This window comes from Anas platyrhynchos, chromosome 1 (assembly GCF_047663525.1).
Source record: "Anas platyrhynchos isolate ZD024472 breed Pekin duck chromosome 1, IASCAAS_PekinDuck_T2T, whole genome shotgun sequence".
Lineage (NCBI taxonomy): Eukaryota > Metazoa > Chordata > Aves > Anseriformes > Anatidae > Anas > Anas platyrhynchos.
The window spans coordinates 137887587-138175944 of record NC_092587.1 but is presented as its reverse complement, the minus strand read 5'-3'; the positions used below and the strand labels follow the sequence as shown (position 1 = coordinate 138175944).

The following is a 288358-nucleotide window of genomic DNA, read 5'->3' as shown; positions in this document are numbered from 1 at the left end:
ATTGAAAGGTTTGAGTTGGAAGGCACCTTAAAGATGATCTAACTCCAACCACCCTGCTATGAGCAAGGATGCCACCCACTAGATCAGGTTGGCCAAGACCCCATCCAGCCTGTCCTTGAACACCTTCAGGGATGGGGCATCCACAGCTTCTCTGGGCAACCTGTTCCTGTGCCTCACTAGCCTTACAGTGAAGAATTTCCTCCTAATGTCTAGTCTAAACTGGGAGGAAATTTTGGATCTTGGAAGCCATCAGATTTGCCTTCCCTTATCAGTTTCCTTCAAAACAGACTGGTTTGACTTCAAAACAACAAACTACTGAGGACTTGTAATGCCTGCTGTGCTAGCAAGATGTTGAGCCAGACTCATTCACTCCACACTGAGACATTAATAACCTGATCCTACCACATTTCCATTTCTTCCAAGGTGCCCACACATACCCTCTGCCAAGGTTGAGGCCTTCACATCACATTGCTCAGCAAACTCCTTCCTGTCATACAGGGAATGGCACCCACAAAGTCAGGAGAATGCATGCAAAGGGGATCAGGGTCAGGTAGCTCCTGGTGAACTCCAGACAGCTTCCAACATATGAGTTACCACACCTCCATTTTGGTAGATCCAGACTCAGTGTTGGTCTGCACTGAGCAGCTAGACATTGCAGGAACCCCATATGCAAGAAGTCTGTCTCATCAATCATGTGATGTAGCTTACACCGTGCAGGAACAATCATATGATGTCTTGGCTCAGATGTGCCAAGCTGGCTCCAGGTGGACCTATCCATGTGGCTACTAGAAGATGGCGTTTGGCTTATTCATCTACAAAATCTGAATAGTTTCCAAATGCTTGTAAAACTTCTTAAAACCATTTTTACTGTAATTGCAGTAAACAAATGAACAGAAAGCTCTGAATAAAACTGTATTTCACTTGTTTGCAATGGTGCAATACAAAATATTCAGTGGTACATTACCTGTTGCAACTCAGAGAAGAAACACATCTCTGTATGCCTTGCTTTTATTAGTATTTTATTAAAAATACCTTGTAACTCAGCCTATTTAATTAACATCTGTGGACAAATTAAATCCCAAAAATATACTTCTATTGTCCCATCATTTCACAAATTCATAGCATCTCCCACATACAGAACTCCAAATCAAGCATAATGAATATTTGCATTTCAGCATGCAACTGACTGTAGGCTTCAACTCATACCTAAACTCCATTTCAAATAACCATGCCTATTACTCTTGCTTCCACAAGTGGAAATATATGTTATAAAGGTGAAAAATATCCTTCATCTGCTAGATTACAAACATAGTCATATTTTGTTGGAGTTTTGCTCACACCTAAAACAGAAATTGACTGACAGAGGAAGACCTGTCAATGCTAACTCTACCAAGATAGCATTTATTGTTGAGAATGAATGCTAGAAACTTTTAACTCATAGTAGGCAAAATCAGACTTCCCTGCCCCAAGCACGAATAACACATAGTCACATTTAGCTCTGCAAGCCAGATTAACAATAGGTAAGAGAAGGAAGGTTGTAGATTTAAATTCTGGGAAAGGGAATGAAGCTGAAGATAAGTGTCATAGAGAAAATATTTTGATTTTGGTCAAATGTCTGCCACCTTCTCCACCAAAAAAGAGTGACTGGATTTGTTTCATTGAAATAAAAACTGTTCTTGAAGCACTGTTTTGTTATTAGGACACTTAAACATGTATTATAAAATACAGTAAAACAAATCCAACTATTTAGTTCTTTGGGTAGGAAGAGACATACCATGAAGGGAATGCAATGATCCATACCACCATTAGGAAGGTTCTAGAGGGGTCATGAACCTTCCTATGCTTTCAAGTCATCATACCAGCAGTGATGGTAATACAATAAGAGCAAGCTCCTTTAGGAGAGAAGCTGCACTAACAGAAGCTCTGGAAGGCATATTTGCCATAAAACTGATCCTGTATTAATTGTTTCTTTAAGTGGCAATAACCTTTGCTTGTTCTCTCAAAGAGGTAGAAGGAAAAAAAAAAATAATAATAATATAAAAAAAGTAACCAGAGGTGTTATCTGAGTTCTTGCATTCTTCTTTACTGGGGACAGTGCTTACTTAGTAAGTGGTGCTGATTGCGTTCTGTGACAGAAAGAAAAATTAAGAAAAAAATAAATTTTCATTATTAGTCAAGAAAAAAGTGATCATCTTTCATATTTAAATAAATCTAATAAGATGTATCTGTATATCGGATATTATGTTTATTGTTTTCCTTTTGTATATTAAAATGCTATCTTAATATTCCTAATGGATCATGCTCATAAATGCACGTGGCCTTACAGAAAAAAAGAAGGAACAGTTCTATCCCTATAAATAAATAAATAAATAATAACAATGGAAAATAAGAAACCTGTTTGGATTATGCTGGAGATCCTGTGCAACTTGTTCGTTCAGGTTTTATTCTGGTAAGACTGAGACACTAGGACTAAGAACTAGGAAGGGAGTGGGGAGAAGCTAATATTCATTATGCTGCAATACACAGATTGCATTAGACATAGACTGTAATATGGCTGTAACGTATCCAGAGTGTTCATCTAAAAATAAGGTCCAGGATATGAGCCTAGTTACTATTCCGTAACTGTACCTTTCCACAAAACATATTTTAAACAAAACAGATCATTATGTGTAGGTTTTGAGGGATGCTTGAAAGGAAGTAATTGAACCCACTTTTTTGAGTAAGTGCTATGAGGTACCTGACAACGTAATGCAGAAATAATAAGCACACAGAAATTCTAGTGAATAAATTGTAATTCCCACTCCACATATCTTTTCTCAATGAATTTAAATTCAATGTTGAATTAGAATTGTGTAATTGCAGTAGGTTAGAGGGTTGTAATCACTGTGTCTCCCCAGTGATTCATGTTACTGTTCTTTATTCTATACATTTTAAATGATATTTTGCAATGATTTTTTTTTCTTCTTCTTCTATGCAGTCTTTGAATCTTATTGTCCTGAAAACACTTCCTTTTTAGTACCTGAATCAACAAAGCACTGTGTCAGGCTAGGTTTGCAAACTTGAAAACAAAGTCTCTGATTCCAGCTGGAACTGATTAGATGACAAACATACAGAGTGTATTTTAAGTGCTGTACTGAACTGGCCAAGAGTAGGTTTGCTATTTAAAGATGAGCATATATTAAACATTTATTTTTTTATTATTATTTCCTTAACCTCTATCAATAATTTATCCCCACTCTGGTTCTTACTTTGATTCTAATACATCGTTTTAATTTCACAAAACAAAACAAAACAAAACAAACAAACAAAAAAAAAAAAACTTGCTGCTTATCCCGTCCTCAGTTCACTCTGTCTCCTCCCTTCAGTTCTTGGTACCTGTGCCTTGAAATACATTAAGAAGCACCATGGATCTTGTCCTACCCATTTTCCCTTCTGACATCCTACTCATGGCACCAACTTCATCTGGGAGGCTGAGCATGGAGGAACTAGTACAATTGCTTTGGTGATGTTTTGGATTGCACAGCATGGAAGATAACAGCAGAACTCTGCACTTACAAATCAGGCAGCTAAAAAGTAACAAGAGAGGAAGATTTATTCTATTTCAGAAACTTGCTTGCATTATAAACCTCCAGTCTGACAACAGGAGCCTTTCCTTTCATTCCAATAGGAGCTGGATCAGTAGAGAGAATGAAAGGAGAGCTATAATTTCTCACAGCAATAGCCTTCTTTCTCTTGCAAGGATAAACTATTCAGCTTTCAGTCTCTTTGTGGACCCTTGTGGGTCTCAGCACTTTCACTAGCTCGAATGACATCTGTTTCCATTAAGTGTTATACACATTGAAGGGCCATTTGATTTTTCATTACCACAGCAATATCAATAATATAATTGCTCATATAAAAATATAACCAACATGCACAGAATTCAAATTGGTAGCAGGCAGATGTACTAATGTAAAAAATGTATTGAATTAAAAAATGATTTTGGAGGTGCAATATGAAGACAAAATACATTAAAGTCAACACTAAGCTAATAAAGACACATTTTCCAAATCACATATCGTATAAGTGATGTTAAAATATTTAATCTAATATTAGAATTAATTTTGCATTTGTATTTGATAAACTTCTTGATGATTTATTTGACTAATCATGTGTTCAACTTCACTTTGAGTCATGCTTCCACTAAAGCTTTGGAATAAATTTAAGCAACTCATCAGTGATAGGAGTCACAGGGTGTCTTCTTTACTAGCTAAGTGTGCAGTGCTGCAATACTTAGAAATCGGGAAAGACTAGTATAGGAAATGTCAGGGGATAAATTGCCATGGTCTCTTCACTGACCTTAATGAAATGATGCATAATTTCAGATGTAAAAAACGTATTTATTGTCCTTTATCATACTTCAAAAAAAAAAAAAAAAAAAAAACATACTGCAGAAAAGCAGCAATATATATATATATATATATATATAAAAGCAGCAATATATATATTTATATATATATATGTGCCCTGAAAATAATATAACCATTTTTCCCATTCTCATTATTATTCACCTTAACATCTCAGCTGAAGATAAGTGACACATAACAGGAAAGAAATGAAAAAATTGGTTCTTACAGGTTCTGTGTCTTCCCTTTGGCCTCTTAACTCAGTCTATTTGCAGCCATGTATGACTTTGAAAAAGACTAAATCATTTCTTTCAGCTATCTCAGCCACTCAATCAATACTAACCCGTTCAGTCTTTCCAATGTGAAAAAATGTCCATAAAAATTTTGAAGGGTACAATATTTGTGACATTTGTTTGTAACAAAGACAACAGGTGACCAGAGCTCTCTCACTGGGGTGCTGTTTTAATATGAGTGAAGCAATGGTGTAGCTATTTTCTTAAACGACTGTTGGTTCATATGGAAAGACTTAAAAAAAATATAAAAGGGAAGTGAAAAACTACCAGCAAAAATTTATGTTGAGTCATAGTCATTACAGCTACTAAGGCAAATATTTAAATCAGCCCCTACCCTCACCATACTCACCTCAACAAAAGATTATCATTAAATGACCTTTCCAGTTTAAGTGAGTTGTGTGTATTAACATTGTACAATTCCATGTAACACATTTGTCATGATTTGTGACATCTGGCTGGACAAACCCAGCCAGCATGGGTTTGTCCAGCCAGCATGGGTTTGTGAAGGGTAGGTCCTGCCTAACTAACCTGATTTCCTTTTATGATAAGATCACCCGTATGGTGGACCAAGGGAAACCAGCTGATGTGATTTTTTTGGACTTCAGCAAGGCTTTTGACACGGTTTCCCATAGGATCCTACTGGACAAAATGTCCACCATACAGCTAAATAAAAACATCATACGATGGGTGAGCAATTGGCTAATGGGCAGGGCCCAAAGGGTTATGGTGAATGGGGCTGCATCAGGCTGGCGGGCGGTCACCAGTGGGGTCCCTCAAGGCTCCATTTTAGGGCCGGTACTTTTCAATATTTTTATAAACGATCTGGATGTAGGAATAGAAGGCATTTTGAGCAAGTTTGCTGATGACACCAAACTTGGAGGAGTTGTGGACTCAAATGAGGGTGAAAAGGCCTTGCAGAGGGATCTGGATAGGTTGGAGAGCTGGGCGATCGCCAACCGCATGAAGTTCAATAAGAGCAAGTGCCGGGTCCTGCACCTGGGACGGGGAAACCCTGGCTGCACGTACAGACTGTGCGATGAGACGCTGGAGAGCAGCCTAGAAGAGAGGGATCTGGGGGTCGTGGTAGACAGCAAGTTGAATATGAGCCGGCAGTGTGCCCTGGCAGCCAGGAGGGCCAACTGTGTCCTGGGGTGCATCAAGCACGGCATCGCTAGCAGGTCGAGGGAGGTGATTGTCCCGCTCTACTCTGCGCTGGTGCGGCCTCACCTCGAGTACTGTGTGCAGTTCTGGGCACCACAGTATAAAAAGGACATGAAACTGTTGGAGAGTGTCCAGAGGAGGGCTACGAAGATGGTGAAAGGCCTGGAGGGGAAGACGTACGAGGAACGGCTGAGGGCACTGGGCCTGTTCAGCCTGGAGAAGAGGAGGCTAAGGGGAGACCTCATCGCAGTCTACAACTTCCTCGTAAGGGGGTGTCGAGAGGCAGGAGACCTTTTCTCCATTAACACCAGCGACAGGACCCGCGGGAATGGAGTTAAGCTGAGGCAGGGGAAGTTTAGGCTGGACATCAGGAGGGGGTTCTTCACAGAGAGAGTGGTTGCACACTGGAACAGGCTCCCCAGGGAAGTGGTCACTGCACCGAGCCTGACTGAATTTAAGAAGAGATTGGACTGTGCACTTAGTCACATGGTCTGAACTTGGGTAGACCTGTGCGGTGTCAAGAGTTGGACTTGATGATCCTTAAGGGTCCCTTCCAACTCAGGATATTCTATGATTCTATGATTCTATGATTTTATGTCAGTCCATTCAGTAAGTACAGGATATAAGACAGCTACATATTCAAAGGAGCATAAAATGCTGACAAATTTTAGGTCCACAGAAATCTCTGTTCAGTAGAGTGTTTAAAGATGAAATTAACTGTCAACGTGCAAATAGACCGCCTCTAAATTTACAATCACACATCCAAATGAAGACACTTGCATCTGAAATAATGTTTTTTTGTTTGTTTGTTTGTTTTTGTCATTGAAAATTTGACAGATTATACGAAGAAAAATAATAAAAGAGCAGGGAGTTTTAGGACTTTCTGCTGTGTTTTCATTGGCAACATCACAGTATTTGATGTTTTACTTGATGGTCTGGCTAAAAAATAATGATAGTTTGGCTTACTGTGAGGGTGTTTCTGTACATGTCCTCATGACCTTGTGAACTCCTAGCAGTAAAACATCAAAGTAACACAGATTCTTTTGTCTACAAGACATATTTTTATGTACACATAGCCAAAACAGGTTCTTAATATGATTTCTATCACACAAAAGCCTTATTTTGAAGAGGTGAGGAACTTCAAAAGTTCTGAGTCCTTGGCCAAATTAAGATGTATTTTACTCAGAATAAGAGTATATTGACAAAGTGGGATTATTCAAGAGTTATGTATAACTCTAAGGATTTAACCTTTTGCCAAAATCAAATATACCGATTATATATATATATATATTTTATTTCTTTTTTAATCTCCTAGTGATAATTGAGCCAACCCAAACATATAGTAACTGCATTTAGATATTTTGTTTTCCATAGCACAGGAAAAAGGAGAAAATGCATATGGATGAAATGGTGTGGAATATGTTAAAAGCTTTCAACAGATTCTTTTATAAGTCAAATCAATGATGGATACATCAAACACAAATATTTTGTACATATTTGTATTATATATGTATATATTTATATATACTGGATATTCAAGCAATCAATTTGCTCAGTTATAGTCATCCACCATTTCATTATTATTATTTTTTTTAATAAATTAAAGATTTTTTTTTCAAAATGCATAGCCTATTTCATGTGGACATATGCAGACTTAGCGTGTAGTTGCATTTCTCACAGATTCATAACCTGTCAGCACACAAAAAAATATAGCTGGGTTCTGTTTCCTCTTAGTATATTAATCTAATTTGGTTAGTAAAACCAGCTGAATTTGCACTTTTACATCATGAAATTGCCAAGATGGGTTTTACATTTGCAGTTTGGAGAAATACTGGCCCAATTCTGCTGAATGTTGTCATTCTGTTACAACAACATCCTTACACACGTGTAACCTTCATGTAATTTGAACAGTCTGGATCAAGACTAAGTTCTTTTAAGATTTTTCTTGATCTGAGGTCTAGAGATATGGCTAAGTTAAAGACCAAGCCCTTCATTTTAAGTATTGTTTTCCATTCAAGAACTGGGAATTGCAAAGGTTTTATATTTTATGTTTATTTATTTTTTTTTTTTATCTCTAATGAATACCCACAAGCCTTGAAACAAGCAACATTTAAATTCAGATGTCTTATTTCAAGGTTCTCTGTCAACTTGCAGTGACTAACCGTTCACTGTGGGTTATTGACCGATCAGAGTCCGAATACAAGCAACAATACAATAACAAAGCAAACACACCTTCAACCAAAGCAATATGTCCAAAGCAAACAGGCAGCCTAAGTCATACATGCCTATAACTGCTCCAGAAAAATTTGATTGTCCAAACCAATTTGTCCAAAGCAATCCAGCCATGGCATCAAGAAGTCACACACATGGAGGGTAAACCTGCAGTTGCTACACTACACTACACTTTGAGTACCCAGATTAACTAACTGAAAGCATGTCTAGCAATCTTGCCCCAACAAGCTGTCCTTCTGCACAGCGTGGCTGCAATGCCATTGCCAACCTGAACCTATGTCACTCAGGAGTACAAAGAGGAGGCAAACAGCCACCATTTTTTTTATCTTTTTTACCCTAATCTAATTCAACACAATCTGTGAGTAGATCCTGGTAAACATAGTTCACTAAGGATGTGCTTATTGGTGAATAAAGATAGTGTGGTGAATCATATTTGTGTATACTCATGCGAGAACTTACAGGCACAGGATAAACAAGTGATATGGAAAAACACACTGGAGTAAATTTGTGAGCAGATGATACAGCAAAGCATATATTGATTCTCTGATGAGATAAAAGATGCAAGTGTGTGCTTTTTTTCAGCCTTTCTCCCATAAGAAAACTAAAGTCTCTGTATTCTCTACTTGATATCCTATTTTCATAACTCTCCCTCTCCATCCGTTTGACTGAATTTGATCTGTAGTTTAAATATTGTCCAGATCTCACTGGACACACTGGACTATACAGATAAATACTCACTATAATCTTGTTAGCTATGTTTCTTTACAAAATCAGACTAAAATTTGAGAAGGGAATTACTGAATTAGCTAAATCAATCAGAATTTGTGTTCTGAACAGCACTGAAAATCTCATTTTAAACCCATTTCTGCTCTGAATAAAGTGAGTGGCAATATTTTTAGTATTTCATATTTGTGTTATAATTTCACCGATGTCAGAAAAATACATCAATATATGTGCTTTAGGAACTGGTTTCACAACATTTGTTCCCAAGTTATGAGCAGAACATGTGCCTAAAATATCCTGAAACTATTTTTTGTGAAGAAGATATGAAGAGGTTACTGGCATCTCAGTGCAGTGAGACACAGTGACAGTGTGAACCCTGAATTTCTTGAGTTTTGATAATTCCCTGACTTAGCTATTTTTCCTTCTCTTACATAGGGATATTAATTCTGATTTACTTACATTATTAGGGGGTCATAATGGTTGAAAAAATAATTATGTTAATGTGTTTCAGGAAACAAAGTAGTAGCAAGAATTATTAATTTTTCTTTACAAAGCTGTGAAGACAATTCCCAGATGTGTATGAAAGGGTTAAATGCAAAACTCTGTATTCAAACTGTTTTTCTTTCTTTTCTCCTATTTGTCCATAAAGATAGCTTTAATTAGTACTTGCCTGGAAACAGTTTTTGTATATATTAACTAAAAAGTGTAATCAGTATGAAGAGAAGCTGATGAATAGATATAAAAATAGCATGCAAACATCAAAGTCCTTTTCATAAGAAAAATATTTTTAATCTTTTTTATGAGATAGTATAGAAGTGTCGCCTTGTCACTAGGAAGTGCTGTGTTCGCGTGCCACATTAACATGACAACAGGAGCAGTGGTCACTTCATATTCAAGATGCATTTTCTGGCTGCACACAGGGCACTGAGAGCCAGGTCTAGGTCTTATGTCTCAGTATGAAATTTCACTCCATCTTAAATTTGTGAAATACTCTAATTACGTTTACCATATATATCTAAGCAAAGGAAAAAAAAAAATGAAAAAAAAGTTACATTTGCACAATATTTATCTGCACAATATTTTTATCTACCTTTTTTTTTAATAGCAGATTTCTTGCCTTTGTTTGGGAAAATATTTGAACATATGAAGTTATATTCCAGAAAGCAAAAATAGGAAAAAAAAATGTGTGTGTATGTAGAGAAAATATTTAATCTTCATGGGTTTTGATACAGGAATATTATGTGTGTATATTTAGTAATATTATCTCATGACTTTAAGCACAATGGGGTGTTAATCTGGGGTACTGAAAAAAATGCATGTGTCACCAAGCTCTAGTCTCACAGTATTAAGTCACCTAAGGCATCATTTAAACACACAACCATGTTGTTTTCCCCATAAAACCTCTTTTTAATAAATGGGAAGGTGTAGCAGACAGCAAGGAGTGACAGGGAACAAGGAAGTGAACTGAGATGACCATGGAAGGTAAGCAGAGGGGATGACCATTAAGGGAATGGAAAGAAGGGCCAGCACAGAAAGGAGGAAGAATGTGGTAGGCTAGAAGACAGGGAAAACTGTGTGCCCAGTTATTGGAAGGAAAGGGAAAGGCAAAGTGGGAAGAGCACGTGAGGTATGGAGCATTACAAGTCTGTGATGTTTACCAATGCTTGAACCAGTCTGTGGCAAAAGCCTAGGACTACAAATCTGTGACTTGATGCAGATAATCATAAGCAGCTGACAAGTGCCAGAGTACTAAAGCAAAAACCCCTCACCCTCTCAACAAGACAAATAGCTAAAATTCAAAGAGCTAATACCTTTTATCCTAGCTCACAATATGTTAAATATACATTACCCATATAAAATAATATATGAATTATTAGGACCTTAGATACCGTTAAATTATATCCTGCCTTTCTTCAGTGTAATTTATTCGTTACAAACTTACATGGCTATGAACATAAAGTCAAAAGAGACATTCATAAATAAATAGAAAACAATGATTTTAGGCTTGTAGAAATCTGGCACTGATGAAGGGAAGCATACCTAAGTCCTATGGGGTGGACACAGCTGCCTTTTTCCATGGACAGTCTGGGTTCTTTTAGTGGTTCAAACTGTGCCCTGAGAAGACTGGAGGGGAACAAAATGACCTGCCTCCAACTACTGACTACTTTTTGCAAACATAAGTCTTTCAAGGAGATGGAGTAAGATGTAGTACTGTTTCTGGTCTGATAGCCACATAACTGTGTTTATGCCATGCTGAGCTAGTAGTAGGCATATGGTTAATTCTTAATTCAGGTCCAAAGTTAAGCACTTCATTTATATTCCACAATATGCTAAAGCCAAGTAAGATCTGATTCTGTGTAAAGCCAACTTGACTGTTTATGCACCGTGCTCCCCAGTGCCTTCTGAAGTGCCTGTGTTATCCTATAGTTGCAAACTTTATGGAAAATTTAATACTTATCTTAAAGTAGAAGCCTAAAATTACACTCTGAAGTTGTCCATTCCTCTAACCAGCTACTGAAGAAAGCTGAGATAACAAGGTCAGATGCAAATGTAAAATGAATCCCACTTTTCTCTACACTTATCAATAAACAAACTCTTCACCAGTTTTAAAGCAAATATATTCCTAACAAACCCCCATATGTTATTTGTTACTTGTAGTCCTTCCAACTTTTGCTAAAATTCAACATAAATGACAAAAAATCATAGTCTTGTCAGCATTTTCCTGAACCACCTCTGATATGTAGCTCTTGCATTAACAAATCTTGGAGATATAATTTTGAACTTTTTTAATATGAAATCAGACTTTTTCACAGAATCACAGAATCATAGAATTTCTAGGTTGGAAGAGACCTCAAGATCATCAAGTCCAACCTCTGACCTAACACTAACAATTCCTCTACTAAACCATATCACTAAGTTCAAAATCTCAATGTCTTTTAAAGACCTCCAGGGATGGTGACTCCACCACTGCCCTGGGCAGCCCATTCCAAATGTCTAACAACCCTTTCGGTAAAGAAGTTCTTCCTAATATCCAACCTAAAACACCCCTGGTGCAACTTTAGCCCGTTACCCTTCATTCTTTCACCTGGCACATGGGAGAATAGACCAACCCGCACCTCACTTGTAGCGAGGGGCCCAAAACTGAACACAGTACTCGAGGTGCGGCCTCACCAGAGCCGAGTACAGGGGGACGATCACCTCCCTAGCCCTGCTGGTCACGCTGTTTCTGATACAAGCCAGGATGCCGCTGGCCTTCTTGGCCACCTGAGCACACTGCTGGCTCATATTCAGCCGACTATCAACTAATACTCCCAGGTCCTGCTTTGCCAGGCAGCTTTCCAACCACTCATCTCCCAGCCTGTAGCTCTGCTTGGGGTTATTGTGCCCCATGTGCAGGACCCAGCACTTGGCCTTGTTGAGCTTCATACAGTTGGCCCCAGCCCATCGGTCCAGCCTATCCAGATCCTTCTGCAGAGCCTTCCTACCCTCGAGCAGATCGACACACACACCTAACTTGGTGTCATCTGCGAACTTACTGAGGGTGCACTCGATCCCCTCATCCAGATCATCAATAAAGATATTAAGATATTAAAGAGGACTGGCCCCAGTACCAAGCCCTGGGGGAGTCCACTGGTGACCGGCCTCCAACTGGATTTGACTCCATTCACCACAACTCTTTAGGCCCGGTTATCCAGCCAGTTTTTAACCCAACGAAGCGTACACCAGTCCAAGCCACAAGCAGCCAGTTTCTTGAGGTTTCTTTTTCTGATAAGCCTCTTCTTTAAGTCAATCACACTGAAATATTTTGGGTTCCTAAGGATAAAAAATAAACTTTCTTTTTCTTGAACATCAGATACAGCTCAAGAGGAGACAAGAGTCACTCTCTCACTGCTTCACCCTTTTATTGTTGTTAATTCTAAGGAAGATCAAGAGCAGAAAGAGTGTTGTAACATCCATACCAAAAACAGTTCTTATTTGCTTATAGTCAAAGATGCTGGCAATCGTTAACTCCATGTTTGACAAAGATGATGTGACCTCTTTTAGCCCAAATGCCACCTAACAGATCTTTCGCTATACCTGCAAAACCATCAACAGCTCCATTTTGGCTGAGAAGCTCTGTTCCTGGTAAAAATAAGCCTTCCATCTCAAACAAGCAACATTCAGATTGCTTAATAACTCATGATTTTAATATTTGTGTGCAATTCTTCATACAGAGTACTTGATGGACTTTGAATTCCTAGGGAAATTTTGAAAGCCCTTTCTGGATGCTTCTTTGTTTTCTTCTCTAGACTTGGCCATTCAGTTTTGGGCCCCTCGCTACAAGAAGGACATCGAGGTGCTTGAGCGGGTCCAGAGAAGGGCGACGAAGCTGGTGAGGGGCCTGGAGAACAAGTCCTACGAGGAGCGGCTGAGGGAGCTGGGCTTGCTCAGCCTGGAGAAAAGGAGGCTCAGGGGTGACCTTATTGCTCTCTACAGGTACCTTAAAGGAGGCTGTAGAGAGGTGGGGGTTGGTCTGTTCTCCCACGTGCCTGGTGACAGGACGAGGGGGAATGGGCTTAAGTTGCGCAAGGGGAGTTTTAGGTTGGATGTTAGGAAGAACTTCTTTACCGAAAGGGTTGTTAGAAATTGGAACAAGCTGCCCAGGGAGGTGGTGGAGTCACCATCCCTGGAAGTCTTTAAAAGACGTTTAGATGTAGAGCTTAGGGATATGGTTTAGTGGGGACTGTTAGTGTTAGGTCAGAGGCTGGACTCGATGATCTTGAGGTCTCTTCCAACCTAGAAATTCTGTGATTCTGTGATTCTGTGATTCCCTGACAATATATGTGATTCTGGCTCCACTAGCAAATAGCATAGTGCAGTAGGAGGTGATATGGAGAGTGACTTTTCATACCAAGTATTAGGTATCCCTGCTATATCCACTTAATAAAGGGCTCCTTCAGACTACCTTAAACTGTTCCTATAATTAACAGTTAGCAATTGGGCAACCTCTACTTTAAGTTTCATTTAAAGTAATCCAATTTCCACACTTGTGTTGCTCCAGGTTATGAATCAAGTTGAGGTAAGCATGGACAATCTAGAGATTTTCTTGAAACACATGTTCTGATGCAGTCAAAATCACTAATGTAAATGCTTCTTAAAGCTTTTTGTCCACTACAGAGATAATGTGGGCAAGCCACATTGAGTTTTGTGCCCTTCCGAGCAACTTAAATTGAACAATAAAGACAGCATCATCCCATTTTCATCTCTTGTTCTTTCTGTTTTCAGGTGTTCACTGTGTAGCTATAACAGCACTGCTGAAATGTACAGGTTTTAATAGAGCTTCAATAGCTTTCTCCTGACAAGCTCATAGTACATGAAAATAATGAAGTCATTATATGTGTCCTTTTCATCTCATTGTCTCCTTTGGAGAACTTGTTTTGAATATGAATACTGGAGAAAAGCAGAATTGTAGCCTAAAGTTCCTCTGGATGCAGTGTTGCATACCCAAACACCAGAAAAGTTTATTTTGCTTTTGAAACCATTGATAAAAGGTATTGCAATGCAGAGTATATTAAGTATGATGAACAAATTGGATGAGGCAACATAACAATGATTTATGTGCAAGCTGCTCTTCTGGGATAGAAATTTTGAGGTGATCTCATATGTGAAAACAGCCACTGAGAACAAGTTGAAATCAAAAATAGTGTAAGAAAGTATGTGAATGTGGTTATTCTCCTAAATCCCCCACTAATCAAATTTATAGCCCCTTAAGCTGCTCCACAGATTTGCACCAATTTAAATGAAACTCATTTTACAGTGATGTTTCAGGGTGACAGGCAAAGATTAAAATGAAACAGTTATTTACTTCAAAATTTTAAAAATGTTGGAACCTTAATCTAAAATGCACAACACTAACATGGTTGAGAGTAACTCATCTCTACTCAGTCCTTGAGATTGCACAAGCACTAGTTTCACACAAAAGTATGAAATCATTTTAAGCTTCATCTCGGCAGATGAAGTATGAACAGTGATCAGCTAAAAACGCTTCCTAATTACAGTTCATTTGGTTTGGTGGGAAAGATAGAAATACAAATCAATGCATGCTACAGACTGTAATTTATGATGTCCTAAGCAAACTTTGTCAAAACCAGCACATAGCTTCTTGCATCAGCAACTATTAACACTGTCAGTGCTGAACAGATCCTTCAACTTATGGAAGTGTTCCCTATCCTTGCTTTGTTGCTAATTATTCACAAACCATTTGTGCTTTCTTCCAAGCTGAAGAATACACTGTGCTTTGTTAAGATGATCAAAATGTGCTTCATAAACATGAGAACAATCTTTCCTAGCTTTTGAGATAAGGAGCTGCTTCAAACACTTTGCACAGCTTCTTCATTTACAGTCAATTAAAGCCAAATTTTGAATTGTTATTCATCTTTTGCAGTTTGCTTCATTTTCTTTGTTTGTGGGCACTGGAACATATGTAAAAAAAAAAAAAAAAAAAAAAAAAAAAAAAAAAAAATTTAGAGGGATGATATTTCCAGTTCTGTAGAACTTCCTTCATTGTCTTCTGATTCACCATTGTCTGAGGTCAAGTGACACTTCACCAGGATCCTTAGAGACCCATTGCCATAAGGAGCTCTTAGAAAGCCACTGCAACATTTCTAACAAAGCTACTTATCTTTTACCCAAAACACTTTCATCTTTTCTGGTGTTTCAAAGACTTATATCATTGCTTCACAGTTCTTTCCCCACAATTTCCCCACAAGTCAAATCTTCAGATATACCAAAGGTTTTTGTTGTTTTTAAGACTCAAATAGCTGCTCTTATTACCCAAGCTTCTGCTTTTTTTTTGCTGATCATTCTGCTGCCCTGAAGAGTCTTGTTTTCCTTTTTCATTAATGGATATCTGAAAGGAACCCCAAAGCTTGCAATAGCATGGAAACACAGCATATAGAATGGAAAGATGGAAAGTAACTGTTTGATAAAATTAAACAAAAACAACAAAAGTTTGTTGTGTTTTTGTTTTTTTTCTTTAAAGTAAAAAAGAAAAAATAACACCTTTATCAGCTAACTTGAATGATCAGTAAGAGTCAAAAGTGCTCTTGGGATGAAAGCAGCATATAGATCAATGCCAGGAGTCCAAAATACAAATGTTTGCATTTTTTCCCTGAATTTAATATTTGGACCAAATATATTCATGATAGGTACCTGGAAAAGGTTTTTATTTCCCCAAATTTTATCTACACCACAGCGATGGGGTGCTGGATTTTTCAAGGACAGAACATGAGATTAACACTGAATGTTAGCAAATATCAGCATTAATGAGTTGTTTCAGTTCTTGCACATTCACAACTCAGACACTAAGGCAGTCCTCATTTTTCAAGACAATTTTATCTTCTTTTTCTTATTTTCTTAGAACTTTCAGTTCCTGACACTGTCACCTATCTCATCATTTTTTTCTCTGTGTCCAATCACTATCTCCAGCAGTCTTAAAATCTTCTGCTTTGTTTTTCAGGCATAAAAGGGTGTGATCTTTTGGAGACCCAGGAATTCTTTGTTATAATCCTGTCCCCACTGTCAATGTCCTCTGCTGTTATCCTGGGTTATCTAATCTCTCTGATTCATTTCTCTCTGTGTGAGTTATGGGTAATGATATTTACCTTTTGTGCTTCAAATGGATGTGAAGGGCTTGATTAGAGTAATATTTTTACAGCAACATGCAGTAGAATGGTATTTGAGATCATCCTTAGTTTTGTTGGCACTTCAGTTATACATTATTTCCCTAAGTTTATTTGCTTTGTTTCCAACATTAGTTGTATGTATTATGATTTTTGCTACTGCCTTGTGCCAAATGACAGGTTCATGCATGTTCCTTCATGCTTGCCGCTCTCCAGTGTTTCATTCACATTGATTTCTCCACCACCTGGCAGACGTCCCTGAACACTAAACTGAGAAAGCTACAGTTCTCAATCTCTCTTCCAGCAAGTTCATGCTGACAGTAACATTGTAGTATATCCATAAGAAAGAAGCCAAGGAAATTCTTTTTCCCACAGTACATTTACTCTTGCTCCTCTAGGTATTCAACAGCAGCTGTCCCATAAAATGTTAGTTATTTGCAGCATTGTCTTTTAAAAATACTACAGTGTAGAATGTATCCTGATTAGCAGCTTTGGCTTTTAAGTCTGTAGTGTTTTCTACTAAGAATTTAAAATCACCTTTGCAGCCCAAGAGATGGCATTAATATACCCAGAGAAGCTGGGTCTCTTTCTCACATACTGCAGAAGTGACCACTGTACTCATGGCTACTCTAGGACAGCCAAACCTGGAGAAGACAAATCTTGCTATGACTTTTGTCAGAGAAGTACAAAACACAGTAATAGGAAGTATATTTAGAAGAAAAGTGCTAGTTTCTTTTTAATGAAAGCAAACAAAACAGCTGTCAAAAAGATCCTTGTGTTTAAAATTAAGATTTATGAAAGCCAAGTGAAAAAACCTACAGTAGTTGGAAGAAGTAATTGAGGAAGACAAGTGAACTTTAAACTGTATGTTTCTATAAGATAATCAACAGGAATTATGATGAAGAAGGTACTTTTGAGGTACACTGTATATCCTGATAGCTAGCAGAAGAGTGTTTCTGCTATTCATAGGTTATAATGGTTCATAAGCTCTAACTGGAAAGGAGCAGTTGCTTTTCATTCTTCTAATGTTCAGTCAAGCCAATGACAATACACAGGGTTTCCAGAGGTGTTTATTAAAGTGGCATTTGTAAATGTCAGACATTCTTACTATCTCTACTGGGCACTCGAATGTTTCATTAAAACCATGAAGACAAGATGGGACAATGAGAAAAATCAGGCACATATAAATAAAATATAAGGGAGCTGTCCTAGTCCAGATGTATCTAAATAAGATAAAATGTCATTCTAATTCAAAGAATGTGGTACATTTTATAAATCAGACTGAGAGGATATTTCAAAGAAGTTTTAGGACAATCAGTCGTATGTATATGTCTTATTTTGTTTATAGTATATGAGTTTAGACAATTATAACTGTTATTTCAACCCTTCTAATCTTCTGAAGACTTTATTTCTACCAGTTTTTCTTGGTAGTCACCAGTTCAAGCCCAAATAGCATCACAAAAGTATCATAAATGCTTTCAAAGGCCAACCCTGAGGATCAGCACAATTAATATCTGTATTTGAGCACAACCCTAGGCAGCTGACCCTGTAACTGACCCTGCTCTGAGTAAGAAGTTGGATGAGCTAATCTCCAGAGTTGTCTTCAAGCTGCAGCCATCCTGTGATCCTGTGATTTGGCAAAGACAGATTTTTTCCCATGTAAAAACCTCTTAGTAGATCCTCACACAAAAAAAAATAGATCATTTGAGATAGTAATCAATAATATGACAAAAAATATGATCATGCCACTACACACAAACAAACACTAAAAAATTCAAGAGATTTTTATGCTGTTATTGGATAGAAATTTTCTTGGAAATATGACTGTCAATATCTCCTACATTAGCTACACTGTAATAGGGCCTCTTAGTTTTTGGTACACCAATAGTCTTTTCCCAACATTTTTTCCTAATTTAGGACCTTATCCTCAACAGGGCTGAATCTGGACTTTTCCTCTTAGTTGTATGGGAAAAATATGATAATGATTTAAAGATCTTCAGCTTGTAATCAGAGGAGGTTATGAAAGTCCCACATATACATTAATAATTTCTTGTCAGTTAGAGGTGTTCTGCTTAGTGTAACATGAAAAACAAGGGTTAACCTCAGATGACCTTCTATAAGGCTCCAAAGAAACCTGACAGATCAACTGAAAGATTACTATGGAAATCACTTCCACTTATAAAGTTAGGGCTGTGCTGTCTGTACCTGAAGAAAAACTCTCTGTTTTGCTTATGGGAAACAGTAATTATCTTTAACTTACATCATTTGGTTTTTGTTTGTTTGTTTGTTTTGTTTTTCTGTTAAAAAAGTACGGCTAAGCACTTGTGACTACAAACAATACAAAGGTAGAATATCCTTTCACTCCTGGAAATCCTGCCATCTACTGTGTAATAATGCAATGCTTTACATTAATTCACACCTCACTAATTAGGCTTGCTTAAACAGTATCACAGGAGCAAACTTTATATGAATGAGATCAGAAATAATTTTCACCTTTACCAAGCAGTGCAAGCAGCACAGTGGATCAGAGAGCATGACATAATGTCAGCATAAAAAATGTCACTATATCTTAGACTATTAAGCTTTATTACCTTACTGCTTTGGAGGTTGTTGACCTCTGCAGAACATATTCAGCACAATAGTAATGCTTATATAGTCATGAGAACCATAGGTGAATCTTGTGTTATCACCTCTTGAGACATCTTCATTCTGCTTTACTGAAGTAGACCTAGATCTGCATTCAAAAATATCCTTTGCAGGCCCCGTTTCCCTATGTAGACTGTTAAATGAGTAGAGAGTATCTAGCTTAGATATAGACACCTATAATGGGATTTAGTTACCTAAACACTGGTACCTATTACTATTTTAAATCTACCACATTAACCCACCTTGTTTCCAGACCCGTCCTCCTGTATGTGCTGTATAGTACCTAACTGGCCCATGCAGAAGTCTCAGATCATATCGGCTGTCAGAAATGGCACTAGAAAGGCATGCTTGGCAATTGAAAATTGCTCCTACGCTTCTAATCTCTGAAGTTTGATGAGATGAAATCATACCCTTTGCTTTAGAGTTGCACTGGTCAGATCCTCAGAAAACAGGTAGCAGGCTTCTTCATGTGGAGCAAAGCAGTGGATGTCATGGAGTCTTCCACCTGGGGGAAAATAAAACAAACAAACAAACAAACAAAACAAAAAAAAAAAAAAAAACAAACAGCCAGTATTCTTTTAGAAGTCCTGCAATGTCCAAGATTTGTGGGTGAGATGAAATGGCAGAAGAATGTAGGACTTTATCCTTCAAAACTGGCACCTAGCAGCCAGGTGGCTATCTCCAGTGACCTGGAATGGGAATAGGTGTTAATGTTAGGTAACTGAATTATCTCCTATGGGGAGGAATTATTTAGCCTAACATTCAGATATCAACAAGTCTCTGTGACTTAGTTTGTGAGCTACCTAAGTGTTCATTATCATCACTGGTGTTCTAGATCTTCACTCAACCATCTAGATTTAGGCAACTGAATTTATCAGTAAGGACAGGGGAGCCTAAAGACATCTGTTCAGTTGACCAAACATTGGCACCTAAGCAATCCTTGGAGGATGAGATGGGTAACTCTCTAAAGTACTTATGCTATTTTGGCTCCATCACAGTGGCTTAGGTACCTGTCTCACATGTGGACACCTACAGTACCAGTGTCTCAATCCAGAGCTGTACCCAACCCTTTGATTTTGGGGGATTTTTTGAGATCTCTTTCTAGTTTCATACTCCTAGCAATGAATCAGAAATCAACTTCCTACATCTAAAAATTAGTGCCAGCTCTCCCAGGTCCCTACCAGATTTCTTGTACACTCACAATGTTTCAGAAATAAGAAGCTAAAATTTGTGAATACATTATTTCTCTCTTCAAGACCTAGTGGAGTGAACATTTCATGCAGCCTTTTCTGGGAAATCTGCAAACAAATACCTCTCTCCCACAGGAAGGCACTATGGATAGGCAGCAAAAGAGTATAATGCAGTCTCCCTTTCTGGGAATCCCTAAGAGATATTTCTGTTGCAACTCTCAGGTCCATGTCTAAGCTTTCACCCTGCAAAATTCTACATTCTCCTTCCTCGAGCAGCCAGTGGGAAAGTCTCCTTACACCCTGATTTTACAGCGTATTACATTGTTTCTCCCTAGTTTATGAATTCACAGACCTCATCCAGGGACTTCATTAGTTGATTTTTTGGGTAACACTGTAGAGTAGCTGGTCCTCTAGACTGCAGCTGCTGTTTTATGATGATGATGAGAGGTCATAATCCACACTTGTCTTTGTTGTGTTAGTCACCTGTTATCACGATCTTACTTTCCAGTTCAACATGAGATATATGATAGAAAGATAACTGCACTAACACAGAACAATGTGGTGACTGAAAACAAAACAAAACAAAACAAAACAAAACAAAACACTAAGAATATGTAATTTGATTGTAATTTGATTTTGATAAATCTATACTGAAGTGCTGGTATGCTACATCTGATATACACACCTGCTCAAACATTACAGTGATGGCCACAACAAATGAATCTTTGAGCTACAGAATAAAAATAATCATAAATTATTCAACTACATAGAGAATAAGTAACTCTTCAAAGTTCCAGCTCTTTTTTTTTTTCACTTGAAGGACTTCTGTGTCCCCTCCATTTCAACCCCAGTGCTCTGCAAAATGAGAGAGGATCTCATTTTAATTTTAAGAAAGCAAGGTGGTGTTGCTTGGCAACACCACGGTTAATAGCTGGCTGCTGGCTGGCCTGGAGCATGCCTCTTCAGAAACGCTTTATGTAGAGATATCCCTTTATTACCAAGACGGTTACTGAGATTTTTTTTTCTGACCATTTAATTGCATAAATGTTCTTTCAAAAGCAACACAATTAGAGGAATATTTTTTTCTTTAATTTTAGTAAGTAGACTATTCATACTCCACATAGAAGTGGTCAGGGGAAAAATTCCTAATAACTCCCCAGTGCACGGTTATTAGCACTATTGTCCCAGTACATAAAACTTCCCCATTTAGGAACATTTGCACCATTATGTGACCTGATATCTAAAAATAATACATCTTTTTCAAGTATTTTTTCACATTTTACTACTAATAATTAAGAAAGCTATAGTTTCTGTACAAAACAAAGGATTCACCGTGTGTTTTGTCTCCACTGATAAGACTCTTCTTCCATTCTTTAACAATCTATTAAAAAAGAAAACTGGCCTAGGTGATTTCTGTAAAAAGTCAGCATGTTCAGCTTTTATTCAAATGGTGTTAAGTATATGTGAATTCCAGACAGGTGGTTTAAAGGGTCATTTTTAAAATTATTAACCTTGCAGAATAGCTCAAGCTGTAAAAGTTAATAGAGAGTAGCTGGTCTGGAGCTCTAGAGAAAAACTCTTGGGAAAAGTGTTCACAAGAAGGTGCTTTCTACTATGAATACCAAAGACATTTTAGATTTAACCTCGGTTAAAGAAGGTGAGTCCTGAGAGATCAGATATTCATTTAGTTTAATGTGTCATGTGTACATATGCTAAGAAGCTGGTCTGGGAATTTGAGCCTCTCCTTTTAATGTAGAAGGAGCTTAAACTAAATTAGCAGGACTACAAACACTACAGGAAATAGCTTGAGAGCTATTTACATCTAAAATCTTGAGAGATATCTATATCTAAAACCTGCTGTCACTAAATTCACAGAGTAACAGTTGATCAGTCTAAATCACTGTATTTAAGTAAGTTACTTTGCAGCCCAAGTCCTTAACTCACAAAGTATCATCTCAACATTAACCAGATAACTAATTCTCCTTATTGAGACTTTCCTTAGTTTGTTAACAATGCCTCCCAGAAAGTCATATCTGACTGAGGAAGTTACCAGAAAGTTAAGCAAATCACTTGGACAAAGATTAGAGTTATTTCCCTTGGTTTTATAGTCTGAAACTTCTGTTTTCCTTCTTGAGTATTATCTTGCTAATTCCATGTTTCAGTTCATCACTTCCACAACAGCATCAGGCCTAGCTTCCATTCCTTTTGCAGAAGATAAACTAGGCCTACGAAACCTTTGTTATATGCACTTGTTTCTTATTAAAGTTTTCCTAGACTTCTCATGTCTCTGAAGCAAAAAGAAACATATCCACTCCTACTGCAAAATTTTATGTGCATATTGATTCACCACTCAGAAAGGAATATATTTACTTGACTATGATCATTTTTTAAGTCCATTATGGAATATTTTCTGCTGAATATAGTTGCAATAATGCATTCTTCAGCTTACAAACCACACACAGCTGGAAACTGGGGACTTTAAGTAAATTAGAATATCATTCTAAACATGAGGCTAGATTTAAATATCAGATTTGTATCAGCATCTGTTGAAACATTCTTAATGTGTCTACAGGGCACTACAGGCTGCAGTTATTCTGCATAGTTTTGAATAAAATGCCATGATTATCGAAGCAAAAGAATCTCATTCAAAGACAGCTATACTTTTTTCACTGTCCATCTACTTCACTCAGAGCCTCAGGAACTCAACATAATATTATTTATGAGTATAGGTCATAATACAACTATTTAAGGTGTCATTATCTATTTATAACTAGCAAGTGGCACTATTTCCTTGTACTACACACAACTAGCAATTAACCAGGCAAGAAATAAAATGTGTAAATCTCTTCTGACAGAAAGAAATTTTACTGGTTATCAAAGAATTCAAATATTACCCAGTAAAACCTACTAAAAATAGCAATAAAAGAAAATGCTGGTCTTCTTAGCTATTATGATATACAATGCATGGTGATTAACACAGAGGAATATACACAGGGTCAATTAGCCAGTGGGATGAGTAACCAAAATTAGCAAGTGATCATTATACCATTTTTACTGCATCCTCTTTTCCCCATTTTCCCCTGCAATTATTATTCAAGTTTCTTTAAAGTGCTTGTGAGATTTTTGGAAGCTATTAGGATGCATTTTTTTCCAATAGATTTTTCATTACTTTTATCACCATAACTTTTTAACTGTGCTCGCCAGGAAAATTATAAACTTCAGTTCTCCTTATTCATTTCTTTGACTAGATAAACATTGTGACACATAGGACAGTCTCACCTCTCCATCTCTCACAAAGAGATGGACTCTGAAGTAGGAAAGAAGCCAGGGACAAAGCTTTGGAAAGTCTTGTCACTGACACCATAATTATGTGCAAGCAATACAAGGTTACATTCAGAAAGGTGAAATGATATCTTTGAGATGTTTGTGGTCACAGGAAATACAAGTGTTATTGCAGTGTTACATGTTATACAGTGTGTGGAATGCACACGTTTCTTGTCAGCTATGATTAGAAAAAATAAATTGAAATTGGAAAAAGTGCAGAAGGAGATGTTAACATAGGAGGAAAATTAAGGCTGTACTATATGAGAGGAGATTAAACATAATGTGTCTAATCTGGTGAACTCTAGGCCAGAAGAGATTATGATGAAAACTTACCAGAAAGACAGAAGGACATATTAGGAAGACTGAAGTACACTTCCACGAGGAACAAATGGTTTAACTGGTTAACAAATGGTTTAATTAGTAGGGTGAACATGTACATTAGGAGAATGATCCTACATACCCAAACTTCAGTACTTGAGGAAACTCTCAGGAGGTTCAGAGAGAAAAGGAGGGAGAGGCAAGCAAAAGTCCTGAATAAATTTCAGATTGAGCATTATAACCTTACAAATGAGAGAAAACAGCACAGATGTCTCTCACAGCTCTGTTTGGCATGTATGTCAGAATGTGAGAGCCCTAATTCCAAACTCCAAATTTTGAGGTAGGCTGGAGGTAGAGACCAGCCAACATGGCTGTCACACTCGCTCCCCATCTCACTTCCCCTTCTCATAGTGCCCTGCTCACACCCAGCACAGAGATATCCTGCTAGCTCTACAAGGGAAACACAGTGCAGGGTACCACTTCTGAGGTTCACAGGAAGGAGTAAAGTAATATGAGGTGTTTATGGGGCAGAGGCTACAGGAGAAAATTGGGAGGGTTAGTCTTTTGTGGCTAAAAAGAAAAAAATATTTTAAGTCCAACATGAGATTGATTTGAATTTTTCTGTGAATAAAAAAGGTCAGACAGTAAGCTATCTTCATTGGCATCACTGGGAGGTGTAAAGTGAGTTTATATAAACCAGTTAGTATGTTACTGCCATCATAAAAAGAACAAAAAGTCTACTCCCCAGCTGACGTCACACAAGTGGCAAGTTCAGCCATTGAGAATTGAAGAGTTATTCAAACACAGAGGAAGAAAAAAAAAAAAAAGAAAAAAAAAAAAGAAAAAAAAAAAAGCTGTAAATATGAAAATAGTAGAAATACACAAAAAATGAACCAGAGTGAATATTGCACAGATATCAAAGCAGCTATTTTCAGGGTCTTGGCCACATTCAAACCTACTCAAAATGCTAATGTCATTAGAAAATCTCCCTGTGTAAGTGAGTGACAAGCTGTTGTCTTAGTATCAGCAAACATAGGTGAGAACTGTACTCCAAAGTATACATTATAGATTATATTTATATCATTTATTTATTTATTATACTTATTCTAAATCCAATTTGCAGTGCAGTTCTCATCTGGATAGAGTGTTTGGATAATAATTGCCCTTACATACTTGTACAGTCTAAACAAACTTGAACTGTTAATTCTTATTTCACAGCATTAGATCTGATGGATTTTGTTTATCTTCTCTTGATAAATCTTTATGGTCAAAAGTCATTCTGAATAGTCATGAATATCATATTCATGAATACAGAGGGTTTTGGTTTTTTTTGGAGAAGATACTAGGAGAGAATAAGAGTACATTGCAGAAGAACATCCATGGGAAAGAAGATTAAAACCTTGCATTAGGTATGTTTTACTGAAAGGTTAAGTTAAAATATGCATTTATGCTTAGCTACTAACGTTATTCTTGCCCTAAGAACACTATTCAATACTCTATTGAATACTATTCTATATCAAAGAATCTTAACTTAACTATGTGTGTGGAATCGGGTGATTAAAACTTATTTTTCAGAATTATTTTGTATATGTTTTAACAAAACCATATCCATCTTCTGTTAAAATCCTGTCTTTTGGGGATCAAAGGCTAGAACAATGCTTGCACACTAGTTCAGATCTCCAAAGAGGACCCATATTTCAGTTTAAATGCCACATCACTGAACAGGGAGCTTTGCCAGAGGAATAGAGCATGACATCCTGGGAAGTTAAAATAAAGAATGTAGTTATCCCTATATTTGTAATTAATTCATGACAGCCTTTTATTGATTATTAACCTCCACAGGTAACTGTGTCTAAGTATTTAAGAGCTTCTCCTTGATGTTCCCTGAAAAATTTGATAATTTTTTCTGTACGATTCCTCATGTAACTTGTAGATGTGCCAGGTGATCTGCTAGGATCTGTCAGAATCTTTCTAAAAAGAAAGTCATTAAGATGAAATTGGTTTGCTATCAGTATACAGATTTTGCTTGTGCATTTAAATATGACCTAAAGTCAAATTTTGGTTCTTTCTTTTTGTTTATCACTTGCATTTATATCTTCTTTAACCATTAGGTCCTACTGTTGCCACTTTACAAGTCAAAAATAATTCATAGTAAACTTATAAAATGTTTACACCCAAGTCCTCATTCTTTCAGGCTTTTTCAGAAAAGACTTGATATATGATTTTAGAAAATCCTGTCTTCCTAATATAACTGGAAAATCAGTGGCAGAACTATTTTTATGGTTGTTATTACTATCTCCTGTCCGAGCTTGGAGCATAATGAACAGGAATGCATTTACTGCATACTATGCATCCTCTCAAGCTTACATAACCATGTCTAGAATCAATTTGAGGCCTAAGCTCTTTACTTTTATCACAACTATCAATAGTTTCCATAATAGGTTTTGTACAATATATACTAAGAAAATGTGCTTTTCTCATTGTTTACTGAATGAGGTTTTGATATATGATTCCATAAGTAGCATGTGTCTCCACAGACCAATTTGAAAAACTTGATGTATAACAGTATTTTTCAATGCCATAATAAACCGCAGAGAAAGTGTCAGCATGAATCATGATAACTTTCAGAAGTGCATGAAACAAATAGATCATCAGTTCAGTGACAGCACTGCTCTCTTCTCTGGCCATACTGGCCTATGAGCAAAGAAATATGGAAATCCTTGCTATATTAGTACAGCACACTTCTGTTCACTGGAAGTTTATATTCCCTTCAGTGAGTTCTTCAGAGACTTCACCTCTTTTCATTTTCTGTTAACATGTCTAAGTGATTTGCTCACCTTAAACAGCAAAAATATCAGGAGACAGGTTCTCCACCTCTTTGTATCATCTATAGCAAAATGAATGCAAACTGGGGGCTCCATTTTAGGACTAGTCCTCTTCAATGTTTTCATAAATGATTTGGATGAAGGACTTGAAGGTTTTTTGAACAAGTTTGTGGATGATAGCAAATTGGGTGGAGCTGTTGACTCTGTCAAGGATAGCGAGACTTTAGAGAGATCTTGATAAATTAGAGAGCTGGGCAATCACCAACAATATGAAGTTTTACAAGAACAAGTATTGGATTCTGCACCTAGGAAGGACCAACCCTGGTTACACATACAGACTGGGGGACAAGATGCTGGAGATCAGCCCCGCAGAAAGAGATCTGGGTGTTTTGCTTGACAGCAAGCTGAACATGAGCCAGCAGTGTGCCCTGGCAGCCAGGAGGGAACACCCTCATGTACATCAAGCATGGCACAGCTAGCCAGTCAAGGGAAGTGATTGTCCCACTCTACGCTGCACTGGTGTGGCCTCACTACTGTGTGCAGTTTGGGATGCCATGGTATAAGATATAAAGCTGTAAGTGTCCAAAGGAGGGCAACAAAGATGGTAAAGAGTCTAGAGTGGAAGACATATGAGGAGCAGCTGAGGTCACTTGGAATGTTCAGCCCAGAGAAGGAGACTGAGGGGAGACCTCATCACAGTCTACAACTACCCCTTGAGGGAAAGCAGAGAGACAGTGCTGAGCTCTTCTCTCTGGTGACCAGCAATGGAAATGGCATGGAACTGTGACAGGGGAGGCTCATATTAGGGAAAGGTTCTTCACTGAGAGGGTGGCCAGGCACTAGAACAGGCTCCCCAGGAAAGTGGTCATGGCACTGAGCCTGCAGAAGTTCAAGAAGCATTTGGACAATGCTCTCAGACATATGGTCTGATTTTTTGAGTGGTCCTTTAAGAACCCAGGAGTTGGACTCAGTGATCCTTGTGGGTCTCTTCCAACTTGGATATTCCGTGAATCTATGAACTATGTTTTGTTTTGATAGCATTTTTTTCTTTCTTCAGAGGACATGAGAATCTTAAAAAGGTAACAGGAAATCTAGTGCTACATATTCTTTATGTAGAGAGAGTTTTCTGTTCTCTGAATTCTTATGTCACAAGCCAGAAATCAAGTGGCAAAGGTGTTAATAACATACCTGTATCAAGACCAGGCTTTCTCTCATAAGCTGAGCCAGAACTCATTTAAGCAGTCCACTTGACCTTCTAGAAATATCATTGTAGAACTGCCCATGCTATAAGTTTTTCTTGGAAGATGGGCCATAAAACCTGAATTATTTACAGTTTTCCAAACTTCCTGAGCATATCTTTGACATAAATAACTGTCTATAATTCTTCCTTTTTGAAAAACTGTTTAAAAACTATTATAGTGATGGAACATAATATATAGACAGATGTTATAATGTATAATATGTTATAAAGCTAAAACATAGAGGGCAATTTAAATAATATGTAATTCACTTTTACTTCATATGCTCTTGTTTCAACAGATTTCCTTCATAGACTAGATTATACTAGACTAGAACAGTTCAGATGGAAGGGACCTTCAAAGGTCCTCTAGTCCAACTGCCAGACATCTTCTGGGCTTACCAAGAGATAACTTTATTCAGCTCTGACCTGTATTCCCTCTTTTTATCTTTTTTTTTTCTCTCCCTCTCTTTTTTATTTTTTTTTCTCCTGGTACAGTCATCCACCAAAACACATAACGAACAATGACAACAAACAGAGAGAAGAAGCAGAACTCACTCAAGTGTGCAGAGAAACGGCTTAGAAACACAAGCAGTGAGCCCTGGCAACATTTCTTTGAGCTTGCTTCCTTGATTTCCAACATTTTAATTAAGTAAGTACATCTTAGTCATTAAATAATTCTGGAAAGAGCTGAAGTAATAGTTACAGAGGCAATTATGTGTCTTTGACATTCGGTGCATACCTTGCATTGTATCTTAACAAATATATATATATATATATATATATATATATATATATATAAATAAAAATGTCCGTTTTCTGTAAAACACTGAATAAATTGTCCTTATGTGGATACTGTAGTTTTAACACTGTAGAAAGCTACATTAGTCTTGTAAAATGGAAGGGGATTTAAAAATCTGTCTCACATATTGTGAGTTTATTTAATAACATAATATCAATTAATTTAATAATTTTAATATCAAAACTCTAATATTTGAAGAAAACAGATAGGAACTTTTTTCTACAAGGAAGATGACAAACCTAAGAAATTTCACATGGTTTCTGAGCATTTTCAAGCCACCAAAACCATAAACACTAGGAAGGCAGTAATCAAATCAATACAGTCATTTTGTTGAATATCTATTTCCAAGGGCAGATTTCCAAGGGCAGTATTTTATTTTTGAAACTTGTTTGAAGCTTATTTTGTACACATAAATCTTGTACGATAATCAATGCTTTTTTCCAGTTTTCACTCTACAAACTTTAAGAGAAACAGAAGTACTGTTTTTAGTCCTCTGTCTTCCTAAGTAATTTTACTTCTTTGTGTTTTATTTTTCTGATTTAACTCATACAAAGCTCATAGAAAATGCTTACAAGAGACCTCAAGAGGTCATTCAATCTGTCTGCTTCTACCCAGTTCTGATCTTGCTAAACTTATGACATTCCTAGCAGAGGTTCCTAAAGTAAGGCAATTTTAGTATCCACCACCAAGTAATCTCCTCCAGTGATTACCTGCAAATACTTATCAGAAGGTTTAGCACCTTGAAAAAGTGGGAGACTTACATCCTGAAAAAAAATGTCCTTACTAATTCTATTACAAGGAATTTTTAAAACCTCAAATAATAAAGAATGTATTAAAAAAAAAAAAAAAAAAAGCTGGAATACAGAGAATTCCTAACCTTTATTCTGTTCTTTCTTTATTCTGTTCTTTATGTGCTGTTCCTTATTTCAACACAGAACAAGAAACACAGGAAAAACAGGCCCTCTGTCTAAATTATATCCTTTTACAGGAAAAAACATGGGGAGAATAGGATGAAAAAGACATCATTACATAATCTTTCAAAACCTGGATGTAACTCTTAGGTTTCTAGCTGCCCAAAGTCTGTCAACTCAATCTCAACTCAGTTCACCTGAGCTCTATAGAAGGTCTCATCTTCCACAAGACATCAGGCTCTCCAAATATAGCAATAATTTCTAGAGATATTCATGAGTTAAAATATTGTTTGCAATAGATTGACCAACATAATTTATTAGAGTACAATAAGCATGCCTCAGAGGAATATAATCTGAATGAAAAATGTGAAGGGAGTAAAGTGCAGTCAGTTGGACTCTGGTTGTGCGTATAATTGAAAAGAGCTACCAGCATTCCTTGAGGATTTGACTTGTTCCATTATCAGGATATGGCTGTCATAAACTTACCCCCCAATTTTTTTTAAAAAAATTGGTATCAAATCCATTGAAATGTGTGGGGGGAAAACAATGCTCTGAAGTGCTGGAAGACAATGATAAATGAAATGTAACTGCAGTTACTAGTGCCTTTTAACAGCCAGCAGGAACATAGTCAGTGAATCTCAGAAATGTGATTCTTGACACTCATTCATGAGCTGACAAAAAAAAAAATGGAAGGTCTCTGAGAGTTTTTTTCTGATGTTTAGGGACTTGCACTTCAGTCTTTTCCACCATCTAATGAGTCTGGTTCAAAGCTCACTGAAAGAAATATGACAACTATAATAAAACATACAATAACCCCCCAAAAAATGTTTTTATAAATATACTAACAGCAAGATGAGGGCCAAGGAGAATCTCCATCCTTTACTGAACACAGGGGAGAACATGACTACTGGGGATAAGGAAAAGGCTGAGGTTCTTAATGCCTTATTTACATCTGTCTTTATTTGTCAGACCACTTATCCTTGGGGTACTCAGCCTCTCAACCTGTAAGTCTGGGATAGGGAGCAGACGGAACCTGCCCACAGTTCAGGTGGAAACAGTTAGAGACCTGCTGCTCCACCTGGGCTGTCACGAGTCCATGGGGCCAGATGGGATCTACCCAAGGGTGCTGAGGGAGCTGGTGGACATGATTGCTGGGCCACTTTCCATCATCTATCAGCAGCTGTGATCATCCAGAGAGGTCTTGGATGACTGGAGACTTGCTAATGTGACACCCATCTGTAAGTAGGGTTGTAAGGAGGACCCAGGCAACTATAGGCCTGTCAGCCTGACCTCAGTGCCATGAAAGGTGATGGAGCAGGTCATCTTGAATGCAATCATGGAAAGTATGCGGGACCACTGGGGGTTCAGGTCCAGTCAGCATGGGTTCATGAAAGGCAAATCCAGCCTGACCAACCTCATCTTCTTCTATGACTAGGTGACACACCTGGTAGATGCAGAAAAGGCTGTTGATGTAGTCTACCTAGACTTCAGCGAGGTCTTTGACACAGTCTCCCACAGTATTCTCCTGGAGAAGCTGTCAGCCCATGGCTTGGACAGGTACATTCCTTACTGGGTTAAAAACTAGATGGATGGCCAGGCCCAGAGAGTAGTGGTGAACGGAGTGAAATCCAGCTGGTGACTGTTGAGGGATTTTTGAAACAGCAAAGATCCCATGACTTGTTGCAGCTGAGCAAACCAAGCTACCAAGATGACCATGAGAAGTTCCCATGACAGTGTTCCCACATCGCCCAATTGAGGAATTTAGAAAAATATTGTTGCCAGCAGCTGGCTTCAAGGACGGGATCTATGTGACTGCTAATCACAAGGGGGTGGTTTTCTTGCAGGTGGGGTTGTTTTCTTGCAGTTGTTTGTCTGAGTGCTTTTGACCAATAATCTTGTGTGAGACACTATCCACCCCTGTTAAGTTTGCTATAAAAGTCAGGCTATTTGGGTAATAAAGGGAGAGCATGATTTGACCATAATAGTGTCTGTCATGTTTTCGGCCATTCTTCCTGCAACAGGTGACCAGTCATGAGTGAGGTTCCCCAGGGGTCAGTGTTGGGGCCCATCCTCTTTAACATCTTTATTGATGATTTGGATGAGGGAATTGAGCACACCCTTAGTAAGTTTGCAGGTGACACCATGTTGGGGAGAAGTGTCAATTTGCCGGAGGGTAGGAAGTCTCTGCAGAGAGACCTCGACAGGTTGAATCAACAGGCAGATGCCAATGGGATGAGGTTCAAAATGGCTAAGTGCCAGGTCCTGCACTTTGGTCAAAACAACCCCATGCTACATGCTTTGGGCAGAGTGGCTCGAAAGCTGTGCAGAGGATAAGGACCTGGGGGTGCTGACTTATGCTCACCTGAACATGAGTAGGCAGTGTGCCCAGGTGGCCAAGAAGGCCAACGGCATCCTGGCTTGTATCAGGAATAGTGCAGCCAGAAGGACCAGGGACATGATCATCTCCCTGTACTCAGCTCTGGTGAGGCCACACTTCAAGTACTGTGTTGAGTTTTGGGCCCCTCATTACAAGAAAGACACCGAGGCCCCAGTGTGTCCAGAGTGTGTGTCCAGAGAAGGCTACAAAGCTGGTGAAGGGCCTGGAACACAAGTCCTGTGAGGAGCAGCTGAAGGAACTCTGGTTGTTTAGTCTGGAGAAGAGGAGGCTCAGGGGAGACCTTATTGCTCTCTACAACTACCTAAAAGGAAGGTGTGAGAAGCTGGGGGTCAGCCTCTTCTCACAGATAACCAGCGATAGGACTAGAGGGAATGGCCTCAAGTTGAACAAGGGGAGGTTCAGTTTGGAAACAGGAGACATTTCTTCTCAGAAAGAGCAGTCAGGCATTGGAATGGGTTGCCCAGGGAGGTGGTGGTGTCACCCTCCCTGGTGGTGTTTAAGGAAAGGTTGGACCTGGTGCTTAGGGACATTGGGTGGTTCAGTGGGTGACATTGGTGGTAGGGTGATGGTTGGACTAGATGATCTTGGAGGTCTTTTCCAACCTTAATAATTCCATGATTCTGTGACTCTATGATAATTGTTGTCACTTGTAGCTTTAAATTGGAACTTAAAAATCATCTGCACATTATCTACACTTTTTGTAAAATGCAAGTGTTTATTTGGAAGGGAAAAGGAGAAATGCTAGATCCTTTTGTTTATCTTCAAGTGAGATATGATGGAGATGGTTTTCAGGCATAAATTCAACAGACCCAAACCTTTCTATTCTTCTTCTTTTTTCTTTTTTTTTTTTCCTATTTAAAAGTGTATTTTTATTTTGTAACAGGCTATGGCAGTCTTTATTTAAAGAAGTAGAAGTGCCAGTAGCCAGAATAATTAAGATTTCTCTGAGTGGTGTGAATCATTCAGCTGTCAGGACTCTTCCATCTTACTCAATCTGTTATACTTTTAATGGGCAGTTAACTAAAAACTTGTGGGTTCTGTTGTTGTTTGTTTGTTTGTGTGTTTTGTTTGTGTGTTTGTTTTCCAGTGGAGAACCACAATCATGATCCCTAGCCATTTATAGTTATTAGAGACTTGCTGGTAGTGTTCATAAGCAATAGGGAGTGAACCACATAGGGAGATAGGCAGAGCAGCCTTTGAAAAAGAGGTTGAATAGTTTGAGACCTAAACTCTACTGACTTTCTGGAAGTTTTAGGAAGCTGAACACCCAAATGATTTTTAAAATGGAAATTGAATTCTAGGGAACATATTATCTGTCCACATCATATAATGAATGTGGCAGATTTAATCTAGATAGGAAGGACAGCAACAGCAAGGATGGGATAGTTTGAGTGTTAACATGTGCTGCTAGAAGGCTACATTCAGAGTCAGCTTGCTGAGTCAAAACTTTGCACCTTGGCTGCCCTCTCAGATAAAGCCTGAGCTGACCTACCTTTACTATTTTTCTCATGTCAGCCATCCAAAGTGGCAAATGTATATATGAAAACAGTATGGATATATTTATACCAGTGAATTAAGCAGTGCAACCCTCTGTACTGTTAAGCAGGTGGACAAGTCTCTGAAACAGTTCAGGCTCAAACTGGCCCATGTCATATAAATGATTCCCAGGCATGGTTCAGGAGTTTGCACATGCCAGAGACTATCCTCAGTATGCATACAGTTTGTGCGCAGGCAAACCACTTCGGAGAATAAGACAGTTCCTTTGCAGAGAAACATACCAGTCAGCACCAATTGACATCAATGCCCAGGATAGTTCCTAGCCGTGTTTTATTTACTGCTGTAAACATAGCCTTTGAACACAACATGTTCATTTTGCTCTCCAGGCATGCTAGACATTTCAGGTATTTCTTAAAACCTTCATGTTTGCACAGCTTTCTCACTTCATTTCTTGCTGCAGCTTTCCTCCACACTGAAGTGGCAGTTGTGATCAGCTTTCATCTGTCCACATAACTCTGTATTTAATTGGTATTATGTACCTCCAGCTGACAAGTCAGTAACACACCTTACACATGCCCAGAGCAATGCTTTTCCACAGAAGGAGCACTTGTATGGTGTGAAATTTAAGAGTGTTTTCCAGTGTTTCAAATTCCTCGACACTCCCAGCAATACATTAAGATAAGACCTGAGCACATGGCCCCTGCAGGAACTGCAATGTACTCTTGCTAGGTGTTGGTGAGGATGAGCCACATATTGGGATTTTGTGTCTTGAAGAAGTAGGCACAGAAGTAACTTGCAATAAAACTGAAGAAAAAACCTAAGGATGTGTACTTTATTCCTTTTTGGGGGAAGCAAGAAGTGCTTCTTTGAATGTGCAAGTTTAGAGGGAAATGAAAACTACAACATATTAATCATCTTAAAGCTCCTAGACTCACGAAAGGCAAATTATACTGCCTGGAAATGTTAAAACCATCTCCTATTTTATATGAAAGCATGGGCATAAAAATGGAAATAATCCACTCAAGAAACAATCCAGGGAGAAACAACAACATGACACTGAGTTATAAACAGGAAGAGATTTTCAGTGTACTACAGAGGATTTAGTGAATGGATCCCCATTAGCATTAATAAGAGGCAGAGGGACGAAACCCACGCACTGAAGTGAAAATTTAGCCCTTCACATCAAATGTTCTGAAAATGAAGCACCTTCCTTCTGACTGCATCCAGCCAGAAACAAGGATGAAAACAGTTAATTGCTTTCTGACATTTGAGTAGAACTAAGGACAAAATATAAGCAAAGGCATCTGGAAATTGTGTTTCTTTTAAGAAATCTGGGAAGTGCCTCTGTCACTGCACAGACATGGGATCCCTCACTGCAGCTCTCTGGGACAATCTAACATAAACATCATTTAGATTAGATGAGATTAAAATCAAACTCCATTGCCCATGCAAACAAGGCCACCTAAGTGCGCTAATGTGTATGCTGGCCCTTTTTATCAAAACATAAATGCTTCTCTCTGCAGGGCTTTTAAGCAAATTAGAAGCCAAAATAAACATAAAGTGCAAAATGTGTTATTCTATAGTAAACATCTTGTGTCTTTATATCATTTTTAAAGATTGTTATGCTTTGTTCTGTTTAGCAGTGTAAACTATAAAATGTCCTGTTATGTTCTTCACTGCATTCTTTCAGCTGAAGTTTTTGTTTTTACAACAGCGAAGCTGAAATATTGAAGGGAATGCTGGTCTATTGAAGTAAAGGATGATTTTCCCACTGTTTTGGGAGAACTTTGCATATCTTTCACTTCTTTCCTGATCATACAAAAGCAAGGGGAGAAAAGCAGTGGAAAAGCAAAAATTAAAGCCAGTAGAGGGAATAATGCATAACTACTGGAGATCTGACCCTATACATAATCAGGTGAATGCACATTTGTAAAATTTGCCCCAAGCTCAAAGATTGCTTCTTATCCCTTGTAATTAGGAAAAACTACTGTATTCTTACTGACAGCATTTGAGGAAAAAGGGCAGTGTAAATTTGAAAATTATGCACATTTGTATGTAATTTTTTATTATTTACAAAGTAGAGGCATAGAGGAGTGGATGATAAACTCAAAGGCAGGTCTAGCATCCAGAGGGACCTCAACAGGCTGGAGAAAAGGGCTGACAGGAACCTCATGAAGTTCAACAAACATAAGTGCAAAGCCCTACACCTGGGTTAGCATAAGAACACACTGGGGGCTAACTGGAAGGCTGTTAAAAAACAGATTTACAAACAAGGCCTATATATCCTGGTGGACATCAACTGGAATATAGGTCAGCAGAGTGACCAGAGATGAAGACCAACTGAATCCTGGGCTGTATGAGCAGTATCAGAGTCAGCAGGTCAGGGGAGGTAGTTATTCTCCTTGCTGTTCACCTGTGGGGACACTTCTGGAGCATTGTGTCTAGTTTGGGCTCCCCAGTACAAGAAAGATGTTGACAGACTTAAGAGTACAGAGAAGGGTAAATGAGGGGTACTGGAGCACGTGGCTTAAAATATGAAATTAAAGGAGCTGGACTTATTTAGCCTGGAAAAAAAAATGTAAGATGATAATTTTACTACCATCTTATACTATGTTAAAAGGGTTTGCAGAGAAGATAGAGTCAGACTCTTCTCAGACATGCACTACAAAGAACAAAAGGCAACAGGCACAACTTGCCACAAAAATTCTGACTGAAAGTAAAGAAAAAAATATTCACCATGAGGACTGTCAAATACTGGAACATCTTGCCAGGAGATTTTTTGTGATCATCATCCTTGAAGGTTTTCAAAACTTCTCTGGACAACAGGCTCTGAGCAACCTAATACATCTTTGAAGCCAGCACTATTTTGATCAGGCTGTGGACTAGAGAACTCCTGAGCTTCCTTCAAACCTATATGAGGTTTGTGTGAGGTTTAAAATATTGTTCAATTCCATAAATAATTTAACAATATAAGAGATATCACTATAATCTTTATAACAGTCTAGTGTGAGCCAGGAGAATACAAGGGCCATCATGTTTGTGAATGGATGATATTCAACCAGAAGGAAACTCAAACTCATATGCAGGGATCTTTCCTTTTTAATCACTTTGAACCTGTACTTCAGGATCATCTGACTAGTGCAGAGCAATTTGAGTAATACCAACTATCCAATTTGAAAGGGGTCAGGAAAAAAATCAAAGGATTTACCTCAGAATATCTTTCAACTATTATCTTTTCTAAAGTTAAATTTCAGCATATGGGAAAGTCTCTGCTGCGGTTTCTGTTCCTTGTTTCATTGGCCTCAACTAAATGGGGAATATGAAATGGGAGACAGTGTAAGTCTCCCTTTACCCCTCTGTAATTTGTCTGAGGGACTTGGCTTCCTGCATATCAGGATTGGGAAGCTACTGACATGGCTCAGCTGCATAACCTTAGTTCAGAGTGCTGTGGACATTGTTGAGTGTTGAGAAAGAACTGTGAAATAGTCTGTAGAACAAAGATAAAGAACATAACGTTCCACACAAAGGTAAGATTGCTGAGACAGGATCTCTAATAAAAATAAAAAAATAAAAAAAAAATTGGAGGCCTACAGCTTGGGAACATGTTCCATGCCATACACCAAAGCAATTCAATCCTTCCCTTTCTGACTAATGCCTGCCCAGCCTGCAAATACTCTGAATGTCTTACTGGTGTGGATAGTATAACAAATTATGTGGTTTGTTAAATACAGGCTAAATTTTGTGTGTGTTGGTCAAGATATAATTTTCTTATCATTTAAATATGTGTATACCCTGTTTGCAAAGTCTCTGTAAATGGCTAAACGTGCAGCATAAACGGCCCAAAGAAGCATCATAACAGAAGGAGTACAATTTTGAGATTTGTAGCAATGCTTGGTTTTGAACTTTAGGGTTAGAAAAAAAAAAAAAAACAACCTTTTAATCTGACATCTTATTAATTAACTTTTTATTGATGCAAAAGCATGCAGGTTGTATGAACAAAGCCCTTAGGAGCATTCATGCTATTGTCACTGACGGCTTTCTACGTGGTTACTGTGCCTGGGTATTCTTTAATTAATGTCATTCCCAAGTAGACAATTGAGACAATCATTTCTCAAGGGTTTTCAGTGTAGTGCCACTCTCTTTACAAATTTTGAGCACTGAGCCATGAAACGAATAGTAGCAGCATGGTTTTAGGCAGTGTACAAATAATTGATTGTTAAATTGTTGTTAAATTATTACTCTTACACAAAATTATTTGTGTTCAATTTATAGTAGCAGAACATCTGTAACTTGAAAATATTTAGAACAAAGAAGTAGCAGCAAAGTCATTTCAATTACCTGAGTCTGAACAACCCACCAGCATCTACTGTACTCTATCTGTGACCACCACAGTGTATGCCACTAAGGGCATTATTTTGTTCTCCAGAGAGGCCATTCTCTCTATTTACCACCAAGTTCCTTTTATGATAGAAATCCCTGCCAGGCATTTGTTCTTTGTCAAGGAAGCAACACTGCAAACAGATTCCCACCTGTTAGTTCTTTTACTCATCTTATTTAGCGTTTCAGATGTTTGGCTTCAATACTCCAAGCTGTTGCTGTTAAGCAAAGATGATTAAGAAATTCTCCTGGCAACACTTACTTTCTTCAGTTGTGTCCCCAGGTGGTCAAAATGATGGAGGCTTCACAAGGGTTGTCCTGAGTTTGGTTACAGTTAAAACTTTGGCTGACAAAGAAGCTGGGACCTTCCCCCAGTGTCATTTTGCATGACAGCAGATGATGGTCATAAAATTATCTCAGGCTTAGCAAGCCCCAAAAAACACAGTTCCAAATATCCAAAAAAAAAAAAAAAAAAAGGTCAACATCCATCAACCACATCTGTTGGCATATTTACCATACACCTAATATTTTCTCCCTTTCCTGGAGCAGTTATGGGAATCATGAGGGAGATCTAAACTGAAATCTAAATTCCTCCTTCAAAGTTGTCAAACTGGATTCTTGATTCTTGTCACTGACCTATAGAACCAAGTATCATTATTGTTTTGAAAGATGCAAAGGGAGGGAACTGAGCAATTAAGGGAACTTGTAAAACCCTCTCAAGCTGCAAGTGGTCTATTTATTCTCCTATTGATCTTATCTTCTTTTCTTTGAGGAATAATGAATGTCCCATCAAATTCTTTAAGTCCCCATGTTGGTCTTTGCCTTAACCTTTGTGATGTTAAAGATCTTAGATTTGCAGTTCTGTAGTCTGTCTTTCACTTGCAGCTCTATAATTTTTCACCTGAAATGCTGTGTCTTTTTTTTCCCTATATTGTTCTCTTGCTGGTATCCTTATGCTGTTACTATCATGTCCTTCCATCTCTAACACCTCTAAACTCAGATGTCAAAGATGCTTCAGGTTTCTCAGAGGAAAGGATTGCCCTGATATGACAATTACCTCTTCTTTCCTGCTTTTTCATATACCTTCTTGTTTAAAATTTAGCTTACACTAGAGGAAAAAAAAAAAAAAAAAAAGACTTAGGAATAACATAGTGCATAACAGTCATTTATATATCTGATAAGTCTTACCCAGTAATACACATCCACACTGCTTAGCCTTCTTTGAGTGCTTAGACTTCCTCTTCTATGAAGATGTCTCAAAAACTAGCTTGAAGTCATTGTTCACATTACAGGCTACTAAATGAAAAGAAGATTTTAAATTTATTTGACAAATGTTGCTGTCATTTTTAATTTTTAAATTTATTTTTTTAACTACTTGAGAAGCGCTGTGAAGCTTATGAGACAGGAATGGTGTTTCACATGAGCTATGGGAAAAATGTCACGGGCAAGAAACATGACCAGAACCTCCCAAAATCACCACCTCAGATCTAGGGTAATATTCTGAGAATCATTTTACTTTTGTATTGTTTGGTTTATAAATACTGAAAAAGTTCAGAGCATCTGTAATCCTTTCTACAGACATAATGTTTATTATAAATAGCACGGTACTGTTACTTTGTGGGCTGGCTGTGAGGACTCGGGTGACTAAGGTGTTATGGCTTGCTCACTCATCTTCCTGACTATGCTGTAAGAAATTATTGCACACACAACCTTTGCTTTCCCAGGACAGCCTAGCTCAGTCAGCCACATGGGGTACTTACTCCTACAGTATATTTTGTTTATATAGAACACCATGAGGGAAAAAAAAAAAAAAAAAACTGATGAGGACATTTTGTCTCAGCATATTAATCAAAAGCAGGTTGAATGAGAAAGCTAACCTCATTACTTATAGTTCTTAAAATGTTCCAAACCAGGTGTTGATATGAAAAATGTCACAGTGACCAGCTCAGTACTGCAGCTTGCTAATCTTTACCTCAGGGCTACTGGAGTTTGAACCAAAAGCATTTAAAGGATGCCTGTGTTTTGCAAACCTGAATGTGCAGAGACAGGCACAAAAAGAAATGAGGCTCACTGGGAGTCATGGAGGAAAATGGAAGTCTGGACTCATCTAGTCTTTCCCTAAGTCAGATCAGCCCAGACGGTGACATTTCTGACCAATATATATCAAACACCATAGATCAAGCTTTGATACATTAATGTTTGCTTTTTCTTTTCTTTTTTCTTTTCTTTTTTCTTTTCTTTTCTTTTCTTTTCTTTTCTTTTCTTTTCTTTTCTTTTCTTTTCTTTTCTTTTCTTTTCTTTTCTTTTCTTTTCTTTTCTTTTCTTTTCTTTTCTTTTCTTTTCTTTTCTTTTTCTTTTTCTGTAATCTGGAAGAAACGACTAAATTCTATCCCAGTAGTTCCAACAGAGGAAGGAGAAAGGAAATCTGAGTGTCTGTAAATTATTTCTTTCCACATTTGAAATGCAGGATGGATTAATATGCTTGGCTGGCAGCACTATAAGTGACCTCAAGCCATGTCCTGATGACAGACAGGAGAAGTTTTAAACATTAAATTAAGAAAAAAATAATAATCTGTATATAATGGATGTAAATAATTCCTCATTGACAAATAAAAATAAATAAAGAAATATATACATACACACATACATAAAAACACCTTTGACTTACACTGAAGTAAATTTCATTTATTGACCTGCAAATATCTTTCTGTGCAACTCGGGGGAGTATATGTTTAAATGTCATTTCAAGGATTAAGTAAATACATAAATACATGCTTACTTTTGTTCTGTCTCACACTTTTCTTAATTTGTTACTCAGCCACTAGAATGAAAAGTCTACTACTTGTCCAGTTAAATTTCTGAGTAAAAAACTTATATTCTGAGAAAGGAAATCTAGCCCAGAGCAGTGAGCTCTTCAACTTAAATGATATCTATGATGAAAAGCGATTGTACCAGCAAAACTGTTTGCTTTTTTTTTTGCTGACCTTTTTTTTTTTTTTTTTTTTCTCTGAATTGAAGCCTTAGGTTTCTTACAGACATCCCTGGGTCAAGACAGAGCTATACCACCACAGTCAAGCTTTATGCAATTCTACATAATGAATCGGAGTAAAAACAAAACAAAACAAAACAAAATAAAATCCTTCTTTTCTTATGCACAGATATATTAAATGACAGATTTGCTGTTATAATATGCAGAATTACACAGTAAAACATAATCCAGACCAAGTATTTTTTACTTGCTTTTGGTTACTCACTGCCTGCTAGTGATAGGCCAAAAAAAAATCTATTAATCTGCCTATGCTGAGTCTGTTTTGCCCATGATGGCAATCGCTGAGTAATCTCCCCATCCTTATCTCAACCCGAGACCTTTCCATCATATTTTCGCCCCCTTTCCCTTTGAGGTTGGGGAGTGAGATAGTGGCTGTGGTAGAGTTTGGCTGCATAGCAGGGTAAAACCACCACACATCGTGAGGATTAACATTGCAAAGATAATCTTTTTGGACCCAGGGACTCCTTATGCCATGAGTATAGCAAAGAAAAATGGGAGTTTCTAAATTGCAAGGAAAAATAATTAGCACCTTACCACATCATACCAGGCAAACCTTTGTGACAGTTTGTAGACTGGCTCTAGTAGGATTACTAGAAAGACTTTCTCCAAACCTAACAATGTGTATGCAAGATGGAGAGGACTGATTTAAACAGTGTAAGCCTTCTCAACTTAGCAATTGTGAGTATATGTTATTCCACTTTCTGAAGAAAAGACCATCTCAACTGTAAGGTGCACTCAACACAAGGACATTTTGTTTTTATTTATTGACAGACAAATAATTGCAACGACAACTGACTGGACACCTTGAGATGAGTTTTAAACAAGATAAGGAGAGACCACATAAATCATTTTACAAATTAAATTGTAATGTGATCATAAACTAACTAATCAGCTGTCCTGAGTATGGAAGAAACACATAATTCAAAAATACACACACACTACTAAATTATTCTCCAAGAGATCCACATAGGCCAAGGACCTATGTAGTATGGAGAATTTTTTAGGTGTTAATACAACTGTGGTTTACAGCAAACAGCTGACAGGTATGTCTCTGGCCTAGCAGACTATGCTGAAATTCATATCAACCTTTCAAATGCATGAGGTTGTATTCAAACTTTCATAAAACTTATGAAACTTTTCAAACTTCAAACTTTCATAAAACTTATGAGGTTGTCCTCTTAAAATATATCTGAGTAATGCTCACGTGGGTCTTGGCTTGCAAAAACATTGAGCAAAGCTATGCATTCAGTGACCTACATATCAACAATCTGATAACTAATGTCTGCCCTGGGCATATGACATTGTTCAGCTCATTCTTCTACTTGAGGAGGTGTTAGAAACGGAATGCACAGGTGGTGCTGCTGCTCAGACAGCCCATGTAAAGACAGCAGTGCTCCTGGGCAGGCAGCATCTGAGCTCACAGACATCACCAGAGAGACCTATGCAATATAAACTGTAAAAAACCTGCCCATCATGTGGAAACCAGAATGCTCCCCATTGTAACAGTAATTCCATTCATTAAGTGAACTTTTAAATGTTAATATTGTTGATCATCCCCCATTTTTTCATGTAACTAAAGCTGACTGTAGTTAAACTGCAAATTATTTTTAACTGAAATTGAAAGCACTTAGCCAATACTTTCAGGGAGACTGTGCCAGTTTGTCTGAGCTGCCATATGCATTGCAGCAAATGGTTGAGTTGAGAAAACCTGAGGAATTTTTATATAAAGCCCATATATTACATGATCTCAGCTGACAAGCAAAATCCCTCTATCTTCTGAGATGTGATTTTGTGCTGGCATCAAATACTTGTTTAGGAAAGCCCAGTACGGTATACAGTGCTAAACCTTTGCTGGTGCTGGATCACTCTGGTTGCCACAGAGATGTTTTTTTCCACTGAAATGAGGAATTTGCTGCCCTGTGCTACCACCTCATTTTCTCCAGACACTTAAAGCTTCATAATGTCAGCCTGCCTGTGACATTTGAAGAATTTCTGCTCCTGTGTTTATTTCCTAGAGAAGTATCTGTGAGTGAAACAATGGACTGAAATATCTCTTTTGCTCTTTACCTACAACAATGGCATGCCAATTGTTCTTGGCAATTTATTCTTCATTATCATATAAGTAAGTACCTGTTGTCACATAAATAGGGAGATTACTGAGAGACATAGTCTGATAAACACTCAACTTAAGCCATGTACAAAAAACTAAAAATCAGTATATTCTTTTTGCATTTCTGAAACTGAGACTGAGGCTCCACCACCTATTATGATACCTAAAGTCATTTGACATGCCTGTGAATATCCCATTTGGCTCCAACTGTAAAGCAGCCTGGGACCTAACCTCCAATTAACTCCATGTTCACCTATCCTAAGACAGATAGAATGGCATTAGACACATTTAGGCATCTGCATCCCATCAGCATTGTTTTTTTTGTTTTGTTTTGTTTTGTTTTTTTAAGGGCCAGGCATGTGATCATACTCCCTTATAAAAGTAAAGGAAAAGAGGTGTCATTGCTCTCTTCTCCCTCCCTCCACAACAGCCCTGGAACCCACCTTGGCAACTCCAAGCCAGAAGCCATGATTCAAATCCCCATTCTGTCTGACTAACAGCAAGCATTTCAGCCCTCACAGAAGATAATTAGTTTATCAGTAAGTACAGTGTCTCCTGTTATACTTTCTGTAAATTGAATATTCATACAAACAGGGATTTAAAACTACATTTTTCAGTAAGGCCCTTAATTAACTTACCACTGAGATATTCTTCCTCTCTCTAGCTTGAAGAATATTTAGCAATGTAAAGTGGAACAGCTATAAGTGAAGAGCCTTATTTCACATCAACTTATAAATGTTTGCAAATGCTTCATTGTATTGGCTGAAAAAGAAATTCAATCAGTTGTACAGCTCAGATGTTACTGTTCTCTCAGTTTTGTTGTGGTCTTCTAAGGAAAAGGTAGTAACAGTTGCTGATTATGGAAAAGCCCTGCATATAACATTTCCAAAGCACTCAGTGTGCAGCTTTTCTATGAGGTGGTGCACTCAGCATCCCTATAAAATCATGAGAGGTGTATTAGGAAGGAAAACTTATGCACCTAATTATTTATTCAGGTTTTAGTATTCTGTAGCAAAAGAAAGGTCAACAAACCCTTCTGTTCTTTTTTATATCCTTTCCTGAATGAGACTTTTTTATTACAGTTTTTGGCACAGGTGTTCTGACTACCCAGTGCCAGTTGAAGACATCACCTCAAGGAAATATTTCACTATGTTCAACAGGATTATCACATTCTGTGTACATCTTTCAAAATACACAAAACAGAGGGCCTGGACTAGCAAAAGAAGGCATGTTCAAGGGGTACATTTAACACCCTGGGTACAGATTCTCCAGTCTAAAATATTTTGTGTTTCTTTGAGTGAGTCTGCATTGGTGTCTCACTGAAAGCACAATTTTGAAGCAAATTTTATTCTCATGCATCGTATGGTGTGACCTTGGTTCACATCACTGGAGTGACATTAGAATGCTCAAAGTTACTCTTGGATTAAAGCAACCTAGAAGATTCATGCCAGGAGCACACCTAAAGCTCTCCAGCTCCTATTGGGCATGCAGTGAGCAAGAGCAAGACAGCTCTAATCCAAAATAAATTTCCCTGAAAGGCAGCTTTCAGGTCTTCACAACCTCCTTCTTTGGTCTCCAGACTGCTCTTATTCACTTATTCTATTAACAGCACAGACATACATATGAAAAGGTTCATCCTTACTCTGGAAGAAGCAGTCCCAGTGGTGAGGATAGAGGAGCTGCATATTTGGGCAAAGGGTGATCAGTGTCACAGGGTGGGAAGAGGTGACAACCTTTCATCTGTCTTTAGGTGGAATGTCAGAATGCCTTGCACACAAGTCAAGTGCTTCCACAACTGCCAACACTCACCACACATTCAAAGGACCACCAGGCATGTCTTACTCAGGAACTAGCCACTCTTCACAGGCTTCAAGGTAGGCTGAGATGGTAGGAATGCACTGTCCACCTCACTGGTAGGTATTCAGATGATTTAGGGACCAGCAAGAAAGGCTGATCTGGGGTCTGTCACAGTAGAAGTATTTGGTCAAAGGTTCTGCAAAGGTCCCTCAGAGTAATATCAGCCCTGAAAGGGCTGGAGGGCATGGATGGAAGGCTTGCAAAGGCTTCCTTGAAAAGGCCAATATTCTGTCTTGTTGTCACTGGTCTCCTTCCCATCCCTCACACCAGCCTCCCATCCCACCCAGCTAAATGGTTCTGTGCCTACATCAGATACTTCTCTTTTCAGCCCTCATCCAGAACAGCCCCACCATGAAGTCTAAACACAACATTGTTCATGAAGTCTGAAGTTTAAGACTTACATTTATGGATGATGTAGTTGATGTAGGTATCCTATTCTTGATGTTTCGGTATCTTCTGTTTCAAGGTACATGAAAGATAAAAAGGTCATCCAAGACAGCCAACATGGCTTCACCAAGAACAAATCATGACTGACCAGTCTAGTGGCTTTCTACAACAGAGTGACTGCATCACTGGACAAGGGAAGACCGAACGATGTCATCTACCTGGAATCCTGTAAGGTCTTTGACACAGAAGTTGTTCAGCCTACAGAAAAGAAGGCTCCAGGGTGACCTCATTGTGGCCTTTACGGACATAAAGGGGATTTATAAAAAAAGATGGAGAGTGACTCTTTGCTCAATCAAATAATGACAGGACAAAGGGGAATAGTTTTATATTAAAAAAAAAAAAAAAAAAAGTATAAATTTAAATTTATATTAAAATAGATGTTAGAAGGAAATTCTTCACTTAGAGGGTGGTGAGACACTGGAACAGGTTTCCCAGAGAAGCTGTAGATGACCCATCCCTGGAGGTGTTCAAGACCAGGTTACGTGAGGCCCTGGGCAACCTGATCTAGTGGATGGCAACCCTGCCTATGGCAGGGGGGTTAGAGCCAGGTGATGTTTAAGGTCCCTTCCAACCCAAGACAATGATTCATTCTATGATTCATTCAGATAGCATTTCAGCTTTGCAGAACATCACTTTCTCATGTTCCCACAGTTTAGGCAAGCCAAGGACAAGCCAAATACCTGCTCTTAGAAACTCAGTTAATCATCTCCTGTATTTCTGCTTTCTAAATATCTGTTAATTCCTTAATCTGGACCTAGACTGAAAGGACCAAAAGACTGGCTCTGCTTTCTTTTCCCTATGTGAAGCTACAGCGGCAGGTTCTTGCCAGACACGTCAGCCAAGAGCAGTCCTCTTTTTAAAAGCAACCTTTTATGCACACAGTCACTTGCCTGAGTTTAATGCTGAAGATGGAGACAAACACTTTTTAAAACACTTCCCATACTTAGTGCCTTCTGTTTGGACCAAGGAGGGGAAGCAGAAGAGCATTAGCATGCTGTAGGATGCTAATCTTAAAATACATTGCAGGTTTTCCTCTTTCTTCCTTCATAAATGAGGATGGTTTCCCAGAGGTGCCTGCAGCTTCTCTGATAAAGAAAGTCATGTATTTAATTTATTGTGTAGTATACATTAACTTTGAACAAATGCCTCATCTTTACTGGCAATAGATAAAATCGGATATCTTTATTGCTTCTGCTTATAAGGGTTCCTCTTCTCAGCTGAAAGAAGCATACTGCTCCAATGTGCATTTTTTTTTCTCATTATGTTAATTGTCTGCCAAATAGCAACTGCTCATTGATGGGCAATTTAGGTGTAGGAAAAATCTTTATTTAGATGTAGGAAAGTCTCAGAGTAGGAGGACAGTACATAACTATCCAAATACTTTAGCTAAATAGAAGACTTCTGAAATAGCGGGCATCAATATTTTTAGCTGTTAACAGGAATTCAGTAGGTTGAAAAATCTGTCCAGCAATAAATTTCTTCTATAAACCAAAAAGCAATCTTTCAAAGAGCGGTTGTGGAATTGAAAAAAGTTATGTCTTATCACATTTTTCTGATGTTCTGGGAAATTACAGCATACACCTACAGAAAACCATACAAAATATATGCATCCTCATTACACATGACTTCAACAAAACTGGGTAAGTTACGCACTAGTTTTTTGTTTTGTTTTGTTTTGTTTGTTTGTTTTCTTTTAATTTAATGTATACATTAATTAATTAACAAACAAAAGAATAGGACTAAGCAGCAAAATCTCTTGGCTCTTTCTAATCAGTCTCCGGTTGCATGGTGCCAATTGCATGGTGTTAGATGAAATCTGCCACTGACAGATGCAAGCAGGTTTGGAAGCTTTTACTTAACCTAGAGGCAGTGACAGTGTCTGGATAATTCTGATGTTATCCTGAGAGGATTAGGATACAAACACAAATTTAAACTCTTCTCCAATGCATATTTGAAGATGATGTACATTTGCAGGGATCTGGCTGCCACAGAACTAATTTGGCCTATGTTTTTTATTTGAACATATGTGGTTTCTAAAAGGAAATGTATTGTAGGCAGAGATGAAAGCAATTCAGTGCCTCTGATCTCTGGGATGTCATTTCCAAATGAGATCACCTTAACTGCACATTTTCCTTTTCTAGCACCCATCTGGGGATATGTAGAGAACATGCTCTTTTATTTTCAGAGTTTTAAAGAATTAGACCAGATACTCATTCATTTCTTTTTCTTCTACATATAATGCATGTCATAGAAGCAATCTTTTGGGGCTTTGTTGTTCTGAGGCTAATATAATTTCCTGAGAAGTTAAATTAATGGTATTTTCTGAAGACAGAAACAAAGATACCACCAAAAAGCTTCTTTGTTTCCTCCTCAAATTCTCAAAAAATATAAAATACATTTGGAAGACTTTTGAATTTCCTTTACTGTCACCAGAGAAAAGTAGCAATGCAAGGAAACTATTCTTCAAGCAGTAAGAGCACACTGCTTTTCAGAGGTCAAATGTAAAAGATTTGTATTTGTATACACAGTACATCATGAAATCCTTACACAGTGAAAGCAGTGAATCCGAGATGAAGTTTTTCTGCATCAGAAAAGTCAAAAAACCTACTGCTGCTCTTATTAGAGAAGACAAAATTGTAGTTTTCTATTTCAGTTTACATTTGTAGGTGCATTTTAATGAGAAATATCACATTAAGATCCACCTTTAAAAAGGCAAACTGAGAATGTAAATATCATCTCTGATGCTATATTAGCATTTCAGTAGATATCTTATTTGTTAAGTGTTTGACTTCCTACAACAAGCAAATGTAATGTGATAGATTTTCATACATCTGATCTTCCCAGATTATCAAGGGGGAAGGGAGAAATGTACTTTTAAAAAGAAGATAAAAAATAAATAAATAAAATAAAGATATGGTATTAAGCATCTTTGGTGGAGCATTGTTACTTCCCCCTCAGTTATAGAAATTAATATTTACTACTTATAGACATATTGCACACTAAAATTCTTAATTAATAGTAAGCATTTCCACCCTTCCAGATCATGGATAAAAGTTTTAGAAAACAGGGAGTTTACTAGAATGACAGTTTTTCTCAATGATGAACTTCCAGACCCACACAGTTTTCAATTTTATTTTTAATAATTTACTCATTTTCCAGATAAAACAAAGAGAGAGCATTTATCAGAAACATTTGCTATAGAATACAGATTTTCTAAAAAGAAATGTATAAACACACAGTATCTAACCTACATGTTGTGCCTCCAAGTTGAATCATTATCTACCACTCGCCATTGGGCTAAAAATAAATAAATAAATAAAAAATCCTAAATATCTGTAGAAACACGAATAATAGCTTGAGTGTAAGGAGCTGTTAAGGGTTTACTGAGCTTTGAAAATGCTCTGTTTTTACCAGTCTGTATTCTGCCTTCAAATGTTATTTCTGTATGTTGGGTGCAGATACTGCTTTTATAGTTCCTCAGAGGACTGTAAGTACAGAATGCCAAACTGAAAATGAGAGAGGATTTGGGGCCTAGGCCCAAATGGTCTTAAATGAATTATGAAAGCAACTACTTTGTTTCCTTCCTCAACACTCATGCTTTATTTCCAGATGACATAAACTGTTATTTTTACATCTCAGTGTAAGGTTGTTTTCATAACTTTTGAATTGCTTGTCCTTGGAGTCTACTGCAATTTTTAATAATAATTTACACTAAAAATGTGTTATATTGCCTCTCTACAATACTCTTGTGGCTATCCAGATTTCATACATTATGCCATGGAAACACACTGAATGAGATGTGTAAAAATAACACTTAAAAAACATTTTTTTTTTCCTTTTATTCTTCTTCAAGTTGCCACAGGTCTGGCATTTTCGAGTTTTTCTCTGCAATGCTGAAAATTGAAAAAATGAAAACCAAGATTCAGGGGCTTTGAGACCAACACCAAGTATCAGGAAAGTTAGCAACATCTCTTCCAAGGACACAGGAAGAGACTCACACGGAGGACCTTTTGATTTGTGCAGGTTACCTTTGAATTTACAAGGACATTATTACACCTGCTAAGAGTCTGCTGAGGTTGATAGGCTCCTGTCCAGATAGAAGACTTCATGCTTATACATCATTTGCAGAATTACATTAGTACTGTCATTCTGAGCCTGTAGGACAGTGTGGGAGGAATATTTCTGCTGGTATACTGAGATTAAAACATGACTACAAAACACTTACTAAATTTCACTATTGTAATGCTGATTTTTAGAGGGTTTGCCTTTAAACCAGTTAGCTAGTCTAATGAAAATTTTGTCTCCTAGCATTGCCCAAAGACAAAATCTACCCTTTCAAATAAGTAAAATTTGCAGAGGAGTGAAGGAGTTTTATGTAAAGGGTGGTGCAGTAGTAAGAGCATATTCATCATAGGTTATGTGATAAAAGTTTGTCAGCACACCTCAAAGGAGCACCAGGGGAAAGACAACATCACATCATGCCCCAGGTGTTCCTAGGCTCATCACAGGCGCTGTTAGCCCATCAAATACCTATCTTCACAAGCCCAGAGAAGCAAAGGGACACAAAAGCAAACCCAAATTAAAGACTTACTTGGAGGAAGGGACAACTTGTCTGGGTTCTTCTCAAGGCTGTCCCAGAACAGCTTCAGCCCCATGACCCAGACATGAAACCCATCAAGATGAATCAAGTCTGAAGAATGTTTTGGGCCAAGAGGTTGTTTAGGTGCATGGGACACCTTACAGGGGAAGAGCATCTGGGGATTGCACAAAGCTGACTATGGGATGTTAAGGAAGGATGTTTTATGGGATGTTTTAGGGAAGGAACCAACTGGAAGGGATCCGTGGCCTCAGGGACTCATATGTTCAGAGTCCAACAACTGGGGAGACTGGGATCCAGGGATAGATACTGGGCAGAGTGAGTGTTGGAGCCCAGCTGCTGGAGGGATCCACACTGTAATTGTCTACATATGTATATTATGTATGTTCACACCAGTGGATCTCCATCCTGCTCAGCTGGGGTAGAGACAGAACAAGACCATCAGTGCTGTTTGTGTGTATGTGAGTGCTCTCTCTGTCTGTGATCTGTGTGGCCAGACATGTATACAGGCATATATGCACATACATATGCAAATAAGTATATATGTGGTGTATATATGTGCTCTATGAACCTACTGAAAATTCATCTTCAGCTCCACTACCGATTGGACCTGGGGCATAGAGCTACTACAGCTTCACCTCTCTCAGGCTGTCAGATTCGGTGTGTTATAGTTGTTTGTGTGTGTGCGTATGTATTCTTTTTCCTATTATTTATGTACCATTGCATACAGGCATAAAAATCAAGACCATTCTCCCTTAATTACTAGCCAGACAAAAATTAGACTAATTAAAAAATGGAAACTAAAACTTAATTTTCAATTGTGTTTTTTCAAAACACAAAAAATTGGAATAATCCAATGATTTTTCTTTCTGTGATTAGCATCAGATGAAACTTCATCAGTTCATATGTGAAAATTAAATGTTATACCAGTAAAAGGAAATTTGTTGAAGGACACAATCAGTCTTTATAAAAAAAACATACCCAGACCCTCTGTAATACATGCCAGGGCTGCCTGCAGCCTCAGTGCATCTCTCCCCTCCCTGGGTTTGTCTGGTACCAGGTGACTGGTGGCATCACAAAAGTCAGCTCACCACCTTCAAAACTCCCTGTGTAACCAGCGTGATTTCTCAAGTCTTTTTCAGCTCAAGTCCTGCAAGTCTTCTCTGTCTTTATTTAACTCAGATCACCATAGCAATGAAGCACAAAGGATATTCCTTTACTATCGTATAGTGTGTGCCAACAAGTGTCCAAAGGAAAGATTTTCCCTGTTTCATCCCAGCAGCTTTTAATGGTTGCATTCCAGGTGCCCAGAGAGTCTTTGCAAAGATAAAAGAGAATAGAAGCAAGTGGGAGACAGCAACTTCTGCTGGTGGTAGTTGAGGGGAGTCTGTATTAGCAAAGCATTATGCCAACATTTTAAATTATCACTTGAGAAACTCAAAAATTATTCAAAATTCTCTATTCAAGAGTTAGCAAAAGAAAAAGAAAACTTGCATGGGGCTTCTTCTCCATCACAGGAGCAACGTGGACATACTGAAAAGAGCCCAACATAGGGCCACAAAGATTTTTTAGGGACTGGAACCCTTCTTCTATGAGCAGGCTGATAGAGCTGGGTTTGTTCAGCCTGGCGAAGAGGAGGTTCAGGGGGATCTCACCAATGCCTATAAACAACTGAAGGGCAGGTGCAACGAAGAAATACCCAGGCTCTTTTCAGTGGTGCCTAGTGCCTAGTGCCTGGACAAGAGGCACAAACAAGCATACAGGAGGCTCCCTCTGAGCACCAGGCAGCACTTCTGTGCTCTGTGGGTGAGGATCCCTGCACAGGCTGCCCAGAGGAGCTGTGGGGTCTCCTCCTTGGAGGCCTTCAAAAGCCGCCTGGAGATGGGCCCAGGCAGCCTGCACTGGGTGGCCCTGCTGGAGCAGGTCTTGAAGCAGGTAGGCTCCAGAATTCCCTTCCAGTCTCAATCATTCTGGTATTCTGGGATTCTCATTCACCCGTATAAGAGCACTGTAGGAATTAGTAGTATAACTCCAATTTTACAGGTGCAGAAAGTGAGGTAAACAGTCATTAGGTAGTTTCCTTGTAACTACAAGAAGACAAAAGCAAGAGGAATAAAAGGAAATCCCACCCATATTATTAATCACAGATAATTGCACAAAGACCTAAGATTCATTTCTAATGCAAAATATATTTTTAATTATTTTGATTCAGGCCAAAACCAGATACTACCTGATTAAATAAATTATTTCAGTGCTTTGCATTCTTAACCACTGTTTGTGTCTTTTGACATTTTGGATGGAAATGAAGCTTTTTAACAATGAAGGAGTTTTATAAAAATTCCTTTTAAAATGTTTTAATTAATGTGGGGTAATTTTGCAATGAGATACCATACAACATGATGTAGCATGGTAGGTGATGCACCAATATATGGGAAAAAAATAAGGGAAAACAATATTTAATTATATTAATCTCCTAAATATAATCATTGCATTGCTGAGAATTTAAAATATGTGCTATTCCAATGAAGACAATAAAATTACATTCATGCACAGCTGACAGTATGCACAAATGGCTGTGTGAAGATTAAAGATGCCTGAGTCAGGAGAAGCATGCAAAAGGCAATTTCCTCATACTTTTTTTTTTTTTTCTTTTCCTTTTGAAAGCAGTCAGTTCAAATTTTCCATAAATCCATGCACAGTTCTTGCTTAGATTCTGCCTGATACTCCATTTTGTTGAGTCTTTGAGTCATTAAAAATAAATAAAACAAAACTCACTGCCTTTTCAGAACGCCTTTCCTTGAAATGCAGGATATGAGGAGTCTTGTTTGTCTATGGAGCTGAACAGCATGTTATAGCTGTATGCCTAAAATTTTGAAATTGATGTTTTGATACTGCTATAACATGCAGGTGGATAGCAGGATGATAGCCCAGTGGAGTATCAGAATATATTTCAGATCTTAATGTACTCCTTGTCATTTGGACAATTCTTTAACTAATTCAGTGATCTTGCAACATTTTCAAAATCTTTACTGAGTCTGTCTCTGCTTTTAACTGTCTGCTAGTGTGACAGGATCTGTTGTTTCATCAGCAATAGTGCATGTCATTTTCCAGAAGTCTGAGAAATATCACTTGTCATTTCAAAAGCTGTGATTTGCAGCATGAGCTTGTCTCCACAATTTTTCAGCAACTTTGAAATATCAACATCATAATCTGCTCAGATTTAAAGGCAGCTGAATAAATGGGCAAATAATCTTTCTAGTTATTTTCATTATATTTATTATGATGGCCTTGTACTGAAACCCTGTTCAGCAAGATCACAGAACCATAAAATCATAGAATCATACAGTGGTTTGGGTTGGAGAGAACCTTAAAGATCATCTAATTGATGATCTGGCCATGGGCAGGAACACCTCCCACCAAACCAGGTTGTCCAAAGCCCCATCCAGCCTGGCCTTAAACACTTCTAAGTGTGGGGCATCCACAGCTTCTCTGAGAAACCTGTTCTAGGGCCTCATCAACCTCTGCATAAATAATGTATTCCTATTATCTAATATAAATCTACCCTTTTTTAGTTTAAAACCAGTAATCCTTGTCCTGGGGAGTCCCTTCCCAACTTTTCTGTAGGCCCCCTTTAGGTACTGGAAGGCCACTGTAAGGTCTCCCTGGAGCCTTCTCTTCTCCAGGCTAAACCCCAACTCCCTCAGCCTGTCTTTACAGGAGAGGTGCTTCAGCCCCTTGAGCATCTATGTGGCCCTCCTCTGGACTTGTTCTAATACATCCATGTTCTTCTTGTGCTGGGTGCCCCAGAGCTGAACGCAGTGCTCCAGGTGGGGTCTCACAAGGGCAGAGAAGAGGGGGAGAATCACCTCTCTCAACCTACTGGCCACACTGCTTTTGATGCAGCCCAGGATATGGTTGGCTTACAAATTCTCAATCCATTCTCTACCCAGCCTGTAATTGTGTTTGGGATTGCCCCAGCCCAGGCGCACTTGGCCTTTTTGAATGTCATGAGTTTCACACAGGCCCACTTCTCAAGCCTTTCTGGGTCCCTCTGGATGGCATCTCTACTTTCCAGTGTGTCAACCACACCACACAGCTTGGTGTCACTGGCAAACTTGCTGATCTCAATCCCATTGTCCACATCACTAACAAAGTTGTTAAACAGCACCAGTCCCAATACTGACCCCTGCAGAACACCGCTTATTACTAATCTCCACTTGTAAATTGAGTCGACCACAATTCTTTGAGAGCAACCTTCAAGGAATAAGTTATTTTCTTACTTAGCATTTTTAACAGGTTCAGGCTTCTTTCATCATGAGCTTACTGGAAATCTGAAGATCTGTTTGTTTAGATTTTGAGTGTTAGTTCCTGTCTCAAGAATTTTTTATTTTTTATTTTTCATATATGCCCAGCTAGACACAGCTTGTCCCTAAATGTGGTACAGTACTAAAACAGCTCATTGTCACTGATACCAGAATGATGGAACCACTGAAACTGCTGAACCTGGATGAGCAGAAGGGACATATCCACTTCCCAAAGTGATTTACATGGAAAGGAATGGCATGCTTGGTGAAACAGTGGGAGGCAGAAAAGTTAACTTACTTGCTGGGAAACAACAACAACAAAATCTGTTTATTATTATTGTTGTTGTTATTGTTATTTTCCTTCAACCTCTCTTCCCTCCCCCCTCCCCCACCCTTCCTTTTCTTTTTTCTTTCCCAGATCTTTTTAGAACATACAAATAAGGAATAGTCTAGACTGAATCACTGGGAAGAGATGAAGCAGCATAAGCATTATGCAGTGATTATTCAGGATAACCTTAGTTTTCACTGTTCTCCTAGGTGAATCCTCTGTCAAAAGATGCTCTAACAAAGAAATGGTTGAAGTTTGACTAACAGGCATTAACTTAGAAAAGTCAGTGGGGAGACCTAGAGTCAGTCTCAGAGAAATGGCAAGGCAATCTCAGATGGTCTTAGATAGGAGAGCACTGCCACGCAGAGTGATGAAAACAAGTAGCAAGATTTATGAAAGAAGGGAAGAAACAGTTAGCTATGCTTCAGGAAGACCTGTGAAAAATAGAGAGAGAATACAGAACAGAGACAAATGAGACTCTTGGGGAGTAAATTTGCAGCATGGGAGGGAAGTAAGCGGGTTCCCTGGCAGACCAGTCTTCAGCTCTGTCAGTGGCAGCCCGGAGCCGATCGTTCCTGTGGGTGCCCCATAGGGAATCATCTCTTCCACCAGAGTTAGAAAGTTTAAAAAGTGGGTCCTTTTCATATCTCCCCTCCTGTTTCACAGAGTTAGTAAAAAGAGGGAGGGAGGCTGTGGTTCTGCTACACAGAGTCCTTCCCTTGCATCAATTATCCTGTTATTGCAGAGGTGATGGTGCTGTATTATCTACAAAACACTGCTCATGCATGTGCTAAACGGCCACTTTTATTGCGCTCATATGTGTCTTGTGCTTATAACTGCCTCTTTTCCTTGATTTCTTAAACTGTTTCAGTTTCTTCTACAGTTTCGGTAAGGCCTTTAAAAGACCTAAATGTTGATGTCACAAGATTACCCAGCTATTTGACCAAAGGAAATCAGACGATGTAAACTTTCTGGATTTCAATAAAGTTTCTGATACTGTCTCTCACAGTATCCTTCTGGACAAAATGACCAGAATACAGTTAGATAAAAGCATAATAAGGTGAAGATTGTCTGAGGTGTCTAGAGGGCAAGATATATGAGGAGCAGCTGAGATCCCTTGTTTTGTTCAGCTCAAGGAAGAGGAGACTGAGAAGTCTCATGATGGTCTACAGCTTCCTGACGAGGGGGAGCGGAGGGGCAGGTGCTGATCTCTGCTTTCTGGTGACCAGTGATAGGACCCGAGGGAACAGCTTGAAGCTGTGACACGGGACAGTTAGAATGGATACCAGGAAATGGTTCTTCACCAAGAGGGTGGTTGAGCACTAGGACAGGCTCCCCAGTGAAGTGGTCATGGCACCAAGCCTTCAGGAATTCAAAAAGTGTTTGGACAACGCTCTCAAATACATGGTCTGAATTTTTGTGTGGTTCTGTGTGGACCCAGGAATTGGACTCGATGATCCTTGTGGATTCCTTTCAACTAGGATATTCTATGATTCTATGATTCTATATCACCCATGTGAATAATAGATTTCTCCTGCTAAAGGGAGTTGAATAAGGGGACATAGCTGCTAATTATACTAACAAGTAAAGAGAAGAAATCCATTAGTCCTTGAAAAAATGTACACATGATGGAAAGAGAAAGGCAAAAAGTCAGATTTTTACTTTGCAGTCCACCATTAAAATATTTCAGCTACAGATTGTGCTTGATCTCCAGCTGCTCTCTTGACATGTCATGGAACAGTTACTTGTAATTCATCTGTCCTTAGAGGCAATCATGATTTTTTCCTCAAAAACATAGGCCTCCCTTGTCTGAATGTCTCTATGGCATTATCCACTGTATGACAGGTCTGCAATTATCATTTTTGCAAATTATTATTTAAAAAGCTCCAGCTTGCTCCTGAAGCTCTTAAAGGGTATGAATTATAGGACCTGCAGCAAGAGTGCGCCAGAGAACATTTCTGTCAATATGCAGACAATTGTGAATCATGTTTCAGCTCACTGGAAATGCTCAGACATTGCACCACAGTCCAAAGATGTGTTTCTTTCTTGATTTACAAATTCCTACTAGGAACTTTCCTACCAGGAAATGATTTGTCTTCTCCAACCAGTTTTGCCTTTAAAATTATAACCTGGCAATAACCTAGAAGAAATCAGGACAACAGAATACAAAGAAATACTTATGACTTTAATTTTTTCTTGTGAGGGATACAGAAAGACAAAGGATAGTGACTACAATCCATGAAAACTTAGTTCAAGGGAGATCTTGTAGAAGAAGAAGAGATTCTCTTTGAGAAGAGGAAGTGAAAACTAACTTTCAGGTACAGAGTATATTTATAATATTATATTCACTCTATTATATATTTATAATATAATATCCAATCTAGGACACAGCTCTGCTGCTAATATTTAGAATTCTCCCAGGACGGCTCATGTTGTGCAGAAAACTGCCAAGGTAAAAAAGCAATTACTTGGCATGAAGAGATATAGAAAACAAGGAGAATATTAAAGAATAGTAATGTCAACAAAGGCTTGTTGCAATAAAAATTGAGCACAAATTCTTGAAGACTTTGAGTCATCAAAGAGCAAACAGCACTTGAAGCTGCCTGGATTCAGAAGACTGGGTTGCCCATCACTTTTCTGTTCTTTTCCTTCCATATACTAGGCTTATCAATAACACTGTTGACACAAAAACCAAAGAGTGTCCCCTTAGTAAATTCACATTTGCTGTTGCTGAAAGAAAGGTAGCTGCACCCATCAGAAGCTCAAGAACTCAGATGTCCAAAGGCCTTGGTCCTCGAGAACACATCTAGGATTACTCCAGAGAGGCAGTTGAAAGCTTTATAGGTGGGTTTACAGAAGACCCCATAAAGCTTTTTGCTTTTATCCCAAAATGATTCCCTAAAACTTAGCTTAAAATAAGGATGGAACTGTGTGTAACTAAAACATGCAGAAGGAAAAATGACTTTTCCTCCTGTAATGCCCAGTTACACAAAGAAGATGAATAACCAAGGAGCACTCAGGCAGATACATGGCTGTAAAGCAGGAGCTGAAAAGATCTATTGACCCCATCTGACACGCTTTGCAAAGCACGACTCCAGCTGAGCAGAGTGGTGCCATTCAAAGGCAGCTGATAAGAGGTAGCACAGTGTCCTGAGGGGACCACACTTTGTGAACACAGACAGTGATTATGCTGAAATAATTAACACCTCTAATCAAGCAGAGAAGATGCAAGGTTCAAAACACTGATTTTGTTCCTTTTATTTAAGAGTAAGAAGCTGTTCTTTTATCCTGAACACTGTATCAGCCCTATGTTCACACTGCTACAAGTTGCAAAGCTCTTAGTTTTTACAATCCTCTCTGAACACACCAAACTGTGCACAGCGTGAGCTGATAAAGCTTGACTTGAACATTTTTTTCTGAATGCAAATTGCTGTAGGCTTTAAAGGATTCCAGATCTCCCTGGGGTAGGTACAAACTATTTTTAAAATGGATTTGATATGAAGTCTGTTTTAAAAGTCAATTTGAAACAGAATATGTCTGTGTGCTAATGGGAGTAAATGGGATTGTGAAACATATGCTGCAGGCCTTTTTTCTTCTTCTTTATGTGAAGAATGCCAGAGAGTAAGCACACAAATAATAAAAGTAAAAACAAGAAATACCTACTGCATGTTCCAGTCGATCTCCATTCAGATACAAGTGTATTGACATCTGGACAGAGACATGACAGGAAGCTGTCTGTTACAGAAATGGTTGCTGAACTGCACACTAGCAGCAGCCAGTGCAGGTCATTGGGAAACATGGAGACAGAGAGGGTTCCTGCATGCCAAGGTTACAAAAACTACTTTGTATACAGATATACATATATATACATACATACGAGCATGCACACACTTATTTTTGTCATGATTTCCTGATATATTCCCATCCTGATATGCCTCTTCTCTCCTTCACCTGAGGTCCCAGAGGGCATGTAGCATGCCCTAAGGCACACAGGTGCCTCTGGCAGTAAGGTATGGCAGTGCAATAGGGATTTTGGTCATCCCTAAGGGAGTCAGCAACTGTCTGAAGGAACCCACTATATACAGAGGAGAAGAGTGCTAGGCCACCAGAGTGTCAATGTTAGGAGATGTTGTAGCAGTATCAATTTGCAAGATAAATATTTGGAAAAACATGAAAACAAAAAGAAAACATATCCGTACATTTTTTCAACCTAGTGACAGAACTTCCATTATTTTTAATGGAAACATAGATTTACTACTTTTTAAAAAAAGCAACATCTAAAGTTTTCTCCCACTGACTCTCTCAGCACAGTGGTAGAGGCAAGAGCAGCACCTTACCTGTATGAACCCTCTCAGGAACTAGGATGATGCCATCATCTGCAATAGTTACAGTCTGCCAAACTCAATTGTCTAAAAAAAAAAAAAAAAAACCTTTTGCTTTTCCCAATGGAAAAAAAAAAAAAAAAAAAAGTAAAAAAATAGAAAAAATAATCAAACAGGAAAAGGGCACTCAAATATCTTTGAGAATTTAATTGTCTCATTTGCTCTGAGTCACTTATCTCTACCTGTACTCAACAGTTTGTTCTTTATCCTTTACACCACTTCTGCTACAGAACAATAGACTAAAATGAGTATTTCAGTCATGTTTTACAAAACTATGCAAAGAAGTCAATCCACTTTGGTAATACCTGTGACAACACATATATATACATATATATACACAGACAAACATTTTATATATATAAAATTAAATGTTTTAAATATCTACAATACTCATAGACTGAAAACTTATCTCTGTCCTCAGTGCTAGATTCTCATGACTGTAAGCCCTGCAACTCCTTAAACACTTCCCAGCTTTGGCTGGAAAATTCCTGGAGAACCTATTTTGTCTTGCTTATACATGTATTTCCTTGAGAAGTGCCTGTTGTATAGAGACTGGCATCTATTCCCCAGTCTAAACCATCATTGCAGCATAGGCTTCGATGATTGTGGACCTGAATGTCATCCAGGTCTTTCACCAAATCACAAGTGATCAGAGCTATAACTCTTGTGGTAGCAGAGACAGAATTTAAATGATATCAGGAGCATTTAAGTAAACATCCAGAGTCAACTTCCCTAATAATTTAAACCAAAACTTCAGTGCTAAAACTTTAATGTCACAGTGCCTGAACAAGTCTGAGGTCCACCACAAAGCATCACTGGAAAGGCAGTATAAAAGGCAATCAAAATTTCTCCACTCTGTAGCATAAGAGTCACTCAAGACTGGCAGCACCCCAAAAGGTAGTCTAGGACCACGAGTTACCTATCCCTGTCAATAAAGGAGAATTATTAAAGAATCTAATCCCATCGGAACAGCCAGGTGGTTAGGAAATTGTGTGGTAAAACAGAAAAACATCCCTGTAGGCAAAGCTGTCAAGGTTACAAAAATCTGAAAGTAAAATGGGTATAAATAATTATCTGGAACCAATGAGGCAAAAAAGAAAGACAAATACTGTCAAGAGAGAATAAGACACAAATTTAAAATCCAAGCTACAGCAAGCGAGACATGAAAGCAACCATTGCTATAAAGTAAAAGATAAGAGGAACTGTGATGAGGTGATTCTGTTCCAGTAGAAGAATGGCAACTTAAAGACCATTAATCAAACTCAGAATATTCATAAATTGCTAGTTAAACTAACTTTATTTCTCAAGTGTTCTTGTTTTCCATTTTGAACACAACTAAAGATGAATATGCAGATTAATCTAATCCTGGAATTATTTTTCGTTGTAACTGCTGAATATTTGTACACAAATACCAAATTGCTGACATGCACCCTACAATTTTAATTTAATAATGAGAATTCTTTTATGTCTCTTTGGACTTTATTAGCCAGTGTTTATCTCAGGAAATGTTAGAAAAAATTAATCTTTATGATTTATGTGTCTAAGAAAAAGTGTTTTACTGGAAGAAAAGTGGAAACATTTGAAAGGGTTGCAATCTGACACCAAGAGCTGCACATAAATATTTCCAAAGGGAATGCAAGAACCACCAAGGCGAGGTTACTAGTGCTCCACATGCGTATTTTTCCTGGCTTACAAAACCCTTGCTGCAGCACAAGCCTTTGGGACTGTGGTTAACCACTACCTGACACATCTCCCAGGCTGACCTTTTCTTCCCCTGTCCTTCCTGCCCCAGTAGGCTAAAGAAATATTCTCTCCCTCCCTTGCCAGAAAAAATACTACTCAATCAAGATAAATTTCCACACTCACCTTTTTTTTTCCTCTTCTCCTCTACCTGCTGTAAAGCCTTTTTGCCTAACTCCTGGATCCTTCTGCAGGTCCCAGCCAGTTGCTTGTGACAATCCTCTTGGCCAGCATCGGGCTCCTTCCAGCCCCACTCCAAGGATGCCCATTGGGCCTGAACCACTAAACAAGTACCGTTCTGCCCAGCAGGAGACTCCAGGTGCTCACTTGCTGACCATCACATCCCCATGGCTGCTGATGTCCACAGGGGCTACCTTCTCCCTGTCCCCTCTCAACAGTTGCTGTCCACATGCTGGGAAGATTAAAAGCCCCCAGCCAGCTGGGCATCAAACAGTACACTTCATTGCTATACTCAAAACTGCCTGCACTGATAACTCTGAAAAAGAGATACTTATGGGGATCTGGGGACCATCCATTCAGATGAAATTCAGGAGTAACAACAAATGAAGCAGAAAAAAGCTCTTCTTCCTTGCTGAGACCTCCCACATGTCACAGGCAAATAATGAGCATTTTCTCCTTCCTGTACATCTGCAAGACATTGCTGAAGGGTTTTGACTTCTGAGAAGAACCAAATTCGGAGGTGTGAGAAGATAATGGAGGTTACAGAGGTATTTCTCATCTCCCCAGGAACACCAGTTCTACCAAGAGAGAGTAAGTCTTGCTCTCAGATGGTTTGGTCAATGCAACAACGTATCTCAGTGATGCTTGTGTTGGCTTCAACTCTGAGGCACAGAACCCATTCAGATCAACCTCTCCTACAGTGTAGTTGCACTACATTGCAACTGTGCATGTAGGTATATGCATACAGATCCATTAGGTTGTTATGATGGGAATGTTTAAGAGATGGACAAATTAGGCCAGGGTTAAACTTTAAAACAAACTGTTACCAAGTTTGCTTACAACATGTTCCTGCTAATGCTATTTTGCCTAAAATTTGGCAGTTTATGTTCCTGTTTACATGTTTTCCCATGTCTCCTACCTGTGGCTACACAAATCTTTTGTTGTTCCTTTGGTCAAACTCGCAAACCTTTGTAAAATGCTTAAGCATTGTGTCAGTCCTCCACAGTGTTACAAAATGCTTATTTGCTGTTGCAGGTGGCACTGTTTTAGTGCATTTATAATTGGGCTCAAAGGAAGCTAATACTAATTATATTCAAGGTGGTGCATTTATAATTTACGGATGTCTCAGATCTGTTTTGGGGGCTGCAGTTGTATTGTTTGAATATTCAGAAAACCTTTTTTTTCCTGACAGGTCTTTGATTTTGTGCTATTGTGATGCACAAAAGCTCTTTTATTTAAAGCATCATTAGGATCATTTCTGGCTTAAAAGTACTGCAACATGTGTTGTTTACACCATATATACCCTGCCACAAACAGATTTTCTGGTTTTTTTAAGCTCCTCTTTGGAGGAAGGTGGCAGTCATATGAAAATAGTAGTGTGAGGAATACACTTTCATAGAGAGGATTCTGATCTATGCTGCTATAAACACACCTGCCACCACTCAACAGACCAAATGTGGCATCCTGGCTAGTAAGCTGTAACAGACTCATTTTCCTATCTGGGATTTCTTATACAGAAATATGTGCCATGCCTGTACCACACATACAATGTAGAATTTAAAGGACCATCTTATACAAGTAGCCAAAACCTTTTACCACAATTTTAGGAGAAAAATAGAAAAACTGACAGGGTGATAGATAACTTGGAAAAGCAGTAGCATCTTTTTCCTTCCCTCCCTCAAAAGAACATAGAGACTTCAAATATGAATATCTTTTTACAAAATTAACCTTTGGTAGCTACCTGAAATGTCATAAAGTTGAGGAGTGAGCAAATAACAAAATGGTCCAATTTCTGCTCTCAAGAAGCCTGTAAATATTTGGAAGAAGAGAAGAGAATACAAGGCACTAGATGGGGGAGGGGGGGGGGGGGGAAGTGGAACTAGTTGAAGTTAAGAAGAAAAAAAAAAGGAAAGAAAAAAAGAAAAAAAAATATATTAAATGAGGAGAAAAAATAGAAAAATTGAAGACAAACGTTTAATGTACACATCTGAAAAGGGAAAATAAAACAGAGATGTAATAGGAGAAAAAGTAGGAAAATTCTAGTGAGACTGAATAAAAGTGTATCTGAGGCAAAACAGCCACAGGGAAAGAATAAGGACACAAAAAGTCATATTACTCTAATCATGCTATGTAGTTACACTAGTAAAGCCTCCTGAGCATAGACTCAGCAGTATAGATCTAAATGTGTTTGTATCAGTGGAGCATATTCATGAAAGAGATGGAAAATCTGCGAGGCAGGAATATAGCTAATAGCAGTGAAGACAAAGCAACAGTCAAGTTGGAAAGAGAGATAAGAAATTGCACATTCTGCTCAGCAGTAGCAACAGAGCAGCATTTTAATGGTGCCTTTTAAATTTGATAGCAGAAAGGTTTCACTTCTACAATCAAACAATAAACTCAGCTTCCAAAGTGTTCAAAACACGCTTCCCTCCCTCGCCAAGTTACTTCAGACACAAACCTGGACTGCATACTTTCTGGTATATTTTCTTCAGCTTAGGTAATTGTATGTGCCCCTTGCACGCACACTTGAGGTTCTGGGGGCAGACTTGGAACTCTGGGCTTCTAGCTTCAGTCCTCTTCTGCACGTATGTTCAAGGCCAAATGTAGGTGGCAGGAATACCCATATATTGTGCTGGGATGTGCTGCAATCAGTGCTGGACTCCGGGGAGGTAGCCTGGTGTTTAAATATTTTGAACACATTTTCCAATGCAGTTAAGAATCACATCAAAGAGAGCAAGATTGCTGTACAGACTAATCCCCTTTTCTCTTGAGTTTCAGAGCAATTACACTGCATTTGAGGCACTGTGGATTTCAGCTGAATGAACCAGTGCCTGGGCAACAAGGGCATCTTGGTAGATGTGAAGCCAGATAATTCAAGCACAGCTGATCAGCACTTACTGCTATGCTTTTCCCTTTTTACCATTAACATTTTTTCCAGTTGGTTTGCTTTCTTAGATAATAAAGATTCTCATGATACAGGCCAGGGTCTCTATTATCAGTATGCAAAAGCAACCTTTGTTAATGTCTACTGACAGCATGACTACTTAAGTGATTCAGTCTGGTGTCCTTTAGTCACATCCTCTTGAGGGCTAAAGCTTTCTATATAGCAGCAGGGACCACTTCCTCACTAAACACTGATGCTCGTTTAATCCAAGCTCTAATTAATTGGTTTTCTTTTACTGTGTATTCGTGTCTAAAAGGGTTTTTTCTATCAATTTATCACTTTTAACAAACCAGATCGAAGCAGAGTTGGAGCTGCTGTAATTTTTATATTCAGTTTCACACCAAGTGAATACAGAGCACCTATTTTAATTCTAGCGTGAGCAGGTACATCACCACAGAAGCTCATCTTGATGCAAAGATCCAAAGTGAGGTCCTGGGTAGGTCAGTCTTAAAGGTGACATGGCCCCATCTCACTAATCTGCATTTTAATAAACCCAGTCCTACAGCGATAGAGACATCCCTATATTACAGACATTTCCATAATGAAGTATAATCAGTGAAGTTAAGCTCATTAATAACATAGGTAAGTGTATGTTAACACACTAACACATAACCTAATCATTATTAGAGAAAAAGATATTGATAGAGAGGCAGATTTATGTCCCTATCAGGCCACTGAACAACAGTTGTTTCAGATGTATGGGAAGGTTAGATCTCATTCTCCTTTCATCAGAAAGACGGGTGCTTTATAAAAGAGGTGCAATGAATTTGCCAGATCGGGTTTCTTTGTGTAAAAAACATAGGCTCATCTGACTGCATTTTGAGTCACAAAAAGGTTACCATCAGGTGTGACAAAGGTAACAGCCAGGTAGACCGTTGTGTGTCAGTTTTCTCTGACCTCTTGAGTAAGTTGCCTATAGATAGATGTATGTGTAGTCAGTCATTTTATGCTAGTATTCTGACTTGTGTATCTCATCAGAAGAGCTACTATTTTTCCACATATAAGTGAAATTTCAGTTCCTGTTGATGGCTTAGGCTTCCGAGTATAGTTTCCTTTGACAATGGCACAAATTCACAATATTTCCAAAGCTAGTTGGTCATTTATTTAGGAGTCATTAAAGTACCCTTTTATACTGTAGAGGTGAACAAGCTGCAGGAAGACTTGGGAGAACTCCTCAGAAATAAACAAGAGGAATCAAAAAGCATGGAGAAGAAATGAGCATTTAGCATAAATTTGCAACAAGATCACTTCAGGGCTTCAGGTACTTAGCTGAGGCAGGTTTAAAAGGTCAGGACATCTATTTTGATCAGAAGAGGCAGTATTAGAATTAATGGGGACTAAAACATCTCCTAAACAGAGAATTCCACTGAGATATGAATTGAACTAAGCTCTGCACATGTTTATTGCCTCAAAACTATTTATCCAACTCATAGTGTTTGTATCATACTTGCTAAGCTTATTTCCAGGCTGGAGACAGGCACAGGTATGAGCCACCCTTGCACCAGAAGAATCATTTTTTTTCCTTCACAGTTCCTTGGCCCATCCCTAGATGCATCCAAAAAAAAAAGTCAACCTGCATAAGATACAAGATTTTATGAGTGCCAAGTGATTTAAATGGCTTCTCCTCCACTGCACAATCATTTGCTCCTGCACAAAATCAGAAATAAAACACACCTAACACCTGCCCTGGAAACATTTGAAAAACATTTGAAATTACATAAATGACTAGATAACTGCTAGGATACCTTGCAGGCTTTTTAGTCATGGTTCAGTTACCCTCTCACTCCCATATTAGTTGTGGCATGAGATATTGCTGTAGGAGACACTATTGGTTGGCAGTTGCTTATAGCCATGAAGCCTCATCCCATGTTCTACAGCCTTTGTGACTACACCAAAAATGGAGAGCAGGCACTTCCAGTAGGCTGCAGGGTTCAAATCATTTCTTTCTTAGAAGAAGAGCCATGCAGCCAGGATTTTGTTGGTGTTTGTTGGTGGGGTTTTTCTTGTTTGTTTTTTGTTTTCATCGGTCTTCTCTGGGGAGCTTGTTTAACGTTTGCTGCCTTTTGCTTTTGGTTCTGTGATGGTCCCTTGGCTGTACTAAGCAGCTGTTTTGAGTTGTCATTGGATGCAATGACAAACAATATAGTTTCCACAAAACAGAGCAACTCAGCATGAAATGAAGCTGCTGTCAGGAGCTGTTGGGAGCTGTGACCAGCTGGATAGTTTGGGGTGGAGGCAGTAAGGAGTTATTTTCGTGCTACCAGTCAGAGCACACCAGAAACAAAATCTTACTTCTTGCTCCATTGCAGTCTGGGAGAATCCACTACAGAGTCCTAAATTAGATCTGTGAGGGGAGCTGCAAAGCCCACCAAGATGCAAACATGTCTGATGTCAGAATCGATGGCTCCATCCCAAGGGCTAGTCTGGCTCATAAGCAAGGCTAAGGTTATCCTCTTTCCTTTCATTGTCACCCCTGAGCTCTGTAATCCTTCAGTTACCAAAGCAAATGTCACTGCTGTGCAGTTTGAAGTAGCTTTGATTAATTCATCTCCCCAATGTAATGATGATAAAGCGAATAGAAGTGAAAAGCTTACAACAAGCTGCTAGGCACTGGATAACTAAAACTGCAGAAAATAGAACAGGTCTGACTCCAACTGTACTGTTAAATGGCACGGAGAATTCAAATTGAACATACATTTTCCATTTGCTGCATCAGACCTCTTGCCATCGTTTTCCTCTATCATTCCCTGAATTGTAATGAGACACAGTGCCTTCACTGTTGCTTACCTCTTGCAATTATGAGACATTTTCCTCTTAAACACATTGAGAAACTAAATGCATATTTATGGTATGCAAGATATTTTGCTCAGCTTTATAGAGGAGAAATCTGTATGAATCCCTTTATCTTCTATCCCTGGGATGTGTTTATCATTTCACAATCAAATGTAATGCAAGTTGGCAACAATTTTACTAAGAATAATAAGACAAAATGTAATATGAATACATAAAAAGTGTTGTTGACAGCTTGTTTACAAAATCCAGGACTTTAATGCAGATTTTGTTTTAGCACAAAACCTATTAACATAATAAGAATGCTGTCTGCTTCAAACAACCTGTTCTCCTCGGCTGCTCTTTTTTGGAGAAGCCATACTTTCTCAGACACCCTGAATTTGTGCTCACACACAGTGCTCACTGTCTTTTGTCCCATGGATTTCTGGAGGATTATGAAGGGTCCATGCATTGATATGGCTAGTCTTCCAATTTCTTAGGCCAGATAGGCTTGTTCTATTAAAGGCTTGCAATAGGGGGACATATTATTTAGTAACCCTCCAAATTCAGTGTTGCATGTACAAATGGGGTAACTAGATACAGCACATTTTCAGTGACAAATTCAGTCCCTTTCTCCTAGTGCAGAGGGTCAAAACAGTACCAAGATAAATAATCTTAAATATTCAGTCTAAGCCCCAGTGCAGGAAAGCAATTAAGCAAGTTTCATCATTAAAGAAGAGCACAGATGCTTTCTTTTCAAAACAAAACAAAACAAAACAAAAAGTACACTTTAATATTTAATCAAGGGTCCAACTTAAATGTCTCTGTGCTAATACACATAGCATGGGGAATAAACAAGAAGAGTTAGAGATGTATGCACGCCCACAGGTATGACCTCACTGGCATTACAGACTCATGGTGGGATGGTTCCCATGGCAAGCATGTTGGAATGGAGGGATAGAGGGACTTGAGGAAGGACAGGCAGGGGAGAAAAAGGGCTTGTGCTACAGGCCACCCAACCATGAAGACTGAGCAGATGAGGCCCTCTACAGACAGACAGGAGCACCCTGAGATTCACAAGCCCTGGTCCTTATGGGGGACTTCAACCACCCTGATGTTTGTTGGAGGGACAACACAGAAGGGCACATGCAATCCACAAGATTCCTGGAATGTATTGATGATACCTTCATTCTCCAAGTGGTAGAGGAGCCAACTAGGAGAGGTGCTATGATGGGCCTCATTCTCACCAACAAGGATGGGCTTGTGGGGAATGGGAAACTTGAGAGCAGCCTTGGCTGCTGTGACCAGGAAATGTGGAGTTTAGGATCCTGAAGGCAGAGAGAAAGGAGCACTGTAGGCTCACTATACTGGATTTTGGAAGAGCAGACTTTGGCCTCTTCAGGGATCTGCTTGGTAGAGTATGATGGGACAAAGCCCTGGAGGGAACAGGGGCCCGATAAAGCTGGCTCAAGGATCACCTTGATCATCAGATTAAGGCTGATTCAAGGATCACCTCCTCCAAACTCTGGGGTGATGCATCCCAACAAAGAAGAAGTCAGACAAAAACGCCAGAAGGCCTGCACGGATGAACAAGGAGTTTCTGGTCAAACTCAAGCAGAAAAAAAGGAGGCCTCCAGAGGGTGGAAACAAGGATAGGTAGCCTAGGAGGAATACAGAGAAATTGTTCAAGCAGCCAGGTTAGGGAAGCTAAAGCAGGATGTTTCATCGCAATATGAGGAAAAACTTCTTTACAGTTCAGGTGACAGAGCACTGGAACAGGCTGCCCAGAGAGGTTGTGGAGTTTTCTTCTTTGGAGATAATCCCACCTGGATGCTATCCTGTGTAACATATGCTAGGTGATCCTGCTTGAGCAGGGGGGTTGGACTAGATCTCTGGAGGTCCCTTCCAACCTCAACCATTCTCTGAGTCTGTAATTAAGGCCTTTCTCTGAAGAACATCTGCTTTACAAATGGTCTTGAGCTTTGTGTGAGCTCCACTTTTTTCTAGTACCTTTACTATTCATTTTAACAGGAAATATAACCCACATGTCTGAAATATGAGTGCTGCAGGCAACACTACACAAAAAGAATAAATGCAGTCATCTATTACAAAGGTGGTGTACAGGGTACTGCTTCAACTGTTAAGCACAGAGAAACAAATGTAAGCTTGTGTGCATAACTTTTATTTAGGTGTTCTCCAACTCCAAAATGCTTGTCTTCAAATTCTTTCATTGTTTGTGGATGTAACAAGTATACTCTTATCAACAGGAAAATGTTTTGAGTGGTTGATTCTTAAATTCATTCCATTCATGAAGAGGTGCCAAGTCAAATTTGAGAAATCTTTTACAAGAGTAAATATAGCCCATAAAAAGTCATGTAAAATCTGATTGGTTTAAGAGGTATTTAATTTAAAAGAGTGTAAGAAAACATAGCAAATGCTATTCTTGTATCTGCCTATATGCATAATATATAACATTTTCAGTATTTTTTAATTATCTAAAATATAGAGCAAGTGATGCACAAAAATATTTCCAAACTGTGTTTAACTTGTAGAAAATTTGTATTAATTTTAAGTCCTTAGTTTTAAACAAATTTCCAGATCTAACCTCTACTGTATCAAATCTGAAAATCTATCCACCTACAATTTTTTCCAGTCTTACAGTGGAAATAAGATTATAGCAAATATTTCATTACATACAGTAACTAACATGAAAGAATTTACAATGACTGTGGAGTGAAGAAATACCAAATCAAATGTTTTACATTCAAGCTTAAGGCAGCTCCTTTATTCATTTACTTTAGCACACAGTTTTCGCTTCCATGATTACATAATTTTATTCAAAAAAAAAAAAAATACAGCTACTTTTATTTGACAAGTGTTAGGAATCTCTCTTTGGCATGTTACTTCACATCAGTTTACAATGCAGCCACGCATTATTCACATTCACTGAATACCATTCAAGCTTCTTTTTTTTTTTTTTTTTTTTTCAAAACAGAATTACAGATTTCCTTACAGATATTGTTGTAGTGTTCCACAAGCCTCATTCAATGTATTGTCACAAGAACTCTTCAGCAGGATATCTGGTGAGACCAAGTTTAAGAGCAAAAACTGTTTGCTAATTTGGAGTTTGTGACTGTGACTAATCAGCACTTCAGAAAAATCAGGTAGTGAATTCTCAGGTGAAAATCTTGATCAGTCTCCAGAAGCTCCCAACTCCAGAGTACTTACTGCTCATACCCTTTCAGGGGTTTTAAATGCAGGGTAAGAAGCATGTAAGATTTTTCAAAGGCGTATGACACAGTCTGCTTGGAGAATTTTTCTTATAGGACACTTCAAACTATGTCCATGGCAATGTATGAGTCTCTGACAAATTTCAACCCCTGAAATTTGTATCTGATACATGAGAGCATAAAAGCTTTTCAACAGAAAAGATGGTATGATTGTGTTTAATATTCCTGTTACCATAATTATGTTCTTAATAAATAACTTGAAGTGTTAAGTGTTACTGGAAGCATAGAAAACTGTGTCTATAATGCCAATGTTTATTATTTGCAGTGTCAGAATTTTGCTGACTATCACTGTAGACACCTATACCTGTATGCAGTACACATAAAAGTATTGTATGTGGTAGTTTAACAGCAGTCTTTGAGCTCAAGCAAGTTATATTTAGACAACTCACTGACTTCAGCTGGTAAAGTCAAAAAAATATGTTATTCAGTCTCTTAATAATACTTTTTTCCCATTTTCACACAGCGAAGATTTAGAAAAACATACTCCTGACATAAGTTTTAACCAGTCAAGTAGCACTGATTGAGTCCAGAGCTGGTGGAACTACAAGCAAAGGGGAAAACTGAGCCCTTTTTACGGCTCAGATTATATGCCCAGATTAACCCCCAAAACTGATTTTCCAGACAGCTCTTAAAAATAGTCTGAACTATATCCTGAGACCACAGATCGATCTTTGCCTGTGGCACAGGCAAAATGTATATACCTTTAAGACATAGACCACCAGAAATCTACATCAGAATCAAATAAACTCCATGTTATAATCCAACTAATAGCAGAAAGCTTGGTACATTTTCAAGTAGCAGTATATATTTTGTATATATAAAACCAAACAAAAATAGATATTGTACTTTGAAGATTTCATTTTCTCAGACATCCTGGGAGCTTAATAACTGAATTCAGAGGTGGTAATCTGTAGCAGTCTGAGCTCAAAAGTGAAAGGAAAAACAATGAAGAAAAAAAAGAAGAAGAAGAAGAAGAAAGAAAAAAAATCTTGAAGCATTAGCACTCCTGAGTCAATTTGAGGATTTTTCAATTTATCTTCATGAGCACTGTCAGACTAGTTGGGATTTTTAGTTCAAATCAGTGTCTCTAGCTCTTTTCATGGTCAATACATAAAATGTGCATGAGAAATTATAGGTTAGAAAGTGAAAAATATTAATATATTAAATAGAAGGATGAAATTAAACAAAGGATACTACACTGCCAACTATGCACACCATTGATTAGGAAATTAAAAACAAAATAACAACAAAACCATAACTTTCTCCCATGCTCTCCTTAACATTGTTAAGTAACAGTTATTTTCCCCTGTTTTCATTGGCATTGTTGAGTGAGTGTAGCCACAGATCATCTGGAGAAAAGGGCTGGAGACAAAGCAAATGAGTTAGCATTTTGTTTGGCAACTGATGGGTAGGAGGAACAGAGTGTGAATCAACAAGAAGTGAAGACTGCAGGTTCAAAACAGCAGATATCTATAAAGGGAAAATATCTGGTGGACAATGAATTGGAGAGGAAAGGGGGAAGGAACATAGAAGGAAACAGGGAAAAAAAAAAAAAAAAAAAAAAAAAAGTCTTTATGTCCCCACTACTGTGCTTCACTCTTTTATAGTACTCTGCAGCACCCGTACTCTTGTTTACTTGTACAGTTAGGGCTGCATCACAGACAAGCCAAAACATGCTGAATTTCTTAAAAGTAGCAGTGGGTCTTTTACTCCAGCCAGGATAATAGTAATGATGGCCAAGACTACATCTTGAGAGGGCTTTTTTTCCATTACTAATTCATTAGGCAAAGCACCAATTGAAACTACTGCTAATAAATCACTGCTGTCTATCAAAGTTGCAATAGAACCCTGAAAAAAAAAAAAAAAAAAAAAGAAAAACATTATGTGATCAACTTTAAATGTACTGTAAAAATCCTTTTGCTGCTTATTATTTTGAGTAGAACTAGGATACTGCCAATCTTATAATATTTTCCACTAATAAGTGTGCGAAAAAGTTCTCTCATCCTTTCCCTCTAGAGCGTCTATGGAGGAAGATTTTAATACTCCCTTCAATAAATCTCCATCACTTGTTGATTTCCTTTTGCCCTTAATAAATCATTCAGATTTTCATATGTTGACTTCATCTGCGGTGGTTAGCACTTATTCTGAATTGCTAGAATTTCCTATTGTAAATTCACTTCAGAAGTATTAATTTAATGCTTCAGCTATTTCATTATATTTTCTGGCTTTGTTCCCAACTATTTTCTTAGCATCCCATTACAGCAAACATGGAAGCTCATGCTTAGCATTTTTATTTTGTGTCTATTTCAGGTGCCACTGATTTTCTGCCATTTGGAACCTATGAATATTTTTTTATGGGGGTTAATGTAGGGAGTAACCATCTGATAGCTGTTAAGCTGAAATGTTTCCATATTTTTTATTAGTGTCTTTAAAATAATAGATGATGTTTGAAGATAACTCTAATTCTCTGCTATTTGATCAACAGTATTTTTTGTATTTTTCTCCTTCAAAGCCCAGAGCATCTGTACAAAAAAACGTAAATTTTTAAAGCACTTCAGAAAGTTGGGTAAAATCAAGAAACAGATACATAAACAAATCGGTTGACTATGAAAAGTTACACAGAAAGCTAAAGCACAGCAGGAAAGAGAAGCATTGTATTTCTGTGCCTATTCCTATATATTACATATAAAATTATTCTGATTCACTGAATGAAGTCTGCAGTGCAATTTGCACAAATATTTGCAAATAGCATCTGATTTCTCAAATAAGACCTTCTTTTTTTCTGGGTGGTCACACAATTTTTATTTCCAACTCTACATTTAAAAATTGTTTTCTTAGAAATGACACCCTTTATTTTAACTTTTGTTAAGAAAACTAGAATTTCTGTCATGAACTAGACTTGGTGTTAACCAAGATATAGTACAAGAAGTTTTAGAATGGTCTAAAATAAGCTTTTCTGAACAGTTGTCGAACAACCCATTCAACAAGGCAAGCCTCCTTTTACAGATATGTACTAGAGTTCCCTGAGGAATAAGTCATATATTTCCCAGGACAAATGCTTTTTTTTTTTTTTTTTTTTTTTTTTTTTCCCCTAAATCCAACAGTTTAATTCAAATACCGTCATATAAATGAGAGGTATTTTTCAGTCATACCTCAGCAATATCCAGTAGCAAGATAGTCCCAAAGCTCACTCTGTAGAATGGGAAAATATTTCCATTTTTAAAACAAATTTTGATTTGATCTGATCTACAATCAAGACAAAGGGTAGATACATCCAGTCCAACAGCTCTTAAGGAAATTAAGCTAAGAATAAGGAGTATGATCCATGAATGCCACTCTAGAGGGAGTTGGTCTGTCTGGTGATAGTTCCACATACTTGTAAATGGCCCAGCTTCTGAGGTAAAAAGTAGCAAACATGGTGCTTACCAGTAGAGAATTAAATAAAAACTTTACAAGAGCAAGTAGCTAGGGAAAAAAAAAAATGGCTGACCTTCACCCTGGACAGCTGAAAAGTAACGTAAGAGCAGGAATAAAATAATCCTAACTTTACACATTAAACAATGCAAGGTAGTAATTATCACTCAGGAAATGTACCTTGTAATTTCAAGAGGCTCTTCTATAAAAATGTATAGAAAAACCTCCCAGTTTATTTGCCAGCAAGAATTCAATAATTGAATCAGATCTCAACAATTATTAGGAAAAGAATAAAAAAGCAGAAAAAATTGGGGGGCATTTGTGTCTTGCCTTTGTTTATGTCTGATTCTTTTGACTCAGATAGGCTATGGTGAAATTTCAGAACGTGCAAAAAGTGATGAATAAAGGTAGGAGAGCACTTCCACATCAGAAATGAGCAAACAGACTGTGATCTCCAGACTGGAAATTGGCCTATAAAATCATGATTTAGAAAAAGGAAGCAGGGGATGACTATTCATTATCCCTTCCTAAACAAAAGGCTTAGGAAAAGTACTGGGCGAGAAGTGCCACAGAAATGAAATTAGCACAGGGTAAATTCAAACCAAACAACTGGATTATTTTTTTTTTTTTTCCCACAGTGTACAGCTTATCTGTTAAACTCCTTGAGACAGATGTTGAGTTTACACAGGTTCAGCTAGGGGCTGACTAGGTTTGTGGAAGGACAATTCAGCAGGTAAAATTCAGTACAGAGATGCTACTCCTCATGCAATAAATCTCTGAATCACATAAATCTCTGAAATCTGGGAAAATATTTGGGGGAAAAAGCATTTTATGTTTGCCCCACTCCTAGGTTCTTCACAGGCATCCACTGTGTGCCACCATCAGAGATAGGTGCTGGGCTGGGAAGACCTTGGGCTATTGCTATGCTATGGTTTTTTAGATAAGGTCACCATTTGGTGAAGGTCTAATATATCCCTGTTTCTTTTCTTGCTTCCAGTGACTGCCCTACTTAAGATGAGATGGTTTCTTTGAGTAGTCTTTGTTTACCTTGCCCTGCAGTGATATAATTCCTATATTTCTATCTATCTTACTGCATTTTACACCATTCAGAACACATAAATGCATCTTAGAATAGGCATACATTTATATTTACTCTACTGTTTACAACAAAAACCTGTGAATAGCCTAAAAGGATGTCAATGACAATGACAGTCTTCTGAGATAAACACCAAAGCTGCTAAAGATGATACACTTTGACTTAATTTATCACTTAATATTTTTTTCAACATTTTAGAGAGAATTCCACGTCAAAAATTAATTCCGCCCACTCTTCAAATTCACTCCATTTCTATGGGATCCTATGCACTAGTTTCTTCACGAATATAGTCACTGTAACTTGTGCCCTTCTGATGTGCAGATTGCATTGATAACTATAATGGAAGTCAATGAATAATATACTTCATTACCCTGAAATGATCTGAAGTACCTGGGTAATTTTCATTTTAGCAGATTGTCTACTAATGTGAGAAACAACAGCAAGAGGCCACAAAAACATGTTTATCACTGTTATTTCTCTGGTTATTGACGATTAGATTACACTTACATAAAGGCTTGTGCAAACAAACAATTTTATCTTCTTTTTACCATTTGCATTGTCATATGAGCTCTCAGTGAGCTCTTTCCTGTGCAAACGAAGCAGAAAGGATGTTTCAGGAAGGAAAGCCAGTTTATCTTGAGGAAATCCTCATGAAAACATTATACCATAACAAAAAATTCCTAGAAGCAGAATGAATTTAACCTAAAAGCATGAGCATTATGATTTTGTACTCCATGTACCCTGCTTCCCTTCTCTTCACAGGACAAGTAACGTAAGAGAAATAAAATCTTATTCAAGTTTTGTTGATGTTTCACTTCTGAAGTGAGCAAGATCTCCCCTGCACTGAAGTGTTCCAGAACATTTGCTAAGATGAGTGAATGGAAATGAATTGCCGCAATTCCATCTTCCTCCTTCCAGCAAACTGTAAATGCAGACATATATTTTCATGTCAGCTAGTGTGATTGCATTATTAGCATGAGTTGGAGCAGGATTAGGGTTTTTGTTTTGTTTTGTTTTTTTTACTCTTAAAAAAAAAAAAAAAGCAATCAAGAATTTGTAAGTTGTGTTGTGGGGCCGGCCACAGTCTCATTTTGATACTCGTATGTACTGACAGTGTTTTAATGGAATAGAAAAACAAATAAATCCTTAAAACTGGTGAGCAGGGAAAAAAAAATAGTAATAATAACAGACAAGAACAAATTGTTTCAACTGAGTCCCGATCTTGCATTCTCTGAGGCTTAATACAGCAGATCGTGCATAACCAGTGGCTGCACCAAGATTGTTCCAATGTGAGAAATGGTGACAGCTATAAATTTTTTGTGATTATTTTTAACCAGGGATCAACGTTAAGCTGATTAGCATAAATGTTTATTTAATTGCAGCAGAATTCCAGTAACTGCAGAGTAAACTGCTTTTACAAAAATAATAACAACAACAACATCCATACCGAGAAGGAGACAGGCCAAATTCAATTTCAAGTTGTCTGAAGGAGTGAGTTTTAGGGTCTTTTATTTGTTTTTATTTCACTTTGATTCAGACACTTCACAATTTTGTTTCTTTTTCTCTGGTTAAGAGTGTTTGTTTTTCAGGGGGTTGGGAGAGTTTTTGTTGGTGTTTTTTGTTGTTGTTGTTTCTTTAACATATAAAACAAAACAGAGGTTATGCTGATCTTTTTACAGACCTTGTGATCTACAGCTATTCACTATTAGAGCAGCCTCAAGGTTTCTCAACAGCCCAGCCAGAGCAGACTTCACCCCAGGGTGCTCAAGTGTGGATGGGGCTGGAAGTCTCAGTGAAAGGTTTGGGAGCAATGGAAAAAGCTTTTCTCCTTCTGCTCCACATGGTCCCTCTACCACTGCTGAATCTACCAGGAGGGGTGGGAGCCAGCATTTCTTTGAATGAGTGCTGTGACTTATTCCAGTCACCCACTTAACATGATATTGCAGGCTTAAAACATGTAGGTAAAGGATACAACCTAGGTATGAGTAAAATGAGATATCTGATTAACTTCATACCCTCTGTAGGAGAGAGATTGTTTCTCTCTCACTTACCAGGCTATGTCAAAGACTAAGTGCAGGTAAAAGCTGTATTTGCTCATTTCTACTGGCATCTTGTAGTTCAGCTCTGTTCGCTTGGGTTGCACCCACCAGGTTGCCAATTTCTCCTACTCAAGATAAATCAGAACTGCCTCTAATTTAGGCCAAACCCACAAAGGTACTGGAAGCTGCAGACTGAAATCTTGAATCCCTCACAGGACTTAATATTCATAATGAGAAATTTGACCTGTTCTGGCATTCAATTATACAAAACAATATATATAGTTTAACACATTATTATCAGAGAGAAGGAAACCAAAGCCAAAGTATGATCTCATTCTTCCATATAGTGTATTAACCTATTTAAAGACTTAGAATACTCCATCACAGAAGTGACTTAAATGGAAAATGTCTGGTGCTTTATCACACTTTATGTCTCTACTTTGGTAAGGTGAGGGGCATTTGCTTATTTTAAGAAAAAAAAAAAATAAAACAGTTTAACACTGATGAGGAGCTTTAGAATGAAAAACAAAGCCTCCATAGAATGTAATTTCATATCCAAAATAATAATTCCTTCCACAGCACATTTTCAGGAGCTGTGTTTATTTTTAAACATAGATAATGATACATCCTCCATAGTGCACAGACTGTCTGCTTAACTGTCTATTACAACTTGAATATTAGTTACTTTAATACAAATAGCTAAATACATTGACAAAGACAAATGAAGACCTAAAAAGAAATTAATGAACATCTGCTATTATGAATGAGTTTTTCATCTGTGACTACTCAGATTGTGTCAATACAAACTTTTAGGCACAACATATTCACTGGTGATGGTGCCCTTTCATCCGCACAGTAACTTTTTTCACAATTAAATATAAGTATTCTTTCAGTTTTGAATGTCTAGTCCTGCAAATTGTTCACAGAACAGAAGAATGACCAAACCTGACAAGACAGTCATCTTGATTTATACCACTCGTGGGTTTTATTTTGGTTGGTTGGTACGTTGGTTTTTACCACCTTTTTCCTTTTATGTATCTTCTTTGTATTCTGACATACAAACTAAATGAAACAGAAAGCTTTTTTTGAGTCTTGAAAGTATAAATTATTATGAGTTCCAACCTACTACAACATGAGCAACAAGAAGATAGCACATCCCGATGGTACAGGACACAATCATCATGGGGAAACCTAACCTGAAAAAAACCAAGAAAACAAAAGAAATATCAATAACAATACAATATTTTGTTCTCCAAGTACATAATGAAAAGGAAGTTTAAGTTATCCTGTACATTCCAAGCCTGGAATATGCTTATAGCAGTGCCAAAAGCATGGTTATACTGTGAGATCATGACAAGGTCAAGGAATCTAATATTCAATTTCACATTTCTTCTGCTGGCCTGTTTAAAAGATAGGTGGACAAAATCAACATAATTTCATTGATTTCAGTGCATCTCTTCCAATTTACTTTGTCTCAGAATCTGGCATGCCCAGTTGTTTCTTTTTACATTTTTCTCCCCCACTTCCAACCCCCCACACCCAAAAAACAATAAGCAATTATACAGGTAAAATAACGATTCTTAGAAGTTAGGTAATGTTGGAATAGATCGTTCAGTAAGTATCACATCAGATTAGCTGAGTATGGTGCTTTATAACAATCTTTGGCTCAAACTCCTTATATTGTTTCCCTGTTGAGCTGTAGTCGCATACAGATGGTATTCCTCTCACCAGGTTTAACGGATTTTAATATTAAATCCCAGACAGCTGTAAAAGTGATAAAACATTGCTGTTGTATTGAAAATGGCTATTTGCTTTTCATCACAGATTAAGCTTTTCACACCACACCCATCATTTTTATAGCTTTCTTTAGCCTGGCAAACACAAGCAGCAGAAATGGACAACTAGAAAGGGTGTTGTGGGGTTGTCTGAGTCCTGCTCACAGGACTCTTCCACATCTGTGAAAATAAGTGAGTTTTCTGAAACTTAAAAGTGTTGTTGTATGGCTCTGAAAGACTATGGAGTACCACTTTTTTGATCACGCTTTTTTTTTTTTTGTTACTAAAATTATAAGAATTGAGATGAGAAAATGATTTTGTGACAAACAACTCTCCTTATGTAATACCTTTTGTCAAGTTCAGCCATGAATTTCCATAAACCTCATCAGAGCATGGTAATGTTCTCTGAAGTGCAGCATTTCATTTATTCTCTTCCTTGAAGTAAGACCTGCTTATTACATATGGGTATATTACTTGTGCCTTTTTGCCTTGCTTGTTAGGCGTCCTTGGTAAGGTTCCAGGATTATATTTGTTGATGATAGGAGAACATTCTTGAGCTTGAGTGGATGAATAGCTCCTTGCCTTAAGAAGTTACAGCTAAAAGGGACTTCTTGGTGCATTAAATCTGGCCACCACTTCCTCAGTATATGAAACCACTCACATAAAATTAAAATTAAACTTCTCAATGGATCACTGCAGTCTGATCACCTTTCCTCTTTCTACCTGCAGCTCCAATGTTATTCTAAACCTTGTGATTTTCAGAAGTCATGTTTTTTTTCCATTGCTTTTTTGCTGAAAAACAGACTGACAGAAGCATAGCTGTGACTAACAGAATACAGGAGCTCTCACCTTAACAGTCATTCAAGTTACAGACAATAGAATTTGTTCAGGAAACAGGGTCACAGCCAGCATACATACACTGACCTATAAAGCTGACAGAACAATTAGGAAACCAATAAAATTCAAACACTATAAAGAAAATGTTGGAATTATTTAGTGAAGAACAATCTTGCCCATAATGATGGCTATGTGGCTGTTCTTGACCTCCTATCAAAGTGAACCCATCCCATGTAGTGGTAGAAATAGAGGCAAACCAAGAAAATAAAAATACCTGCAAGGCTGGAAATGTATAAGGGCTAACAGATCATCTAATTTCTGTCTCCTTGAAAGAAGAAGAAGCTGGCATTGCCCCATGTCCATGACCAAATATTGCCTGTACCAAAAGGACAGTTCCAATGCCTGGCTCTAGCATCTCTGCCTCTCCAGGATTTAGGACCTGGTGTGCCAGCCACTTCTGCCATTCATGTAAGAGTCATTATTATTGGTATTCTAGCTTCAAATGCATTAACATGAAGTTGGTATTTGGAATTGGAAAAGAAGAAAGAATGACAGGGTTTGTTCAAGTGCTGAAAAGTATGAAGAATTGTTAGAAAGGATCATAGGATTTTCACAGCATTCAAATCATTAGAAGTCTGCAATACATTTGGAAGTGCTCATTTATTTTTCTTTTTTTTTTTTTTTTCAGATGAATATGCGTAACTACACTGCAGGTAAGTGTTATTTCAAATTCAAATGGTTAGATCCTTGTTTTTGAACAACTCTTTACTAGAAAGAGCTGAGTCAGTAATCAGCTCTTTATCGTTATTTTTTCTTATTCAGTATTCACTAAATGGTCAAGTTGATAATAAATGATCAAGCTGATAATATTAAAAAACAGGAGAAAAAGCTAAATCCATTGGAATTATTTTATAAAAAAAAAAAAAAAGTAAAATTAATTTGATGTCTAGATAATTGCTCAGAGTCCTTCCTTCCTTCTCTCAGCATATCTGACCTCCAGGCCTCCCTAATTTCACTAACATAAAAGTATCGAGATAGGACAAAAAAAAGCAAAACCAGCTATGGCTGTGGGAATAAAATATCATGGCTATAAAATCTTCTTACATCCTTTAGTATATCTCATGAACATTCCCTGCAGCTGTATCCACATGGCAGGCTGGTGAACCAGAGATTTCTACTACTCTCATAAGAAAACAGGTTGTTATTTGACAGAAAACAGAATTTTATTGACCTCACAGTTAGCAAACAAAGAACCGGTACTGGGAGGAGAGGGGATAGTGCAGATCTTAATCTGTACTAATACAACCTAACAAACCTCCGTGAGGAAGCACAGCAGCTCAGCAGTGACTGGCAACATAATGCCTTTGTAAAGACTGGCAAGGGTAGGGGAGAATCCAAACAGATTTAGTGGCTATTGGACCATGAAAAAGAGAACAGAAAAACTAACCCCAGGTCGGGGGCAGGGGGTGGGTTCATATGAGAAAATGGATGAATTATACAGGACCACATATAAATATGCAGGCATTTTAATTATGCCTGACTTAGAGTGGGAGTCAAAGCAAGTAGCCAGAGCCACACAGCCTGGGGAGGTACCTCACTTCATTTAGCCTGAATGTTTGCACAGGGCCCAGGTACAAAGCCATTACTCTCATTGCATGGACAATTAGCCCTCAACTTGAGGCCTGAATCTTAAGCCCACTGGCCTGAGCACAAATGTAATTGTATCAAATTCACCATGGAATTTGTGCACCAGGGAGAGAGGAGATGAAGCCTGCTCAGTGAGTATTAGGTACTGGAGAGTTGATTACCCAAATCAGTTTAGTGCCCTATTGTTCTATTGCACTCCATCAAAGATACAACTCCTGTCCCAGCCTATGTACAATATAACGTTTAGCCACCTACATTTTCACAGAATCACAGAATCGTCTAGGTTGGAAGAGACCTTCAAGATCACCTAGTCCAACCTCTGTCCTAACACTAACCAGTCCTCCACTAAACCATATCACTGAGCTCTACATCTAAACGCCTTTTAAAGACCTCCAGGGATGGTGACTCAATCGCTTCCCTGGGCTGCCATATAATTCCAATGCCTAATAACAATCTCCTTTAGTTACATCAAATAAGAACATGCTTTAAAGAATGTGAAGATTCCTTTCCATAAATGCTCCTTTGCTGCATACATGTGGGTCAAAAAGAAACATGTCAGTTGTTGTTCTTGCCCAGGAAAAACAAACAGCAGGGCTTAGAAGTTCTAAAAACTTCTCTTGAACTAAAACTTCAGATTGGTAAGAAACACTGATTAGCCGCTGTCATAAAAACACATTTTTCCACAACCCTGTAACAGCAGCACATCTGATATGACATTTCTATATACCAACTAAGGAAAGAGGACCGATGTACCCTGCGTTGCACAGACTTTCATCCCTCATGCCCACTGCACACAGGGAGAAACACAGGTGCTTCACGGCCCTGACTCTCCACAGCTCATGGAGACTGCACTGGGTTTTCACTGCTTCAGAGATGAAGAACAAGAAAGGGGCAGGTGACAGAATCATTCACTCTAGACTTCCCTCCTCTTCTTCTTAACAGAAGTTTACATATAAAACTGTAATCTAAATGAAATCACGCAGCTTAAATATACACAACATGCAGATGTTAGTTCAGTGTGAGAGATACCGAGAACAGTTGCAGCAGAAGCCCTAGGGATTTGTCTTAGACAAAGTTTTGCTTATTAATAACTTCAGTGATCCACTAGTGAAGAGCTTGCAAATCACCTCAGTGCAGGAGAGATGTCAGACTCTGTGGAGAACAGAATTCAACATGTTCTTAACAAATTAAAATGAGAATTTGAAATGTACAAGACAAAACTCTGTAAAGATAGCTGTGAAGTATGCATTAGGAGAAGTCAAACCATGGGCACAAAAACAGCAAGGAAAGAGAAGCTTTTTACTTTTAATGACCTAGTTATTTTTGATACTGCCTCACTGCAAGATGTCTGGCCCTGTGCATACTTAGAGGAAAAGGAAACTGTTGTATAATTATTCTGGGGATAAATGCCATTTTAATGAGTACCTATTGATATGAATATTAGTTTTCTTAGCTTAATGTTTATTTAATTGTATTTGCTAAATACTAATAGTGAAGCCTTTAGGGTCTGAATTGCATTTTTCTGAACAAATTGATCTCTTACAGTACCTTGAAGCTCTAGTCTGTCATGCTTCAAGAGCCAGCAGGACCAGGGATGTACAAGACCCAAGTTCAGTGACTTGTTCTGCCTGACTTGGGACATGACATGACTCTTATCTGTAAAACCATACCTACAGGCACCACCTTCCTGACATTTCTGAGCCAGTAAATTACACAGCCTGTGCATCCTCAGGGGGATCTGTGGAAGAACAACACACCCAAGGAAATGAGGAACCTTCAGCTGCTCCTCATTGGGAAAGCAACAGCATAAAAATCCCAGACAAAACCTTTGGCAATGAAAGAAAACCGGTAAGAGTTAAAGTTAAAAACTTCTGCTCCTGCTTGCACTCACAATTTAATGCACAGTTCACGTTATACTGGTGGAGTTTGCATCAGGCTTAAAATTTTGCTTTTCTCACTTCATATCTGTTTCATCAAAGGTTCTGTAGAAGGTATTACCTTCTCACCCACCCACTCGTTCCTCCTTTATTCAGCACAGGGTACAAAAGCATCATCTGCACATCTAAAGATTGCCATGCCATCTGAAAATATTTAACAAAAGAAAGATAGTGGGTAATTCACCTCATTCTTGGACATTTACTAATTATATGCAGTGCCTTGCTCTGGAAGTTGGATAAACACAAGCTCATTTTTAAAAGCATATCTAAATGTCTACAAAAGCAGGCTCAAAAATGAGACTCAGATAAGGTACATTTTTAAGATACATAAAGTTATTTCTGAATGAAATAAAAGTTACATCTATTAATGTAATTTCACAATTCAATTTGCAAAGTAACTCATCTATATTTCATCCCAACAATAAGGTAAAACTGCAATATTCATGGATCTTAGTTAAAAGAAAATCATAACCTTCATGAATCAAACAAATCAACTAGTTAACAAAACTTATATAGGTCTATGTAAGTCATAGTTCACACAGTACAGCTCAGTGAGCAAATTCTTTTTGTATACCTCAGCTAAGATTAAATAGCATAGGGAAATATTGGGGTGAGGAGGGGAATAAAATGAGACACAACATTACCATTATAGATTTATTATTATTTGATTTCTATTAACATTCTTAGATATATAGGTCATTTTCATTGTGATTATTTACTGTCGCATTCTGCTACAAAGAGATTTTCTGAAAAGATTATGTTGACTTCTGATACTAATTGTTAAAAAAAAAAAAAAAAAGCTCAATTTTTTGAAAAAATAAATCCATTTTTATTAACTCTATTGATTAATTCTTTATTTTTTTTCCACCATTGGCTTTGTGAAGGAGTAGAAACTGAAAGGAAAGATTTTAAATTTCTTGTCTGCTTTACTCTCAAAGCCACTGACAATTCCACTCTTCGCTAATTTCTCTGTTTTTATCGTATTTGTGGTCACTGTCTTGTCATCCTATTTCTTCACTGCCTTTCTTTCAATGCAGACTGCTTGTCCTGTCAGTTTGGTTGTGTCAACCTTGCCATCATTTCAAGTCTTTGACATACTGATCCAGTTTACCTGAAAGGTAAGTACAGGCTTAACTATACTTTCCTATACTTAAAGAAAACACCTAAAAATATTTATAACATGCCCATGACCTCTTCAAATCTAACACCTGTTGTACCTCAGAAAACAGGTGGCTAAAACTGTCAGTGGGCATTAATGCAACATTAAATTGCTGTGAATTTCATATAGTCTAGAATTACATAAAAATTACAGTGTAGTTACCTACTAGTTACCATACACAGGTGTAACTGTGTAATTGAAATCACAGAACAAAACCTATAATCCCATTTTCTTCTGATTGCTATTTTTGTTTTTTTGTGATATTCTATCTGTTTTGAGTCTATGCCAAGATTTTCCATAGAGTCACTAACAGGACTGAAACCGAGATTAGGAAAATCAGTGAGGAAATCTAAAGGAAATCTTAAGTTTTGCCTCCTACAGTCTGGAACATCTGGAAACATTCACTGTAAGCCTCTGATCTTATGTGCAGAACAAGTAATAGGCTTTTCCTTGACCTTCCAAACTTCTGAGTATCTAAATAAAAAAGTTCATTCATTGCAAAAGAGCACTTAGTCTGGCAGCTCCACCTGGCAGACTCAAATGACCATTGATAGAATATTTGTTGCAGTATCTGTTTGTGTCTCTGTGGTACAAATGAGATAAAATACAAGACTGTCAGAACAAGAGACTCTGATAACTATGGGAAAAAAAAAAAAAAAAAAAAAGGAAAACATGTCAAATTCTACTTTAAAAAAATAAAATGTTGTAATTGATTATTTAAAGAAGAAATACACCACTTGTTAGATGATAAACATCTGGCCTTTCTGTTAGAACCAAACATGCACCCATGCATCTCCAAAAGGAAATGATGAAATTCAGGAGACACCCAAGAAACTAAAGCTCAAATACAGAAACAATCCTGAAAATACAGAACTAGCAGTGACATTTTACTGGGGAAGAGTAACATATCACCAATAAATATGTGAAAGTTGTTTTATTTTTTCTTGTTCTTCTAATATCCCTTTAAGTTAATAAATCAGTATGACTAATTTACTAACATGCATGAGGTGTTCAGAACCTCATATATATCTGACAACAGGGAAAAAACAGTAATTTTCCACATTTAGCTTTAAGGGCCCCATGACCAACATAAATACCCCACATTTAAATGAGAAAAAGAACGACTTTGAACAAGCTCATTGGAGTCACAGCATGTAAAGCTAGACTAAGACCTCTATGTGTGTCAGAATGTTTTATTAAAGCTATAGAGCATACAAAACCAGATTACCTTGCTCTATAAATTAGGCCTTAGTAGGATGATATTATAGAGATATACACAAGCCAATAGATGAAAAATCTCTTAAGCTTACATCGGAGGAATAATGCCGTAACGCAGAAAACAAAATTAAATGTTGTGCTGGATCAGGAGTCAAATAGACAATCAAGTGACCCCCACGTAAATCATCTGTAGAGTTTCTTCTGGAAGATGACCAAAAGCAGGAAAGCCAACATAACAGTAGGACACTGTGGATTCCTCTGTTTTCCCAGCTTTGCTGTACCTGTGGGAGTTCTAACTTTTCTTCATCTAAATGCCCTATGGCATAAAATACCCCTCAGAGTCTCCAACAGCAGTTGGAGTTTCAGCTTTAGTTGCAGCTTCAAGTAAAGATTTAGTTCCTCTTGACATTAATGATACAGTAACCCAAAGCAACTCAGATTTTCCAAAGTTTACCACTGATAGCTTTCTAATTAACAATACCTACAGTGAACCAACCATGTTTGAACACTCCAGTCACATCCTTTCTTCAAGAAAGCTTGCAGCAACCTTCAGCCAAGGTGAGAGCCAGAAACACAGAGAGCAGAGGAAGCTCTTGCATTAAGGATGGCCAGCTGAGACTGCTCCCAGCACTTTCCTTTTCCTGAGACTTGTATAACTATTAATTACATAAGAGAAAGTTGCAGGTGGCCATGACACACTCACTTTACACAGCTGAAACTCTATCACATGCTATTCTCGTTTTACATGAAGTGGGCTAATCTTTTCTTAGTTTCCAGAAGAGAGTGATCTCCTACACAGTTGTGCAACATTTTGACACCCAGAGGGGCTGGACAACCCCACACTTTTATAAAGAGAAAGCAGCCTTTACAAAGTCAAGACTATGACTATAAGATTTAATTCACATAAGAAAATTTTACATTCAGACCTTCTATACCATTACAGCTTTAAACAACTAATTTGAGCACTTGAATTTTTGCTAGATCTCCTGAGTCTTAATAATAACAATAATAATAAATAAAAAATAAATCACGTGTGTTTCATCTTGTTTTTTAAAAAATGGGCAAGCACTTTGTGCTAGTAACTTGAACAATATTTGTATATAGCTCAGAGCAGCAGTATTTTATCACAACATTGAGAAGCAATTGAGAAAATAAATGTTGCCAATACAACAAGACCAATACTAACACTAACTAATTACAATAAATAAAAACAATAAATAAATAAAAATCTTAGGTTACACTAGATGCTTTCCAAAATCCAGTAAGATAACTGGGCAAAGTGAAATAATCTGGAAGCATCTTTCCTCTTTTTTGTTCAGATTTTTCCATTCAAATATAATGCAAGTTTAGTTCACCTGTTTTCCCTTATTTTATTTCTAAGCCCCCATGAAAAACAGAAGATACAGCAGAGTAAAACTAGCTGTGTGCCATTATAGTCATCATCTTTTCTATCATATATAGTCTCTTTAGAGATACAAAGGTCCTTCAAGCAATTTTACTAGACAGCTTTGTATGTAAGCAGCTTTCCTGAAGTTTTAATACTACTAAAATCTACAAGTCCCTTGAAAACCTAAATTGCTTTGTATTTCCTTCTTCTCAGTAATTCAATCTCTATATACATGTATATTCCATTTAAAAGGATGTATTTTCTCTTTTCCATCAAGAGATACTCCCAAGAAACATGCAATACACATTGTTAAAGCTCCAAAGCAAGCTGTCTAAACTATGGAATTTTGTAGTTTATAGTCAAATAACTCTATTCTCTGCCAAGAAGTGTTATGACTATTAGAAAGCACATGATATTATACGTCATATGTTGGCAAAAGGGAGCATGCCTCACATTGAATTTCAGTTCCATCCTCAGTCAGATTTTTCTCATTTTTACAATGTAACATACTTGTTCTTGTTTCTGACATTTGTGTTTCAAGGAGACCGAAGAATTACAAACGCAGTATGTGTCTGTGAGATAATGGGTATGGCAAAAATTAATGGTGATTTATTTTAGTTCCAAAATGTTTCAAAATTAAAAGACTCTGCATTGTGTTGCTTTTCCTTGGTGAGGATTCAGGAATAGAAGTTGCCTGAATGTCATTTCCATGAATGTGCTTGATCCCAACCCTCACAAACAGTATTGTGGAACACTTTTCTTAGTCTCTCTCTCTCTCTCTCTCTCTCTCTCTCTCTCTTTATTTCATTGTGCTCTTTTATTTTCATTAAAGCACAAGATAAAAGGAAAACTTCAGTTTTCCAGTAGAGATTAATCATTTAATTCTTTAATAATATCAACAGGGCATTCTGAACTGTTATAAAAGTCATGGAGCTCAATAAAAAGCCAGATGCTACATAAGAAAAAACATGATCTTTATCATTCCCCTCTCCTCCTTCTACTTGCTTTGAGACTCCTAGTTGTGTGCCACATAATGTGATGACAGAGAATTCATGTAGAGCAGTTTGCCAGGACAAAGGAGCAAAGTAACTGCATGATATAACAATAATAATTAAGAATATATTTTAAAACCATATCTTTAATTTAAAATAGAAGCATGCCTCTAGTTTAGCAAGATTATTTTTCATTAAGAACTCAGAAGATGCCTTCTGATAAAAATTTATTGTTTTTATAAGGCCAGTAAACTTTCTACCACAAACCCTATGCTTTAGGAGTCCTCAGACCCAGTCTAGGGTAGGAGCAGAAAGTGAGATATTTTCTTTTCAGCAGTGTGAACTGGAATACTTCTCTCCAGCCATGAAATGCCAGTCAGAAGGAAATAAGGGACCAGCAGGAACTTGGTCTTACCACAGGTCTGATTTTAAGTGCACTAGCAAACTAAGGTGAAGCAAAGTGAATCCAGTTCTAAGTCCATCCGTTCCTTCAAAAGTTAAAGCTCTGGTGTACAAAGCACCAGAAAAATGCATTCTGTATAAATATATGTCCACAGACTATCACAAGTATATACCACTATTTCTTATGAAATGGAAAAGACCTAACAGATAGGCAAGATAGGAAAAGCGTAGCATAGAGATGCAGGTAAGTATTGCTAGCAGGTTGATTTAATATGGACTAGTTACATGACCAGTTCACAGACACTGCAAGTCAAAAAGAAGCATCAAAAGGAGTTGGCTGCCAAATTATTATGGATGGCGCATAACCCCTAAGTTGCTCCAAGTTGAAAGGTCAGAGCCTGAGAAACTTCAGTTCTCTACTCCCAGAAAAGCATATTCTAAATTTTCAGAGGTCATCTAAACTGCACCATCAAGAGTGTTATTCAGGCCCACATTAGAAACAAGGATAAGAGAGTGACTGAAATGAAGGAAATACAGGAATAAAATTATTAGGCTTTTAAGATTTATAAAGATATTTTACTAAGTTCACATTTTCAACAAACACATGAAAACTAACCCAGCTGTTTGACTAATTGCTGCCTCCTTCCTCCTGTCTCCATCTCTGCAGTGGAAAGATGGATTGCTCTCCAGCAATGCAAGCATGTACCAGCAGTTGAGTTATGCAGATGGTCTGGCCCAGCTATTTATACAAAGGCTGCATGTACCACAGTCTTCCTTCTTTATTGTTTTAGATGTTTTATTTTCATTTGAACAGTTTGGACAATCAAGTGGTTGGTTTAAATGTCATCAAGTGATTCTGAACCATTCCTAAGTCCCACCACAACATCATCTTATTATCTTTCTAAAATATCAGGATCATTGTTTCAGGTATGTTATGACATTTTTCATTTTAGTTTATTTCTCTGAATTTGGTCCTTTTTTTTCTGCCAAGGTCAATAGACTTTTGAATTTCTTGTCTTAGAAACAGATGGTGCAGTGATGTATTTTAATGAAATTCAGCTGTACAATTATGGAACAAAATCTTAAGTAAATGCTTGTCATTAATATCCTTAAAATGCTAGAAACAGAATCTGAATATTTCTTGACTGGCTGGAATAATCTAGTTTCTCATTTTACTTTGGAAAGTCTATTCATTAGATTGTTTTCCTACTACTACAGAAATTATTTACATGTATAGTTGACACTTAGTTTGAACTTCTCTCATTTTTTTATTCAGCCTTCATTATCAGTGGATAGAAAAGGCTTAATAAACAACAACAAATTTGAAAACTAATATTTTAGTAGTATATGTTACATACTATTACAAGAGAAAACAAAAATAAACAACGACAACAAAAAAGAATCAAAACAAAACAGTAAAACAGAATTCCATTTCAAACTGTCCTAGGATGATTTCTTCCCTTTTCCTTATTAGACTTTTCAAGGCATATAGAATGAAATGAAACCCTAAAAAACAACAACAAAATAAAAAATTTTAAAAATATTCAAAACATTATCTCTCTTTCAGGAAAAAGTTTCTATATTATCCCAAAGAGCAGCTCTTAGTCATTATTGGTTTAAAACTGAAATCATTAAATAATCATTACCCTTTTTGCCTATTTAACTGATACGTGTGAGCTTCAAACTTGAATCTCGTTATTTAAGTAACTCTCACTGAAGCTGAACAACTGCAAATATTGACCTAAGAAGTTATTATTCAAGTGATTTAAAAATGCAATACTGTTTAAAATAATATAATACCCCTGAGTGCAAGTATTATCAGGAAAATAATAATTTTAATAGGTTATCAAAATTCATTGCTAAGTTCAAGCAGTAAACAGAAATATAGTAATTGCAACCATATCTCTTATGTGAGAAACAATGGCCAGCTTACACAAGAAAATAAAAATCTACTTACTCTTCCATGAAAAGAGCTAGTTGCTTTGAGTAGTTCTTGTTTCAAATACATTATAATGAAGATAATGTAACCATTAAATCCTCCTTTCTTCTGATCGTCTTGGTATATGTGTATGTCTGACACCTTATTTAGTAACAGAGGGGAACACACCTTTCTATTCCTATTAAAATTGTTCTGAGAAAATGAAATACCACATAAAAATATGATTCTGATGTAATTTTGAATGTCTATATGTTTTGGCAAGCAAATATGAAGCATGGGATAATGTAAATTCAAGCTGAGGAGAATTAATATATTCTCTCTGAACAAGGCTTATTAGTCAGGGTTCATAGACAAATACAAGTTCAAACATCCAATATTCTCTGGTTCCAAGACTTCGTGTCTCTTCCTGCTATGTAAACTACCTTTGTATTTGGACCTCATGCTGTTTTGCAAAACAATGTTACAAGATACAAAATTTATCTGAGCAAATATTTTCAATACAGCACTTTCTGACTAATTCTGTTAATTACCAAAGTACCCTATTTAAGAAGAAAATCACTTTCTAATTTTGATATTCTTTGAATAAGACTCCTGTTCAGTAACGATACTGTCTAATCAAATTGAGCATGTTCTAATCAACTGTACACTTGGCACTTGATGTAACTACATGAAATAACTATATGAAGCTGAAAAAAGTAGTGATGTCTTGGGTAACAAAAACTATACCATCACATATGATATGCAAGGGTTCAAATATGCCTTGTTTGATACCAAAAATATATAAAAAATTTATGTCAAATCCCAGTTGGAATGAAAATAGAAACTAGCTCAAGACAGTTTGATTTCACATGTCACCAAGTCAAATTAGAAAATGCATGAAAATGAGCAAATATTTCACTAATTCTCTTCTTGCAATCACCTCTACATGACTCAACTTGTACCTGGTCCAAACTCTCCTTTTTCCACTAACTCACTTGTCTCCAGCTTAAGACACACAATTTGTCAGAACAGGACTTTTTCCACTCTGCTCTTCATGAGCTCATAACCCCTTCCTGGGCATACAGCTCATACTTTCTGACCATTACTGAGGACAGTGTTGGCCCCACAACTCCCCATAAAACTCTTAGGCTACCAGTAGTCATAAAGTGACATAATATAATAATCAGCCAGGAACACCCAAGCAGATTTGGAGATATGCTTCTCCAGTGAGAGATCAACGAGACTGAAGAAAGGAGATTTTCAGTTCAGTCTCAAAATCATGAGTCACACCCGAACTCACAATACAGCACTCTCATTTTGGGGAGTACAGTGACTGATCAGCTAGTTGTTTCTTTAAAATCCAGACACAAATGATCAGTGTATGTTTAACTCCAATGAACTATGAGCAGATGAACAAAACGCTGTAGCCAAATCATCTTACCCTCACTATGATTACATCAGTTTCTTTATATAGAAACTCTTGGCCACAGTTCCTCCCTGCATCTCGCTGAAGTTGAGTGCCACCTTTGCCTGACATTACCCAATATTTTTGTTTTGCTTTACGACTTGATCTTTAAAACAGACCACACCACAGGCTTTCATATCTGTTTAACCGCAGTTATCCTTAAAAAGGCACTAAATGAATATGTGGAAAAAGATTATTTGTTGTGGTACACATCTGTAAAAGGCTAAATCTGAGTGACTGGCCTTTCTAGGGCACAATTTGTTTGACTTCTATTAGATGCATACATTGGGACGAAAAGAATCATTATCCAAAACTTATTTCTTTCCGTTGACTATAATGAGAGCCATCAATGACTAGTTGAAATAAAGATATCAACAACGTCTAATGGAAAAGTGAGATGAGATCTATCTTACCTTTACTGACAAGCAGCTCTGTGAACACTGGGAAGTAATGAAGCCTTATTTCCTACCAATTTGTGTCTTAAGTTTGATTGACTTTCTGTCTAAGTAGAAAGCTCCAACTGAACCTTTCTTCTATAACTTATATTGATGTTCTCCTGGATGTTTTTTCAGCATGTGAGGACACATGGGCTCAGACTGTACATTCCCTTGGTGGAATACTAATAAGAGTTTCTATTTCTCTTTCCAGCCACCAAATTTGATGACATTTCAGGGATTTTAATTATATTTGAGAAATTAAGCCCCTTTTCCCCATCCTCTCCTCTGTCAAATGTGTTTGAAGTTGATAAGCACTTCAGAAGTTATTAGGTGGGAGACACACAGACACATTCACAGCACTATGATTGCACAGGAAACCAGATAAAAAGTTAGGCTTTGATGGAAAGAAAGGAACAAAGAGCTTTTCTAAAGCTTTTTTTTTTTTTTTTGAAACATACTTGTAACAAATAGCTAACTGATATAGCTAACTGAAACACTTACTATGACATAACTCAAGAATGACTAAAGAAAGAGATCTACCTTTGCATGTGCTTACATTATGTAGCTCTAGTTTCCAACTTATTATCAGAATGCTTGTAGGCGTGGGAAGGTAATGGGGAAGAAAAAGAAATGTGAAGTTAAAAGTCAGCATGAATTAGCATATATTTTGATTTGAAATTTCATACAATCCCCAAGGAATTAAGTTAAACATAAAAACTAAAATTCACTTATTAAGCTATAAGAAATAAAAATTATCACAATTAAATTGTAAATTTCAAGGCAATCTTGACTAGAGTGATTCTGCTGATATTCCTGCAGTATAAAGCTCAGAATCTAATATGAAATAGAAAAGTGAAGTGCCATTTACCAAAATATTTTAAAGCAGCTCTGTGATCTGATAAATGATCTCTAACAAAGTCCAAATAAAAGAAGCATTTTAATCAGTCTATTCCTTAGATGTATACATGAAAACATTGCTGGACTAAGAAATAATTTATCATTATTACTCCAAGTGATAATACTTCTGCATGCACTTTGCATTCAGAATATATAACTATTCTGAACAATATTCAGAAATCTCACAAAACCAAACATTAATATTCTAGCAGCATACCTCATATCTGAAAAGTCTATGTATTCTTACAATGAAGAATAATATCTGACAAAATACAAAGAACAATTGAACTGCTTGTATTTCTTGGTTGAAATCATTAAAATATGAAATATGTATTTGAAGGTGTTTTTCAAAATGTGACTACATCCTTAGTTTGCACCAATATACCATGCTCTGCTAGTTACAATGGAAATAAACAACTTGTACCAGTGTCACTGGAGTAATTTATTTAATGATAAGCTTCAGCACGTATTTAGTATTTCAAAGTCTTCTATGCATTGACATACTAATTGCTAGCACTTCAGAATATATACTGACTAAATACATTTTGTGTCAGAAGAATACACTCACTAGATTTTCTGTACAATATTCAAAACATGATAATCTTAGTAACCATTTAAGTGAGGAGATCTTTATTCCGAAGTCTGACTAGTACAATGCCAGAACACCACAGTCCATGTAAATAGGTGAAGTGACTGCAGATTTAACTTTATCTTTTTGAATGTCAGTATATCAGACATAAAACTTTTCCTTGGTATGCATACGCATGCATTTTTTGGCAGGGAAAGAAAATGAGTTAACCCTGTAAGCCAAAAAGCCTTGCAGTGGCAATGTGAAAGATATATATCACTTGTTGCTTACTTCTCCTTGTGAGGAGCATACATCTTGTGCACTATTCACAGCATCTGGTGTCTAATTCATGTTAATATATGTACATGTTTCAAAAACTACGATTTTCCTCAATTAAGCCATGATGTAAACTACTACAGTCAAATACAGATATAATTTCAGGCCTTAGCTTTATCCCCAGCCTGTTTCTTTTTTCTCTTCAGTCAGTGACAGAAACTAAAATTACTTTATTTTAGTAAAACATTTTATTTTACTGACAAGAAAATCACTCTCACCAAGGTCCATTCTACTGACCTCTCAAGAGAAACTAGCAGCAATGTTCCTTATTCATCCTCCCAGAGAGTCACTGCTTTTGACATGGCTGCCTATACTATTCTTACTATTCTTGGGTTTGGAGGCTGATTCATCTTCCAGCTCTGATCTCTCTTCATATGTGCTTCAACTGATCGTTCACTGTATTTTCTCTTGCTGAAGAGATGTTTTCTTGATTTTCTTCTCCCTCTTTCTCTGTCACTCATCTCTGCGAAATTTCACCACAGATGACGTGTAACTCAACAGCGTTCCCTGTGCTAAAAATTCACTTGATTTCATCCCCTCCAATTAAACTAACCTTACTTTTTCCAAATCAAATGTTAGTGCAGTCTTTTGCCAGGCTTTTATTAATTTAGATGTAGAGCTTAGGGATATGGTTTAGTGGGGACTGTTAGCATTAGGTCAGAGGTTGGACTCGATGATCTTGAGGTCTCTTCCAATCCAGAAATTCTGTGATTCTGTAATCTCTAGCTATGAGTTTACTCTCAACACCATCCCAGCACAGTTCTAATTTTTTCCCTGCAAATATTCTCCTTCATTTCCTTTTTTTTCACAGTACTGTAATCTTACTCCTTACCTTCACATATCATTTTAGTCAGTTTGGATTTACAACTCTCTTCTCACATCCAACCTACATTTAAAATTCTTGAAGATTGCCTCTGCATAAGTCTTCTTTCCTGCTTATTCATGTAATGAAAATGCTAACCTAGGACTCTCACCTCAGTTTCTTAACATCCTTTTCTTTGGCCTCAAGAAATACAAAGGGTTAATTTCCAATATCAACAGTATAATCATTTCAAGACCCTCATTGCATTCTTCCATTTGTTTCCTTTTGCACAAAGCAGAAGCTTTTTTCAATTTACATACACTATCAAGGCCTACACCACCTCTTTAATTATCTGCTTATTCACAGCAAAATGTTTACAGCTGCATCACAGTGCCAGCCCTCATTGACACTTGTCATATTTTCTACCAGTACCTTACCCCCACAATACTTTCCAGCATTGGTAGGAATCCCCTACAACTGGTTATAAAGCTACCTTACCAGTATGCCTGTATTCCATTTTGTCCTGATACAATGATATTACTTACCTATATATTAGACCCTTCCTCACCTTTGATAGAGCAAAGCATTACTCTTCTGTTTGTCATTTGCCGAGTTTTGCTAACACAGCTCCATAACCATTTCTAGAGTGCCATATTTTACTATATAATTGGACTAAATTAATTAGAATTCTAAGGAGCAATGCGGGCTCACAAGAGTTCTTTGCTCCAGCTTTCCCATATGATGAAGTAACTGTCACTTTAGTGCTAAGCCAAAGTGCATGCAAACACAATATGAAATCAATGATAATATTCTGTTTATATTGACCACAAAGGATATACATGGCAAGTTGAATACCTCACTTTGGTAGTCTAAATAAGGTGAGATGAATCCTACTCTTTGTATCCATTACTATTAGACAAGTTTGCATTCAGTTTATAGACTGGCTGCACAGCTAGCGTGTTTTTGATCACTCCTTTTAGAGTGCCTCTCCTTTTTTACTGTGCTGGGCTTTGACAAGAGCTTGTGGTAACAGGAAATTCAAGAATCAGCACAACCAACCTAAGTGGAATAGACAGCCCTGGGTTAAGGACACACATATGAATGCTATCCTCATGAAACTGCCTACACAATAAACCCACCTTGCACTATTGTAGCATAAATCAGAAATGCAATGTGTTTCTAAGGCAAGACAAAAGAAATGCTTACTAAAGAAACACAGTGATCTCCTCAAATTGGGTTGATATCAAATGAACCATGAAAATTCTGTGATAACAAAAGATTTTGCCTTGACTGTCTCAGTTCACAATCCTGACACCACACATTATGGTAACCTTAGGGGATACATAACTCCTATAGACTAGGGAAATGAAATTCTGTTACATTAATTTATATACCTGTATCTTCTTTGGGATTGTACTTTTCCATGAATTACATTTAAATTAACAAACACAGAAAGAAAGAAAAAGAAAAAAAAAAAAGTGGTATCAGCAACAAGCAGATTCAGGTACTAGATTAACCAAACAATTTGGGTCCCAAGGCAAAGCAAATGGCTCAAGAGTCATTTGGTATTTTATAAGCAGACTTGTAATCATCTATCAGCAAGGTACAGCTCCATCTGGCAGAAGAAAATTTCTTGCATTACATTTCTTGTATCACCTCCTGGGTTACACCACATTACTGAACTATCTCATAAACCTGTATATAATCCAACAGCGCCTACAATGACAGCACACAGTCTAAATGTTTGGATGAAGAAAAAAAAATTCTTTCACAGGAGTAGGTAAAACAAATGTACAAGAGAAAGCCTAAATATCATTAAACTGCAAGTAAAAAATATTTTTCTGGTTCAAGGCTATCATTAGCAGGACTAGTTCCATCAATGTCTAAAACTTAAAGAGGCATGAGCAACAGTGGAGTTTTTCAATAGGGCATGGTCTGGCCTCATTCTGCCCTCCTCCAAACTCACTGGATAATATCCATTAGCTTCAATTAAGGCATTTTTAGGCCAACAATGTATACATTCAGCAAACAGAGTCCTCACTGTTTTGTTTTTTAAAAAATGATCAGCCTTGGCAAAGAGCAATAAAAGAAAAACAGTTCAGCCTTTAATTTTTCCATCTGTCTCAGAAACAAGGTTAAGAGCAATTGTGTGTGACATGGACCTCAGCACAGTGAATGAAATGGATGTCCCTCATTGAGAGCAGAACTCTCTGCATCTCTAACATGCACATTTAGAGCCAGAGGCACACTGGACAGTGGTAACAGCTGTTGCTTTAAAATATCAAATGCAACCATCCCCTGCACAAAGAGCTCCTGAAAATAAATAAATAAATAAATAAATAAATAAATAAGAAACAGGTATTGTACCAGTCTCAGGATTCTGTTCCATTTTCTCTGAAGTACTTGCAGAATGTGGGCAGACAGTTTTTTTGGATGTACACTAGTTGAGACATTTGCCCTTATCTAAAAGGAATCAGACCATTTCTTTTGTGAGAAAACACAACTTGCTGGTTTTCCACATTCTACTGTGTCTGCTATTAAGAGAAGATTATTTATTTATTTAATAGTAAGATGGCTTGCTTGGGATGTATGGCATCACAGTTATAGCAAAGATCTCAGTACTTCGGAAACAACATGAAAAGGGCTAAGCTAGCATTACATTTGCAAGTAAAGGTACCAGCCGCAGCCTAATCCCAGCAGTAGGCTGTTCAGAATTTTCTGTTTTTCAAGTGCTCCTGCAGCTGGACTGTGATTACACTGCTACAGTTGATTAAGGCCTGAAACAAGGCACCTAAACTCAGGTGCCTTGCATTTAGACATTTATGTGAGATGTGGCTGAGTTCTCACTTCAGCCAGTGGAAACCTAGCAAATAGAAACTGCAGAAGTGTTTATCTGATCCTGCTTTGACACCTGTAAGATGAGAAACTTTTTACAGATAGACAAAACTCTTGAGGAGAAAGAAATTTTTGTTTGTTTTTAATTATTATTTAGTATTAGTTAGTATATAATTAGTATTTATAACAACCGTTCCTGTTTTTCTGTGTTTAAATATGTCTTTTTTCCACTAAGAGTTTGCATAAAGATGCACAAAGCACAGATTCTCTCTGTAAAAAGCTGCTTGTGATGGCAATGAAATCAAAAGATAAACCTTATTCTTTCCCACTGTCACCATATCAAAATGCCCCCACTGTCTAAGACTTACTTGCAAAGCAACACAATTCATTGTCCATCCCAAGAATGATAAATAAATATTTTAATGGTATAAGATCAGGAATCTTATACAGATTAAAATTATTAGTAAATTTCAAAGTTTTGTAATTTCCTATTGATTTCCAAAAGGGGAGCCAGCAGACACCAGCAGAAATAACACATGTTCTGTAGAAAACTTTATTAGATATTATTAATATTATTAGGGCTTGTAAGATTTATGACATCCCAAAAGCCTAAATTCTCCAAGTTTTTATTAAAGTTTCTCTCTAACTTATTGTCATGTCATTCAGATAGCATTTTATTTTCTTCAGCCTGCTTAATCACGTAAAAATACCTATGGTGTTGTACAGTTCTTAATTCATGAGTTATATGAAGTCTGACCTTGTTCATATTCTGTCAGTTGTGATCCTTCAGTAGAACACAAATAAGAAATAAAAATAAGTAAAAACATTTGAAACGTGTATTTCCAAAATGAAGTCAACCCTGTTGAGTTTCTGACATTCAAGTAATCCAATTTTCTCCTCCCGTAATTTCATGTAACAAAAGTCTAAAGCCAACTCTTTTTTCAGACCTCTCTCTTAACTTGGATGTTTAGGTTTCTTCTAAAGGAGAGATACCTTCATTTTGTAACTTTATAATTCAGGGATTTTCTTGTGTTTACTGTGAACTACATACATCCTGATTTCCTGATATACATACATGGAGCACATAAAATACTACAGGATCAAAGATTTTCCAGCAGATTTTCACTGGGCTGCTAAAGTAATTGTATCTTCACATAAAGTAGCAGTTGCTTGACTAATTCAAATAGGCATGTATGTATATGTTGGAACAATTTTTTTAATGTACTGTTAAATGGAAAGCTCATTACAACCTTAGCCACTTTTGTATTTAACTTTCTACAAAAGAATGTTGATGAAAAATAAAAACAAACACTTTTTTTTTAAGGTAAACCCTGACCCATAGTACTAAAGAAAAAATTTAAAATATGCATTAATTATTTGCTAGTAAAATAGTCTAGCTAATTATTATTTTATTGATTTATTAATTATTATTTATTTATTTATTTCTAGCTAATGAATTGTTAGTATGTCTAATAGACTTGTAAATAATTAGATAAAATGTTTTGAGAAATGAGATGACAAGCTGAAAAATAAAACAAAGTTGATCTATGGATATACTAAGAGTACACCCTGCTTCAAAGCTGATGAGGTAAACATAGGTTATTATTAGAGGTTCTAGAAACAACAGAAGTTTTCATTCCAGATTACCATTTTCAGAACCCGAAAGTGCACAACACCTAGATAGCAAAATATATTTTTTGGATACCAGCATGGAAAACCTTCCCAACTAAATTTAATTTAAAAATAAATAAAATAAAACAGAACTGGATGAATAGACAAACATTATAAGTTATACACGCTAAATCACAAATTTAAGATTTAGTTGATTAGGTTGGCACTAGCAACTAGCAACTGCAACAATGATATAGAAGGAAGCAACTACATAAGAAAAAGAAAGGCTAACAATAGCATTGTTCCTGTAGAAAAAATTAGGAGGCCATTCAAGAAGGTCACAAAGATAAAATGTTACTGAATGAATAAATAGACAGTTTTTTATGCAAAACCAACCAAGCAAAATATTTCATTGATGTAGCTAGTGAATCCTGTAGCCAAAAATACTTATAAAATTCCACGTAATTTCCGATTTTTATTTTTGGCCTTTGTCCAGCAAAATACTTAAACCACAAGTACCTTTTGGTTTAAATAGACCCTTTCCATGCTTAAAATTAGGTATATTAGTGGGCAGCCATGAGAAATTAAACTTTTCTTATTTTTGTTCATCAGCCTGAATTTGAATTATGAAAAAAAAAGTCATGAAATTGAATTATGAAAACAAAGATCATGCAATCTATGTGACTACACCCATGAGGACAGAAGGAAAGGCCTATCCTAGTTATAGATATCACAGATAACTAGTGATAGGACTAGAGGGAATGGCCTCAAGTTGCACCAGGGGAGGTTTAGGTTGGAGATTAGGAGACATTTCTCAGAAGGAGTAGTCAGGCATTGGAATGGGTTGCCCAGGGACGTGGTGGAGTCCCTGTCCCTGGGGGTGTTTAAGGAAAAGTTGGTTGTGGTGCTTGGGGACATGGCTTAGTGGGTGATATAGGTGGTAGGGTGATGGTTGGACCAGATGATCTTGGAGGTCTTTTTGAACCTTAATGATTCTATGATTAGTTTCAGGTTTACCTTTGACTTTCAGCAGAGCTTGTCCTGAGCGTACCTGCTCTTAATTTAAAATTCTTCTAATTTGTGCTTCAGTCATTGTTTTTGCTGGTTTTGAAAATCATATGGAAATATTTCTAATTATCCTCAGTTTAATAAAGTAATCTACTTTGTGGTCACAACATAGTTCAGGATCACAACAGTCTTTCTATCTGTAACAAGTCTTGGCAATGGGAAATGTACAGAAAAAAAATTATAGTTTATGCCATGAAGGCCCTGGGCAATAACCAGATGGTGTTTGATTTACTGCTCTTGCACCAGGAAGGTTTTGATTATTTTGATGTTAAATGGCAATGCAATTAATTAAATCCTTAACAGCTTTGCCATTGGAATGCATATTTGTATGTGTATAAAGACAGAATGTGTTCCCCTCTGAACAAACATCATGCTTTGAATTATGTGATTTATGACAAGTATCAGCACATACCAATGAGAATACTTTAATTCCAGACTACTGTATCATTTTCAGCAGGAACTTATTTCTGATAGATAGCTGCTTTCAATGAAATAATTTATACACAAATAATCACAGTTAATGTTGAAATTTGCAAAAATTCTGTTCATATCACGGGTTTAACTAACTCCTTTTTCAAAATTATCCCTAGATGGTCATCATCTAAGGAAAAATAATAAATCACTTATTTAGAAACATAGCAAGGGATGTAGGAAGCCAGGCAAACAACCATTAAAAAAGAAACCTGAGTAAAAGTTGTAAGACGATTATGAGTTTGATAGAGAATCATTATTATGGGACCACAGGTGTTTCTATGATCTAAAAACATAAATGGCTAATTTTGTATTTCTTGTGCAGCAAAAATTCCTACTAGCCACTTTAGCATTAAGGTTCCCATCAAATGCATGATCAGACTGAAAAATTATACCTGTGCCTATACACAAAACACAATTCTTACAGAAGTTATTCTCATAAATCTGATGAACTCAAATGAAATTAAAAATATAGCACATGACAACAGAAGCATAAAAAATATTTTCACAGGGATGAGAACTTTAAGATGAAGCAAACATAGCAAAAGTGTTATTTTTAACATATTATATGACTGACTAGTAAAGAACTTTAGGTTGTTAGCTAAATATACTCTTCTCAGTTGGAAAAACAAAAACAAGTCAGTTTCCTTTCCTTTTTACCTTCTGAATACTCTGGACAAATGATGTCTGCTTGCTGCGTGCGTATTTTTTATGAAAGGTGAAATACAATTATTGTGACTAGTTGCCCAAGCATTCATGCACAATATTCAACAAGACTGAGATGTTCAGGGAAAGCCGCTCAGACTTTCCTAGGATACAGCTGAATGTATTATCCATATGCTTCATTCGCATGAAAGCATGGCCCCTTAGGCCTAACTCATACTACATGAAAGTAACAATATGGTCATTGCAGTGTTTGGAGATAAAGTCTACATGAAGAAAAGTAGTAGAATGGGAGGAAAGCTGCCCAGCCATGCTGAAGTCAAAGCCCCAGGCTGTCCTAAGCCTAAGGTTCCAGGGACAACACCTTCCCCAGTGTCCTCAGGGCCTTTTACCTGTCCTCTGCTCACAACCAGGCCCAGGAAAACAGACTTTTAAATATGAAAATCAGAACAAGACCATCAACAGCCCCAAAACAGCAGGTGGTTAGCTAAAGAAGGTGTTTATCATTTAAAGTCCCTTCCATTTATTTATCCAGATGAAGAATAGTTTTGAACTCAACTCAGAAAGGTCCCAATGTGAAGATGTGACCGCTCACCTAACAGTTGTTCAGAAGCTTTTACTTTTGAAGTATTAGGTCTTTTTCTCTGCCTTTCTCATTAGAATCATAGAATCATTAAGGTTGGAAAAGGCCTTCAAGATCATCTGGCCAACCATCACCCTACTACCAATGTCATCCACTGAACCATGTCCCTAAGCACCACATCCAACCTTTCCTTAACATCCCCAGGGACAGGGACTCTGCCACTTCCTGGGCAACCCATTCCAATGCCTAACCACTCTTTCTGAGAAGAAATGTCTCAGTATTTATATATATTTATATACAAATACTATACACAAATACTATACATGTGAAGTATAGGAAGCTAGGAGTAAAAGTGAGACATTTTACTTGCTGTTAATAGCAGCATGAGAAGCCTTGCACCAGAACATGAGCAGTCTCTAAGTAAGCTGTATTCTAGCTATGTACCAGCTCCAATCTGAAATGAGACCTGGGCACACAAAGGCATCTCTTATCCGTTTTTCTCCCTCCCCACCTCTTCTCCCATTACCTTCTCCCCTTTGGTTTCTACAGGAAGGAAAAAGAAATAGAAATGCTAGACTGGAGATACAGTACATTTGAACTCATTTGTCAAAAAGGAAGACATGGTCAAGGACAAAGTGACGGACCATGATACTTCATATCTGCTCCTTGCACTGTTAAGTCCCTTTAACTCATTGGATACTGCTTTGTGAGAATACCCCACAATAACAAAGTGGTATGTATGTTCCTGGAGAATCAGTGCTTCCTATAGAGCCCAATGAAGAAAATGAATGATTGCAATTGTTTTCTAGAAGCTCTTTTTCAGATTTTTGAAAATGATATGTTTCATTTCATAGTCTTCAAAATATAAAACAATAAAAATAGAATTAAAAAAAAATGAGTAAGAATCTTATGCAGCTTAAACTAAGATTAATTAGTTAGATTTCATCTATCTTTTGTGAAAAGTGATTTGCAAATAAGACTTCACAGCAAAAAGAGAAGGAAAAACAATGCTTGTATGCCTACAGGCCAAATAATACAAAGATACTGACTTTAGTTAGAAGATATAAGTTTGTTAAACTCCACATAAAACTTCACATGGTACAGAAAACTCCTATTTCAAGTTTGAAAATGAAATATCTCCACATTTAAGGGCTCAAAATAGTATTTTTCCTCTTTTCTTTTTTTTTCTTCCAAAAAATATGACAAAACACAATAGTCCATCTTTCCATTTATGGTAGTTCTTATTCTTAAATAAAAATCGAAAGACACATTCATAAATGCTTATAACTCATGAATTATTCTTAAAATGGTTTGTACTACACTGTTGCAAGAATACTTCAGTTCATGGAGTATACAACTATTTAAAATAAGCAAAGTTCACTTTAAGCAACTGACATGGATGTTAATGTGGCATTTGCTTATTTAAGAGTACTCATTTGGCCAGTGCTGAAAATTTAAAATCTTGCAATGGTTATTCTTGGATAGCAGAAAGAAAACTAGCATTCTTCTTAACAAGCCCAGCCTAGAATCTAACACTGAAAAATTTACTACCTTTCTACCTCAATGAAAGATCAGCTGAAAAATCAACAGATAGTCTAAAGCTTTGCCCTTCCTAATACAATAGTGAATAGTTAAAGTCTATTCACTATTCACTGTTAAAGTCTAGAGTATATTTTTTAAACTGATTTCCCTAAGTGTATTATAGAGCATTTTCATGTATAAATATATTTTAAATTTATGGTTAAAATAAGGTATTTCAAAGAAACCTTCTAATGTTTTCCATACATAAGCAAAGAAACCAAAATAAAGACAAAAAAGATGATGCAATATACCTAAAAAATAAATAAATAAATAAATAAAACATGGATTTTCAAAGACAAGTTTAATGAAGCATTAGTTGTAAAACAAAAACTTGCACAGATTGAACTAATGTGTTTGTTGAGAGGTCTTGGTTGAAGTGTTGTGTTTATACTTATCTGTGCAGAAGTCTGTTATCGTGTCATATATCAGCATTTAACCCATGACCCATTTAACCCGTTAATCTTCTTTACTCATCATAAAAGTTGTGGGAAATGAGATGAGGCTAACCTGTGTGTCTTTCTCATTAACCTTTCCACAGCAGTTCATTGAATCGTTGAACTTTAAGCATCCTGAAAACCTATGTTCTGGAGTTTCACAGCTGATAGAAAGCCCAGAGGTGAATTATATTCAGGTGTTTGAATGCCACATTGCTCAGCTGAAGTCTCCACCACTGAAGTTCACATCCAATGTAACAGGGCAGGTTTTATCCTGAACAGAATCAGCCTTAAACTACCAACAGTGTTTAGCATAGAGTGGTGTTAATAACAAGGAAAGAAGAAAAAATGACACTAATTGAACTGGAATGAACAGGACTACTAATATCTAACACATAATCAAGCCATTTATATGGCTTTACAGAGCCTAATGTTGGGTTTTTTTGTTTGTTTATTTTTAAAGTAATTTTTTTTTAAATCATGTAAATAGGATACACAGGGGTAGGAAAGGACATCACATTTGTCCTCCCATGTGCATGAATGATAATTTTCACAGGAAGCACTGTTTCACAGTCGTTATGGATGATCACCAGAGAAGTTGTGGATGCCCCATCCCTGAAGGTGTTCAAAGCCAGGTTGGATGGGGCCTTGGCCAACCTGATCAAGTGGGTGGCATCCCTGCCTATGGCATGGAGGTAGGAACTAAGTGATCTTTAAGTAATCTTCCAAGCCAAACCATTCAGTGATTTTATGATTGTTCTCATGCTGGGATAGAGGGATACAAGCAGGGGTATCCTACTGTAAATATTTTTGCTGTGGATAACTCCCAAGATAAATCCTACGTTGAGAACATTTTTTAGTAAGCTATTATCAGAAACCAATATTTTTTGACACTTACAAATAATTGTTACTACCAGTGAAGACAGAATATTAATTCAGATCTTCAGATACCATATGAAGGAAAAGTAACAGAAAAATGCAAAACCTGAAAATATGCACAACACTTGCAGGATCATGCCCAGCTAACTTTAACACTGTTATCTAAATTAGGTCCCTTGGGCTCATACCGTGTTCTTCCAGGCAGACTGAATTCCTCATGTATCAAATCATCTCTCCCATATACTCATCCTAATACATAGTTATACAATCCATTCCTCTTTTACCTATATATTCCACACCATGGTATATTCACAGTCAGACAAAATTTACATTAAATAAAATTAGAGTATTTCCCATAATCCTTTCTTCCAGGAGAAGACTTTCTTCTCCTGTCATATAGCTCGAGCATTTATCTGTTTTTTGTTATTTTTTCTAAATCATATTATGTATCACAGACACACAGTGGTGATTGGTATTGTACTGAAGTAAGATGATGGGATGTTACTTATTTTATGTTTGAAATACCACGTACATTTAAAAGGCTATAAATGCATTTCTTAAAGAGAAGATTAAAACTCAAGCCGGCAATTTTATTAGCATGTAGAAGCAGATAATTACAGACCCTACAGCAATGAGCACTTTTTATGCTATGAAAGTTGGAAGCAAATTTTTCATTGGTAACAAAAAGATTTCTGTGGGTCATTTTCATAATACATAGGGCAGATTGACCTAGTGTAATGCTATATGAAAAACAAACTCAGAGATAGATTAGCAAAAATTTAAAGCTAACAAAAAATGCAGTACCTCAGTTAGAAGAGACATCTTCAATGCTCTCTGTCTTCTCAAGAAAAACAAAACTTTCTACACCCTTGATAGATATAAAATTTCTATGTTGACCTCTGGAAATCATTCAGGCAAGAAGACTATACTGTCTTTATTTGATCATTTGCTAAAAGAAATAATATCAGTATTACACAGGCAGCCCTCCTTTATGTCAATTGTCTTGTTTATGATTGCAAGTTTCTTTGATTTTTTTTGACTAAAAATCATACTATGCATATTATTTTTCCCTGCCTTCTGCTTACTTATATATGCTGTCACTCAGTAATTACCTTCACATCAAAAAAGAGAAGAGAAAGCTAAAGAAGAGAAGGCTCCAGGGTGAACTCATTGTGGCTTTTCAGTACTTAAAGGGGACTTATAAAAAAGATGGAGAGCAACTCCTTGCTCAACCAGATGACAAGGGGGGATGGTTTTAACGAAAAGAGGGGAGATTTAGATTAGAGGTTAGAAGGAAATTCTTCACTCAGAGGGTGGTGAGGCACTGGAACAGGTTGCCCAGAGAGGTTGTGGATGCCCCATCCCTGGAGGTGTTTTGAGACACTGGTAGAAGCTCTACAGAAGACATTGAATCAGAGGTGTGAAACATAATGAGGGACCCTGGGCAAACAAGGAAGAAATGCAGAAAAGAATCACTCTGTTCTTTGAGGAAACCTTCATGAATAAAAGTATGCAAGATCAAAATCTTCAAGATACACATAATACCTTTTAACACCAGGGGAAGCCTCTGAATATATTGAATCTGAATATATTGAATTTGACTAAAATAAATCTTTTCCTAAGGCAAGCTACGGAAGAACTCATGAACTGCCTGCTCAGGGAATGAGAAGCTAGCAAAAGTGGCCTTTTATGTTCTTTCTGCTAATTAATATCCAACACTACCTTCCTGCGACTTTTCTGGATTCAGTTGTCACATCTTTTCTCACAATTACTACAGCTTTCCTCAGTAACTATTTCCACTGAAAGCATACATAAAGAAGGTAACTTCAGAACATCTGTGTATCATCTTCAGTTTTTCCAAAGAGTAAATTCCAGTGAATAATGCTGAAAGGACTGGTTACACTTTAAGCATCTTTGTTTCTGCTTACCCTAAGCCTGTGAAGACTTGATTTAGAGACTCTCAGTGAAGAACCTTTTCCTAATATTCAGCCTGAACCTCTCCCGACAGAACTTCATGTTGTTCCCTTGTTGTTATTAAACAATTACTAATTAATAATTAAACGAGTATTAAACAACAACTTGAGATGCTACTGACCATTGATTTCACTTTCACTTAGAGCTGCTGAGCAGGTGGCCAAAAAAAAAAATAGTAATTGCCTTTAGATAAATCAGTTTACTTAAGGGGATTGTGAAGTTCTACTCAGTCTGAACTGGGGCATCCCACCTTCTCCCAGGGTTTCACTGTAATCACAACACCTTTATACACTCTATCCACACTACATAAAAATTACATGAGCAGCCTTGTGCTGGCATTTCAGTTCCCAAAAACAAATTAGGAACACAGAGTCACCGCATGGCTAAGGCTAGGGACCTCTGGAGATCATCTGGTCCAAGCCCACTACCAAGCAGGGTCACCTAACGCATGTTGAACAGAATCACATCCAGGTAGGTTTTGAATATCTCCAAAGAAGGAAACTCCACAACCCCAGTGCTCTGTCAGCCTTACAGTAAAGAAACAGATCTATTTTATAGACCTATTCAATAGATTTTCTCATTGGAGGATCCACTGTGTGTCTTAGAAGAAAAAAAAAAAAAAAAAAAAAAAGACACATTTAAAGAAAGAAGTTTAAAATTTACCTGAAAAACTCCATGAAAGAGAAGCCGTAACCATGCTGTTCAGCAATTCCTGCACAAACAACATTTGCAGATGCTCCAATCAATGTCCCGTTACCTGCAGTTCAGAAAACAAATACTGGTTTATAGTCATGCTCTGTTTCTCACCTTTCTTCTGTTTATTCTGTCCAAAAGTCTTTAGATGTACCAGTTATAAAAAATAAATTAAAAAAAAAAAAAAATCAATTTCTGTTGTATAGACTTGAAAAGAAACATACAGACAATATTTCTACATCCTATAAATAGTTCCTTGCTTTCAAAGATAAGCCTGGTATCATTCTCTAACTCTACATAAGCCAGGAAAATAGGGAAGGAACATAACACCAATCTAACAGTCATCAAAGTGACACCAGAGACTTGCATTTAGATAAACTTGCTGATTTTTTTGTTCTTTATACAATAAGATGCCATCAGATGAGCTGAAAACAAAGGATGAGATAGCACAGGGAAGAAAACAGAATTTTGCAGCAATATCTTCAACTAACATTTGAGGATGTTAAGAAAAATGGATGCTTTTTTTCCCTTCACAGGCTTGACATTGACAAATTAATGTCTTATATATATATATGATAACTGATTGCTGGTTGGGTTTTGTGTTGCTTTTTTAATAAATAGAAAAGTCAGACAATGGAAGAGACTAGATCTGTTTCACATGTATTTACTGAAGTCAAAAGGATCACCATAGTCATAAAGTTTGTTTGCCAAATCATAATGTTTCTTTATTAAATGGAAGAAAATACCTTTATTTACTGAACTTCAACAAATTACATTATACAGGTCCCCTTAACGAGAGGAAAATGCAAAGGCAAAAAATGCCTTTGTGTACATGATTATAAATGTCTATAAATGTGCATGTTTATAAAGCACATCTATCTTCTTGAGAGAACTGCATATCTCTTTTTTCTTTATCTCTTTCTGCTCCCTCAGGAGCTATGCTAGGTGAGCTGCCTCCTACTTGCTGTTTTTAAGGCTTTGACCTTCCAAGGCAACTGAGCTTGTTTTCCTTGTCCTGTCTTTGACTTAAAGTGTATTTTCGTTACTTTAATACTTCAGAGATATTAAATTGAACTTAGAACACCAGAATTCCTGGTAGGCTTTCGCATAACAAAGGCAAGACACAAAGCATGTGGCTTAATACAAAAACAGAGCAAGTTAATACAGCTGAAGTTATTAGAGAAGTCAGGCAGGAACACTTAAATAATTTTCAATTCCAAAGCTAATCACTAGTCTTCAGCCTCCAAACATTTCATAAGAGGTTTCTGCTCTACATGTAGTGCAATTAGACATCACCATCAGAATAATATTACTATAGACAAGGAATATATCTCTGGTTTCAAATTAAGGAAACAGGAATGAAACTATACTTGTCCCATGGCTGTGACAAGATACAGCCAAGATCTCCAAACAGCACACTCTCTTCGATACTGTACATGTGTTACAGTAATGCCTTCATATAATGAGGTATTATGGAAAGAGTTTCTGGTTCAGCATTGAATTGATTTCCCTGAGTAGATTTCACTTGAGGAGAAATCATCACCTTAAATGTTATCTGAAAGAAGTGGTATTTCTTTTTCATTTGTTCAGACTGTGTGTACAGTCTAATTAGGTATTGGCTCAGCAGGCTTCAAAGAACCACACTGAAATTAACAACCAAAGCAAACTTTTGTTTCCCCTCCAAGGGACATCCATCTCAATAGCAGGCATTTAACTGAGCAGTGAAATAATGAAACCATGACCTCTGAGTCACAGATAAGTCAAGTCTAGATACATGTACATGGGAACACATTAGATTTGTTCAAATTGATGCAAATGAAGAATAAGCATTTTCTAAGCTTTCACAGAATCTTCACCTCATCATCACTTCATCTTCAATCTTAAGAATAATTAATCTAAAAAAAAACATAGCAAAGAATCCTATTTGCTTGTATGCTCAAGCTGTAATAGCACATTGGTCAACTGTATCAAAGTACAACACCATAATAACCATAATATCAGTTTTGATGACTACTGTAACTTATCCTTTATCACAGAGTATATAGTTATCAAGAAACTATATTCATTAGAATGAATTAAATGCAATATTTCTAATGTCCATAGTAGGTGATATGTTTGAAGTAAGCCATAAATATTATCTTTCATACCTATTCTGCCTTTTTTTCTTGGTATACTGCAGTCATTATTGTCAATGCTAATAATTGCTTAACAATTCATAACCATGAAATCAATAAAATATTTTTTCTTAATGCAAAAAAATATATACATATATATTCACTTTGATGTGTGATCACAGAAAGATCCAGACATGTCAGTTAAAGTGCCAATGCTATGTAGGCTATATAGAAGAAAATAACAAAGGAATCCTTATGGATCATTATCATTTTTCTATGGACACACCCTAGCTTTGCACAATTATTTCAGAAGCACAGTGGAAGGTCTTTGAACATTTCTGTCCAGAAAAGGTGACATAAAAAATATCTTTTCTCACAGCAAATTATTTTGAATATATTTAGGGAATGCAAAATCAACTTCAAGTGTAAAAAAGTATTCAACAGATGTAGTTAAAAATAAATTCATTTGAAAACTATCCAAATCCAAAACTTACTTATTTAAAAGTGTCTTTCTATATCAATCCAACTTAGAGAAACAAGTGGGAAGATGTTGAGAGAGTTTGGTAAGTCTGATTTGATACCTGCAGTATCTAACAGACCAGCTTCTTCCAGCCTTTTACTTCCATTTGCAGCTACTTCCTCTCAACACAGTGTTCAGTTATTACCCTCTGATATAGCCCTATAGAGACTACTAAATTCAAGTCTAGAACTGGTATACCATATCTAATGCACCTCCCTGGCTCAGCAGGCCTCTGCCTTGGTAAACAAAGTTCATCCACATGGCTACAATCTGCAATGTACTGAAAAATACTTTGGGGAGAACTGATTAATCTTACCAAAGGAAGGGGCTGAAAAATTGGGGAAGAACCATAATAAGCAAAGGGAGAGACAGTTTACATCAGTAATGTTTCCTCTCACTTTAAACCTCATTCTCAGCTGTTGGTTTTACTTGGTAGCAGCACACCTATTACATCTAAGTACCATCAGTTCTTAGGAGTCTTTGGTATTGCCCTCTCAAGAAAATCCTAACCCTTGGGTCTGCTGCACTCTTAATGTTTGCCTGGAGAATCACCCTCAAAGTGTCTGGCAGAATCTGTGTTTCTTATTCAAAGCACCGAAAAATCAAAGGGAAGGGATTATCACCAATAAAGCTATTTCACCTGGCATGAACAGCCTTCATAAAAATGGTTTCTCAGAATGTAAAGGAGATTGTACTTTGTGCAAAAGCAAGTTTAAAAGAGGATTGCTCTTTTCTGAGAAAAGAAAAAAAAAAAAGTCTTGTTTTTTTTTCTGTGCTTAACACACCACTTCTCCACATGGCCTAACAGCAGATAGCAAGCTACACATGGACTTAACCAACAGACTTTCTGCATTTTCTCTTCCCTATATCTCTGGCTAGCTAATGCAGAAGCAAAAAGACTACACTGCTTTCATAACAACTGCTGAGCTAAGGCTATTATTTAGCCATGTGCCAGTAGAGAAAAGTGTTTATTATTTTTCTGTAATCCAATTATTTCAATGGCAAAGCTAAAAATCACTGTCCTGTAGCCACAGTAAAAGACATATGCAGCACTCAACATAAGCCATGAAAGCAGATTTACCCTTAGCCTTGGACAAACATCTATGCAAGGCACAGTTTTACACAGGCACAGCTCTGTGTACTGCTTTGTCCCAGGCAAATATTCTCACTTTGAAGCCAGGAGTTCACCACAGAATCATGAATAATTTCAGGATGAGGTTTCTCAGACCTGCTTTTTGCTGTAAACAATCTCATTATAGTGTCTACACAAAACCTATTTAAGGAAGCCAGCTCCTTGTTTTCCATACATTTTCAAAACTATGCAGTCTTCCATGCACTTCATTCAGTTAAGAATAAGCAGACTGAAGTGTGTGGCTTTCTTTCCATAGCATGTCATTTCTATACTCAAAGCACATCCCAAGCAAATGTGACAAACCTGGTTACAGAAGTGAACACTGAACAGTTATAATTTTGATTACCCTTACAGGTGCCAACCTTCACAGCTTTCACTAATTTTCTGTTTCACGCTAATCTAATCCAGATTTGCCTCATTAAACAGAGCCACTTATATTCATGTCTTAAGGGTGTACAACTCTTAAATATTTTTTAATATTGTTTACGAGTAAAACTAAACAAGCCCTGGATAATCAAATTTGCAATCAATAAAGAGATAAAGAATTCAGGCCATGTAAACCGTTACCAATCCTTACAATAACCAGGATTCTCAGCTCATAAGCAGTAAGGAGAAAAGGCCTGCATGAACTCATTGAACATAGTTATATGTCACAGACTTCAATTATACAATATTTATTTATTTATTTATTTTAATTTTACCTGTTTGGAAACATGTTGAATTGGACATTTCTGTCCAATTGCCTACATGTGAAATTTACAGGGAAAACACTAAAGGCTTCATTGACCTAACCATTCAATTCAACACCTTGAATCAAGTGAACTTTGTCCTATTTTACTACTACTACTCTACTGCCAGCTGTAAAGTTGCTGTAACTATTACTTTATTCAGTGCTCATTGTTTTCTTTCTTCTATGACAGTAAAAGGTAAAATTTGCCTGGGCACACAAATCACAGGTTACACTTTTTTTTCTCTCTCTGATTTTTAGATACTGACATTTAAATTGTCTGCTCAGTTTCACAGCTTCTCCACACATGGCACCACTACGGACCAAATGTTGAAAAATAGTTCCATAGGAATATCAAAATAAAAGTATATTATTCAACTTTATACTTCAGAGGTGAGCAGAACAACGTAATATTATTCAAAACTAAATGTCCCTCCATTAAGTTATTTAGAATGTTCAATGCTTAAAATTCAGATTCCAACTTCACACAAATTGACTTTCAATTGGAGCTTAGCTGTTACGCTTTGCTATGGTTCAAGTGCCTTGCTTAAAAAGAGTTCACAACTCCTGCTCAGTGCCCTTATTCGTTTTAGGTGTATTAACTGCAATTGTGCTGCAGATATTAATATATGTATAGGTAATAAGGGTACTAGTATAACTTTCTTTATTGTCACACAGAGTGTCTGATTGAGTATCTGATTCACCACTATAAATCAATTATATCAGAGACAGAGATTTTCTTTTCCTTTTGCACCACTCAACACTGCTGCAAGCAGCACAATGTTATTATTATTTTTTTTTTTTCTGGAAAATAAAAAAAAAAAAACACGTGTATTGTCTGGAAAGTGCCTGCAGTAAAAGGAGAGTGGAAGGAGGAGAAGAGAAAGAGAAGGAGAGGCCAGTATTATCTTCTGCCCTTAGAGTTTCAAAGTTTGCTATAGCTTCCTTTTCTTGTTATGTCTGATAGCCCAAATGCTACCTTCTAACTGAATATACCTCTTCTGCTGACAGCTGTGTAGAGTCTGTATTCTCATATTGCAGTGACTCAGTAATAAAACATAATGAGTTTAAATATTCTGTATTATTCTAAAAATAGAAATGGTCAAGGCTTCTAAGAAGAACCCTTCATAATTTATGATAGATAAATGCACAAAGCAAGGAAATAAAATTAAACAAAACTCTGCTTTGCAGGAGTCTTCGATGTCATCTCTGCTGTCACCACTGATCATTAGCCTTTCTCTAATTTGCAGAACTCTTTAGCAAGCAATTATTTTACACAGACTGAAAACAATACGACCATTTCAAATTCATCACCAATGTAAGCATTTTTATGAAGTGAGCTTATGTTTGGTGCAAATTCTTTTGAAAAATTACTTTTGAATACTACTGAATTCTGTATATTACATACATATTCTTCTCCTTTCTATTTTAAAATCTAAGATTTACCATCTGAACTATAAATCCTCATCAGTACAGATGACATGAAATAGCATGTCCTCTACCCCATATACTTCATATTTTACCCTTAATAACATGCATACATAGATATATATATAGATGTGTCTGCCAAGATAACTCTTTTCAAGCTTAGAAAAATGGCCTTGCTAAGAAAAACTGACTGGGTTCAATATGTTTTTTGATTCCGTATTAACTCAGTGTCTTAAAGCCAAGCAGGCCTCTGATATTTCCTTAATACAGACATCAATATGTCCATCAAATGTACACACTGAGGTTTAGCTGTTTTTACATTTTACATTCACAGCTTTATTCTCTATTTCTTCCATGTCACAGAGGATTATCTTCAGTAATCTTAAAGATTAGAGAATTTCCTCTAGCTGCAGGTACATTGGTAATGAGCCTGGCTCTCACATCACAGACTTTAAAGCATTGCTGGCCTTTAAGCAGAACTTCATACCAAAAAAGTGTGAAGATGCCCCAGAGTTTGAATGTCATGAAAAAGCTAAGAAAAACAGCACTTGGATTTTTATAGAAGGTTGAAGGTCTTGTCTGTTTCATAAAACAGCATGAGATTAGTTTGGACACTTGAATACCGATGCAGAGAAAAGATTTCTTGTGCTCATATCTGATGATATTGCTCTTAGGGCTACAACAAAAATGAAACATTCAGTTAATATCTGAAGAGAGATCTTCATTAAGAAAAAGCAAACAGTACTACCATTTACTGGAGTCATTGTTTAAAGTCCAAATTACTCCTTTCCATTACAGCAAACACTACAGAAGCAATGTAAAATATATTCAGAAAGGAAATTAGATATTAGGATAAGATATATAAAACACCTGCTGTATTTGCTTCTTGATATGTAAAATTTAAAGGTATAATACTGCTAAACACCACACAGATCTTTAAAACTGAGACTCTTCCTGAATTTCCTCATTTGTCTTGCCTGCCTTTTAAAATCAAGAACAGTAGCAGCCTTTTCCTTTTGAAAGATCCCATATTACTTTCACTGATTCCCTACGGTCCTAGCTTTTATTTGGATTATAAATTGTATAACCAGAGACAAAAAAATTAAACAAGTCAGAGGTGTCTCACCCACAGACATAGAACAGAACCTCAGGATTTCACATCATCAAAAGACTCCATTGACCTTTAGAAACAACCGAAACTTGCAATATCAGCATCCTGGCTGAATTCAAGTTTAGGTAAATATATTCTCTCAACAGATTATTTTTTCCTACAGTTTCAATTACATTCCGTTGTATACAACAATTAATTTTGTAGTAGTACTCCTACTAGCAGTTGGTGAGTACTCAACTAGTAGTTGCTGAGTAGTATGCCTCAACTGCTATGTTTTCACTTTGGATTTTGACATACTTTTTGAACATTTCAAATTGAAAAGCCTTAAACAAATGTGATCTGTTGCAACTATAATTGAACTTCAAAAGGATCTACAGAGGTGCTATTTTCTTAATATTAATTAGGAATTATATATTTTAATGTTTTATTGAAGGCTTTTACTTTTCCCTCATATTGCAAAGAAGCAGGGTTGATTTAGTAATATAAACAATATTTCTAGATTTATAGCTTCACCGTGCCTGAAGCTTTACAGCTAGTTTAGGATTTTACTGAGCAGAATCAGTGGGAATAATAAATGAGTAAGTCTCCACTGTGCATGGTCCAATCTGCATCAGGCATGTAAAGAGGCTTGCCAAGAGTCAGAACAGCTACAGCATTGAACCACCAAGAGAAATCCAACCTTTTTAGTTGCAGTGTGGGTTTCAGTCTTTTAATAGCTGTAATTGTCCTGTGGATAATGGATATTAGTCACACCTGAGTTTTGACCCTGTAAGGTTAGAAGAAAAATACTCTTTTCACCTCCTTTCTCAAAGTACAACCAAGCTTGCAAGAACAATACAGCTGTATGCATCCTAGAGCTTGCCTCTGTCAGCAGAATTACGACAAAGACAACTTTCAGGTGTTGTCCTCCAGGAAAATATACTGAGAAAAAAAATAGCACAGTACTATAAGCCACAGAAAATGCTCCCTTTAGACTTCTGGAGTACTTACTGTAGCAGATATATACTTTTCTTACACTAGCAACAGAGAACTCAAATGCTAGTGACTTTCAAGTACGATTTCAGTTAACTTTTAACTCAAGCTTTTTTTTTTCTTCTTTTTGCAAACATACTTTTTATGAATCAAGAAAAAAAAAAGAGAGATAAAAAGACAAATAAATGCCAGCTGTACAAATGTCAAATGTACAAAATCCTTTCAAGCAATGTCTTAGCTATAACCTCTTCAGCTCACTAAAGAATCTAGTCCTACACAATTTACACAATTGAACAGTCTTAACAGGTACATTTCTGACTGTGCACTTACTCAAATTGAGTTGAATCCATATTTCTTGTTATTTTACAACTTATAAATCAATAGAATCTACGCGATTAAAGCTCCTCCTTTTCTGAAATTGCTGGAACTAGCAATCTTCATTTATGCTCCAAAATTTCAGAGCAGCGTTCTCTACACACTGTTGGAAGGCCTATGTACATCTCAGTCTCAAGAGATACCATAATTTCATCATGTACTAGAATAGGAAGCATTAATGAATAAAGCTTTATTCAATGTCATCTCCTGAAAAAGAAATATGAATATATTTGTCAGAACACCAGAACACCGCAGAAAATGACTGAAGCTATTTCCTTATTTGTTTCCTTCAGTTTATTTTAAACCTATTGTTGTCTTTCCCTCATAGTCAAAGCACAATTGAAATACTGGCAGATAATACATAAAAAAAAAAAAAATGTAAGCAATACAATTTTTCAATCTATTGCATAGACATCCTGACCATTAATGACCAGACAGACATGAGCTAATAGGGCTATTCAGCGTTCAGAAAAATTGACAAACCAAGAGGCCCCAAGGCCAGAATTCACTTGACTTGTCTTTGGATATCTCTCTGAGCTCCTGAATTTCTGTACGTTAAGGGCTCCTCCATACTCTGCAGAGAGTGTCTCACATTTTCAGTGGATGAGTAAACATCTGCCTCTTGGAAATGCCAGTCTCCCCAGCACAAAACAAGGAGCCCAGGGCAGCAAGACTCCTAATTTACAACTTCATATAAATTCTTAAAGATAATTGTGTTATCTTTAGTATCTTAGAGATAATCTAGCTCTAAATTTCCAGAACTAGATCTCCTGACAATTTACTATGTTTACTTTTTAACTGCATAAGATTAACCTGACCTGACCAAGAAAATTTCTGCCAGAATGGAGCTGCAAATTCTGTGGAAGACCGAAAGGTTTCAAAATTGTGGTCACCTCACCAGGAACTGCCAATGGCCACCAGTGCTGTTGGCTTTCTTTATTAAGAGACAGGATTTTTTCATTCCTTCTCACTTCCAGATACACATTTTACAGAACAAGGATCATCTGTGCTCTTTTCAGTTACTCCTTATCTCTGAACCCAATGCCATGAAAGACAGAAATTTAATAGCAGCAGCTTTCTTTTGGGAGACACTGGTGAAGATGACAACAATATGGTAGTTATACTGGCAAAGGTCTCTCTGTCTTGCTTGAGATTGATTCAATCCTTTCATTTCCAGGACAACAGCTAAAGCAATGAAAGAAAATTACAGTCTTTTCTCATCCCATCATCTTCCAAAACAGTAGGTGGCTGTGCAGTTTGTGACAGTAGAAAAATTGTACCCACTGGAAATTTTTCAGGACAACATGTTGCACAGTATTTCCAAGATAAGCACAAATGATGATGTTCCCTTCATGGTCACGTAAGCATACAGCAGTGTTTACCCTGAACCCAAGAAACACCATCCAATTACAAGTACAGAAGCTGTGTATTATGTAGTAAACAACAACCTCTGAAATCTATGCCTTTAATGTATTATTTAATCAGGCACTTTTACAAAATGTCTTGTTTGTCAAACTCCTTTGGTTGCATAAGGAGCAATAAGATAAAATCTTTTGCTTTAGGCATCAGACAATAATGATATAATTTTCAGTTCCCTATTACAAAATGAGATTAGATACTGAGGATTCTTTCATATCACTTCGGTGCTGATAAGCCTTTATTTTGGAAATAATTTTAAAGGCCATATGATTTTTTTTATTTTGGTATGTGTTTTTTGTTGTTGTTGTTGTTGTGGTTGTTTGGTTGGCTGGTTGGTTGGGTTTTGTTTGGTTGGTTTGGGTTTTGTTTGCTTTTAAAAAGCCCCTTCTCTTCCACTTTTTGAGGGTTTATGAGATTTTTCAAAGTAAAATATTTTCTTAAGAATAAACTGCCATCCATTAGCTTCTGGTTTTGAAAAGGGAAAGTCAGGACTATATTAATCTTCAGACTAACATTCTCATGAGACCTTTGGCAGTATAAGTCATAATTCACTCAGCTTTATCCTAATAGAGTACTATTTGGAGTATTTAAGCTTTCACAAACATTGATAATGCTCTAACTTTTTATCAGAGTACTTATATGTAGTCTATTTTAATATGTGAGAACTTCCTATATACATGTATCTCTACTACCTTGAATTCAAACAATGCTTATGGTACTGCTTATATTGTTATTGTTGTTTCATATGGCATACACACAGAAGTCTGTGTTAAAATCCCAGCAGCCATTCAAAAATCAAATTAAAGGTATTTGGGTTAATACAATAACTGATACTTTAGGAACATCAACTGATGTTTCTAAAGATGAAAGATAACACAGTAAAGGCTCCAAGGCTGGTGAAGTGCTTCCTACTCAGAATATGTCAGTGTAATCTGGCCAACTTTACATACCTTATGCTTTTTTTTTTTTTTTTTTTTAAATATCTGAAAGTTTAATGAAATCAGTATCTTTGATGATTAGCAAATTGAGAAGAAAGAAGATATTTTATGGCAAACATCTATATAAAGACATGCTGATTATTCAAATCACTGGTTTTAAAGAGGAACAGATTTGCAGATTAAAGTCACAATATAATGAGTAATGATGAGTACAAAAAGACATTCCTAAAATGAATAACTCTTGTTTGGTATAAATTGTCCTGTCTTTGCAACACGCTCTTAAAATTCAATCTGTAAATTACATCATTATAATCTTTGTTAGGTATTAAGGTCACTTGTACTAGCAATCACTTAGCTAAATAAACAAACCAGAACTTGTATTAAACACAAAACTGGTTTTGGTTTTAATCTCCATAGAGTAAAGGAAACTATTTGAAGGATTTCAGGGGTAGGAAGGGGTGGATTCATTGCAGAATACTATCCATTTTAATGTTATTTAACCTAACTGTCTAAATATTTATGGATCAGAACACAGACCAATACAATGTAATTAGCATTAAATCTCTCAGTAGTCAAAAACAATGCTAACTCTATTTCTCATTAAAAGCTTATACATTTCAATTGTACTTAGTACACTTGCTGTTTGTGTCAAAACACTTTCATAAGCTATTTGCAGAACATAGAGTAATCCAGTACAAACATTAATTTAAAAACTACGGGATTGCTATTCTTTGTTGTTAAAACAAATAGAGAGGAAATCTTGGACCTACTGTGGAAACATGATAGATTTTTAACTAAAAATAAATAAATAAATGAAGTCATGAAGCCATCTGCTTGTTTTATGGTAGTGTACTGACAAATACAAGAAATCCCAAGTTAACACCAATATGGGTATTAGAAGAATGGCTATTAGCTTTCTTTATTTGAGGTAAATTTCCCAAATAGTTCAATGAGATCTTCCACAGAGTAAGGAGTGCTAAATAGGCCAGCAAATGGATAATCAACCCAGTTCCGTAAGCAAGCCAGAAAACCTCCCAGTGACTTCAATAGACCCTGAATCAAGCCTTCAGATCTCAGCTATTACACATTTTATGTACCTTTTCAATGAACAATGATGGGCCTCTGCTCTGGAAGCTAAATGTATCTTTGTATTTTCTCTCTCAAAAGGTCAGAACCCCAGAAGCACCATCTGGACTGCTGCTTTGTGTGTTTGTACTTTATGCAGATACCATCTTCAAACACAGACTGCAAAAATCCTATTGTAGTTTATGCAGCAGACAGTGGCTGGGATCCTTATCCAGGAGTCCTTTGAAGTCAAAAGGAGCTGCACGAGGCCCTCGCTATGCTTTGCATAACAAAATCATTGGACGTATTTGAACCAGTTAATACATATCATAATTTCAAAGTTATTGCCTCATGTTAGCTTTCTTGCATAGGCTCTTACCTCCAAGGCATGCACCCATGGCCAACGAGAAGATTAATGGCTTCATAGGCAAGTTAACATCAGGATCTTTACTCAGGTTGAGAAGCACAGGAATCTATGGTTAAAGAAAAGGAGAGAGTAAAATTCAGGAGACATTACCCAACCATCAGTACGTTATAAATAAAATCAATTTAAGTGAAAAACTGAAAACACAAGCAAGTCTAAAGTATAACTGTTTTTCAATGAGCATCTTTGCCTAATATTCTTGTTTTCTGCTCAGTTTTTCCCACTAATTGTGCTGGTCCTGCAGTTCAAGGGAAGTTACTGGCAATGTCAAGCCAACCCTGGCACTGGTTGACTGCTTACAAAACCAGAGATCCCTTAAGGTTGTGATTGCCTCCCATAGGAGCCTTCTATTTCAACTGGGAGCTGACAGTGACTATAAGCAATCCCCCTTCCACTTCCCATAACCTGAAGGACAGATCTATCTCTTCTTCCTGGAAACAGCTGTTGGAGATGTCCAGATCTCGACCTGGTTGTATATCATGCATCAATAACTAAAATATTCCTGAGTTCTTTTTATAATTAAATGTGTCTGATCTGTTAGGGAGACACTGAGAGAGAAGATCAATGCAGCTGGCTTCTGAATTCACAAGTAGAGCTGAATTATTCTGCTTTTTAGTCTAATATTACATTTACCAGAAAATGTATATTTTGTTCTCCTGGGAAATATTTGCAAATTTTTATTAATTTCATTTAATATTTTTAGCAAATAAAATAAATTATTTAAAAAAACACACACAACTTGTAAGTCAAATGTTTGTAAGGAAACATAAAAGATTTCATTAGGCAACTGGTGTAGAGGCAAAAAGTACAGCAGGCAAGCTTTCTAGTAGCACCAAATCTTAGTCAGTAGCAACCTTCAAAGCTAAGCAACTTGAGCTTTGATTGGGGAAAACTGTTTATACTTCCACTTTATTGTATAACCGTTTCTTTTGAAAGAAAGGCATAATCACTACCTGTAGAGAAAAAGTTATTAGCAAGGTGAGAGTTGGTAATGCTATTGATCTGCTTTTAACATGTACAGAGGTCTGTGGGACCAAAGGACAGAGAAAGAATAAGCAAACATGGAACACTAAGAAACCAAGAGGCAAGGGATGTACGTAAATAACTGTAATTTGCCTAAAGCTGAATGCTTTCTCAGAATTCAGGATCTTCAGTAGTGATTGGAATTATGACTTTTAATCCTCTGATTTGTCATTTGGACGTATTTCAAAGGTCCCCCTCAAGGGCTGTGATCTCAGAGATGGACCAGCCACTTCCTAAAAAATGTTCTCAATTTGATGACTGAATAATGCTCCCCTTTACTGACTGGATCAATATATTGGCTTTATGAAGAATTACAATCCTTTCTTTCTCCCTCTCTCCTGCCATTGGTGCTAATCATTCCTCTTAAATCCTCTAATTGGTTAACATAGATAAGGTAATGTTTAAGTAATTATTCCTGAACTGTACATTGCCTGAAGATGGGTACCTCTATTTCAGGCCTAAAGAAGAGTCAGCATGCCCAGTATCTTGTCTGTTGGTTTTGCTGGATTTTTTTGTTTGTTTGTTTTTGTTATTGATATTCTTTTTTTTTTTTTCACAAGACAGTCATGAAAAAATTCATTTCCCCCCATAAACTTTGTTTCTCTCAAACCACTGCTGCCAGAACATGATACACAATTCAAACCACAGTTATATTTATGTGTTTCAACATAAAATGAAATAAATTTAAACAAAAATACTGAAATCCCAGAATAAGCCATCTTGCTCAATCTAAATAAAGCATTTCTTCCTGCTGTGTAATTTTGTAAGAACCAAAGCCAATTATTAGCTCCTTGGAATTATTTGCAAGTATCCTGTTATACTACATTAACTCTCTTGTTGTAGGACACAACCCTGAACCATGCAGGACTTTTTAAAACACTTTAAACCAGATGACCTTGTGCCATGCACTGCCCTGCAGACATGGTGGAGGTGCATTAAGATGACAATCCTATTTTCTTGCTTTTGAGGTCAATCCTAAAACTGTTGCCAGCAGGATCCTAAGTGCAGACCGAGTAATGCTATTTTCATACGTCACTGATGAGAACTGTGTGGAAAGCAGAGCCCTGTGGCCCTCCAGGGGCCCTTCCCTATACAAAGCGCTGTGAAGGATGTGAGAAGCAAGAAGTGGAATGTAGATACCAGGCAGAAAGTCAATCAGGTAACTCTCCACTTAGTATTTGCAGCTAGATATGCACAATACTCCCATCAGAAAGTTTGGTTCTCTAAGTTAACTGAAGGAGCTCCGCTCTGTGAGCTCTCAGTGACTCATAAATCCCTACTGATTGAAGACACTGAAACTATTTAGAAGAAAGTCTCTAATCAAAGGTTTGAAATTCATGGTTTGAAATTCACTCTATCTTCTTTAAAACACAAAGATGCATTGCAATGCATAAAGAGAAAGTGAAATTTTTAAACCCAACAAAATATTTCAGGACTGCAAATACAAACTTGACCCTACTGGTTTTATTGGTATCTCCTTGACATAATATTGCTTCCCTTCCACTTGATTTTTTTTAAAAAAATCTTCATAGAAATTATCTATGTTAAATTTATCATCAGTGATGTCATGCTTCTAAGTACATTAACAGGCAGCAGGCTAGATCAGTAATCTCTGCTCCCATAACTGTCTGCTTTTTCAGCAAGAGACAAGTACTGAAACATGCCTTAGGAATATATATTCATATACAGTTAAATTTGAGTGTTTCCCTTATTTAAAGGAATTCATGTCTACCAATGTATAGCAGTTATGGTTATAAAGGGAATGAAAGATCTATAGATCTCTATCATATGCTTGAATTTAGATCTAGCATGCATGTAACCTCTGTAAAGAAGAGATATTTTTAAAAAGGAATGCCACCCCATAAGTTTCAGTTTTAAATAATCAGATGAAAAATGAATGCAAAACATTCAGTTAAATTTCTAGTGTTTCAGATAAAAATATTTAGTTATCCATAGAGTGCACCGAGTTTCTGCAAACATTATAGAATATTCTGTATGGCAACTACACATCACAAAGGCTCCAAAAGTCACTAGCATCATTTTTTTGTTATATAAAAGTAACCGTAATACAAATAGTGTTCTAATTTCCATCTTCAGAACATTCATGACTCAAAAGCAATGAAGAATTAGGAAATTTGATCACCAGCAAGAGCTTTTAAATAGATATTGCAAAGCAATTAAAGCCAATAACATCTCTTAGTGCTTGAGCAATTACCTTTTAAATAGATAAGGGTCATAAACAGGCTGTTACAAAGGGAACCTCTGCTTCCCATAAAATCACCTTAGATATATATTTTTTTCATATTCATTCATGCAATTACGTATTAGGCAACACTTCTGCACTACCAATACCTCAAACTTCAGCTTTATTTACTGTTATATTTAACCCGAGTGACAAAAAAAATGCAAACTATGAAAGAGTTAGAAAAAAAATACACAACATATACAACAGCATCAAAAGCAGACCATGCTAGGATAGTTTGCAAGCTGGAACATAGCTTGCTGCAATGCATATTGTACAAATATATTTGTCGATTAATTTAAATGGAATGCAGCCTTTTTCATAGTTTTTTAAGTGCTGCTCCTCAAAAGAGAAAAAAAAGTAAATAAAGCTTAAAAACCTCATGTTTCCATCATTATTCTGTCTTTAGATTACATAAACAGCATCCTTATCAATATTGGAATGAAAATCATAACGTCTTTTCAGGAAGATAGCATTAATTCCTTATAGCCTTTATTTCAACAGACTTAGCAAGAGAAATCTTACCACGAGAATTCTGGAAAAATTGATATTGAACCACATTTCACCTTACATTACTGCTTGATTGGCAGAGTTTAAATAAAATGAGTGACATAGCTCAAGAGAGCAGAGCCAAATCACCCCCCTCACCCATTCTATATGACTCACTATCTCATCTCACTATCTATATGACTTCAGCCTGAAGAAGTGAAGACTGAGGGGAGACCTCATCGTGGTCTACGAGGTGGGGCAGGTGTTGATCTCCTCTCTCTGGTGATCAGTGATAGGACCTGAGAAAATGTCTTGAAGCTGAGAAAGGGGTGGTTCAGGCTTTGTCTTAGGAAAAGGTTCTTCACTGAGAGGATGGCTGAGCACTGGAACAAGTTCCCCAGGGCAATGGTCACTGCACTGAGCCTGCTGAGTTCAAGTGTTTGGACAATGCACTCAGACACATGGTCTGATTTTTTGGGTGGTCCTTTTGGGACCCAGAAGTTGGACTCGATGATCCTTGTGGATCTCTTCCAACTTGGGATATTCTGTGATTCTATGATTCTGTGTCTCCAAGTACTAAAACAGAAAAACACAACTATAAGAAATAATAAGCGTACCTGGAAAAAGGAGAGTGTCCTCAAAGACTTGATATAGAGAGGTATTAGTCATTAATCTCTATCATATACAGAACATTAAATTTGTTATAGAGAGAAAATAAAAGCTGATGCACAAACAACACAGCTATTTAATGATGCTGGCACATTTGTCTATATAGTTATCCTAGTCAAAATCAACTCTTGTGAACAAAATGTTTGTTTACGGTATGCATTTTGGAAATACATAGGGCGTGTTACAAACATTAAAAGACCAAAAATGCAAATGTATATATATTCTAATATTTCATGCTGATTTTAATCTTGAATAGTTCTGAAAGCTTTTAAAAATGGGTTGGGCTTTATTACTGTTATACAATTGCCCACCTTCCCTAGAAAATATACCATCTATTAACAGTTAATAATATTAGGAATGTATTGAATTTCAAATATATAATTCTGCAGGACAGCATATTTCTTCTCATTCCTCTCTGCTCTTCATCATCCTGAAAATTTAAGCAAGATTTAGGCAACCGCAAATAGAGGAAGCTTAATTTTTACTTTAAATTAATGCTTTGAAAAATAGAAAACTAGAAGATTTTAGACTAGAATTATATATGTAAAATACTACCAAGCTAAATTTTATAAAATACTGTAATTTTTCTCAATAGAGTCCTTGCATTTATATTGTGGTAGGCAATCCCTTTTTTTGAAAGAGAATATTGGGGGTCAGAATTGAATATCTCAATTCTGTTTTTCAGAGGGGCTCTATTCAACCCCTCACAAGCCTTTTTCCTTCCAGTTTTCCTGGGATGAAAGTGGAACAGAGAGCCTCCAGCATTTTGCTTTCACATTTATTTTGATACATAAACTTTGGAAGCAAATGTGTGACCAAACAGTTAACATTTTCACACCTTGCTGCCACAGACTCTTTTCCATGACTCCTAATTACCAAAGAGCAAGTTGAATCAAGACCTTTATTCTATCAACCTATTTTTATGACAAAGCTTGCTCATGAGCGTGACATTTAACTAGTCAAGGAGATCAAGAAGTAAGAGATCTTTTGAACCTTTGAAGACTCTCTTCTGAAATACAAGCAGAGATGATGATTTAGCTTAACTAGCTGAACCCTAGATATGTAGGGAGGAAACCGAAGAGGAGAGACAGTGCTGCTCTGTCAGTGAGAGATGCCTCTTGGGGTGGCAGAAGATTCATAAGCAACAGCAGGGTAAGCCCTCTCTGCTTTCCAAAAATATTTGTAAAAGTAATCACACACCCCCATCATGCAAGCAGGGTAACTTAGCTGCTCATTCATGTTTTTCCCATATTTATGCAGCACAAGAGAAGTCATCAGGTCATATTGCCCATCTTGTCTATTTGTGCAACATGACAGTAAAGCAGCAATTTACATCTTTTAGGGATTCATTGCTGTTCTACAATATGGGGTTTCACAGCACACACTTTGCTAAGAACTGCATGTGGTAAAGATATTTTCTATGAAAACTGCAGAGAATGTACATTAATAGAATAAAAGCTATTTCTAGTTTCCCAAACTGTTGATGATTGGTCTGTCTCTGCAGACTGTGAGGGTACAGTCTTACACATTAATTGAACATTGAAATGAAGAACATAGAAAACTCCAGTAGGGCAGAAGGGAAAAAAGATCCAAAAATAAAAGTGGCACTAAGAACATGAGATACTGGTGAAATATTCAGTAGTGCAAATGAAAAGACTGATAGTTTTAGGGGTAAGAAGTAGTTTGTCAAAATTTATCTGATTTCTAACAAAGACCTGTCAGAGACTAAGTCACCTTGCCAGCCAGGTGGCTAATGGAAATTGCTTGTTACAACGTATTGAGGAAATAGTATTTAGACTCAGCTAAAACAAAGATTTACTATGGCTATATTTTTAGTTCCGGTAATAAAAGAAAAACATAAACAGATGGCTCCAGCATATGCAGCTGATAAAACATGTCAATTAAATTAAAGAGCGTGCTGGTAATAAAATCATGTCACCTAACATTCTAAGGGCAGAAATGCACGGCTATTTAAATGACAATACTAGGAAAATACAGGTCTTAAAAATGAGTAAGACTACCTATTAAGGAATGTCATTGTGAGTTTAGTCTGTTCAAAAGGGAAGAAAAATATCAGCGGATTAATAGAATGACACACAGAGCACCACTACGTGATTCACCACATTTGTTCTTCAGACAAAGAAAGCTGGATATCCAACATGAAAAAATAAATAAATGAATAAATAAAAATCCTCTCCATTCTGGAAAAAAAATGCACAAGACTTAATAACTAAGCTCCTGCTTTTTTAAGTCTTTATGCACATACTATTTTGTGGGTTGTTTTTAAGCAATTCACAGATAAGTTTACATCTAGTAGGTTTGACACTGAAAACATAGACCTTTGCATACAGAGTGCAAGGATTTTCCCACAAAGTACATACCAAATTCAAAATATTTTGCTACAGTAGATTTTTTAAATATTGACAAAAAAATATGGATTTTCATACGTGTGGGCAGCTATCACAGGTGCCAGGCATGTTTATGCAACTAAATACAATAAACAGTCACCCTGATAAACATTTTAATTAGGGAGCTGGGCCTTCACTTTCCAATGCATTAAAAGTAGGGAAAAATCTTCTGGTTACAGTTCAACTACCCAGTTTCAATCATCTTGTTCTGGGACAGTTCATGACCTTTGCATTCATGACAAATTATGTGAAACAAGCAAATGGAATATGGTCTGAATACTGCTGCTTTATCTTTCTGTGGGTGCAAAGTTTTATTTTAGTTTAGCACAGAATTTCACCAAAACATAAACAGTTAAGAGTAATCAAACTACGATGAGCTAAGTCACTTCAGAAACCCAGTCCACTCTTTCAAGTACACATTTAACTTCCTAAAACATCCTTTCTAGTATGAAATCTTCCTCACCAACAACAAGGGGCTGGTGGGGAAAGTAAAGCTGAAGAGTAGAATGACAATGAAATGGCAAAGTTTGTAAGCCTGAAGGCAGCAAGGAAGGAGCACAGCAAGCTCACTACCCTGGACTTGAGAGCAGACTTCAGCCTCTTCAGGGATCTGCTTGGTAGAGTACCATGGGACAAAGCCCTGGCGAGAAGAGGGGACCAAGAAAGCTGGCTAGTATTCAAGGATCACCTCCTCCAGGCTCAGAAGTGATGCATCCCAACAAGAGGAAGTCAGGCAAAAACTGCAGGAGGCCTGCATGGATGAACAAGGAGCTCCTTAAACTCAAGCAGAAAAAAGGGTGGAAGGGCGGTTAGAGCTCAGAGCGTAGCAGAGGGTGGAAGAAAGGACAGGTAGCCTGGGAGAAATACAGAGAAATCACCTGAGCAGCCAGGGATCAGGTTAGGAAAGCTAAAGCCCTATTAGAATTACATTTGTACAGGGACATCGAGAGCAACAAGAAAAGTTTCCATATGTTGGTGGTAAAAGGAAGACTAGGGAAATTGTGGGCCCTGTCCAGAAGGAAAGAGGAGACCTGGTTACCTGGGACACAGAGAAGGCCAAGGTACTCAATGACTTATCTGCCTCAGTCTTCACCAACAAGTGTTCTAGATAAATAGCCCATGTCACAGAAGGCAAAGGCAGGGACTGGGAGAATGAAAATCCATCTACTGTAGGAGAAGATCAGGTCTGAGACCATCTAAGGAATCTAAAGGTGCACAAGCCCATTGGACCAGAGAAGATGCATCTGCAGGTCCTGAGGGAATTGGTGGATGAAGTTGTTAAGTCAAATTCCGTCATGTTTGAGAAGTCATGGCAATCCAGTGAAGTTCCAGCTGACTGGAAGAAGGGAAACATAACCCCCATTTTTAAAAAGGGAAAAAAGGAAAATGTTGGAAAATAAGGAGGTGACTGGTGACAGCCAACATGGTTTCACTAAGGGCAGATCATGCCTGACAAATCTGGTGGCCTTCAACAATGGAGTTACAGCACTGGTGGATAGAGAAAGAGCAACTGATGCAATCTACCTGGAATTATGCAAAGCATTTGACACTGTCCCCCATGATATCCTTGTCTCTAAATTGGAGACATGGGTTCTACATATGGAACACTCACTAAGGATGAAATTGGCTGAATGGTTGCACTCAAAGAGTTGCAGTCAGCATCTCTTGTGGAGATCAGTGACGAGTGGTGTTCCTTGAGGGTCAGTATTGGGACCAGCGCTTTTTAACATCTTTGTCAGTGACATGGACATTGGGATTTAGTGCACCCTCTGCATGTTTGCCAGTTACACCAGGATGTGTAGTGTGGTCAACACACTGGAGAGAAGGGATGCCATCCAGAGGGACCTGCACAGGCTTGAGAGGTGGGCCTGTACAAACCTGATGGAGTACAACAAGGCCAAGTGCAAGGTCCTGCATCTGGGCTGGGGCAATCCCAAGCACAAATACAGGCTGGGTGAAGAATGGATTGAGAAACGCCCTGAGGAGAAGGACCTGGGGGTGTTAATTGATGAGAAGCTTGACGTGAGCTGGCAGTGTGGTCTTGCAGCCCAGAAAGCCAATTGTATCCTGAGGTGTATCAAAACATGCATGACCAGCAGATCAAGGGAAGTGTTTTTTCCCCCTTACATTGCAGACCCCACCTGGAATACTGCATTCAGCTCTGGGGCACCCAATGTGGGAAGGACATGGACCTATTAGAGCATGTCCAGAGAAGGGCCACAAGGATAATCAGAGGGCTGGAGCACCTCTCCTACACAGACTGGCTGAGAGAGCCGGGGTCATTCAGCCTGGAGAAGACAAGGCCCTGGGGAGACCTTATAGCGGCCTTCCAGTACCTAAAGGGGGCCTATAGGAAAGGTGGGGAGTATAGTGACAGGACAAGGAGTAATGGCTTTAAACTAAAAGTGAGTAGATTTGAATTACATATAGAGAAGAAATTCTTTACTATGAGGGTTATGAGGCACTAGATTAGGTTGCTCAGAGAGATTGTAGATGCCCGATCCCTGGAGTGTTCAAGTCCAGGTTGCATGGGGTATTGAGCAACATGGCCTAGTGGGAGGTGCCCTTGCCCATGGCAGGATGGGGTGGAATTAGATAGTCTTCAAGGTCCCTTCCAATCCAAACCTTTCTGTAGTTCTATGATTCTGTAATTCTATGATTCTATAATCCTGTAATTCTATGATTCTATGATAAAATGCTTGCTATGTTCTGATCTCTGTACAGAATGCAGTTTCACTGCCTCTATATATGAATTCCATGCGGTATGACAATTTTGAAGGAGATGTTGGTACAGATTTACTATTGTCTAGAGCAAAGAAGAATTTGAACAATTTTGCAGTGTTGCACTGAAAAGATAAGGTAAGATACATCAGGATAAGATGCTTCAAATAATAAACTGATTCTGTTTCTACCTTTCAGGAATTTTTTTTTTAGAGCAGAATGCTAGAGAGGTGCTGAAAAATATCAACATGTAATAGATGCTTAAGTACTTTAATATTTTGCACCATACAACATTTCTATCTTAAAACAACTTAAAAAAAATAATAGATTTTATTCTTAAGATTACAGATAATTTATTGTGCTTATGTTTTAGGATAAAAAAGAATCCTTATTTCTCTACCTAGATACTTAACAAGCCTTGAAAATGCTTACATTTTCTTATAGGAAACCATTTTTGAAATCTGTTTTCATTACTTCAATTCATAAAACAGGTTGTTTCCTTGATTTCTTAGTTGTGCTGTCTCAGATACATTCATGTTTTAATTAGTTATTTTCAGTAATGATCAACAGTTTCCACATTTCACATCCTATTAAGGTAAGAAACAGCTATAAAATTTAATACTGTGAAATATGACACTTAAAATGGACCGGTCAACTTTATCCAAAATCAGACAAAATGATTTTTTTCATTTATGTTTCCATTCATTAGCCATTCACAGTTTCTTTTTCATTTTTCTTTGCACAAAGCACGTCATTATAAGTCTAATTATCCCACTGTACAAACAAAAAAGCTGAAGTGAAAATCTAGACTGCCACACTTCAAAGTTTTTTGTTTGGTTGTTTGGTTGTTTTTTACTGAAACAGCATCATATTTACAGACCTCTCTGTTTTTTTTTTTTTTCTCTTTTTGTTTAACAGAACTATACCCCTTAGAAGTCGAGCTGCAGGCCTTCTTACATGCTAGAGTGGAATTCCATAGTTCTTCCATTTCTCAGGCACTCCTGTTGCCAAAACACTCTACATAACAACTTCTATATTAGCAAGTAATGCATGTAATAGGAGAAGGTCAGGAGACTGAAAGAGCTGGAGCTGAGACTACTCTCATCTACATTGCCTCCAGTCTAGGGGGCCTTTCTTTGAATTAGATATATAGTCTGAATTTACAGTATGGCACAGGGCTAAATGCATCCTGTTGGTATATGGTTTCAAACTTTCTGCAGGGAAAGTAACACATAAACCCATCTGCGTCTATAGGGCCTTCTAAAAATCACCACACTATCTTTCTGTGTCTTACACAAATGATGTTAAGATGCCACTTCCCCATCACAGTCACTGCACATTGCAGACCCTTACTCCTGTCTGTTCTCACACCATGTCTGAGTTGCTGTAGAGTCTGTAGCCCATCTTACCCCTCTGCTCCAAGTCTGGACAGCACATGCTACACCGTGTTGTGGGGGTGAGTGGAAGACCTCATACAACAGCTGCAGAGGCAGTGTTGGGGACATTTCATGGATGAACTGATGCTTGTCTCCTTGCACGTCCTCACCCATGAAGAAAAGCAGGTTTGTGACTTTTTGGGTGCCCTTGCCATTGCAATGGTTGTGCCCACAGTCAGCTAGAGGTTTGTGGCCAGAAGAGCTGAGACTGTAAGACTGTCATCCATGGAATATAGAAAACAAGCACTGGATACACTCCTTTTGAATACAGAAGAGATAGAGCTGGGGTGCTTAACTGTGAGCTGTCACCAAGCCTCTCACTGTCTTTGAATGATATTTCAGGAATCTATCTATGTACAAGTCAAACAGGCTGTCACCCTGTGAGCCCTGTTTCCCTTTACTCCTACTGGTCAGTTGCTAATCAGTTTGGGATGGGTATCACAGAATCACAGAATCACAGAATCTCTAGGTTGGAAGAGACCTCAAGATCATCGAGTCCAACCTCTAACCTAACACTAACAGTACCCACTAAACCATATCCCTAAGTTCTACATCTAAATGTCTTTTGAAGACTTCCAGGGATGGTGACTCCACCACCTCTCTGGGCAGCCCGTTCCAGTGCCTAACAACCCTTTCAGTAAAGAAATTCTTCCTAACATCTAACCTAAAACTCCCCTGGCGTAACTTTAGCCTATTCCCCCTCGTCCTGTCACCAGGCACATGGGAGAACAGGCCAACCCCCACCTCGCTACAGCCTCCTTTAATGTACTTATACAGAGCAATAAGGTCACCCCTGAGCCTCCTCTTCTCTAGGCTGAACAAGCCCAGCTCCTTCAGCCGCTCCTCATAGGACTTGCTCTCCAGGCCCCTCACCAGCTTCATCGCCCTTCTTTGGACCCGCTCAAGCACCTCGATGTCCTTCTTGTAGCGAGGGGCCCAAAACTGAACACAATACTCGAGGTGCGGCCTCACCAGAGCCGAGTACAGGGGGACGATCACCTCCCTAGCCCTGCTGGTCACAGTGTTTCTGATACAAGCCAGGATGCCGTTGGCCTTCTTGGCCACCTGAGCACACTGCTGGCTCATATTCAGCCGACTGTCCACCATCACTCCCAGGTCCTTCTCTGCCTGGCAGCTCTCCAACCATTCCTCTCCCAGCCTGTAGCTCTGCTTGGGGTTATTGCGCCCCAGGTGCAGGACCCGGCACTTGGCCTTGTTGAACTTCATACAGTTGACCTCAGCCCATCGGTGCAGCCTATCCAGATCCTCCTGCAGAGCCTTCCTACCCTCGAGCAGATCGACACACGCACCTAGCTTGGTGTCATCTGCAAACTTACTGAGGGTGCACTCAATGCCGTCATCCAGATCATTGATGAAGATGTTAAAGAGGACCGGCCCCAGCACCGAGCCCTGGGGGACGCCACTAGTGACTGGCCTCCAACTGGACTTGGCTCCATTCACCACAACTCTTTGGGCCCGGCTATCCAGCCAGTTTCTAACCCAACAAAGCGTGCGCCAGTCCAAGCCAAGAGCAGCCAGTTTCTTGAGGACAATGCTGTGGGAGACGGTGTCAAAAGCCTTGCTGAAGTCAAGGTAGACCACATCCACAGCCTTTCCCTCATCCACCCAGCGCGTCACTTTGTCGTAGAAGGAGATCAGGTTCGTCAAGCAGGACCTGCCTTCCATAAACCCATGCTGACTGGGCCTGATCGCCTGCTTGCCCTTCAAGTGCCGCATGATGACTCCCAAGAGGATCTGCTCCATGAGCTTCCCTGGTACTGAGGTCAAACTGACCGGCCTGTAGTTCCCCGGGTCTGCCCTCCGGCCCTTCTTGTAGATGGGCGTCACATTAATGTAAATTCAATACTGGAAGAGACCTCTGATGCCATCCTCCAAGTCAGTCCACACAGCTGATATTTATGAAAACCACACAGATATACTGTGACTATAGAGGTTAGGACTCAGCCATGAAGCTGACAGCTTTTGCCAGAAGAGGGCAGGATCATTCAAAGTTATACCGTAGCAGATCTTCCATATTCCTATATTCTACAGTATGTGAAACCAAACTTATATCCATGCATATGCCAATATGATCCTCTGGTTCTGAGTGTCAACTTGGGGTTGAGTTCCAAGCTTTTATTCCCCCTGGGTAACAGTGTGAAAGTGTGAATGAACTATGTGGCTGAATGACTGAATTAGCTGTGTGGAAAACTACCTGCTCTTAATAGTTGCAGATTGATTCTGTAAATAAACAAGTCAATAAATAAAAGGTCTTCTGAGAAATACTGGTTGCACTGTGTATACTACATGCACACACACACTGTACCCATTTAAATAAAAGATAATCTACAAAGGATATGGGTTCAAAACATGTAATACTCCACATCTGGAGTTTATAACTTTGACATGCATGCTGTTAAATATCCTTCCAAAAGCAATTATTGTTGTTTCATCAGTAGGAACTAAGTGCCAAAGAGACAAAAAAAAATAATATTAACTGAAAACACATACAATCTTACATAAAAAACTGTGACTTAATTATTCAGGAATTTTATGATGAAGAATAACAAAGACCAAAGTCCTAGTTCATTCTTTGAGCTAGCCAATGCTAGGTCTTGGCTTCAGTCTGCCATATACAGGAATTTCATAACACCTCAGCTGTTGACAGCTTTTGCATAGATGAAAATATGCCTGCATTTTTTTTCCTCCCTCCCTCCCTCCCTCCCTCCCTTCCTTCCTTCCTTCCTTCCTTCCTTCCTTCCTTCCTTCCTTCCTTCCTTCCTTCCTTCCTTCCCTCCCTCCCTCCCTCCCTCCCTCTCCACCTATTTTCCAAGAAAATAGATTGCAACAGCCTCAGGTTTGGCCCAGAATAGAATGGAAAAGATAAGTATTTGAAATTTCTAAAATGTTGCCAGGAATCGTTTCTTGTCTGCCTGTATTTACATCCCTCAAAGATTCAAAAGCCATGGTCTACAACCCAAAAGACTCCTGTGTTTCAGTACCATTCCACGATACACACAGTCTTTAAAAGAGGTTTGCTTTCAAAATCTCTAAAAGTCCTTTTGGTCTATGTGCATAGAGATGCTTTTTGTTATTATTCAAAACCAATTTTTATAGACTAGCTGGATATGAGGTAAAACCTTCTAAGCTAAGATTTTTGCATTATTGCTTAATTGTCCTTAAGTGTTTGCTGGGAGGTGACTCATCCTGAACCAGCCTTTGCCTACTACATATTGCTTGCAGTCTGTTGTTAAATCAATATTATTCCACAGGAAACACCATGGTGATCAAACCAAAATACCATATTAGCATATAATTATATAGTTGCAAATCCATCCAACCTGTCATATGCCCTGTAGGAAGCGTCTTAACTCTTGACTCAAGCTAAGGGTGCACATGGCCACCCAATGACAATGGCAGAAAAAAAAGCACCAAAAAATTCTGAATTTTTGTTACATGCTGTAACAGTGAATCATTCCTATGGCATAATTAAGGAATTACTGCACTTTAAATACAGGTCTTGATTGAATAAATCTATCTGACCATGCCCTAATTTGTTATAATTTGATACTTTTCTGATATTTAGGATCAGCTGCTGAAAACACTTTTTATATTTAATATTATTTGCTGTTTTTTGAATTAATAACTTGTGGAAGTTATAAAAGGTTATACAAGTATTTTAAAAAATTGCATAACTACATTGCAAATAGAGGGAAAACACCAACAGAAGTAGATGGATAATGACAGTTTCCATTCAAAAGATTATTTTATTTTTCAGCTATCTATTTTGATATAACAAGGAAAGTGCAAAAATGCAGCTAAAACAGTGCACTAGTTCAACAGACAACTACAAATGCAGCTACTAGTTCAACAGACAACTGCAGCAATGGCCAGCTAGACATCTAAAGAACATGAGTAAGTTTGTAATAATGATGGAGTCTCAGGCAATAAAGTAAATTACAACATAGCAGAGGTCAAAAAAAAAGCAAATTGTAACCAGCAGGCTCAGCTCCCTTCCCAGCACCAGGAGGAGGAAACATCAAACCTGTATCGACTCCTACCATCGTAGCTGTGAACGGAATATTGTCAATCACGGACGAGGCCAAAGCAGACACCCAGAGCACTAAAATGATGGCTACCGCCAAGCGCTGTTCTTCAGGAACAACCTGGAATTGAAAGAGGTTAATTTACAACTTTGACGAGATCAGTATTGCTCTGTCCCCCTAACGGCACAATCACACAGGGTCTTCATGGTTTTAGTTTATCAACATCTTTTATTTCTTCAGTCTCTCAGATAGAATAAGCATTTTGTAAAGAAATAGCCTGGCATTTAGTAACAAAATTACTATTTTTTTTCAAGGCTATTTGAACAAATAGAAATTAAAAGACTGATATTTCTAATACTCAAATTAACTGTGTAACTGCAAGTTTTCCCCTTTCACTATTTATATTTGTTTGCACCTTGGGATTTTTTGTTTATCAGGCTGTAAAAAAAAGGCTTCCTTTTTGCACTTATGGCAACATTTCTTCTGCCCATAGATACACACTGAAATATCATCCACCCAAAAATATGATATACCTTCTCAATATTACTGATGTAGAAATATAATATTTAACATAAAATTCCAAGAGAAAAATATTATTTAGTATTTTATTAGAGTACAACTGTTTTCCTTACCTGAAAAACACTGTCAATATTTTAAACATACCTTTATTAACAAAGCTGTCTGCTCCCCTATGTAGTCTATTAAATGCAAATGAGCCAAAGCCTAAAAAAAGACAATGATATCAGCTAGTGAGGTATTGATGAAGCCACATTTTTTCAGTAGATGTAAGCATACACAATTCATTTCTATTCACAAGATCTTGAAATTCATCTCTTGCAGCTTTTACAGCAACTTTGCAGTTGGTGGAAAGAACAGACACAGAAATGGTAGCTGTATTTGCAGAAGTGGGCTGGTTGTAGTGGAAAGACTAGTGGGATTGCTTCAAGAGCCTGGGGCAAAGGCATCAGAGAATGGCTGAAATGTCAAGATTACATTCTTCAGTGAACAAGTTTTCCTGAATACCTGAGGACAACTGACTTTTATTCAGTGGCCCCAAAACCTTGGACATAACCACAATGTAGACAGAAGTGTATCATATTTAAAAGGTCAGGCATCTTGTGCTCAGGACTATGTGAAGGAAAATAGAAAACAAAATTTATTTTTCTGTTAAGCAGCTGCATCGCACCTGTAAAAACTAACACTACCCATCTGCTAAAACCAGGCCAGAGGCTTTGGGTGAATGAAAATTGGCACAGAGGCAGCAGCACCTAGAAGACAGGAAAAGCAGCTCCCCGATGCCCACGTCAAGCATCCAGCCTGAGAAGGAGAGCCCTGTAACCACTGGGCCAGGGGACAATCTGTTCCACAGTGCCCTGTCCTCCCTGTGGGAACTATTCCCATTTGTGAGGGATACTTGGGTAGTACCCCAGACAGCCATGGTTACTACCAGGCATGAAAAGACATAGCAAGACTCCAGCCCAGTGGTTCTGGTTCTGTTCTCTCCTTGGGCAGATAGGAGTCAAAGGCAAACTGAGTCCTCACACCAGAAGTATGATCTATTCCTTCAAAACACAAGGTAAGGGGGTAAATTTATCTCAGAAGGGACTTCAATTTATGTTGATTTTGTTTTATTCAGAATGAAGCACTATTTCCAGGCTGAATGAGGTACATCTATTTTTTGACTTTTCAGTATCTCGGGGAAGAAAATCGCATCATTTTTGGTGCAGCCCAGACCAAGGTGGTTAGTCTACTTTCCATTTTCCTGCCATGACAATGAATCAGTTAGATGCAACACTGTGCAGCCTGAGAGCATCACCACACAGAGCTGAAGAAGTCAGCATTCACATGGCATGATGCTGTGCAACCTGCACAGCGGGCAGTCAGACAGAGCTCTTCAGAGACATCACTGGGGGGAAAAAAACAGCATTGAACTCACACACTGTCAAATCCCATGACAGAGACAGACAAAGATCCTAATAGGTACCGAGTAGTGTGGCACAGTAGACATAGTAATGACAGAGTGACAGCGGGGCTGTCATTGAGACCAGCAATTCTTCAGTTGGGCAGCAGTGTGTAACTGTTTGGGTACCACCAGCAGCACAGGGCAGCAGCACCCACATGCTGCAGGAGCACCAATACCATGGCTGGGCTGGTAGTTTTCCACTCGCCACATGAGTAAAAGCAGATGTATAGGTAAAGGCAGGGCAGCTGTATCTCATAAAAGACAGGATGTCTCACTCAGAAGTTCTAAGTGAACACCATCCCATTGAGAAGGAAAACAAGGAGGAGAGCAGAGCCAGTAGTGCCACATATTAAATATGACCCAGAGACTGTATTTACTTTTAACAACTCGTCTCATGGGAAAAGGTACATCTACATTTAAAAATGCTGCATTCAGAAAACAGATGATAAAGCTTTAAGATGCATACACATACCCTTTACATTAAAAAATAATAACACTTTTCATGGCTTTAACAAATACATTTTTATATTCTTAAGTTACTATTTTGATTCTAAGCTACCTGTGTCACCCCTTAGATCAGATTGTCCAGAGCCTCATCCAGCCTGGTCTTGAACACCTCCAGGGATGGGGCATCCACAGCTTCTCTGAGCAACCCGTTTCAGTGCCTCACTTCCTCCTAACATCTAATCTAAATTTCCCCTTTTTATCTTAATACTATTCCCCCTTGTCCTATCATTGCCTACCTGATCAAAAAGTTGCTCTCCATTTTTTTTGTAAGACCCCTTTAAAAATCTAAAGGCTGCAGTTAGGTCACCTTCAGCCTTCTCTTCTCCAGGCTGAACAGCCCCAGCTCTCTCAGCCTTTCTCCATAGGAGAGGTGCTTCAGACCTCTGGTCTTACACGTGGCCTCTTCCAGACCCACGCTAACAGCTCTACATCCTTCTTGTGCTGGAGGCCCCAGACCTGGATGCAGCACTCCAAGTGGGGCCTCACAAGGGCAGAGCAGAGGGGCACAATCCCCTCACTCGCCCTGCTAGACACTCCTCTGGTGATGCAGCCCAGGATGCAGTTGGCCTTTTGGGCTGCAAGTGTGCACTGCTGGCTCATGTCAAGCTTTTTGTCTAGCAGAACCCTCAAGTCCTTCTCTGCAGGGTTGCTCTCAATGAGTTCTCCACCCACATTAACTCAATATTTATCAAAGTGATTTTTAAAATGTATGTAAAAGCAGTAATATTGTCTTTTTTTTTTTCTTTTCTGCAATTGCTTTGTGTTCACACCTTAAAATAAGCTTCTCACGTAGCTGTCAGCAAGCAGAGCTAAGCATTACATTTGGTTAGCAGTGCTGCCTTGTTATTTAATTATCCATCAACACAACATATTTCTTTTCAGTATCACCCAAAATTTCTTCTGGAATCCAGACATGGTACTACAGAAGACATGTTCAGGAAAGAGGGAAGTGAGTAAAAGACATGCACATTGCTCCTTCAAGACAGTCATTCTGCAGGTAGCTCATCATGTTGGGTATGATGACAGTGTTAATCACACAACAAACTTTAAAATGTCTATAATATCCAGACTTATTGCCTGCAAGCACATAAGTGAAAGGCAGCAATTAGTACCATGCCACTGGCTTCCCCAGGATGTAAACTGCACAGAGGGTCTCCTGGATCTTCCTGTGTCCTCTGAGAGGAATAAGCATTACTGCACTAATTGGTGCCTTCCAGCATATGATTTCCAGTTTGACAGCTCGAGATTAGAGCTTTACTGCAGAAAAAAAAATCATGTAACATTTTAGACTGAACTTTATGCACACAAATCTGCATCAAACCCTTTTATGGGCAGTATGTCATGATGACTGCTGTCAATATACTGTCTCCCACTTTTTCTCTTGACTCCCAGGATAAGTTCCTTTCATGACTATAAATTGCTGTTATACTAAGAGCCAGGAAATTTTTTCTTTCATTAGCAAACTATTCACTGGTGACCTGAGAAACCATAAAAGTGAAGAACTGAAGTTCAGTGAATTATAGCAGTCATATCTGAAGTCTGGCAGTAAATGGCAAATAACTTCCTGTGTGTTTTACTATGTTATTGTACAGTCAGACTGCACTCAAATCAAAACTGTTCAATTCAAGCTAAAACAATAAATACGTCAGGGAATGCAACTAATAGACTGTTACAGCAGCAGCTAACAAAATAAAAATGGCTTCAGTATGGATTCCCTATGAGAGCTAGAAAACACAAGGATATATAGAACCTGATAACACAGAACTAAAAATTGCCTGTGCTAATAAGTGTGCGATACATCAGTATTTCCTTGATGAATTTTAGACCTACTAGGTCTCAAACAAGCTTCCTAATGATAATCAGAGTGCCTATTCATCTTTTCAGAGGTGACCAGATTTTAACTTCCAGTTTGGAATTAATTAGATTTAGTTGAGTTATTCAATGCTTGTATTTGCTTCAAATTTAGTCCCTTTTTTTTTTTTTCTTAATAAATTGTTTTTTTATAGATCCCAATTTACAAAGTCTGTGTTTTTTCCAATACTGGAGTGTATAGTAGGGGGAAAGCTGTGCAAGATAATTTGTTATTCTAGGCTTTTCCCAGACTACTCACAAAGAAAATTCACTACCCAGTGATTATTCTTGTTTTATCAATCATGTTTCTACAACTTAACAACATCATTTAAATGGAAAAAGTAACAACTAAGAAATACCAAATATTTTAGGAAATGCACAGACACCTTATTGACATACAAATACGGATATTCATACAAAGATTTCTCCAAACATTTGGAGTAAAACTAAATCCACTAAATCAAATACATCAAACAGTAAAACAAAGAATCAAAAACATTAAATGGTAAATATAAATATATTGTATTATATTATTGTATTGTATTATTGTATTATTTTAAATTTATATAATTTAATGTAAAAATATAAAAATTAAAAATAATATTAAATATAAATATTAAAAAAGGAGTATAAAACATGGCTGGATCAAAAAGACTATTAGAACAGACAAACACACAAAAATGACACAATGAGATATCCAGACAGCTCAAGTAAAAAATCTTTTGCAATTACAACTGGAAACTGAAATTCAGTGATATTATCCTTTCAAACCATCCTCCCATGAAAGCTCTCAGGCCATTTGGTAACCAGCATGTAGCTGACAGTATTAGAAGCAGTTTTCAGCTATGGTTTATTCTTGCTCTTTTATTTTTTCTATTGCTTGTCTAAAGAATTTCAAAATAAATACATAAATATATAAAATACCTGAATGAATGGAGCAGAGACAAACCTGGAAACAAAAATTCCACTTATGGAAAATGATTGTGTTGGATGTGCACAGCAAATGCAGAAGAAGGAGAGTAGGACCAAGCTTACAGTGAAAAATTAGTCAAAAATATCTGGCTTCTACCACTCCACCGTTTCACTCCATACTACTGCGACTGCATTCAATTTTCATTTTGTTAGCAGAATTGAATCTGCAAGACATCTTTGCCTGGCAACATACATGTCCTCAAAATTCACGTTTTAAGCTGGTTCTATCTGCTCAGGCTTTAGAAATCACAAAATCTTACCTCCATGAGAACAAACAATGCTGCAAAGAAAAGAAGGGTTGCCCATTCCACTCGGTTTAATATCATCTCAAAGTCATGGATGTCTGCTAGCACTAGCAGCCAAATGGCTCCCAAAATGGCAATCCAGCCTGCATTAGAAAAAGAGAGAGCACATTGGGAAAAGAGAGAACAACACTTCACACTTCACACATTATGTACTAGCAATGTGAAAGTTATGGTATTGCATTTTTCAGTTAAAGGTTTTTGCCACACTTTCACTCTGACTCTTTAAAAGGAGAAGTTCAAAAGTACTCCAGGAAGAATGTTTTGTGCTTTCCAATTTATATCTATATCTATATCTATACATACACATAGGAAAAAAAAATAAAAATCCTTACGAGGGCCAGGTTGCTATCAGCTTTCTACTAGGGCCAGAAAGGAGAAAGAAAGAGAAGAGTCTGCAAGCAGAATTAAGAAAGGAAAGAAGGCGTGTCTGGGTTACCCAAAAAGAAACAAAACAAACAAACAAACAAAAACACAAACAAAAGAAAAAAATAGTGACTTTTAATCACAAAGAAAATTTTAGGTGGTTAGGAGATGGTTGGAAGGACTCTGCAGCCCCCTGAAAGGCTGGCTGCAGCCACAGGGCATTGAAGACTCACAGGCTAAATGTGCTAGCAGATAATCTCAGGGTGTGTAATGATCTTTGAAACAGGAGAACATCTTTAAACAGCAAAATAGACTCTCTGCAAACAGGATCCCTCTATACACCCTGATGTTTTAAGACACATTTTGGTAGATGACTGAGAGAAAATGCAGATGAAATGCTCAATCAGACAGAGAATGTAAGCAGTGAATCTCTTGTCCAAGCAAGACTCGCTTTTTCCCTGCACAGCTAAAGGTCTTTCTGAAGCTGTTTAATTCTTCTGGCACATTTATCTTTAACAGTAGAATGGGATTTCAGACCAAACTAAAAAAAAAAAAAAATGATTTTTTTGGCATTTTTTTCCTCAGGATGATGTTCTCTTTCTTTCTTCTTCTCTACTTTTTCTTAAATAGCAGATTTTTTTTTTAATGCGTAGAGCTGAAATACATAATTTAGGATTTTTTAATGGCACGGAAATAAAGCATCCCACCTCTTCAAGTAATTTCTCTCTTTGTTGTGATTTTTTCAGATACCTAATGCTATCTCATATATTCACTGTAGAAAAATGATGGATTCAAAAAAACTGCAGAACAAGTGAGGAGGAAAGAAGAATAACAATCTTGACTGGGAAAAAAAAAAAAAAAAAAAAACACCTTTAAATCACAAAGTTATAATCAAAGACCAAATGTGAATAGGCCCCTGCTGCAAAGCAGGTAGATGAATAAAGTGAGCCTTCAAGAACCACAGCTGTAAGAAAATTCAAGAATAGAAGACATTCATAAAAGTTTAGGCCATTTGACTTGCAGCTTATGCACATGGGTTTGTTTTTCTATTAGGTTAAAGAAAGAAAGGGATCCAAAATCATTCAACAGATTAAAACTAAGATCAACCAATATTCTATTTAAATTCCATGTAAATACAGAAGAATAAAGAGACCAAAGGTTCTGCCTCATCACAAAGCTGTAAACATTATTTTTTATTTTTTTTTTTTTTTTTTTTTTTTTCCTCTAAGTGCCACCTTCTCCTTTGGACAGCTCTAAAGTGGCTTCTGTCCTCAGCATGACCGAAAACATGTTTTCCAGCGTTATGAACAACTTTCCCCACCTTCTCCCCATGATCCTTCTTGACATCACTGATCACTTTGGTTCTGCAGATTCGCTGATAAGCAACTCTCATGAGAACTTTTCTTAGCCTGGTGTGAAGCTAATCTAGAGCAAAATGCAGGGAAATCCTTGTAAGGAACAGATATAAGGACTAGGAAATCTAACGGTTTACCAGCAGAAAGACCTCCATACTACTGGAGACAAAGCCAAAACTAAATAAGGCTGAAAACTCTGAAGGAAGTTTATATCTGGAATTTTGTAGCTTCAGTTCCTATATTGTTTCCTGATAGAGATTTTGAGTAAAATCTCAACTGAGTGCCTCAATGGTCCCAAAAAACATGTCTCACAACCATCTCTGCTCATCACCAAGGACTGAAACTACCATGCTGCAAACTGAGCAAATCTAGTCCCTGCTTTGCTCACAGTGATCTAATTCATCCTCAGTCAAAAGTAGCTCATACATGAACATTATACTGCAAGAGAAGAGGAGAGCAAAAACCAGCACAAAAGAGAGCAGGGTGGGGACAGCCCAGATGGTCCGTCTCTTAGGAAACTCCAGCAGTGAAGTCAACCCACACTCAGGGCATGCAGGCTCTAAAAGCAAACTCTCATTTGGCCATCCCCATCCTTATATTAGTATGAAACATGACACAAGCAGGGTCAAATCCACCCCACATCATTGACGCAGGCAGATAGATACCAAGTGGTAGAAAAGGTCTGGCTCAGCTGTATCAGGAGGAAAGTTGGATGTGGTGTACTGGGGTAAAGGATACATAAAATGCCTTTGCATTTGATAAAGTCTTTATCTTCACAAAGGCTGGTGGGGTGTTTGGTTGGTTTGTTTTGGCAATTAAAAAAGTACTGGGTCATAACCATCTCAGCCATCCAAATTTTACAAGCGGCTTATCAGCCACATTCCTGATTTGTGTAAAAGACCCTCTTTTGTAGCTTCAGGTACCCACAATCTTGCTTTTCTTCTTTCTGCAAATGCATTGTGCTCTGCTAAGCAGCTAGCAAATTTTCTCGTGAAGAATGGAATTTTTACCAACTGTTGGAAAGAGGCTCCTGGACTGACCTAGGGGTGGTAATACTCTGTACTGTTCAAGGTAAACGCTGGATCGTGGCATAAGCTGAAAATGGGTACAGCTTTTTTGCTCTCCTGGCCCTGGATATGCACATAGCCTGAACACTGAAATGGTGAAGCTCATACAAAAGATCTTCCAGGAAAATGTTTTGAAAATCTTAGATAGTCTTATTCTTACCAAAGGCAAATCAGACTGAAGAAACAGTTATAAATTGCTTTAGGAGTTTCCAAAATAGCAAAAGAAAGTAAGTAGGGAACTGTCAGTTCCTGACATCTACCACATTTTTTGCTATCATTATTGAATTGCTTTCTGCCTTTCCCTAAAGCAAGGTGAATCTATCCATGCAAATGTAATAGTTATTTTCTCTGAGCACAAAGAAAGTGATATGGACTTGGACTGGCTAATTTCAAATCTTAGCTGTTCTCCAAATTCCAGCAAAAAACACTGGGCCTTAAGTGCAGATTATTGCAATTTGTATTAGAGGGACACTTCAATGGAAGCAGATGGGTACAGATCTGGAGCTTAAAAGCAGAATTATACTGCTTTTTTGTACAGCTGTAAGTGACAACATTAGGTACAATGAAGTGAAGGATTAAAGAACAGAGACTTCTATGCAGTTCTGGAATAATCTGTGATAAAAGCTGGGATTATTTCTACACCCCTACCAAAAACAAATCAGTTTGAACATGGTAGATGGAGATAATCATTTGCTAAAACTAATGAAGTATGAGTTGCACGAGAGGTGGACCGAGCCAAGCATTTTGTTGCAACATGGGTTTTAGCAGCATGCATTAGCTCTATGCACACAGCTTGGCATGAGAACAGTGCCCTTCCTTATGATAGTGTTCACAGGGAATACAAATGGGTAATGGATGTGTCCTCCTGCAGTACTCCAGCAAGTACAGATCTCAAGAATTGAAGATGTCACCTACTTATTGCAGTCTACATGCACAGTCGTTTCAGAGTGTATTTGTTTTTTTTGTTGTAACTGCAAAGAGGAGAAATAGCTACCCATCTCTCAGAGGATGAACACAGGTTGGGAGCAAGGAAAAGGGGAGAGGAAGGAGGGAGTCTCTCAAGGAGTTTTGGAGGACTTCCTGTAAGATCTTGAGGTTTGACTTCAAGCATCCTGCAACTGGGCAAGAGTAACATCTTCTAGTGCCTGAAGGCCACAGTAGTCAGTATGGGCTGCAACTGCTTGATTGATTGTTCTCTGCCACACTGCTCGTCAAAGTCAACTACATCTGTACAGATACTACGTAGCCACCTGCCTCTCTAAATGGGCAGGTTTCCTGAGTTTTTTCTAAGTAATGTTCTTGCTAATGACATTCATGACAGTGTTTTATATATTTGGGTGTCTTTGCATTTGCCCTGGATTCAATTTGAAACATTCCTTCATTTTCAAAGAACTGAAAGTACCAGGGTGCATTAAAGACTGTCATCTCTGTTTATTTTCTAGCTTACTGGGCCACAAAAGATAGCCAGAAAGAAGAAAAATAAAAATAATTTCAAAAAGTAACTTCTCATTACTACAGTGAAAGCAAAGCCCACTTGTATTTCCCAAAACCACTTCTTTTACTGCCTTTCAGTGCTTCTGTTTCACAACAATTGGTGTTCTGGAAATATAATGCTGAGAGAAACTGAATCTAAATTCCATTTCTGCACTCACACAGCACCTGTTGAAGACAGAGACAGTGTCTATTTATTTTAGGGAAAATAAAATGATTTTTTATTATAAAATGCACTTTGCAAATTTATAATGCATTCTTCACAGAAAAGATTCCTGTGTCTTGTCAGAAACCAGGAAAATGGCACAGGAGAAATAGCTTGAGTGCTTTGCTTTTCTGATTCACTTTACCCAGTAGGGAAAACCACATTTGGAACAATAAATAGCTTATGATGAGCAGAATACAACTGCAATCCATCTTAAAAAGATAAAATAAATAAATAAAAAATACAAAAATAAAAACTTATTTTGAAATAATCAAGCAGAAGAAGTAGAGAACAGAAAACAATCTAATAGAATCCAAAAGAAGACTAGGATATGTGGGAGGAAGATAGGTGAAAGAGAAAGAAATGAAAGGATGAAAATACTGTGTAATCTACAGGCTTTTCAAATGCTCATTAAGCAAAATTTGTATTCCTTAGTAAAGGTAATTTTGTCTGACCTACTAGCAGTTGAAAAGCATAATAAGCTTCCTCATAACAATGTGAACATGTAGATACTGTATGTTTCCTTTACGTGCATAGAATTTGAAATAATTTACTTCTATATGAAGACTGATAGTGCATTCTCTCTTCTGGAAACTGAAATGGTGCTTGAGATGTTTACCCGGAAAGCCAAAGCCAGGATAACCCTACACCATCTCAGTACTGGCCTGGACAAAACAGAGGGCTGCCCAAGAAAGACAGGTGCTACTACAATTAGGCAGGAGGATTTTAAACTACACAAATCCAGGCTGGGAAGCACCTGAATACCTAACAGTTCTGCAGAAAAGACTCAAGAAATACAGTGGATCACAACAGAACCTAATGGCCTCCTGAAATCCAGGGTCAGGATAAAAAACAGCAAATCCTGTGAAGCAGCCTTTTCTCTCTTCATCACCAGTAAACCCAGAAATCGTGTACTGTAAGATGCCTACCCATTAGAAAACCAGGACAGAGAAGTATGGTTAACAGTCTGAAAACTTGAATTCTGATGAAAAATTAAAAGATTCTGGGATGTTTAGTTAAAAGATAAAAAGATTTAATTGCAAGTCTTCAGGCAAATACCAGGCTTATTCAGAGGGGAGAGAGCAATCTGTTTACTGTGGCAGTAATGGATAGGACAAAAGGGAGTGAGGAGGCATAATAGCAGTGAGAAAGACTCAAGCTACACAGTATGCAGAATCACATACATGCTGAGAAGTAAAGAGGGATTTTTAAGAATCAGCCAGACCAGCATCTACCAGATCAAAGTATAATTCTCCTTTCTGGAAACAGTGGAATGGATACATGGATTTTTTGTAACTGAGCAAAGCAGGATATTCTTTTGCTTTGATGTTACCAATTTTCTACTTGTCAAAATGGCCACAGCAACTTTTTGTGAATTGCATGAAAACACTCCTAGCCCACAACATCCATAACAGGCTAGAACATATTTGTCTCTTACCTTTGAATCATGGTTTACATAGCATGTAATTGAATATATGAGGAAGTAAAGTTCATCATTGTGTCCCAACAGCTTAATCAGAAGTCCAGATACCTCTATAACCCTTCACAACTTAACCTAAAGATACATGTCAGTCCTTCATACTCTATGCTACAGTTGTAATGGTATGTATAAGCATTCATTCAATTATACTCTTATGTACTTATATAGAAATATTTGCATGAAACAATTAAACTAAAGACATTTACCATAGTGCTCACTCTACTTATGTAATACATTTCATCAGTACTACTGGATGTGAATTAAAATGCCCTATATTTAGGTTTTTGTCAATTCCTCTTTTTAGTTTTATCAGTCATGAAATTGTACATTCTAAAGTCATACCGAATAAGCAACAATTGTCAATTCATAAGCACTGTTTTATCTTTAATACAGATATTATTTTAAATATATATAAAATTACACTCTTAAAAACAACTTGCTGGTCTTTTGAACAGTCTCTTTTTATTGGCATAGCTTCATAGAAATCATTTGTACCTGTTCTATGCTATTTTTAGAACCAAGCTTAAGACTGTTTCTTGGGGACAGAACTATGATAGTGACAGTCCAGAACAGTTTACACTGCAACAGAAAATGCTTAGTAGAATACAAGATAGAAAGGAATGTGAAAGAAGTTTATGGAAACTATAAATCTATGAAAGGCAGACAAAACAGAAACCTACGCTGATAGAAGGAAATTTTTAAAGTTAAAAGCAAGAAGTGTATCATAAAGAAGCAGAGGACTAGCTGCTCTGTAATCACAGGTCAGCCTCTTTGTATAGGGGCGGGGTGGGCTGGACTTTACTGCAGAGCTGTAGTATTGTCAGGTCAGAATGGAGAAATCACATTCACCGGTGTGGCAATGTCAACACCCAACTTTTTTAATTCTCCTGAACAATCTAAAATGGCATCCGAGCTAGAATGCTGTAAGCAAGAAACCTTGGTTGGAGATTGCTATAGCAAGGTGTTACATCTAACAGAGAAGATAAGTTGACACATATAGCTGTGTATATTGTACCAATCTGTCTTTAAAAAATTATAATATTATCTCAGTAAAGGTCACTGAAAAAAAACCACTATTGCTGTAGCCTCATTGGCTCTTGGAAGATAAAAATAATTTAAGAAGACACAAATATCAAGATAAAGTGAAGCTCAACTTTTCTAGAAGAAAGACCTAAAGAACTAAAATGCAAAAGGTTCACTAGCAGATACAACTGCTGCTGATTCCTGTTTTTTCTTACATTGAGTGTACAGGCAACTGCAAGGACAGAGAATAATTTCTATGTTTAATTACATGTTCTTAAAGATGACTGGCCAATTTCAAGGGTGTAATTTTTTTGAAGACTAGCCTCAGAGAAATAAAAACTGCAAGGACCACAGAAAACAGATTTCTCTTATTTTCAGAAAGAATGTGTTATGCTGAGAAAGAAGAATAACTAAGATCTGAACAGGACTATCTGAGTCATAGTCAATGCTGACTGCATCAATTTAGCTCCACTCCAACATTCTGAGTACTACAAAATAATTGTCAAATTTATTTTTAACTCATATTCATACACACTTGACCAGGATTTTTTTCAACATCAGTATGAATCAAACATATATTAACCTTGTAAATACAATTATGTTTATTCTCATCTTAAAGCAATGTGCACCTTCATGGCACTATCAAATCTCCATGCTACATACTCAGAGACCAGAAGGTCAGTCATGTACAGTACTCTTCTTGATCTCAAGTAAAAATACAGAACAATTTAAGCGAATACTACTACATGCCAGAACAAAAAACAGAACAGATGAATGAAGCAAAAGCAGAGAGGAAAAGAGTACTAAATGAGGCCAAATGATCCAGACTCCATTGACAGTAGTAGTTGATACCTCCTGAAAAACAAAGGGCTGCAACCACAGCTTCAAGAAGCTGGAAGGAACTCCAGAAAGGGCTGGGTGCTTTCAAAGAGGAGAAGAGCACCTAAAAGCTAAGGTATCTTACTACAGTAGGCTGGATACTTTTGTCAGATGCTATAATTTGTTGTTCTGTTTACCATTACAAGGTCAGGATTTAAAGAATCTAAAGCAAAAAGAAACAATTAGTTATCCGATCAGTCTCGCTCTGCTCTGGTGAGGCTGCACCTTGAGTACAGTGTTCAATTTTGGTCCCCTCAGCAAAAGAAGGACATCAAGGCCCTGGAGAGTGTCCGGAGAAGTTCTACAGAGCTGGTGAAGGGCTGGAACACCAGTCCTATGAGGAGCATCTGAGGGAAGAGGGAACAGGGGTCGTTTGCTCTGGAGGAGGCTCAAACTTTATTGCTCTCTACAACTACCTGAAAGGAAGGTGTGGGGAGCTGGGGATCAGTCTCTTCTTTCAGGTGGTAGGACTAGAGGGAATGACCACAAGTTGCACCAGGGGAAGTTCAGGTTGGAAATCAGGAGACATTTCTGCTCAGAAAGAGCAGTCAGGCATTGGAACAGGTTGCCCAGGGAAGTGGTGGAGTCACCGCCCCTGGGGGTGTTTAAGGAAAGGTTGGACCTGGTGCTTAGGGACATGGTTTATTGGGTGATGGTGGTGGGGGGATAGCTGGACCAGATGATCTTGGAGGTCTTCTGCAACCTTAATGATTCTATGAAATTCTATATTCTGTATTTCTATGAAAGATGATACAAAAATATCCAAAACATAAAATTAGAAAACATACCTAATTCTGTTTTTGCTTACTTTTGTATAATTGTGTGGCTTCATGCATATTGGTATCAGTTCCTGTATAGCTCGGAATTACAATTTTTGATGCTGTGTATAATGAACTACTTATGACCTGGGCCTAATAACACAGCATAAAGGAGTATAGGTGTGAAGTGATAGGAAAGGTCTTGAAAGTGAGGGCATAGGATGATAGTGAGTACTCTAGGACTATCAGCAACTCAGCAGCCAGTAGTTAGGGATAATAATGCAAACTTAGACATGAGTCAAAAACTATTTTTGAAGTTAAAAAAAAAAAAAAAAGGACAAGAAATAGGTATGTAAAATACAACACTGTATATGACAAAGTTGAACTTAATGTAGAATTGAAGACAAGATTTTAAAAAGCAAGGCATGAAGTTTCAAAAAATGGATAAAATTGAGCTCAAGTCGACTCAAGCACAAGAAGGAAGAAACCATCAGCATTATACATCTCCTGGTAAAGAGGAGAAAGAAACCTTTGTAATGCTACCCCAAGCAAAGACCTGAAGGTATCAACTCGTCATGTCTCTACTCAGCCTAAAGCTGTAAACTTTTGCACCCCACATTGCACCAAAGGGTAACCATAACATTAGTATAAAAGGGGTAGATACTAGGAATATGTCTTTTTATTATTTTTATTTATTTATTTATTAGCAACAGCTTTAATTGTTAATGAGTTTGCTTTTGTATTCATTAAGTAACTCAATGTGTTAGTGTTATCATAAGTACACAAACAATAACTGTTTGTTTTGTTTTGCTTAAACTGATAACAGTTTTAATTAGACTAACAATAAATTCATAGTTACAGATATAATGAGGTTCTCTTTTTTGCCCACAATATCATGAGCATGACACCATCACAGATACTTTGAAAGCTGGAGCCTATTGCTCTATGCAAAGAAGGCATCCCTAATCCAAATGTTTTGGGGACCAAAACAATCTACCTCACTGAAATGTGTGAAGGAGTTTCCAGGCAACCACAGATTATTTGGATGATATTTTTAGCTGTTGAGAAAAGGTCCGTAAACATTGGTTCCCAAGCTTTGCATCTGGTTCTTTATCTCATCAAACCAGGTTGGAAAGCTTTACAAAAAAATACAGGGGAAAAAATATTGTCTCTAACAGATTTAAATATAGTTGATAATTCAGTCTTATTTGAGAAGTTACTTAGCAGTCAATGTCAATAAGCTCTCCTCAGTTAAAACAGGTAATATGTCAGCTCCTAGTTAGCCTGGAGATAAATGTTAGATTCAGTAACAAAATGGTGCAAGATGTGCTAACCTTAACAATGTAGCCTTTGGCATTAAGCCTATGCTTTCCTAAATATATGTTATTCACCAATTTTTATAGCTTAATAGCTGTTTGTCTCACCAGGATTTTTGTTGTTCTTAAGCACTAAACAATTATACAGTGGCTTCTTAAATTGATCTTGTGTGAAGTGGTTTGGGTTTTTATTTGTTTGTTTTTCAAACATTTTATGAAATAATAACTCTTCAGTAAGTTGAATAGTTCTATAACGGACCTTTCACAAGATCTGCACAAATTATCCTGAAAGCAAGCATCTCCAAAATATAAACACTGTTTTCCTTACCCTTCCTATGGGTACAAACACATTTTGAAAACCTAATTTGTTTCATTCTGCATATATGATTGTATTGTTTGTAAACAGTGTAGATATATATAACTCCACCATCATACCAAAGAGTAGCATAAGATGGTTTAAGCTATTTACCACCAATGGTAGATGAGAAAAATGTTCCAGAATAACAGTTCAAAGAGCTGTTTAAAATTCTTAGAGTTCTTCTTACACAGCTTTCTGAGTTAAACATTCAGAATAAAACAGCACAGACTACATTTATTTCACCTGTGTGATATTAAACAGTCAGAATTAAACAGAATTAAACAATTTAGTCAAAGATCTCAAAGCTTATGGTTTCTGGCATTAGTCAAACATTGCTAAATCTCTTACATATACTGGCAGTCTGTCTCAAAGTTTTTAAGGAAGAATCATTGCTACAGAAAAGTTCTTTTACCACTTATTGAAAATAATGCAGAATAGAAAATGGATTAAGTTAGTTATTAAAATGCACTAATGGAGAACTAGATTTGGTGTTTCTAAGCCAAGTAAATATCAGTACAGAACTTCTGACATTCTGTGATTCAATACCAAATTCAAGTAAATTTGAGAAGTTCTTTAGGGTAATGAAGGACTTTCTTCATCATCAGGAAAGTATCACTCAGTCTCTAATCTATTCTGATTTATTGGTTCACCTATGTAAACTACAGTGTTAACTGAAAATTGCGCATATCCACTTAAACAAAAGCAGGTTGAAAACCAAGAGAAATTATATGGAAGGGATTTCAGAGCCACTCCACTTCCCTGAAGTTGAGGTGTCACTCCTCTGCAGGTTAAGACAAACTGTTTGCTATAATTTGCATAACATTCTCTGTAGAAATCATTTGTTGTGAGTTGTGTTTTGTTGTTGTTGTTGTTTTGTTTTGTTTTTTGTTCTGCTGATGCATTTATCTAATTAAGGTATTTAATTTCTCCTGTGAATTTCAACAAATTTTCTGTAAATTACAGAAATTAGTCAGAAAATATGACAACTGACATCCAAAGGAGTGACAGGATAACAGGAGACTTTTGTATCTACAGCTACTGAACGCATTTCTCCTTCAATGCCCTGGCCATAAAATAAAAAGGAGCTCTGCACAATATGGCCATCCAAACAAAAAAATATTTTAAATTAAATGAAAAGAACATTTTCCCTCCTTTTCCATTGTTTCAATCACAGATTTTAAAAGTTTCAATGCTGCAAGATACAACTATTCAAAGCAAATTGAAAGGAGACAGATTCTCAAAGGTATCTACAGCAGAATTTGCTGTGCAACCTCACAGTCAGAAGTAAAACCATAGTGAATATAGAAGACAGGGGAGAGTTTTCCAAGAGAAACTAGATTTAACTACATAAATGAGTTCTCAGCAAACAAGATAACCGTTGTATATAAATATTGAGGAACTTTAGCTTTAGAGAAAGGACAACAGGGAAATTTTACGTCTAGGAGGTTTTCTTGAAAGAAGTGATGCAGCATGTTGATTTATAGAACTTGTCCAAGTACCCAGGAAGTTCATGGTAACCATGATTGTTAAATTAATACAATCATATTTTTTTTAGAAGTTCATATGTATAGGTTCTTTACTAACGCTGTTTTGTTTAGTAATACTACATCTGATTTTAGTTAATACTGAAATCCCCCAAAAATGAATAACCAAACCAAAATTCCATCTACCTGTTTTGGTTTTGTTCTTATCTGTAACTGAAACTCAGTATAAATTGAGAAGAGACCCTCTGGCACATGAAGAGTGAAATAACGTAAAGTGACTCTTTTCATGAATTACCCCTCTAAAGCAGGTCAGGCACATCACAGTGGTTAATCACCTCCACTGATTATTGATCTCCTGCACAGATTATTTTAAGGGCAGCTGAAGATAATTAGCTTCAACATAGGTGTCTGAAGGATCACAAGCATCCACAGCATGAAAGGAACCAGACTGAGATCAGGCAATGGTGTGAAGACAAAACCACTCAACAGAAACACAAAAAGACATGATTGCTCCCTCAGGGTTTATGATTTATTGGCATCATGGGGATGTGGTGGGATAGCTCCTTTGTCTGGAGTGTTGGAGAAGTAGGATGCGGGCTCTTTGGAAAGAACAGGCTGGGGAGAAGAGCAGGGTGTGCTGCAGTCTATGACTGCTGGAGTACATGGAGCTCTACCAGAGGATGGATGAGGACCTGACTGAGATTCTCTAGGTAGAGAATCTAAACTCAGGGGGTATGAGTGACACACAAGAGGGCTGTGCAGCCATCCAAAGTGTATTTGTCAGGCTGAAGAGGTGGGCTTACAGAAATCTCATGAAGGTCAGCACAGAGAAGTGCAAAAAGCTGCACCTGGTGAGAAATAACCCAAGGTACCAGTATGTCAGGGGCCATCCAGCTGGGAAGCAGCTCTGTAGCAAAGGAATTTGGAGTCCTGGGAGACACCAGATTGAACATGAATCAGCAGTGTACCCTTGCTTCTAAAGCTAATGGTATTTTTGGCTGCATTAGATGAAGCATTGCCAGCAGGACAAGAGGGTCAAGAGAAGTGATCCTCACCTCCTACTCAGCATTGGTGAGACCACAGCTGGAGTGTTGAGTTCAGTTCTGGGCACCCTTTAAAAGAGAGACATGAACATGCTGGAAAGAGTCCAACAGAGGTCCACCAAGATGATCAAGTGACTGGAGCACCTCTCCTATGAGGAGGTTGAGAGAGCTGGGACTGTTTAATATGGCGGAGTCTCACAGGGGAATCTCATCAATGTTTATAAATACCTGAAGAAAGAATGCAATGAAGATGGAGCCCAGTGGTGCCCAGTGCCAGGACAAGAGGCAATGGGCACAAACTGGAACACAGGAGGCACTTCTTTACTGTGTAGCTGACATAGCACTGGCATAGGTTTCCTGAAGATGAGACCAAAAGAATCATAAAATCATAGAATATCCCGAGTTGGAAAGGATCCATAAGGATTATCAAAGCATCTGTTGCAACCCTTTAAAAGGAGGAGAGGACCTTCCACTGTCTCAGAAATGACTGAACCTTGCCGTAAGAAGAGAGGGTCCAGAGGTGGAAGGAAGAATGATTGTAAGGGGTCTGCAAGGAATGAGGTACTTCCACCGCATGCAGAGGTCACTGAGGGAGGCAGACAAAAGCAGAGCAACAGCGGTGATGGATACTCAAAGGAACTGCACAGAGATCACAGTAGCTCAGCAAATCACTGAAATGACTGAAACCAAACCAAAGAGAAACGACCTACCCCAAAGGAAGGAGCTTATAAATTGATTTTGTCTATTCTGTCTGAACTGGTCAATCTGAGCATCCCTTAATATAAATAAACAAATATTCTAGATTCTATTCCAATAAAATCTCTTGTTTTATTTTACTTAAAAAAAAAAAAAAAAAAAAAAAAAAAAAAACAATCTTTTGTCTCTGTAGGGGAAACTCATTATAGTTCAAAGCTCTAGACACGCCTGCCTAAAACTTGAAGTCAAAATAGGAGCCAAGTAGAAACATCAAAGGGGCTTTATTTTCCTCTCTTGTTATCTTTTCTGAGATGCTTTACCAATGATTTATCAACAAAGTAATATCCCATAGGAACAGAATGAAAGTACTGTAGAAGTCTAAAGTTTGGCATACTTGTTTATTTAAAGTCTCCATATTAATCTTTCATATCTCATAGAATTATACTAAACAAACTGATGAGCAGGTAAAAGAAAGCTGAATAGAAAAGTGTTCTGCATTTTAAAAGAGAGTTAAGTATGCAAACTTTATAATTTAAATTAAAACGTCAGTTCCCTCAAATTATATCAATGATTCCAAGTTCATAATGGAAAAATTGTATCAGGGCTGGGGACAGATAAAGAATTCTATAATCTTTCTAATTCACTCTTCCAAATGCAATTAAAAGTTATTAGATTTCTAACACATAAGCTTCTGTATAAAACATTATTCTGTTAGGAAATTAAACACTGAACTACAATCTCCTTTCATTTTTATGCAAAAAATTTATTGAACAAATTTAACCAAACCACCAGAGTGCAAGTGCTGTATTTTAGGAAATTTATTTGCATGCACTGGAGGACTAAAATCCATAGAAACTCATAGCAGCACTATCTTCAGTAATGATAAATAAGTGGCAGCAAGCATCAAGACAGTGGAATTCAGGAGTCAACAATGAGACCTTGGTATAAGTCTGTAGGTTCCATTAAATGTTATTAGAAATTATGCATATGATTTAATAACACTTTTCCATTAATCTGACAGGCTTGCTGTGAATACAGAACAGGGGGAAGCTACACAGAACACATACAGTCCATGTTTACTCTCAAGGTTACACCTGAAGATCAACTAGTGAATAAAAGAAACCTGAGCTGCCAACCATGTCATGTTTTTCATTTATTTTACTGACATGAAGTAGGACAAAAAAACAGTCATCATTTATTAGGTTTCTTCTAGTACTCCAACTACTCTGAAGTTTTGAAAGAATATCTTACCAGGGGCATATGCAAACAGCGCTATATGGCCTTTACTGACTGACTGCGGGTTTTCAAAAACACTTTTAGATGATGGGTTTACTTCAGAAAATCCTACATGGTTCAGTGTCTACTTATCTGAGGCAGAAAAGTAAGGGTGAAAATTGATTTCTTAAATTGCTGATGTGAGCTCCTTTCTTATATTCTTAGCCACACTGACTTCAAATGCCTTCAAGTGTCTTCAATTCCGGCTTCTTCCTACACTTTAGTAAAGTTGCAGTTTTGTGCTTATAATGCATCAGTACAGCTTAGAACTTCTTAGCAGCCAATATTATTTATTGGATTAAATCACCCATCATGATTCGTCCATCACGACAAATACTCTGGAACAAGGAAGTTGACAAAGCAGCCATGCCACTAGTGTCACTGTTTGCCACCCTTTCCTCAACCTGATTGCCACTGTACAGCTAAAACTAGCCCTATGAGGCATAATAAAAATCTATAGTACAGTTCAATCAATGCTTTATTCATTATGAGTTATTCTTCTTCAAGACTGTTGCATCTTTCAGTCACTGGATGTACACAGTGGGGGGATTCAGAAACTGTAAGTGCTCAGCAGCCAAAAATATATTTTTAATTTTCATAGGCCAATGCACAGGCAGGTTTTATGACTCCCCTTTAGTTATATGTGAATTTTAATTTGGTTCTATTGTTAGGACACATAGAACATGTCCACACGTAGATATACACATAACTGTATAAAAATCCACACATATAAGTCTAAGCTTAGAAAGTATACATGTTATTTTTATTTCAAACATATATAGTGTCTTCCTTTTTTTAGTTTGGGAAATTATTTATTCTGGTGATAATGCAATGATGACTGGAAGTCACATAAAGAGGTATCTATACTGAAGAAATAATGCCAGACTACTTTGTTCCTTACTTGGGAACAATTTCTGATCTCCGGGATGAATTTTTGTCATTTATTCATATCTACAGTGAGATCATGCTAAGGTCAAATTTGCTCATTCTGTAATGTTTACCCACCTAGCTAATACCGGGAAGTCAGAAAAATGAAGTCATGAGCTCTACCTGCTACTCCTCCTGGGGTGACTAAGATGTGACTGCATTTCAAAAACCTGTTCTGAGAAACTGCTGTTCTGATTAATCTGGTGAAATTGTGAGGCAAGGAACATAAAGAAAAGAGCTTTCTGAACTGACAGACTCAGAAAAATCTTACAATTTGGCTGGCTTTGTTGTTGTTTTGATTTATTTTATTTATTTATTTATTTCAACTAAATAGAACAAAACTATGAAACTTACCAAGATCTAGGTAGACACCGGGAACAAATGAGTTGAGAAAAAACATAAGAATTACACATCCCAGCACAGTCAGGCATTTGATAAGAAGGATTTTGTCTGTTATTCTGTGCTGTAAAGAGGAAAAAGAATTGAGTAACTGTATTAAAGAAGGAGCTATCTATTATGCATTAAGTTCAAAAGAGCATGTGTGAAGTACAAACTGCTGTTCCTGTATTGTATATCCTTCTTCAGCATAAAAGACATAAATATTTAAGTTGAAGCATTTCATGTACACTATATCTTGAATATGTAGGAACAAAGGCCCAATGTGAAGCTAAGAAACGCAAGCAGCTAACTGCTGAATACACCTAGATGTGTCCAACTAACCTTACCACAACATCATTACATTATTGTATGGTTGAAACAGTTTCTACTATAGACAGAACTTCAGGTGCTCTGTGGTTTCACAACCCTGGACAAAATCACCCTTTGTTGCAATTATTCTCTGAAAAGCTATAACCCAACCTAGAGGCCAGATCCATATGCTTCCTGTGGAACATTCAAGGACATGCCAATCCCTAATCCCTATGCAGCTCCTGTTCCCCTGTGCCCAGAGCTCCTCATGCTCTCACCCTCAGACCCAGCCACTTTCCACTGTGCCCCTGATTCTGTACTCTGATCTCACTTTTACCACCAACCCAGGGAATCACCTTCTCCCAGCCTCAGTATCTCTCATTTCCAGTCTCTTCCACACAGTTTAAAGCTCTACAGAAGTACAATTAAATCTCTGCTCTTTAATAAGTTTGTCATTTATGCAATGCTTTGAAAAAAAAAAAAAAAAAAGTGTAAAAACTAATCAGATAGTCCTGTTGACCTTGTTCTGTTTTGGTATGACATATAGGACAGAGAGGTCCCAACCAAGGACATCAGTTCCCAAGCACAGGCCAGTACTCATTAGTGCTAATGAGATGGAGACGATGTGACATTTAGACATTTACATTTAGTTGAAATTAATCCCACTACAGAGTACATGTCTTGTCAGACTCAGCTTTGGCATAAAAGACATAAGCAGTGTTAATGTGTGCACAACAAAGAAAAAAGAATTCCTGCAAGTGGTTTATCTATACTTGAATAATCAAGCAGGCGTGTCACAGACAATGTAGTAAATTAGAATTGGTATTAGGTACATCAGCAGGAGTGTACTCTACCGTCATGCATCATGGTTATAAACAACCTATTGACACTTCCTGGGTCTCTCTGGCCATAGATTAAAATTTTAAGAAAACACTGCTGAATCATTTATTGATCCTTTAAGCAACTTTTTTCTAAGGAACATAAGTATAAAACCTGACAAACACTCACAACGTGGTTCAGTAACCCTGTTCAGCTGAGGCCAGCCAGCCTGCCTGTCAGCTTTTCTGCTATCATGAGAGTTATTAAATTTGCATTGGGTTCAAAAGACTCTCTCCATACAAAGGCATAGGTCCACTTACACTGGAACTGAGAAGAACTGCCATCTACTTACTTTTTTCTGAAGTTCCTGAATATTTGTTTCCCAGTTTTTATCTTCTTGTGAAATTTGCCTGAAAGAAAATGACACCTGCTTTTTTCCAGTGTGAAATTAGAGCTCTGCCAAAAGTATTGGAATAAATCCCTCTCATCACAACCAGATCATCCTTTTACCCATAAGGAGTATCTCATACCAGAAAGGAACTGTGTGCAACATGGTCAGTAGCAAAATTCCAGTTACAGGTCACTTAAGACCCCACTTTTGTAACAAGCGCTACTAGTACATACAGTTAAGTTCATGAAAAGTGACACAGGCTTGGAAGGAGCAAGCATCCAGAGTATGAACGTTTGTATAGGAGCTGGCTACATGCAATATGTAGTTCCCTTAATAGTTTCAGAAGATGATGTGTGCCCATCTGCGATAAAACAAGGGTCATGTGCTAACAAGTCAGAACACATATGTGTTACATTTGCATTTTATAATGAAGTTTTTACAATCTGAATAACTTATTAAACTTATTAAATAGTTGTGTTATCAGCATAGTCAGCCCTCCAGCAAAAGGCTGTAGGGGTTGCAGTTTGGGAGCTCTGTTGTTAATACTAATGAATTTTTACATTGCTATAAATGTACTTGTGCTGGAGAAATCCTGATTTTCAAACTAAATGTACCATTTTCATGTATACTTCAGAAAACTCCCCTTTGAGTATTGTAAATTCAATGTTACTTTTTTTTTTTTTAATTGAAGTAACAGACTTGTTTGTCACTCTGTTCAAAGTGCACAATATAAGCAAAAATTATTAAGTGAAAAAAAAAATAAGTAAATTCTTAACTAAAAATTATTACTGGAATGGCTTAAGACATCTTATTTACATTCCCTTGTTCATACTGTGTATTTAATTAGCATGTTTATTAATTAAAAAAAATAAATAAATAAAGCTATTTCATTTTCACTTTAGTCTAGAGTCAATTCAAGTTAAGAGAATTTATCACCGCCATTCTCAGACATCAAATTCCATTGCATAACAGCTAGTTTTGCTGTAACCTAAACAAAATAGGGTTAGCATCTTATTAGTCCTGGTTTATAGAAACTACTTTTCTATACGTAAATGGTTAATTATGCCTATGCTCAGGTCAACACTGATGGCTTGATTACAAAACAATTTTAAAATGCAGTAAATCAATAGTGGTATGTTTCTCAAACTCAACAGTTCACTGAAGAACACTTGAATTTTTCAGCAGAAAAGAATTTGCAGCATTTTACTACTTTGTAGTCACTACTGCAAAGAAAAGCATAATGAAGTACATATGATCTTTTTAAAACAAAAGTTATATGAAATTTCTAGGCCTTTATGTTTGGATCCTATTGACATATATTTTCCAAACTCTACACGTTAGGGTTTTTTCCAAAAATACTGAGGCTGAGGGTGGCTCTTCGTACTTGCCCCAACACACATCTGATTAAAAGACAACTAAGAGTATAGGTCTCATCCCACTGAAGACATTAGCAAAGCCACAGTATCATTTCCAGCTGTAGTCTGAAATGAGGAGCTCTGTGTCAGTCCAACAAACCACCCGTGTCTACAGCTCATCCTATCAAGAGTGGGAGCAAGGGAGGTGGCACACGCTGGCACCCACTCACTTGTGGAACGTCCTAAGCTTCTTCCTCAGCAGCATCTCCAGAGTCAGCACCTTCTGCATCAAGAGGCATTTTACAGCAGTCTCTTCCCTGCTGGCAGGGTTAATGCGCTGTGCAGTCAACCTCCAAACATAGATCTCATGTTTCAGCTCTAAAAAGAAGCAAAATTGCTTATGTTAAAGCAGGTGCAATGCATATAAAACCAGAGACCCACAAAATATGTGGAAGGCATTCTGGACTCAAAGCTCTTAAAATAATTGGAATGGTTTCCCAACAATTTGCCACTTTGACAGCTGCTTTTACCATTCATTTTGCAGAGCTGAAGGGAATGGAAAATCAGTATGAACATTTCAAAATTGTATATAAATTAATCTCAAAGTCATTTAAAAAAAAAAAGTACTGTCTACAAACAATTACATATGACAACCAGTATATATTAATATAATACTAAAATGCAGGCCTGAGTGATATCTGGTCCTGTGTAAGTTTAAACAGACTTATTAACACTTCAAATCAGCCTCCAAAATGTTGTCAGGATTTTGAATGTTTTGGTTTATTTTTTCCAGTATTGTCAAGACCTTGGAGAATGACTGAAAAGTGTGTACTCCTGTTGAGGACAGGCATTAGATTGGGCATGCAAAAAATATCCTTTGGTTTTTCCAGGAAATTCCTGGAAATTTTTGAGGAATAAATAAATGAATGCTGAATATTCATTCAGAAACTGCGTGCAGAAATATTTCTTGATGAACTAACAGGATACTTCCACTTCCTTTTTTTTTTTTCCATCAAATTTTATATCACTGAAGAGAAAGTGTCGAGAATTCATGGCTTTATATGTTAAGATCCCTATTTAATGTGCAAATTGTTCTTATCTTAAGAAATGGACACCTTTGTACCATGTATTTATAGCTATGATACAGAGTGAATCATGTAAAGATTGACCGTAAGAGGAAATAAGACTTGACAGAACTCAAACATTTCAGAATAAAAGTAAGGGTGTCCAGAGACATCATAACTTGCCTGAACAGCTGATGAACAGCAGATGACTCACATTGTCTATTGGTCACATCTCTAGATGAACACACAGTTTGCAAGCCATCAAAACAATTATCTTTGCCTTGGCTTTATGATGTAAGACTGAAAAAGTAAATTCACACTATACAAAGCCAAATTTCAAGGTTATTAAACAATCAGTGCTCATCTAAATCATTTCTAAAAAAAAAAAAAAAAAAACACTACATGTATCAGAGGTGCAGAATCTACCACCTTGGTGATTGATTCTTGCCAGGATTATACCAGGATTATGCCAGGAGATTAATCTGATACTGCATTGTATTAAAACAAGTCTTATCAGAGGATCCACATGAGTTTGTGCTGATGCCCATTCTAGCCATCATTTACATTTCCATCAGCAGTTGTGACACCCACAAATATATCAGCAGTGATTTTCTGTTCTCTTCCAGAACATAAAGAAGAAAGAGACAGAGCTTTAAACCACAGCTAATCTTCTGCTTCCAACCAAATATATTTATTTGTTTGTTTGTTCATTTGTTTGTTTTTGAGGATTAGGGTGGATCGGAGCTGTACAAAAAACATATTTTAAACCTTATGATTGGTGGATTTTTTTTCCTTTGAAAAACCTTCCTAAGTTCTTCAGGGTGAAAGAGATATTTCTACCACCCTTCAAGCTTCCCTACACTAAATTAAATAGAAACGTCTGTATTTAATTTGAGCATATGAAGGAGGAAAATCCCCCTCAACAGGTGAACGGTCCTTTTTGTTCTGTTCTCTCACAACATTTTAAGTCCAATAGACTGTGGCTTATAAACTCTTGCCATCAGTTCAAGAGAGAGAATGTGGTTTTTTGTTGTTGTTGGTTGGTTGGTTTTGTTTGTTTGTTGTTTGGGGTTTTTGTTTGTTTGTTTGTTGTTTTTTTCCCTGGCAAATGCTCATGAAGCATAATTATCCAGTTTGCTATTCTGCTTCTGACAGGCTGTCTTTGCTGCAACACCTTTTCTGATCATAGGATCAAACAATGGTTTGGGTTGGGAGGCACCTTGAAGACCATCTAATTTCAGCCTGCCCTGCCATGGCTCTCACCAGATCAGGCTGCTCACAGCCCCATCCAGCCTGGCTTTGAACACCTCCAGGGATGGGGCTTACACAAATCTGTGCAGCCAGTTCCAGTGCCTCACCACCCTCCTAATGAAGAATGTCTTCTGAACATCTGCTCCAAATCTGTCCTCTTTCAGTTTAAAAACCATTATCACTATCACTTGTCCCATAACTACTCGCCCTTGTAAAAATTCTCTCTCCATGTCTGTTCACAATTGTCTGTTCATCCTGCCACATTTCTCTTATCCTTTCCAACTGAAATGTCACCAAGGATTTTGCTGATGGAAAAAAGTTGAATCTTTCATCCTCTAAATGAGATGCAGATCCCCAGTGGGAATTTTCACAGAGTCTTTATCATCATTCTTTCGGAAAGGAACAGCTAACATCACTATATCTGTGCCACAAACAAAACCACAGAGCAGAAAGCAGCTCAGCTGGATTGCACATTCCTGCTCCATGTCTGAAATGCTGTGGGGCTAGTCTCCAGGCTCAGCAAAATCTCATCTGTGTTAAAAAATATGTGTTTTCACATGGCTTTGATCTTGCCTTTATGTACAGCAAGTGCATGCTTTATTGTTCAGACTCTTTAGTTTTCTAAACATCCCAAGCATGCAAACATCTAAGCGGTTGTGAAATTCACTTCAGAGCAACATGACCTGCAAAAATCAGAAGAGTCAATACATCTTTTACACTGCTACTCCATTTATGCCAAGAAGTTCTGAAGAGTTTTTCCAAGTTTTTAACAAAACCTTCTAACAGAAAGTTCTTCCTTTTTCAGTTCCAGGCACATTTTTATTGTAAATGTGTTTTATGGCACCAGGTGCTGTATATATGTGTATATATATGCATGTGTTAGCAGTAGTTTTTGTTGTGAAGGAAATATAATGCAATACCCTTGATGTCATTGAGAACACTGAACCCAACCAGAAACCTTTGGGCCTTTATCTAGTCCTACCATCTCAGGTCTGCAAATCCACTTGGGTATCAACCTGTACAGTTTGGGAACAATTGATCTTTTAACTGTGTTAAACACAAGTGACAAGAGTTTATGAAGCTTCAGGTTCTTATCAATTACTTTGAAACTATAGCTAAGGCAATAGGACAGCATTTGGCTGGCCTTGAGTGAGAAGGTCTCATACCTCATTTCCACATTTCCATAAGTTTCCGTCCCCTACTCAGATGGGAGGTGATGGTCAGGGCACGCTGACTCCACTCACTCATCCAGGAAAACCCAGTCTGCAGGTTTTTTGCAAGGTTAACCTTACTGTGGCTCAGCCTACATTTATTATCTCATTATATGATATCAAAAAATCTTTGTGAAAATGGTGCATTCATAAAGTCCACAAGGTACTATAGAAGAATACCTACCATTGTTTTTTCACAGACTTTTTTTTTGCTAGAAAGTCCATTTCCAACAAGAAAATAATATTTTGTCATATCTCTTGGATTTAAAAAAAAAAAAAAAAAGGATCAGCAAATGTACAATCCCTATGCTGCTAATCTGTTTTGTCCATAGGATCCAGTTCCAAGCCCCCTACCATAGGCAGAAATGTCACCCACTAGATCAGATTGCCCAGGATCTCATCCAACCTGGTCTTGAACACCGCTAGGGATGGGGCATCCACAGTTTCTCTGGGCAACCTGTTTCAGTGCCTCACCACCCTCTAAGTGAAGAATTTCCTCCTAACATCTAATTTAAATCTCCCCTCTTTTAGTTTAGAACTGTTATCCCTTGTCCTATCATTATCTGCCTGAGCAAAAAGCTGCTCTTTTTTTTTTTTTTATAAGCCCTCTGTAAGTATTGAAGTGAGGTCTCCCCAGAACATTCTCTTCCGTAGACTGAACATCCCCAGCTCTCTCAGCCTTTCTTCATAGCAGAGGTGCTCTAGCCCTCTGATCATATGTGTGGCCCTCCTCTGGACCCACTTTAACAGATCAACATCATTCTTATGCTGGGGGCCCCAGACCTGGATGCAGGACTCCAGGTGGTAGAGAAGGGGAACAATCACCTCCCTCACCCTTCTGACTGTTCCCCTGTTGATGCAGCCCAGGATGCAGTCGGTCTTCTGGGCTGCAAGCACACACTGCTGGCTCATGTCAAGCTTTTTGTCCACCAGAACCCCCAAGTCCTTCTCTGCAGGGCTGCTCTCAAAGAGTTCTTCTCCCAGTCTGTGCTCATGTCTGGGGTTTCCCTGAGCCAGGTGCAGCACCTTGCACTTAGACCTGTAGAACCTCATTAGGTTCTACCCACTTTTCGTTGTTGTTGTTGTTTTTCTACACACTTTTTCCCACTTCTCAACCTTGTACAGGTCTCTTTGGATGGCATGCCTTCCTTCTGTTGTATCAACTGCACTACTCAGCTTGGTGTCATTTGCAAATTTGCTGAGGGTGCTCTCAGTCCCGTTGTCTGTTGTTGACAAAGATCTTAAATATTTCCAGTCCCAAGATGGACCCCTGAGGGACACCACTCATCACCAGCCTTCACTTGGTCATAGAGCCATTGACCATCACTCTTTGTGTGTGACCTTCATGCCAATTCCTTATCCACTGAAGGGTCCACCTTTCAAATCCATCTCTCCCCAATTTGGAGACCAGGATGTCATGTGGGACTGTGTCAAAGGCCTTACAGAAGTCCAGGTAGATGACATTGGTCAGCTCTCCCCTGTTAAGTGATGCAGTCACTCCATCATAGAAGGACACCAGATTCATCAAGCACAATTTGCCCTTGGTGAAGGCATACTGGTTGTCTCAGATCACCTGCTTGTCTTGCATGTGCCTTGACATTGCTTCCAGGAGGGCCTTTCCCATGGTCTTTCCAGGCACTGTGGTGGTTTTACCGTATTAGGCAGCTAAACGCCACAACTGCTCTCTCACTCCCCCCCTCCTTAGATGAGGAGGGGAAGAAGCAAAGTAAAGAACAACTCACAGGTTGAGATAAGGATAATTTAATTAAAGGGAAAAAAAAGTATTATTATTATTATTATTATTATTATTATTATTATTATTATTATTATTATTATTATTATTATGGAAAGCTTATTATTAACTAAACAATTTAACTAAAGGGGGAAAAAAAGGAAAAAAAGAAAGGGGAAAAGGGTGGGGGAAAAAATATAAAAATAAAAAAATAAAAAATAAATAAAAATGAAGGCTATGTGGAAGTGCACAGGAAAAAAATTACTCTCTACTTCCCACAGATGAGTGATGCTTGACCACATCCTTGAAGCAGGGCCTCAACACATGCAGCCATTGTTCAGGAGGACAGATGTTTTCACAAGAGCCCACCCTCTTTGCTTACAGTGGGAGGGATTTGGGGTTTGGAACTAGATGATCTTTAAAGTCCCTTCCAACCCAAGCCATTCTATGATTCCATTCTATGGCTTTGTCCCCCAGGCCCTCACCTACAGGTTCAGGAAAATGAGATGTGGGAAGCCTGACTGACTGTGAAGACTGAGGGAAAGAAGTTGTTGAGTACCTCAGCCTTCTACATGTCTGTTGTTACCAGTTCTCCCTTCTCCTTTATCAGAGGTGGAACACTCTCCTTGGCCTCTCTTTTCTGGCAAATGTACCTATAGATACCCTTCTTGTTATTTTTTACATCCCTTGCCAAGCTCAGTTCTACTTGTGTCTTGGCTTTCCTGAACCTGTCCCTGCATATCTGGGCAGCAGCCCTGTACAGCGCAGGCCACATGTCCTCCACTGTTATTGTCATTTAGCATATTTCACCATGGAAAAAACAGGCTTGAAGTCCTGGAGTCATTGAAATTAACAGAACATCAGCTGCAGACCTGAGCTGTGACATTTTAGGTAAGATTTTCTACATTTTAGAAAACATTGTTTAACCAAAAATGCATATTCTTTCTGCAGTGCACCAATTAATAGTCAGACTGATTTTCACTTAATCATACCCTCCCTCCCACCTGACTGCCAATAACAAAGAAGACATTCTAAAAACTGAGTGTAATTAATTCCCAGTCTCAGAATCTGAAGAGGACAGTCTTGTTAATTGAAGATATTCAGAAGAGCATGACCAATCTTGATGAGATGATAAGAATTATCATAAAATGACAATTTTTAACCTGCAAGTGCACTAAATATATTATCTACCTTTTTGCAAGCAAGACAATTTGGGGCTGTGACTAACAAAATTCAAAGCATGTTCCTGTGAAAGCATTTTTTCTCCACATGATATTGTAGCTTAACTTTTTCCAGTGAAGCAGTTATTTTTCTTAGCTAACTTAGCTAACAAGGATACTTCTGTTTAAATGTTAACTGAAAAGTAAATTAAGTACTATGAATTATAGCTTAATCTAGCAATATTAATACCTATAACTTTAAGTAAATTTTTAAATCCCTGATATAATGTAATTTATTTTCTCAGCATTATTAGAGTGTAAGTAAATGTCATCTCCATTTTAAAAGCTCAGAAACTAAGTTAGAAAGGTGAAGTCCAAGTGTGGAAAGAATTTGCCTTGAGGAATTTCCAGCTCAACAACCGACACCTCTTTCCTGGAGGCAGCACCCCTCAAGAGGAGATGAGCATAAACTCTAATTCTGGTAAGGAAAAAATAATAATTTTATATATACGTATATATATATATGTATATATATGTATATATATGAAACGTCCTTGTATTTATTCTCTTGAGTAGGACAATTTATAAGCCATGTGGATAGAGGTAAGCAGACGCATAAATATTGCAGGGTCTTCAAAACTGCAACAAAACACACTTTGCCTGATTCAGCTAAATACTTGCAAAGGAATGCAAGAAATCTGCACAGTGCTGCATAAAGTGATACAGAAGATTTATATCAGCTTTCAGACTGCTGGGGCCCCATTTGGTCACTGAAGCACCTAGGACACATTCAGATGCTCTGCATGGGACTGCAGCCATGGCACAAGAAGTACAAGAGCCCCCTGTCCCTGCAATAAAGCCGCTGAAGCCCAGGCAGAAAACTGCATGGTATTTCAGATTGAGCCACACTTTTAAACCACCTCTGTAGGGTTTTCTTCTGGGCAAGCTAGGGCAGACAACAACAGCCACGGGAGCCAGGCTGTTAAAAAAGATGAAAAACAGCAAGGATCTTTCTTAAAAACTGAAATGTATTTTCCTAGTTGTGCTTTGGATTGTCCCCTGTAATTTTAACTACTAAAAGAAGCATGAGGAATTTCAGCAAAACACTACAAGATCACCGCTACATTTTATGACAGAGTAGTCAATTCAATACCTTTATGATGGTCACATAACACTCAGATGGAGTGATCTGCAGATATTAAAGAGAGTTAGGTCTCTCACAGTGTTTCAAGGTGGTTGAAAAAGACATACATTACTCTCCAGCTGGTTTCTTACTGAACGAGAGATGGGGTCTCAGGAAATATATACTCTGTTCTCCGACTTAGAGATGCAACATTATTTCAGTCATTTTGGATTTGCCCCTTAATTTCCTGTGCTTTATTTCCCCATCCTTCAAAAATATATGAGTATATTTAGGCTCCATGTGTACCATAAGCACTTGCCCAATATTATCACAATAATCTCTTCTGCTTGAGAATAGCAAAGGGTCATAGGAAGTAAAGAATAAAGTATTTTCAGCCTAAAATTTATCTAAAATCCCAGTACAGTTTATTTCAGAAGAAAAGTCATCTGGTCTGAAATCTATAAAAATAATTCCTGTTTACTCTCTATCAAGACGTTTTAACTCAGACTGCTAGACTTAGCAATTAAAAGCCAATGTTTTCCATTAAAGTACAACCACCTCATAATTAAAAAAAAAAAAAATGTTCAACTCACTATCCTTTTTTTTAGAAGTGGACAGATAAACTCCAATCATAAAACATTTTGCAGTAAACCAAACAACTGCTGAGGTCATTTCAATACCAAGGAAAAAAGAAAGTGCTGCAAGCAAAGACTGAAAGATGGTATTCCCCGAGTCCTATTAAGGGAAAAGAACCATGAAAAGATACAGCCTCAAGAGGATACCTCTCATAATCCAAAAGATAAAAAAGAAAATGCTTCATCTAAGGGCAAAATGAAGAGCAAAATAAGCTCACTTCAGAACTAGCATATCTTTTTGCTACTGGTTTAAGTGTAAGAAATGGTTACTAATAAGTTCAGCTCATTCAGCTTTGATACATAAAAAAATGGCAAAAATAATTTAAAAATGCCAAGATTATACTTTTTTTTTGTGAACAGTCATCACAGAGAAAGCTCTTTGCAGCAAAATGATACAGGGCATGTACTAAATTAACATAATATGTAGCGCTGTATACCAGGAAGATTTTAGGAGCTTTAGCACCAAAAGAGCAAAGTGAAAACTTTGCCATAGTGTATCATAAAACACTGTTAAAGAATGCCCAGGCCTTCCTGGCATATATCCGTATATCCGTACTATTGTTCTGCAGTTGCAGTATGCACACAAAAATCTAGGGGGACAAGTGCTGTAAAAGAAACTGCAGGTATCGCTTCCTAAATTTTTACCTCCCATCAGAGATTTTTCTGTACTGAATCCTTCAATGAAAAATGTATATAATAAAATTGTGAAGTGCTGCTCTATTGATTCAAAATACCACTGTATTATACTTTCTTTCTGAATAAGGCAGGTAAAGTAATATTACCGCAACCTTCTTCTGACAACTGCATTATCAATACACTAGGCAAATAAAATGCAATTGTCATATTTCCCTTATTCTGCAATGTCAGAATATCATTTTTATGACTTAAAAAAACAAGAAAAGACAGATCAACATTTCCCTCTTTCCAAGGGAAATACTTCATCAACTCTAAAGGAATACAAAGGACATGTACAAGGATTTTAAACATAAAATGTTTTGAAATCTTTAAAAAAATATAAAAATCTTGAATACATGTAAAGTAAATAACTACAATTATTTGTATTCCTGATTATAGAAGAGCTACTGAAGGTGAAAATAATAAGAGATTATTTTTCCTTATATTTTCAAACATAAAACCATGACCCCTGGTGGATAGAACTGTATTGCCGAAACAGGAGTAGACAGGTCCACAGGGACCGTAAGACTAGTTCCTTTTAAACTGAAAGTCTTACCATTGTTTAAAATAAAAGATGTAAAATGTACAATAAATATATGGTCTTAGATTCCAACATAATTTGTAAGAAAGCTACATCTTTTAGCTTAGCACACTATACACTACAGTAGGAAAGCTAAAATATTAACTATTCATTGTTAATATACACAACTGGATTGCAGAGAAGAAAAAAAAAAAAAAGTTTTCCTATTCCACACTGTTTTTCAAGATTTAAAAATGCTTTCCATACACTGGGATGAGAGAGAGAGTGTGAGCAAGCTCAAAATATGAGTATTACCTATAATGTCAAATAGGGCAAAGTTTGGAGTATTCATGTATCCTTCATATCAAATCACTCGTTTTTTATTCTGAAGCTCAAGGGAACGTGCTAATGTACACATAGGCAGGCTGATCTCTCTCTTCCGTGCTTTGATTTTAAGCAGAAAAATCAATTCTAGGGTTGAGAAACATTTCCTAATCTAATTTTAATCATAACTGATTGAAAAAGAAATTCACAAGAAGTTGTGATAGATTTCCTATCTTGGGTGAGGACAGTAGAGTGCAATGTATGTTGCAAAACTGCCAGCCAGATCTAGCTTGGAGTTGAGTGCTCGAAAGCATTTTAAAATATTCGTTTCTTTGGACATTATTCTCTGCATAATCTGACTGTTGAATATCTCACCTGAACCAACTTCCAAGTAAGCCAGCCCACTGCTTTCAACAGCTGTGCTGAAACACCAATAGTGCTTTACTGGCAGTTAGTACCTACATAGGTACAAACACACCAGAGGACAGAGATTTACTGATGTATTTAATCCAGCTCAGTACATGACTTACCTCTCAGTGATTCTAACATGGTCCCCACTGTTACAAGTACCTTACTAACTGAAATAGGGCTAAAGATCTTTCTCTGGCCCTGAGGAAAAGCATCACACAAAGTTGCAATGATCCGCCATGACACCTTATAACCTGTGTCCCTGCAGTGTCCCTGTGGCCCTGGACATTATTATTATTTTATGTGGGATTTTTTTCATTTGAAAGTGTCCAAAACAAGCATTGGGGTTGTCTTGCAAATCATCAGAGTAGTTCTTCACTAGCATTAAACCAAAAGGTTGTACACCACACTGCAGGCCAGGGCATGAAGGTACACAACAGTGCTAGAGGATGCAGAGGCAACCAGGGTAGCATTGGAGGACTGTGTAAGTACTCAGAGAGCCAAACCTGTGGTCTTGTAAAAAACATCTTTGGAAGTGGTCCCTAGACTGAACTGGGGTGATGACAGGCAGAGAGATCCTACAAGTGCCCCAAAACCAAGCAAAATACAAAATTAAACACACATTTATTTGACACAACTGATGTGACTAAATCATTTTTTAAATATCCTGTTATCAGCACTTCTAAGTGCCTACTGACGAACTTTGACTGACAAGCTATGTCTCAAGGCCAGAAAGAAACTATGAATCTGTTTGAATGATTATCACAAAAGAATTATAGCTTGAGTGTGCTTGACAGGCCTAGGACCAACCTGTGTCTACATGGAAGCCCAGGCTAGCGTCACAGGCCATGAGAGCCTGGTACAGAGAGAGTACATGACTTCTTCCAGCAGCAGGCAGGACATTTCATGCCATAATAAAACACAAAAGCTGTTAAACCACAGCCACGTGCCCTGGGGTTTGTTCACCGAGGCAAGCACCTCAGAACCACAACAGGCAAGGGGGTTCACAATGACAACACTGGGTAATACCTTGTGGTTAGCTACAGTTACAGCTGATTATGCCTATGCTACTATGGGACCCAGAGAAATTCGTCAGACTTTAAGTGCTAAACGGGTTTTTCAGTTCCATCTTCCCTTCTGTCTTGACTTTCTTTCTAGCTGTGTCATCCTTTGGATAGTTTCATGCGAAATGAGGCCTGATGTAAGCAACACACTCTACATCCAGGAACATCTGGACATCTTGTGTACACAGCCAGCACAGTCCTATATGTTGCACATCTGACAACCCTATTATCCCTCCCCTATTCTTTTCTCTTTTTCCATTCTAAAGTTTCTACCTATTTTCTGCTAGTTTTGTGCCTGTTTTTGTTTGTTTTCTTTTTGATCGTTTGTTTGTTTGTTTCCTCCTCCTTTCTAAGTTCTTCCTTTATAGAAGCAGCTGCAAAGCTCCACATGGAAGAAACAGATTTGCTCACTCATCTGGTTACCACATTTCACGTTGAGGGAAACAGTGTCGTGTTTTTTCACACATTAAGCGTTTCACACACGACTGTGATTAATTAGAAAATTCCTTCTGCTGTAGGTTTTGCATACTACCACAGTATTATTTTCCCAGATGCTGCAGACAGTGAACTACATAGAGAATAAACATGCTCCCCCCTCTCTTATCATCACCCCTCCTGTTTCAATAGTGGGTCTCTCTTTTAACAAGCAAAACAATCAAGAACTGGAGCAAGCAACACAGAAGAAATTGGGAGCTGGTGCCAAATCAGTCATCACAGCAAGTGAATGTTCTTCTTCTTTGGCAAAAAATGTCAAGCATAATACTTGTCACCAAACTACATGTCAACCACTGTCCTGGGGAAAAGGATCTTCTCAAGCACTAAGGTCCACAGCTCCACAGCCTCATAACTGAAACATAACAGCATATTTTCATATTCATATATGTATAATTTCATATCATTTCATATTTCATATATATATTTTTTCATGCTTCCCAGGGACTAAGTAACACTAGGTTAACCCTTAAGGGATGTAAAAACTTTGATTTCAAGTAAGAAAATGTCTTGGGAGTGTGAAGGAGAGGGGACAGAACAGCTACATTAATTCCTCTGCCACTCATATACTGTTATTTTGCCTTATTTATTCTATTGGGAAAGAGTACATATACCTTTTAAAACTTCATAGCAGCCTACTCCAGTCCTAGCATCTTTTTCCACAACACAGAACAAGGTGCAGGTTTATCAGATGAAAGTCAAACTCAAAAAATTCCTTATGATATCCCTTCATTTTTCAGAAGAATTTATCTCTTCCATGGTTGAGATCTTCAGATTCTTTTTTTATGTTGTAATATGCTACACTTCAAGTCACTGCAGGTAAATGGTACTACTGGGGAAGAGATGTGTGTTTTTCTTGCTGCACAAGTGCTACAGCTCAGTTCAAAGACAACAACTTAAAGACAGTGGTAACACACTGCATTGAAATCAATCTGCCAATGTATTATCAGAATAACAGCACTGTTTTTTCTTAAAATTAGTTCTTATCCTTTTTCAGTATAGGCCAAAACAACAGAAAAATCTTAAAGCACAAGGAAAAGTGAAAAAAAAATATCTTAGGAGAATAATACAAGTGTCACATATCTTGCTTAATTGCTAATTGGGGGCAGAATGAGGGATGGCAGAAATTTAGCTGATTAAAGCAGCTGCTTCAAACAAGCCATTTCAAGTTAACACAGAATCATTGCCATCTGAAATGCAAGGACCTCTGAAAACACCTTGGAACACATTGTGCTCCTTCTGCAAATCCAAATTGCTCCAGCTACCTATTAATAGAGCCCATGTTTGTCGCTTTCTCTTCCCATTTCACTGAAAATTTCAATAGAAGGAGTACTGCTTTAGCATTTGTTCTAATTGAACGGCTACTGATTAGCTTTGCAGCAATGGAGGAGCTGCCGATTATGAGAAAAGATACATGGTATACTGATTATAAGGCTGCTATACCTGAACATACTAAGCTGCAAGTAGCAACGATTACTGGGAGATGAATTGAAATATGTTAGCTTCTGTACAGTGTTTCATTCACAAAAATGCTATCTACGTGAATAGATTGTGCTATTCAAGGTAACCCAACAGTTATTATGTGTACTTGGTTTCTAAAAAAAAATTAAAAAATAAAATAAATTTAAAAGCATGTTTTAAATTTTATAGATGAAAAAAATAATTGTATTTTCTAAAATGTGTATTCACAAAATAATGCTGTTATGCTAGGAGTAAAATTGCTCAGAGTTGATAAAATGAATTTTCTGACTTTGCAGATATTACTTATCTCAGGACACTTTTCAAGGTGGCATTTTTAAAGATAATTGAAGTATATAACTCTAGTTATTCATGGAAAGGTCCACAAAGCTATGTTTTTTATTAGAAAATAAGAAATGAATAAAAGTAAATTAATTCTCTTTAAATAAAAAAGCTGGCAAGTTGCAAAAAATGCTGAGTACCAAAGATTTTAATAATATACTTCCAAGCAACAAAGAAAAATAATCATTTTTTATAATGATGCATAATTACAAATGGCTTTATCTGGAAGGTTAAAGGGTTCCTTTTCTCCTTAACAAAAAGATAATTCCTCTCCCAGAGATGATCTCATCCACAAAGGATTGTCATTCTTGAGTCCTGTGTAGAACAGGTGGGAACTTACACTTCAGCATTTTGTTACAGAAGAGAGTGAGCAATAGAAACATGAGCGAATTGCCTACATGTTCAGATTATGCATTATTTTCAGCAATAGTGTCGTCCCATAAGGCAAAACTCAACATTAAGTATTTCAAGGGGACAAATTTGAGGCATATCTGTGGCTAGGTGAGGAGAACGTCCTCTTCTGCATGCTAGCACCACCAATTTTCATTGAGTTAGTTATTTCCTCTAAAGGCATTCCTGGCTCCCAAGATAAAAATTGAGCTTTTTGAATGTATACCGATGTAGTATATAAAGGTGAGCCGGAATTGTCTTATCGTTTTGTCTATCAGCAAATAAAATATTTTCTCTCTTTGACCCAGAACTACATGGTCAATAGATTTATCTATCAGGTGAGGGAAACTTCTTGCATTGCCTTCTCCAGTATGAGAAGTTAGGAAAATAAGATTCTCAATGGCATTTCTGAAAAAAAAAAAAAATCTTGTTTTGTGGTGTCACAGATAAATATTTAGGCATTGTAGAGACTGACCTCATTGCTTTATGTCTCTTGCTCTCAGGATCAAATGTCTAAGGATGTAGAAAGCCTCATGCTGTACAATAGCACAGTAATGAATACGTGTATCTCATACCAAGAAAACAAACAGAAAGAAATTTCTCTTTAATTTTCTTAGAAAACCGTTAGGCAGAATACCCCAAAAACTCTTTTCTTCTTAACATTGAGCAGGACTTTGACCCCTAGAGCTATGAACAGATAGGCTGAGAGCACTTTGTGCTGAATGGGCACTGCAGTCACAGAATCCCAGAATGGTTGATGTTGGAAGGGACCTCTGAAGATCATCTAGTTCAACACCCCTGTTGAGCAGGATAACCATTGTTCATAACATTGTGCAGGATGGCATCCAAGCAGGTTTTGAATATCTCCAGAGAGGGAGACTCTACAACCTCTCTGGGCAACCTATGCCAGTGCTCTGTCACCCTCACAGCACAGAAGTGCCCTCTCATATTCAGTTGGAACTTCCTGTGCTTCAGTTTGTGGCCATTGCCCCTCAGTCCCTCAAAACCAGATATCTGTACAAAAGCCAACTTCCCAGGTGGTGAAGTCTCTGTCTGAACTTTCTTACAGATGAGATTCAAGAGACAGGATACATCTGCTGAGGAGAGAGGACTGTTGTTTCTGTCTTTTTAATACTCCTAAAGCTAGTTTTCCTTGTGCCAAGGCAAGTCACTACAAGAGGTACTCATCTTGCCTAAATTAGGCATGTATTGTGAAAATCTCTACCACTCAATCACCTTGGACTCCCTTTAAACCCAAAGGAGAGTTATAAACTTTCTGGGATGTGATATATCTGTTCTACTGTAGACTGCTATATTAAGCTTTAGAAGGGCTTATCTTCTTCTGTGGGTTATAAAAGAAGCCAAGTTATATCAGCCATATCAAAATCTGTCCTCACCATACTAAACAGACCCCACATTCACAGTTCATTCACATGGTCTGTGGTAGCCTGGATCCCAAGTCTACAACAAGCAAAAATGAAAAACCTTCACTCCTGGAGAAGAAACAGTTACACTCAGCTATCTTTGTAGTACAAAACCCATTAAGAAATTATGATTTGTGAATCATTTCTCACCTCATAAAGAAATTATAGACATTTGGGTGTTATTATTAAGTTTCACCACTCAAACAGAAGCCTGAGAACAATGACGAAAACTTCAAAACCACCAAATAGAAAGACATAAAAGCACAAAGACAAAAAGGGACTGACGTACTCAACAGCTATTGTAAAGGCCAGTGGAACAGCATTACCAAGACTTCTAGAAACTACGGAAGTAAGCAATCTAAAAAACAAAATGCATTTAGACGTACTAAATTACAGAAATTATACACCAGAGAAAGCTAAGTTTGGAAAAGCCACAGAGGAAAGCTGGAAAAATTCTTCTAGCATTGAAGAAACATTCTTCACTGACTGCAGACCAGGAAAATATGGCTGAAAAAATCCAGTGGGAGAAACCAACAGTGAGGGAATATATTAGTGCATTCTCATAAGGGAAACCTGGCATATATCTAAAACAAAGCTGTGAAGTGAGCACCTTGAGCAGATGGTAACTATTGTGATACAGAACACTCCAGTATTCAAGCCTTTGGCTATAAATGATGCAAGTTATCCCCATAAAATTTGAAATATATTTAATTATTCATATCAATACCTCAAGCTTAGCATCAAGAAAAATATCTATTTCTAGAAGTCAGAAAATATCACAATTAAAAATCAAACCTTAAAATGTAATATTCAGAGACTGAAGGTGAATGGGCACATCCTCTGAGGACAACATTGCTGTAGGCACTAATCAGTCCCTGCTTAACATATATTCCTATTAAAGTAGTGTTTATTACAATGTTTTCATGCTCACACTTACCAACAATTTCACTCGGCTCCTTATTGTAAAGTTTTTTGTTCCAGTAAAGAAGTCTGAGAAAAGGAAAGGAGACCAGAACAACAAGGCAGATACCAACAAACATATGTCCTGTGAAGGCTGCAAAATCCAATCCCTAGAAATAAAAATGAAAACATAAATTAAAAAAAAAAAAAAAAAAAAGTTATTTTCCTATAATACCTACAGGGAAAAGTATTCAACTATATGTACTTTAGTGATCAATAACAAATAGAAAGCAATAAAATCAGTTCCAAGTACAGTATATGCTGTATTTCATCTGTTTCAAGGAGACAAGCAACATTACAATTTAGTTCAGATAACTCAAAAACAATGTTAGGAGTTATTCTGAAATGCATTCAGTGTTCCTAAAACAGATTTTAAAAGAAAAAAAAAAATTACTTTCATCACTTTAACTTCATTTTAAAATCATACTGAATCACAGAAATAGGTATTTTTAATGATCAGCTTTGTTTTAAACTGAAGACAACATAGATTTTACAATAATCCTATCAGAGCCAGGATTTCATTTAAAGTAAGTAATGTTCTTCTACAATAAAAATATACCTCAACAGTCTGATTATTTTTCTGCGTGCTTAATAAACACATATATTTCTTTATATTTTGCATAATGAACCCCTTTAATTAAGAAGTTCTTAAAATATAAAGTGTAATATGTTAAAAAGCTGCTGCTTTAAACAATTAAAATTGATAGTGACCATTTTCCCTAATACTATGAAGTTGGCCATGCTTTGATTAGGACATTGGACTAGACAGCCTTCTGGACTAGACATTGGACTAGATAGCCTTTCAACTGAATTACTCTGTAATTCTGTATTATACAAGCTGTAGTGGATCAAGGTTAGCCTTTCAGCTGGGATATTCTGAACTAGTCAGGACCAATCTGTCCAAAAAAAGTTACACACAAAGCTTTAAGGGGGATCATGTCCAAGCATACGGGTAGCAAGGAACTGTCCCATATCCACAGGACAGAGGTTGCCTGAAATGGCGATCCCTGCAGAGCAGCTACTTGACTCTTGGGAGCACAGTAACTCTATGGGTAACTCAGACTGTCCAAACTGAACCTTCAAAGTTTCTGCTGACTTTCCAGTCTCTAGAAAGTCATGGGATCTCCCCATGCCACCTATGTCTGTGCAACAGTGAGTGACTTGTCTTGTACCAAATATTTGTGTGCTACCTTCTGTAATGCCAATACAAATTAAAAACAGCTTCCCATGCAGCATTACCTCCTGTGTGTTAAGACTACTGAGGATTTACTAACTGAAATATGGGTTCTTGTGTATTGTCTCCTACTAAAACAATTTACATAAAAATGTTCTGGCTGAAATGACTTCAGTTTAAAAAAGGGGGGAAAAATGTTTCCCCATTACATCAGAGGGCATAATAAAAGATAATAATAATACTTTTTTTTTTTTTTTTTTTAATAGCACAAGAAACTGATTAAAGTAATTAAGAACTTTCATAGACAGATAAAGATTAGTGGTCTTTTAGAATAAATAAATAAATAAATAAATAAATCCATAGTTTGCAGACAATCAAGTAAATATGCAGACCTGGGTTTAGAATTTAGTCCTACTAAAAATACAGGATTCGGCTACATTAACTCAAGAAATTTGTCATTAGTTACTATTTAGTAGTAGATTCTTTGCCTATTCTACAGGCACTAAAAGGTAAAACTGCATGCACTGGCTTTTCATTATAAATCAGCTAGTTCCATATTTTTTATGACAAAAGAAAGATGATTCTTCAGGAACTGGAACAAGATTTTTTTTTTTTTTTTTTTTTAAGAATAGGACAGAAAAACATGATACCACAATGGAAAATATACCTTCATTCAGTTTGCCTAAATATTATTTCAGCCAGTTGAATGTCTGACACCGCTGCAAGATGCTCTTTACTACCAAACTTTTATTAATGCTCAGAAAGTTTGGTCTGTAGGCATCAAGTCAAGATTTGAGACTATAAGGCATATTTCTATGAAGGATAAAATCACCATTCATAGATTGGGAAATTTACAAATAGCAATGAAAGAAGAAAAAAAAAATCTACAAAGGATCAATATTTGTAAGACCTGTTCCCAAAGTATATAAAGTCTATATCCCCCACACTTTTTTCCTTAATTACAGACATTTGCCATGAACAGTGAAACTAATTTTTATACAGGTTGTCTCTAAGATTATGGCCAAAATGAAAAATCAGAAAGCATTGTTTGGACATTGAGAATCCTGAAAACCAAAGAGAAATCGCTCAGATATTGACAACATGCCATTTAAGGGTCTTGGAACTATGGAAAATAAGTATTCAGTTTTAGGTGGTCTTTAAAATGATCTGAGAGTTAGGAACTTGAAAGGAGTTAAGCTGTAAAAGCACTGTAGCTACACCAGACAAAACAGTAATGCCTGAAAATCTGACTGAAAAGGAAAAAAAAAAAAAAAAAAAAAAAGCCTCTGACTAACCAAATGGCTGGGAAACAGCTGGTTGAGGACCAATAAAGAAATAAAGTGTTAGCAGAATATACCTAACCCACAATTACCAGAACCAGGAAAATCACTTTTACATCCGACCTAGTGTCAATAAGCATAGTGGCCACAAAGCTTTCTTAGGCTGCCAACAACATGTTCACATCCTGAAGGAGGGTGCCAGCTACCAGGTGGAGTATTCTCTGCAGAGATACTCAGGCATAAAGCTAATTGCTAGCGTAGGAGATAAAGAAATAAAATAGGAACCTGAAGAATCCCAGAAAACTAGAGTTTAAGCTGGTGATTGCCCCACCATATGTTAATGGAACTTAAGTGGCTCATGGCAAACAACTGCTAAGATTTACAAAGTCGCCTCCTGGAAGTTTTGAATACCAAACGCCAATTTTAAAGCAAAACAACTGTGCTTTATTATTGAAGTACTACAATGCAGAAGCTTCTCAAACAAAAAATACAGCAAAAGAAATGTGCTCCCTGAAACACATAAAACTAATTTCTCTATGAAAACGAAAGTCACATCAACCTGAAAGACAAACTAAAATACTGAGGTTAATAAGGAGGTCTCAGGACTGACAGAGATGAAAGGAATCAAAATGAGATATAGCTCACAATACTCTTAAAAATCAGGTTTAATATAGTTTCACAACATAACAGCTGACACAGTCTGAAGAGTGATTTGCAGACATCATCAGAAGAGGGAAAAAAAAATATCTACCTGATTTTTAGCATCCTATCTGGGAGCTTACTCAAACTTTTCAAAGAGCAGCTGGGTTGAGATTCAGAGTTTTGTTAAACTTCATAATATCACCCCATTGATCTGTCTTACATCTGAGATCCTTGGGGAAGAACAAAATGTGCTTCTCTGCTGTGACTGCAGAATAGCTTTCCAATTCAGCTGAAACAAATCATTTTCTGACATGGAGTGTGTTTATTTCAGGAAAGAGCTTGCACAATGATATTGCCCACAATAGTGCAAGGCTGGATTCAGTTCTCTCTTCGCTTGCTCCCAGCTTTTTCTCTTGTTTCCTCCTTACAGCAATCCATAGAAGTCAGCATGTGAAAATGACACCTGATGATCAGTAGCACCCTGGATAACTTGCCAGTACGAGGAAGCTGAGGACTACCATGTGCAATCCCTCTTACTCCTGATACCAGAAGCGCTGGTGTTGCAAATGAGTTTACCGCCCACCCTGATGCTTTGGGCTGGGTGCTTAGTACCTGCCTCTCCAGCACACAGAATATGCTCTCAGGGAAGGAGCAGGCAGATTTATTTCCCACCAGACATTCTCAGGTAACTAGTAGCCAACTGGCAGCTTCTGGAGAACTTTCAAAGACCATTTCTATTTTCTGAGAAGGAAATAGAAAAGAGGAAAGGGAATAGGATGAGGAGGAATGAGGCTGGCAAAACCAAGCTCTGACAATAGGGCAACATACTGATTTGTTAATTTAGCAGAGGAACGATCATGACAGAGATCCTCAGGCTTCCTGCTGCTCTGTTACAAAGAGTTTAGGTCAGATCACAGATACCAATATCACAGCAGAGGATCGCAAGATGGTGGCACAGACAATTCACCTGTTGCTCCTGCTCCCTTGCCCACACTCTGGTAAGGGCATGCAACATCTACACAGAGCCTGTATTCATACTCTGTGTGCCTTTTATACCTCCTGAGTTCTCTGCACTGCTGGGACCAAGATTCAGCATTTATAAAAACACATTAAAGCGTTCCACATGTCTGCTGCATACAACAAAATGTCTTTTTCATAAAGATTTTCTTTTTTCCTGCACAATAGACTGAAATAAAATTGACATGCACAAAAGGCAAGAAATACTTTTCTTCCAGGGGATTTCAATCCATCAGATAAATACAATACATTCCTCAAATGTCCCCTACTTGAGGCTATGCTGATTGTGTTAAATTTCTCCTGTTCCCCAGACAACAATGAAAATCTAAAGATTTTGTTTTACTGAGACAGCAGCCTAAAGGTTCCCTTGCCTACAGACTCAAAGCTGAAACAGAGTGGGCATCTTTCTTTAGTTTATGGTTTTAAACATGAAGTCAAATATATCAATTTCGTATTAGGAGGAAGTGTCATACTGTTTTCCTGAAATGCTAGCTTTCCATCATCCTGACCTGTTTTGATTGTTTATGGGGGAGAGGGGTTGACTGCTTTTGGAGGTGCGAAATTAAATTGCAGTATTTCAGACTTTTCCAGAAGAAAGCAGCCATTTTAAAGAAAAGAGAAAGCAAAAATTATAGCTAGATGCATGAATTCAGGGATCACCAAATGCTGTGCTTCTAGTTAGAGTGCCCTTCAATTATTTTTTTTAAGCTAATAAAATGAAGAAGAGCAAGAGTAATTTATTATTTCTACACTGGCTTAAACATCCCTTCAAGCTGAGTGACTGAGATGTATGTTGTGTCAGGAAGAACTGCTCATGATGTTGCTGAGAGACAAATCACTGATGGTCTAACAGCTACGTAAAGATAATGCCTGAGACATTGATGAGAACCCTTTTTTGCCTTGCACTGTATTCTTTAATGATTACTACATGCAGAGATAGGGGAAAAAAGAAATCTAAAATCAGCCATAAAACCATACATTTTATTTCATATACCTTACCTAGGGTTTCATTTTTCTTGAGGAAAGGAATCGATGAAACATTGACAGAATAAGCAGAAGATTTACAAACTGATTAAAAGTTTTACCAAGCTTGTATACAGCAACCTCAACAAAAATAGCCTACAAGCTATGGGAATCCATTTCACAGTCTGCCAGTGCTTGAAATACCTTAATAGACTTACATATAGGATTTTCTCTGTTCCATTGGTCAGAATTATCTACTTCTATTCATACATTTTTTGGCACCAAAATTTATCATACAATAAAACCAATTAATATAGCATTATGCTAAATTTCAGCATGAAAACTGAAAGCCTCTGAAATGTAAGTGTCCTGGTTTCGGCTAGAATAGAGTTAATTTTCCTCCCAGAAGCTGGTGTGGTGCTGTGTTTGGGATTTAGGATGAGAATAATGTTGATACCACACTGATGTTTTAATTGTTGCAGAGCAGCACTTACACTAAGCCGAGGACTTTTCAGCTTCTTGTTCTGTCCTGCCAGCAGGCAGGCTGGTCGTACAGCAGGAGCTAGGAGGGGACAGACCCAGGACAGCTGACCTCAACTGGCCAAAGGGGTATTCCATACTATATGGTGTCATGCTGAGCAATTAATACGGGGGGGCTGGCCAGGGTGGGGGGACCACTGCTCGGGATGGGATGGGCATCGGTCAGCAGGTGGTGAGCCTTGTGCATCACTTGTTTGTACACATTATTATTAGTAGTACTGTTATCATTATTATTGTTGTTTTCATTTCTTTCCTAATAAACTGTCTTTATCTCATCCCACAAACTTTCCTTTTTTTTTTCTGGTTCTCTCCCCCTTCCTACTTGGGGGGGTGGGGAGGGCGAGCAAAGAGCTGTGTGGTGCTTAGCTGCCAGCCGGGTTAAACCACAACAACAGGACAGGAGATCCCGATGGCTGTTCATTTTCTGGGGAATTCCTGTCAAATGGCAAGAATAACTCTGAGTGGGTTGCTGAATATCCAAAATCTTCAGCAAACATCAGATAAACAGTGCAAGCTTTATCACATACCAACACTGTAAATAAACGGGGACCCTCAAGAGGATATAATCCAGCAAAAGCTAAAACTGTCTTATCATTACCTCTTCCCTCTTCTAGATAAAGCTCGATACATTAATACACACTATGTTCACGCCATTTTGCACTGGAGACCTATTCACCATCCCTTGTCCAAAGATCATGTAATCACAGCCTAAGCTTAGGGCCCAAACAACTTCAGATATCAAAGGCATGATTGCAGATACTTAGGAAATTCCCAAATACAGAGGACTTAACACTCAACCTTTCTGAAAGCAATGGCTGGTTTGAAACAGTTTGTGCCGTACTATGTATATAAAACAGAGTTCCCAAATTCCAAAGCAAACACCTCTTCAAGATAAAAATATAATTTTGCTAACAATGGCCACTAAGTAGCAGTATTCTGAAAGTAATAAAATTTTTTGAAGTTTTGTATTCATTGAATGAGTTTCTTGCTTGCTCTTAATGAAATCTCTTTATTTTCATCATTTTCTTTTCCTAATATCACAATATAAATGCTATTTTGTGAGATTTCTTCCAGCTTCATCCTAGGAAGAAGTAAGAGTACAACAAATCTTTATCTCCTATTATGCAAATGTTCCACTAATTCCAGACACGATTGTGCTATCATAAATTAACTGCTGCTATTAAAAAACAAAATAGAAAAAAAAAAAAACACCCTTAGGTATTCATTCATGCCTCAGGACAAATAAACAGACTTATCCTTACATTTTAATGAGTAAGGTTTAACATAATGCTTATTTATTCAAATATACTTCTCATAAAATATATTTATATGGCATGAGTTTTCCCTAGAACCTAGGTAAAAAAATCTCTTCAGCACTACAGTAAACAAAGAGTAAAACATTTCTAATGCTTTAACACAACAACAGCATCCAATGTAACAGGGCTGCACTTCATTTTGTATTTATTTAACAAATCAAGGTTTCCTAAGAAAGTGTGAATTTGTATAATGTCTCACTAGGCTGCTTTTAGAGGTAAAAGTACAACAGAAAAAAAAATCAGAAAGACTGGTAAAATTCTCATTCTTATCACACCTTCTAAAATAGAAAAAAACAATCCTCTTCACAGTGCAATAAGCTATCGGCCTCTTATAGGGGCAGTTGTCCAAGTACTCCTGTATTAGTAGAGCAAAAATAACACTGGAAAAGAAGCATAAGAGAATGAAAAGAGAAATTTCAATGAAAATTCTCCTTAGCAGGAGAAAATTTTCATAGAATGATAAAACCATGTTTGAGGACCTGAAAAAGAAGGAAAAAAATACAGCTATTTTCTTTAGAAAGCATAGGAATAAATACTTCAAACAACATTGCATGAAGTGCTGTTTCCAAAATGTCACTAAAATAAGTAATTGCATTCAAAAATTTGTACCTCTGAAACACCAAAAAATAAAAATAAAAAAATCACTTAGTACAAATATAGCTGGCATTCCACGTATTTTGGTGGCGGACTTGAGTTTGATCCTATAAACTACCCTCTCAGCAGCTACTAGAACTAGCATCAGAAACAATGTCTACATTTCATCTTTGAATAAAAGAGAGCTTGCTAGAGTGGATGGACAAAATTAAGAATCTAGATATTAGTTCAACAGCATAGACTGCAGGAGTCCAGATGGTCCAGGTCTCTCCATGCCCTCCCCCTTGGCTTTATCCCACTTCTCCCGCTATCACTCTCCTAGGCAGATCCCCTCCAGAGGGGCTAAGACCTAAGCACTGAGAACATAAATAGTGAGCACAAAAGCCATGCCACCTCAGAGCCCAGGACGGGTCTTTGACCCTTTCTTATTTATATATATATTGAGATATAACAGATGACAACGTAGGAAGGAAGAAGTACAAGTCACACAATCCTGTGCTGCATCTTATCTATTTTCTTACATTCTTACTTCTTTGATCCAACAAAGGTATGAAAAAGCTCCAGAGTGAAAATGTATGCAAAGTTTTTCTGCTTGTTTAAAATACAGAATTTGCGATAGTGTCACATCTTCTAGAGTATGCATACATCTGAGTCCTCCTAAAATTATCAATATCTCATTCAAGAAAAATATAAAATTGTTTCCTTTCAATGTGATTGCTTAATTGCTTACTGTGTTTATAGCCCCTGCAAAAGGTTTTACAGAGATGATGAGTTTCTGAGTATTTAGGAAAATGACCTGTGTGGCAGGTGCTAATTATTCTCCTTTAGAAAAGGAGGTTGCAATAATTGCACAGATTTTATATTTTAAAATGTAAAATTTAGCAATCAAATCCTCAGCCAGGAATATTACAGAGTCTCCAAAGTCACCATTCAACCAAACTAATTGCAGCACATTTCAAATATTTTGAAAGTAAATGTTTAATTCATTAAACACTATTAACTTTCAAAGACATTTTCCAACCTGGACAGCACTTAATTAATTTGAGTGTATGCAGTTAATTAGAAGATAACTTTTTTTAGTACAACAGAAATGTAATTAACTCCAGATTTAAAAAAAAAAAAAAAAGTTTTATACTAAAAATCTCTTATCCCACTTGCACAGATATTTTCACACTAGCCCATATGTTACACTAAATTGCTTTAAATTCATATATGGCATTAGCGTCACAAAGTAATTTGGGGTTTATGACACCTAGAAAAAATAGAAAGCACATGGTTGGTGCCCTTACAGGACGGAGAGAAGATGGTAAGACCAGGACAGTCCCCCTGGCAGGGGTAGGAGTTTCCCACCCAGCACCTGTCACCATAGCCTTCCCTTTGGCACCACTCATCTACAAAACTGAAAAGAGTTTTATCCATAAATAAAACAGCCAAGTGCAGGAAGTTAAAATCCCTCATCGTAGCCTGAGGATATCAACAGGTTGGCAGGAGGTGGGAGCCAGCTGAGCCTGTGCATGGCAGGAGCCCCTGCTCTCCTCACCCCCACTTCCCAAAGGGCTGCAGCTAGAGGACAAATCCACCACCTGCAGCGGGGACACGTGTGACAGGTCTACAGGGGCTATGTGGTCTCTTGCGGTGTGCACAGGTGTGTTCAGACAGTTATTTCTTGTTTAAAAGTCCCAATAAGGCATCAAACAGTCTCAATATATTTAAAGTTTGGATTTTCATACTCATTTTCATGTCCCTTTCTTATTTTATCCAACTTTCTGCCTTTACAGCCCTCCATTGTTTTGATTCCTTCTTTACTTGGTCATTGACAAAAAACCCCCAAAATAAAAGGAAACCAGTATTCTCAGTCTATATCAGAAAGTCTGTTCTTCATCACAGGTTTTTTTTTCCCCAGAAGATCACTCTGTCCTGTTTGATTGCCCTACTAAGAAAGAAATAGCGTGGCAGAACAAGCGGATTGTGTTCTGCTCATATGGCTGTCTGGGGGAAGAAAAGGTTCAACACAGCATAAATCAGCATTAGCACTTAATTTCAGTAGCAGAGTAGCTTACAGTACGTACCTCCTTCCTCAGCTCCTGCTTTGAAACAATAATCACATTTGGAGGATCCCCAACAGCTGTGGCAGCCCCCCCAATATTTGTGAAAATTACTTCTGCAATCAGGACATGCCTGGGATCAAGATTAAGTACTTCGCAGAGCCTGCAGATTAAAGAAAATTGAATTAACCTTTTAAAACTATAATTATATTCCCTTGAATCTTAAAATCTATAAAATTTACGAAACAAAGTTCTTCAACTGAAAAATTTCAGGATGTGAAACATAATAGCTGTGTGTGTGTACAGTTGAAATTTTCATTTTATATATACTTTGGTAATTATAGCAATATCAATGCAAAAAATATAGACATTTTACATTTACAATGCAATAATTAATGGTAAATGAAACTGATGTGTTTTAAACAGAATTTCATTAGAAGTAATCAATTATTCCAAAAGTTGAACTACACGGAAAGTTTCAAATTTAAAGCCCCATTTTAAGTGCTATACAGCTTTTTAAGCCATGGTTCCCAGGTGGCACTGACATATGGAAAATTATTCTGCGCAAACACAAGCTCTGTACTCAGCCCTAGTTATTGACTATCGTGTGGGGAGCAGAAGCAGAGGACAGGCCACCTATCAGCCATGAATCATCCATCTATCAGAGACCTCAATTTTCAGCCAAAGTTTACCCAGTTCTTTCTGCTCCTGGTTCTCCCCCTTCCCTAAAGCTTAATAATAAGTAAGGATTGGGGCCAGTGTGATTTGGGAGCCTACATCTCAGTTACCCACTCCTGAGCACAGCACGGCAGCTGGGGTAAAAGCCCAGAGAGAAATTCCTCTGTTTTTCAAGGGGGCATGCTTAAATTAAACTATTGCCCCCTCTACCTAATACAGGATGTGGGAAAGCCTGGGCAGTGAGCATTCATCCTCAGGATTTCGTTCATTGTAGTGCTGTCAGTGATTTCCCCGAAGGAAGTTGAGCTTTATGGTTCAACCAAAGTCTATATTATTAAAACTTATATTTCAAAGAGAAAAGCATGTGTTGCACAAAAGCTTACCTTGATACACTTACTCTGTCACCAACAGTATCAATTTAAAAATCAGAAAAAGCATTGATAGCTTGTACATATATCAGTACATAAAAAGTCCAGAACAAAGTAACTTTGCAAAAATGCATTATTTCCCAAACAGAGTAAAATTATGCAGTTAAAAGTGTACTCTGTAGTACAGATGGCCCAATTGCACAAGTTGTGGCACAATACTACAATCATACTTTGAACTTCATCACTCTATTGTTTCCAGCATTTCTAAATAATGTTAACATTTCGTTAGTGTTTGGCTGGGTTTGGTGTTGATTTGTTTTGATGTGCCTCGTGGTAGCTTGAGGAATGAACAGCAGATGTACTCCAAGAAAGGCCAAGCCCAAAGTACCGAACAATTACAGTGTGTTAGCTGTACCATAGGACTGAACTTTCTCAGTACACTTACCCTAGTTATATAATTTCCCATGTGAACAACCATTAGCCTTTTCCAGTTCCCAACAACAAAGCATTTTGAAAATAAACCATAGCTAAGAATGGGTATTTATTAATTTTTTATCAGCTTACTTCAAAATGCAGAGAGAAACAAATATCATGTTTTATGCCTTATTAATGGCAGTCTAAATCCTTATATTCACAGAATCAGTAGCATTTTCTGCAAGCTCTATCTCCATGGCAATGCAGCGCAGTGTGATGTAGTGAAGCTTTAGATGAGGGCTGAAGACAATGACAGTAAGATAAAAACAACAAATGACCCCCAGCATGATGTTTTTAGAAATAGGCTATTATTTGTTTTGATTAGAGCAAATTTTATTTTCACTTTGATAGTAATTCAAATACAAATGTTTCCTGCACACTGAATTTGCCCTTTTTCAGTGTTACAAACTCATTTGGTATAAAAAGAAATAAATGCTACAGTAACTCTGCCTGTGAACTGTAGTTCATGATGCACTGACATCTGTGTTTCAATCCATTCCCAATTATAGTTAATACAAAATATTCTGCAACACAGCTAAAGAAAACTTGGTGTTTAATAATTCCAATGTTGCTTACTGTTAGAGGTGAAATTATTGACTGGAGTAAGGCAAAGTGATCTCTTTAAAATATAATCAGACAGAAGACAAATGGAGCTTTCACTCACCAGCTGTTTCCCAATCTAGAATAAATGCCACTTGCAAAATTGGCTTTTACTGCTTTACACTACCTTTTAAAATGGCAGCATATCTTAATAGAATTTTGTGTCTTTTAATGATGTGCTTTAATACTTTTTTAATGATGTCATAATCACGTGGATGAAAAGCTCGACATGAGCCAGCAGTGCACATTTGCAGCCCAGAAGCCCAACTGCATCCTGGGTTGCATCAACAGAGTGGCCAGCAGAGTGAGGGAGGTGATTGTGCCCCTCTGCTTTGCCTTTGTGAGGCCCCACCTGGAGCACTGCATCCAGGTCTGGAGTCCCCAGCACAAGAAGGACATGGTTCTATTAGAGAAAGTCCAGACAAAAACCACAAAGTTGATCAGAGGGCTGGAGCACCTCTCCTATGAAGAAAGGCTGAGAGAGCCAGGGATTTTCAGTCTGGAGAAGAGGATATTCTGGGGAGACCTTGTTGTAGCTCTTCAATACATAAAGGGATCTTATAAAAAAGATGGAGAGTGTCTTTTCACATGGACAGACAGAGATGGGACAAGGGATAATGGCTTTAAACTAAAAGAGGGAAGATTTAGATGAGAAATAAGGAATGTTTACTGTGATGGTGATGATGCACCAGAAAAGGTTGCCCAGAGAAGCTGTGGGTATCCCGTCCCTGGAATTGTTCAAGGCCAGGCTGGATGGGGCCCTGGGCAACCTGATCTAATGGGTGCCATCCCAGCTTATGGAAGTGGGTCGGAACATAATACTCATATACATAATATCCCTCAATATCCACTCAGTATACATAATATCCCTTCTAATACTTTTAACAAGTATTAGAAGGGATAACACATGTAAAACATAGGTTACTAGACAAAATTGTATATAGCCCGTAAAGGACAAGACAATATTAATTAAAAAAAAAAAATCTCCCTGCTTATAGGACAAAAAGTCATCTGCTAGGGAGCATTTGGTGCAATATCCTATTGCAGTTCAGATATGGAGACGAACCAGGATGGTTAACTCCCGAGGCGGTTAAACAGGCTTCAGATATATGTTCACCAAACAACACAAAAGGAAAACAACTGATCCCTTTGAAAACATCAGCTCTTTACCCTAATACAATAGGAGTATTTGAAGTTTTAATTTCCATTTAGACAATCAAAAAAGTCCAAACAAGCATTTATGCACACATGCCTGCTACTGATTGCTGGCTATAAAAGACTAAGTCCAAAACCATAACAGTAAAGTACCTTATGGTTACTGGCGTAAAGAGCAGCATAGTGGTAACGTTGTCCAAAAATGCAGAAAGAATTGCAGCAATAAGGCACAGAAGTGTAATCATGGCCCACACCTTGCCTCTAGAGAATCGATAAGCCTAATAAAAAACAAGCAAATAACAACAAAATTAAGGGACTACACCATTCCAGCTGAGCTGTCAAAAAATGACAGATAAACTACTTCACGAAAGATGAAACAACAGTGAGCTCAGAGCATTTACTACTCCATGCACGTCCATCACTGCCCTCTCCAATATGAATTAATTTAGCAACAAAACACATATTGGAAGCTGGCAAACATCTCCATCATACAATTGCGGAGGACCTCATAGTCCACAGCCAGGCATGGGTGGGGCCTGAGCCCCCACCTTCTGCCTGCATGACAGGGTTCAGCCTTCCTATCACCTTCACAAGCTGGGACACCTTCCTCATCCTCACAGCAGCACCACCAGGGCTACACAGTCTGGATATCTATCTAGACAGGTTTTTTGTCCACGTGCATTTTGCTTGGGTGTTCTGTGCTCAAAGCAGTCCTCTTTATTGCTTTTGTTTTATTTCTTTCCACAGTTCTCAGGAAAATTAAGCTTTGCAACAGGAGTCCCTCACTATAGGTAATACTTGCTTTACAGCCAATCCATTACCCTTTTCATGTAATCTTTGCTACTGTGCAAAGGTCTGTGGCCATTTATCATGTGTGACTGTAAAGCTAATGATTGTTCCCATATTTCCTCTCTCCTACTGCCAGACATAAATACAGATTTCAGCTACAGAGGAACTGCAGTCCTGGGCAAGTTAGTGGGATAATTCAACTTTATATTGTCCACATGCTTGTGTATCCTACTGGGGGCCTTTGCCTTTCTCCTGTAGAAAGAGAATTGCCTTAAAGACTTCCTTTCATCCCTAAAAGATTTTCTTGCAAAACTACAAGTCACACTACTGTCATTTGTAGTGTGATAAATATTATTTTGTAGTATTTGTAGTGTGATAAATGCCCAAAAAAAAGTTCTATTGAAGTTCTTTGATGATCTTATTAAATGCTAACTTGATTAAACTAGAAATAATTAAGAGTACCAAAACAAACCTACCTTTACCGCACAGTAGTCAAAGAATCCAGTTTCTGAAAATATGGCCACCAAAACCATCTACCAAAAGAAGAAAAAAAAAAAAAAAAAGAATAGCTTGCAATTGAATTATGCAAAAACAGTGTCATATAGTTTGTGGCCCTAACAAAAGTCCCTTGTATCTGCCACCATTTTGAGAATCTGATTGTTTTCATATCAGGATAACTACTACAGCTGTTGGTTATCTCAGATATCATATGGTGAAATTTAGTTCTCAGCATTAGCAGTCTATAAATTAGTCTAGTTGAATTTTATTTGTAACGTCTAAGTAGGCATCATACATTAAAGAATCAATGTGTCTCCCTTGCATCATTAATCAAGAGAAGCCAATAACTGTGTGTTGTCTGCAGTAATGCTCTACAGATTACAGAAAATATCAGCTCCAAGAATTACCTGCACTTTCCCACTTTTCTGGGCTGTTGCCTGTGATTCCATCTTTCCTCCCAAATGATTATTTTTTTTTTTTTGCTTTCCTTTTTTGTGGGGAGGGCAGAGGGACCCAGAGCATTGTCAGTAAATAAATAAATAAAAAAAAAAAGCTCAGAATGGAAACAGAAAACGGTAATTTTTCCTGCATAAACTGCATATTTTATATCAGCATTTAATCACACTTGGACAATGCTTTTTATCATAAATAGCTCTGGGCAAAATAATATAGCATATTATTATAATCTAATCATATATTTCTCCTCCATTTCTGGTTTTCTCTTTTTGGCTCCAAACATGACATTAAGACAAAGAAAGACAGTAGAGCATGTTTGAGGAAGTTTTTGAGTAAACAAAATTAACAAGATAAATGAGAGTGATAAAACTTGACACTTAAACAGGTTTTCTAATTTATAGACCTCAGTCATGTTTTTTGTGTGTTACCAATATGACTCTACAGATTTAAAAAAAAAAATCAATATTTTCAAAGGCTCCTTCAAAGGTATGCTCATCATCCTTTTTGATAAATATCTTCCAAATTTTCATCAGAACACGTCCCAGTAAAGTGCAATTAACAAAACATTTTAAAAAGTAACATCTAGATATTGAATGTGATTATCTCAACGCATTTAGAGCAAGAGATACATTTTAATTACCATTCCAAACAGTAGCGCCAGTGTCTCATAATCAATCCACTCTACCACTTTGACCATACTTGGCCTCTGCAATCAAAAAATACAATTACCAGTAAATACTGCGGAACATCTAACTTGTGATTAGTTATGAAGTATAAACTTCACTTAACTGATGAGACATTTAAATAAACTCTGACAGAAGTTAATAAGTGTTCCTACAAGGCACACAAAAAGGACTCTTTTTTATTACTCCATTATTATTATTGTTATTACTATTACTATGTATTTAAAATACTGCAGGCATCCTAAGTGGGTCACTATCAAAAGCCTACATTAAGATCTTCGTTTATCTACTTGTTCCTTATGTAGCTTTGAGAAATAAATTACAACAGAATTATATGGTACACCCCATTTTTCCTTTTCATAAGATAACAAAAGCATACAGCTTCACCTGTGAACACATCGGACTGAATTTAAAAGAACATAGCAATGATGTGGTGACTATTTATAAGAAAAAATGAAGAAAAAAAAATCAATCAGACTTTTCACTAAATATCAACTAAGAGTAAGTGGGGGCGACAGGGGGGAACAAAGGGATTGGAAAGTATAAGCAGGAGGTGTAAATATTTAGGGCAGCATAAGGCAGTGTATTTTCCATTTAGGTTTGATTGGTAACCTAACATTACTGAAAATAACAGTGCTAAAATAAATCTGAATTATGATAAAAACAGCTGTATTCAGCTTCCTGCAAATCATAACTAAATGCATCAACAGACTTTTATTCCTCTTCTGTCTATGCCATAGTCTCTCCTGCTTTCCCCATGGTGACTCCCCATCCTAATATCTGCCCTACCATCTTGTTCTATTTAAAAAGGCTGCTGTCTCCTGTGTCCACTCACAACATGGCAACCCCTGGATTTTGTGATACCATAGACAGAATTGAAGTAAGGAAGTAAGCACTTACAGTTTGATAACTTACCTCCCCCACAGCAGCTAATGCAGCTAAAGCTGCCAAAGAACCCAGCATCGCTGCAAGGGTCCTGTGAACAATCTGCAAGAAAGTTTAAAAAGTGACCAAAGACTCCTTTTAACATCTCATTATTATTAAAATAATAAAAAATTCTGTAGTTGAATCTTTTCTTGTTTTGTTGTTTTGTTTGTTGTTTTTTTTTTTCCTCATTTGACCACACTATCCTCTCAATAACAAATAAATAAATAAATAAAGCTTAGGTGAAAATGGCTGATTACTTTGACTCACTATAGGATTAAAAAAATAAAATAAATGCCACATCTGTGGGAACCCTGTAGGAAGTCTCAACTCTGATCTCAAGGCAGAGAAGGAATTTGGTCACGCATTTCCTATATTTGCCACGTAGTGGCTTGAGTAGGAAAGCCATTAATCTTCCCAATTTAAGGATCAAAAAGTCAGGCATCTCTGCCTGAGCTAGTCTTGCTGGTTTCCCTTCACAGCCCATGGGAAGAAGACACATGGCCAAGAGGTGGTCTACCTCATTCTTTCTAGGCACTTGTTTATATCCAATGAACTACAATGATCTACAAATATAAAGCAATACCAAAGCACATAGCTCAGACCTGGGGCAGATGAATCGTACACAGATATACTACATTGAGTTTATAGGTCCATTTTGCGGCCTGGGGCACCAATAAATCTTGCAAACTTGCATACTTGCTTTTGCACTCTCACACACTGTATTTGAACATGTCAGATCAGAGACAGCTCCAGACAGCTCCAAAAGGGACACACTTCTGGCCAGAGCCGAGCCAGGGAGTGATGCTGGGTGGGCCTCTGGGAGAGCAGAGTTAAGGAAGCTGCACAACAGCAGCTGGGAGAGAGGAAACGTGAGAGAAGCAGCCTTGCAGGCACCAACGTCAGCACAGAAGAAGGGCAGGAGGTGCTCCAGGCACACAGCAGCAGTTCCCCTGCAGCCCGTGGAGGAGCCCCCAGTGGAGCAGGTGGATGTGGCCTGGAGGAGGCTCCAGCCCATGGAGAGCCCCAGCAGGAGCAGGCCCCGGGCCGGAGCTGCAGCCCGTGGAGAGGAGCACATGCAGGAGCAGGGGTTCACTGCCACCCGTGGGGGACCTGTGCTGAAGCAGTTTGCTCCTGGGGGGATGGATGGGCCCCGTGGTATGGAGCCATGTGGGAGCAGTTCTTTAAGAGCTGCTGCCTGTGGGCAGCCCACACAGGCTCGGTTTGGGAAAGACGACATCCCGTGGGAGGGACCCCACAGGGAGCAGGGGCAGGGAGTGACCATGAAGGAGCAGAGGAGACAGAATTAGGGACTGACTGCAGCCTCCATTCCCCATTCACCTGCGCCACTGGGGGGAATGACATAGAAGAGGGTATTTTTAGTTTGACACTGCTCTGCACTGCTAGTGAAAGACAATACATTGCATTACTCTCCCTATGTGGGGTCTGTTTGTCTGTGACAGCAATTGGTGAGTGATCTCCCCATCCTTATTTCAGCCCTTGAGCTCTTTTCCATAGTATTTTCTCTCAAAGGAACATCCTTTGAATGACTGTACTGGAGTTTAGCTGCATAGCAGGGTAAAACCACCACATCACAGAGCATTATGCTTTCATACAGTGTTTTTTTACATCAGTGTTTTCTCTACCAAAAAAAAAAAAAAAAAAAAAGTTTTGGCTTCAATAAAGCCATATACTTCAGCTAAAATCTGCTGGACACCGTTGTCTCTTGTAGTTCTTCAAAAGGTTCTTCCAGTGTCTAGACTAACCAGCCCTTGAACAGTGCTTCTGCCCTTCTCTACTGTTTCTCTAGTATGTGAGCAATGCATCTGAAAACAGGATCCATACTTCGGACTGCAACACAACTTTTAGCAGATATTGTTTTAATACTTTAACAGTTCATACAACATATAGACTTTTATCCATGTCTATATATCCAATAAACAAATTGCACTTAAAATTCTCAAGGAGAAAGTATGAAAGCAGACAAGCCCTGAAAAATGTGCTTTTTCCTCCTCCAAGTGTTCGTTTGTAATTATTTAATCCACCATGTCTGGAAGATCACAGATTGTGTAAAATAACTCAAAGTTAGAATGTAATTAATAAAAATCACACTACAAAAGACCAAATCTAATCAACAGCATTTACTATTAATGTGTTTAAATATTCAGACAGAAGCAAGAATTATATCTCAGAAAGAAATAAGACAGTCTAGAAATATTTCCTTTGCTGCTAATTTTATAAAAAATATTTTGCTGATAAGAAGAACAGGACATGGACATCTCAAGACCCTCCCACCTGCTTATATAGGAAAAGAAAAAGAAAACATTTGGCTTTGATTTTTTCCTTGAACATAAAATTTTAACACTAATGCTAAACAACAAGGCAATTTACCAAATGACTAGAAAAATAAATATTTAATTGACTAATTTTAGGAATCACATGAAAATCTGTCTCATTTTCCTGTTTTCATTCAAAATGCACTGAAGAATTACTTATTCATAGTAACAAATAACAAAGCAGGAAATTGGACCAACATTTCTATGTCCTAATGATGTAAAAGTGTGTAGCACAGATTACGTCTCCAACCAGCTCCCACAGAAGTGGGTGATAAGTCACCGTTTAATTTAGTTCTTTTGATTAGTTCTTTTACAGTTCTCAGAAAAAACATCATGGATTTTCCAAGATTTGACTGGTCTTAGATACTTTGTTTTGTTACTTTGGCATATTTCCACATAAGCATTTTTGATATCATTAAACACTTAATTGCATGTATTAGGTTGACAGCATTTTTAGTTTCCAAGAGGCACCTATGGTTAAAATTTGCTTTTGTTTCTGCAGAAAGATGGGGACAAATGCACAAATGGAGTCATCCATCAGCTCCTTCACCCTGGTGATCTTTCAAAAGGCATTTACAAAAGTATATCCTAAAGAATGAAAAAAGACTGTTCAGGTACAAAGCTCTACTGCTAAAATCTTGTCAAATGTGCAACTCTTCACTCCAGCAAATTATTAAGTGGAAATTGTACAGAAATATAAACACTAGAAAGCTCCAACAAATGTAGTTATCCAAAAGTTGAGGAGATCTGGGGGAGGTTTAGGAAAGAGTAGATTACTCTTTGATTTTCTTTTCACATAAATCAAACCCCAATCAAACAAAGTTTTTGTGGATGCATTTTAAAAACTTACAAATGGAGAAAATAAGAGATACAGTTTAAAAGCTATGATACTCTGAGCTATGGTTCCATCTAATATCTATATCGTGTATCTCTGGAAAATCTCACATATGGAGGATATCAAGTTGGGCAAAAATCCATTATTATTCTTTTGGAAAGCACTGTGGACCCAATCTAAATCCTTTTTGAAGTCTGAAAAGAAGATGAATATCATTTCAGGATGAATCTGAGTATATGCATAAGCAACAACCCAGGTACAGAATTGAAAGAGCTCAGAAATAAATTAACAGCCTTTTAGCCCCAGGAAAGCTGAGAGATTTGATGAACTTCTGAATCTAAAGAAATTTTGAAATATAAAGTGAGAAATCATCCATATTAAATTGGTCCTTCTCATACTTGGGAAAGTGTATCTTTGTACATTCTTTTGTAAATAAAGACAATATGCTGAAAGAACCATGATTTATAAGGAATTTCTCTTTCAAACAGAAATTGTCTGAAATTTCAAAGATTTGGATTGGCTGTCTAAGCCTGATTGGATGGAGTCTCCATTTTATAAGCTAAGAATGTAAGTATAGGCAAATGACTGGCCTCTACTTTCTTTCAGTTACAAATGACAGGAAAAGTTGGGTGGTAAGCCCAGGGCTATAGCACTAAACTCTGGTCAGTCCAGCTGTTTTAAGTAGACTTCTGGTGTTGGAGATAACCAGTTATGGAGCAATCAGAGCAGCTCAAAGATTTACTTCTGGTTGCATTTGCTGGAGGAAGAGAAGACCCTAGGGTCCTTCTACATACAGTAGTGCCAGTGACACACTAGTTCTAGATAACTGAGAGGCACAGTTTTGGATGCTTGGGCTGTAATACACATTTGCACAAGGCTCAGTGCAATGTGTCCTCATCAAATACACTGGTATAGTCAATAACTCTTATAGACCTTTCTATGGTACCTGAACCTTACTCTCTATTTCATCTCTCCTTTCCAAGAATCCATCTCCTGCACTCATAACCTCTTGACTGGACCACAGTTCAGCTACACAGTACTCATTATTCCTTTGACAAAAACCATCACTAAAATACTCCATACTGCACACTGCATATCAGAGCACCTCTTCTCTTTTTCATTCTCTCTCCAACTTGCCTCTTGCCCAAATTTCTGTTTCAAAAGTAATTATTCCTAATGTCTTTTCTGATGCTCATTCTGTCAAAGGCACATACCAAAATGACATCTTATTTTCAAGACACTCATTTATTCCATCCAACAAATGGATCCCCACAGCAATTGCAATGATTTCAGGCCATTCTGTAAAATGCACTTCTTATAAAAGTTCCTTTCCTGATTTCCTGGGAAGTTTACCAGAAAAAAAAAAATAATAATAATAATAATAATATTTAAAAAAAATAAGGCCATTGAGAAGAAAAGGCAGAACAGATGCTAGAAGATGCAAAGCCTTTGGTCTATCAGTTTGCATGCTAGAGTTCCTCACCTTCCTTGGCTACAAGCCTTATAATCTCTTCTCAGAAGGGACACCTTCATCGTCACCATCATCTTTGTTTTTGTCTGAAGAACACCTAGCAGTGCTTACTTAATGAAACAGCAAAAGATGGCACTTGCATTTTACAAAGGGATAGTTATCTCAATGGAAACTGCTTCTGAAAACAATGCAGCCTTTACAAAGCAAAGCTCAGACCTTAAGCTCACCTGCACAGAATAACACTTAGGCTGAGAGCTGAGAAAATAGAATGGTAATTTACAGCATATTATATAAATAATGAAAGCATACGAAGATGCAAAACTGGAGGCTATTAAAAATAACATCAGCAATGTAGGTGTTGTGATAACAACATAGGATCGTGCTATAAAGTCAAAACACAATGGACAGATATTAGAAAAATTTCTGTAAGAGATTTGTTTCGTAATTATCTGAAGAAAGACTTTCTCATGACTGCCCAATGTGTGACAATGTGCCAAATGCTGATACTGTATGATAGTTTCCATACTCTTAATTCAGAAGTTAATTCTAACATTAGAAATCAAACCAACCCAAATAATTTATGACCCAAGTTTGTTGCGCTTGATATAAATTAAAAATATACATTTCCACAGCTTTAATGCAAATTGGATTTAGGCAACTTAGACCTTCTTCAGATTTAAATTTCTTTATCCATCTGAACATGTTTTAAAATGTTTGCACTGAGTTTAAAATGTTTGCACTGGGATGGGGCAGAGGGTGTTAGACTACAATAGCTTCATTATAAAAATGATCCAAAATTCCATAGACTTTATCCTGTAAAGCACACCAGGAGGTAAAAGAAAATTATTTAGGAGCCCAGTGAATGATGACCTGTATGCTATTTCAGAGCATATACTTCCTAGCTGAAATCTAGGGCATGCATATTTCTAAAATGTGCTTCTGAAGATATTTGATAAATGATACATCATAACAAACATTTTATTTCCACAAGTCTTTCTTTGTAAGTGATAAATGGCAGTTGAAATATGACTGTCAGTGACTTTAATGTAAAGCTTCAAACGCAGCCTCAATTCATTTCTTATCTTTTTTTTTTTCCAGTGAAGCCTGTTGCATTAAAATACTTATTTTCCTGAAAAATTCATTTTCATATGATAGAATGGCAGCATTGCTACATTTCAGGAGGTGGTTATTCCCAAGCCTATATTCACATATGGGTTTTATACATTTTCCTCCCACCTTCAGAGTAGCTGAGACCTTTGCTATAAAAATCAACATCCAAATCCCTCTAAGACTTCACAAAGTCTCTAGTTCAATTATTTATTCTCAGGGGACAGGGAGGAAGAGAATGCAGATAAAATTTGCTCTAGGATAGGTTTTTCTGACTTAATGTTTTATATCTTTTCCTTTTTATGTTTTAATAAGTCTTTATTGGGTTAAAAAAAATATCCTCAGCAGTGAAGAGAATTTTTTGAAACATTCATTTCTTTATTTTTTTTTTCCCAGAGAGGAATAGTTTGCTTTTTCTAAAGATAATCAAGACAGCATTACCTTGATTACCTCTGGAAATGTATTGTTCAGATCCCTGCAATGGAGATTTCATGTATTTTATAAATTTTGGTACTCTGCATTGCCCTGGACTGGATTGGCTGTTTAAGAGTGCATTTAAATGTTTCCACTAAGTTCTCTTCCCCCCCACCACACCCCCCTCTTTTTTTTTTTTAATAGCAGGATACAGACAAAACTTCAGTCTTTCATGTCACACAAATTTAATCCATTGATGGTCTAGAAAAATTAACACCAAATACTGAAACTGGCATCAGAAACTGAAATCAAAACTGACATTTCCAGAAAACCAATGGTAATTTAGCTAACCGACTTAGGTAATTTTTCTTTACTCTGTCAAGCAACATAATGGAAAATATGAGTTTATGTTAAAAAAACATGGGTCAAAAAAGCTTTGCAATACCCTGCAGTAAACCCACTTCAAAGCTGAATGACATCAAATTCTCAGTACATGAAAATGTGCTTGTCTTCTGACAAATTGCACAATCTGGACACAATACAAACCAATAGACTAGAAATGCAGGATATAGTCAGGTACAGATGAGATCAGAGCAGAAGAAAAGGGGATTCAATGGAGCCAGTCATATTTATTTTATTTTCTTCATGCTCACCTATATTAAAGAAGCCATCTAGCCAGCACCAGCTATTGAAGGCATAGCAACATACCTTCCCTTTAGATGGTGATGGCAGATAATGCTTTATGTCCTTTTGTTTGTTCCCCACAAGAGCTCTTCAGAAGCAGTTCTGCTGCTTCTTCAGCCCCAAAGCACTCTTCCCAGTGCCTGGGAACCCCATACAGGGGACCTGTCTCAACAGCTAGTGCAAAATGAATGATAACAGAAAATTAATTGCCTCAGAATTACATAGCTAAGCAGTAGCGAGTAAATTCTCCAGGGAGCCTAATGAGCCAAAAGGGAGCTGCTCGATACATTTTAGAAAGTATAACTTATACTGATGAAGTATTCAGGGAAGGACTAAAGCATCTCTTGAGGCAAACACGCAGGGTACAGCTGCTGAAAGATGATGTGTATCAAGGATCCCAAAGGGACTGGAAGCATCACAAAAAAAAAAAAAAAAATGACAGCAAGAACAGCTATTTATAGCTTTGTCTGCAGATTAGGATACTATCTATATGTATTCTATACATGTGACTATGCAAATCATAAAATAAGAATTTACACTAGGTTAAATTTTTAGAAAATCTTATTTTGGCTTACAAAAATAAGCTTAGTAATATCAAAACAACTGGACATAAGAATGCCTTGCTGGAAAAAAATAACTGAACAGATGGTTTACTTTTACAAGAATTCAATGGTGATTCAATATAGTATTGCCACATACATGAAATGTGTGCTTAGGTTCAGCTAAGAATATAGACAAGAATGCTGTGGACTTGTAAACATAAGCTACATATTTTAGAATTAACATGCATTCTCATTAATCATATGATAAACGGTTGATACCTATAACTCTGAAAATAATGTTCAACATACATTCAATAAGCAGTTTTTACAGGCACATTCCCAACCCAAAAAGGCTTTTTTTAACGCAAACATTACATTCTACAGCAAACTGCATAAGTCTTAAAGAACATCTATACAACCACGAGGTAAGAAAGCACCAATCTAAGCCATTCTGCTGTAAAAGATGTTTTCACTCAGATAGTGTGCCAAGTTACTTGTTCTAATTCAATGTCAGTGCAGAGAGTCATGGTTTAAACAACCCTGCCTTAAGGTAAAGGCATAAGTAAAAGTAAAGCAGTTGCACTTCCTCATGCAATTTTTCAAAATATAAGATAAATTCAAGGCCACAAATATCTTGGGAACTCTGTCTAGGTAAAACAGCCTCAAAATTCAGTGATTAAGTAAATAAATTAAGTTTCACCAACTGATATCAGTTCTTCCTACTTAAAAAAAAAAATGCATTAAAAAAGAGGGCTGAGGGGAAAACTAAGAAAGTCAAATTATCTGAATAATCTATTCCCTTCTTCCATTAAACTGGAGAAAAGAAGGGAGGGCAACAGTACTCATACAAATGTTGACTGGAGTCTCTAGAAGAAGATTTGTTCCTATATCAAGAGGCTAAAATAACTGCTAAACTTCAAGGTTGAATATGTTTTTCAAAATTAGCTCCCTGCTCAGGATATTGCTAAGAGCTGGAGTTAAAAAAAAAAAAAAAAAAAAAAAAGTCTATCAGTCTGTCATACCAATATAATTACAGACATTGGTGTGTGTTTTCCAGCCTTTACGTGTTGAGATGACTGATAACAAAACTGTTTTCAGACCCCTCCAGGACTTACTGGATGTGGAAGTCCAGTAACATCTGACAATTTAAGAGCCACACAGACTCAAATTTTAAAAGCATGTTTTTTATTTGCTTTAAATTTGGGAGTTTTGTCTTAATGTGAAATTGGAGAGGCACACGGAGAGATGAATGAACTGAGGTTTTGTAAATCAAGGCCTTGAGTCAGGTCAGATGAATAGAAAGCAGAGCCCTGTGGAAAAACAGGATGATAATCATTTTTATGTGCCAAGGCATATTGTTCCTGTGATATTTTAGCTACAAAAACATTTGCTATATGACTGAAGCAGAGAGATCAGGTCCTGTGCCAGTAAAGGACTTAGTGTTGCTACCTAGAAGATGATAAACCAAACCACTACTGCAGACTAACATAACCAAAGCCATTGGATGTTGACAGGTTGGCCTGGCAACAAGTTTCCAGTCTTGCTAAAACCTTTGCAGTTGTGGAACATTTTCTTGAAACCAAAGAAGATGGCAGTATCTGTATTTTCCCAGTTATCACAACATCCTAAAAACTAACTACATTAGAGTTTCTAATGTAAAGAAATTACACAGAGAAAACCACAAAACTAAGGTGTAAGTCTATTTTACTTTCCTGGTGTGAATATTCATCACTCTTCTTTAACAGCAGCATATTATGACCGTACAGAATTGCAGCCATGCACTGTGAACAGTATGGCTAACTGCAGCACCCACCTTGCCTTTACAGGGAGCTGTCTGCTCCACCTGGCTGTTTCTCTGGTGCATCTCTCATCTCTGGCATCTCCTCTCTTCCTCACTCCGTTTTTCTTCTCTGTATTTTTTTCCTCTTTAGATTGTGCCATCAAATATGCTTTCAGTACCCCTCCACTGCCTTGTGTTTGTTTATTCCTTTTTGCCCTGCTCGTGCTGAAGGAAGAAATCATCTAAGGCCCCAGAAGAAGCCAAGTGGTTCTCATCCCCATTTGCGTGCATTAGAAGTGTATGTGAGTTTTAACACCTTGTTAAAATTTTAAGACTTCATGGCTCTCTGCCCCTCTGTTTGCCGTAGGCGGGGTAGAAGCTGAACAGCAACAGCAACATTCAATTAAGCTAATTTAATGTTCTATTGCCCATCTCAAAAAAAAAAAAAAAAAAAAAAAAAAAAGCAACATACGTCGTATGCAAAGCAGGGCAAGACATTTATGCTTGACAGTCTCACAAATTGAACAAAATGCAGTTTGAAATTAATTTTAAAAAGCAATAGTGAATAGAAAATGGACACTTAGAAATTAGTTTTTACACAGCATTGGAAATATGACTCCTATTATTTCAGAAAAAAAAAATATATATCATTCTGTGAAAAGTGGAGCCTGGGTTCCAGCATCTTTTAAAGCTAGCAGTAATGCCATCCCTTCCCTGGAATAGCAAGCAGCACCATCCTGTGGCAATTTCTTTTTTTTTTTTATTAAGTTCTTAATTAAGGCCAACTTACACATTACAGAAGTACCATCATCTAAGATAGTATTCTTTAAAGCGCACACATGTAGACACACACACACACACAGAGCAGAGACAGGCTTCTACCAAGACGGAGCTAACAATTAGGCAATAGTGGGTGTAAAATCAACAGTCATATTGAATTAATAATACAAAACTATTTTTAGAACAGAGCAAACTGAGATCAAACTGAGGATTCTGCTTTCTGTTATACTGTATTTTTGTTTGAATTTAAACTTATCCTGTCCTTGTCTTTAAGTACTCTGTGCTTCCTTTACTTAAATCATAAAATCACAGAATCATTAAGGTTGGAATAGACCTCTTAAGATCATCTAGTTTAACTGTCCACCTATTGATGTTGCCCACTTTACACTTCCTTTGTTGCAGTTGTGACAGGAAAAATGGCTGTAGTTCATCTAACTGGTGTTAGATCTGTCCTATTGGAGGCAGTATCTCTGCTCTACCCAAGTGGTAGAAATCCCAGCACCTGGCCAGTACTGCTGCTCATAAGGAACAACTTGTAAAGTTCCTGCAAAGCTGCATTAAGTGATTTTGAGCTTCTCAATATAAGGTCACATCATCTTCCTAAATTACAGGGAGAAAAAAAAAAGAAAAAGAAAAAGAAAAAAAGAAAAAAGAAAAAAGAATTATCCTTACAGGCCACGTTGCTTAATTGCTAGCTCAGTCGCAAGCCTTGTTTGGGCCTCACAAACACTTTTGGAGAACATCCAGGGTAAAGTTTGAAGAAAAATTCCCTCAGGGAAACAGGAGAGATAGATCTGCCCTACATCTGGATCCCCTTGCTCAATCCAGTCCTCCATCTTAGCAAGCTTTGCTGCCTCCTGACACTCGCTTCATAGGCCTCAACACCGTTCCCAGTGCATACCATCAGTTTTATGTCATGAAAGCACATTACTCACAGACACAGCAAGACAGCCCTCATTACCTCACACATTTTCAGCTAGAAAAATAGAAAAAGGAGACATTTGAATGGCAATGGTCTATCATGGTACTGGGGTCTCCAAAGCAGACCTGCAACCACCTGCTGCCCAGGAAAGATGTAGTCAGCCAGCTCCGTAGAAAGTTAGGTTTTTCTACTGGATTTTACATTTTAGATGTCACCAATGTGGACTCAGATTCCATGCAACTCACAGCATCATGACATTAATGATCTCTGCCTCCATCCAGCAAGTTCACTCTCTATGCCCTAGCTCCTGGCTCCATTTCTACCTCACTGTAAAACAGTGCAGATGATCAAGACAGTCAAGAAATCTTTGCTCTCCAGCATGTTTGTGCTGCTGGAAGCTGGCTGGCACACCCAGGAGGCAATGGTTTACCAGCTCTGCCCCCAACTTGGGCTTTTTTTTCTTCCCAGTCCCAGACAGGAGGGCAGAAGAGGACAAATTTTATCTTGCCTTATGAGGTGTGGTTCAGACTCTTCACCCAAAAAAAAGGATAGATGGTTTCTTCTGATCTGCCCTAATTTTCTGCCAACACCTACAGCAGTGTTTTAATGCCTCTTCACAGTTTTTGCATCCTAGCACAACGGGAAATAATAGTAGCAGGAATTTATTTATTTCCCACTAAGGCCAGGGAGAGCAGCAGTTCCGATTTTCTTTTTTATGCTGTCTTTTCAACTAAAGACTATGGATTTTCTTCCATCCCTGTACTAACAATCTTTTGGTAGGATATACGTGTAAGTGGGAAGACTCTAGTCTACTCTATTCCTTATCTATATTTAAGCACAGATCAATATGAGGATGGATGGGAAGTGAGAAACCGTGCTGAATAAGCTCATCTCCAGTTTCGGTGAATCTCCTCATTGGGAAAAAAATCTACCTTAAATTTAGTCTATTGCAATCTCTTTGTATTATGTTTTGTACACCAGTGAATATTTCTTCTCTTTTCCTATTCCCTCTCTAAAGTATAATTTCCCATGTGCAAATAAATAGCCTCTTACTGGAGGAAAAAAAAAAAAAAGAAAAAAAAGAAAAAAAAAAAAGAGGACTGTCTGAGCATAGACAGTAGTAATAAGAAACATGTTATTTCATTTGTAAAAGAGCTTTCTGACATTGGTTTAAGCAGCCCACAGTGCTAGAAAAAATGGTTGTACTAAACCACATACTAAAATGTAAAAAATTTTTATGTCTGCAGCTAGTTTCTACTGGTTAAATGCTATTAAAAAAAAAAAAACTCTATATTAAAGAAATTGAGCTTAAGGGATGTTTATTCATAATTTAAACCAGTTAATAATAGAAAAGTGATATGGAAAGAAACTGATACTCCATATTTCCATTAAATTGAAAATCGTGATTAATAGTCCATGCTTCACAAAACAAGAAGCTAGATCTTTTAAAGCCAGATCTTGCACTTTCATGTATTTGCATTTTAAGGAGAAATACAGACTTATAAATGTTATTCAAGATGCCAGATCACTAAAATACTATTTGAAAGATCCTGACAAGATCTTTCTTAGGGATACCTAGAGGACAGGATATGAAAATAAATGCTAGGTGCTGTGATAATGCTAGGTCCAATGGAGGTTCTCACAGAATTTTAGGCACCTGACAGTATCACTTTTCTGCCATTTGAAGTACTAGCAGTACTTTCTTATTATTTAATAAAATGACTATTATTCTGCCTTTTATTCCTTACTAGATAAAATGCTTCATAAAATAGGTGTTGGTTTTTTATTTTAATTTTTATTGTTTGTTAGTGTTTTTTTTTTTAAGATTATTAAGTAAACCAGAAAATATGAAGTTAAGTATCATAAACAGTTAACACTCCATTTTAGTCCACAACATAAAATATGCAATTAATAGAAAACAGTAGACAAGTGTACACAATTAATAATTAATTCAAATTAACGATCTCTGTCCTTTAATAATAAATGTTACACATTCCTTCTTATATATTTCTAATTAATGCATGTTCAGCGTAGCTACAATTATGCAATTTGTAATTACTATTAAGAACTTTATGAACTCAAGAAGCTTTTCTAAACACCAATAAAACTTTCTAACATTAACAAGTATTTTAAGATATGGATAGGCAGATAGATTTCTTTTCGAGGTCACCAGTGTATTATTCCATTATCTACACACACAAAAGGAGAGAAGTCAAAAATCAAAAGTATCTTACTGTATTGCAAAGGGAACCTATGAGATTTTTAACCATAAAACTAATTTAGCACAGCAACATCAATGTAAAACTCCAGACATCTGGACTTTACACCATATGATCCTGTAGAAAATGTCAAAACACACCTATAAGCCCACCTGTTCCTCAGTAACCCTGAAGGATCAGATGTCAGAGCTGACATCAAAACAGGTAGATCTGAACCTCCTGAAGTGTACCTTTGCTTTAATTTCCTGTGCAGTGTAGCCTTCCAGGAAGGAAATGAAATACTTCATTGTTTTCTACAACACTATAAAATAGTATAGATTAGATTAATTCAGAAATATCACAAGAAGCAGTTTTTTTTCTTTTTTCTCCTCTGGGAGAAGGGAAGGGAAGAGAAGCCTGAAATGCAAAGAGGTAACTGTTCAATATTTGAAGAAAAATCAATTTCAAGAGAATGAATGTCTAGTTACTGAAGGAAAGAATGATTATGTGAAGAAAAATTAAAAAAAAAAAAAAAAAAGAAAGCAAGAAAGAAAAAGGAACATACAGATTTCACAAAGGAAATGTAACTAAGAGATGTCCAGAGTTAAAGGCAATATATGAAAGCTCCAAGGAGTAGAGTAGGATGGTGAGTACAAAAATATTCATGTTTATGGCAAGCATATAGAAGAAATTATTAGAAATTGAAGATGAGAAAGTGGAATCTTCCTTTACCAAAAATGTATTAATATTTTTATGATCAAATAACACAATCGGTTTTAAAAGAAGTAGCACTTAAATGCATGAAGAAACCAGGTTCAGTGGCTTAACGTGTCTCAGAATGTGCTGTTCTTCAGAAGATACTAAGACCCCCTCTGACAAGGACTGGTTCTTGGTATACTTTGAGCTCCTACAAATTCAGTGCCAAAAAAGATGCAAACAGCTAATTCAGAGCAGAATTTTGCACATGTTTTTACACTGCTGCAAGTTTAGAGGAGACTGTTTACAGCAAATGCATTTCATTTTTCATTCAGAATATGTTCCTCTGTATCTGTGGAAGGCAGAAGATCTTGCAGTCTGTTTCCTGTATGCTCCCTGATGAATAAGGTAGCAAAGGGCAGGCTGAGAAGGGGAAGGAAGGATTAAGATGAGGACAGTGGGTTTTGAGGAGGCTGGGGGCACAAGATCTGGAGTTCCTGTATGGGGAAAAAGGGCTCTGCAGGTGGAGCAAGAGGCACACCTTTGAATAGCTCATGTGTTGTAACAGAAAAAAGGCTTCCTCTTTCTTTACCATCACAAGAAAATATGTGAAGATATAGCTCTTCACTGCCTGAAGTTGAACCTATATTGGCAATGATAATGAATAAAACACAGGAAACTAGAATAAAGACAGATAAAAAAAGGGGAGCAGCAACACAGAAAATGAAAATCCATGAGAGATCGCTCCTGCAGCAACACCAATTGATTTTTCTAACAGTGATAACTGCTAATGCATTAGAGTGCAATGTGTTGAGAAAGCAGGACTTCAGGCACCAAAGTAATAAGTATCAAATATAAGGTAAGCCACTATTACATATACTAAGAATATTAACATCCATGTCTTGGAAGAGTTCCATGATGGAACCAAACAGTCAAGTTTTATTTTATGTTAGTTATTGCCAGCTTATAAATTCATAGTTTAAAATTTACTCTAGATGCAGCATTTGTCATTCCTACAAAAATTATGGAGAAAGCAGCTAAAATTGTGATGCAATAGGTGACTTCCCACACTTTAATATTCAAAAAACGTTTACTTATAAAGATCTATTTCTGTCTTTGAATTTGCTGGAATAATTTTTCTGCCATCAACAGAAATTTTTCCATGATCATTTCACAGAAGCAATGAACTAATGAGTAGTTTCAGAGCTTTTTCTTAGAAACAACAGGAAAATGCATGCTTTTTTTAGTTTTGCTCTTCAGTTTCAAGCCTTTATTTCCTGTGCACACATGAATTGTTCAAAAGTGACTTTCTAAGATGAAACAAGAAATCTCAGCCATTGCATATTAAAAAAATAAAATAAAAAAAGTTTTGCAATTGTTATAGGATTGCATAGGTTGTGGGTTTTTTTTTAAAGATGCATTAAAGACTATAAAGCTTATTTTGGTGTTGTGTTGCATTCCTACCTATGTATACATCAAGATCTAGCTCAAACCACCTTCACACTTAATATTAGGTCTCTTTGTTCCTTTAGAAAATACATAGAACCAGTTTTAGCCTCATAAATAAATCACCAGTCTTGAATCACATAATCTAAGCATCTGAAGCATCTGTCATGTTACATGTGCCTATTACTGGTATTTGATAAGAACGCATTTACCTATCTTTCTTACCATTTCAGCAAGTAACAGGATGAAAAGCTTAAGGTACACAAGGGATATGTATAAGTAGTGAGCATGCCAGACATTACTAAGCACCTTATAGACCTGATTCACTTCTCTGTTTCATACTAGTGGAACTCCTGGAAAATTCATGGAGAATGTATATGCTCACAAAATCTTAAAAAAAAAAAAAAAAAAAAAAAAAAAAGGTAGGCCCCTGTATTTGTACTGTATTTCAAGATAATCAAACAGTTAATGATTTCAGTTCAAAGAAGTTTGTAAAGTTTGTAGGAGCCGGAGCTCTTTCTGACATGTTTTTCATCCTTAGTGCTGATTTGAGGTATTTTCTTTGGGTCTGGTAACTCAAGGCTTTGGAATTAAGTTACAATATATGTTTAAAGTTCCTCATCCCTTGACTTCTTCATGTTAACTCAGACTCTTTTTCTTCAAATAATACAGTAAAAGCATTTCTAAATGTCAGTGATATTAAGAAGTGTGCACAGTTTAACCTTTTAAAAGTAAGCAAAATTATAGCTTGAGGTGCCTTAAAAAAGGGAATAACCGAAGTTAAAAAAAAAAAAAAGTTAATTGCTTTTAACCTTTTTAAGATTTTCTGCATCTTTTATAAACCAAATTTATTTTTTAATTCTTATAGCCAAGTTATAATCCTGCTAAAATACTAAAACACTAAGAGGTGCTAGTAGAAGAACATGCAAGAATCACTGTAATGTTTGGATAGCTAGCCAGAATCAGTTGCAATTCAGAACAATTTCCTCACACATACCTTGTTCATTCCACTAGCAATGATAATGATTCAGCAAGGATTCAGATACAGATCTTAAAAGTATGTTACAGCTCAAGAATGAAACTCTTCCTCACATTCCATTTGCAATGTAGGTCAAAAAATAAAACCAAAGCACAAAACATGACTTACTTCCAGTATGATCAGCACATAGACACCAACTAAGATGATGGATGCAATTGTTACTTGTGCCTCTATATTAGCATGAAGGTATTGATGTTTCATGGAGAGAGGAACGCTTCCAGGCTCCTGCAGGAAAGCTTGAATGTTTATGAAGATGGTGCCTCTGGGGAAAGGAAAAAAAGTTTTGTTTTTATTCTGTAATGACAACTCATTCATTTTACTTATGCATTAATTTTATATTAAGAATCTATAAATATGTGTTATATTTTTGCAATTACAAGCAACTTTTCAAATATTTTCACTTTATCCCTCTAGATAGCTTTGCTTGGAAGATAACTCAGCAAGCCACCCTTGGAAATGCATTTAAACAGCAAAGGAGGTGTCATGCTTTCCTGCCCCTCTGAAACAGTCAGTGACAGATTATTTTTAGAATGTTATCTTATTCTTTGGCAGTCAAGTCTATGTAAACTTCAATGGTTTGTTTCTCAGTCTTGTAGCCAACCTGTTTGGCATCTGAAAGGTTCTAGTTGTGATGATTTGCTGATTTCTTCTTGAACTTAAAGGTAGAGACCAGTTGTACACCACCTGCAAAAGGGTCAGATTTGGTGATATTAGTAAAAATCAGTGAAAGTGATAAACCTCTGTTCTGGCTTTTATTCTTCATTCTATCTCCTTTGCAGCTTGGAGGATTTTTATGGACAGGAGATCAGACACACCACCCTAAATTCATTCCACTTTGTTAGTTATGTTAACAGCCTTCAGCAAGTTTATCCTCATCCCCTCGTTCTATGAGTGAAGCTGGAAACAACTCCAGGAGATGCTCTAGAGAGGGGAGACCACATCACACTTTCTGTTTGGCTTTAGGGAATATCTAGGGCAGCTAGGCTCCTCACCTAAGCATCTCAGCTAGATGACACAACACAAGGGTACTGTGGGCATTTCCACACTGCAAGAGCCACAAATCCCAGGAGCAATCCCAAACTTCCAGACAATTGGTACAGAGTTTCTGAATTTTGCACAGTCCTCTTTGACCTGCAACACAAACTGCTGGGTACTTAGGACAGGTGTCCTCCAGGCTCTGAGTGGTGCCCTTGTGGCCCAAGATATTTTTTCTTAAATTCAAATGGCTTGGGAGAGAAAAAAAAAAATTACAGACAGTCAGTGTGGTGCTTTTACATTATGATGCTAAAGATACTCTTTCTTGGCAGGTTTAAGGTAGAGGACCTGCCAGGAGAGCATTAGATGACTACATAAGGGAAAACAGCCAAAGTTGCTGAAGTGTCCATTGTCCTCCCACAGGCAATAGTCCCTGGAGTGACCTGTCATCTAAGCCATAGAAAAGACAATGTGGTTTGCTCCTAAAGACTGCCTAGGAAGAAAACTAACAGACATAAGGTACAGATGATGAGAAGCCCAACAGCTAGATCCTACCCCCAGACATTATGAAGAGTACATGCTAGAATTTCAGCAAACAGAAACAGAATTCCTTCCCTTGCTGATCTAGGAAGAGGAATGAGAGAGAAGAACAAGAGCAAGGAGAGTGAAAAGAGCCTCAGAAAATAAAACACTGAAACTTTACCCACTAAAATACACTGATATACTGGCAAACTTAGTCAAATGTCATTACATACAGATACATAATTTATTTTTTTAAGAAAATAAATGTAAATAAATGTAAGATTCCATTAATTGTAGTGTAAATCCTGAATCTGTCTTGACCCTATGTGCTACAAATTGCAGAAGAAAAACAAACAAACAACAACAAAAAAAAAAAAAACAGCATAATCATCCAACTTGGAACCTCTGATGCAGAGAAATGCCTGAGGAGCACGCAGACAGAGAAAGTCGTTCTGAGTAGCATAATCTGGCCATGTCAGGACCACCACTGGAGTGCCAGCGGGAGGTGGGCTGCTACAACAAACTGTGCTCTGGCTACCTGCAGCAGTGCGAAGGCTCCTTGGGGATCACTGCCAGCAGCATTCTCCACATCAGGGAGTTCAGTGGTTTAAGGGTGTAATTGCCATTATCATATTGTTTGGCACACCGAGGTAGTGGGATTAATCCTTCTCTGTAGCCTGTGGTATTGGGTGTAAGTGGGCATACCGTTGACGTTATTCAGCTAAATTATCACTGGTACAGGACACCACCTTTACAGAATGAGAAGCAGCAGTTCGTATGCCAATACTATTTATTAAATGATGAAGCTTATTTTCATTGTTCAGTGATACACAATGACACCTCATAAAGGATCCTCCTTCACTGAGTTCTCAGGAAGGGAGCAGCAGGAAGTTGCTACAGACAACATCAGCAATGAAAAAGCCTTAAGAGAAAAAAAGCCAATAAGTGTGACAACTTGCCTGAGAAAATAATTTGCAACAAAATGTGAAAATGTATTTCAGTGAGTGCAAAAAGACACTTTACACTTGTTTCTTCTTCCTAAGACAGTTTTTGAAATATTGCCAACTTTTAACACTTGAACTTTCATGCAAGATGTCAGTCAAGAGATATCAGGTTTAGAAAATTTTGATTGGAAGTTAAGGAAAGTCTTGCAAAGGCTTATTCTAATTATTTTTCTAATAATTTTTCCAATGCTGACCTTCACACAGGTTTTCCCACAGGGAAAAGCATGACCAACTAATGCACATACCAATGACGGAAATACAAAAGATAAAACGCATCTCAGAATAAGTGAAAGAAAATGCAAAGGCCATCACCTGCTGCTGGTGTCTCCTCCTTGGGACAGCATCTTCAGTCTGGCTGATTTGCACTAAAATGTATTCCTCTGTTTGCTCATCCTCTACATCTGCTACAAATGGACCTCCAAGGTCTAACCTCAACAGAGCAGAATCATGAAAATCTGTCAGATTCATAGCTGTTAATAAGGTTGTTAAGGTTTGAATTTCCAGTAAAAATGAGTATAAATTGTACCAACTCCAGAAGAAAAAAAGGCAACAAACCACATTCACCTAAATTAATCAAGAAATTATGAAAAGAACAAAACAAACATTTTCTTCTTCAGCAAGTAACACTGTTTTAGCCTGGTTTCCTAAGGAAACAGAATTTACAGGATCACAATACTTCTGTCCTTTCCTAGCAACTTTTAAGATCAATCAGTTTCAGCTGACATTGCAGATCTACCAAAGCTCCAAAAGAGTGTATGGAAATATGCAGAGAGACTGAGAAAGTTCTTTAAGTGTTTGTATAGATGAAAGGCTGCATCATTAGCTCAGAAATTTAAACATCACAGAAATTGTACTGGGAAAAATACTGTGTAAGCTACAACCACATGGGAAACTAAATCAGAATCAATGCCCCATTCATGATGGAGAATTTGCTTTTTGGCCAAAACTTCATTCACAAGTTTGCTAACATCTAAAAACATATATTCAGCTTCTGCCAGAATACTCATGGTCTCTTTCTCCTCCAGCTCCTTTTCTACTTTTTCTTTCTCAGGTATAGCATGAGGTGTGGTCAAACTACATTTCTAGTCTAATATAATTAAGAAATCAGCCAACAGTGAGAGACAAATCCATTAACTATATATTTATTTATTTATTTAAATAAAAATTAAAAAGCCTAGCATTACTTATCCAATGTATCTAGGACTATTTAGACTCAGTATTGTTAGGAGTTCATTTTTGGCTTGGATGAGAAAGAATTATCCCTGGAGGCCTGGAGAAAAAGGAAAACCTGAGCTTTGAAAGCCCTCACAGACTTTAAAAAGGCTACAACAGAGAGACAGTGGAATTGTTTTGCAGCTGCCTGTGATGAGGTAGAGAGCAAAAGCATCATCAATATATGTGTGTATATTTATGGATATATATGGGTAAGATGAGAAAGAAGACACTTGACTTTACACATATATGCCCTGTTGAAATCACGCAACTCAGACACATGCTTGAGTATCCTAACAGCCTTAACTTCTGACTTCAGTGCATTGCAAGGTGATATAAATTTCACCCTGCTTAGTTTGGCAAGTCTGAACTTGCCAAACTCTTGAACCACCTCTGTTCACACACTGTTCGTCAAGAATGACCCACCCAGCCAGCTCCAGACATCTATTTGCTTAAAGAAATTGCATAGGAAACCACAGAAAATAACCCCAGATGCAACAAACTTGGAAACTAATTCCAGACAAGATAATTTACACGCGCAGCCCTTAGCAAACATAAATATAAATTAGTACAGTTCCCTTCCCTTTCTAAAGGTTTTAAGTGTGACTTGGCACCATAGTTTTTTGGTGTCCTAATATATGATATTAGTGTCCACTGGAACTAAATGTATACCTTTAGCTAGAGACATTAATTATACTTTCTAAGAGGCCTGCTGACCTGAAGTCATTAACCCAATGATTTGGGACACCTCTTGACAGTCTGCTTTTTATTAGAAGTGTAGCCAGTAATTTATGTCTCAAAAAGCTTCAGGTGCATATAATTATGGCAGCTCCCTTTTAAGCAATACTTTTAAAATAAATCCTGTAATTACTCAGATGACACATTCAGAAGCTATTATAAAGGATGCTTGAAATTAAAGGGGGAAAAATGAAACCTTATTTCCAAGAAGAGTTCTTCCTTCCTTCTTTTCCTGTGAAGATGAGGATACTTTAGATGTTTTTTCCATTCCTTTCTGTGCATTGTGCATTTATAAAACTATCAAAAAAAAAAAAAAGGTTCTCCTTTGATTGCAAGTGGAACTGAACATCATTCACTGATCTGCAATGAGGCACTTAGAGCTAAAATCCCATCAGAGTTATCTTTCTCCAAAAAAAATATTTAGAGACTCTGTCATAATTCCATTGTTAGACTGCAGCAGATCACAGCCTTTATGAAAGGTAGAATCAAACTAACCTGGGAGAAAACTTCAGCCATGTTTTGATAAGTCAAAATGCACTTTTTTTTTACCAGGCAGCTCCTCAGAATAGTTTTGTTCTGCCTTATCTTGGTTTTATATTGCCCTTAAATTGCCAGAATGTGATCTCTTCTCCATTTCAATCATTCAGATGTGACTTCAACTTTTGGGAAAACTATCTTTTTACTTCTAGCATCCCCTCTTACTCTGCAATTTAACCGTGCTGGTACTTTTTTTCTGTTCTTAACATTTTTTGCAGTATTTGCCTTTAAAGAAAAAAAAAAATCTCCCTGACAAGATTTACAGCTGGAGTTGTTATTTTTTATTTCACTTCAGCTAAGCTGCCTCATTTTTCTTTAGTTCCATTCTTGAAATTATATTACTGCTGTGAATTATCCTGTCAAGGGATTTTGGTTTGCATATGCTTTGTGCACTATTACACAGTGGCTCTCTGTATTTACATCTGGCACCAGCCTGGGTGCATCGCTCAAAGCTAAACCAAGAGTTGTTTTTTTCCATTCTTCGTTTTCTGACTAGCTGCTCAGAGAAGGTATCGAAGAGAGTGTGAGAGTCACCTCATGTCACTTTACTTTTTTGTAGCTTACATAAACAACATGATAGAACGGGATGCAGCGGCTAAATATTTAAATTATAATTCATTCACCACAGTTTCTACTTCTGTACTGATGATATCTGCATCTCAGCTGGTTACTCTGATTCCCTTAAAATCAGTGAAAAGAGAGTGCTTTTGAGATGGAATTCATTGCCTTAATTTAGACCACCACATTAAGTTAAGAGGAATCACTCATTAGAAGCACCAGCTGCCTCTGTAAACTATAAAGAGAGCCCAGGATGACTAACTCAGGTGTAGCTGAGATGAGTCACACCCTAAGTAGAGTCCCTGTGTTACCTTGCATCAAGCCATTTATTCAGTATGTACAGAACCAACCAAAAAGCTATGAATGACAGAGATTCTCTCTTATATTTGCATGCAGATGGCTGACTTTACACTTCCTTTAACATCTTCTTTCTTTAACAATCTTTCTTTAACATTCCTCGTAAGGGGGTGTCGAGAGGCAGGAGACCTTTTCTCCATTAACACCAGTGACAGGACCCGCGGGAACGGGGTTAAGCTGAGGCAGGGGAAATTTAGGCTTGACATCAGGAGGGGCTTCTTCACAGAGAGAGTGGTTGCACACTGGAACAGGCTCCCCAGGGAAGCGGTCACTGCACCGAGCCTGTCTGAATTTAAGAAGAGATTGGACTGTGCACTTAGTCACATGGTCTGAACTTTTGGGTAGACCTGTGCGGTGTCAAGAGTTGGACTTGATGATCCTTAAGGGTCCCTTCCAACTCAGGATATTCTATATTCTATATTCTATCTATTTGTATCACCTACTCTGCCTACTGTAAAATGTAGCTTGACATTATTACAACTATTGATTATTTTTCACCAAGTTTCTGATATGCATGTACATGTATGCTATTGATTCTGATTTATGACCACATTGCTCAGGCTGGTTTCTTTGGTTTTGCTGTTTTTAAAAGACATTTTTCCTGGACCTTACTACATTTTTACACGTTGCCCTGGGATTATTTCTGCATTTTTCAATTTTCTCTCTTGATGTAAAGCAGATTGCTGTAACTAGTTAGGGTGTTTTTACATCATCCCTTCAAAATGTAGTATGTAGAAACACAAGTTCTTCTATAACTGTTGGTTTCCCTATCTGAAGAATTCTCCATAACTCTTCAGAAGTTTTATGGTTCTTAATAAACTATTTTTCATAACATTTTCTCAACCATACTTTGATATTCTGCTTCTTTGCCTGCCACTGTAGATGGTCCTCATCTTCATCCATCTACTTAGCAGTTTGAACACTGCCTGCGGGCCAAAATGCTTAGTTTGTTTCCAACAGCAACAACAAACATAAACCATTTTTAAATGTGTTCTGCAAGGAAAAAATTACCAAGGAGTGTCTGACAGTAGAGGGCTAAAATAACAAACAAAATAAATTCAAAGAGCAAAAAGAATTAAAGGGATTTGAGAAGCTGTTTCATTCATTCATTCATTCATTCATTCATTTAAATTATGTTTCTTGGAAAAAGAACCCCCTTTTTTTTTTTTTTTAACTTCCATGGAAGTTGAAAAGTCTGATAAATTCTGTATATGCTCTTTGCCTCACAGTTGTTCTTTCTGTAAATACCTCTGGTTCAAGGAGCAGAAAAGGTGATTTTCAGTGTCATTAATGGTCATGGCATGATTACAAGTTTACCTAGTGACCTTTTCTTGCTACTTGATTAACATATTTGACCCACCATTCAAACTCATGCAACCTAATAGAGGAATTTGATATTAAGGTCAGCATATCTTCGTCTTCTCTGTCTAAAGCCTCTCCTATCAATTTCCATATGTGGAATTTTTCTAAATGGTTCCACTGAATTCAAATAAAATAAGAAATCTAGCCTATGATGTAAATTTCAATATACTACTGAGATACAGTTTCTACTTGAGAATTTGAGATCTTAACACTGGACAGGGCATGTTTAAATTGCTCAGAGCCACTGAGAATGGAGCTAAGCCAGATGAAATAGCTACTGACTAGTCAATTTGATATCTATAGTTTTTCGGATGACCAGAGACATGTTCAGTCACAACTTGAGAGTATTTTCTCTAACTTTTGTTTTGTGGTGATAATATTTCAGGAGCAAGCGAGTAAGGAACCCCTTACTGTAGGTGCTGTGGAAATATATACCTTGCAAAGTGTCAGTCCTCACTCCAAAATTTTTAATGAGAAGATGTCAAGCATATAAAGCAAACAATTAGATCAGGACTGAAAGTATTTAAAATACATTCAAAAAAATGAAAAATTTGGGGGCAGACTCAGAAAGAATTCAAAGTCCTCTCTCCAGTTATTATTAGTTTTCAGGTCCACAATAGTTGGACCTGAAGTAAGTTCTGACAAGAAATCTGAAAAGGGAAAATGGAATTGCTGCACCTAGACTAACCTAACTTCCCCTCACCTATAGCAGTAACTGGCACAAGTACAGATGTTCTTGAGAGGGAAGCAAACAAGATTGTAAATGAAATACTTGCCCGGGACAGAGTAAAGATGGAAATTCACAACTCGAAGAGGTAGGTGTGAGACCCATCACCCCAGTACTGCACTGGAAGATTTATCTTTTCTTGTAAAAAGCCAAAGTTTCTACTATTGAGAAGTGAAGAAATAGCAATAATTGTATCAGGTGCAGTGAAAGAAAAGAAGACAGTCCATTAGGGAGGCAGACACTTCTTTAAATGACAGGTAGAGTTTGATTGTGTAATTCCTCAGTAACATCCACAAATCCCCATTACTTTTTAATTTCATAAAGCCTTGTTCAATTCTAAAGGTTAATGCACAGCTCTGCTCCAGCTGTCTGTTCCCTACTGTTTGAGAAATATTTAAAATTTTACTTAGGTCAGGGCAGAATAGTTTAGAAATGAAGGAATAAACACAGAGTATTGTAAGCATTTCAGAACATTCTTAAGACTGAAAACTTACATGGTTAGGAAAGAATAGGGGGAATAGTTCTCATTCTTTCTGAGGTCAACCAGCTAATGTACCGAGGTTACTTCAATGTTTGAATGGCCAAAGAGTTACAGAAAATAAATATGTTCATGTGTTAGAATAGGTATCTGTAACTAAACTAGGAAATATCTCTTCTATTTTTATTTATGTCCACTTTCCAAAGGTACATCATCTTATTAATTATTGATGTGTTCCTTTTAACATACAGCCTTTCAGCAAAGGTCTGAAAATGCTGCATAGATATACATTAATAGAGGTATTGAATCTTACTTCCTGCAGAAGAGGGTCTTTCAGCCTGGCTTTATACTAAACTTACTTCTCTCTGCTGTTAAAGAGTTTACTCTTAGAATTTATAAGCAAATAAATTCCGAGTGTTTTCAAAAAGGAACAATATTGCCACTACTTTGAAAAATTATACTAAGTCAACTGAATTTGGACCTGGTGGCAATAGCGAAACCAGTATTAAAAAATATCTTAAGTACTCAGAAAGCTTCTATTAATTCAGGGGAGGCAAGCTGCTGCATTCAGAAACTGTAGCCAGCACTCCTCAGTGCTACATGTCAGGTTTGTATCCATGGGGATGGACAAAGCAAAGGGCGGTACAAGTGAGCTATTAGAAAAGACACAGAAGACAGTGAGGGGGGAAAAAATAGAGTAAATCCAAGCAATAGATTAAACTACGGAAACATCAAAAAGGAACTAAAGCAATGGAAAAGGGCTACAGAGACATCACATTAAAAGCAGGTCACCGCCATGCCAGCAAGTCTCTCCCAACAGCCAGAGACTGAAAGTCCCACCAGGTCTGAGATCTAATGGCCATGACAAGAAAAAAAAAAAAAAAAAAAAAAAAAAAAAACTAAGTGGCACTAATGAATGAAGTCCGAAGGGACTACTCAGTTTGATTTTAAAAATATTTCCATCTTTGGCTTTAGATTTCATAGATTTTTCTAGTGTATGCAGACATTGTATACATGAGACTGTACATACAGAAATCAATTTACATGGGCTTTTCTGGAAAAGCATAGAAATTAAGGATTTTATTTTTTTTAAAGCATAATGAGTATATGGCACTTAGTACCAATTTGACACTTTTTAACAGCTTTCTAAGAACTGAGCTACAAGAGGCAAAGTGTTCATTTGCATAATTTAGCATCATATGAGCTAGGACACTTCTTTCTCACCCAAGGCAGTCTTGTATAATAACCTCTGAGGGTTTTGTGACAAGGACAGTTGCAACACACCTGCCTGCCTACCATGAAATTCTTGTAGACGTTCAGAGAGTAGCGCTCAGTATCCACTGAGAATACTACAGTCTGTCAGCCAGAATAAATCGCATATTTGACATTTGTGTGTGAATGGTTAGCATTACTCAAGTCTAGCCAAAAAGGTGAAAACTTTCTTCACTGTGTGAGAAAGTGGAGGACAAACACATGAGCTTACATCTGCATAAATGAAGACTAGCAGCAATGGTGAGATGACATTCAGAATTGCTCATGCCTTTTCAAAACCTCATTTAGGAATGAAATCTTCCTCCTTGACCCTTCTGCTTGAATTACTGTGTCACCTTGAAAATGAAGCATAGCTTTCTTCTCACATATTTTCTCCTATCTCATTGACCTCAGGTAGGAATGCAAGGACAGAACATCCAGTTTTCAACACATATGACACAAACTAAGAAGACGCAGCTCCAGGTTTGTCAAGTAAAGAAGGGGGATGCTGTATTCTGTCTGACAGCTACTTGGCTAAAGCATCCTGACATGACAGGTAAAATGTGAAATCTGGGAATACTTGTTTTTGTTCTCATATCCCAGTCCCAACAGCATTTCCTGAAACAAGCAAAAAGTATAACTGGCTACAGAATCAATAGGCACAATGCAGAAGCTATGGTTCTAACCCAACATCTGTGGAAAGACATCTAATCCTCAAGTTATGTTCTGAGAGCTGACTAAAATTTGAACTCAAAGACTTGCCACCAATGCACCCTGATTTGGCAGTCTCTGTCATTACAGCTCTGGTGCTGTTCAAGACCACATGCATATGTAAATAGGACCTTTCAACAACAGTTTCAAGGAGGAAAAAAGTACCAGTGTGAACAAGATACTGATGGGAGTTTACCATTGAAGTTGTCACTGGTCCCACTGGTCCTATTCACTTGCACTCCTCCAAAAAAACAATCTCCACTTCTCATTATATATGGCCCTCAAGACATTTTCTTCCTCATTTACCCTAGCAGTCATGTAATATCGTGTCATTATTTGCAATAGTGAGAATGCTAACAATCAAAGCTATTTAAAGTGGACTCTCCCTGCTCAAAGCTACAGACCTGCCCAGTTAAGCAGAAGAAATCACTCTTTTAAAATGGAATTCTTACCACACTTTTTCAGAACAAGACACTTCCCAGGAGCCCATAAAGTATATCTGTAGCTTGAATCATCTTCTAACATTAGTGAAATAATAAACAAGTAAATTGTAGACCAAAGTGATAAAATTAGAAATATATTGAGAATAAGAAATGCAATTTTTGTTTGTTTAATAACTGAATGCTCATCCTTCAAAGACCTTTGACATTCAGGTCTGCATTCACCTGCAATGAATCATTTTTATTTTGGATTATTCTGTTGCTTGTTCTTTTGAAGAGTTTGTTGAAGATTTGTGGACTTAAATTCACTATTGAGCAATTTTACACGGAAAAAAAAAAAAAAAATGAAAGATTCCACACCTCCACTGAAAAATATCTACAGATACACAAATCCAAACATATGCCTGTGCTAAGCTGTTCTGGAAACAGGTCTGTGAATCACCTAGTTTGCTGCTTTTGAAGGAGTTCACTGAGTAGCATCATGGATCAAGTATACCCTACAGATATGCTACAGATGACAGCATGGAGAGCATGGACAGCACGGACAGCATCCAGAGCAAACGGGCTGGAGAGCAGTTGCTACAGCCAGGGGCATGCGCTAGTCATGGTCAGAGCTATTTTCTGGGGCTTGATCCCACTAGGTCCCACTTACACACTTCAGGTTTCATACAAAGAGATGGAACTTAACTGGATGGGAACCACAAGACATCCCAGACATGTGCTATACATTATAGCTCAAATGTGGAGCATGACTGTGCTCATCAAGTAATGAGTCTAAGTGCAGCCCATGCTCTGAGGACACTGAACCCTTCCTGGGTATAAGCAAGAAAACAGCCATTCAACCACTTTATCAATGAAACCAGTTCAGTTTTCTTCAATGAAAGAAGGATACAGAAGCTTTCCAGAGGCGAGACAGCCAACATCTGCCAGGACATACCTTGATCTGGATAAATGCCAAATAAAACCTAGGATGAGGATAAAAATCAAATATACATTAATCATACAAAAATTCAAAAATACCTGTTAAGCTTATTTTAGAAACTTACAGAAGATTCTTTCAAACAGTACATTAAATCTTAAGATTGCTTTCCATATTTTCAGGTATGCTTTCCCCACAGCTGAAAAGTGGCCCAGAGACACATACCAAGGACAAATAATACTTACTGTCAAAGGCACTTGTTCAATATATGCCATCCAAGTGTTTCTTAGGACAAAGGAACTAAATCTCTTCAACTAACTGTCTCACAGCATCACAGGATAGGTGAAATTAACAGCCAAAATGGTGATGAATTTACATGGAGAGGGAGGTACGATGAAGACTAAGAACAGCTCTAGTGGGAGAGGGAAGGAAAGGAAAGCAGACTGAAAAGTGCTGGGAACAGGACAGGAAAACAAAATCTTGCCTGGAGTATATCAGCAAACAAAGCCAAGGAGAGAACATTTCTCATAGAATGACAAAGTCAACCAGCGGAAGAAGGAAGGAGAACAGAGTGGTGAAAAAGGGAGAAGAAGTCAGAAAAAAAGAACTGAGAATGGGAGAGGTTTTTTTAAAGACATGCTGGGGTCTCTGGTCTGCCTAGAGAGCACAGATCTTCTCTTGTATTTTTGTAGATTTTCCTTTCAACAGTCATATTCTGGGGAGTTCCTGCCTACTCTTACTGACTGCTAGTGCTCACTGGTGGGAACTGCTCCCAGCTGCCCTTTTTCAGCAGCCGCTCAGAAAAGCAGAGGACACAAAAATTTTTTATACATTTTAGTGGCTTCCATGAAAGAATGGCTGCTCAAAGGGATATAGGAGGAGATACACATTTTTCTAGAGGAAAAACCTACCAACATTCCCCAAGTTTTAAGCAACATCTGAAGACCCGTCTTAACTTCAAGAAGGAAACACTGAGGACACACTAATTTAAGTTAAAACTGACTGCTCAAACCCAGCTACCTGCCCTACTACATTGTCCAGGGTGGTGGCTAGTGCACTGAGCAGTTGTCTGATTAGGCATAAGAACCTGCACAACATTTTTGTGTTTGTTTTTTTTTTTTTTTTTGCCATCTTGCTCCCACCCTTGATACATTTTTTATTACCAAAGACTAAATATCACAACTTGTTGTGATATTACAACTAATTGTAAGAAATTTAATAGAAAGAGGGGGAAAGGATTGCCAATTCAATACTTACAGAGCAGACAACTACAAAGATAAAAAGACCTGAAACTTTCAGGAATTTTAGACAGCACCTGAAAAGAAAGAAACATGTATTTACTGAATGATAATTAAAAATAGAAATTAAAAAAAAAAAAAAAAAAAAAAAAAAAAAGTACTCTTAATAGTTCTGCCATTTCAGAAATATCATGTTGAGCACTTACAGGTGATATCACACCATGTCAGAGTGTGAACAAAACTACACAGGGTCAGCAAAGGATTAGGAAGCCTTGGTGACTATAAGGGCTTTCTGTCCCCACTCTGCCACCAGGCTGCTCTTAATGCATGGGAAAGAGGTTTTATCCCTCAGGAAAGCCAAGTGAATGCTGCAGCATGAGCTGGTGCTGGGACCTGGAGCCACTTCCCTGCTGCTGCTGATGGCTCCCCAGAGACCCAAAGCACCTTTAATTCTTCCTGACCTCTCCCAGGGCTGCAAAGGAAACCATAGCCACTGCAGGAGGGTGGCACATCTGAGCAGAAATGACAGATTGCTGCATAAGGGATACTGTCATGAATGAATTCCCCAAAACCAGACTTCTAATATGCATCATGAAAGTTATTCATAGGATACCCAATAGGCATCCTGAAAAGATAGTTTGAAGACGAGAGCAAGCTTTAATAATCTCCCAGTTTTAATAGTATATCTTCAAACCAAATATGCTGTGTGAGCATCTCTACATAAACCGTCTAGCAAAACTCAATTTTTTTTTCCATAGCACATCTGTTCCTTTTGAGGGAATGCCCAGTTCTGGAGATTCAATGCCATAAAATCTTCTGAAGTGTCAGAGCTTACTACGGAGTGGGCAAAGCAAGAATAACTCTAAATCCAAATGTTGAAAAATTATGCTCTCAAGTAAGAAATCTTAAGATTTATCACTGTTAAATTACCAGCTCTTTTATCTTACCATAAGAGGCAACTCTTTAATTATTTTCTTGTTGCCCATCAGAATGTTACACAGATGTCTTAATTTACAGAACTCTTTTTGTTATTTGCCCTTATTACATCTCTTCACTAATTGAAGCCACTGATGTTCTCATCACATTTTTTCAAAAGTAAACACTAAATCATTGCTTTTCTGAGGGAATGATAAATGCAAGGTTTGATTTAAGCCTGATGACAAGCAAGAAGAAAAACATTTCAAGTCACTAGGATAATTAGTTGAGAAGGGAACAGTGCAATAAATAGCTCTGTTGACAGATGCTATAGAACAAAATATTAAAGTGGAGTAATCTGGAGTCAGAAATAATTTTTAATCACAGTGGATATAAGTCCCTAAATCGAGTTCATTGACTGAAAGTAATATGAGTGACCGGAGACCCATTTTTTGAAAAACCTTTTTTCCTAAAAATTCCTTCCTCTAGAGTTTTTTTTTTTTAATAAAAAAAAAAAAAAAAAAAAAAAAAAAAACAGTAGCTGATTAAAATATGATGCCACAGTCAAAGTGGTACAAAGGGGCTAAAACATCCTACAAATAAAAAAAAAAAAGAAGTGGTAGCAAGTTTATGAGAACTTTGCACAGGAGAAACATCAGAGAAAGCAAAGGAAGACCAGAAGACAGCTAGGGGGCTTCTTCTTCCAGAAGCACCAGAGAGCCCTGCTCCAACAAAAAACAAGGTAGGGTGGGAGAGAGTATAATAAAGATCTGAAAAGAGAAGAATGACAGCAAAAGTCATTATCAGCACCCCACAGCTGATAATTCTTTCAGCTGATGATTCTTTTAGTATTGTATGATTTATAGAAAATATGTAGTGCTAGCTTTGTCATGTAGCCTCTCTCCTACTTGTCTAGTCTTCCTATCTTCACATCACAGCTGTTTCAGTATTTTTGAGAACTTATCATGTTGTGAACTACTAAAGCCCAGTCCAGATTGGTTTAATTTTAATGTATTTTGTATTTTCTGTTTGCACTTCCAAATTATCATTCCAAATAATAATAATTCAAATTACTGTTGAACCAAGAAACAGCAATAACTAGATTTTAAAACATAAGAGAAATCAAAAAGCATTAATTAAGACTTCATAAATTTATAAACACTTGTCTGCAAATAACAGAAACTCATCTTAAGGAGCTGTCAAGATATAATAAAAAAAGCTTTTGGAAATGGTTATTTTATTAAATGTAGAATTTAAAAGCCTCTTTTCCTCCCATCTGTTTGTTTTCATGGCATTTTGTATTAAGGAAGCAGTGCTTTTAACAGCTTACAGTTGAGAAGCGACGAGCCTTTGACTCGTCCGTGTTTTGCAATCTGTCTCTTTCCAGAGTGCTAATCTGGCACGGTGATGCAAGCACAAACTGCATGCCAAACTCTGTGCTGATATATGCCTCCGGCGCAATCCTATTTGACTTCAGTTGGAAATGCATGAAGTATAAATCTATGAAGGATTTCACCCCCTGTTCTAAACCAAATGATTTTTAGTCTGATCTGCATGTGGTGTCAGGCAGTTTAGCTCCATTTATTATCTCAGCAGAGTTATGCTGAATTACGACAGCCAAGAAGCTGGCCCCATATGTACAACCAGCACTATAGCAATGAAAATATTTCACAGGAAGTTCTGCCAGAGAAATACACCACTCTCCAGATTATAAACGTATGCTATACTGGAAACAATTGATTCTGCTCTCCCGCTCGATGCCTTTGTTCCATGAAATACCAGGGAAAGCTACTGCGAGCGTGAAGAAAGACGCCTGCCAAACTTCTTCACATCTGCTCATATTGCACTAATTGCAGCCATTGAAATTCTCCTGCTCCATTTGTTTAGCAGCGGTGCAGGAGAGTGGCACTCCACACAGTACCATATGCACAATGAAAGAAGGAAAACAATTGTGAAGTGATGAGCTAAGACAACATACAGATTGGGAAAAGAGGCATGGACATCTTGTCAAAAAAGCTCCATGGATCAATACGGAGATGAGGACATGCAGTACTGGGCTCTATGCAAATCTTTAGCACTATTAGTAGAGTCCAAACCAAAGTAGGTAAAAGTGCTGAAACTCCAGAAAAGACAGAGAGAATTAGTATCTGAGATTAAAGAGTTTGTTAGCTACAACCCCAGGTTAAAATATCCTGAGAAAATTTGAATTTAAGCTCTTACTATATTGACATATTTTAATACATTAAAAGATTCAAGGTTATCCTCGCCTAAATGAGGTAAAAGATTACTTTGAGAGTAATCAAAGAATGAAATATATCAATGTACCTAAAGACAAAAAAAAAAAAGTCCTTGTTTATATTTTGCATTGTGTATCTGTGAAAAGCTACTGTCATGACTCCAGAAATCATTGTTAGTACCTAGAAGACTGTGTATGTATATATATATTTTAATTAAAGACAAATATTTCATAAAAGCACGCTGAAAAATAAATCCGGAGTAAACAAAGAGGCTTTTATGAAATGGCTTTCAAAATGTTAAAAGCAATAAAGACAGTATGTAATTTCAAATTTAGAATAGGAGTTGTGATTAATGCTTCTAAGAACAAGGGGCTATTGATCACTAGGCTGTAATCAATGTCATCAGGGTTTATTTATAAATTATCAATAGTAAAATATGGCCTAAATATGGAGTGTTATTTTATTCATTTGCAGAAAATAAAACATTTTCTAGCCAGCTACACTTAAAAACTAAAAATAATGAAAAAAAAAATGCAAAAGCTAAGTAACTGAAGATTTGAATTCAGACCTCATCTTTGATAAATTGAACTTGGCATGAAGGTTGTCCAAGATTTCATATTTCTCAGAAGAAGCAGATCTAGACAAACTGGTCATTTCACTTCCCAGTTGAAATCTTTGCTCAAATTCTGCAGAGCTGTTGTCCCATGAATCATCATCTGTGGTAAAATCTGGATTGTGAATAGCCATGCACAGCAACCTGTCACGCATTTTCAGTAAATAAAAAAAATAAATAAAACAAAACAGTGGTTTATTTCAACAGACAGTATATGTAACTGACCTTACATATTCTTAGCTTCATTATGATGTATTTCAATGGAAAAACAAAAACATAGATTTACATGTATTCAGTACAGAGCTCCCCTTGGTGATACAGCTGGGTAGACAGCAGATCAAAGATAAAGACCTCATGATGCTTCAGGTGTACCTGAGAGAATCAGCATTTTGAAGTACCAGGCATACATGCTTCAGGATTTAGTGTGTAAACTCCTCATCAGAACTGGGCATATAGCTTTGCTATATCTTGCAATGCACCTGATGTAACACCACATGAAGCAAAGGAGAGCAGCTGCCTGTCCTAAGGACTCTCTAATCACCCTGACCTCAGACCTTACATCATTCCCTGTCCCATTTATAGCCCCTTCTTTCCACTCAAGTTCCTCCAAAGTAATTCTCTGCTTGCAACCCCTGACATTCACTTTATTTCCCATCAGGTTTGCTGTCAGGATATAAGAAAGAACCATGCACAATTAAATACAAGAGAACTTAGAAAAAAAAAAAAAGTATTTTGAGTAAAATGAAAGTAACCAACCCATTTTCCTCTGAGGAGACCTTCAGCAGTGGTGTCTTCTCTGTAAAGCAAGTGTTTCTTGACCTTGAGCTGAATAATTTGGAAAAATTGAAGTGATACCTTTGGAGAGAGGGAAAAAAGAACAGTTAGTTTGCATTGCAACAATTCACTGCAATTCTACAGAATATTTTGGTACAAGAGCATCTAATTAGTTTAATTTAGGAATGGTGTTTGCCTAACTTATGGTTTTCACAAAGCTTGAACTAGTCATAGTAGTTACTCCCTTACACTCCTTTGGTGACCAAACTAGAAATTTACCTCATCTTAAAAGTGGTGTCTAAAATAGTCAATGAAATTCCCTCCAAATGCCAGATGAGCAATATACAAATAATCAACACTTGGATGCTTACATTTCACAGAGCTTAAATTTACAGTGGAACAATTGCACTGTAAAAAAAAAAAAAAAAAATCTCAAGGAAAACAAGGAAAATAATTACATATATTCATGTAAGTTGATGTAAGTATATCATAGAAAACAAAATAAAATGATAATATTTGTTCCACATGTGTCCTTTGGGTCATACATGTAGATAACAGAAATCTAGTAAACTCTACAGCAACCATGCCCCCCTTTGCACAGGGAAGAAAGTTTTATCTGAAGTACATCATCCCTACAGCACGACCACTTCCAAACAGTTTCTGTCAAGTCTTGGTACTGGTGCTGCAGATAATTAACCAAGATCGAGCTATGTCTTGCCATATTGCAGCTTAGCATTTTTACTTTTTTTTTGCTAAAATATAAATCCTGAAGTTTAAGGGACAGCTGAAGAGAATCAAACACAATAAAGGGGGTCTGACTTTGGAGCAGGAATCTGGGAGAGATGAAATAATTGAACCATTTAGAGCACTTTCCAAAACCCAGCTCTTCCAGAGATGTTTCCCATCAATACAATCATTATTCAGATGCATTCAAATTCATTCCTTTCATAACTTCAGGCACTCACCACCAGAATGCTCCAAAGAAATTTCCTAGACATATAGTCAATATGTAGATGTCTTTACTCCAGAAGACATCTAGATTTGATGGCCACAACTATAAGAAAACCTAAAATGTCTTTTACTATTCCTGGACTGTGAGGGAAAAAATTATAAAGTCATCGACGAACAAATTAATATTCAAATGCAGCCCTTTAAATATAAAGGAAGTCTAAAAAGAAGGATCTGTGTGTTTAACCTTATAATACAGTGGAAGATAGTGGTATTCCTTTCAGTTTATAGAGTTATATGAGCCTGCATAGGGTCACAAAAAAGACCAAGGGACTGGAGCCCCTCTCCTGTGAAGGAAGCCTGGAGGAGAGGAGGCCCAGAGGGGAATCTCATGAGTGTCTATAAACACCTCAAGGGAAGGTACAAAGATGGAGCCAAGATCTTTTTAGTTGTGCCCAGTGCTAGGACAGGAAACAATGGGCACAAACAGGCCCCCAGGAGGCTCCCTCTGAGCCCCAGGCAGCACTTCTGTGCTGTGCGGGTGAGGAGCCCTGGCACAGGCTGCCCAGAGAGGCTGTGGGGTCTCCTTCTTGGAGATCTCCAAAAGCCGCCTGGAGATGGGCCTGGGCAGCCCGCGCTGGGTGGCCCTGCTGGGGCAGGCCTTGATCCTGATGGCCTCCAGAGGGCCCTTCCAACCTCAGCCACTCTGTAACTATGAAAATTCAGACTTTGTAAAATTAAAACCTCTGGTTAATGCTTCAGCTTTCTTGTTGAGTAGTGTTACCAATTCAGGAGCCATGCTAGTTGTGTAGAAAATGGATATGGTTATTTTAGCCTTGAGTGGGCAAAGTACTTCTTCAAACTCTGCTTTAAGCACCATATTTGCAGTCTCAATAAGAGAGAACAAAGTGCTAGAGAGACTGAATTATCCAGTACATCAGGTCAAATGCTGGACAGATTAGAATTCAGGTGCTACATTGCACTGACACTTCATCTGTGAAGAGATGATTGCATACTTTGAAACTATCGAAGTACTTCCTTTTTTTAAATAGGAGAACATCATTCACACAAAATGTTTTAAGTGGAGAAACTCTGATATTTTACAGCAAGTGCTATTTTAATCTTATCATAGCCTTAGATGTAAAAGATTACCTAGAGCTTTCACAGAATGGAATCCATAAGGAGAGTAAAAACACTATTAGGACTTTAAGCGTGTACTCAACAAGCAATACTGATATGCTTCTGGCTGATCCTGGCATTCCTCTACATTTGGAATTTGCATCCCAAGGTGACACATTTAATAAAAATTCTGATGGTAGGCCTTGAACTTGCACATTCAGAAATTTAACTGATGCAAAGACTGATTAGCTGTTTCCGATGTTAAAAAAAAAAAAAAAAAAAAAAAAAAAAAAAAAAAAAAGATGCCATTTGTTTCACACATGCACACACACACACACAAAAGAAAGAAAAAGATTCCAAAAAGTATTGTATTGTATGCTATTCTGCTCTAACCTTACATTGTGCGTACCACTAACCTTTCCACACTTACTTTACTTCTTTTCCTCATAGGACAGGTGCAAAATCTAAGATCAGTAACCAGAAAACTTTCTACAAAAACATCCATTTTCTTCCATTTAATTGTTAGTGTATTACCTAAACTGCTTTGTGTTATCTTTCTGTGTGTGTATATATATAGAGAGAGAAAGAGAGAGAGAGATAGACAATCCCCATCCTCAAGCACCAGTGAGGGCTGATGACAGCGTGCTGCCACCACAAACCTGTTGGGAATTGGCATACAGGACGTGGACATGCACCCGTGGAACAATTGTTCAATCTGAGCTTGCCTTAAGCAACCAGGAGTAGGCCTTAGAAAATCTCATGGCCTGCTGTAGCTGAGCAAACCAAGCTACCAGAGTAACTGTGAGAAGCTCCCACGGCAATGACTCCCACATCGCCCAATTAAGGAACTCAGAAAAATATTGTTACCAGCAGCTGGCCTCAAGGACAAGGTCTACGTGACTGCTAATCACAAGGGGGGTTCTTTTCTTGCAGGTGGGGTTGTTTTCTTGTAGTTGTTTGTCTGAGTGCTTTTGACCAATAATCTTGTGTGAAACACTGTCCACCCCTGTTAAGTTCTCTGTAAAAGTTAGGCTATTCGGGCAATAAAATGCAGCATGATCTGACTCTACTGGTGTCTGTCGTGCTTTCGGCCGTGCTTCCTGCAACACAAACCCACCATGTCCTGCCACAGTGCCCAGGTCTGCATGGTGAGCAGGGCAGGGACTCGTAACACACCACTCCTCACATGCATGAAAAGGGAAGCAGAGAGTGGAACAACTGATCATGCTGCCTCTGTGTAAAGACTCTTGCATGGTAGTTACATGTGAATTCAGAAAAACTAGTTCTGAAACTGCTTTTAACTGAGAAGCTTCCCAATACTGAGCTGAAGTACTGATAGCAGAACAGCTGGAGCAGTACAGAAACACTGGCAAGTTAAAAATTGGCACTTTGTGTAGACATCCTCGGGTAAGCATACATTCAGCTTCATCACAGACATGTCAGAGTTGACATGTTCTGCTCTTTATCCCAGAGTGCACAGTAAGTCCACATCACTACCATGAATGAGTGACCACTGTGCAAACAGTGCTGCAAGGCAAAGCAACTCCAGCTACAGCGACCAGGCACAGGCCCAAGATTTGGTGGAAGATTATTTAAATGACCAAACATGAAGTGAAGAATCCAGAAGGCTAGTTAAAGACATTACCCTCTCTTTATTCTGTGCATCTGTTATCCCCGCTGACTGGTATATGTCTTGCAATACTTAAATGGGACTACAGAGCTTCACAGATTGCCAAGAAGGGCCAATATAGTAAAATTGGGAAGGTTCTTCAGATAAAATGAAAGCCATTAGTACATGACAACATCAATTTGTAAAGAGTAAAAACACATGGACAAGAATAAGCAGCAGGAAACAGCCAGGCTTGACAAAACAAAAATAATTAGAGAAAAAGCAGGAGAGCTTCAACTCCCCCATGATGTGATTACCCTAATTAGAGTATGAGAGTAATATAAACAATAAAGCTAATTAGGGCATAAAAAAATCTTGAAGGCTGAAAGCTCTAGAAAGAAATGTTGGGGAAAAAATCATGAAAGAATAGCACAGATTATAAAAATGAACATCATCCCAACGTAGAAAGCCTAACGCAAGCACCTTTGCACCTCTCACACTTCTGCAGAGACACTACAGCAGGATTTGATCATCAGCTTCAGATTTTCTCCAAACAAAATGTGGGAAGGCCTAAAGAGCCCTTGCTATTACGAAAGCAAGTCTGCAGTGCTCAAAAATGCTAGCAGCATCATTCTCGATGCTCTTTGGCCCTGCAAGTGGCTGACAATTATGACACTGTGTAAATAAGAGAAAGTAATCAGTGTGACGTATTTCAAAACCTGAGATCAGCTCATGCTTTGAATGTTATATTCACAACCGAAACAGATGGGAACTTTGATCATACCTATGCACTAGAATGGAGCGCAGTCTCTCTCTAGTGAGCAATTCATCAACATTACCAAGGAGCTAATCACTAGGTCAGCTGGTTAACATATTATGAATAGATTTGCTCTTAAGATCTGAAGATTTATACTATGTGCAGGTGAGGAGCTGGTAAGCAGGATAACACTTGTGCCCATTGTTTTTCTCTCATGATTCAGAGTCAAAAGTCATTAGCATGTTATACATCATGAGAAGAGGCATGAAAAAATTGCATTTACATATGTGTGAATTTATATGTACATACACATAGACCTTCGCACAAAAGATAAACATTCCCATTTCACTTTCCTTCCAAAGAGATGAGAAAAATACTTTTGCAGAAACACCTTCATTCTTCTGAGACACCGTAACTTAAAATGGCAAAGCATCCAACCAACCAAAATCTTAGTAGAAAGTATTTGATGAGGATTCCTTCAAAGACTCATAAAGTAACATTCATGTGGAAAGATCCATATAGAGCTGACATTATAAAAAGAAGAGTATGACCTGCCTCCTGTGTAACTGCAGCTGTGGTCACATTCATTTTCACATTTGCTACAGCTGGGCTTTTTTTTTTTTTTAATTAAAAGAAATCTTTCAAAGAGAAGATTGTGTTCTTAACCACTTGGCTACTGCTGTGACAGCCTTATATACAGATTTTGGCTCTCTCCACAGGAGTATAGGTTTGTTCTGAGGAAGTGTGCATTTTCTGAGCTCGTTACTTGCAGTCAAAGTCATATTTTCCTATTGCTAATCTTTCAAGCAATTACAATTTCTGTCTCCATAGTAACCCAGAAGATGAACCAGAGCTGTAGGAGGTCTATCCCTGCCACAGATGATAGAGCAGGTCCTGCCAAGCCATGGTGTCCACAGATGAAGCTCCAGCTGTCTGACAGCAGATGGAGAAGGATCCCACCAACACATTAAAAAATACAAGGGTCTGAATACAAGCCAAAGGTATCTATTGCAGAAGCCCCCACAATCTGTGGATGTGCCACTGCTCCCAAGCAGTGGTAAGTTGTACTTCACTACAGCTGTAAGCGGAGATGTGACCTTCAATCTCCTACACTCATTTGGGCAGTGTAAGGAGAAGTAGGCTCCCCCTGACCTCCTGGACATGCAGGAGACTTGGGATGAAGTCCACAGAGAGAACTCCGTTCCTGTACCTTGACCATGTGAGCACTGCCTTTTCAGACCTTCCTGATGTGTTTATACATGCCATTTTAAATGATTTTGTTAGGAACAATTTTTCAGCAATGAACAACCTTTCAATCCCAAATGCACTGAAGTAGAGGATACCAAAAGGTACCTACAGGAACCTGAGGAAGAAAAAGACCACACTCATCCTAGTTAGCTGGCAAACATTTAAAATATTCACTAGGTTTGGTTAGAGCCTATTATTTAGCCTCATATTGAAAAGATTAATCACAACACACAATGCATTAAGTTCACACTCCCTATAATAAAAAAGCATACATTTTAAACATCAGCAAATATAATGCTTCATATGTTAAGTCATGCACGCAAATATCAGTAAAAGAGCTATTTCTATGACAACAGAAAGCAATGATTCTCACTTATGGAGAAAGGATTGGGTCAGAAGAGGTGAATATGGAAGCATACATATTGTGCAAGAACATTAGCAGTTTTGAACATAACTTATTGAGAATTTCACTATATAAAACATTAAAGCAGAATCTCTTCAGAAAAAAAAAAAAAAAAAAAAAAAAAAAAAAAAAAAAAGTAGCATACTTTCCTGAATTAATAGTCGCTAAAACATTGTGTGAGCTTTCCTCATAAACAAAAGACCAAAATTACTATAGAGACAAGAGATTATATCAAAGTTAATAAAAACTTAAGGAAAGTTTCCTAGAGGAAAAGACTTGAGTAAGAACATGAGAGATAATTAATCATGCAGGAGTCTAGAAACAACTATAAGACTTTAATTTTTCATTTCTACATTGTTGTAGGCTAAAGCCTAGTTTCAGAAGCACTCTCTTCCTTGATTAGAGAATATTTATCCTTACACTAAGTCATGTGTACTGAACTAATTACTCTTATCATAGCTGTAAACAAGCACATTGTAGAAATAAATTGAAAAACATTTTTTTTATGAAAACAAAACAAAAATAAATCAAACAAACAAACAAAAGAAAAATACAAAAAGACAAGCCTATACCAGTATTTGATTGCATTTAACACACATTCTTCCACCAGATTTTGTATTTGTCAGTACCTAATCAAATCCACTTTTGGACAGTAGTTGTGTGGTACTAACTGTGCTGACCAAAACCCTAGTATTCAGCTTTTAAACACTGACTGTGGACTAAGCAGCAGTATGCATACATCCATCAACCTCATGATATGTAAGTGCCTACACAGAGACACAACCCTCCATCATGATTTGTCCTTAGTGGTAGCACGTCATGGAGGAACTGTTATGACTACCCACACCAAATGAAATATGGTCAACTGATATACTAATTGTCAAGGGAAGGATCGAAGACTCCACAGCTCACATCTCTAAACAGGCTCCAGACATTTCCCCATGACTGCTTTATGTAGCTTCAACTAAATCAGCCAATAACCTCTCAACCCTTTAAAAGCATGCACTATTAAAATGTCAGGGAAATTTAGCAATGAAAGCATTACTTAATCCAGGCTCATTTTCTCTTTGACTTTCCTAATTTTTTATTAGACAGGACTGTACAGGATTCCCCAGAGGACTGTGGTACTGGCACTACCTGACAGCAAGGCACTGCCAGAGGCAAAGTCAACTGGCAGGTCTCATGTTGAGAAGCACCTGCTGTGTGCCAAGTCCCCAGGCAAATAAAGAGCATGCTTAAGACAGATGTAGTGAAATGTGTGCTGAGCTTGTCCCAGACAAAAATGGTTCCTTATATAGGACTTAAGTAATGTGTTGAATTCATTCAGTACTGCTGGATCTTGGGAGGTGGATATGTCCCACAAGATGTGGCAGTGGTGTCTTCTCCTCTATTTTTTCAATATTCTGCTACTTGAAGAATTAAGACAATTTTAAAGTTCAGAAATAGCTTGGAAAATAGAACACTTCTGGTGTTTTTGTTTGTTTGTTTGTTTGTTTGAAATCAAATCAGTCCTTGTGGGGTTATTGAACTCCCCTGAAAAATACAATTTTCAGATACCTCTAGGACTTGACTGCTCCTTTTCCTCAAGAGCATTTGCCTGCTTCTGCCAGGGGAAATCTCCATCAAGAAGACTTCAGGATATGGTTAACAACATATATCGACCAGGACTCCACTGCACTGGGTGAAGCTAAAAGAAAATACTTCATCCTTAAACTGCCCCAATCCATAAAATGCCCTGAAGCTCATTTGGTTCTACCTGAGAGGACTACACTCTTCTCTGTGCATTTTCTGCTCCCATGTCATGATGCCACAAGGGCTGACTGCCCCAGCAGGAGGAAGCCAGGAGCAGAGGGTGGCTATGGGGCTGGCAGGGCTGTGCCCTCCACAGCCAAGGCCCATCCCACAGCAAGCAGTGGAGGAATAAGGATGAGACTAGGACAGGAACCAGGGCCAGCCCAGAGCCTTGTGACCACCTAGCAGGAACACAGTGATCGGGCAGACACAAAAAGACCACCCTTTGAAAGACTAACAGGTTGTATTGAGAAAGCATAGCTGCTGTTTCTTCCTCTCCATTCTCTGCTTCAGCAAAGAAAATTGGAAAGCTACCAGGGGCAGCATACAAAAACTGTGGATAGTCTGAAGGAGAAAATACATTTCAGGAGCAGGTGCTGCCAAAACAGTTTAGCTGTTGGTGACTGCCAGCTAGCTACAAATCTGAAATAGGCAGCAGTAGCCAGGGTTGGTAGTGGTCCAAGTTCCAAAACCCAGTCTCTCTGTGGATTACATAGATAACCTGTTAAGAGGTATTATTCTCCAATACTGCAGAATATGCTGAAAAATGAATCTGCTACAAGGAGGCAATTTATCAGCAATTCTTTAAGCATGGCTGCATTCATAATACTTTAGTATATTCTGCAAGCCTGGCTTTTAAATGCCAGCTTTTCTCTTTGGCATTCGCTATGGGATTTTAGCTTAACCAACTCTAATGCTGACTGAATTTATGGCAAATAAAACAGGTGGAGAGGAGGGGCATAATTTTTCACAGTTTGTGAGACAATTCCAAGAATCTCAAAAGTTAAAAAAGTAGTCACAACTTTATGTTTTAACTTTCTATCTAACCAGGATCTCTTAAAGATGAAATTAGAGGCACTGGGATGACAAAAACCTGAGCAGAAAGACAGGTCTGAAAAGGAACTGGATGATGTGCCCAGAGAAGTTGTGGATGCCCAGAGAAGCTGTGGATGCCCCATCCCTGGAGGTGTTCAAGGCCAGGCTGGATGGGGCCTTGGCCAACCTGATCTAGTGGGTGGCATCCCTGCCAATGGCAGGGGTGTTGGAACTGGGCAATACTTAAGGTACCTTCCAACCCAAGCCATTCTATGATTCCACAATGTGACTATAGAGAAAGTTATTCTCCAAGCACTACATTGGTAAAATGTTATACTCTCAAAGATTTGGGGCATGTATGTTGAAGAATGAAGATTCACTATCAGACTGGATCAATTTAAGGACAATAAAAGAAAATTAAGTACTGTTAGAAGAAGACCATTGACCATATCCAAAATTAGGGAACACTTCCCTACAGAATGATGAGAAAGGATTTTTTTGATATAATTTTCGTTAATCCAAGTGATGTACTGACAAACTGTCACATGTAATTATGCTTTTGGCCTTGCATACTCAAAATTTGGTTTTGTATGCTATTCACCCCAGCTTTGGAGATTGAAAAGAGCAATTAGTAAGCTATACTTAGAGATGAAATCATAAAGAAGCCACTTTTCTTCTTTTTTAAATTGTTGCTCTGTTATGTTTTATTTCAGGAATTAGGAGATAACACTATTCATACCTGCAACATGTAAAGAAAAAAATATTAACTTTGTAATGAAAAACAAAGTATTTTCATTGCTTAGACTTTAAAAAGGAAAATAAAAGGAAAAAGGTAGAGGAAGGGGAAGGGAAATAAAAAGAAGATGGAAGGAAGGAAGGAAGGAAGGAAGGAAGGAAGGAAGGAAGGAAGGAAGGAAGGAAGGAAGGAAGGAAGGAAGGAAGGAAGGAAGGAAGGAAGGAAGGAAGGAAGGAAGGAAGGAAGGAAGGAAGGAAGGAAAAGGCCTGGCAGATGACAGATATAGAAGAAAAAAAAAAAAAAAAGAAAAAAAAAAAAAAAACTCATTAACAACATGAAAAAAGCATGATTGGTTCCTGTGCCTGGAGAGATGTTGGAGAGAGAAGGCAAAGGCAAGCAACAGACCACCCCATAGATTATAAAATTCAAGATCTCATCAAATTAAGCATTATTTTAAAAAACACATGCTGGATCCCAACTATTGTAACCTTGCTGGGACTTGTATTTTGTCCTTTGTCCACTATAAAATGAAACAAGGCAAGTTCAAGAGCTCAGACACATATCTGGTAAATGATTAGGTCCTCTTAAGACATTACACTGTAACTCATTTGGCCTTTACCTAAACCTTGATCTCAGTGGATTTGACCCAGCAAAAAAATGTTAAAATTCTTTCCAAATCTAGGACACAATACTCAGAGTAGGCAGAAACATGAGGAAATTTTTAAGATTAAAAAATCATTTGTAGGAGAGATATAGTTATTATATATTGAAATAGCACTATTAAGTTGATAAAATAAAGTGTTTTTTTTTTTTTTTCACTAGAATGGAAATTCTTCCATTATATTTAATCTTTTCATTATTTTGGTTACAATGGAGGTATTAAAATTTCCTTTTCAGCTTTTGGCTGAGCATAAGACACTGAAATTATTCATATAACTTTTGCCATCTAAAGGTCTGGTCTAGGATAGTTACAGTCACTGGCAAGGGACAGAACTCCTGAAATCATTTTCCTCCACCCATCCCTCATATTGACTATACAATTAACCTGACAAATTTACTTCCCTCAGTAAGTTTGCGGACATCTCCAGGTTAGGCACAAGTGTCGATCTGCTCAAGTGTAAAAGTGCTCTGCAGAGGACTCTGGATAGGCTGGACTGAAGGGCTGAAACCAACTGGATGAGGTTCCATAAGGTTAAGGGCCGGGTCCTGCACTTGGGGCACAACAACTCCATGCAGCACTACAGGCTGGGGGAAGAGTGGCTGGAAAGCTGCCTGGTGGAAAGGGACCTGGGGGTATTGGTAGATAGGTGGTAGAATGTGAGCCAGCCGTGTGCTCAGGTGGCCAAGAAGGCCAACATCAGTCCTGGTTTATATCAGAAATAGCATGCCCAGCAGGACTAGGGAAGTGACTACCCCCCTCTACTCAGCTCTGGTGAGGCCACACCTCAAGTACTGCATTCAGTTTTGGGCCCCTCTCTACAAGAAGGACATCAAGGTGCTGGAGCATGGCCAAAGAAGGGCAACAAAGCTGGTGAAGTCTTATGAGGAGCAGCTGCGGGAGCTGGGGTTGTTTAGCTTGGAGAAAAGGAGGCTCAGGAAGACCTTATTGTACTTTACAATTGCCTTAAAGGAGGTTGTAGAGAGGTGTGGATTGGGGTCTTCTCCCAAACACCAAGTGATAAGATGAGAAATGGCCTCCAGTTGCACCAGGGAGGTTTATGGTGGATATTAGGGAAAATTTCTGCACTGAAAGGGTTGTGTAGCATTGAAATAGGCTGCCCAGGGAAGTGGTTGAGTCACCATCCCTGGAGGTCTTCAAGAAGTGTGTAGATGTAGAGCTTAGTAGCATGGTTTAATGGTGGACTTGTAAGTATTAGGTTAAAGGCTGGACTAGATGAGCTTAGAGGTCTTTTCCAACATGAATGATTCTATGATTCTATGAACTCTGAGTGAGTTTACTCATTAAAAAAAATATATAAGCCTCACACAAACAATGTTTATATTAGCATCCAGATTTTCATGCTTCTTTTTCATGTATTTTTTTAAAACACTGAAAATCCCAGAGGAACAAATTAAAGAAACGAGGCAGAATATAAAGGTAGCTGATAATAATACACTATTTACTGTCAACATTTGCAGAATATTGATTGAAACGATACAAGAATAAATGCAGTTTATTTTTCACAAAGATTACGCTTTTCCCTGTAGCAGCCCTTCACTAAGAGCATTGTAACATGTAAACACATACAGTTTCCAAGCCTCAGGAAAGTCGTTCCACAGTGTTGGGTTCTGTTTTGCTACCAGATATCTTTTTTCTGCCCTTAAAGGCTGATATCTGTAGGGACCTCAAGGCTACAGTGTCAGAAAGGAGCTATCTAATTTATGTTAACAAGAAGCTTTAAAACATAGGTTTTTGATTCAGTGGAATGGAATATGAATTTGAAACATAAGATCAGAGTCCGCAAACACAGTAAATATAGGTTTTTACAATCAAAAAAAATAATAATAAACTATTATAAATTATGCATTCCAAGAAATTCTGAGAATTTCCTTGTCTCATTCTGACTAGCATGAAAATTATATCTGCAAGTCTCACCCCAAAGGGTGAGACTTATCAGAAAAAGTAAAGAATAATGATGCCATTTCAGCTTCCTTTCCTCCTGATTTAAGCTGTTATCATTCTCCAGCTAACAACATCATCCCGTGCACTGAAAAAGTCAACAAAACAAAATCAGGTCTTTCAGGGTTCAGAAGGAAATTCCTTTTCCTACTTGGCAGGTGGCTTTGTTCCAGCAACACGGCTTAACTGTACATCATACTTCTTGATAGCAACGATGCAGTACTTCCCTCCCTATCACACAGATGCCAGATTCTCTCTTCTCAGACACTGCATTCCTTCTGGACCTCTACAGAGTGACACTTTGATTACTCCATAATCTCACAGAGGTGATTTCTTTCCATCTTGCTCCTGACCTAGCATATTCTTGATGAGAAATGTCACGACATTTTCTATGCATGTTCTAAAAATCAGTGGCCTCCCAAAGCTAAACAAGACCTGGATATTGATCACCATAAAAAGATAGGATTCTGCTCAGTAGGCATATGGATAATAAGTCTGCATCCACATAAAAATTTCTGACTATCCAGACAGGAGGTTACATAAATAAAACCTCATTCTGTGCTCCCAAACAAAAAGAAAAGAGAAAAGGGAGAGAGTCAACGCTGCTGGCTACAAAAAGATAATTCTCCAGCAAGACAGTATCTGCAGAAAAGGGGAAACCCCATGCTGACAGAGCAGCCCATTGCCCTCAGCTTCTTTCTGTCTTCTTCCTCTCATTAAGGCAGAAGGCTCCAAGTTGCTACACAAAGAGAGATGAAAAACCAGCAGGTCCTTACAAATGAATACCACTAAAGAAGCAAGACAAATATGACTATCTCCAAAAGCAGAAGAATTGAGACAAAGAATCTCTGTTATTGGTCCCGTCCTGGCAGAGGTGCCACGGAGCACGGCTATTTCAGACCATTAAAGATAGAAGAAAGTTTATAAGTGTTTTGTTTCTTGAAAAAGGTTACTGCTTGAATAATCTATTAATTTTCAATCAAAAACACCCATTAGCATTTTGAAAAGCATGAACTAACAGGCTTTTTATCAGAAAAAGAAAAAAATATTAAAAAGGAAAAGGAAAAGGAAAAGGAAAAGGAAAAGGAAAAGGAAAAGGAAAAGGAAAAGAAAAAGAAAAAGAAAAAGAAAAAGAAAAAGAAAAAGAAAAAGAAAAAGAAAAAGAAAAAGAAAAAGAAAAAGAAAAAGAAAAAGAAAAAGAAAAAGAAAAAGAAAAAGAAAAAAGCAAAGCCTGTCCTTTGCTATGCACTGGACCAGTTACACAGCTGTTTGGTTGTAAAATCAAACATATCGAAAAGGTTTAGTGCTCTGAAATTAACAGCATCTCCAAATAAGAGAAGTCTGAAAGGCACATCAGATGCCTGAAAGCTGGATAAAGTGTAATGCCAACAAAACACAGCTTCTCACATATATCTTTTGAATAAAACAACTGAAGAAACTGTTGCAAAGATAAACAGCCACTGCACTAACAAATGTATTTTTAATATAGTCTGCACAAGCAGTTTGCAGAAAAGAAATTATCAATAGGGCATGGTATAGCATGAAATCTGAAGGGCACTCTGACAATATGAAAACACAAAGGAAAAAGAAAGGTAAGCAGATACACTAGGCAGAGGAGCAATGAAGTGGGGGGAAAAAGAGAGAAAACAAGACAAAAGAGAGACAATAAAATGACTGCCACCATAGAATCATAGAATCATAGAATATCCTGAGTTGGAAGGGACCCATAAGGATCATCAAGTCCAACTCCTGGCACCCCACAGGTCTACCCAAAATTTTAGACCATGTGACTAAGTGCACAGTCCAATCACTTCTTAGTCATTGCTCTTAAAAGTTGTAATGTATAGGTAGCTCTTTTACACCTCCGTAATCAGTATGGAACAACATTTGTTCCTCTACCACAAACAGAACAACTTTAAAGCACAGATAATGGCATTGCACTTGACTCATGGCACTTAAAAGTAGATTACATTATATAGAATTATAGAACAACTTGGGTTGGAAGGGACCTTAAAGATTGCCCAGTTCCAGCCCCCTGCCATGGGCAGGGACACCTCCCACCAGACCACATTGCTCAAAGCCCCGTCCAACATGGCCTTGAACATTTCCTGGGATGGGGCATCCACAGCTTCTCTGAGAAACGTGTTCCAGTGACTCACCGCCCTATGAGTGAAGAATTTCCTCTTAATATCTCATCTAAATCTCCCCTCTTTTAGTTTAAAACCACTATTCCTGGTCCTATTATTATCTTCCCAAGTGATAAATCACCCTGCATCCTTTTTGTAAGACCCCATTGAATACTAAAAAGCTGCAACGAGGTCTCCCGGGAGCCTTCTCTTCTCCAGGCTGAACACCCCCAGCTCTCTCAGCCTTTCTTCATAGGAGAGGTGCTCCAGCCCTCTGATCATCTTTGTTGCCCTCCCTTGGACCTGCTCTAACAGATCAACATCCTTTTTGTGCTGGGGGCCCAGACCTGGATGCAGCACTCCAAGTGGCGCCTCACAAGGGCAGAGCAGAGTTACACAATCCCCTCCCTCGCCCTGCTGGACACTCCCCTGTTGATGCAGCCCAGGATGCAGGTGGCCTTCTGGGCTGCAAGCACTGCTGGCTAATGTCAAGCTTTTCATCCACCAATTTCAAACAAACGTTTTAAAAAAAAACAAACAAAAAATGAAACGTATGAGAAGCAGAAGTATGTTTTATACTACTTTAAGGTTATGTAATCTGAAAATTAATCAGAATAGTGAAAGAACTAAAGCTACAGGAATTATCTCCCCTGGAAGCATTAGGTAAAATTGTGGGCTGGATAGGAGAAATATCATTATTCATGGTGGAGATAAAAGAGTGAAATTTAACTTAAGCCAAAAATGTATAGACATTAAATTTTTAAAATGCTATAAATTTAGAAAGGAAGGATAGACTCCATCAACATTCCTTCTTCATTGCTATAAGTATGGTTAAAATCTCAACCCTGTAGTGTTACTGCAGCTTATATATTAACTTCACTTTGGTCAATAACACTGAAACCTCAACAGGACAGGTTATGATGTCACTAAGATCATCCTACTTGACAACAAAGACCAAATGTGATGTAGACCATGATACTATGAAGATCTTGTCCATGACGAAATGCATAGACAGCAGGGGCAGGAACCTGATAAATAATTCTGCATACAAGTAAATAAATACCTTTACATATAAGGAAGCTGGTGTCAATACTTTATTTGGATGACCTCAAGGCATTATTTGTATGACCTAAATCTCCCTAGATTCATACAGTGCTTGACAAGTATGAAGACCCAGAATTTTCTTTTCTCTGTCTTGCCTGTTTGAGCCTCTAAAACATTTGTTGGATTGACACAACAAGAAAATTCAGTCCTACTCCAAATTGTATATAAATTGGTACATTTATTAACTGCTTGTGATGTGGAACTCGTGTTCTGCCTCACAAACATCATATTTCCAGCTGAAGAAAAGCATGACAGGTCCAGTGACATTAATGGAGCTCTTTCATCTGTTGTTGATAGACCTACAGGTTCAAAGCTGTGACTAGTACTATATCCAAACACACAAATGCTTCTGACAATCTATCTTTCTTTTCTGCCAAAGATAGTCTGTCTTCTGCAAAAATAGGCTAGTTGAAATATTTCTGGCCCTATAATCCTCTTCAGTACTGTTATACAACTATGAACAGATTTGCAATGGGTGTATGTTGTTATTTAATTTGTGGTCAAAAACAATAGCTTTCCACAAGCTGGTGTTTAATTTTTTTACTCTGAAACATCCCTATTACTTACAGCTCTGGCTTAGCTCGTATCTGGGGACAGTCCATTGTGCCACAACACATTGAGAGTTTGGTCTTATTGACCTGCACAAACAAGCAATGGGAGCTACTCTGTACAGTAGACAAAGAAGTGTACTGTGCAGCCACTCTGTACAGCTCGGCAAAGAAGCCATGTGCTACCAATAGATGTTATAAAACTGTGTATTTATGTAATATTATGACATATCCCTGCTGTTTAGGTTACACAATTAAAGATGCATCAGACAAAAACAGAGTGTATTCTCTGTTACCCTCCCTTCTGGGTTTACAGTTCCTTTTATCAGACTAAATTCAGGTTCATGCTTTTCACTCTAAGAGGTTTACATGCTGTACCAGCTGTCAATACACTCCTAAAGAGGATTGCAGCTCACATGTCATTGACATGGCTGAGGAGGTAGAGTTGCTCCTATCACTACTAGAAAGATTGGAGACAAAAGAATATTTCAAGCTGCTTTTGCTTTTTTATTTTATAAGAGAAAATCAATTGCATAAGACCACAAGAGTGGGTAGAAAAGTCACTGAGAAATATTTACCTACCTCATTAAAGGAAGCACTGCATTAGGTAAGGATTAGACTTCTAACAATAACTTTATCAATAATATAGCGCTTCCTTCTCAAACAGCAAATGCAGCAAATGTTTTGCCACACATACCAATTCAATATAACTGCCAGCATGGCTGTCTGAGACAAATGCTTTCATACTCCATCATTGCCAGAGCTTCACTTCAGGCAGGGGAGCCCTTACAAAAACTCTCCTGGATGACACCAGGAAGTGACTGGCAGATGGACTGTGTTTACTGTCCCTACTAACTGGCAGAGAAAAAGGGAATTGCTCAGAAAGTGTGAGCAAAACCCTCAGCCCTTCACAGCTGCTTCTGAATGATGCTAATTCACAGGCAGTACTGAGTCAGTATCTTCTGCTGCATTTATGAAAACTGTGAGTTTCTGTAAGTGCCAATCTATCTATTTTCTATTTCACCCTGCCTGAAAGAAATATAAAATGTGCAAAGGAAAAAAAAAAATGATCAAGTACATTAATTCTGAACCTACCCACTTTTGACAGGACCTGGCTCCAGCTCACTATTCTGTCCCTGACTTAGCTCTGACCTGCTGTGGACAGAGCTCTGTGTGGTCTCTGACTTCTGCTGGTCCATTAGCACAATTATTCCAGGTTGCCCACGAAGTCCCATTAGTACCTATCAAGCAGAGAATTGCTTGCTTGGTCACTGTAAGCATTTCGGTGACTCATTTATCAGCTTTTGCTGGATTTCAGAGTAAATCACTTGAGCTCCTTATGAATAACAGTTTTGGGGAGAAAAAAAAAAAATGATTTGCCAGACTACAGACTCTGATCTTTTTTTTTTTTTTTTTTTTTTTTAATTCACTGGCTAACTCTTGCCATCTCCACTTACCTATTTTTCCATCAAGTACATTCAATTTAACATGAACTTCAGCTCTTAAATGTATGACTGCCACCATTCTGGAAACTTTTGCTGTAGCTGAGGAATGATTTCCAGTGCTTCTAATGCAAAAGGACAAACCAATCTGATGCTAATTAATTCTAATGGAGAGACATTTAAAGTGTTGGGCAGACTGAAACACGTCTCTACCACCAAGCAGAACTGTGCCCTAAAACAGTAAACTATGGGTGTAAAAAAAAAAAAAAAAAGAGAGAGAGAGAAAGAAAGAAAGGAACCAAATGTATATTTTTGTAGGACTGTTTGGTGCGAGTGGAGTTGTTTGTTTGTTTGTTTTTTGAGGGATCATGGATCCATGTTTTTATTTTGCTAACATTTCTAATCTTTTGTTGGAAGATGGAGTTGTAAATACTCACTAGTGCAAGGTATTCAGAGGAAACAAGGAGTGCCATCAGGTCTGCTGGCTCGTTTCAAGGTTTGGGACTGACAGTTTAACTGCAGCTTTGGGAATGTTAGGATATTTTATCTTAACTGGGGACTGGTCACATTAAAGCCTGGCTTACAACCATGGCATTTACTTCCTTTTATCTGTCTCATTCCACAGTTCACCACACCCTGGTCTCACTCTATTTCACACCATTTTGGCTTCGCCCAGTGTCTTTCTGTAGCCACATACAAGGGCTTGCATTCATCCTCCTCAATATTGCTACTGCCTGCATTTTCATGATATCTCTCCTGCCAGATACTTCTCCATCCACCTGTGTCCCAGAGCCCCCTCTGTGCTCAGCAGCAATTCTCCAGGAGCCAGTCCCGGGCAGAGGCTGTGGCAATATTTTTTGGCAAACACTCAGTATGAACTAAGATATCCAAGCTCTCACCTAGCTACCCTAACTACTGGGAACAACAGTATCCTGCAAACCCTTCATCTCTCCCTTGAGACCCTTTTATCTTCAACAAAATAATCACTGGAAGAAGGAACAAGAGAAAGAAATAAAACAATGCTGATTATCAGATTTACTTAGAAACTAGAATACCTACCTTACAGTTCCTCTTTCAATGGATGTTTCATGATTTAGAGAGATAAAAGCATGCAGAACAAGGCATACAGAACAGTTTTTCAAAGAAAAGGCTTCACTGACGTATACTGAGTGACTGAGTTATTTGCTTCATCTTACACTGATAGCTCCTCACATCAGCTATTTAAGCCCCATGCATGCCCTCCTGCTCAGCTGTGATTGCCTCTATGCAACGTCTTTCTTCTCAAAGTCTGGCTGTCTTGTTGGCTTAACCCTTCAACCTTATAATGTAAAAAGAAAAAAGAAAAAGAAAAAAAAAAAAAAAAGCATAGCTGACATTAAAAGCCTTCCCTCCTCTTGAAAAAGAGGTTTACATGAGGAAACAGCTGTCAGACCCTAAAGAGGACTGAAGCTTGTAGGCTACTCTTTCCACAATCGGTCTAAGAGGTCTAACTAAGAAGAACCCAACACCCAACATAACCATGTTATTAACCATTAGAAAGAGAGCAGCTGTTTGCAAAAATTGTTTTTGTTTGCAATGTCACAGGAAGTCAGTTGTAATATTTGATCTCTGTAGGTTGGTGCACTGTACATTTTTCACTTAGTGCTGAGTTCAGTTTTTAGCTTGACAGTGGAAAACGTGTGAAGCTGTTAATTAGTGCCTCCTAATTCCTTCAACAAAGCACTGTGAAACAAAAATTAATATTGGTGGATTTTTGCTTACAAAAATATCCTGTCAAAATCAAAAAGCAGTTGAGTGTCTACAGGGGACTGCTAGGGTTTTAGTCTGCTGATGACAGAACAGAAATAGTAATACATGACTAATTTGAAACATTGTAAATAATTATAACAAATAAGCACTGAGATGAAAAATAGTACACAGAAACAGAAGAACTAAAGAACTCTGAACACAGGAAAATTCATCATGAGTGAGGTTTCTGTCTGTGTATTTCATTAACAGAAAGGGAAAAAAAAAAGTTAAAATCAGTCTTATGCGGGACATGCATCTTTTGCTCAAGTGAAGCCCAACATTGCCCTTAAGTTATGTCATACAACCATGTTTCTGCCATCCTTCTTCTGGAAAAGAAGCTCTTTTCCAGGAACTGGGGAACATCTAGTTAGAAAGGGGTAGCAGAACTTTCCAATAATCTGTTTTCCTATTTTGCATAACATTGTCTTTCTTTTATACTTCCTACCTTTCAAGCTAAAAGTTTGCTAGAAGCGCTGACTGCTTCTTTCAAGGTACAGCTTCAGTTTTTGAGGGGGATTTTGTTGGGGCAACAACAGAGAACTGTAATCTGAACTGACAGAGTCTCTGCAGTCCTGCGCACCCACACAGTGTGCTCACAGCAAGCTGTATTGTGGCCACATGCCTCCATATTAGCAATGAACACTTGAGAGCATATTCAGCATCAAATGAACCACATTAGATGAATTAGCAAAGACGTGACTTTAAAATTTCTTCAACATTACTTGTTCACTGCAGTGTCACATCATTTCAGGATCCTCACAGGAAATTCAAAACTCAGAAACATTCACTACTGATAAGAAATGAAAAGAAAGACAAAAGTGTCACCAGTCAAGCAGCGAGCAATATCACTAGAAGCTACACGAGAATGATGTATGTGTGAGTTTGCTGTGAAGTCACTTATCTGTCCTGGACTCTTCTCTAATGTTTGCATGATTGACATGAAAAATCAGAATGGTTCCTACATAAACATGCAATTATAATGTGAAAACAACTGCTTTCCCTGTGTGGCTGTTGAATAGAAGAAGATCCTACTTTATTCTAATAGCCAAAGATCAAAATTAGTCTTAGGACACATAAAGAATGTTTTGAATGTTTCTGAGCTATTTTTTCCTCAGTCATTTTCCCCTGTCTGAAGAAGCTTTTAAATTGTCACATAAATTTTACTTATTTAGACAGTAACCATGTCTTCTTTTGACATCAAATTCTAACTCGCATAAATGTCCTTTAAATTAGCAATATGTCATCATAATTATAAATCAAAACTAAGATTTATAATCCCCCACTCCTAAAGGCATAATTTCACTTTCTTACAATACAGTACAATAGCTTATCCTCTCCCAGCTTCTCCAACTAACAGGAAATGCAATTGCAATCTTTCTGTTGTATTGGTGCAAACCAAGAATTCGATAGAGATTTTTAACTCACTGACCTTCTCACTGCAAACCAATCATTTCCCTACTGATACTGGGACCACAGATTCAGGGCAAAGGAAGAGATGAAATTGGTTGATTGTTTTTACCTTTCCTTACAGAAATGAGCATTACGTAAGTGAAATAGAAAGACAAGAGAAATACTGAGAGAAAGAGTTTTGCCTGATGAAACACAAATTCAAGCATATTCAAAATAAGGTGTTATTTTTTATCATGGGGATCTATCTTCTTAATGAGGCATTAAAGTTAAAGAAGATATTTCCAAGGACTATCTTATTAAATAACCAACAAATTCCAGGGCCAAATTCATCTAAATGTAACTAAAGTGGAGTTATTCTAGGGCTTGGTTTCATCACCTTCTTTTCACTGTCTAATTTCTCATGAAAAGTTCACAAATATACTCAATGCACAACTGCCATCATTTTTTTATTTTATTTTAAGAAGATAACAAGATTATCTGACCACCTAAAAGAGGTACAGCCAGAGGTACATCAAAAAAAGAGAGGGACCGAAAGGACAACATGAAATAAATGCCACAGGGTCTGGTTACTTTATTACCCACTCTTCCACCACTTTTGTATTCCAAAGAAGAACTTTCTTTTTTCGGTAACATAGTTTTTAATAGCATCAGAAAGTAATTGGTTAAAAGGGATTACTATTCATCTTATTTCTATAGAAAAATTTAGTTCTATGGTGACCTTTGAAGCTCACTAACTCCTAGGCTGAAAGCAGTTGACATCACCCCTTCCAGTGGATCAAAAAGGAGGATTTCAGATTTGGTTGACACAAAGATATGTTTGGCTTCTCCTGTGGAAGCAGCACTGCTGCTGATGACACCAAGAAGACCGAAGAGCCTTTCTCTGTGGACATAGCTTATACATGCTTATTATATATATTATTATACATACAAGATGGAAGAAAATAGCCTGTGCTTTTGGAAACGTCAGGGCTAACCTAAAAAGCATGGCCACAGAGCAGTGTCGAACCTTCCTGCAAGGTAAGGGACTCGGGAAGGTGTCATGGCACGGTGTCTATGAGCTGAAAGGCACTTTCATGTACCAAGATGATAATAAGATATTAATGAAAAAGAGCCTGATCGACCCATTATGCAAAGGCTGAGGAGAATGAATGAAGTTCAAAATCAAAATCCAAACTTCAATAGTGTTTTGCACTATGTTAAAACCTATATTTCTAGTAGACCACTATATACCACACAGTGCAGTTCAGTGTAAATAAACACCTCAGACAGATGCAGTCCCACTGAACACCACTAGACCTCATTTGCTGTGCAGTTCAGAGGAACATGCCTGCATTTCCTATAGTGAGGAGTACTGGAGGAAGCCTGTTCCTAACAAGAAGGCTGACTCATTTCAGTGTGAAGGATGTTCTGTGCATGGTCCAGGACCACTGTGGATGGTCCAGTCTTCATACAGAGCCCAGAGAACCTAATGCAATGTAACAAAAGCTGGAGGGTATTGTTCTTCAATATGTGATGGAAATTAGAAAGCATTTTGACAGGTAGGCAGCTCAAGACAACACACACACTAACCATAAAACACCTAGAGGATTATGCTGCAGTTAAATGAAAATGTTTGGTCCAAAATAGGGTGGATATCTACTTCCCTAAAAAAAAAGGACCTCAGTTAATTCAAGAACACCTTCCTAAAGGTAATTTTTGCAACTGAGATAAATCCTCTGTTCTGTTAAATGTTTTTTTAGAAAGTCTTGTCTCAGTTCACATTTGAACAATTCAGAAAGCCTTGGAATCTTTTCCCTGAAAGATAATTCAGCAATTTAAGTTAAGTAGATGCATTAAAACAAACCATAAAGACATGCCAGTTTAGTGAACCTTTATATGGAGGGAAAAAAAAAAAAAAAAAAAGATTTACTCTCCTCCTTTTTTAATGGTTAGTACACTTCTTTGCAAGCAAAAGAACAATTGACATTAAAAGTTAATACTTATTCTACTGAAACTCATCAAAAAACTTGTGAACCTGCAAAAGTTTATCCATGGTTTTATCTGCATTCTGTTGAGTAGTCACATTGATTAAAGGGTTATTACTCATAATAGAGGGGTCACATAGATAACATTAGTATTTTAATTGCAACTGACATACATTGGCTAAAATATACACTACAAGCCAGACAAGATTCATCTCCACATAAATATATATATATATATAATATGCATATATATATTTTGCAGGACAAGAGAGGTAAAAATTAAACAAGGAGATTAATTTAAAGATCTTTTCAAGAGATTCTTTCCCGATCCCTAATATATTACTATAAAACATCAGATATACATTTGTCTGTAAGACAGCATAGAGATGTTTCTTTAATTTTACGCCTATTCCTGAGTCACTCACGGTGACTACATTTTACTCAACGGGAAAAGTGTTATCAGAAGGCCTGGAGCTACTGCCTGCCTTTGCGGGAAGGTGGGTGCAGCTTTCTGAAAAAGATGGGGGCTGAGGCCTGAAGACTGCTTTATCCCTGTATGTTTTATATCACTTTGTGACACCAAGCAGGGAAGAAAAACCACATGTCTAATCTTGAAAAGAGCAAAATGGGCCCATAGCTGCTATTAAAGCTGAGATTAGTTCAGAAATACAGTGATCCACCACCCTCCTAAGGCAATTAAGACTGCTCTGATGTCCCATTAAGCTTTCTGTTCACTTTGTGGGAGAAAAAACATTTTCTTATTGACAATACATATCTTCTTTGCAAGGAAGTAAAAATGAATTTGAATAAGAAGAAAAATATTCTGTTTGTCCTAATTCTTACCTTCCCTGTATGGGAACTTGAGTGAAATCCTTCCCCAAAGCAACACAGTCATCCTCCCCTATTGCTCTATTTTCACAAAGCATCTGTGGCTCTCCAAGACTAGCTACCATGCCATGATATTCTCTTAATAGCCGCAGCTCATTGCAACTTCTCGTCCCCGGTTTGGATGCCACTGTTGCAGATAAACCAGTTTCATGTGAAGGGGTCTGATTCAGCTCCATCTCTTGTTGTCTAGAAATTGTACTGTCATCTTTGTTATCCAAGTACATCTGTCCCTGGGGGGTGTTCTCCTAAAGAAAGTGAAAACAAATATATTAGGACTAAATTGAATTGACTCAATGTTTACTTCAGTACAAGCGTGTTAAAAATGCCAAGCAGTAGATTTTTTGTGCACCTTTGGATATCTCTCTTGGTTTATTTCCACCAGGAATAAATCCAAAGTTTTAAACCTCTTTGTAACTTCAAAATTAGTCATTATAAAAAGCACAGAAATATATAAAGAGACCTTTTCCATGTCTGCCATGATTTTCTCCCACAAATTTTCCAGGAACTTGCACTGACCTGTCCCACAAAATAAGCCATAATCACCTATGGATCAGTGTGGGCTGGCATTGTGGCTGGTTAATGAGAAACAAATGCAGCTACAGTGCTATCAGTGAGCTTTGGGTTTTACTTCAGAAGCACAAAAATACCAATTCTTCAAGATCTGTGTGCGTGGAAATCCAGCTTATGCCAGGAAGAATTAACTCAGATTTACAGACCTCTTAACATTGGGAAAGTGGGACTGGGACCAAAATTCTGGCCAAATTTGAAGGGGAGATTTATCTGCTGATAAATCAGATGTGAAGACAGAACATCAGATATGAAGACAGTGAGACCCAAGCTCCTGTTGGATGCAGCAACTGCTCATGCCAGCTCTTCTGCCACCCAGCACCTGGGCACAGGCCTGGTTCCAGCAGGGACTGGCGCAGAGGCCACAGTTCCAGAAAGGCTCCCCCTGCAGAATACTTGGGGTTGTGTTAATGCCATTTCACCACATCATATGGCTTTTACCTTGACCACAGCAGTGGCCATGGCCCTACTGAAACCACTGCTCCCTTCCCGGCCCACAGGCTCCCTCAGAAAGCCGTTGTCAGGCTGAAGTGCTGCCACAGGCAGCAGCCCTTCGTTAAGCAGATCAGATATTCAAGGCTTCTGAAGACAAAATGCCATTTCACCAGCTGCCAGCGGCGCTTATGAAATGTGAATCCAACCTTGATGAAAATTAGGTTCTATTATATGATTATTAACAGTGATTATAATAAAACTTAGTGCGTAACAGTCAAAAAGCTTTTATACTTTGATCATTAAAATTTGATGTGAAAAGTTACAAAAAAAAGCACTTCAGAATACCACAAAGTGCCCAAATCAGACACAGAGACCGAGTTAGAGAGCAGCCCTTCTTGAACACATGCTGAGGAACCTAATTATGGGTCTATTTAAGTGCAAAGTGGCAAACCACCACAGAGGACAGCAAGAGCCTAGGACACAGGCCTGCCAGCCTTGTGTGTCCCCAAGGCAGGGGACAGCAGCCATTTTGGAGCATGTCCCCACTCCTCCCACGAGGGACCTCAGCAAAGAACAGGCAGGTAGACCTGCAGAGCCATGGGGCAGAAATAGCACAGTAATAGGGAATAGGCCCAGCAGGAGAAATCACTGGAAATGGAAATAACAGAAAGACAATTGTGGCTTCGTGCAGCTTTGAGCTCTCCCAGTCTCACAGCTCAAAGAGGATAGAGGACCCTGAAAGGAATGACTGAAATAGTAATAGAAACACAGATCTTGGCTCCAAGCAAAGATGGGCTTGCAAGACAAATCTAAATCAGAATTTCCCCAGGTGGCATATCCTTCTCTAGTCCTTTCTATTCTCAGTATCCTTCATTCTCATATCCTAATCTTCTTCACCTGACTTTATAAGGGCCTGCACTTAGATTGTCTAATTTGACTCTTGCCATCATTAGCAGCCTGGAAAACATCAGCACAAATAAGACTTTGCTTACTTGTCCTTTCTTGGTTTTCTTGGAAAGAGAGGAGAAAGAAAGGGAAGGCAGTAGGGAGAGTGTGCTGAATTGCTGGAAGAAGTCAGCAAAGCTACTCCCTTCACAGGGATCCCACTTTGGGGCATGGCTGGCACGCATCACAGAACACTAATGACACTTAAATTTGCGATGGATGATACTCTCCCCCAGATATTTCCTTGAAGGGACAAGTCCCTTTGTCACCCAGTATAAGGAGCAGAAGCATGGCTGATGTAGTACCAACTACACCATCAGTGAGCTGGTCCAGGCATTTTCTACTGTCTGGAAAGCACTGAATATTGGTGACCCATGACAAAATCCTGAGTAAAAGTCCAGGAAAGCTGGGCTTGTTGCATTGTACCTTGAGATAAAAGGCTGGTGGTGTGGGGCAGGCCAACTCAAAGCACATGGAGGCCAACACCACCCCATCAACACCCTTATGCCACCTCTGGTAAGCTGCTGCCCTACTAGGTAGCCACTTGCTGCCTGTGCTAAAATCACAGTCTTTCTTCCACTCTAATAGATTAGTCTGGAATGCAAATATTTCCAACTGCACATGGAAAATATAATAGTTCTTGTCTTCAATCTCACTATATATATTTACATACCGGTTTTATTAAGACTGTAAATTATAATTGAGCTATCTTCCCACTTGTTACATTTTTCATAACATTTGGTTTGTCTGAGCACCTGCTGTGAAAGTATACAGACCTTCAAGTGATGTCAGGCTGTGGAAACATGAGCTCCATCTGTACTAGTTTTTTTAAAGATGAGAACCTGAACACAACCTCTAAAATTGATCCCATGTCACCCCAAAAAAATGGGAGTTTTATCTTGAGTTGAGTAAGGACTAAATCAGTTCGGGTCTTATAAGTACAGAGCCTTAGCCTGAAAGAAATTTATTTTAAGAACTAACATCAATGAAAAATAAAAGAATGCCAAGGACAAGAAGCTTGAGAGAAAACCTGATGCCTGGATACCAAATCATAAATCACATTATTGCACATTCACAAAAGCTTTGCAAAAAGATAAAATAATACAGCATCATTTTGCCACAAGAGACAGGTTTGATTGTGATTACCCACGTAGCTAAAACATTGCTAAGGCAACTATCACCATGGTATCTAAGCTTCTAAGACATCGGTGCATTTACCATTCAAGAAAATCTCAAATGACTGCACTTCTCTGTAGTTACAGAACTTTTCTTCACTTTTTTTTCTTCTTCCTTTTTCTTACCTTACAATGCCTCCATCAGCAATGAGACATAGGTGAGATGTTACCATGTGAAGGTGAGGAGAGATTTTAGCCAAGGAAAGTTCATTTGGGGTTCATCTGTCTGGAGCCACACACCAGCAAGAGGTTTTTAGCCACAGCTAGAAACTGATCCAGCAACCACCCATCCAGACTTTGCCCATGAAAGGGCTAATACAGTATTTAAGCAATATTTGTTATCCTTTTTCATCCTTTTCATCCCAGTCCAAGCAGTTGAACATCTGTTTTTAAAGTGCTAGTACAGAATTTCTTTTTTTGTTAAGTTTTCAGATGTTAATAAGATCAACAGGCTATCTGAATTATTTTATTTAAGAGGGTTTGTGTAGCATGCATTTTAGTTGCAAAACGTAATGCTGGAGGCAAATGATGTAGCTGGTAATATATCATTTAAAACATTATTTTCCTGAGTATCACTAAGCACAATGTAGTATCTCTGCAATCAAAAATGAAGAAGAATTTAATCTTAGAGCCCATGAGGCTACAAAATATGACATCTTCTTGAGCAAATATCCATAAGCAGTATGTTTTCTGTCTTGTGCATCTCATGATCCATCAAAGCCTTTCTCCCACCAAGACTGGAAAAAATATTACCTCTACACTCAGTCACCTTTGAATTACCAGGCAGAAAGCCAAATTCTAAAAAATATATACTGGAAGAGGGAACGTGTGGTGCTGCCCAGCAGGATATGCCACCATGCCTGCCTGGCTCAGGCAAAGGAGAGCGTGGCTTTTTAAGCAACAGTCATGTTCACCCCCCCAGGGCTCAGATGTGCCAGGGAGCCTCTCTCCCAAGGCAAATTAAAGCCAGATATTGCCTGCCTGGGAAGGCTCTCTACATCACCTGAGCCTAAATAAACTTCTCTACCACCAAATCCTCCCTCAGCCTACCCCTGAGCCAGGAGCAGAGGCCAGAGGTACAAGCTGCTGAGAAGGAGCTCACAAAGTGCTCACAGAGCACCCCAAGGTAGATGTGCCGCCAAGGCAGCTTTCTATATATGCATCTCCCTCTGGGTATGCATCTCATGACAGCTTCGCCACAAGTCAGACAGGTAATACTGTACTGGCCTCCTGTGGCAAAGATGCCTAAAAATGTTCTCAGCTGCAGGGAGGAAAGTAACAACTACCAGTCTATGGCCCTGAGAAACAGCAGGGCTTCAGCACTACAGCTGAGAAGTCCTCCCATGGCAGGGTTGTTCCTGCAAGGCCATTGCCATGCATAACCCTGACCCTGCTGCCCAAAGGACAGGCGAGAACCGTTCCCAAGACTGGGTAAAAACCTTTACCCTAGACTGCAGCCAAAAAAAGACACCACACACACAAAAGCTCCCACACCAGCACTGCCAAAATATGCTTATTTATATTTATTTACTTTGCTTGAAGAAAAGGTGCTGGGGTGTCTAGCACTATGATGTGCAAGCAAGAATTCTCAGTGTTTCTTATTTGGTAGGTTTTGTCTCATAAACAGAAAGTGTTTCTAACCGTAGGAAGCAGGTGAGACTGGTTTGGGCTTAGAGGGTGTAACAAATTATTTTGACATACATGATTTGACAGTATATCCCACTGCTGCTATTTTCCACAAAAACTGTGCCTATCCTACTTACAGGATCTCCATTATCCCATAGGGTGGCACTAGGGATTGCATGGAATAATGCTGCACAGAGCAGTCCTCCCTTGTGTGTCTGAGTGGGAAGACTACAGAGCAGGGCTGGCCACAACAGATTGTCACTACTTTTCCTTGAATGTCTTCTTTTCTTTGGCGGTGAGACAGCATGGAGCCATTTGCTGTGGCCTCACACTTTATGTTGTCACTCAGGGATGGGCCCACATGTGTCCAGGAAAGTGAGGAAGGGCTCCAGCCACAGTGCCTTGCAAGAATTCAGCAGAGGCCCCTAAATCTCACTGCTGCAAGACGGTGGCTGCCCTTTTGGTGGCTTCCTGCATTTGGGAGGCAGCACAGACTTCCTGCATTTGGGATGGCTCACAGACTTCACAGTCTTACAGACTTCCCAGCTCAGCAAAAGCCCTGACACCTTGCTTCTCAGACCTTTCACACACGGGTCCATGACCTTGGTGCCTTGCCTCCTTTGGACTGGCATCCCATATGCAACCACAGAGCTCAGGGAAGATACGGGAGCAATGGCCTGGCAGGACGGATGTGCCTCGCTGCAGAGGGGTGATGGCCAGGGTAGGAGGTCCTCAGCTGGGGCAAGACGGACTGGAAAGTCAGAGTGAGTAAATGGGAGGTCTGCTTCAGGACGAGGAGTGAGGGAAGTTGTGGGGGGTCTGGGCATGGCTGGTGACAGAGTACGAGGAGGAAGATTTTGGGCTGGTTATGATGGTGATGGTCATGATGGAGAGGGCTGTGCAGTGGGCAAGCTTATTGTGTAGTCCTGATTCAAATAACTAAACAGGTAGCACCATTTGCAGGCTATGAGACCATAGACAAGTAACTCAGGGGAGAAACCACTTCCAGGCCATCAGACAAAAGAAAAAGACTTGGTGCTATTTTTGTTTTTAGAGTGCAGTCACACAGCTGCATCAGTGCAACTCCGTGGGCAGCAAACCACAGCACAGGAGCAACCCCAAGCAGCCCAGGTGGCAACTCCTTTACAGAACGAAAATGTCTAATTGCATCCCAAGAAAGCGTAAAACCACTGTGCTGGCTGAGAAAAGTAGCTGAAAAGCGAGTAGGGAAAGCCACGGCACCGCCACCGCCGCAGCACTGCGGGTACGCGGGCAGACGCTGACCCCTGCTGGCAGCCTCGCCGCCTGCCAGAAAAGGGTTTTCCCCAGAAAAATAAATAAATAAATAAATGCATATATACACAGGAACACACGTTTTTAAAGCAGGGTGTCCCCCAAGCCGCACGCGGGTCCACTGGTGGGGTGAGGGGTGATCGCAGAGCAAGTATTTGCACACTTAGGGTGTGCAGAGGAGAGTCTGGCTGTCATTGAGTCTCCCCCCGCTGCAGAATTCACCTGGTTGTTCATGGATAAAATATCTATAAATAGCTGGGAGACAGTGTTTCTGGGTAGGCAGGAATGGTCTCATAGGGCTTTTGTACACAGCTGAGGCAGGTAATGTTTGTAATGTATTTTGAGATATTGATTAGCAGTGGTCAGCTGGATTTTATGGATCAGTAAAATAAAAAAGTGAAACTGTTTAGGGGGTCTCATTCGGTCAAGTTGAAGATGCCATTGACACAGAGAGTCCTGTCATCACCAGGACAGCAACTAAGCATCCTGTTTGAGAGCTTCAGATACCCCAGAAATTAGGCTTTTTTTTTTTTTTTTTTTTTAAGAAAAAATGTTTCTGCATAACTGCATCACAATGCCCTGCTCTTGCTCTATCTAAATAGTCAGTTTGGGGAGCCCTTTAGGAGGAGTTCTTGATGAAGGAATAATTTTAAATGAAGAGCTATCAGCTTGGTCATTAGGAGCAGGGTGCACTGTAGGAATTATGACATTCAAACGAGCCAGTTCCAAAAAAAAAAAAAAAAAAGCCCAGAAAAACAGTAATTTCCTTTTTTTGTCTCAATAGGCACAGTTCTCAAGTGTCTGATCAGACACAGATAGCTAAGCTGCAATACTTTGTATGGTTAGGCCCCAGTTTATGCCCTGGGTCCACATACAGCCCATGGAAAGGAACAAGCCCTGGCCACCAGGCTCACCTGGGCACCTGAGACAGGGCAAATTCATCATACTCCAGAAGTTCCTGCATCTCCCACTGACCACCAAGGGACCTGGGGGTGAGGGAGATGTGTACTGTACCACAAAGCAATGCTGTACAGTTACTGAGGCCAACATCAGTGCTTGGCCATTTGAAGATGTGCCTAATGCTGTCACATCTCTGAAACAGTACAGTTGTTGAAGCAGATTTCTTGCTGGTAAGCTGACCAGGTAAAGGGAGAGGGAGAATGAAAGTCAGTAATAATACAAGTCACTGGACAACCTAGTCAGGCAACGCTATTCAAGAACTATAGATGCATCATCAGCACACAGGGCCTGTGAAGCACCCTCACTGGAGACAAAATGGCTCCCACCTCGTGGAGGGAATGGGAGGGAGAAGCACCGTTCCTGATGAGCCTGGAGATGCAGGGTGCTGTGTTAGAAGGAAGCTATATCAGAAGGAAGATGATACAACTTTCAAATAGATTCTTTTGGATTTAGGGCTTGGTCTTACTTAGGGGAAAAAAAAAAAAGAAAAAATAATCTAGAAGAGACTTGTGAAATCTAGCTGAAAACTATTCAGGAAATGCAGTTTGCTTTAGTTAAGACATACTAAGAAACCGGGCAGGTTTGAAAGGAAAAACAGTATCTTTCCTGTCATGACCCATATGCAAACCCAGAGACAGTTTTCTTCTCTCCTTCAGCTATGAAAGTTCTTTTTATGCCATAAAGTTAATGTTATTCCTTTAAAAATGTATTCTGTATTCTTTTAAAAATGAGATCAATAGCAAATACCATGTTACAGGAAAGCTACCTAGCCTGCTGAGATGCCGAAGGCCTTTCATGAAGCCTCTGTGCAAGAATATGAAATGATTGACACTGATGAGGAAAACTCCAGCACTATAGCATTGCTAGAGGACTTTTGAGAGTCTTTTTGACTTCTCTCTGGCACTTTCATAACCCATCATTACATATTTACGGGAAAGCAACAAGATCTCATGTGCTTAGAGCACCCTGAAGCACGTCTGTGGGTAACCCCTGAGGTCCCAAGGCAGAGGCTGACAAGGAACACCTGGCTCCACAGCCCTTGCCAAGGCCTTGGGCCTCTCCAGCTGCTGCAGGCAAAGGCAGCACAGGGTGACCACAGGTGAGGCAGGAAAGGCTGTTGGAGAAGAGTATTCTGAAATCTGAAATGACTTCTAACAGGCCTTTGTTGGTGATTGCAGATTGCTGGTCTTGTTTTTACTTTGGGTTCCTTATCCTTCAGACACATCACAGTTTATAGCAGTGCTCTAGTCTCATATTGGGTGTGTATAAAGGTCTTTATATCTTTAAATATTACTTGCATACTTTTTTAAGTAAAAAGCAAGACTGTAGGAAGGGGTTGATTAATTGACACTATACTTTTAAATCATTAAAATAACCCTGGCTAGTTTCAGTGGTGTTTTAGAGAAAAGAAAATTCAGGTTGCCAAGTTGAAAACGAATAATATTAAGGGACCTTTTTATATTACTTTTTTGCCCATACTCTGCTAATAAATGTTACAAGTTCTTAACAAATTATTCTACAGACTTTCAAGCTGAACACCAAACTCCCTAAAACAAAGTGCAGAAAAATGTGTTATTGCCCCCGGAATGACATGTCTAGATGATTGTTATTCCCACAGTGTCAATCTTTCTTATGTCTAACTTGATAAACTGCAGGTGCTCGAAATTGCTGCAGCAGCTAGAATACTGATAGGCAATAAGTGTTCATGTCACATTTCTCCTGTCCGCTGTTAGCCTAAATTTACTTCATAGAAAAGATGATGATAAGGAGTCTCTTTGCACAAAGGAATTAGAGCATCCATATGCCTTGGCAGCTGTACCATGGAAAAATAAAATACCAACAGGTGCAGAAGAGCAGAGTTCATGGTACTGATGGTTTCTCCTATATTCTAAATATACAGCAAAGCAGAATAAAATACATCTCTTTCATACAGAACCCCAGCACAAATAGAGGTAGCGGTGACATAGACACAGTTTTAGCACACCTCTTTGGCCTAGTATCTATCAGACTGGAATTTGTTTGTGAAATGTCCTTTGGCACAGCTACTATTTCAACTACAAACAAAGCAGCATACTAGGTATGATTATATTTTACAAAGTGAATGTAAATATTTCATACACTGTTAATGTGGCTGGAATTTTTACTTCCCTGTGGGTAAAAATAACTGACCCTCATTTGTTGACACTGGCTATAATATATTCAAGATAATTAAACCAAGAGGGAACATTAAGGGAGCTAGTTAAGTATTTTGTATGTATCTATGTTCTATGATCAAAAAAAAAAAAAAAAAGAAAAGTTTTTGTTTGCTTTCTACAAATAATTTGTTGGAGTTATTAATTTTTTTTTTCCTTCCTGTACTAACAGGTTTCATGGCTATATTCAGAAATTAATCATCACCACAGGACAAAACTACAATGAAATGAATGCTAAAATAATATTCTTCTGAGACAGCCATGGCAAATAGCAAAACATTCCAGAAACCAGAAAATGACCACTGTAAATGGACATATCTGTACTGATTTCAAGCATCATTAGTACTTATTCTTCTTTCCAGATAACCAAAGGGATTTGATTCACTCTGTATGAAAATTATACTTTGATTTCAGCTGGGAGAGGGTAAGACCTGACTGAGCTATTAAACTTCAGTTTCAGCTAGAAATTTCAGTGTTATTCTAACAATCTGTTCTTGTGTGAATTAAAAAAAAAAAAAAAAATCAATCAAACACTAAACAAACAAGGAAAAAAAAAGTTAAAAAAAAAAAAAAAAAAAAAAAAAAAAGGTAGAGAGACATATTTAGCACTTACTTTTCTGGAATTTGGGTGTTCCCTTAGCACCCTACTGCTGTACACAGCTTTTTGCCTTTCTATACATTTCTACTTCTTTCAAATGGTCATGCACTAAAAAGAAGCACAGCTTCATTGATAAAACTAGTGTGCCCATACTGTTGATGGCACTGGTTCATGTTACAGTCCTGACAAATTCATTAATTTCTCCCTCAGCTTTAAAACATTCTTACAAAACCAAGAAGCTGAAAGCACATGCTATGAGATGTAGATTTGTGAAGCTGGCAGCTTTCTGGAGTGCTAAAGCTTATGAAAATCCAAATCCAAGGTAAAATGTGTGGAATGTGAGCCTTGGGGCTTTATCCAAAATACATGGAGGCTAGTGAGAGTCCTTCCACTGTCTTCACTCGACTTTGGATCAAGCCCTTCAAATATGTAAAACAGAGGCTTAAAATGCCAAGCTTGCAAGAGACACTTGGTTACAGATAGAAGTTGCCAGGATCATGCACAGGGGACATACAGGAAGGGAGGGATGTCAGACCACCCCCTCCGGGTCCACAGCATTTCTCCTCTCATGGCAGACAATCGTTTCATGTTGATGGGAATTGGGTCGTGAATTATTTTATTTAGGTATCCCTGGGAAGAAGATATTTCAAATACAGCACAGAAGCAGAGCTTTCCTACCAAAATAAAGAGCACTAAAATCTCAAAACTAATCAAGCGACTTCATTGTTTCAGCAACTAGGAATTGCTTTAAGTGCTTGGGAGTGAAACCACAGCCCAGCAGCTGCCACCAACCTGGAGATGAGAATTGGGATTGCTGTTCCCTGCTTTGCTGTCTGTCTGTCTTGGGGCAAAGATGTGCCTTGTCTGCTAAGTAACTTTCATCCAGCAGGGTTCGCTCAGCAAAGCTGTAAATTGTTTTTAAGTTCTCAGGCAGAAGGCACTGGGAAGTGCATTGTAATATCAATAGTAACTGCATTTTCTCAGCAAAATGTTTGCACTCTATATGAGAGTACATTTCATGGGAAGGGGGAATAAGAGTGGCCTCTTCATTCAGATTATCTTAACCAAACCACCTCTGACAAGTGCTTATGTTCCTTGGCATTCACTTCAGATGGTGCATTCCTAGGCAGAAAGTTCATTGCACAGAAGATTCATTAGCAAGTCCTTCTGTGAATCCCAATAAACACTGTGCCCTCCAAGTCTCCAGAAGGTCTGAAGCAAGCATGCATTTCTGAACTAGCTACTTAAAGATCTGAGGGAAACTTGGCTGGAGGAATAGCCACATGATCCTCCATCCCCTTTAGAATTTTTGGCTTTCAAACACTAAGTCCAACGTGACTTGACAGCCTTATACAATCAAAAACTCACCATAGACCAACCGAGCAATGCAATACTGGGAAGGTTAACCAGAAGAGGGAGGGAGATGAGTATCCAAATTCCCTTTCTTTCTGTCTCCTCATTTGAAGATTTTACCTTATAACTACTCAAACAGAAGTGAAAACTTCCCACGGGGAATCTGGCTGTTGGGCAGCGCAGCATTACTGGCTGACAAAAGGCAAGATCCTTTTCCTGACCATGCAGAGCAATCCACACAGGGCTTGTGTGAGCACGGCACTGATGTTAATCAGGGCAGACCCCACTGCAAGGACAGCTCTGAGCTTTTGAGACGTTGGGATGAGTGTGCATACTTTGGGTCCAGAAAGAAGGATCTTGGGAGTCCACGAGCAGAGCCTTCAGTGCATTTTTTTATCTCTAGTCCTTCATCATCATACTCTCTTTTTAAGAATCCCTATTGAAAAATAACCCTTAGAAAATACAATTTGCTGGTCATAGACCTCAACAGGGTGCTGGAAGAAACTAATATCTTGACTGGATCCACTGTGCTCCTAGTACCTGTCCCTATATTCAGGAGGTGACACCTCATTCCCACTGTGGGTCACGGGAACTAATGCAAAAGGAAAAGGAGACAAAACTGTTGGGTCTGACATTCACACTAATTACTCTTCTCCCTACGCTAAAACCAGTGAGAGATGTGTTTGCACTTACTCTAAATCCTCTTTTCACAGTCAAAGCAGTGTAAATGACTGCTGGGATTGGTGGAAATAAGGACTGCTATCTTCAAAGTGATTGTTTGACCTACCTAAACTTTGCAGCAATTCCCCTGTAATTTTTTTTTTTTTTACCCTGACACATTGTGGAAATCTCACACTAGCAGTCATGAGAAAGTGGAAGACAATGACTAGATAATTTGGTGCATCCCAAAGTCTTTAATTTAATCATGGATTGTACTTCGGGGGATGTGTTATTTAAAGATATGTATGAATTTCATATCAGACTGCAGACATTTGTTTCTTTTACTTCATGAAAGATAATTGCTGGATTATGGATAATTGTTAGATAAAATACTCTTTTCACTTATCAGAGTTCACAAAAGTTACCTCATAGCGAAATAGTTCTGAGTTAACTCAGCAATGAAGAATTCTAAATTATTAACTTCCTCTGACATCCAAGTAGTCTGCATTTTAAAGCTAAATATCATTTATCTGGAAGTAAATCAAGTCTCTCTGGTGCTCAGAGTTGTAGTTCAACTAATTTATTCCTTAGCAAAGTCCAGAAATGGTTGTGTTTACTACATTCAACTTTTTTTTGAAAGTGTTCATGAAATGTGTTAGATTTAATATGTTAAGTGTTTTTTTTCTGGTTTATGGGACTTTACAGCAGTCTGTGGGTAGACGCAGAAAAATCTTTTTGCCAAAAAGATTGGTTTCTCTTCTGTATCATTAAAGACAGATAAATTGAACTCTAGTTTGATTTCTAGAACAGTAAATAAATGGCTAAAGAAAACCAATTTGCATGAAGAGGGAAAAGGTGTTTATAGTCCATGAATGATTGATAAACATAGGTAAAACATTTCAAAAGGAATGCAAAAGTTTGTTCTTTTCTAAATGTAAGGAGAAATGGTAACAGCTATTTAACTGGAAGTCCTGCATTGGCCACAGCTGTTGTGAAAAGTATCCCTGTGTGAATACAGACCTTTAGCTTAAGTTTATATGCCCTGATATTAATGAGATACACTTTTTTTAATGGATAGCCTTGCAGTTTGAATTTTGTATTATTACAGCCTGTTTTAAGGCAGCCATCTGGGCCCAGTCAAATCAAGGATCTCTGCATACAGACCTAGGCACATAATAGGTCGAGGACCAAAGAGTGCAGCCTATTTACAGACCAGACAGTGAAGCTATATAGCGAGGAGCAGTGGCCCTGCAAGGTGCTCCAGCATTTAACAAAGAACTCAGCCTGCATCCGCCTGCACCGTGGAGCAAAAAGGACAAATGTAATCCCTGAAGGCTTAAGGCCAAATAGCACACAGGTATTGAGGCTTGATCTCTTGCCATGTTAGAATTTGTTTCCTACTAAGTGCTAGGGCTCTCCTTTTGGAAAGGAATTTGGAAGAAGGGAGGCAGTGCAGAAAACTCACAATGCAAATAATTCAAGGGCTTGAGAAATGCCTTACTGCAAAGTCCCATTTAAAAAAAAAAAAAAAATGGAGCGATGACTCAGTTATTAGGCCACCTCCACAGAGAGCAAATATCTGGTACTAATGCATACGTTAACTTAGTGGGAAAGGCAAGATAAAAACTGATGTCTGGAAGATGAAGCCAGATAAATCCAAACAGGAAATACAGCAATTTTTTATGACGTTTTTAAGCGGTCACATAGATTAACTGCTGAAACATGAAACAAGCTACTGAGGACAGCAGACTAGCAATATCTTCCCATCTAGACTTATCACTGGGACAAGACATGCTACTCAATCCAAGACTTGGGAAAACTGTATAAAATGTGAAAATGTGTGATACAAGAGTGCAAGTTAGAGATGAGAGTCCCCTTTAAACCCAAGCTATGTGAAAGTCTGGCTTTACACATTTCCTTTCAATCCCTGATCTCACTATCGTTTAGGGTTCATTTTCCAGATTGTATTAATGATTGTCAGTATCAACTGAAATTTGTTTTTTAGACCTTAGCTTTGCAGATCTTTGGGGAAAAAAAAAAAAAAAAAAAAAAAAACAGATACCGTTATCACAGTAGAAGAAGTTATTTCAAAAATCCTTACAGTAATCTATTCCTTTTGGACCTATAAAACCTTTAGGATGCTTCGGGAAAAAAAAAAAAAATCTAGTTACTGAGATTTTTTTGTGCATTTTCATGCTTAAAAAGCAATGCTTCGGCTGGCAATTTTCATTGAACACTGCTATTTATAGAGCCACTTCAGCAATGAAATAGGAAGCTGTAATCGCACTCTACATGCTTTGGCAGCTCTTGACATGGGCAGGATGTCTGAAAGGTACTGTATTCAGACTCTTCTTTTCCTTTCTTAATAAAAATCTGTCTTCAGAACTTCCGTATAAAAGGGGAGAACTCATTAGCTGAGAGGCACACAAAATGCAAAGAGCTCATTATGCTTTTGGGATAAAGATAGCAAGTTTAGCCAGATATTGTATTTTAATTGGATTTCCCAGCAATAAGAGCAAAACACTCTCAAAATGAACCCTCCAAGGGAGGAGAAGGCAGGACTCTGCTCTTTCTCTGCAGGCCCTGTAGCTGGTGGGACTTGTGCAGATCTTTCCTCCTTGTGACTCCGGTACCAGTGGAGCACCTCACCCACTCTGCAGAGGAAGAAACCACACTGATCAGTGCTGCTGTCTGCAGCCTCCCTCCCTTGCCCTGAGGCACTGAACCTGCAGAAATTCTTCTAATAAACAAAAAGAGGGCTGGTTATGTGCTCCTCATGTCAACCCACCTCTTGTTTCAAACCTGAAATATCTTGACCTTGCTTCCCCTTGGGAAGCTGCTAAAACAGACCCTTTTGACAAAGGGGATGCCATGGGGTCACTGGCGCTCATGGGCACTTATGCTTAGCAGATGAACTGCCAGGAAGACAGCACTGCCTGTCCCGGCACCCACGCAGGTATGTGCTGCTCTTCCTGCATAACAGCACAAGTACAGTCTGTCCAACAGCCGTGCAGAGGATGTCTCTGACCAACACTGTGTTTTTACACCAGGCACCTAAGACAGAGCAACTGGCCTGCCCATCCAACAGCAAAAATGTTTTTTTTAGAAAAATGGTTTGGATGAAACCTTGGTGCCCTTGAAATTCATCCTTATTGAAGTCAATGGCAAATACTTTCTCCTTTGCACCCCTGGCAAAACAGAAAAATACACACTTCTGAAATCAAAGTGAAGGTGGCTGCAGCTTCATAGATTGAGCAAGGCTGGAAAAGCTCAGCTTCACTGCTGTTCTTACATGCATGCAAATGAACTGCTTTACTATTTAATTTAGAGCAGTTGAGTTACTGAAGGTGAAGCATGCATGTTGTGACAGATTTGAGACTTCAGCCTGCTGCTGAAGTTTGCCACAGCCACGCCATAAACAATTAGATAAGAAAGAGATGCAAAAAATGGTAACAGTGAGAGGGAAGGTACAAAACACAGTCACTGTTTTAATCCTTGGTCATACAATCTTTGATGCATGCTGAGAGAAATTTCATCAGGATCTGGGGCATGTCATCTAGGATCATTTCCTTACAGAGACTTACCCAAATGTACTGGGTCCCAGCACTCAAACAGCCTGTATGTCCAAGACAAGAAAAGGACTATGTAATGAAAACATGATACACAGAAAAATTTAGCAGAGTGTGGTATTCCTGAGGCACTATGGTTGTGCAGCCTTTGTAAAGATATACAGTCTGAAGTAATAACCCTCATATTTGGCATGTCTTGGTGCTAGACTGTGCATACACAACACCAAATATATCCCATGCTGGCCAAAGACAAGCTATCATGTGACACACTGCATCAATTAGAACATACTTGCTGAGAAATTCCTTGAAAACAGAAAAAAAAAGTGTGTGAGAATTGTCTCTTCACGCATCAGATCCCTTCTCAACCCCAGGCCAAGTTAGGCGTGATTTTGTGTGAAGCTACTCCAGAACTGTTATGGCCAGTTACCATTCAGATTATTGAGAAGGACATTTTCTAGGCTCAAGCTAAAGCACAGTCTTCCCAGTGAGGCGTTTCATAGACTATTAGAAGTTGAAGCATCCATTGCATTTGAGTGTGTCACACACAGACAGTCTAAAAGGGAAGGAAAAGCAGCAGACAACATGGCTAAGAGACGCTGAGAGAGGTTTTAGAGAACTGACCTAATAAAGAGAGAAGCACAGTGTTAAGGAAAGGTTAAGGCACAGCTCAGTGAATCTGCTTGTAGATATCCCAGGGCAGCTCAGAGCTGCCCTCCTTCACCCTGAATCTCATGTTCTGCCTTCCCCAGTCCCCAGGGTTTTGCGGCTCCTGAACCGGTGATGGTAGCTTTGTTCTCCATGACCCTTGTAGGATTTGACAAGAAGCTCAACATGAGCCAGCAACATGCAGCAATGTGAGCCCAGAAAGCCAACTGCATCCTGGGCTGCATTAAAAGCAGCATGGCCATCAGGGAAAGGGAGGCAATTCTCCCCCTCTGCTCTGCTGTGGTGAGACTCCACCTGGAGCCACAAAGATGATCAAAGGGCTGGAGACCCTCTGCTATGAAGACAGGCTGAGGGAGTTGGGGTTGTTCAGCCTGGAGAAGAGAAGGCTCTCGTGAGATCTTACAGTGTCCTTCCAGTACCTAAAGGGGGCCTACAGGAAAGCTGTCAGGGAGTGTAGTGACAGGACAAGGGGTAATAGTGTTAAACTAAAAAAATAGTAGGTTTAGATTAGATATTAGAAAGAAATTCTTTACTCTGAGAGTGGTGAGGCACTGGCACAGGTTGTCCAGGGATGCCCCATCCCTGGAGGTGTTCAAGGCCAGGCTGGATGGGGCTTTGGGCAACCTGGTCTGGTGGGAGGTGTCCCTGCCATGGGCAGGGAGTTGGAATTAGATGGGCTTTAAGGTCTCTTCCAACCCAAACCATTCTGTGGTTCTATGACATTTCTGTGGCATGAATTTGACCAGCCACTTTCTGAATCCAGAAAAAAAAAATGCAAATATTCATAACTTCCTCTTGCAAAGTGCTTCTGGTCCATGGCAATTCACTGCAAGTGATGCTTTATTAATAGAAGGGTTTTCCTGGAAAACTGCAAACATTCTGGTTAAAAGCAAACCAAAAGACAGACCCTAAAACATCAAAAAGACCAAGCGGTTACTGCAAATACAGCGGAGTTGGATTAAAATCTCTGTTCAGTCCAAAGCTCAGTTTTTATCTGATCGTCACTCCAGCACAGCATGTGACATGACTCCAGGTATTCTGCTGCTATCTACCAGTACGAGCTGCTGGAGCTGTACCAGTTTCTGCAGAGGAGTTGTCTGTACAAATTTCTGCGTATCTCTTGGGCTGGTGCAAAGGAGAATTGGCAGCCTGTGGTCAGGGCATTCATCTCCTGTGTGGATGATGCAGCTTGAGATTTCTTATGTCCCCAAAAGATTTAAAGCCATCTGAAGCCCCACAATGAAGGGGAAACAGAACAAAATACAATTCACCCTGCGAGGGACCTCTGGAAGTCATCTGCCTCTTATTCCCAAATTCTTTATTTCTTCTCAGAACCAATGGGAAAGCTCTGGAAATGTTACAGTTTCTGAGGACCACAAGCTTAATTCCGGTTCTGGAAGGGCTCAGGCAGAACTGGGTATCTCCCTATCAGCCCATAAGGTCGGTTTTCAAACCTGATAGAAGTTATTTTATTTTATCAACACTTTCTGAAAAGTTTATCCTCCTTGCGAGGCCCCAGCTGAAACTACACCATACACCAGGCCCCCATCCATCTAGAAGCACATGAAACCACGACCACAAAGCTTGCAGCAAGCCATACCAGGCGAGGGCCAAGCAACATACAACAGCAGCGAGATCACTTGGCTGACATTCATTCCTCAGCTGACCGGCCTGACCCTGAGGTAAAATTCCTCAGCCAGCAGAGAAGTGTTCCTGGTAAAACACAGCCAGCCTGAGGAGCAGCTGAGTATGAACCCACGGTGTGAGGAGGCCACATTTCCCTGCACACTGACAGCAGTCCCCTGAGACCCTGCTCCACCAGAGGCTTGAGCTGTCAACATGAGAAGCCATCACAACCTAGCTCCAGCTCAGATGACAGATAATTGTCCACTGCTGACTATGGTGAAACATATTTTTTCTCCTGCACTGCTCGGCTTCCTAGTGCAATGCACCAGGAAAAGTGGTTTCAGCAGGAAATTGTATCTCCGGGGTGAAGGAACAGCTTATAAATTAAATTAGCCTCATTCAACCTGCTATGAAATTTTAAAGCAAATCAGGCAAGGGCATACCAACACAAAACTGTGGATCTTGGGGAAAAAATAAATAGTAGATCTAAAATCAAGTATTAAACACTATGTCGTGGCTTAACCCAAGCAGGCAGCTATGTGCCACACAGCCACTTGCTCACTCTGCCCAGGTGGGATGGGGGAGAGAATTGGAAAGGTAAAAGTGGGAGAATTCATGGGTTAAGACAATGACAGTTTACTAGGTCAGGCGAAAGCAACGTGTGGCATGGACATCCACAGCCACAGTCACTTTGAGGTGCTCATGGCTGCTCTGATGCAGCCTTTTCCATCAGCCACAGAGGTGCCTTCAGAGGTGTCTTCAGACACTTCTGCTGTGTTGTGGTCTTACCCATGGCCACAGACACTTTGAGGCCTTACCTGCGGCCATAGACACTGCAAGGTGTGCTTGCTGCAGCATGGACTTCTCCCTGGCCATAGATGCTTCAAGGTATGCTGGCTCTGGAGTGGACTTACCCATGACCAGAGACATTTTGGGATGTACATGCTCTACGTGGTCTCATCCACAGGTCCCAGTCCCTCCAGCACGAGTTCATTCTGGAGTTCCAGCCTGTCCCGAGCAGCAGCACAGGAACAGCAGCAATGCCCTGGCCACCAGCCAGCCCAGGTGGATGGCCACAGCTCTTATCAAAGCATTCCCAGGCACAGCAAAGCGAGATGGCAAGGAGTAGAGCAAATGGCAGAAGCAAAAGCAGCCACTAACAAGCATTGGACTCTAACGTACAGTAAGGCAAGCAAGCCCCATGACAAGCACAAAAGCCTGCCTATTAGCAGCTAAACAGCTATAACATCTATAAATTCAGTCTAGCACACTCCATACCCCAAGCAAATCTATCCTCTTCTCAAACCTTCTGTGCCCCATACTGGGGCACAAAACCAGATTGCCAGAGCTACAAAACAGGTAGAAACTGTTCTTGCTTTAAAAACAGCCTTCTTAACCAGCAATGTTCCTGCATATGTTCCTAAATACAAATGGAAAGTATTCAAAATGCTATATGGTATGGAGAGTACAGATGATAAATGGATACCACTTAGGCAAATATTTCTGTCTGCAAAACACAGCTTAGCTTGATTACGACAAATCTCTAAATTAGCCATCAGTCGTGATATCTCCAGTGTTGTGAAATTTGCAGCAGCTCCTATAGAATAACACCTACATGGCACTAAAAAATTCAGCATTCTTGCAAAGAACCACAATGGCTGAAATTACCAGACACCAATTTTAAGACAAATAACTAGGAATAGACGTGCAAACATTGGAATGGCTCATTCAGAAGCACAGAACCTTTGGCTCTGCCAAGACAAAGAGTTGCCCCAGCTATACATATGCCTACAGGTTATGAATAATGTTTTGCATAGCAGAGCCTGTGGTTTAAGAGCAGTAGTAGTTTGAGAGAAGTCTGTCATGCTGGATGCTGAACATTTGCAATGCCTCCCCAGTTTTACTTGTAGTTGCTTTGGGTACTTTTTCCCTTGATCACTGCCCTGGCCCCAAGAAAATGTTACAAAATTCCTACATATTTGGGGTGCTTGTGTTATGACTTAAATATAGTGTTCAAGAAGCATTTTCACTGATTGTGCTGTTCTGCTAAAAATAAAAATAAAAAGTAAAAGAAATAACAAACCTTTAAGCTAACAAAGCCATAACTAAATTGGATTTTTGTGACAAGCAATTACAAAGTGCCGGACCTCACTGCAATAGAAAGGGAACCTCTTTCAGAGGAAAAAATCACCCATAAATGCCCTTTGGGGGATGTTCAAGGAACAGGAACTGCTGCACTTGCATTTCTGCTTTGATTTTGCCAGCTTCCAGCCAACTTCCCGGCATCTCTGCTGAAGCAATGGGGCAGAGCCAGCCCCTGCCCCAGGCAGAGAGAAGAGTGGCTTCACAGAGCTCGCCCTGCTGCTCCTGGCAGGACACAAAGTGCAGCCCAGCTGTGCAGCTGTCTTGAGGGATGGCCGCTTCCCTGCACTGTGCTTAACAGATCCACACTAATCCGTCACCACGAATCCAACAAAAGTCATGCAAATGGCTCTACGACTGGGAGGAAAATGTATGCTGCAAGTCCTCCTAGGCTGATGACAGGTAAAGAAAATGAGCTTTTAACAAATCAGCCCATGATTGATGGAAAAGAAAATACTGCACAGGTCAATGCAATGTTATATTTGACTTAACACTTCTGAGGGTGCCGTTGTTTCACCCAGTGAAAAGCAATGATCCCAACACCATTCCTCCAGGAAGAGAGTTCTGTACAGGGCATCCCTGTCAGGCTGCTGGGGCATGAATAAGGCCCCAGCTCATTCCTGCATGCTGCAGGACCACAGCAATGGTATTAGCAGAAGGCAGTCCTGTTGGGCCTGGGCAGAATTCAATAGCTGGGAACTAGCACAAAAAACAACCACGACAACAGCAACAAGAACAAAAATGCTGTTCCTTTGTGTGAAACAACAGAGATCACAGCCTGGTCAACTAAAAAAAGAATCATCAATGCTGCTTTCAATTTTGAAATTACAAGGTTATAAGGCTTATCCTGCCAAGAATCTTTATTTGATTCAACCAGAAATGTAGCAGAAACAGAAATGTAGCAGGTGGGTTTTCTATGTTAAATTAAATAATTGTAATGATATATGTAAAGAGATGAAGTTCTCTGCTATCTACAGGTTGCATCAGTGAAGGGAAATGGTCACAAGAGACCTCAAGTGTAGCATCCACAGGGTGTGCTGGTATTTCTACAGATCAAGAAAGCACAACCATAATAAGCCTTCCCAAGAGAGTAAAAGTCATGTGTTTATGCAAACTAATGAAAGGCAATGATCATCAAATAAGATGGCTACAGTGGAGCTGGGTGACACTGCAAACCTCTGATATGTGACACATATGGCCGTGGAAGAAGATAAGGGTATCTGCTGCTGATGGAGAGCGAGGCAGGCAAAGCAGAAGAAAAAATCTGTGCACGACAGACCCCCTCCACGCCATGTAGCTAAAGAGTCTTATGACACTGCAATAGATCCAGGATCAGGTACTTTTGCTCCTAGGGAGGCTCCATTTTAAAAAACATCTTCTCTGAGAGATACGTCCAGGGCTTCACTATTCCCTGCTGTGGCCAAAGCTGACAATTATCTCGGTCCCCTCTCCAATACTTTCTTTGCTCTTTTTTTGTAGGCTCCTGAAATACCACAGACCGGGTACCTAAACCCATTGATAGCTGTGGGAGGATTTCTGCTGGCTTAGCTTTACTCTCAATAGGTGCTGTGCAGATGACTTAAAAATTAAATGAAATTTAAAAAAAAAAAAAAAAAAAAAAAGGTCACTGGTCAACCAGAAGATGCTGTATCCTGCTGTATCCTGCCCTTTTTGAAGGAAAACACTGGGTGCAGTCATATTCCTGCAGGGTTTAAGAATTCCAGTGTTTTCAGTGAGATCACAGGTCTAGGATCAGAGGTAAGGCATGGAAATGCGAGGGACATGAAAGTCCAAATGTTGATTTATGAGTGAATATGTTTATGTTCCACACATCTTCAAGTGAATGAACGGTTTTGGCAGCACTCTGCAGCTCTTCTAGTGAACACAGAATGTTTTCTTTCTTCTCTCGGGCAAATTAAAATGTCAGTAGGCTCATTCGTCTTTCTTGTTTGATCTGTTCCTAGCTGGACATAGAGATTTGAAAGCCTGTGATGATCCTATAGTGACCACATTAAAAATGCAAACATCTGCCAACCATTACCACACAGCGGTTTCTGAAATAATGCTCCATTTGTCCCTGCTCAGAGCAGAGACACATACAGCGTGCAATCCCTAACCATAACAGCCGGTGCCTGTCAGAAAATAGTAGGGTTTTTGCAGTGGCTTGTTTGCCCAAAAATCACAGGAAGGGTCATCCAACCTTTGGCACACAGACTTCAGTAGCTTTCTTTTGTAAGTATGACAGGCTGACATGGTTATGTAAAGTTCTCGAAAAAGAAACTGAGTCATTGCTGTATCAATAGGCAAACTTTATTGCAGTACTAACAACATCCTGTAAAAATAATTTACTGAAGCCACGGCAGTTTAATCTATTCTGTGAGAGAGAGAATGGCCAAGTCTTAACGGTGAGAACCTCAAGGCTTTCTGCTGTAACAGGATTTAGCAATAACTTTTAATTGGCAGTTCAAAGTTAATCCTCAGGGGAAAATGTGATCTGGCAAAAGCACCCAGTCACAAAGAAAAGGAAAAATCATTAGACTGTGGATTTTTCTTTTCTTTTTTTTTTTTTTTTTTTCTCAGTATTTCTCCAGCTATTGTTACTGGGAAAAATTACAGAATTAATTGTTGCATTGTCTTGGCTTAACAAGGCTCTTCATAGGTGACACGTTTTTACCCCTTCTGTATTTAATTTCTCTACCAGTGAAAAAAAGGGCAAAAGTTTAAGTGTGTCAGTGCTCCTAGTGGGTTTTACCTTTATTTAACACACCTTCTGAAGGGAAAACCATAGGCAAATCTCCTAGACTAATACTTCACTCTTCCTTTGTCTCTCAACATTATTTTCACAGAGTCACAGTCCCAAATTTTTCTTCCATTTTTACTTAAACAGCATCTCCCAAAGGCTTGCAGTGAGGAACCATTTCTCCTCCTGGATTTAGCTGCTGCAAAAGTCCGTCACCCGGACAAATCTTCTTGTTACCTCACCAGGATCTGTTCGGCAGTTCTGTCATCCATGATTTCCTTGCTTTGTTCCAATGACATTTAAAACTAACTTATGGTGACCCGCTTAACCCAGAAGAAAGTATACGGATGTCTCAACAGAGAACAGATGAGGTCCAAATTAGCCTCCTACTGACAGATCAAAGCCTGCAGTGAAAGCTGAGTTGTCAATAAAAACTCTGGAGCTGTCCTCATGTAACTACCACAAACTCTGATAGGAAGACGTGAAAACACCTTATCTGAGATTTCAGGTAGCAAATATGTCCACCTGTGACTATATTGAGAAATATGAAGAGTTTCCTATGCATCAGCCAAACCACATGTCTTGAAAGATGAAGCTCTTTAGTCTCTGTTTTATATGAGTACTAGATTCTGTTCTTGAAAGAAATACATTATACAAATATTACCCATAAAAATTATGTAGCTATCTTTAACTGATTAATCTGCTGATCTCTTGCCTTAAGTTTCATTGAAATCCAAATGCTCATATCTTTGTAAAATCTCAAACTCTTGGGAAGGAGGGCAGCTTTGCCCTTGCCCTCTTGCAAAATATGCAGCGCTGAACAGAACAGCGCATTGTTGGTCAGACAGACTGCTCTCTTTCTGCTCAAGACTACTCAAGCAAGACAACTAGAAAAATCACAAGAGCTTGTTACAAGTACAACCAACATGAGTAAAATCCATGAAAAGGAATGTTTCTGAAAAGTAATAGTAGCATTCTGTGAACTACTTCATTCATTTTTATTGAATCATTTTACTTTAGAGATGCATTCACTCTACAACATCCATGTGTCGCCTGACTATGCAGACCTAAACACATTTTTAAGTGTGTCTGTGTTTTACAGAATACCCAGCCCAAAAAGTAAGTCTGATCTACTTCTCTTACACATAAATGCAATAGGAAGAGCAAAAAATAAATGTCATAAATTAAGTGAAATTTGAGTTCCCAAAGGATCTACAATCTAAACTAAGTTAAAAGAATGTTTTAAATATTTAATATTCTGGGAAAGGTTAATGCAGAGGTAAATGGAAATGCAGCTGAAAGAACCACTGAATTTTATAACATATACTTGACATGTTTCATTAATGTTCTAAAATGCTGAATGCTCAGGTACATATAAATGTTATACAGAAAACTCTGTGCTGTTTGCAAAGTTAGAGTAACTTCTAATATGTATTATTTTATTGTGCATATTAAAACTTCTCTCAAAATAACAGAATTGCATTAAACTATCCTAGAAAAAAAAAAGAAAAAAAAAAAAAAAAGTCTTGTAGAAAGATTGCATTTTACCTGCTTTTTGGAAGAAGTCCCGAAGTGGTCCTTTTGTTTGAGAATAAGAACTCCAAAAGGAAGAAAAAAAAACAAGGTGCACAGAAGTGAGAAATAAAACACTTGGTTCAGCTGAAGGAGCTGCAAGATGCCTGTTTTTTTTTCTGAATAGAAAGTTTGTTTGGATGAATGGCTTTGTTGGTGTGCAGTGCAGCTCAGCTCTTTGTAGTAAGCATCTCTAGATGAGAAGAGAGTGACATTTCATCCTGTGCACTCTCATAAACGAAGCAGGAATTCCCAGATTTGCCATCACGTGATTTCAGTGAGGAACTAGCATTCATTTTACTCCCAGCACCCGTTACTCCCTGCCCAAACAAAGGTCTTCCAAAGCCTGAGATGGTTGTAACAAGTGGCAAAGACTGAAAGGGTAAACAGATTGCTATGAGCTTCACTGAGCAGACGCTTAACACGCTGCCCCGAGTTCAGACAAGAAGCAGGAAAAAATGTCCCGAGGAGGACAGAGCAAATGTACCCTTATTAAAGTGCCACAGAAGTTATAAAAGAGCAGATTTATCAGTTTTCTCTAGGAAAAACAGCCAGCATTTGAAAGGGAAGAAAAGTAACTTCTGTTTTTCTGCCATAAGGGAGTACTAAAAAGATTATCCTGACAAATACTCATTCTCATTCTTTATACTGGAATTTCAAAGATCTACACATTCCACTGCAGCACGCAATGCAAGGTTAATTAAGCACTGTACCAGCCAAGCTCTTTTTGCCCTTATCAAACATAAATTGGCAGAACAACAATGTTGTAGTCCTGTCTGTTTACAGTCCCAGTCCCAATACAGTATACGCCAACAGAAAGAACAGATGCTACATTAATATGATAGCTTTGAGCAGAAAAGAGAAAAGGAAAATAATATAAAATTCATTCTTCACAAATAAAATGACACTATTGACATTTGGCCTTATTAAGTAGAAATGATGGTTTCTGCTAGCTGAGCCTTCCTAAAGAAGCAATTTTTCATGAAAGATCTGCAGCTATTTTTGACCTTCTAAGACTCAAGGCAGAGATGAACAGTTCCAGCTCGACTCATGATTATCCATAAGGTCATCAATAGGTATCTCCAGCACTCTCATTTGATGCACATCCATGTTGTACATCCAAGACCTGTTTTCTCTCTTGCTGCTGGAGAGGTGCTTGCTGCATGAGTTTGGTGAGAAAATGTGATAATATGGACCATTGCACAATTTGTATTATGATATTCCATTCGTGCTGTTACTGGAGGTCCTTAACTGTCCCAAAGTGTGCTTTTCAGGTTTTTTGTTTGTCTGTTTGTTTTTTCATGGTTGTTCTTGCTGCTGTTTTGTGGTTTGTTTGTGTGTGTTGGGTTTTTTGGGGTTGTAGAGTACAAGTAATGGCTGCTCTTTTGATGTAAAATAAGTTCCAACTTAGTCTAAATGTCTACAAACATCAAGGTGATAATAGCCTAGGCCTGAGGAAGTCATTGACAGCTCTGTAACTCAGGAAGCCCAATCATGTTTTGTGAATGCAAATCTATTTATACCTACAACCAATATCACAGAAGGACTACTTGCTGACTTCCTCAAGGTACAGTGACACATACTTTTTTCACCACCATAAACATCATTGTCATGAAAATATTAGTTTATGGAGAGCTTACAAACAAACAGGTGTCATTCCATCCAATTTCATGGAGAAAAGCTTTACTGGTTTTTGCTGTAATGGAGATTTATTTTTTTTTTCACAGCAGCTTGTACGGTGTTGGTTTGGATTAGTGACCAAATAGTACTGATAACACACCAATGTTTTCATTGCTGCTGAGCACTGCACACACAGCCTCGGGACCTTCTCCATTTCTTGCACTGCCCCATCAGCGGATGAGGGTGCATCCAGGACAGCTGACCCCACCTGACCAAAGGGATATCCCATAACTTTGGGTGTCCTGCTCAGCAATAAAACTGGGGGAGGGGGAAGGAAGAAGCAGAGTCCCATTCAGAGTTACAGCGTGTGCCTTCCCAAATAACACTAACACATGATACAGCCCTGCTTTCCTGGAAATGACTGAACATCTGCCTGCTGACAGGAAGCAGCGAATAAATTCCTTATTTTGCTTTGCTTCTGCCAGCAGCTTTGGCTTTACTTATTAAACTGTCTTTGTCTCAATCCACGAGTTTTCTCATTTTTTCCCTTCTTGATTCTCTTCCCCATTCCACTAAGAGGGGTTAAGGTAGAGCCTCTGTGGAGCTTAGCAGCCAACTGGAGTTAAACCACTGGATGTAGATCCAATACTCCTTTTAAAGATTATTCTGATACACACACACAAAATCCCTTTATTAAGGTAAATTTTTCACCCCTCCAACTCTTTCACCATTTATTTTTGTTTCTATTGTTTAGATGCTCCAGCTGTGGCTAAGGACCCCAAAGCAGGAGATGCTGCACAAACAGAAAAAGATGAAGTTTTCATCTCTACAGATGAGATGCAACACAGAAGTCAGCAAGCAGGGCAAGAAGTGACTAAGACAACACTGATCAGCATAGTGATATACATGTAGTATTTTAGGAAGGCATAGACCTAAGGGATGCACACTGTTCAGTTTGCCAAGGGAACAGCATGAAGCTGCATTAGCAGAGATTCGTTTTGGATATTAGGAAAAAGTTCTTCACTGAGATGGTGGCAGGAGTTCAAGAAGTGTTTGGATAACACTCTCAGACATATATTTTGATTTTGGGGTGATTCTGTATGAAGGCAGGAGTTGGACATGATGATCCTTGTGAGTCTCTTTTACCTTGGGATATTCTGTGATTATATGGCTCTGTGATTAACAGTGGACAGACAGGCAGAAATTCCAAGAATCAAAAGAAATGTTTCCGACGGTTATATGTTTGTGGTGGGTTGACGTTTTCTGGCTGCCAGATGCCCACCAAGCTGCTCTGTCACTCCCCACCCTCAGAAAAACAAGAGAAGAAAATAAAATGAAAAAGTTCGTGTATCAGGATAAGGATGGGGAGACCACTCACCAGTTATTGTGATGCACAAAACAGACTTGACATGGAGAAGATCAATTTATTTTATTGCCAATTAAAAACAGAGTAGGATAGTGAGAAACAAACAAACAAACCCATGTATTCCCTCCCACCATCACTTCTTCCCAGGCTCAACTTCACTCCTTCATTTCCAGCTCTTCTACCTTCTCCCCCCAGGCAGTGCAGGTGAACAGGGAATGGGGGCTGCGGTCAGTCCCTGATGCTTCGTCTCTACTGCTCCTTCATGGTCACTCTGCCCCTGCTCCACATGGAGTCCCTCCCACGGGATGCCGTCCTTCCCCAGCTGAGCCTGTGGTGGCTGCCCACAGGCAGCAGCTCTTCAAGCACTGCTCCCACATGGCTCCGTACCACGGCGTCCATCCCCCAGGAGCAAACTGCTTCAGCACGGGTCCCCCACGGGTGGGCAGCAGCTCCCCCCAGACCCCTGCTCCTGCGTGGGCTCCTCTCCACGGGCTGCAGCTCCGGCCCGGGGCCTGCTGCTGCGGGGGCTCTCCATGGGCCGCAGCCTCCTCCAGGCCACATCCACCTGCTCCACCGGGGGCTCCTCCACCCATGGGGGGGCTGCAGCGTGGAGATCTGCTCCATGTGGGACCCATGGGCTGCAGGGGGACAGCCTGCTCCACCAGGGGCCTCTCCACAGGCCACAGGGGAACAGCTGCTGCCTGCCTGGAGCACCTCCTGCCCTCCTGCTGCACTCACCTTGGCTGTTTCTGTCTACATTTTCTCACTCACTCTACCAGCTGCTTTCATACAGCAGTTTTTTCCCTTTCTGAAATATGATTTCACAGTGGTGCCACCAGCTGATGGGCTCAGCTCTGCCCAGCAGTGGGTTTCTTTTGGAGCCATCTCAAACCTGCTGTGTCATACATGGGGGCAGACCCTGGTCTCTTTTCATGCAAGACATCCCTGCAGCACCACCCTACCTCCACACCCGTCTACTACCAAAACCTCACCATGGGAAAACAATACAATGTTAAAGAAGAAAGTTCATGCACTCTAGTGGAATGGGAAATTAAAGCTATGCATTTGCATGTTTCCTATACATCTTTAACTGTCAATCTAGCTGTAGAAATGAGGGCATTCCCTGGTAAATGTAGAACTAATCTAAAATCCATGTATAAATTTGTGATAATGTGGAGGCCACTGTGCACAGGGAAACGAGCTGCAGCATTTCTCTCCCAGGTTATGAGTCTGAAAGAGTCAAGTCTACCCAGACAAGAGTACTGAAGCAATTAAGTCAGTTAACTACTCCTCACCAATCTGCAAGAATAGGAGACAGTTGCCCAGCAGCACAGATAGGAGCTAATATATCCTTAGGGAAAATAGATAACGGCAAAGTAAATACACTGAGCATGTTTGGGACAAAATAAAAATAGGAAGCAGATGAGTACATGATGGTAGAAAGGGGTTTCAGAAGTTGGTTAGCTGCCAATCCTGTGGAAACCTGGGCAGACCTGAAAAACTCCATGGTTCACAAGACAATAGGAGCACTTCAGTACCCTGAGTGATGTCCTGAGAAACTGGAGCTGATGTCTAAGCATGGTGAGAAATGGCACAGAAATGCATTAAGGATTTATTACTGTTTTAGTAGACCCATAAAGCAAGGGAAATAGGAACTTCAACAAAATTGCACAAAACCAAGCTTTCCCTTCTGCCAGTCACTGACTCGTAGCAGGGACTGCCCATGTAGCCCAGGTGTGGGGACATCTCACTGAGGCAAATGGAGGGCAGATGGGGACAGAAGGATGGGTCCCACCTTGAGGCAGGCAGGCAGCTCATCCCCTGGAGCCCTGTAGAGCAGCTATACAGCTTGTGTCCAGACAGGTCTTGACCAAAGCTGTGACACAAACACTAAGTATGGGAATGACTCTGTGAGTTATGGAAAAGCAGGCATCAATGCAGAGGCTGGAGTACAAAGTCAGCAGAGGTCAGAAAGGTCTGAATCCATAATATGAGACCACTCAATTGTTTATAAAGTCTGTTCCTAGCACAACGATCAAAGGATGATTGAGGAGAAGAGGTGGAGGGGAAAATATAACCAGTAGGCAGCTGGGGCAGACAGGCTTAGAAATAAAAAGAAAGAAAGAAGAGAGCTCAAACACCTCCAGGGATGGGGCATCCACAACCTCTCTGGGCAACCTGTTCCAGTGCCTCACCATCTGAGGTGAGTGAGGCACTGGAAAAATTTTGAGTGAAGAATTTCCTCCTAACATCTAATCTACATTTCCCCTTTTTTAGTTTAAAACCATTCCCCCTCATCCTGTCATTATCTGATTGAGCAAAGAGTTGCTCAACATCTTTTCTATAAGTCCCCTTCAAGTGTCCTCATTCATTCCAGGAATATGTTGGGTGAAGGAAGTATGAAAGCTGGGGATGCTATTTTGTTGGATTCATTTATGTTGCAGGTAAAAAATATTTTCCTTCCCTAATTCTCTTTAAGACAAAACTGCATAGCATCATCACATAATTGCACTAGAGAAAGTGGCACTTTCATGTCTCATGTCCCTAAAAATGTGTTCAGCATGTAACTGAGATGCTATGTGGAACGTCACACAATGGGAACAAAAAGATAATAAATAATGCTGCTACATTACGAAATTGTGTCCACAGAAGACTTTAGGATTTCATGTCCATAAGGCCGTACAGTATAACAGGAGCTAGCTGGGGTCTGGATTAAAACCGATCATTTTTCTAATACTGAGCTTGGAAACTGCTCAGTTTCCATGGATTAAAACTGAACAGAGCTGGGAAGGAAACCAGGCATGGTTTTAGTTTCATTATCTATATTTTCAGAGCAAAAAACAGGGCTCCCAATGCCTTCCATAAATTCTTTTATGGAAAAAATTTCCATGTAGTTCTGTTTTTCAAGTTAGGATAGATAAATAAATAGATAACTAAACAAGATCATCACCCATGTGATTGCAGCAAGTCCCAGCTGTAGCCCCAGAGCAAACATCAGTTTCTCGGTAGAGAACAGCAAGCCTGTGAACAGGCCGGCCGTTGTGTGGACGTGGCATTGCTCAGACTAGCAGAGAGGGGCTCAGACTACTGAAGAGGGGGTTTTGCATTCCTGACAGACTTTCCTGCCATGCCAGGGCTGTTCCTTCAACACTGAGGCCTGGGGGAGGCAGGGAGCGGTGCTGGGCCTCCCTGTCCACCATGACAGGACAGTGCCTGTGTGAGGCACAGAGGGCACAGGCAGGGAAGGGTCGTGCCAGGGCTCACACCAAATGAAACTAGTTCTGGGGAACTTGTGGTGTGTTTTTTAGGTATCCCATGTTTTCCTTCAGGATTTAGGAAAAACACATACACAAAGGCCAGGCCAGTGATACGCAGAGTTTATATTGCTTTTGTTTTTGACCAGTGCAGGCCCACGTTCAAGAAAACACTTGAGGCCACAACTTCCATTAAATCTGTTTAAAATCTGGGTGTCTAGTCTAACCAGTCTCCAATACTTAATAGAGATACAGACACCTCTAATGGATAAAATCATCCCACCATAACGTAGGAGGGATTTGTGCTGGCAAACTTAAGGTGTCTACATGAAAACTGCAGGTCTAAACTCCCTCTTCTAATCCCTGGAGATGCAAAGTCCATGCAGTCTGAGAAAGGAATGCCCCAGCCCCATCTGGGTGTCCACCTCAGAGTAAAATTAAAAATTCTCAAGGCTGTATTGACTGTACTGATTAATCATTCACATCCCAAAACAGGGAGAATAGGCATGAAGTTCACACGTGGACACTTTCACCATAGACACCTACATTCATGAGGGATAAGGCCTTGGGTGATTCAGCTGAGTAGTCTTCTGGAGGGAAATGCCTGTATCTCCTGCACAGAGAACGGGGAGAGAGAGATGCCTTTTCATGGGGTCTTCCTAACTGGAAACAGTTTGGTCCACCTCAGGCAGGTGTCCTGTAGCTGCAGACTTGTTTGCCCGTGTTTTCTGGAGCTGCCCCAAGTAAATGCACACCAGGCTTTGACAAGCCCAAGTCCAGCAGTGGCTGGGCTCTTTACTAGGCTTTGTTCCTTTCTCCTCAACTTTCTTCCTGGCTATTCCTCTTGTCTGCTGTCCCTGTGAGGGCCTGTCTGCAACAGAGAGGAGATTGGAGAGGAGATGGATGATAAGAGTAGTGGGAGCTAGCAGCAGTGGTGAAAACACAGTTGCAGAAATCTGCTCAGCACCAACCTGAAATAGCATAATTTATTTTTTTTCAGAGGGAAGAGTAGACAGGTAACAGACATGGCAGAAAAAATGCCTAGTCTAGTCTATACCTGCAAAGTGGCCAGACATAATGAGTGTGACAACAGGCCGGCTTCCTCTGCACTGGTAGTGAGCAGAAAAAAATAGAGTTTTCCAGCAACAGTGTGTGCTCAGTGGCAAGTTAGAAGTTAGGTGTTGATTTGCCACCTTGAGCTGACAGTCTAAGAAGTCTGTGCTGTGTTGGAACCAAACAAAAGAAATTAAATTATCCAGTGAACTTAAATGAAAGATTCTCTTTCTGGTGAACAAATTGTTCAATCCAGGCAAGGCTGCAGCACAGAAAATCAGAGGAAATCCACCCCTGGTAGCCAACCTCATGCTCTTTTTCTTTCAGGGTGAGGCTAAGACAGTACTGGTAGTCCCATCATTCAGTCCCCGCTGGTATTAGACAAACCTACCCCTGATGGCTACTGTTGGAGGTCTCCAAGTGCTTCATATCGAGGGTTTCATCACACCGGTCAGCCTAGCGCTGAGTATGCCTGGCCAGCAGTGGGGGGGCCTCCAAGGAAGAGCAGAGTGGTCATGAACTTTAAGTCCTTGCACATTGTTGGCAAGGAGACAGGGACACATCCCAGCCTTCCCATCTGTGCCTGGATGCACTGTGTAAGGCTCTGCACACCAGGTCATGAGATGCGGTCAGGGAGAGACGCAGATAACAATGATGGCCTTTCAGCTCCAGGCCCTGAAAGGTAGCATTCACTGCCTATCTGACGCTGCTCTGGCTCCAGCCACAGCCCCCGGCCACCGCAGCGGCCCCACATGCTGAGCACTTGCCTGTCTTCACAGGCCAGGGAGCTGCTGTGTGGCTATGGCTTGTTTCAGGGACACAAGGAGAGGAGAGGAGAGCAGCCAGAAGGGCTGTTAGGACCTTGAAGTGACTATCCAAGAAGTAATTACAAGATCGAACACCCTTTTATGCATGAGTACATACATCAGAAAAAGCATGAGATGGTACTTGTTGTATAAGAGGAGCTTCATTTTCAAAAGTCATCCCATATCCTTTGGGTTAATCATAACTCAGCTGAGGCAATTACAAACATAAACCTTCATTTGTGCCAATACCTTATCTCCATTGAGAAAAAACTGCTCTGTAGCTCCACACCCCTGTCTCTCTGCGCCTATGCCAATCTCCACTTGTAGTCCAGAATAACAGCGTGTGCCTCCTCTCCAGTTCCCCACCCAGAGATGATCTGCAGTAGAGCAAGAGACATAATTACTCCAGGAGAGTGGACTCAGTTCAACAGGGCTATGCTGTCATTATTTATGTGTGCAAGGCAGAGCATAGGTTTTTGTCTACAGCAGAAATGAAACTAGTTTGCTTAAACTGGGAAATTTTCTGAAATTTTGTAAAAGAAGGCATTTCTCAATGAAGTATAACAGCGGTTGACAAGGTTTCTTCTTCCCATCAAAGTTACATATTCTCTCCCGTTATTATTTTCCATAAATACATATGATTTATACAAACATTATATATGATTCTGCTAGGAAAGTTGTAACATTACACATAGCCTATCATGTCCCTCTCCCTTTTCACAGAATCCATCATGCTAACCTGGTTGAGCAGAAACATCTCCAGCCCCTGCAGGGTTTAACACAACATTTGCCAGACTGGTGAAAATAATTTTCTTTCCAGCGTCCTTAATGCATAGCTGAGCCCCATGAACTTTCCTATAAGACCACCTCACCATAAACCTTCATCCACACATTCATCCTCCTGAAGAGGAGTGGATTTCACAAGTCATTCTTTCAATTCAGTTCACAGTTTTTTGTTTCTGACTCTACCTGGGAAAGGAGCACCCTTATCTTTGGGAATGGAACCAAGCTGTTAAAAGTTCCAGATGCAGCGGTGCCCACTGGTTATTTTTGGCTTCTCTTCCTTTTCTATCTTCTATATTGTTTGATTTTTTTTTTTTCTTTGTACTAGTCACAGACTGTCAAGTCACTTCAAGGGCTAATTCATCATGGTTAACATGGGTCATTCAGTTCTTTGAGGATCCAGTATCCTATGACAGAAAACTGCAGGGCTATAACAACTGTGGAAAAATTTAGTAAAAATCCTACTTGCCTATGTAATCTATCAGATCAAAAGCCATGCCAAAAGATAACCAGTTCTGCACCACTTGAAGGAGTATTCTCTCTGGACGATAGCCAACATCACATTTCTGAGTTGTGTGGAAATGCTCATCTCTGAAGAATGCATTTCTTCACACAGGGTGCTAAGACCTTCTCATCATTGGCAAACCAAAGTCCATCTCAGTGGTAGGAAAGCATCATTTCACTTCAGGACAATTCATAACTCTCTAGATGAAAGTCCTCTGCCATGCAAAAATCCCAGATGCACTTGGGACCTCATCTTCTGGAGATTGTCTACTCGATACACAATTATGGAAAAAAAAAAAAATCAGAAAATTGCAAAATCACAGAATGGATGAGGTTGGAGGGGATGTCTAGAGGTTACCTGGTCCAATGGCCTGAAGAAGCAGGGCCGTCTAAAGCAGGTTGCCCAGGACCTTCATCCAACAGCAAGTAGTTTTGCCAACTGAGACCAGTTAGTATTGAATGTGGTGTAGTGAGTTTGGAAGGCAAGGACATGGGTTTTTTAAGCTTTTGCAAGACCAAGGGGACATACTTTTCATCTATTCCCATTGCTTTTGTTTTAACACAGTCCTGCAAAAATATAAATAAATAATTAAACAGATAAATAAAAATTAAAAGCCGTGAATAAGCTATATGCACATCATCACATTCACTGCTTAAAACTGTCAGCTGCAATTTGTGGCAGGATCTTCATGGAGGACCCCAGTGAGCTCAGTGGCTACATCTTGCTCTAACCTAAACAAGGACACTCAGGTGAGGTCAAAGTGTTAAAAGCCCTCAAATCTACCTCAAATTTGTCCTTCGTTCTTGCACTATCTCTTTTGTCTCATTTTCTTCACTGTCCTCAGAATTATTTGTCTCATTATTATGGCCACATTTTGTCCACCCCCACATAGGTATAGCCCCTTCTCAGAGCAGTCAGTCATCTCCAAGCTGGCTCTTCAAGCAAGGTGATGTTTAACCCAGAGCAGATACCTTGCAATCCCTCCCAGCACAGCAGTACCATAAATGTGATGTTATTAGTAGAATCTGACATCTTCTTCATGCAAGACAAGTTACTGAAATCTCAGGAAAATGACCCCAAAACCAGCCATGTCAGTAAATGAGTGCTCAGTAGCTGCAAACCACATCTTTCCTAAAAGCAGATGGGATGCTGGATCTAGGCTCTGATGTGTAGAGGGGGCCCTGAGTACTGCTGCAAACACTACTGTCTCAGAATAGCTTTGAGATCACAAAATATCCTGAATTTCCCAGAGGTGCCACAAGGCAGTTGTTTTACCACCTCCAGTAAGGCCTTGGCAGCAATTGTCACTATTCTGTAAGAGTTAAGAAGATGATAACAAGGTTTGTACCACTCCCAGATGGAAAGAAGCAGATTGTACAACTATCTTTCAAATTAAACAGCCCGTAAGCAAATTCTAGTTAGGGATTTTGTCCTCCCCGCTTCCGTCTTTAAAGCCCTGCATAAAACAGACAGATATCCCAAAGCACATTTTCAGCTTGTGAGCTATTTCTGTAGCCTATTACTGTACAAAAATATTTTCTCAAACCGTTTTCCATTGGCAAACAATACCCCAACATTCATTTGTTTCAAAACATACAAGGGCAGTGCCACTGCATTTCCTGCCTGCGGGTATGCTGACCACATCCTTCCCAGCTCTCATGACACAATGTGACCCAAGCAATCGCAGCCGTCACTGCCCTTTCCTCTGCCCGCTCCGTGCTCACCACTTGAAGCCACCTTCATGACCATGGCAATGTTTTACCAGAGCAGCGAGGACCAGCGGCGCCCGTCCTTGCTCCCTGTTCTGATCAGCAGCCTTCTGTAGGTGGGATGAGCCAGTTCTCCACCATGCACCGGCTGGTGGGAACAACTCCTCGGCCCCATCAAAGAAGTGTGTGTAGCACTCCTATGAGATCACTCCTATCAATGCAGCCTATGTGTTGAAATAGCATTTCTGTACAATGGGGGGACTTTGATCTCCTGACTCCCAGTCCTGTGCCTTAACCACAGAGGAAGCTTGAAAACCTCCCAAAGACTTCTTCGCTGGTCATGATCATACAAAGTTTTCTTAACACCATTGCAAACTGCCTGCGATCAAAGCAAGGCCATCTTAAAAGCAGACATCAGGATTGTTTTGACATCCTATGGCATGCGGGCACTTCTAGTTGTAGAACCAAGACTGAGAGGTGAGACCAGTCTTGGAGCCAAGTACCTGGAGCCAAGACCAATGTCATCTGGAGTCATGACTGCTTTTTTTATGTAGAATTTTATAGCAAATGTGCTTCTTACTTACCGGGACTTTCTGACATATATAACACATAATATTTAAGTCTTCTTACAGCGCACACACATGTTTAAATAGATTACTGCCATCCAAAGTTGCCACCATTTTCACAGCAGTTAATTTGGATTTGTGCATAACAAACTAGAAAGACAAACTACCTGGCCACAGGATTGCATTTTCCCACTGAAATTGTCAATATTGTCACAATAAAAAATTTAGATCAGCTTCATACAGACTCCAGGAAAGCCAGTAACTAACCTCAAGCTGGGTTTAACAATATTTGCTTTTCCCACTGTAATTGTTTCAGCAAGTCACTCTTAGTTAAATGAGTTTACACAACATCTTGTTATCCGTGCAATGGGGCAGTGCCATTTCTGCTACAACAGCAGAAGCCTTGAAGCTGGGCTTTCCAGCCCCCTGCCCTGATCATGCATGGTTATCCCACCGAGCCTAGAGGAGGGCAAACATTTTGCATGATACCTACAGTCTCAGGGGGTTGTTAAAGAGGAATGATAGGGAGGACTCGAGGCCAGGGATGTTTTAGAGGTGCTTGCTCTCCCCCCTTCCCATCCCACTGGGCCAGTGCAATTGGTTGCAGGGCCAACTTATGAACCAGAAGAAGGAAATGATCCCATCAAAAAACAACCAGCAGCAACCTTGGGGCAGAGGATTTTAGTGCAGAAGTGTTTCTTGAGAAACAAAATACAAATGTGATGGCTTAACTCAGCTGCTACTTCCCGAGCTGCTTGGAAGACTGCCATGTGCTGCTGCTTTGTTGCTCCACCATTTATTTTCTCCCCCAAGGCTGACAGGTGTATCTACACTGCTGTATTAAACAGAGCTGGCAGCAGAGGGTTAGCAGCTGATTTAGGTGAGAGCAGCTGTGCTGTACGTCCATAAACCAAAAACCCACTGCAGGAAGGCACCAGGGGACTCCTGCAGCACTGAGCTGCAGCGCATCTTTATCTAACTCCACAGGATAAATCACCAAGCCCTGATGGAGTTGGGGAGAGCTGCGTGAGCAGCAGAATTAGCATCTGGTTAAGGTGTTGCTGAAGAAGAAAAGATCCTGTTGAGCCAATGCAGGTCCACAATGGAAAAGCTGAAAAGTTTCAGTGTCTTCGCTTAATCCTGATGGGATTTAAAAGGTTTTGTCTGCAGTAAGTTTGGATGTCTCAAGGCACCTTGGTCAGAACATGATGAAGAGGGTATAATTGCTGAGTCTATACTACTTACCAGAAACACATTTTGGAGATAAAGAACAAAGCATTGCAGGAATAACAAATAAGCTGAAAGGACTCAACAGAATGGTTTGGACAGCTGCCTGGCTGAGGGTAGATCAATAATTGTGGGATCATCACCAAGAGATGTCTAACAAGATTTTTAAAACCTGTATTATTAACTCAAATTCTTGACCTGCCTAGACCGGTGATTATGGTGGCAAATTGTCTTTACAGTTACCAATGGTGGTGGTGGGTGGGTGTCAAGTATTGCTACTGTTTCTTCTAAACTTGCTTTGGATAACCACAGACAATCAATCATTTCCTCCTTAATCCCCATGTTCTTTGAGACGATGCAGGCCACAGCTTTGTTTAGCTACATCCCGTATCTAGAAAAAACAGTATTCAGTCTGTGAGCGTGAATTGCCAGAGTAGCCCACTCCCCAGACAGAAAATCTGGTCCACATCTGCAGATGGAGACCTCTGGAAACAGTTCAAAGCCCGTCAGACCACTGGCTGCAGGCCAGACCCTCCCCAAACGCACAGGCAGGCAGTTAGCCTTCTCCTGCCTCTCTACACGTCTTCCACTTGTCTACTTAAGTCCTGGTGAGACACACATCAGCACTCTGAAAATGCTCTTGAAGAGAGCATTTCACTCCACGGGGTATAAATGTGCTTCTTTACTTGCTTGTCATCATCACTGACGTTTTGACGTCCAACTTGTCCATGCCTCAGTAATCATCTCCAGACAGGGCGCCACGCAGCTGATTCCTCAGCAGCACAACCCAACAATAAATCAAGTCTGGCCATACTTGTAAGGTGTGGAAGGACACTGTCAGCTCCTCTACAGGCAGCTCGACCAGGGAGCGATTACAAGAACACACAAACACGGCCAACACACAAAAGGGGAGGTTGTGATGAGAATATCAGAAGACAGAACAAGTCCAGACCACACCAGCCAGGCCACCAGTGCAGTGCAGTTTTCTTCCTCTCATGCTTGTATGTCCATCCCCTCATCTCCTTCCTGGTTTTGTGCAGACAGTTGTCCCCCAGGAATATCCCTTCCTCTACAAGAGCATGGAGAAAAAGCAACTCACCCAGGCCAGCCCAAATCCCACCTGCTCCCCCCCCCAGCTGTTTCATATTTTTAATTTCTTCTTTCAGACAACCCTTCACCTATCAGCTTCATTTTGGGCATGGAGCCTGTACTTTTAGGGATGACTCTAAGTCAATGTGCCGAAATTGATTTTAAGAAAAGACACTTGCAGAATTCTTACTTGAAAAGTTTTCAAGGTTCAGATGGAACATAACACGTGGATGCAATTTTACCTCCACCTCATTTGAGAGACTTTAGTCTCCTTACAAAAGTAATGAAGAGGTAAGTTACCAAAAGCCATAATGAAGTGAACCTGCCTTATCTGTTAACTAATGGGCCAGTTCTACTGGCGAAGCAGTGTTAGAACAGTTTCATAATTTGTGGTTCACAAATCACATGCTCATGCCACAAATGCCAGACATATCAGAACAAATGTCAGAAAAAAAAAAATATCACTTCGAAATTATGGGAAGAATTTGCTCAAAACAGATCCGTTTCCGAAGCTAAGTAGCATATTTTCCTCCAAATAGCAGTGAAAAACTTTACAGAGAGGAATTAATTAAAAATCTGTCTCCTAGGAAGACAAGTCACAGCCTTGTCTATTTGGTCATCCCTGTGTTTCTTGCTTTCAGACCAATGGCACACTGGTTTCAGAAGAAGTATTAATTGGCATGTTTTGGCCCCAGGTTAAACATTTCACGAAGAGTGAGAAGGAAGAGCAGCCTGCTCTAGTCACAAGCATCCTAATTTTGTGCTTTTTTGGCTGCTAATCAGGAAAACGAACTCAGCCAGCCACTGAGACCAATCCGTGCTGGCGCTTTTTTCCCACACGCTGATTAAGTCGTTACAGTTGAATAAGAAAGGCCCAAGATAGGATTATACTTTATTTTCCAGAAGTGTTGCAGCCCCTCGTTATATAGGCTTGCCATCAGTAGTGAGTGTATCCAGTTGCCCAGTGTGAAGGGTTTCTCATCAGAGATCTGGTCAGGGATTACCAGAGTCAGGAAACAACTGAGACAATGATATTCTGTGTTTCTGTGAAATTCTTGCACTGTATTGCTCTCTGGCCATCAGAAGACTAAATGCAGAATTGACGAACTTGCAGACCTGCCATCAGGATTCACATTTGAACCAAAGAGGTAAATCAGCAGACTCTTTTACAAGTATTTGAGCAGTTTGTGTCACATTCTGAGTTGCTTTTACTGCAGTTTTCACTTCAAGTAAGGATATGACTGGATAATTGAGTAACTTGTCCACCAATTTTACACTCTCAGGCCCCAGTTGAGTGTAAGTTGAGCCCAGTTGAGCCCCATTCCAGCACCATGCTGCAATGTTTTACTTAAAATCTTTTTAATTATAAGATTTAATTGAAGGCTAACCTTGAAAGGCAACTTCTACAGGAAGTAGGATCTTCTACAGGATCTTCTACAGGATCTACACCCCTGATCATTTTCCTTAAACTATGTTATTTGAAAATAGAAGGCATTTTATCAATAAGATCATTGAATTTTATCATTAAGATCATTGAAAGTTCCTGCTTCCCTTTCTCCTAGAAGAGTGCTGCACAGTTTAGTTTTGCACATGAAAAAGATGCTTTCAGGGGAGACAGGTACCTACATACACTGGCCTGAAAATATCTTTGACTAACACAATGTTTAGGAACAAATACCATGGTTATAAAAGTTATAGAGCACGTCCTCTACACTCCGCGAGGGGCCCAATGACCTCCTGTCCATATTGTCAAGCTGTTCAGCAGCCATTAAG

The 288358-nt window shown here is 38.3% G+C and overlaps 1 protein-coding gene across 2 annotated transcripts; it reads right to left on the bottom strand.

The window, feature by feature from the left end:
• Nucleotides 1–77109: 77109 nt before the first annotated feature.
• Nucleotides 77110–272983, bottom strand: OCA2 (OCA2 melanosomal transmembrane protein). 2 transcript variants are annotated; one of them, XM_013104470.5, is made up of 24 exons: nt 272584–272983; nt 248444–248733; nt 225154–225252; nt 224353–224541; nt 220652–220709; nt 219368–219440; nt 210417–210574; nt 208205–208287; nt 207712–207865; nt 191345–191416; nt 190387–190452; nt 189269–189325; nt 188157–188281; nt 184753–184891; nt 175135–175267; nt 159155–159302; nt 157531–157588; nt 156027–156135; nt 139908–140035; nt 135018–135077; nt 134370–134474; nt 119276–119369; nt 107066–107159; nt 77110–77722 (listed from the first exon to the last, which is right to left on the bottom strand). In XM_013104470.5, the coding sequence occupies exons 2-24, from the start codon at nt 248710–248712 to the stop codon at nt 77635–77637; spliced, it is 2559 nt and encodes an 852-aa protein (XP_012959924.3). In that variant the 5' UTR covers nt 248713–248733; nt 272584–272983; the 3' UTR covers nt 77110–77634. The 2 variants fall into 2 exon arrangements, with proteins under 2 accessions (XP_012959924.3, XP_021131555.2); XM_021275880.4 differs by lacking the exons at nt 248444–248733; nt 272584–272983 and adding an exon at nt 243498–243595.
• Nucleotides 272984–288358: the final 15375 nt, after the last annotated feature.

Bases quoted from the DNA above. Each gene is read 5' to 3' on its own strand.
- OCA2 (XM_013104470.5), bottom strand. From the start codon at position 248,712: ATGTACTTGGATAACAAAGATGACAGTACAATTTCTAGACAACAAGAG. The intron at 219,441-220,651 runs GTAAGTATTGAA...TCCTCATCCTAG, and splicing joins TCTTTGTAGTTGTCTGCTCT to GTTTTATTTGGCATTTATCC. The intron at 210,575-219,367 runs GTATCCTTCTTT...CCTTATTAACAG, and splicing joins CTCGCCTCTGGAAAGCTTCT to CTATGAATCTGACAGATTTT.